Here is a 288,358-nt window from a genome sequence, read left to right as displayed (position 1 = left end):
CTGCTTTATGACAGGGCATCTGAAATTTTGGAATTGTGGCTAAAAACGAATGCTATCCTGTTAAAAATGGTAACCATTTGGCTTCATTAAGTGCATATTCCCCTGCATGCTTTTCTATATGTTGGAATTTGGTGATTTGCAGAGCCACACTTTGAAAATGCTTGCTCTTCATATTGCTAGATACTTAAAGATGCTAAAAGGCCAGCTGTCAAATATCTAATGTGTCACATATGTATGCATGTACTTACCTGTGCTTGTACTGGGCCATCAGTTTTTCAGTCTAAGTCACTACTGAAATTAATAGGGTTTTCCTCACAAATTGCTGACAGGAAACAGCACTGAGTAATTAAATTGCAAATAAAATAAGATGTTAAAAGCTGCAACTTGTCTGTGTCATTGATGGGTGCTTAGATCATACTGAAACAATTTTATAATCTGATGAGTTTACCATGGAAGATGTTTTTATAGCTTCCCATATCTTAAGCACTGAAAATAGACTGATCTGTTTCAAGCTGTGATGGAATGAAGATTTGCAGAGCTTGGACAGTCAAAAGGATGGCATTATAAGGTTGTCAGAGTAACAGGCCTTGGGAATCTGCACTGTTTACGTTTAAAGGGAGAAGTCAGCTGGAGGCAGACATCTGAGGCATGTTGGATTGATTTGCAGCTTAAAAGCAGATTGTGTTTGGGGAGAGAAGAATGGAACTCTGGCTCACATCTGTCTTTCAGATAATATAACAAAAAGACATTTTCTTGGAAAAATGGTATTAATGCAGCTCTGCTTCAGCAACAGCACTTTCAAACACCTAGTGAAACATAGACCCACCTTCGCAGCAGGTGATTAAGGGAGAAAGTTGGTGTCATGACTGACATCAAAGCAAACCAGTCTAATCCAGTTAAAAATTCAAAAATAAAAAAGAAGAGCTATTCAAGGTTTGAAGAAAGATACATCAAGCATATTTTATACACCACTTCCTATGGTATTTGAATACCACTTTTTGAAGTATAGAAGAGATTTGATCCTACATTTCTCACTCAGCAAGCTAACCTCATTGACTGGGGTTTTCTTCAATGCTCATGAGCCAAGTATAGAAGAAAAATTTGCGTATTGAACTTAAAAACCAACATTGTGGTGAATATAGGTTGGGATGAGAGAAAATAATCTCAGGTGCTGTAGAGCATTGCCAAGATCAAATGAAGGATTTATGAAATCTGTACATTAACTCTCTTGATTCACAACACAAACATGGCTGATTGATAGAAAAGTAAATGTCTCTGTCTTTCCATTCTGGAAAATAGAAGTTTTACAGTGTTAGGAAGCTTTTGATACTTCTAGTGCTTCTCAGAGTTATTCTTTGTAATTCAGTACTGCAATGGATTTCCTTGCCTGTTAGTTAAATAATACTGCTCCTTAGCCAATTTGTGGAGATCTGCAATTTCCTGTCTGCTCCTATTGTGCTAAATGGTACTTTGTCTCTTATTACTGTAGCATTTTCAATTCTCTATTGATGAATATGGTGCACTGTCATTTAAAGGAGAATATTTTCGCTGGAGTTGAAAAGGTTTTGTACAAGACACACAGTAATTTTCTCTTGAGGTGAATCGTCTTTCCCTCTGCCTTGTTCTACACTATTTCTTGGGGTCTTCCTTTTACAAAGAAAATTTTTAATATGAGCTTTTAAAGACACACAGGATGTGTCTCTATTACAGCTGAAACTGTTGATTAAATGGATAGCGATATCACAAACTTTTTTTAGTCAATTCCTCATAGCTACTTTAACCCTCAGTTTCACATAGTCTAAGTTACTTCTAGAAGCAACTTTTTAGTCTATAATATTAGGGTCTTCAGGCCTCTCCATTTTTAGTTTCTGTTTGAACAGAAGTATTTTCTGGAATCATCTGGGCATTTCTATGTAATTCTGTACTGGGGGATATAGACCATCCAACGTGCCTTTTGATTTGCCCTGCTCTCTTCCTATTTTTTTTTTTCAGCTTTTTTTGTCAAAGGGTGTTGGGAAAAGTTGTGTGACTTGTACAGCACATCTTCTACAGACTCTCTAACTATTAAACAGATAAATGCAACAGGCAGAGACATTTATGTTCAACGAGCAGAGACTAATACATTAGAGCAACGCATACATGCAATTTATACATTGCAAGCAAAACAAAAACAAACGGCGCTGCAGAAGGGAGGAACGGCACACAGTGCAAGCTCTCCTCTCACAGGAGAACACCCCATGCCTGCCCCTGCACCCCGAGTGTCCCTGCTATCCCTCACTGCAGCAGCTCCTCTGCTGGTGGCACATCCCACTCCCTTTCGGCCATGCACCCCTCTGACATAATGGGCGTTGGCAGATTATATATCATCTTTTCTAGCTCAGCTATAGCAGTCTAAATGTTGTGTCCAAACTAGTGTTTAGTGAGCTGACAGTTTCTTTTCTGGTACCCAGACTGTCAGAAAGCACTCTCCTTCCTACTCTTTCCTCTCAACATCTCATTATAAATTCAGCACTGGATGCAGAAGGAGAAAGTGCAGGTAAAAAACGCTTTTCCCTCATCAGCAATAACCAGAGTAAAATGCTTGTCTCTAGCTGTTGAAACATGTAAGTCTCTGAATGAACTTTTTTCAATAAACAGAAGTGGAAATATGGTTTTTAAAATGTCATGGAGAATTACTCTAGGCTGCAATTGTTAAATTTTTTCTTCCAGTTTGTTGATCAGCAAATTTTAAAAGGCTTGCATGAAGGTTCTGATACACATTCAAACATGTCATCTGAAGTTTCACAAAGTCATCGCTTTTAGCACCAGGAGATACCATGATTATGCTGATCTCCTGCTTAAGGTAAATCAGGAAGATGCATCCAGTAAATATAAATTCATGCTGAAACCCATCAGGTCTGTCTAGCTGACTTCTTCAATCTTTCTTATTACGTCAATGTTACTGTTCATGCTCAAGTAACAATTACAGCAGTGCGAGAATTTCTTCTCATATTTAAAATTCTCTTTATTTTTTTAAATCTCTACAATTTGTATGACATGGTAATACAATGTTTGGTTATACTCAGAATTGTATTTTTTTGTGCTACTTTTGCACCAGTAATTGTAGTAATAGTTGTTTGTCCCATCCAAAGGCTGTGGCACAGCTGAGGAACTGTAATGAGAGTTTAGAAACTGGACCCCTCAGTGATCAAATGTGGCTATAATACATAGTTCAACAAGGAAAAGGAGGACGTTTCTGCACCCACATTCACCAAAGAAGATGATGAGGAAAAAGGGTCTTTTTTCACTTGTAGCATTAAAATGTGATCAACGTTCTACACCAACATATAAAGAGCAACTTTCTTTATAACAACCATTATCAAAACCTTAATTTTCATTGAAGATAAGAACAGAAGAAGGGAGAAAACACTGATGAAGCATTTAAATACAGATTTCTCTCATTTTAATAGTTTTCACTTTTCCTTTCCATCTGAGCTATGTGAAATATTGTATGGGAGGATTTGCAAGGACATCACCAAGGTATTGCACTCCCTTGGTGTCATGGTTTGAACCCAGAGGGCAACTGAGCACCATGCAGCCATTCACTCACCCCTTCCCCCCCAGCACTGGGAAGGAGAAAATGAATCAAAAGGCCCAGGAATTGAGGTAAGGACAGGGAGGGGTTGCTCACCCATTAACAGTCACAGGCAAAAGACATGCTCGTTAGGGGAAGAAAAGAACATCACTTTAATTCAAACACTAAAAAACCCTCACTTAACAGACAGAATGGGACAGTGGGAAGTGTTACCATATCTTAAACGACTTTTCCCACCACTCCCTTCTTCCTGGGCTCAGTTTTGTTCCCGATATTTCTACCTCTTCCCCCAGTGACACAGGGGCAGGGGATGGGGGGTGCAGTCAGTCTGCTGCTTCTTCCTCCAAGGCAGGAGGGAAACACTCTTCTGCATTCTTTCCCCTGCTCCACATGGTGTCCCTCTCATGGGAGACAGTCCTCCACAAACTTTCTCTGTCATGAATCCTCCCCACAAGATGCATTCTTCTCGAGATGCCTCAGCATGGGTCACCTCCATGTGTTGCAGTCCTCCCAGCACCAAACTACAACAGTGGGTGCTTATTCTTCCCACAGAGTCCTAGGGGTCCTTCACAGGCTGCAGGCGAATCTCTGCTCCTCCAGTGACCTCCATGGGTGGCAGAGGGGTGGCCCTGCCGTCTCACCATGGGATACAGGAGGAGTTCCTGCTCTGAAGCACTTCCCCCCCTTCCCCCTCCTTCCTTCCACTGACCTTAGTGTTTGTATAGGTGTCCTTCTGGTAAGTCCCCAACCACTCTCAGGTTCCCTTTCTTAAATACGTTATCACACCATTGCTAATTGGCTCGGCTTTGGCCAGAGGTGGGTCTGACTTGGAGCTGGGGGAGATTTCAAGAAGCCTCTTACAGAGGCCACCACTGTAACCTCCTCCCCTGCTACCAAAAACCCTGCCACAGAAACCCAGCACACTTGCAAATTATTCTGAAACAGGAAAGCCTTTTAGCAGTGCTGTCATGTTCATGCTTAGTTTTCAGGTTGCCTTTCTGGCCACAGCATCACAACACTGAGCCAAACAACATTACTAAAAACCCTAGTATGAGAAGTGGAGTAGACATGGGGAGCAGTGGAAAGAAAGGTTGATGCCTCCAGTCTTCCCTTCTCCTATTTGGTGACCATCAGGTAAACAACATTCAAGCACAACAGTATGATCTGGTTAAAATTGTTTCAAATACAGTCTGGTGATATCAGCCACAAGATTTCTCCCATTTCTAGAATCTTTCAGATTTTGATTACTTTTCATAATCTTGAAGACATTTCAACATTGCTCTTGTAACATAGGTGGTCCACTCATTTGATTTTTCAGACTGGCTTACGTAGAACAGTTTCACAATCCCAAGTAGGCTTCTGCTGTCTCAGGCAACTTAGAATAAAAGTGCTAGTCTCTGAACCTCATTCAAACCATCAGATGCAGCTCAGCAACAACTCCCAAAGATAAATGTCAAGGTGGTGCTGTGAGCAAGCTGTGAACTTGATGAAGAGAAGACCCAGACAAAAGCCATTACAGCCACTGCTGCTTCCTATGTCCAGCAAATGCACCCAGGCAACTAGATCTGCAACTCTTCTTCTGTTGCCCTCCCTTCTTAACTAATCAAAGCCTTCCAGTGCAAGTTTTGTGGCACTATTTAGTATTTAGACTATCTGGGGATGGGTAGTGACTGAGCAAGCACTAAGATTTAAAGAGGGAGAAAACAGAATGTATAATACCAAAACCTTTCAAGAAGGTAATGAATTCATGAATACAGAATTGTGATAGTGATCAGTGATAGTAAAGAAGCATAAAAATGTCAGATAAAACAAAACTGACTTGAATGCCCCCATTCTCCAAACAAAACCATAATGATTCTCTTTGCTATTCCTTGGTTGGAAGAGCAGTTTGACCCATACCAAAAATCAAAATCATGCATGTTCTTATCCCTTTTTCTAGAGTGCCACACAGATTCAGCTGAAATAAAAGGGGGGAGTGTGAAAATGCCAGCTGAAAGGCTTTTCTGTTGAAGTTTATTGTGGCAATCTATAGGATTTACAGTTTGGATAATATACTGTAGTCCCAGAGGCACACTAGTTAAACCTAAACCAGCCAGATAATTAGTTGAACTTTGACAAATTTAACCTTGTGGTCATTTTCTTTCTTTTTTCCTCTTTTAAAATCTACATTTTATTAAAAACCTATAAACTCTTTTCTGCATTTTATAAAATACACTGAGAGTCCTATGTTAGTGCATTACACTCACTTTTTTTTTTTTTTTTTTCAAAATTAATGTTTTCTGTAAGTCTGCTATTTTTGTCTGTGAAACAGTGCTGAAGAAGTGGGAGGAAATTCAGTACTTCTTTGCTGACTGCTGTGAATCCCATGCAAACTGGGGCATATGTGTGTGCATGTGTATATTTGTGCTTGTGTGTGCCTACTTGTGTGTATGTACTAAACCTTCTTATCACAGGCTCTGACACCTTGAGCTTCCATCATCTGCATTCCAACTTCCAGGAGAGGCAAAATGGAAACCAAGAATGATTAGGGTTAGCGAGTGGCTGCGTGGTGTTTTTGGCTGCTGGCCACGACACTAGTTTATCTCTGGTTTCATGTTGACGTGATTTTAAAACTTATTTTGTTTAGCTGATGTGATTCTAAAATCTACTATGTACAGCAAACACCTGTAAAAGTACAATGTCTCTAGAATGCCACTTTTGGTTGAACAGCTTCTTAATGAGAAACTGAAAAAAAAAAAGCAGATTTTCTTTTAAGCTGTGTCACCAATGATAACAACCAGATCTCTCCTGCATCCCTAATTATTATTCTTTACCAATGTTCATCAGTATAATTGCATCAGCCTTCTCAGTTTATGTAAAAAGAACAAAGAAAAATAAGAAGGAATTTTTATTGTCACCTACATATCACAGACTTACCAAAGACTAGAATTTGCAGTAAGGGACTAAGACTATGCTTGTACATGATTGCTAGGATAAGTTGCCAGGATCTCTGCTTTTAAGGACAGGACGCTCATACACTTTTATCAGAGACTGGTAAAGCCCAGAGATAAGCAGGGACCTGGCTGTGCACCTCCGAGGTGCAGACAATATTGCTCTGCAGAGTTGTCTCTGCTGCTCCTTTTGTCATCCCAAAAGAACAGCAGGAAAAACTCCTTTTAGAGGAAGGATTTCAACCTTGTAGATTTCTCTAAATGCATAATTTCAAAACATTAGATCTATTTCAGAGAAGATTTCCTGTGGGATTACAAAGATGAAACAGACCTCCTGATTCATCGAGGCCTGTCCTCTGCTTTGTCTGCAGTCTCAAGCAATCACATCACACACTCTTTTAATAACTGTTTAAGTGCCATCTTAAAGCTAGATACACTTAGGTATTTTATGCATTAGGAGACTCTCCCAAAATGGTTCTTGGGCTAAAATCTCGTAATATCTTAGTCTAGCAAACTAAGTAAAAGCATTTGCAACTGGATATATGCTTTCACAACCCAATAGTCTGTAGACTTTATGGGTTCCCTGACCTAAAATCAGTCTTATTTCCACCTCAGACTGTGTCATTCCCATTCCCCTTATTCACCCAGCATTTGGCCTGGTGTCCCATTTTTCATATCAGTCCTTTCCCCTGTCCTGTAAGCTCTCGGTGTTCTTAAATATTCTTTTTTGAGATGGCTTAAAGATTTTCTGTAAATATTTCCTGGTTTTGATGTGACTGAAGATTCAGATAGGTCGTGGTTGAATCTTTGACTACAAACACTTGTTTTCAAACCCTTGAACACTTCAGGCTCTTTCACCAACTTTGGATTTACCACCACTGGCTTTGCTTCCATTCCACCCTCACGATTGCTTCCAGGATTTGTAAGGAAAAGTTAAGAGTGCTTACTCATCAGGGCACAAGGCTTGAAAGCAATAAGCATGAGGTGGAATAAAAATGTCTGAGATAAGTGCACAGAAACCTGTCAGCAACAAGAAAATTAGAGAGTGGACCAGAAGATTTGGCCAGATTTGATCTCTCTGCATCCTCATGACTCAGTTTTTATGCCGGGGAGGAGGTTTGTTCCAGAGAAGGAAATAAGGAAGGCTGGCAAGAGGTCACACAAGACTGCTCAGGACAGCACACAGTTGCTTACAAAAGCAGAAATTCTCTGCCTGAGGTGATGGCAGCTGGTGAGGAAGTAGCTGAAAAATGGTAAAACATGTAAATTCAAAATACATCAAATTGCAATCTAACACAACTTTTGAAATGCACATGCTGTCGGGCCCAGAGTGCCCGCACGGTCTGGCACAGCCTGCAGAGGTCCAGCACGTAGTCAGTTTTTCACCACCTCCTCTTGTAACCTCTTTCTTTCTGTTAACCACAACAGCACCTACTATGTTAAGCATAAACTTGGAGCTATGTGAGACAATTCTGTAACTAAAGAAATGATTGAAAACGGGGGTTTGCCTTCAAATAAACTGTGAAAAGACTGAGCTATATAGTATATGAAAGAATACTAGGGAGGCTTTGCCTTTTTGTGTACTTAATAGCATAGCAATCTGTGGGGGTCATGTTTTCTATCAGCTGAAGGAAATTCTATACATCTAATGCATACCACCTAGCTGAAGGTATATTTACAATAGATGATCCTTCACAAGGTGTATTCTTTAAATGTTCAATTATTTTGGGTGTTTATGGTAATTGTACATCTCAGGCTCAGTACCATGAGATTAAATACACTTTATTGAATGATTCAGTTTCTTAGACTGTATTGCTCTAATATTTAAACACAGGGAAATGAGTTGCTGATTACTTTTCATTCATTACTTTTGATTTCTTGGGTTTGTAGATTTAATCAGATCCCATTTATTTAAATGCTCAGAATTACCTTGTGATTTAAAACATGCAGCTGGTTATGCTGGTTAGTGTTTAATACAGTAAACAAATAACTTCTTTTTTATGTTATGGTTTTTATCATGGTTAATATAAATGACATAACTTTTCCTCAGTACTTTTCATTTTAAAGAACTGCAAAGCCTTATCACAAGTATAATAGCAACGTGGCTTTTCATATCTCTTTCATTTTACAATAGTAAAATAAGGTGAAATCTCCTGTCACCATTCCAAGTTATGACTTTTCCAGTATATGCATATGTGAACTACCTTGTACATAGAAAAATCTCCTTTATGCACTGTATGAGATCTGCTTAAATCTGTGGGGAAAAAAAATCTTTTAAGTTTGTCATACCAGTGAATGTTTTATTCTTCCAATATTCTTTTTCCTTCCTTTAACCACTGTAGGACTGGCACTGTAAGAAGAAAAAAAATGCCACCGGCATCATAGTATCTATATTATCTTAGTCCTAATGTCAGTTAAACTTTAGAAATCTTCAGTTAGGCTCCTGAATTCTTCTAAATGACTGTCTTGTTGAGGACTACTAATACAGATCCAAGTTTGAGGAATTCTTCCAGTATTTAGGTTTCTATTCAAATGCAGTTACAGTAGCTCAAATTGGGATAGACTGATTTTAAATTGTTATCACCTGTTTCACAAAATGAAGAAGAAGGTAGTAACTCTGTATGTGCCTTATTATGTTATGTTGTGTCTAAATTTTTTTGCAGCTGACCAGAGTAAAACCATCACTGACAGGTAAGTCAAATAGATGAGCAAAAAAGTCATCCTGCCCCCGTCACATAGCATCATATACACAGAAGGTTCTGTACTGAAGAGCACCGATCACTGAGGATTTGATCCAATTTCTGACTCAGAGGTTTTATATGAATAAAAATTATGTTCTTGTGTACTTGAGGATTCTGTACTCCACGGAAAACCCACAAGTCTTAATGCATCTGGCTGCAGGGAACTTAAGCTCATTCCCAGAGCATAGCCCAGGCAGCACTTTATTTTTCACAGCACCTTGTCTGTTGATCGTTCTCAATCTTTCCCCATGATGATGCTTCATTATCTTGAATGGGTACTTCAGGATGCTGTCAAGGAATAGGCACACCAACAGAGAGAAAGAGGAGGTTCAGTGATGAAAGTGTATCTTGAAACATGTTAATGGCAGAGAACAGAATTCCTCTCTGTGGGTGTTTGATCATATATGCATTCTCACTGTAAGTGCTTCCAAGTGGCGAAATCTCTTTTACCTTATCTGGAGGAAGACCTAGAAGTCTTCAAGCTAAGAGTCACCAGTACTGACACACTCTGATACCAAAACTGTCACTGAACACAGGCCATTCTGTTATAACACAGATCTCTGTGGCCACAGGAAAGGCCAGGTGTCTGCAGCTTGCTGTGACCACAAAAACCTCTGCTTGCTAATTAGCATGTAAGCATACATAAGTTTTCTTTGTGTTTTTAAGAGGAAGGATGATGAGTCAGTACTGGTGAGTCCCAGCCTCATGAGGACTCTGGGGGAAGACCCTAGTTTTAAGTCATTGGAAGTGGAACAAACCTGTAGCACCACCAGTTAGCCTGGGCTCTTATGGAGGGCCCACATTTTGTTCAGTGGCAGTATGGGTGGTATCTACAGGAACAGTAGGGAATCGTCTGCTTGCAGCCCATGGGAATGATCAGGCTCGCCTGCACTGAGTGGAACATCAATTTCATGAAATGATCGTGTTTGCAGTGTGCCTATACTACATATGTTGACAATTGATTACAAATGCCAGTCACTTCACAAAATGACTGGAATTACAGCATTAAACTATTTGACCGTTCCACGCTGTAATTACATGACACCAAAGCATTTTGAGCATTGCATGTAATGACTACCATGTTATTGCTGTAATTCTGTTCTGAAGCCTGGTGCCATGACATCATGCTGCATGAATCTCCTTCTAGGTGGACTCTTCTGCAGGAAACAGAGTCCTCATCAAGTGATCAGTGAGAAGTTCATCACAGGAATTTTTATCATGAGGCAAGCTAACTCCACCAATAAGCAGACTCTGTCTCAAAATACTTTCCAGAGGGAAACACTGTATTGTTCCACAACACACAGGTGAGCAGTAGAAGTGGCTGTTCAGATGGTGACCTCTGTCACCTCCAGGTCCCCCCAGGTGCTGGGATATGGCAGTGGGACTGAATCTAGCAAAACATAATCTGAGCCTAAAAGATTTTGCTGCCTGAGCATTGCCTAATCCATGTGAAACCTGGACCCTTGCAATGAGGGAACTTTCCAGTGGGGATACAAAGGACATACTTGTAGCACTGCTAGTACCTCTTAATTCAAAGGACTGGTTAATCCATGGAAAAGGCTATCCATGAGATGTGATAACTCAGACTCAGATTAGGTGCCTGTTTAGTGTTCATCTCACTGTGTACTTACTGCAGCCTATGGATATCAATGGCCAGGGAAACCAGGGAAGCTGTCCTCCACTTTACACTCATTTCTCCCTCTATCATCGGTTGTCTTTCAGAAGGCAATCCTGTCTCTGTGCCTGAAACTGCTCTGGATCACCATGCTTACACTAATATTACTGTTCTGGACAAGGTTACACCATTTCCTTTTGATGAATCTCTGAACAGATTCACCAGGAAGTTCCCCACCTACAATGACCTGAGAGGCCCATAGCTCTTCCCTGTAGGGATCCCAGCTGCCTGGCAAGACCCTCACAGCGAGCCCTCCTCCAGGAGTCATCCACCTTTTCCAACACACCACTGGGAAATATGAGGGAGACCACACAACCCAAATTTCTGATACAGAACATCGGGTAACGTACAATTAACATAGTGAACCTGGAAGAATGTGATCTTCTCCATTGCAATGGCTAACAGAGGCAGCAGAGACCTGTGCTGCATAGCAGGCATCGTCACAGACAGAAGTGAGCTTACCCTGCTAGGAGAAAATGTATCTCTCCAAGAATTGCACAGAGGATCATTCGACTTGTCTTGCCAATATCTTCTGATGATGAGACTATAGAGTGAAAGAAGCTTATGTCAATGCAAGATGATGTTCCCAGATATTCTGGCAGTAGAAGTTTTGAAAAATGTAGTTGGAACAGCCTGAGAAAATATGAAACAAACAGATGTGAATGTTTCAAAGCAAAACAGAAGTGGAAAAGTTGATACCTCAAACAGGAAAATAAACTTTATTCTATGAAGCAGCATTTATTTCTGTAGGTTTAGAAGTAAATATAAGACACCATGATTTTGTCCATAAATATAATAGAAAAGTAATTTTTACATAGCCTTTTGAACTAGAAATTGACAGGAAATAGATTTTTCAAAATAATGCCTAGTTGTTTTTTCGTACCCCTTTTGTAGAGTAACTGATATTTTCAATTTTTTTTTTTTTTTTGAATGACCAGTTGCTCAGTGTGACTGTAAAGCATAAACTCAGAAAGAAAAGCTGAGCACAGTTTGATTCAGAGTGCAAAGTAAATCCCAAAACTGAAGTTGCGGATTTATTACTAAGAATTTTTTGGAGAGCAGACAGAACCCTGTAAGCATGAAATCACTTTCTGTGTGCAGTCATAAATCTTGGAAGCACTATTTTTATCAGCAAGAAAAATAAGTGATGACTCATTTTGACTTTGTGCATTTGTACATCATCTTGTTTTCTTTGTTTTGGTTTTTTTTCCCTTCCCTACATAGATTTTCTTCAGAGGGTTAGAGCATCATCTCTACCTATTTTTATTCTCTGAATGCCACCAAAACATATGCAATGTTTAGAGGAAAAATGAAAGCTTTGTGCTTAGCGTAGACTAAGATGGGTCTGTTAGCTGGTCAGTTAGAGACAGGTATTGACAGGATTCCCAGTAAAAAGTAGAGGTGCAGGAACAGATGATCAGGTGGGGAAACTCTGGGGATTTAGCATAGGGATGCATAGCTTCACACAGGCTGTGTAGCCCCTGTCCCACATACACACCCCAGTGTGTTACAGGAAAGGCTGCTGAGGAAAAACGGTGATCAGGAGCAAGGTGTTACATCTGCTAGATTAATTCATCCTGCCTGAAGCTGAGCATCTAAAGGAGGCAGCCAGAAGAAGGACCAATGGGCCAGATGAAGAATTTTCTCAAGGGCTGGATTGAATCATAGACTGTGGGCTGAACGCTCCTCATCTTGGAGTGCTGGTTTGACTTCACCACAGGCCACTGAAGGTTGAGTCAGTTTCAGCTCATAGGAAAGAGGCCAAAAGGGGTATTTATGAAGTCAAAAGCAGTGGTTTTTGCATGAGTCACCTGCTGTATATTCACACTTGGTGGAGATGGCAAGGAGGAAGTGGTTTTAGGAGTGCTTCCTCACCAGTGCAGAGAGTGGCTTGAAGCCAAGCTGGACACATCCCCTGTGGTCTGTTTACATCTGTATTTTCAGTGACTTCGTTATACTTCCTCTGAAGTCATATGTGCCATGTCTGCCTAAATCTTTCTCTACAATTGTTTATCTCTCAACATATCTGTCTTTCAGGTGTTAATTTAATAGGAGACTAATCAATTAATACTTTTGATAAAGATCATACTTTTCAGTTGTTGATCAAGCCAAACACAAATCACATTTTATATTAAGGTGACAGATGAAGGAAGTAAGCAAGTCAGGGGTGGGCACTGCAGTGGGCAATTCTTGCCCTGTAGTTGTGTTTTCTTACTATCAACCTCACATTTTTCTAATTTCATACCCCAGGATCTTTGTTAATGTGCAGATCATGATATCATAGAATAATTCCAGTTGGAAGGCATCTCTGCAGGTACATCGTGTTGTATCCTCCTTGAGAAAAAAATATAGATTGACATTTTCAAATGTCATGAGAATAATTAGAGTGTTTGTCTTCCCTTCCTCTACACACAGGAAAAGGTTTCATCAGAACAAATTGTTTCTTAGCGATTGTACTTGGGGTCAATAAATCAGGTCATATGCTTACTGGGACCATCCCATTCATTCCTGGGACTGCTAGGCCAAATGTTAGTATCAGTTGCACCATATTTACTTAGCTGCATTTGGAATGAGAATCTTGCCTTTATACCATTTTGCTTTTTGAAAATTAGCTAAAAAAATTAGGTGGAATTATAATTGGTAGTGGTCTATACAGTACCACAAACTAGAAATAGCAGGTCTTTCTAAACTAGTTCTTTGCCCTCCTGCATACTGCTGTGAAATCTGCCACAGAAATAGTCTAAATACTTTGATTCACAGTATTTATACTTCAGAACTTGAAATACTGTTTTTAGTTCAAGGCTTCATCAAAGCCATGGCGTTCTTCTGAAGGTGTTGCCCTAAGAACTCTCTAACCCTCAAAACGCATGCACCATCAACAGTTTTAAAGGAGAGAGAAGGAGACTCATCTTCAAAGAGATGCCCCAGCAGCCACCTGGTTAGTGTGTTTGCCTGCTAATGTGTCGAGAGAAGATCCATGTGATGTCTACTGAAAGCTGAGGGTGTGCACGTGACCATGGGTTTGCAGAACACATGAACTGTCAATAGGCTCATGATACAGGGCACAGTTGTGCAGCCCACAAATGATGATGACAATGATGATGATGACATGTGCAAGTCACCAATGGTGCAATGGGCCCTGATACTTATCTTTCTCATAAGCAAGTGAGATGTGGGAAAGGCCCTATCTATTTGACTGCGAGCATCTTATTGGAGAAACCTCTGATTTTTCTAAAAAGCCTGTGGGAGAAAGTGGATGCAGTGTGACATTGGAAAATACAGTTTCAGCACAATACCCAACCTGCTCTGCATGCAACTATTGCTCAAATGAGAAAAAATGAGTGTCATGAGCCAGCTGGACACATCTTTTGCCCATCTGTTCTGTATTTATTTATTTTTTCAACATTTGATTTACTGTTTAATGTTTATGTTTCTCATATTTGGTACTCAGTGGAGAACTACAAAAAGACATCAACGCCTCCTTCCCTCCCAGCCACCCTGGAATTCCCACAGTCAAACATGGCTGCAAATCCAAGCACAAGCTTTGTCACCAAGCAGATTGGCATTTTATTTATGTGCTTATAACACTTTCAATAACTGTATATTTTCCAGCTATCTTCAGGCACTCATCACATCAGTAGTGTAATATTCTCCAGGATAAAATAATGTCTAATTTGACTTGGGAGTTTTCTCCTTTCCTTTCAAAGAATAAATCAATTTGTAAAGGATGAACAAATCATAATCCTAAATCTAGTAGAGGAGTAATCCTAAATCCTCAGACCCTTTCTTCACTTCCCACCTCCAAAAGACAAGAAACACAATGTGTTTATTCTTGGAAAATTTAACAGATATTCTTGGGGGAAGAACTGGAGGAAAATGAATCCTAATGCCGAATGTGTCTCATAGGATATGCCTTTCAGTTCCGATTAAGTCAGTCATCACATGTTTGGGAATTGTCAAGGCTGCTAACCTGCTTTGGAAAGCAATTTCACAGATACAGTCTCAATAAATTAGTTTAGCTTTGTTCTTACAAGACTGTTTCTTCATACTTGCTAATATTTGTATCGTAGCTCTGCTGCTGGAGGGACACAAGAAAAGAGAGCTGGGAGAAGAAAAGAGTTGCCAAGTGACCATAACCTTAATAAGCATTTAATGATACAAGAGATCCCCTAACAACCACCACTCCTGGCAGCACAGAGAGTTAGAGCCAGATCAGGTTGTTCTTGCTTGGAACAGCTAAATCCTAAGCACTCCCAAACATCTCAGACCTAGCAAGTCTAGGAAGCCTACATGCAGGAACAGCAGTTTTGAAGGAGCTGCAGACCACGATACATGGTTTGTGATCGGTTTTCACAGAATCACAGAATCGTCTAGGTTGGAAAAGACCTTGAAGATCATCCAGTCCAACCGTTAACCTAACACTGACAGTTCCCAACTACACCATATCCCTAAGCGCTATGTCAACCCGACTCTTAAACACCTCCAGGGATGGGGACTCCACCACCTCCCTGGGCAGCCCATTCCAATGCCTAACAACCCGTTCTGTAAAGAAATGCTTCCTAATATCTAGTCTAAATCTTCCCTGGCGCAACTAGAGGCCATTCCCTCTTGTCCTATTGCTTATTACTTAGTTAAAGAGACTCATCCCCAGCTCTCTGCAACCTCCTTTCAGGTAGCTGTAGAGGGCGATGAGGTCTCCCCTCAGCCTCCTCTTCTCCAGACTAAACAACCCCAGTTCCCTCAGCCGCTTCTTGTACAACATGTGCTCCAGACACTTCACCAGCTTCCTTGCCCTTCTCTGGACACGCTCGAGTAATTCAATGTCCTTTTTGCAGTGAGGGGCCCAAAACTGAACACAGTAATCAAGGTGCAGCCTCACCAGTGCCGAGTACAGGGATAAGATCACTTCCCTGTCCCTGCTGGCCATGCTATTTCTGATGCAAGTCAGGGATTTTTACTTATGAGATGTTTGCAATTTTACTGCAGCTCAGCAGGAAGCACTGTCACAAGCACTCTCTACCATTTTTGCTGGGTCAGGAATATGATCTGAAGTTACCAGTTTTACCATCTCTGCAGGGAAATTTGATTTTCCCTGGAAGGAATAACCACTTGAATTGTTATCCTGAACATCTAAGCTCGGCAATATCTGCCATTTTTTCATTAATCCATTTAACATGCCATTGTTTGGAAGATCACAGCTAGGCAGCTCTTACCTGTTGCCTGAATTTCTCACCTTGTATCCAATATATGGGTATGCAACTGCATACACACAAAACCCACTTTGGAAGCAACCCACTTTTTATCTGCAGTCCTACTGTCACGCTCATGATGCCAGTTCTGGATTTGCTATTTCACTTGGGTTTGCAAATACTTGTGTGGAACTGCAACAGTCAGCCAGACAGGACAAGAAAGGAGGATGGAGTTTGCACCAACCATGAGGACAGAGCAGGAGGTAGCCAGAACAGCAAGTGTTCCCACTATTGCCATATACTGTCTGAGTAGCATGCATTGATAACTTCCTCTCAGATATTTTGGTATTTTGTTATTTAAAACATTGTTAGCGAAAACATAGTATCCAGTTCATTTTACTATGATGATGGTGGACTACAGAACAATCCAGGTTTCCTGCTTTTGATATTGTACAAATCAAATTGTATTGTACTGCATTCCTGCTGTTTGCCTGATTGCCAAAATTTTGATTTATGATTATCTATCTTCAGTACCTGGGCTGTTGTACTTCTATAAGCAGTGGTCACAGTACAATGAATTTTGGATTGAGCACCTCTCACTTAAAATCACCTTTCTTTCCCTGTGTGTCCTAAAAGTTTGCATGGTGTCAATTTAATGTAGTCTGTTCTGTTTAGTCCAATTTTTTCGATTTCAGTGGGATAGATTTTTTTCAGAAAAAGAGGACACAGAGTGGAATTGTTTAGGAAAAATGTCAAGGTAGTATTTGTAGTAACAAATCCAGTGCTCCTGAGCTGCATGGGAGCAGCAGTATATTTACTGCCAGGAGAGCAAGCAGCCTGGAGAGCTCCAGCAGGACTGGGCTGCCCAAGTGGATATGCCAGAAGCAAGAGGCTGAAAATGTTCACATCACTGAAGTTAGCTGGTCAGGAGAAACAGCACTGAGACAATTCCTAACCAATTTTGCTGCAGGGCCTGACAATAAATAGATTAAGGCTGGAGGGGCTGCACAGAACAAAAATGGTTAAAGAGCATACATATAGTCCTGGAGATCTTGAGAACAATCTGAAAAGATTTAGGTATTTTGGGCATATGTTTAGGGCAGCATCAGACCTACTCTCACCTATGGCAGCTGCCTGGCAATTGCACACTGCAACATGCAGGAAATGTAAGGCTGGACTCAGTAGGGCCCTATTGTCTGCAAGCAGAGGTGCATTCCACCTGATGCAGCTTTTTGCCTCTTGGCTGATCTCTGTCACAAGCGGAGGGGATGATTTAAAGAAGTTCTAGTTTTTCTTCATCCAATTTCATGACACAGTGTCACAAGATATAGTCAAGGATCTGTTTGGCAAGAGAAAAATTATTTTTGAAGCAAACTTCTTAAGCTCTGTTACTGGTACTGTGCCAAGATTATCTTTATTTGTGTATGTGTAGGGCCCAAGAGTTAGTAGCTATGTTTAATCAGCAGAAAGCACTTCTGCAATTAACTTTATTTGGAACAGTATGTGGTTTTATAACATTGATTTTACACTTTATTGGATTGATTGTTATATTGCTGTAGAAGAACCACAGCATTTTATGTATGATTACTATTGTTAAAGACAAAGCAGAGTTAAAAGACTTACCACCTGCCATGGTTACTACAAGTAACTAAGAGAAACTAGAAATAGCTGCAAAAATGAAAATCATAGAATCATAGAATAGTTTGGGTTGGAAGGGACCTTTAAAGGTCATCTAGTCCCACCCTGCTGCAATGACCAGGGACATCTTCAGCTAGATCAGGTTGCTCAAAGCCCCATCCAACCTGACCTTGAATGTTTCCAGGGACGGGGCATCTACCACCTCTCTGGGCAACCTGTTCTAATGTTTTACCACCCTCACTGTAAAAAATGTCTTCCTTATATCTAGTCTGAATCTACCTTCTTTTAGTTTAAACCCCTTCCTCTATACCCACCCCAACTTTCCTCATGATCTTCATGACCCTTGTCATGAACCCAATCATAATTGATTGGATTTGATGCAAAGAGCTGGTGTTTTCTTGTCTCTGTATTAATATCCAGCACCAGTGCCATGGAATCAAAGACAAAAATCAAAACCCTGGAAAGAGCTGGCAAGAATAAAAAGTTCCTCCAAACAAAGCCTGTGTCTGCACTTCCCTCCCCAAATCTCCCTCACAGACCAACCCAGGCAAGGCAAATGCCAGCTGATGTGTAGTACTGGTGAATCAGCGTGGCTCACCATGAGCGCAGTGCGTGAGTCCCAACTAGGTTTAATGTACCTGATGATAGCTAAATATCCTGCACCCACTTCAGCCAACTCATGTGGGAGGTATGAATGTATGCACAGGGAGAAAAATGATCAGATATTATTCCGTACATTGTTCTTCGTATTGTTAAGGGGAAAAATGTTCTATTGTGTGTTTTGTTACAACGCATTCATTAAAGTACACAGATACACCCCTGGAAGAATGGAAATAGTGGTTAAAGAAGGTAAAATGACAGAACCACTGTAATAAAGAAATGCCTAATTTATTAATAGCTTTAAAAATATCCTAACCAAAGCTACTTATATGACCAGGTTTTGTTACCAATTTAGTAACTGCTGTCTTTCTCCTTCTGTTCCTAGGCTCTTTGTTTACTCATGTATAGGAGACTGCTTGGGATCTGATCCTTTTGGAAGCAGGGCCTGTGTCTAAATTCTGTGACTACACAAATAACTAAGAGTCAAGCAGTCTCTGTGGGCAAACGGCAGTGTAATAGGATGTGGGAGAAAATTGGGAGCTCGGAGACGCTGTTGTTGAAGGGAGCCAAGCCCCTGTCTTGTCCAGAGAGTGAGGATGCCACATCCCTGAGACAAGAATAGCAGGTTGTGTGGTGGCTGGGAACTCCAGGACTTATCTTATATGGCTCTTCTGCTTCCTTTTCTGTCTGCCAAGAGCGATTAGCCACACACATGCACAAACAAAACCAAGAATAGACATGCTTTTAAAAAGCTTGCACTTGAATTGCTGCTTAAAAAAGCATATTTATACAGCCAACAAAGCCAACAATATCTCCCAGCCAGTCAGTTACACTCATTATTTCTTGTAAAATACACTCTAAATACTCCACTACTCTCCCCAGTCAGCCCTCCCACACCACAGTGGAGGACTGCTGGTTGCAGCTTCCTGCCCTTGTACTCTGCTTTTGACTCTATTCAGGAAGTATTAGACATGCCATACTCCATCTTGTGACTTGACTGATGTCTCTACAGGAGCAATGGTATTTCTTTTTCATGCAACAAGAAGCAACGCTCAGTGATGGGGGAAAGGGAAAAGAAAGTTTCAGGTCCAATAGTGTCCCATGTAAATCCATTCGCACACCCAATGCAGCAGAGCTTGTTGTAGATGGATCCTGCAGAGTGTTTTGTGCAGAAGAGCATCCTTGTGGGGTCTACTGTGCTCCTGAAACATCTACTACACTTCGATGTTTAAAATCTTTTACTGGGAAGTAATCAAAAGGTAAAGAATTCATAGTTAGGAAAACACTGGACAATTTGCAGGATACAAGAAAGTCACAACAGGAATTGACGAAGGTTTGATTAGGCTCATTAGTCTATAGATGTTGAAACTCACTAATTAATACTGAGTGGTGTTATTGATTATTTAATTAGCAGTCTCCGATCCACTGCAGCTGCTGAATATTGTATTGCAGTTATTTCCAACAAGAGAACATTGCCTTTCTTTCTTATCTCTTAGAAACAAAGTTAAGAAAATAGTTTAGTGCAAGGTTCCAGAATAGCAATTCCAGGGAATCAAGTCTTTTAATTATGTAAAGCACCGCAGTGCAAACTTTCCCAATTGCCATGACAATGTGTCTAACACTGCCATGGAGAAGCACAGCACAAGGTGTTGAGGGGGTGTTTTGTACTCCTTGCTTATTAAACCTTGGTCTCTGCTCAAACTTTCGTAAGGGCTCCCAATCAGTGCCAACTGTGGTAATGGTTTTGACCATGTGGATGCTTTTCCTCTAGGAAATGGAGTGAGGTCCCACTAAAGCTCTGAAACAAGGATTCCTCAGTAGGAAAACAAATCAAAAAAGAATAGCATCTCTGAATGTGGTTTAAATTATATATTTGCATTGTATTAAAATCCTTCAGATATCAAGCTTATAAAAAATGCATTATGAGGAAAACAATGATAAATAATAATACCAAAATATATTCTGTTCTTTAAGATAACAGTAGCAATTACTTTTCAGAAAACAGAGGAGAGCAGTGATAGGGAGCAGTTAATATTAGTGACAGGCTGCAAATGTGCGATAATTTTACACAAAGCCACTACTATCACAAGGTATTACTTAAATTATTTGTCTATGTTCTAAAAATCATTTGGACCAACTATACCTGACTCTTAGTGCATATTAGTATCTGTTATTATTAAAATAAATCAATTCTCTAAAGATATTGTGGAAAGAACTTTTTGCATTTCAAAGAGGTTTTGAGCAGTATTGAGCATTTCTATAGAGACAGAATGACTTGAGGTCAATGTAATTTTGTCTCCATCAAAATTCATTATACATGTTGGGAAATGTAACAATGAGAGAGGACTGGAAATCTTCAGAGGATGTATAAAGGTTCATAAGCTTCTGGCTTGGCATCATTAGCAAATTCTTACCCATACAAACTGAATAGAAGGAAAACAGAGAAACAGAATGGAAGAAAACTCCTGCATACATGCATGCTAATCCACATGAGCATGCAGCCAACAGAAGTGGCAGCAGTGGAGACACAGCTCAGAGAAAGCCTGAATGGCCTGTAAGTAGTCCCAATGTGTGAGAGAGACCAGATCAGAGCTGATAGAAAGAGTTTACTGCTGCTACCGAATTTCAATGGCTTTGATGTTTCTCCCTTGAAGTTTCAGCCTTGTAAGCCTGGACTGGGAGATGGTATTCCTGGCAGAGGAAGAGGGCTTTTTTTTTTAATTAGGGCAAAATCATCAGTAGCATGTTATTAACCAACACCTGGTCAGAGATTCTGAGAAAGGCATCAGGGAGGCTCAACTATGCAAGTACAAATCTCTTAAGAGATCATTCTCAAAGCAAATTTATGCATTCCTGGATCTCCCTGGCCCTCTTAATCCAGAAGCCTCATAACAAAATCATTCTTGTAAAATACAAATTTAATCCTAGTAGGAAGTATCCTGATGAGTATGAGTAGTCATCACTTGGGATGTTTAAGCCAAAGGCAAAAGGCCTCTCTCTTTCCTACTTCAGCTTAATTCTTCAAAACAGGATGCCCTGTTTGTTGAACCAGTAGGAACATCAGTCTCCGCAGAAAGAGCTCTGTCAATGCACAGGGAAAAATGCTAGACTTTTTTTGTCCCTGTAACTTTTTGTAGCAGGAATTGCTCTGGAAACAGGATAGTTCAATGAAATTGTGTCTTCTCATGTTCACAGCACATATTCCCTCTGCATTTGAACTAAATTTGGCTCAGGTGATCATTCAAATTGTCTATGTAACTAATCAAAACAGTAACAGCTGAAAGGGAGAGATGAGCAGACATTTGTTCTGGAATAGCTGTACTGTGGAAGGATGATTCAAAGATCCCTGTAATAATTTTTTTTAAGTATTGAGGGATACCAGATATTTTCAGCTTTTTGAAACAATTCCATTCAGCTCCTTTCTGTTGGTTTAATGGTTTGTTTGATTTTTCCTTACAGGCTGTTCTGGAAAAAAAAAAAAAATATGATTGACTTTTCTTTAGAAAAATCTAAAATCTGTCAGAGAAAAAGAAAATTGACATTTCCACATATCCATTAGATGAACTGGTCAAGTAATTAGATTTATGCACTGTTAGCATAGAAATGGGAAGTTCTGTTTTCATTCATTGCATACAAACTTCTGATCTACTGGGATGGCCAGTTCTTAGCAGAGAATCAGCTTTACAGTTCAGTCTGGGCCTGAGTAAAACATAAATTTGGTCTTTTGGGCAGAGAAATATATGTTCAGTCCTTTTCATATATTGTGCCAACCTCTTTGGATCAAGCTACCAAGCAGACTTTAGTCATCTTATTTTTCTTCCGTGTACAGCCAGCACAGTAGGAAAGTTCTGTCACATGTTAGCACTCCTGGACTTCTGCTTACACTACATGTTCACGAGACATGTTCAAGCTATTACTCCTAACCAGGAAGAGATTTCTTCCCATCCCATCTCATCCCACAGTGACCCCATCTGGTTATTTATGCTCTTGTCCCCACTAGACTATTTCACTGATCTTCAGGCCTGAAGACCTCTGTCTTCAGATAAGCATGAGCAGCCAGAGCTGCTATTTGTCCTCTGCTGTGGATTTTGATGGAATGGAGTCAAGTTCAGGATGTTTGGAAAAAGCTGGGAACTTACATTTATGCTAAATTTAGGCCTAGTATCCCTCTACTAATTGATAGACAGAGAAGCTTTCTGAGGTGCTCTGAATTGCCCTTCTGTAGACTCTACTGTTTACTTAGTGTATCTGGGTTTGTTGGGAGTGAAACTGGGTTTCACATGTGACTGAACAAGTGTATGGGAGTGAAATTCATTGACATCTACTAGACACAAAGACAACATCTCTGGCTGGGCTGCAAAACATCAAAGGCTAGAAGAGTGTCCTGGGGAAGTAACTTTACACATTTACTCTATCTTTTGACTCTTTCTGAGCCATTTTCTCTTGGTTACTTCTATGAGTACTGTGCATTTACTTATAGCTACAGTGTGCATCAGACTGATCCCAGAGAAGCTGAAAATCTTCACCTGCCCCAGAAGATAAATGATACACTGCAGTTCAGCTCTCCCAACACACCAGATATTTTCACAATAATGTTAAACCTTGCCTATGGAACTTTTGAATATCTGATTCACAGATACCCCTCCCTCTCTAATCATTGAGCAGTCTGACCACCAAACTTATGGCAATGAATTCCACCAGCTGTCTAGATACTGATATACATCAGTGTTGTCAGTGTTAAAACTGAAGATACAGCTTTTTCTTCATCTCAGAAAGGCAGAAATGCAAAAAAGGGAGGTTGTAGGTACCTTGCCCAGTGAAGTCTTAAATAAGCAGCCTGCAAGAAAAGAGACTAGAGTTCTAAAAGTGAAAAGGATTAGTCCTCTGGAGCATGCAAGGACACATGACACGTTACTATATTTAGGACAAGGGATGTGCTAAGCATGTGTTTCAGATACTTAATGGACAGTAACAATCTATTTTAAGGAAAAATTTTGTAGTTATTTTCTACACTTAGAACCCAGTCAGAATGCACTGAAGATAAAGGAAAAATGTTCATGAACTTTAGAGGGCTTTGGATCAGGATCTTACAGAACAGCAAACATCAAAAAAAACAGGTCATGTTGTGTTTTAGCTGTGCCCAGTGCTGAGGACTGCTTCTTTTGTTAAGACATTTTTGGTATAATAAAGTCATAGAGAGCATCCTGGGAATTAATTTGCCCCTTTTCTAAAACCAGACAGTCTACTATATAATGTAAATGACACTTTCAGACTCTGTAATGGCTTTCATACTTGGTTATAAATCAGTCACTGCTGAGATGCCAGGAAGGTTATAAAGAACTCTGCAGCGTAGCAAAGCCTTGAGGTGTGTTGACATGTAGAGCAAACAAGAGCACAGTTGCAGTATTCCTCCCTGAATCAAAACAGTGTTTCATTTTAACATCTTGACCTACCTTAACTTCACCAAGAGAGGAGGAATGGGAAATGCATAATTAAAATCTGCCTTTACTATCACTGAAAATTGAGGGGAAAAGCCATTGAACACATCTCTTTGTATGCCATCTGTATTTTTGTCAAGATCCCTCATATCTGCAAAGCAACAGTGTTCAGAAAAGTCCCAAGGTAACATCTCAGAAGTATTTTACTTAAAGTTGCAATGGTTAATTGTGTTATAACATAAATCTGAAAAAAATTTTCCCACACCAAGCAACATTTCATGCCAGGTTTATGTAACCTTTATAGTATGTTCCCTTCACATACGGTTGTCTGTCTGGAGACTATCAGAGTAAGCTTTGTAGGGAATTCTGGTAACCATATTAAATCAAGGAAGGCGAAGGTATGTTTTGTTGTGATGAATCTCATTTCGCTGTTTTAGCCCAGCCATATGCTCAGTTCAAGGAAATATGGTACTCCTTCCTTGTAGTTGTACAAAGAGGAATTTTTAGGTTATTTAACTTTGAAGACTTTACAGACTAAATTCAAATATATTTTTTCTCCATTTTGACATAAATGCACACCCACATGTGAGAAAGTATATCCCACAGCAAGACACATTTATAGAAAAGCCAGCTATACATATTGTGCTGCATCAACACTGATATCAGTGGAAACAAAAAAAATCAGGTTCATGTCTGTGTTTTGCCTTTGTCCAATTATTGCCTGAGTTGGACAGAATGACAGTTTGTAGCACTTGCTAAAACCATACTTTGCCTGATGAGAAAGAGAATTGCCTTATGCAACAAGAATATGTTTCAAAAAAATCTTGACAGTATTATTTAGGAACAAAAAATATTTGTAAGCCTCTTTCATCCATCCTCACCCTGAAAACACAAACCAGTAGCTGCTTATAATAGTTCCTAAAATAGAAAATTAAATATTAACTCAGAATAAATTGGGCCTGAAATGAAACAGCTACACTTGCAGCAAGCAGCTTAGATCTCAGTCCTGCTCTATAAGGTTTCAGGTTTTGCTAGGCAACTGTACACGCACCTTTTAAATTTTAAAGGCATCGCAGCTATTGTCTGTGGGAGTAAAACATAAATGTTTCACATCACTTGGCTACCTGGGAGACGCTTTATGGTGAGAAATTAGCTATATATGTATGGTCAGTTTACAGTAGCGAGGGAAAATGTAGAGAGAATTAAGTTGGGCATTTTCAGCATATAAAAAACTTTGGACAAAACAAATTGGACAACCCAGTGTAAATTAAGAAAGACAGTTAATTTAGTATATGGCATAACATGGTCTGCAGCATTTCTAGCTCAGTGTTAATGAAACATTTCTGCTAGTTATGAAAAATAACGCTTTCTAATTACAATCAAAGTAAGTAAAATGTACACAAATCACTTTGCAGAAGCAAAATATCCCAGGTAAAAAACTAAATTGCTTCAAATAAGGGCCTGAAATTGGCTAAAGTTCCAGAAAAAATACTGCTAAAATCATACTGTGCTAATTAGTGCTGGGAAAATGTTTAAAGACAGACGCATAAATAAGGAAATGCTCTGTTTGTAGTCAAGCATTACAAAATCCACTTAGTATATGGCAATTGTGGTAGGGCATACTGGTGTCTAAGAAGACAGAAATGAAATCTGAAATTTGACATACAAACTAATTAGCCAACAAGGGAGTAATACATTTCAAAGTTTCATAGACTTCCATAATGAACTAAGGGCTTAGACAAACTTTGTTCTATTGTATGATCAATACAAGCACAAGCACTGTTTCAGAAATCACGGTAATGTTTAGTTACTTCGAATTCTATTGTCAAAATTTCAAAAGGAACTAATTCTGCACTAATGAGGAAGCAACCTGAAAGGTTTCTTGTTTGTAAATTAGGTTTAGTTTAATCTGGAAGAGTGCAAAGAAAGCAGCTACGACTATTGAGGATGTAGTGTAGTTAATGGTGGTTTAAGGATTTCAATAATAAAAACATCTGCTTACCTTCAGATCCAGGTTTTGGGAAACATTGCAGCAGCAATTTCCCACAACCATAAGACAAAATCTTAATGACAGAATCTGCCTCCTCAGCCCATGTTAAAAAGCACTAACACAAATCACTTACTTACTCTAAGTGCAGACTGTGCTCCTGCAGGGCTTAAGAGACCTCATGGAGGACTGAAGATGATCCCATTGTGTTATATGCTTTGCAAATGCATAAAAATTACCATCCTTGCACCATGACAACCACAACAACAGGCTTCAAGTATGGGAGAGTATACAAAACATATGAGAAAATATTATTTACCGCAGAAGATAGTGATTTCAGTAGACCAACAATTGAACCACTCTCAAGATTGGTTTGGAAGCATCATGGCAAAGGAGACCATAGGGAGAGTTTCTTGTGGATCTTTGCTTCTCAGGGAGAAGGATCAACCGTGACAATAACGTGGCAAGAGAACCTGGTCTTGCAGATCAGTTTAAACATGTAAGGTAAGGTGGCAATGTAGAGGTGTAGCCATCACAGTACTGAATGAGAACTGCAGTGTCCCACTCTGTTCAAGAAGATTTTTATAATCTTTACAGGAAGCAACTTCAGCAAGACACGGAAATCAAATGGAGAGTGTTGAGGACCAGGACAGCAGCGCATAGGACAGCCAAGGAACTGATACATGAATGGCAGAAGGGCAGAAAAAGCTGGAGGGGGAAGCAGACTCACTGGTCAGTTTTAGGTAGGTTTGACTCATCAGAAAAAGTGTCAAAAGAAATAACCACAAGTAGTAAAGGGGAGCTGAAAATGAATTGTGCCATGAAGAAGAGCCAAGCAAAGGAAAGCAGCCAAGAAATCTCCATCTCTGTGTATGTCAGAAAGTGAGAGAAGAGAGTTGTAGGAGGGGAAGTCAACGAGAGCTTTAGATGAGGGGAAGGACAAGTACTCTGTCAACTTTCTCTTTGAGGAAAGCTACAAGATCCCATGCAGCAAGAGAAGTGGAGACAGAAGAGGAGGATGTAAAAGAAGTGACACAAACATAGTAGGAAAGCAGCAGACTACTACTAAATAAAGATGCCTGGAACTGGGTCTGTCCCCAGCTACCCCCATCCTGCCCTGCTCCCTGGGTGGGAGTGGCCAGGCAGAGCATCATCAGCCAGGGACTAGCCCCCACTCCCTGCCCACTTGAACTGGTCACTAGACACCCTCATTTTTGCCAGTCTGGCCAGGGGTGAGAAGGACATAATGGCTTCCTCAATTTTGTTCTCCTTCAAACTTCTCTGGAGTTTAAACTCTCTCCAGTGACCAATGTAGTGACTCTGAGTCTCTCACCCTCTACCTTACATAGCAGGTTCACCCCAAGAACACTGATGTCAAACAACTCCACGATTTGGAGTTGGGTGTCTCAATTCCATCAGCTTCCAGCTTTAGTGGTCTCAAAATATGACCTTAAATGTCTTTAAATGACCTTAAAATAGAGCTGCTTAAGGCCCCACATATGCCCTGAAATGGTAGCCTAAATTAGTCCAAGTACATCAAATAATATCCCACTCGTTGGAGACACTATATCTTAGTCATCAGCTAAAAGTCTTATGCCACTAGTTATGAAAAATAGAGCTGATTGATCATTAGCAAATAATTTAAATTGAACTTCAAAGCTATATTTGGGCTTTAAAATGTGCCCTTGTATCAGAAATCAGGATCAGAGTATATGTTGAGTTAAAACAGCAGGAAAAGAGTAATAAAGTGTGTTCTGGAAGTAAGTTACATAGTTTGGAAGCAGAACAGACTAACCTATGAGGCAGTGTATTATCATATTACTCCCAGGATTGTTATCATAGGAAACAGCATATTTGTCATGGGATGTGCATTATTTGTCCAAGGAAAGTGTAAGACAAATTCCAGCACCCTTCCTTTAGGAAAAATGTAATGTCCTCCATTACTCCTTGAGTAATCACTCCTTAGTCAAAGCCCTGCAAATAAAGACAACAGTTACAATGGGGTGAGTTGAGATGAATTTACACTCTATCCATTGCAATTCTGATGTGGGACTGTATGGAGAATGCAAACCTGGATGAAGATGACCAACATGGTTTACACTATTGGTAATTCCTCAGGTAAAGCTATTTCAAGTAGCTTTTGTCCAGAAAATATTTTAAATACAAACCCAACCCTATTCTCACTAGATATTTTTCTTCAACAGTTCTTAAAAGATCCAATTCTTTCAGTTTCTAAGTGTCTTCGGTGAAGTACTGAGCACTGTCAGTTTTCACAGTCATCAATCATTTCTTCCAACACAGAAATTCAAGACACTTTCCTCTCTAAGGACCATTAAGGTCAATGAGGAGCAGGAGATGGGTGAAGAGAGAAACAGATGCATGTAGAACTGCCACTGCTGATCTGGGGAACCAGGTACAGGGAATAGGACTCTAACTACTAAAGCAGTCTTTGTTAAGAAACCTGCTGTAGTACTCCTTTCTTATACCATTAGTGTCACAATTTTGTGAAAATATACTGATTTCAGTTGACACTCCTAACCCTGTGACTGCTGTGTAAAAAATTTAACCACACTGTCTGTTAGAGTCTCCAAGGCTTCTACAGTCAGCTGAGGGCTTCAGTGCTTCCATTTGTGGTATATGAATAATGCATATGGCTTTAACATCTCAGAAATCTTATTAGCCCTCCTGTAATAGGGCTTCTTATTATCAGCACCAAAGTTTCCATGAGGTTTTATGTGTGATAAAAGTAACAATGAAGTGTGAAACATACCTCCCTGCTAAAATCAATAATCACTCAAATCTGTGCAAGTGAACTCTGTATATATAGAGGGGAAAGAATCTCCCTGCCAACTTAAGAGAATGCCTGTCTTAGAGAATGCCTGTCTTAACAGCTCTGTAATTGCAAAAAATGGCCATCATCCTTCATCTTCTCCCTTCTAAATGTGCTTTCACTTGTGTATTCATTTGTCAGTCCATATGATGATTATTGCACATCTAGTGCTGTGTATGCATTGCTGGTTTCAGCAGCAAAGCCAGAAGTTGGTTATCACTGTGTGTCTCCAGAAGAAGAAATGAGTGGTCAAAACCTGGCCTGAAACTAGACAGTATGCACATAGAAATGGATCACTAAGATACCCAGTGTATTTTTATTTACCGTCCTAGAATGGCTATCAAATGTGAGCAAATAGGGAAGCCAGAGAGAGGAGTACTGCTCTCTGCTTTCTGCTGTGGCACTGATTCACAGTGTAATCCCACCAAATATGCATGGTGCCATGTGCACCCATTTCTTCTGCAAAACAGGTCTTTAACCCCTCACACATATGCTTATTATTCTGTACCTGGGTAGGCATTATAGACATGATAACTTTTTTTACTGGACTGTGGTTTCATGAAAATTAGTTAAATTTACATTTTAAGTTCAGTGCTTGCAACCCATGAATAAAAGATACCCTTGGAAAATAAAATATTGTTTAAATTTCAGTCAGTAGAATCCACACATTTAGACATGCTCAACTAATTATCAGTGAATAAACAATCTTTGCTGTAGACAGTATCAGAACACAAAAGAATGGAAAAGACTGTGAGAAAAAAATTTTCATCAAGAAAAGAAAATATGAACAAATTCTGTCTGCATCTGAGTGATCAACTGATTGATAAAAGGTCATCCTGTAGAAACCATGCGTTGAGCACTGGCGTCTGCCTCAGTACAGCTTATCTTCATTAAAGTCAGTGAGGCTTCTCATGAGTGGACCACAGCATCTATTTAAACCCCTGTGAAAGCAGCTGGGGACTGCTCTTTGGAGCATTCAAAGCATCATCTGATGGTATTCTTGGAACAGATAAGATTCATTCAACCTTCAGTTGATAAATCATACTTATATGGAAAAAGTTTATCAGCCCTTAGGATACATTTTTGTACTGACATGTGGTTATATTTGTTTAAGCAGCTTTCCGTCTATGTTTCAAAATAATACACTGAATTCAGCAGATAGATTCCTGTTATATATTTGTCATTGACGTGAGTTCTAGGATGGCATTAGGAAACACAGAACATTGCACAAGGCCTTGATTCATTTTTAATATGCTATGTATCCATTTGTTATATAATTTGAATTACTATCAATATAGTATCAACCCATTACTCAGTAAGGAAGCTGTCAGGAAGTTATGAGCAGATTATTGGATTTTTCTATGGCATTTCCAATGTTTAGCATAATTATTCACAAAAATACTACAGAAGACAAGCAAATAGATTCATGTCAGTCAGGGCAGAGAGAAACTAGAGAAAACATTTATCTAGTAATACATTAAAGTACACATGTATTAACACAAGCCTTTGAAGAATTGACAACATATATACGCACTGACTTTCCAAAAATTGATTTCTGCGTGAGAACACTGGCAGAGGGTCATGATGGGAATTTTGTTGATACAAGGTTTGGAGAACTCCAGTTTTGATCTGGTTTAGTCTCTGTTGATTAAAGTATAAAGTTATTTGTGTTTCAACTCTTTGCATGCAAAGTATGACCAAAATTTTGCTATTTATCTCTTTGACAAAGTGTGTTATGTCACCATTAGACTCAGCCAAGTCAAAGTTTGCTGTCCAGGCAATATTGAGAGGAGCATAATTTGTAGCAAGCTTAGAAATGTTTATGCATGTGCTTTATTTTCTGCCAGTGGCCCCACTGAAGCCAATGAAGCTATTCTCAGCAAAGTAAAACACACTCAGAAATGTAAGTGGTAACAGGGATCCAGCCTGCAGTTAGATTCAGGCAAGAACTGAAGGGGGTTTGGAACAAGTTTACAACACAGATGTCAGAAGGTATCATGCTTTCTAGTCAGAAATAGGTTTGGAATTACATTTCTGACTTTCAGCTTAAAAAAGTATTTGCAACAACACTGAATACTGCCTTTGTGTTCTCAGTATCTCCTCAAGGAAAACATTTAGCAAGACTGTTATGAAGATAGATGACATGATTTTCAAAAACACAGAGGGGAAAGGGAAAGGACTGTTCTTTCCATCACACAAAAGGGAAGGAGAATTTCTAAAGGATTCTCTGTGCTGGAGGATGAAGATAGACTTCCCCTGATTTTGGGGGGAGGAAAAGATGCTTAGGCTTTCATAAAGCTAGGATATTTGTGACTTCTCCCAGTGGAAGCTGAAAGAAGAGTAGGCTCTTGTGTGGAATTTCTTGTCCTCTGACTCTATGCCTACAACAAACGACTGCAGTGCATGCATGCCTTGGTGTGGGATCCTATCCATTTATTACATAGCTAAGAAAATGTGAGGCACTTGAAGAATAAATTGCAAGCCATGCTTAGAGATCTTAAATTAGTAAAACCAAATTTAAATATATCTCAATAGATATGGAGCGCACAGCTGGCTCATCATGCTAGCTTGGATTGGAGCAACTCCACTGAAATAAATGAGGTAAGACCAGTGCATATAAGAAGGCAATCAGAAGTGATCTACCACCCCCTTCTCCCATGCCCAACTGCAAAATTTGATCAATGATTGTATTAGTGAAAAACATGGTTGTATTAGTGAAAAACATTTATGTAGAAGCAATCTGTTAAAATTCATAACATGTAGACATTCACCAAAATATTCAGCATAGATACTCTATTCTCTTGAAAAAAATCTGATCTTCACTCTTGCCATAAAACATTTTATTAGTTGAAAGTTTTGGTGGGAGCTGGGGTACCTGTGATAACAACTAAGTTTAAGAACTTAGAAGATTTTTAGTACAGGAAGAAGCCAGACTTACTCTCCTCCAGAGAACCCAGCATTTTGGATAGAATTAAATTTAAAAATTGATGGGCAGAAGAAAGATACAAATCAGAGACCTACAGCCTTTCCTAAGATAAGTGTTTACTTATTCATCAGTGAGCTTTCCAATTTAATGAATTATATCCTCCAGTTCATCTTGTTTGCATGGAACTACAGAAATATAGAGGTGGAAGGGATTTTCAGAGACAGTGGCATCTGTCTCCCTGCTCTGTAGTACAAACAGGTATACCAACATCCTTCATGACAAAAATTGAGCATCCTTTTCTTAAAATTGCCTTGAAAACCTTCAAGCAGTGTCCCTTGGATACAGAGGCAGGGAGGAAAGTGGGAGATTCATGAAAAGGTGTCAAGAAGACCACAAAGCAGTGAGCAGCAGCTCTTTTTCACCTGGAATTGAGAACAAGTTGTGACCACTGGCTGTGACCATTCATGGGAAGCACAGTGCTGATAACTAACATTAAGCACAGGCATGTAACAATTCTTCCTGGGGAGGAATGAATGTTTTCAATGCAAGTCGTCACATGGGAGCAAATGATGCAGAAGGAACTCACCCTTCCAAAAAGCTGGAGGAGTACTGGTTTTGGATATCTATTTTTCTATTTGAATTGCTAGTCATTCTTCTCCTCTTAATTGTAATACAAATCTTACTTTTTTCAGTTTAAACTATTGCTTTTTATTCCATCCATGCCTCCAGTCTTTCCTGATGAGCATTGTCTCTGCTGGGTTCATTTTAATTGGTCTTCATGTCTCTTGAATCATGGATATGCAGTATGGGCTTGCACCCATTTTTTCATATAGCTGTCTACTAGTTTCAGTGAGAATAAATTTTCTTGAATGGGTTGTATGAGCATGTAATGAAACAATTTCAATACATACATCTACTCCTTTTCTCCCACTCACAAAGCATATTATCTTGTCCTAGAAGGAGGTTACAGCAGTCTGCTGTGATTTGTTCTTGAAAAATCTTTTTTCCTCATTATCTGCTAATTCTCATCCATGTTTTGCTTATTTATTGCAGAATTTTCAAGAAATAGAAGTTTACTTGACCAGAGCCAAAACTCTGGCTCTCCTTTTTCCTCTTTTTTAAGAATTACTACATCTAGACTTTTTCATCCTTTCACAAGCTTGACCACCATCCACAGTTTTTCAGATCACCGCTCTCTGTCCTGAAATAGCCTTTCTCCATACTCAGGCTAGTGTAACTCATCTGAGAACTACTAAACAATTTGAAAATATCTTAAAGAAACTAACCCAAGCACCTTAAATTCTCATCCAAAATCCAGCCTGGTTTTTACTCTTTTTACTTTCATATTATTTATAGAAGTTGACTGTTTATGGTTAGTCTTTCAAAAAGCTAGTAACCACTTCAGACTTCTTTCCTTCATCCATTAATATCATTCATCCGTTGTTGAAGAGCTGGCAAGTATTTTGTCTTCCTCTTAAAACTTACCATACTTTAAATATTACGTATTTTTATCTTTTCTTAGACTTTCTTTTTGCATACCCTTTCATATCTTTCCATTTTCCTTTGTACACTACAACTATTTATCTTTTAAACGCATTTTTCAATTCTGATGCTGTTTCTGCTTTATCTACACTTTCACTTTTTTCCAGTGAAGCCATTGCAGAGTTATCAGTCTAGTTAGCTTAGTTGTCTAGTACCTTTCTGTTGCTCCTCTCATTGGGACAGTCAGCATTTCCAGTTCTGGTGTTACTACTTTCTGGAACAATTAGTTTTCCAGAACCTGGTCTATCCAGCAGCTTCACTCATAAAGAATAGAAGGTGGAAGTCATTATAGCTATTCTGATATTTTAACACTTCTGCATTCTTTTTTCACTTGACACATTTAAAACCACATCCAGAGGTGGAGGAAAACCAAGGCTATTTTACTTCTGATTCTGGATGGGGGAACGTTTTCTAATTGTACTTATGAACTGGGAGAAATACTTTCATTCTTTTCAATTTTCTAGAAACAGGTAATGATGGAAACATTTTCAACAATAAAAAAGAATAAAATACATTGTGAATATTTTCCTAAAACCACTGAAGCTATCTGCTTTGCTCAGCACTGAAAAAAAGTTTATAGTATCTCAAACTAAACTGACTACTGGAGTCAACAACAATGCTTTATGCAAATATGAGATAAGAACTCATTTTGGTAAACGTCATATCTTGTACAAGTCACTGTTAAATTTTAAACTTTTCATGTATCAGGAAAGTGCATGAAAAACGGATCATCAAGAATAAATTGAAGGAAAACTCGATTGTATGCTAGTTCAATTATAATAGTAGCAGTTCTTAGTACAGATCTACCACTTTCAGGCAATTTGTGTGTTTTAGAAAAACATGTTAATGTAAAAAATTTGATATTCACTTTTTATTCATGGAGAAACTGAGAAACTGAATGACACCACAAGTGTTAGAGTGGTGACTGAAGCACAAAGAGTGGTTCATTCACAGAATACCTAAATTCTTTGATGGTACTGCTAACAAGATCTAATTTTTTTTAAATTTTTGACAATTTTTTTTCACAGACTCTTGTGAAATTAACATTTTACTTTGGCTAAAACTGTAAAACCTTGGAATAGGATTCTGTTCATAAAGCTCCATTCTTGTAATGGATTGTAAAAATTCTCCTAGCACCAGCTGATGTACTCTGATTAAGTATGAAAACTGTTGGTGGTTTGTTTTGCTCAGGGTACCACAGATATGTGCAATATATGGTTTTACCAGGCTAAAAACAAACAAACAAACAAATATTTTTTTTAAAAAAAAGACATTTCTAAATATTCCAAAATAGTCTTCAGTATATCTATTTACGTTCCAGTATGGCATGCATGACTCTGGGATGTGTGCTATATGATTTTCTGCTTTCTCTTAAGAACAAAAAGCCCAAAATAAAAGAATATCCTTCTTGGACCACCATCAAGGGGTAGGAGGAAGAACTTGAGAAATATAGAGTTATTTTTCTTCAGAAATGCTCGGCTACATTACACCGGGTCATAATTAAACCAGCAGAGAGTGATATCTCTGAAACACCCGTTGTAAGTCAGACTGGTATTAATCATCTCCAAGGTGATCCCAGTTACTATGGGAACTATGATATTTGTTTGTGTTCTTAGCACTGGCTGGTCGCCCAAGTTTGGCAGCCTCCTTATAGTAATCCAGCAGATTAGAAATGTTAAGTCTCTGTCATGAATTTTTCATTATTGCTGTCAGTATGAATCTGTCCTTTACTGAAATAATTACTAATTAATAAATCCTACTCTGTGTTCAGATGGGAAAGGTTGTTTATGCTAAACCTGCCCTTTTGTAACCAAGCTGTTTAACGCTTTTGGATTTTGTCAAGCAAAGAAAGCATAATTTTTCGATTTGCTAAGCTGTTCTTTCAAAAATGTGTAAACTCCTCACCATTCCTTTTTTCCTGTGGCTTTTAGAAAGATGGATCATCCTGAGTGGAGGCTTGACTCAGACAGATCGTTCCCTCTTGTTTAATTAATTTCTGTTCTCCAGCTGCTCTAGAGAATTTCTCTGGTTAATGAAAGAGTGTCTGAAGGTACAAGTCAGCACTTGGACCAGCTCTAGCACCCTTGTCCCCTCCCAGAGCCAAGTGAGTCCTGGCTCTGCCTTCACTACCCACCTGGGGGAAGCACAGGCTGTCCTGCACCCCACACAGGTCCCCACAACCTTGGGTACCCCAGCAGGGGCAATCTCCAGCAGCACTCTGGGTGGTCCTGCTGACTCCAGGGGGGTTCACCATGCCTCAACCATGGAGAAAGTGCCTGAGATTTGTTAGATTCCATCAGACCTGATGCAGAACAGCAAAATACTTGAGCTGACTATCCCAGGACTGGGAGGGTAAGGGAGAAAGAGGGGAGAAACATCCTAAAATTCCCAGCAACCGCCAGAGTAATTTATCACCCTGGAAAGAGACTTGCAATTCTTGACTCTGTGCTAAAAAAGATATTGCACAAAAATCTGGATGAATTATTGAAAATGTAATTGGAAGAGGGGAAGAGAAAGCACACAGCTAGATAGAGAGCATTTCCTTTTCCTACTTCAGTGGATATTTTTCTTCTGTGTAGATGCTATGCTTTGCTTTCCTTTTTATTTTGACAGGAAGGAGCAGACAGCCCTTATAAAGTCAGTTCCATTTGATTCATGAAGAAAATCTGATCTCACTTCACTATGAAGCTATATAACCTCTCAAAGACACCTTTATTGCAATGGCAAAGTATGGAGATATCCCAGTACCTGGTGTTCGTATATTTCTTTTTTTCCTATAGCAACATGCTTATCCTGAAGATGTTGCAACCACCCTGCCCCTTCTCTTTTTTCTCTTTCTTTTTTTCCTTTAAAGGGCTTGTTTCAGCACCCATATCTAAACCAGCCTTCATTTGATCTGAGCCAACCAAGAACAGAAGTACAGGGGACTTACTATGAAGAATTTTTGGAAGGATGGGGCCTTACGGATGATACTGGAGAGTAGTTCAGACCTCTAACAGGATGGCAAAAGAAATAAGAGAACAACTTACAGGACCTGGGGAGGACAAGCTAGGAAGCAGAGTTTGGGCTGCTCTAGAGGAGAGCACTTCTAAGCAAAGTGGAAGTTTTCATCTGAACGCTGTTGCTGTTTTGGCCAAACAAGTTCATTGGCAGCATTAATTTGTGCTGAGGAACCTGCATCTCCATTTTAAACAGTACTGTCTTCCAAAATGTTATCTGAACACAAGATGTGAGAATGCTAAGGAAGAATCAGTGAAGTGTTTAGAGCCAACTGAAAGAAAATTTTGAAGTTTTAACATTTGAAAACCTGTACTAGCGGGTTATTTAACCTGAACAACCTGTATCACCTGAAAATACCCACCTACAGGAATCCCAGAAATACGGTGTTGGGAAGTGTGGATGATTTATATTATGCTAGAAACTCTTCAAAGTATGACTATTCCACTATACACTTTGAATACAACAATACAGAAATGTTATCATAACATAATTAAAATGGATATATTCAATAAGAAAGAAGACAAATAATTTCATTCAAAAATAAGACCCAAAAATGAATCTATAAAAATATTCTTGTGAAAACTTGAGAATACTTTTATCACTATTCTGTCAAAATAATGAAATAGAAATTGAAAAGGAGAATTTTCATCCAGAATAAACTTTTCAGGTTCTTAACAAAGGATAAATTTGTCAAAGCATCTGATATTGAAAATTTGGCACAAAAAGTCTCTCCATTCTGTCACACCTTTCTGAATATATTAATGCTAAAATATGTGAAATGACATTCAGTAAGAACCACTGCAAATGTTTACATCAACTTTGTAGCATCACATAAAAAACCATAATCATCTACAATTTCAGAGACACGAAGAAAATAACTAGAAAATTAATTGACAGAAATATTGACCACAGAAAATTTTACATTATTTGAAAAGCCAATAAATACTATCAGAGTTCTGAGAATATTGTTTCTTTGCATATCACAGATAACTGAAATAAATTGTCATCAAAACCATAGATCTATTACCAGGAGTAGATAATGTTATGGAGTTTCTAAGTCCATAATTTACACTTCTCTAATTATCTCTGCCACATATTATGGAGGTTGTTCTTTACTCCTATGAAATATTCATCAGGAAGATTATTTTATATTGCTAAACATTCACAATTGTAATCTTCCTTCTTTTCTTTTCCATTAAAATAGACTTTAAACAAAACAAGTTTGATTTAATTTGCCTTGTTCCTTGGAGAAGGAGATTTCCAAAGACAGAAACAAAGCAATAGCCACATAGGCAGGCACCTAATCTAAGGTTCCTGACCTAGTCCAATTGTTAATCTAATGTTCTGGCATGCTGCACTTCACTTTAGATATAATAAATTAGAACTTTTGACATTCTTGATCTGGAAAAGCAAGGCATCCTCATAGTCACAAATCATTGAACTTTGTGCTACCAACAGCTCAGTGCTTAATTGCATGTACCAAAGAAATGCCAAAGGTTTATATCAATGTATTCTCAACATCAGTACTTCAGCCCAGTTGTAGCTACTTTAAATTTAGATACAGTATGTGAGTCAGACATGTAGATATGATCAAACTAGAATTAATTAGGATCCTTAATCACACTGAGCATGCCATAAATCAAAGCAAAAAACAAACTTATTTTCAAGTTTCTCTGAGCGGGTGCCACACGGTACAAATTATGAATTTGGGTTATTCTCTGCTCAGCCTACCATATTTTATGCTTGTGTTCAGTAAAATACTCACAGAGATTCAAAACTCATTTAAGAGGATATCCTTCCTCATCAAAAATGAAAGAGCATATTACATGAATAATGATGAGACTGAAATTAGCTCTTGTTCCTTAGAGGAACACCAGCTCTGTCTAGTTTAGAGGTAGTTATGGAAGAAAGGCAGTCTTGGTGTCACAGCTGTTTCTTAAAATTCATGTTGTCCACAGGGTATGACCACCATCACTCATGCAAGGCATCCTCATGAGAAGCACCCTTTTCCTGGGATTTCTTCAGGGAAAGAAGCCGCTATGAAGGGGATGATAGCAAAGCTGCTTTCATAATGAATTTACTGCTTGTGAAATGTATCAGATGAAAGGGTCTTCAGAACTGTCTACCTGCATCATAGGTATTGCCAAACTTCCTTTCAGGGATCTGGCAGTGTGCCTTGATTCTCAGAAAAAGCATCTTTTAAGGTAACAGAGCAGTTCAGCCTCTGCATCCAGTCACACTTTCTTTCCTCTGCCATCTACAGAGGTAGTCAACTTGCCTTCCTGCAGCTCACGTAGGGGTCACCACAGCTTCTAGGAACATATCAATAGCAAAACAAGAATTGTGTGATGACTATGAAATTTAGTACAGACATTTGAAATCTGTTCTGGTGGCTAATGCAGTGATACCAGGCAAATATTTGTAAAAACTAGGTTTTGACTGTATAAATGCATACATGTTTGTGAGTTGCTGTTCTTCATAAATTCCAGTATCTCCACATACAGAAAAACTCTTGCGTATAAGATTATTCAGTTTTTGCTTTTCATTGCTCTTCTGTTTAAAAAGCTACTGTCACCTAGGCAGACAACTAAGGAAATACTATCAAATGTAGGGCTGCAGTTTCCAAAGGCATCTCAGCAGTTAACTTCGACTGACATGGGAATCTGCAAACTCTCTATTAAGAACGCCAGCTTGAATGAGCATTCAAATGTCTCAGCTACTGTATAACAACCAGCAAAGTAAAGGAAAATCAGGTTGCAAAAACCCTTTGGGGCTAAACACAAGCGTACAAACAGAATTTAATTGGGACTAGCCTGCTTTTAGATTAGTAGTGGCTAACCAGGTGAATATCTGCCTGCCATAAGTTTGAGTATTTCTCTATTTATTTTCCAAAACAATATTTTATAACAAAACCATATTTTATGAAACAGCTAATATACCTCATTGTAGGAAGAAGATTTTAAGGATAAAAGCTGAAAATTTGGGAGAAGAAAGTGGAATGTTATTTAAATCCTACATGAAGCCTGTAATAAGTGTTTGTATGAGTACAGGACTTTTCGTGGGAGGGGAAGGAAGAGTTATGCTTTAGCATAGTTGTTCATGACAGAAAATTAACATAAGGTTTGCTTTTCCTATTGTATTTTTATCACCCAAGAACTGAAAAGATAGATGGATATGTCATTTCAGCTCCATAAGTGGAACTGTGATGAAAAAACACCAAACGGAAAATTAACTCCACTATGAGCAATGATCCTAGAAATAAAAATAAAAACATTAAATGCTCTGCTTGTGCAGTAAGACAGCTCAGATATCAGTCTTTCATTCTGATTTCTTTCCTCTGCAGGAATGCATCATTCACTGTTCTCAGCAAAGACCAGCATTGCATTACAATGAATGTCAATTTGATGAAGCAGAAAAATTAAACTGAAAACGGCCTGGTGAATCCAACTGCCTGCTTCACCTGACGCAAGGTGCTCACCCTAGGATGCGCCTAACAGGGCCCCAGCTCTTCATGCAACCACCTCAACAGCAATGTCTGCACTCTCTGTGATGATACGAAGCTGCCGAAGATTGCAACCTGTAAAGTACTTCTACATGTTTTAACATCAGCATGTTCTAACATCAGCAAGTTTAAAGATTTGTTTGACCTTAGGCAAAACATGAGATTGTATCTATCTCCCTCATCCTTGCCTTTTGGAAGGAGAAGAGGGCTGGGCAAAATTTCTCATGGAAAGTCTTGTGCAAGTCTTCGCTTTCAGGACTAATTTGTAAAACAGCAGTATGCTGCTGTTTGAGGAAAGAACTCAGAGAACTGGTCAAATAAATTAAAATTATTACAGTTCATTCATTTCTGAATTTAGTATATTGGTTTAAGGCCAATATTTGCCTTATGTATATTGGCTTATAGCTTAAGGTTTTATCCTAATAATCAATCATATATGTCTAGATTAATTTTGTACATTTTTTCAGGAAAGGTGTAACCAGATGTAGCAATGGAAGAAGCCAAGTCACAGCTGAAGAAATCTGCTTCCACTGTCACTGTAGCAGTGTAGCAGTCTAAATCCTGATAAAAAATGCAGTGCTATGACCTATATACAGTATGTCACTGATGGATAAAGCTAATATGATATTACTGTTAGACAGACAGAATTCTTGCCCCAGTTAGACTATCACATATGCTCTGACTTCCAGTAAGTTTTAAATTCCTGCACTGCCTAGTTAGGGAGAATAATTCCCCAAGGTTCCCTTCCCTACTAGCAGAGAGAAATAGGCTCCTTCAGGAGGTTATTGGGGCTTTAGACATGCTCACCTACTGTACAGATTCTTTTTTTCATTTATTTATTAAAGGTAAAGAAGGCATTGAGGAACTTAACCTCACTTTCAAGTTTGTTTCAAGTATAACTGATACATGTGTATATGTTTACATGGAAGGGAAAGGAGAAGGTTTCAAAGTCCTTTGCATAACTAATAGGTTGCAATAGTTTTGTATGACACTGTACGTTAACTAACTTCTGTAGCTATCAGTAGCAGCTATGGATTCAAGAGGAAATGAGTGTTTGTCAAGAAAAGTAACCCTCAAAAAGTAACCCCTGTGGAACAATTGTGAAAAGATGGACAGAATTATTGGTCAGTTGGGACCCTAGTCTTGTTTTCATTATAATATAATTTATCCCCCTGTTTCAGCACTCTTATGACAGAGCTATGTACAGGGACATTAGAATAAATAAAAGACTGAATGCTACTAATAAGGGAATGTTGTCAGAGTGATAACAATGCAGTAATGGCACAGATCATCCAGAGAAATGAATAACATAATGGCTTGATTTTTCTTTTAATTGCTTTTCCTTTTACTGAAAGATTGAGGCTCTGCTTTCCATCCAAATCTTTTCACAAGTAATTAGTGGGTGCAAACTTCTGTCAGAAGTTAATATTTTTCCATAGTCCTCAAACCAAAGTAGGCAACAGAACATTAGGTCTGGCATTTCTAATTACAACTCTAATTATATAAAACCTTTTTGCCCAAAACAGCAAGAAACAGTTCCTACTGCTTAATGGCAGTAGCGCTCTCACCAATCAACATTCTGGTACAGTATTCATCTATGTAAAAGTCAATTGCTGCACACTACCCACTGCCAACTGTTACCCACATGTAGCTTGAGTGGCAAAATCCATCAAACAGTGTACGATCCTTCCAGCTTTCTTTAAAATTCTGCCTCAGCATGGTGCTATTCATTTTTTAATAAGTATGTTATCAACAGTAAACTAATATCAGAAGCAGTAGGGAATCTCTGCTGCAAGCCAGAGAGTTCCATTGTTCTTTATACTAGCACGTAGCCTCATAGAATCATTTAGGTGGTAAAAGACCCATAAGATCGAGTCCAACCATAAACCTAACACTGTCAAGTCCACCACTAAGCCATGCCCCTAAGCAGCACATCTACACATCTTTTAAATACCTCCAGGGATGGTGACTCACCACTTCCTTGGGCAGCCTGTTCTAATGTTTGACAACCCTTTTGGTGAAGAAATTTTTCCTAATATCCTATCCAAACCAACCCTGGCACAACTTGAGGCCATTTTCTCTTGTCCTGTCTCTTGTTACTTGGGAAAAAAGACTGACACGCACCTCGCTACAACCTCCTTTCAGGTAGTTGTAGAGAGCGATAAGGCCTCTTCTCAGCCTCCTTTTCTCCAGGCTAAACAACCCCAGTTCCCTCAGCCGCTCCTCATAAGACCTGTGCTCCAGACCCTTCACCAGCTTCATTGCCCTTTGGATGCTCTCCAGCACCTCAGTGTCTTCCTTGTAGTGAGGGGCCCAAAACTGAACACAGTAATCGAGGTGCGGCCTCACCAGTGCCCAGTACAGGAGGACGATCACTTCTCTGTCCCTGCTGGCCACGCTATTTCTGATACAAGCCAGGATTCTGTTGGCCTTATTGGTCACCTGAGCACACTGCTAGCTCATATTCAGCCAGCTGTCGACTAACACCACCAGGTCCTTTTCCACCTGGCAGCTTTCCAGCCACTCTTCCCCAAGCCTGTAGTGGGGTTGTTGTGACCCAAGTTCAGGACCTGGCACTTAGCCTTGTTGAATCTCATACAACTGACGTCAGCCCATCAATCCAGCCTGTCAAGATCCCTCTGTAAAGCCTTCCTACCCTCAAGCAGATCACCACTTCTGCCCAGCTTGGTGTCATCTGCAAACTTACTGAGAGTGCACTCAACTCCCTCATCCAGATCATTGATAAAGCTATTAAACAGAACTGGCTCCAGTACTGAGGCCTGGGGAACAGCACCAACGCAACTCTCTCAGTTCTATATCACTTTATTGCTATTTCGGCATCTTATAGCCTGAGCTATATAGTGCTACTCCCCAGTACAAAATCTTTCACCCAGAAGAAAGAAAGAGGAAGGGAATAAAGCTAAACAAATACCCAGAACACAAAGCTAGGCTGTCGTAAGAGGGAATAGCTTGCACTGTATGGGCAGGAGGGGGAACAGGGGAGGTGTCTCATGATGCACTTTTCTCCACATTGTATTTTGCCATCCCTAACTACCTGAAGTATGCAGCCCTACAGGACAGAAAGACATTGGCAAACAGCATCATAAATAGAGTTTCCTCCACTTTATCTTTAATCAGATGTAAAAGAATTTTGAGTTCATATAAGTAAAAGACAAAAAGAGAAGGCAAACTTTTCCCAGCAAAAAAACAGCTTTCTGCCTTTGGAAAATGCTAAACAGCTGGTCAGGAAAGAAACATATCTTCTCAGCACAACAGACTCTAGCAACTAGCACATGTGGGTGACAATTTTATGCTCTTAATGCACAGTCTTTGCATGTATGTGAACTGCATCAAGCTCATGCTACCTCTGATGTGAGCATAAAGACAGAAGACCATACTTTTGCCTAGGTGGTTGTACCAGCCTGTACTATTGGTCAGGTATAGACCAAACAAATTCTTGCACTGGAGCAGAAGTGTCACTAATACTGTCTTTACTATACACAGGCATCCCAGCTAAAGATTCAGAGGAAATCTTCCCACCTGCTCTTGCAGAGTTTATGCTCAAATTCTGGAGCAGTTTAAATAGCAAAATTTGACCAAGACGTAATTTTTTTAAGGTATTTAGGTGCCTGTCTCTCATTGCTGCCTTAAAAAAATCTACAGTGAACAATGTAAATTTGGCTTCACCCATATACAGGCAATTTTGCTTCCTGCACTTATATGACATCAGATCTGTGGGCACATTTCCAGTGGTATGTCTGTAATTTCCAGCTGTATTCCCAGAGGCTCAGTACTGTAGAAAGGCTTCTGATAAAAAATGCTGATAAAATGGAAAAGATTCCATTGCAGTTGTGCTGTAGCACTTCCACATCAAACATCCTTCCATGGGCTAAGAACAGATCTTCAGCCTCTGTTGGGAATAACAAAAGTATAGCCCCAAGTCTTTGTCTTACCAGCATAAATCTTTGTGTCTGAGCCACTAAAATTCTTCACAGAGGTTGCAGAAGTGGTACAAAATGTTCCTTTGTTTGAGAAAACACAGAGAAAGAGAAGAATAACACATTTTTTTCTTGTTGCTTGAGATTAGTGGTTAGGATGCTGCCCAGTCAATTAGGAAAATTGACAAATAGGGTCAGCAATTAGACAGCAGATCAGCAAGTACATCCAGCTAAGCTATAAGGTCACCGATGGAGAAGCACACTCAAACAGAAGAGCAGTGAGAGAAATCCTTCGAGAAAGGAACCCAGCAGCTCCATTCCCAGAAGACAGAAAGGCAATTCGCCACAGGAATGGCTGACCAATATGCTACCAGTAATATGCTAATTGTATCATTTCTTACCCAGATCTCAAATATGACCTTTTAAATAGACATCTGCCTTGACTGATAGGCTGAAGCTCGTTTCTTTCTTGAAGTTTTTAGGATCTCACCAGAATTCCTCACTTGCTTTAGTCATAAGAACAAGATGTCAAAGAGATGAACATGCTTAACAGAAAACAGCTGTCCCTTTTAGTTGGTTAAAGCATTCTTCCTCTTCACCTTTCATTCAATCTTTCATTCATTTAAAAAATAATAATTATGCTTTGCTCTTGTTCTTATGACTTTTGCTTCTCCAGCCTGCAGGGGAATCAGCCCCAGGCGGGTGACTTCTTTCAGGGAACACCACCTGGGGTGGGTTTGCCTTCGGGTCCTGTGAGAGCATGTGAACCCTGCAGGGCTCTGCCATGCAGGAAAGCAGCCCCCATTGTGTGCCTCGCTTTGGGATGTGTTTTCTGTTACAATCCCCAAATGATGACAGTAGACTCCTTCCGTAAACAGTGAATTCTTGCATTCTAGTTTTGCAGGGGAAATGAAAATACAAATTCACTTATCCTGTAAGTTGTGCTTCTTACGTAAGAACCATCCTTTCCAATGCTGGTTGCCCCAGGCGTCAGCACATACATAATCCTCTCTGCTCCAGGGTCTCTCAACTATTTTTACCATTTATGTGATGTCTCTGTGTGGTGTTGTTTTCCCCATCCACGGGGGGTTGAAGGCTCTGCTGCAGCCTGCAAGGCAGGATGGAACTCTGTGGGGGTAAGAATGTATATTTAGCCATCAAGCAGCAGTTGTTTAGGAGCCACTCTGTCTGTCAAGTGCAAAGGAGGGCCAGGTTTAAGGGCAGTGTAAACAGAAATGGCACTGAATGCATCTATTTAAGGGTGCTTACTCCACTCACAGCCACCAGCACCAGCTAAAGCAGACATTTGACTTGTGAGCTAGGAGAGAAGCAGAACAGAGCCCCTTGTTTCCTCAGGATGTGGCTTCTTTGCAGGCTGGTGTGCTTTTGTATATCAGGTGTTTGCATCAAGAATGCATTATGGCAGACTCCAAGGGTCACATGTCTGGTCTCAGGCTGAATTTACCCCACAAAACGTTATAAGCATATGAGTCCATATGTTGTCTGCAGGTTTGGCATATCAGGCACTGTAAAACCAAATACTGAGCCACCTTGTTTGAAAATCTGGTAAGCCAGGGGTCTGTAGATACTTAAATGTTTCTGCTGATCTTTAGAGGATTCATGCAGACAGACCTATACCTGGGAGGTGAATGCTCTTCCCTTTCCTAGCTCACAAGTTCAATGATCCCTTTTCACATTGCTTTGTTTCAAAAAAAGGTTCAATAAATAAGGGATCAAGAAGTCAAATAAAGAAAATGAGAAAACCTTACACATCTAGGAGAATCTCAGTTTTCACCTTCTTCTGTTCACCAGCTCTGTGTTTTGATCTGAATTAAATGGTTCTTAGCACAGGTCTCCTTTCCTGCCAAATCCTGTCATCAGTCACTTCAGAGTAAAGAACCAGATCATTCTGAAATCCAATCCTGAAATAAATATAGTGGTGTGAGAAACATCACTTTTTTTCCTATCTCTACACAAAAGTACAGAAACTACATTGTTAAATGAGATTTCTTTTCTGCTCTCTCTTCCATGTTCCTTTGTAAGGCCACAAAAGAAAAAAAAAAAAAAAGCAACAAGAACTGGGGAAAAAGGTATTATAGTAGGAATCTTTCCACATACACCTGCAGTTGTGTGGTTAGTTCAGGGGGTATAAACTCATCCACCCAGCTAGACATTATGAATCCCCCTTGTCAGCTCCATGTGCAGCCACAAGACAGATTCAGACTTGCTGCTGGGACACCTATAACTTTTTCAACATCAGATGAACATGTATGTTTTCTTTGGATGCACACAGCTCTACGAGGAGTTTCCCATTTCCACAAGGAACTAACCTCCCAATGCTGGGCTCTTGTAGCTAGGTCCAGTTGTCTCCAGGTCCAGGCCTGCAAAACTGGGCTAAGTCCAAAAAAATCAGGTGCTTCCCTTTAAAAGTTTTCAGATATTTTACAAATCACTTCTTAAATTTACAAATTTAAGCTTTTTCCATGATTTTCTGACTTCTGAGTATGCAGAATATGCTCAAGTCACGCTTCCAGGAGTTTTTTCAGGACAGAGGGTAAAGAATGGAGGGGTTGTCTAGGGTTTGTTTTCCCCTCCAGTGAGAACATACATTCCCACAAACAGCAAGAAAATTAGTCTCCAAATATTGCAAGATTTGCAATCAAGCCCTGACAATAGGCAATATGGTAAGACCAGTTACAGCAGACAGTTATTTGGCTCCTACTGCTTTCCAGGACTCTTTTCAGTGGCCATTGACCCCCCACTTCCCAAAATACGCAATTTCCAACTCTCTACTGGGTCACTGTCTTTGACAGAGCCCCTTTAGCTCTGTTCTGGGCCAGCTTGTACCGCTTCTGTGGAGAGTCACTCCCCTGACAGCTTTCTTGCTTACTCAGCAACCTGTCCAGTTTATTGTCACCAGACTCCTACCCAGTTCATAATCTAGGGCAGCCGAGACCTCAGGCACTTCTGCTATCTCTAGGCTTGAAATCATCTGCTGATACTGACTTTCTGCAATAATCCATTGTATCTTTCCTGCTTCCCTACGCTTACTGCCTGGGTGGGGGAACCACAGCTCTGCAGCTTGGGTTTAGGATGCAGAATTGAAACAACAGCACACAGAGCTTCAGACCTCTCAGGTTCAGAAAGCACTAGGCAAACTGAGTGGTGGGTGATTTCCTGTATGCAAGACTTTGAGGCAAATCAAACCCTGATTATTTGCAAAAATAGGCCTATTGGGCACTCTTTACTTAAAGCCCATTTCTTGGTGTCCAAAGCATAGATGCAGTTGCCATTGATGTGTGCCACTGAGCTTCTGGGGTACAAGGGCCAGGAGGAGGGCTATCTTACCTTCTTTTTTTTTCCTCAATTGCCTGTTTTCTCTCTTGTGGGATGCTACCTACCTTTAAGTGAAAAAAACTGGACACTTTCTCTGGTCGGTCGATCTGTTCATTTTTCCATTACTTCTGATCCTTTCTGGCAATTTTCCCTCCATTTTCCTTGGCACTCTCCCAACACAGCAAGCTTCTCACTCCTCGGCTGGCTGCCACAGCACTTCATGGCCAGCTCCATTTGTCACCTGCTATGGCATTTATAGAAAAACATGTATTGAACTAAGCAAATGTATTGACTCAAGTGAAGAAGAGGATGTGAGAGACCAGAGGAGTGAAGCTCCTGTGCCCCTTCAAAAAGGGAGAGAAAAACAAAAAAAATGCTAAGCATCCCTTTATTTAATAGCTTTGTATGGAACTAAAAATAGAAATTCATGTCCAATCTTTTCTCTTTCAAAATAAGTATTTTCACAGAAACTTCTACTTTTTGGTTACTCCATTTTGAGATTTTATTATTTATTTCTCTTAGTTTCACTCATTCAGTATTTTATTATTGTCTTAATTTCATCAAAGGAGTGAAGGAGAACAAACATATTGCATGCAGAGGAAGCAAGGATGATTCCACCAAATAGGAAACCCACTGCTGAAGGAACCAGCCTCCCTCTGTCTCCTGATGTTGGTATATTCAGAGCTGTGGTCACACTCCAAACAATCGGATAAATTTTCTCTTTGTTTCTGTTTGATCTTTGTTATATTCATAATCAAGGCTTGATGATGAAATTGAGGTCAGATTGGGGCCCCTGCCCTGCACTGCGAGGACTCTCCATGGAGGAGAGAAGGCTGTTCTGTGGCCACCTTCCTTGTGACTATTACTGAGTTTTGGGTTGGGTATTTCTTTCAGGAAATCAGTCAGTGCCAGGCAGGTATCTGCAAGGGATCTAAAGACTAAGCAAACCACTTTACATCCCACATGCAACATTTCAAGCAAGCAAAACAAGGAAAATTAACTGAAGGGATTTCCGTATTTTTAGTCTTAAATGTGAGCAATGCCCTGTTATGTTCATATAAGGTTTCTTTTTGTGGCTGCTTTAGAAATATTCCAAGTAACAACAGTTCTTTTTTTTATGAGTGTTCTGTGAACCCAACAGAAACTATTGGGTTTAACCTTCTAGAGGTGCTACGAAGCCACATTTCTTCCTTTGTTCATTCCTCTAAGAGCAAAATGGACTTATATTTGGGATTCTACAGGGCTCTCTACTCTAAAGAGATCTTTAACAGGGCTTAATGTGTTTTCTGGCATTCATTATCTTTGGTGGCACCTTTGAGTTAAGGAAATCTGTAGCCTGAGACTTGTGATCTCACTGCTGTAAGGTGCAGGCTATGAAGCAGAGATCCTGCAGCAGAGGTAGAATGACATATAAAAAAATTAACTTAGCCATTCTTGCAGTGGAAGGGCTGCAGGAAAGAAACAGTCTGCAGGGATATGAAAAAGACAGCAAATATTAGAAGTAGAATGGAAACTAGTATCTGCATAAAGTAATGCTGGGATGTAAAGTGCACTGTATAATAGGAAGCAATGTTGGTTAAGAACAACTAATCTTTTTCCACCTTTCTTTTGAGTCTGTACATGGGTGAAATGAGGACATTTTTAATGAGAGAATGTTTAATGAAGAAAACAGAGTGAAGTGGACGTACACTCTTCACTGCATGAAGGAGCACGTCAGGCATGATGCTCTGACTGAGTTTTATGCCATGACCCTGATTTTGCTGCCTTACCTAAGTACCCAGTAAATCCCTTCTCCCTGTGAGCAACTAAGGATGCTGCTGTTCCTACTGAAAACAGCCACAGTTTGAAAAGGATGGACAAAATCAGAAGAAAAAGTCAGTTCATTTAAGGCTAGAAATTGGAATGGCAAATGGCTGAAATAGGAAGGATTTAGACAGTCTGCTGGGCAAAATTATTTCCTCTCATTTTCTTATCTGTTAAAGCCAACATTCACTGTGACGGGAAACACGGAGTGGTGACAGGGCTAAGAGAAAAGGCAATAAAAGCCTCAATTCCTACCAAAAGAAAATTGAATTTTTGTTACTGTAACTAGTTAAATTTCTGCTATATCCAACCACGTACATGCTGTGGATGTTCATATACTTTTCAATATGTTATTTATGTTCCTTGGAGAAAGCAAATGTTGTTTTCCTTTAAGATAACATTAGAACAGTTATATATGTCCTTTGTCAGTATTACTTGTGTAGGAGAAAAAACAGATGGTTCCTTCATACTGAAAAAGGCAAGTACTACATTCTGAGCTTTAGGATGATGCCCACAGGCTTGAGTAACGAAATAATCCTGAAGGAAATTATTGTAAATTGAACTATGCTGATTCCAAGAGAGAGACAAGCTTAAGTGGAAACTTAATGATAATTTCAGGGTCTGGATCCTGTTAGTTCTGTTGTTGATTGCCTTTTCTAATACTGTTCAGCTTTTTCTGTGTTATTAGCTAGAAGTCCAGAAACTGACACTTTCACCAACTCTACTAGACACTAAACATAATTTTGAAATAGCTGAATCATTTGTAGTATCAGCTATTGGATTTGCAGGAGATATGACTGACAACATGAAGACCCATACCCAATAGTGATGCAAACCTTATTATCCAAAAAACTGACACTTTCACCTTGGCAAAGTTCCCAATGTACCTAATGTTCCTAAGATAATGAAATGTTATAACCCTTACAGTTTAGCAGCATATATGAAACAACTAAGGGGTTTTCAATCTGTTTTAGAATCTTTCACACTGACATTATCGTTAACTTTAGTTATTAAGTTTTTTCCTACTATTAGAGAGACATTAAAAAAAATAGACCACTTCAGTTGTCTTTACATTCTGGAGATACTTTCTTTAAAATAGAGCAGATGCCTATTGATGAACAAATATGAAGAAGCCCACACTTTTATGAAGAGATACTGTCATTCTAACTCTTCTGACCAGCTCCAAAAACCTAAAAAGAAATATATTTCAGACAGTTGTATACAGCAAAGAGTTGGGCAGGACACATTTCTTCAACACGTTCTATTCTACAAATAGAAAAAGGAGAAAAATCCTTATTTCATACTTGTCCATATAATGTATCCACTCTCTAAAGTGGCATGGATCTAATTCTGTCAGCTGGTGATACTTATGTCCTTCCACTATACCAAATCTATTCAGACTTCATTCAGGATTGTGGTTTTTGCCAAGAAGCAAGAGTCTTTCAAAACCATTTTCATTCAATTTCTACAGGTTCTGTGACAGACCTTCATCACAGAGAACCTGGTTTTGAAAGTTATTTAAATTTTATTCCTGTATGGTATCATTTGCTTCTACACACTTGAAAAAGACAAAAGACTACACTAGATTAAGGGGAGAAATGAGGAAATGCAATGAAAACATGACCATGTTTGTCCTCCATGTGTCTACAGTTTTAAATTGACTTATAAGTAACATTTTTATAGTAGCAGACACTGTTACTCATTCAGGAAGAAAGCCATCTATAGACAATAAAAACAAAGCACTTCACTAAACCAGGCCCTGGGCTGCTTAGGGCACTCAGGTAAACATTTTTGCAGGTTATAGCTGAGCTGATGCCTAGAAATGATCTGTCATCCTCATAGCACTCAACATGGATGATCTTAAGTAGCTGCAGAGAATCTATCAACTTCAGCAGATTGAATTTCCCCTTTCAAGAAAGCCAGTACCCTCTTCACACCTCACTGTGCTCAGGTTTTAAATAACACAAATCCTTTTGTCTCCCATTGCACATGTGTGTTTATGCTGAGTCTATATTTTATGAAATACAAAAGCTTTCCTTAGATAGATAACATGAAGAAATCTAAACTGAATGAAAGGTAGTTTTTCTTTTCTGTAGATACTAATTTGAAAGTTAAGGTTAGTTGGACTGTGGTCATGATCTGTGTATGTGTTTGCCTCAAGTACTCATGCATTGCTTATTGTGGCACCTGATATTATCAAAAGCAAAAGTGAATAATATCCTTGTAAATAAGGTTAGCTATAACTAATTAATTATTTGTTCAGTTCAGTGAAAAGCACAGTCTTTCTTTCCCCAAACCAAGTTTATAGCCATGATCCAGGCTAGCATATTGCATGTCATGGAGTTTTGCAAGCCACCTATCTGGCCTGTGTCAGGTGAAGCTGATACCTTACCTAATACTTTTCATCTCCAGATCACATTTGAAATTGATTTCTAAGGACTATGCTTGAGGCTTACATGGCTATTTCTTACATAAATTCTAATTTTTATGTTGCAAATCATTGTTCTATTACAATGCATTTAAATGTCTTTCAAGCTGCCAAAGCCTAAATATGCTGGCAAAGATTGGTATCAGCATATCTGAAAATACAGAGGTTCTTTACCATGATATGCATTCCTGATGTCAGGGAAGGGAACAAAAGAAACTAGAAAGCGTGTGTGAGTGCACAGAATTTACTCTTTATGTTAATAAGTATTAACTCTGTAAGGAGTCTCAGCCCCTGACCTTCTCAGAGACCTGCCTCAAAGAGACTGCAAATGTGTGTCGTAGAGTCGGTAGTCATTACTGGTTTCAGTTCCAGAACGCCAAAAGGAAAGAGTTATGATTTCTTCTCCCATGGTGAATTTGGAAAAATGTATCTTAATAATGCTTTATACCACTTATTAAGGAGGTCATTCCTTCTTAAGGTTTTTTGTTAATAGTGTGTGATAACAGCAGAAGTGTGTTTGTAATGGACTCTCCAAGTCTGCTACCAGCAACAGACCTCTTTCTGATTCAGTGCACTAACCTTATATTTTTTCTGGGGTTCTCCAACAATGATAAAATCAGAGATATCACCTTATTTTTTAAAAATCAAAGAATTTGATAATGTGCTAGCCTGAACCCTTCAAGACTCAATTTGATGATGTATTAGTCTGCACCTCCCAACTCTGACTTGCAATGCTAGCCTCCTTTTTACTGCTCATTAATCTCATTAATAATTCTCTCACTTTTCTAAGTCTTTGCGTTAATGATTTCTATTGCGCCTACTTCCACTGAGGCAGGAATGGATGAAGGCAGCCCAGCATTTTGGACAGGCATCTTCCTCTCCCCACCCATTTTGTACCATCCTGTTTATATCTGCTGAGCAACAAAAGCAGAATGCTTTGAAGCAGCATGCTCGAAGTAGATCAGCTTCCAGATCCAATAAAAAATGTGTGTATATACATATATAAAAATGTGTGTAAAATTCATATGCATGTATGATCTAGCACATGATTCAAATGAAACAATTTAATTTAAAAAATAAACTTTTCAATCTGTTCATAGAAGGCATAGAAGAGCTCAGGGGTCCATTTTTTTACCATCTGCCTTAGGTTTGGAAAGCCACTTATAACATTAACTAATTAAGATCTACAGATCTCAGAGGAGAAAGTAACTGACTATTATAAACACACAGTCATTAAGAAGCACCCATGCCTACCTTTAGCAAGAGAACAGAAGCTGAATAAATTACTTACCAATAATACATATCAAGTAAACTTTGTTCTCTTTTCAGGAAGGGATTTTGATTTCTGCAAGTGGTGTGCTCATTCACAGACAGTCACCAAGAAACTGGATGCTTGAAAGACGACGACAAGAATAAATACAGACAGACAATCATAGACAGGTATGCCACAGATTCACAGGGATTCATTACCAGAACGGATATTAGAAACCACAGATAGTCTGTTATGTTTCTCTAGAAACCATTAAACTATAGTGCCGTCCAAAATCACAATTCATCTGAGCCACTGTGGTATTATGAAGAGAGGGTGAGGTTCACAATCAGCTGACACCAACCTGCCGCCCTGGCAGTCTGGCTCTTCCTCTGTGCTTACAAAGGTAAATCTCAAAGCAGGCCGTCACTCTGATCCAGCTGGAGACTCAAAGCACACTGGCTCTCTGATCCAGTACCTGTTTGCTACTGCTGGTTGTTTGCTGCAACGAGTTGTTGCTGCTGTAGCTGGTTTTGCTGAGGGGATTTTTTCAGTTCCTGATCTGGCTGACCACAGCTGCTTAGGGAGTAAGATCATGGAGAAAAGGGTGGGAAGAAGGAAGGGAGTGGGAATCTGTCCCTTATGTTGGCAGACAAGATTTAGTCATCTTACACCAATTATGAGACCAGAGACTAAAGCACCCGCTGTAAAGGAGTGTAGGTACAACTCTAAACATCAGAGAGTTCTTAATGACGTCCAGAAATGCCTTAACCTGTCCTACCTGAAAAAGGAAAATGCAAAGTAAACTACAGCATTAAGGAAAGGCATGAAAACTTTGCAAAACTGCCAGTCTACATAACATATAAGAATAAAAACACTCATTCAAAAAGTCAATGGACAAGAAACAGGTGTATTCTCTTCCTTAGAAGAATGCCCAGGACTGTTTTCTGTGACAATCAGCAAGAGTCCTTCATTTCAGTATTAGCTATAGGGCCTACAGATTTAGAAAGTATAGTTTAATGAGAATCTAATGTCCATTTTATTAATTCCTAACCCCTCCTAATCTATTGTATTCTCCTGACTCCTCTACACAAGAATCAAAGGCTACTACCATTTAATTATGAGTCTAATCCTCTTCCTAGTCCCCATAAAGAGCTAAAGAAAACTTGTTTGCTGGAGATAATACAATATGGTCACATCGTATATCAGAGTGCTTTTCGTCTGTTAAAATGATAGTGAATTCTCTACAGGTGCAGGATGAGTTTAAATATATTATACTATAAATATATTTAATATATTATATATATAGTAAATATATTAAATGAACCCCCCAAAACCACTAAAAGTGACAGGTTCACTCCAGAATAAACCTATATACTAAGTGAATACTTTGCCTCATTTTTCAGCTAGGTTAACTATATTAGAAACAGGGGAAAAATAAGGTGACTAGTAGGAAAAAAAATCTGGAAATGGGAGATAGAAGTGTGAAAAATGGATGAATGAAAATGGAAGCTGTGTAAATCCTCATCTGTGAGAAAGCTAAATTCAAGCCCTGAATGCTCTCATGGTGTGGGGGCACATAATCTCTGTTACAGTAGCCTGAAAAAATTGGTACATAGCAAGGAATTTCAATAAATCTACTGAGTTGACAGAGAGAGGGAAGGCAATGTATATTAAAAGTAGTAATCTTTTAAACTATATTTATGAAATGGCAGAAAGAAGGAAAGGAGGATTTATCTGTCCACTTGCAAACCTGTCAGTAAGATCCTGGTAGTATGGAAGGCTTCAGAAAAAAAAAATTCAAAGCACTAACCAAGAATGAAAATGGGAAACAGGATAAGATGCTGAGTAGATGTGCCAAAGATAGATTATACCACACTAAACTGGTATCTCTTTTTGAAATAATTTTCTAGACAGACTATGCGGTAGATCTCATCTGCTCTGACTTCAGCAAAGCATTTCATACTGTAGCACATGTGAAATTATTAGCTAAACTAGAGAAGAGAATTAGGAGGAAAAATATGCTGAGTATTACCCATCAAATAAGGAGGTGACAAGTTGGGCGAGGAGGGGATGTATAAGGCTTCAGGGAGGTAATTAGTGGACTTTTTCAAGGATCTGACATGGAACTAATCTTACCAAACAGCATTTATTATCAGATTTAAGAAAACTTATTTGTGCTGATACAATTTTCAGAAGTCACTAAGGGTGTGGCTAAACAAGAAGTTTTTTCCAGGTTGGTAGTGTTCCTTTGAAACAAATCTCGAAGTTGGCCGCAAGTACCACAATTCACTTCATGTCAAAGAGCAATCTCATAGTACACACTGGACTCCTTTCAGAGGAAAAGAAATGGGGAGATGTCCTCCATATATGTGTATATACATAAAACACGTTCCAGTCCAACAGCCCAGGCAGAAGCTAGTCAAGCAAACCCTCTGAAATGCAACCAGTATGGACAATGGGTCCTTGGCACCAAGCACAAACCTACTGCTGTTGGGCTGCACTGACTGCCCATATAGCCTGAGTAGGTAAGTATTATCAATATGAAAGACATCAGAAGGAAAACTGAATTGTCTTAATGGGCTGGAGTGAAAGGGAATTTAATATTAAAAGTTAAAAAACATGTAATTAGAGGCCAAAACAAATACAGTTGCCTACAAAGTAGGAACCTATTCTGAGAACTTAAAGATCTAAGTGCTAAACCAGCTGTACACTGAATCACAGGATAACTCTGAGCAACTAGAGTGATGAATTTCTTTAAAAAGACGAAAAACAAACCCTCAGAAATATCAGTGTATTTACAACAGATATCTGGTTATTCCTGTCACATTTTTTCAGTAGGAGAGCAGTTGGTTGTTGCAATGAAATTAAAGTGCTGATAAGAAGTTCCAGCAGATAAGGGAAGTATATTTATTGGCAACTCATAATTAATCTGCAGTAGTTTCAAAAGCAATATTAGTAAATTGAAGAGCTTAGTGGGATTCAGAAATGGATTAGATGTTTCTGTGAATGCCATCATGAATAATTACACTATCTGGAATAAAAACACAACAATGGTTTTATGATTCTTCCTATGGACAATTCACAGTGATTGTAAATTACTCTTCTCTAAAACATTATCTACCTGAATTAGAACCAAGACAACAGATTAGACATACAGATTTTTGTGTAATACAGTGGGTTCTTATATTTCAATTTCAACAAACTATTCTAAAATAAAAGTATTGTAACTATCAGATTTCCATTCTTTACGAGACTCAGGATTGTAATTGTGCCAACTGTCACTCAGACAAGTAATACTATTAAAAACTGGGCTTTACTGAATGCGTAAAATACTCCAATGAGGTTAGTTTGAAATACCGAGTCCTAAAATACAAAACAACTCAACGTTGTCAAACATAGAGGACTGATGAAAGAGTTAATAAGTGTGACCTGAAAGTTAAACACATGATAGCTGTGATAACTGCAATTAATTGTTCCCAAGTTTAATTTGAAAAGGTTTAAACAAAGGGCATGAACTTGCCCTTGAGTAGTTAAATCATACTAATTGAAGCACTCCTACATTATAATAGACCATTTATTCCATTTGCATTCTCATATACACATGCACACAGTCTTGCTAAAAGATTTCTATTTGCTCATCATAAGGCTGTATTTGGTAGGAAAATTAACAAAAAAAAAGGTAGTGCTGGGAAGATGAAGGCAGAAGTTCCTGAAAAAGGGTCAGAAAAAGACTCATAGAAAAAAATAAATTAAGAGTGTAAGACTAAAGCAATCTGGGAACTCTACAAGCTGCCTGAAAAGCTTTTCAGAGAGAAAACTGCTGCTGTAGGTTAAAACTTTCTCCCAAATTTCACTTAGCAGAAACGAAAGGAGTATTAATGCTGCATTTTAAGGATAAGTAAAGTCAGCTCTAGATCTGAGAAAGGCACTCTGATACAGTTGCAAAAAAATTATTTAGCTGTCTAATATATGAGGTGGAACAGATGTAGATGCCTACCTCCAAAACTAGCAGTCTCAAAAATTCAGCTCAGTTATAACATTAAATTCCGCTTTCTTGCAAAATCAGAGTGGTGGTGCCAACTTGCCTTTCCATCCTTTACACACACAACCCATGATGGCAGAGCAGCCACCAGGACGGGTAACACCATGCCTTCCCACCCATCAAGCCCTGTGCAACCGGGCAGCTGGAGCATTTGCCAGTCCCCCCTGCTGAACTCTGTGTGCCTCTGCGTGGAAGGGTTATCTTCATTGGCTCACAGGGAGAGTAAACTGGGCTCCCCAGGGGAGCAGTTAAAATATCAGCCTGGCAAGAATCCAGTCCCTGTTTCAAGGATTTTATCCAGCGACATTTCATGTAAAATACTGAAGCAGTCCCGGAAGAGACGATGTAACCCAGCATTTCTGCTCTATCACTGAAGTGTCATGCTCTTTATTTCCTGATAAAACTGGCCCAATAAATGAGCAGAGTGAAACAGCATTGCCCAGGAGGGAGAGACAGACCTTAACATCAGCCTAATCCATAGGTAGTGATTAAGACGCTTACCTGAGAGGCAGAAAAGGTATTTTTTTAACAGTCTTAGGCAGAGGAAGGAGCAAACTCATTGCTTTCACAGTCTAAATTATTTCTTTTTGAAGTTATTACATATAAAGGATGCAGTATCATAACTTTTTCTCTTGCTAGATGTAAGGTTTACCTTCTTATTCCATGAAAAGGCTTGCGGTGTAGCTATACAATTATTTGATGACAAAACTGGTTTAAAACTTCCTGTCTTTGGCTTTTTTCACCTGCAGCTGTACCAGAGCAACTCACTGTGGGGCTGCACAGAGCATCAGTAACAGAAATTAATTTTTTTTAAAAAAAGTCTGCGAACTGGATTAGCAACAGATTGAATTATATTTATGCCCTAAAGATACAATTTAAGACATGCTCTTCTCTTCACCAATTCCTTACTTGCCAACTGTATATGGCTCCCATTTCGGACATTGTAAGGTTCCTAACTCTCCCCATGTATTGCAAAGGGTTCAGACATCTTTGCCCTACTGCAGTTTCTGACTTCCATAGATGAAGATGAGTGTTCAGGCCTTTTGAATGTCTACAAGTTTTCCTGACTTGCGCTTCAGTTGGAACTACCAACAGAACATGGAAGGATACAAGGTCCTACATTACCCTTAAAGGAGGGGATCCTTCCCCTCTACACGGCACTGGAGAGGCCACACCTGGAGTGCTGGGTCCAGCTCTGGGCTCCTCAGTACAAGAGAGACATGGACTTAACTGGAGCCAGTCCTGTGAAGGGCCACAAAGGTGATGAAGGGACTGGAGCATCTCTCTTATGAGGAAAGGCTGAGAGAGCTGGGACCAGCCAGTCTGGAGAAAAGAAGGCTCAGGTGGGATCTCATCAATGTGTAGAAATACCTAAAGGGGGGTGCAAAAAAAGAGCCAGGCTCTGAAAAGAGCCTTGTGCCCAGTGACAGGACAAGGGGCAATGGGGACAAACTGACACACAGGAGGGTCCCTCTGAACATCAGATAACACTCTTTTACTGTGACCAAGTACTGGCACAGGTTGTCCAGGGAGGTTGTGGGGTCTCCACCCTTGGGGTTATTCAGAAACCATCTGGACACAGTCCTGGTCAACTGCTCCAGGTGGCCCTGCTTGAGCAGGGGGATTGGACCAGACAACCTCCAGAGGTCCCTTTCAACCTCAACTGTCCTGTGATTACCTGAATGAAATATTCAATTTTTGGGTAATTTGGGAATATTTCTGTAGTTGGTCTGTCAACTACAGAGTTTCTTTGTATGGTGCTATTTTGATTTCTTGCTTTAAGTCAGTAGCTTTACCTTGGTCTCCCAAGTGGGCAAATTTTTCCGAAGTGAGTACATTTTTCAGTACCAGCTGTCTATGTTAAAATTAAAAGCTCATGTCCTGCTATACTCACAAAAGGACTACTATTGCCACATATGATAGCACCCCAAAAACCAGTCTTTTAATCTATGATTTAATGTCATTATTAAGGAAATAAAAGCTTACATCATCCATGTCTTTAATAGTGTTTTCCATTTTTATAACAATACTTACTGCCAAACTAAAAAGAACATGATGTTCTTTTATACAAGATTTCCTTATATTAAAACCACTTTGAATAGATTTCACATTACATGGAAAAAAAATATTCAGCCTTTACCTGTGTAGGGATGTAATTGAAATCAATTAGTCATAGCCAAATATCTAGTGACAAGCTAATATGCACAATGTTATATACAATGTTATTAATCCTAATTATAATTTGATATGGAAGATTTGAGATCATAGAGGAAAAATAGGTCTTACAATGGGTGTATGTAGATAGACATTTTACTTTATTTCAAAAAATAGCAAAGGTCTTAAGAACACAAACCAGAAAGTTATTAAAAGCTTCATAGCAAAATATTTAGCCAACTCTGTTACAATATATAGGCTTGAGGTTCTAACAGTTAACACTATGCCTCAATTCACCGAGCAAGTAATGCTCCTGATACATAAACATTGCGCAGTTGAAACACGGAGCTGAATATTAAAAAAAAAAAAAAAAAAGAGGGTATTTTTAACTTTGATCTTTCATAATCAAAGTAATTAAAGAAAAACAACATTTTAACAGGTTTGATTATTTTTGGGAAAAGTCATTAAAAATAATTCCTGAGTATTTAGGTTAAGTGAATATATCAAAAACGACCAATTAAGACTAACATCCTGTTAGGTGAGCCTTGCAGCTTGAAGTGACATTCTCTAGCATGGCTGTCATGGCAGGATCACGGCCTAAATACCTTAATGAAATACATGAAAACCTTCTGGTATACACATTCAAATCGTCATTTTCTTTAGCAATAGCCTACAACTGTCAACTGTGAAGCTTGCTTTGCTGAGGAAAACATTGTTTTAAATGTCACTTCCTTTTGCAAAATCTTGTAATGCAAATTGCCACAGCTAAGCCTCCAGTGAACCATCACACCACAATTATGTGAAATACATAAATCAAAATTTAGGCAAGGGGCTTTCATACTATGTTAGTACAAATATTGAATTTTATGCTTTGTATCAGTATTTTGAACAGAGATCTAGCTATTTAGCTTCTTGCTATTGTAGTGAGAGGCAATATATTAATTTTCCATTATTCTCTTCAGATGCATGTCACAATATCATCTTACTATACACCATGTTTCTAAAATCCTGTTGGCATTCATCATGTTCCTATGATTTTAATTGAATCTGTGTATTTTGATTTTAAAACTGCTGCCAATCAAAGCAGTTTAGAAAACTAATCCCAGAAGAATTTTCAGATTTCTTACTTTAGGTATGTCTTCCCAGAATTACAGGATTAAATTACAATGGATGTAGAAAGATTATTGTACAAAGCATAGTTAATAATTCACAACACTGGTATTCACCTTGACCAATTACAATGAATTCACAAAAATGTTTTTAATAGTACCCATTCTTTTCTATCCACCCACCCCAACATGTAAACAAGTTTCTCACAATGACAATGGCAAGACTGCAGTTACCAAGATGTACCATATGTGAAAGACAACACCTAGGATAAAGGCCTGGATTTGACAATTGCAGGATGTGCTCCTGCTCACTTCCCATTCTAGACTGCAAGCACCACTTTTAGACTCTTGCAGTCATTAAATAAACAGAACTTACAGGTAAATGGAGCTTTTTTTCTAATGCAGGCTTCTGGAGTCAGATTGATGAAAAGTAACATGCGTCTATAGAACAAAAGAAATAATGACTTGGGAAAAACTGGAATCAGTCATACCAAAACTCTCTGAGCAATGTATTGCAATGTATTGCAGCTGTATGTTACTAAGACAAAAAACTCTTGGCATTACAAAGATGAAGATCTCTGTTCACACAAGCCAATTTTAATGGGCTATTAAGCATTTGGTTAAAAACAGGCTTGTACTAGTCTCACTGAAAAGGAAACATTTGTCAAAATGTTTTTTTAAAAAATACTGTATGACATCTTCTAAATTGCAATTTAAATATTAAAATCTTGTTTCCGAAGTTCCTCGCTTCAGGTTGTTACTCAAAAACTCATCATGTTCAAAACTCAAATTATTATGAGATCTTGATATCATAAGAAGCTTTTCCTTATTAGTAAAGTCTTTCTTGACTGCTGCTTGTGGCACAAGTAACCTATCCATTGGGTCCTCTTTGTTTTCTAGTTTCATATATCCCTTACTGTTGCTCCGATCCAGTCTGGGCCAGCTGGGGTGTTTCCTTTGTTCAGCTTGGACAGTGAGTGTAGACGGACCCCTGTCCAAGTCCAGGGACTTCGAATGTGAAGACAGAACATGCAAGGATGTGTTGGACCCAAACTGCTTCCTGGCAGCGCCAGGGGATAAAAGCTTTCCCGTGCTTGGTCCAAGAGTCATAGAAGATTTGAACTGATCAGATGGAGTGTCCACAAATGAATTGTGTCGTGGCAGCATGGTAGCAGCCGGTCTGTAGGATTCATTGGTATCAGTTAATGGAATGGCCAGAGAATCCATCGACAGATTTCTAGACCGACTCCTAGTGATCTCTGAGTCCTCAGTTATGTTGTCTATACTGGGCTCATCAATAACACAGTTATTCAGTTTAATTACTGGCAGTGTGAAAGCACTAATGGAAGATGATACAATGGATTTTGTTTCACACTTTATAGAGCTAGTGTTTTTGTCATCTGAAGCCTTGCTGGAGTGAGGGTAAAGTCCGAAGACTGAACCAGATTGCTCAGTCAGCAGAGGTGGCAGGAGGCTACCAGTGGTCCTATCTTCATTTAGGATAATCTCATCTTCTTCAGCAGAACTATCCATTCTAAAATTACTCTTGAAGCCAGAGAAAGGCGCAACCGTGTTCGCAGCCAGCCGTGATGCACACGAGCTCCCGCTGTGCCTCAGCTCTCCTTCCCCCAACAAGCCAGTGAAGGCACCACTCAGCTGCTTTTGTTCCTTGATCCGCAGGGTGTGGATGTCTATTACAGTTGAGTATATGTCTCTCATGTGTATGATTTTTGTTTCCTTGTCACGGTTTTCATGCAGAATGGCATTTGCACAAATAAAAATGAAGATTCCAATGCCCATAGTAAAAGGGCCCAGCATTTTCATTTTATCCGAGTGCACATGCTGTTCAAAGAAACGAAATAAAATGCTTCCTTCGCTTCTCAGGACCTGGGTTTCATTTACAGGTAGATTATCTTCAGATCCTAAAAGCTGCTCCTTTTGGGGCCAGTATCCAAGGATGGCCATTGCAATTCCAAAGAATGCGATAAGCACTCCCAAAACAAGGAAGAATCCCGATGGAGAATAGAGACGGATTTTGCCCCTGACAATTACTACATCTGCCCTGGGACGGCGTCTAACTGGTTTCTTCTCCTCAGAAGCTGGTGCTGTGGCAAGATTTACATGTTGCTGAGATCTGGCAGAGTCTTGCCTTTTTAAGGCAGCCAGTCCTGTTATGACTCCTCCGGTTGCTATCATAGTTCTATATTGTGCCCTGGGGAAAAAAAAAAAAGAAAAAAAAGCAGACATATTGATCAAAAACTGTGTCTGCAAATATAAATAGCACTTTGTTAATCTGTAGATATTTCTTGATAATCAGAATATTCATTACTTTAAAAAAGCTACTGTATCTTAATCCAGTTATGACATAGTAGAAGTTTTCAGATTAACATGTCATCTTAAAAATTTCCAAAAGTCTTTTATCACTATAAATACAGAAAATAAATCTTCCATCAGTGATACAGACAGTAGCAGAAAGCCAGTGCTCGTAGTGGTGATATACCAGGATTAAAGATGCAAATATTCAGAAGTCTTAATAGATGATTTATCTCCAGACTGGTCTGCAGCAAAGTCAATAATGTATTATATTACCTTGTATGCATTTTAGATAATTTTAGCACTTTAGCTAGCAGTTCTTTTAAAACTTCTATGACACACAATGAGTATGAATACAGATCATTCTACATATCCCCTTTAAGAGATCTTTCCTTATAGATTTCAGTATATATTAATACGTATTTATTCTATCATTTAAAGAAGCTTTTATTAAGCCTATTCAGATCACCTGAGTCTCAAACACCAGAATCCTTTTTGCCTTTCCTATAAGGCTGATCCTCTTTTATGCATATCTAGATCTTTTTTCTCCCCTTCTTGGTTCCTCATGGACTACAAATCAAGTAGCTCAGTTTAGTTTACTAGGTAAGAAATCTTCATAAATTTCAAGTTCATCAATTCAAAGCTTCATCATTTTATGAGGAAATTTTTTCATTTTAGACCTACTTTCATACCTCATTGTCTATTACATGAGAAATATTAACCAGCATGGGTCTGAAAAGAGAAAGCCATGTTTGATGGGTTTTTATGAGTAAGAGTAACAAATGAAACAACACAGTTCAGAAAAATTGTATTTTATTTTACAAGGCATCTTATAATCAGACTCAAAAATAGTTTCTGAGCATAATTAATGAATATTAGAATGAATACTAGATAATATCATAGAGTAAAATTAAGATACTGGGTATGAAAAAATTATGTTCTCTTTGGTGGCCTTACTAGGCTTAGAGATAACAAAAGGTTGACAGTGTGTTGCAGAGGAAAAGGCTCCATGTCAGAGATGGGGATGGTTTAACAAGCAGACAATGTTAAAGTTGGACTGAATGAATAATGTGAGAGGCTGAAAAGCAGAGGCAAAGCAAACAGGTGACTACTTGCAATTTACAGGCAGTAATTTTCATCAGATCTCTTAAAATATTTACGTTATTTTAAAAAATAACACAGTGCACCCATGAAAAAAAAAAAGAGATTAGATCTATCATCGTATGAGAAACAAACAACAGACTCCGTATTTGGACACTATCATAGATTTCCAACACTGCAAGCGGGTGTCACATAAGCATATCTACAAACAGAAATCGGTCCAACCCACCAGTTATGAACTTGATTATGATTTTAATAGGGAATCTGAGATAGGCGGCCAAATAGAAGGAATAATCCAGAAAAAAAAAGTATCTAGTGTTTATTATCGTCTGTTCAGCAGCAATTCCGATGACAGACAGAAAGGGTCGCAACCTTAACTCTCTCCCTGCACCATCATTGTTAAAGGACAGAGCGCTTCCTCTCTCCCTGTGAGAAACCTTTTCCTTATGAAGGAAAGACCTGAAAAAAGGCCTAGGGATGCTAAGTAGACAGCATTTTCTGAATTTCTGAAAGAGAAATTCGTAGTACTATTTCAAAAAATCTCAGAAATTTCACTTGTAGTGTCAGGTTTCATGTTCCTAATCACTCTGGAAATTCTCACCCTTTAAAATTCACTTCCATTTTTATGCTATCATCTGACCAATTTCAATAGTTCAACGCCAATTAATTTCTTGAATGCTTCATGAAAAGCCATTTTTTAAAAATATAACAATTTAAAAATACCCCAAAGAACCTTATTTGACATTGATAGTCTTTAAAAAAATTAAAACAAAACTTTCTCATATGCCTATGTGTTTAAGGGTTACAGAAGATCGTTATTCTGTAAAACAATGTTTTGAATCTCTAAACAGAAATAAATAGGACTCATCCATTATAAAAGCTGTTGTATTTTGTCAAGACTCAATTAAATGTAATTAATTTTCTCCATGAAATAAATTAAGAGAATTATGACATATCTTCACTGAAATGAATAATAATTTAGCTATAATCTAGCTTGTTCTTTTCCAGATCCCAGACCTTTGAGGGGGACAAGGAGTTTCCATACTCATGTGCTATTTTACAGGCACACATCAACCCACTCTGTCATTCTCAGGGCTGCCAAGGAACTGCACAGGTATGGCAGGTTAGTGCTAAATCCACACTCTGCCTGTTGGCAGGACTTGTTATTTTGTGTACTGTACTGTGCTTATCACAGCTACCTGGAGTGCACCAAAGGGTGAATGGAATAAGCTCACATCTGCTTGCTAAATATTTTAAACATACCTCTAGCAAGAGCTCCTATCTAACTCTGAAAAGTCAAGCCAATAAATACATTCTTAAAAACTACATCTTGGGGTGTCTTTCTATAGAAGGTTCTCATCTGCAAATTTTGCAAAAACCACATCTCAATTTCATTATTAATTGGTCTCCAGTAACTTGAAGGACAGACAGAAATTGAGATCTCAAAGTGAAAGTGGGAGAGTGAGATCTCTCAAGCCACATGGCTGGCTTCCTCCCAGCATTTCAGGGGAACATGTTATTCCTCTGTTCACTTTACCTGTATCAGAACTTGGGTGCAGGAGAGAGAAAGTCTGGCTGCAACAAGATACAAACATATTTTATACATAGAAAGAGTCTCTTTTCTATTTCTTGAGTTCACATCAATATTGTTAGATCTTTCACAGGAAAAATCACAACCAGGTTTGTAAATAATAATTTGTAACAAGCCACAGTGTTGGTAAGGCTTATAAGCTACTTAATATTAACAGTTGAATTTTGATCTTTTCTACATCTAATGAAATCAATGGTATTAACAGACATATTGATATGAGATGATTTCACTTCATGCTGACAGCTTTTCAGAAACCAATTACAATAAAGTGCATATTAAGATGGAAACCTTTTTTTAGAAAATATTATATTTAGAATAAAGTGACATTGTAGATACATTTGATTTATTCTGCAAATCTGTTTAGTTTCACCACATGAGTGCCAGTGACAAATGCTGCTTCTCTTATTTAACTTAGTACAGTGATTACATTTAGTTTTACCCTGAAGTCTGAATTCAAACTTCTGAAAAAGCAAAGATTTAGAAGACTGACTCAGAGGTAAATAAAGATTACGCTAAGAGCTCAGACAGCACCTCATTGGTGGCACTGTGAATGACACAGGCTGGTTCTAAAACAAATCAAACAATGGTAAAACGGATGCGGAATACAGAACAAAAAGAAAGGGACAGGCCTGTTATTCATTTTATAAAACACTAGTGTCTTGCTGATACAAAAGCACAACAGCTGCCAAGCTCCTTTGGAAGAACAAATGTTGAGCGACTCTCTAACCTCTAGCTGCTTTGTTTGTTTCATCTTCTGTGAGAACATCAGGTCCAAAGGCCTGGACAGCTTAGGGTTTTAGTCTTGAAAGCAGCAGTGGCCCAGATTTACCTCTACATTTAGCTTCGTTTTGCATCGTGCTGCTATTAAAGAGTGGCCCTGATACCAGCCCTGTCAGCCACTCAAAGATCACCCAAGAAAAGCCTGTCTTGGTAGAGATCCTGTAAAGCAGCTCCTGCTCCCTCTCACTCTCCCTCTGCATTGTCCACACAGAGAATGACTCAGGCTCTTGACGATTCAGTTCTAACCTTTCAATGGCCATTAGCAAGATGTACTTCACCTTTCATCCAGACTGCAGGCTAAGCCCAGTCCTCTGCATCTGGCATGCTTTCTAGGAGATGTCCTAAAAATCCCAGCAGCAAATAGAATAACAGGTTGTTTACGCCCCTATGCTGGTTTTGGCTGGGGTAGGGTTAATTTTCTTTGTAGTAGCTAGTATGGGGCTACGTTTTGGATTTGTGCTGAAAACAGGGTTGATAACACAGAGATGCTTTCATGATTGCTGAGCAGTGCTTACACAGAGTCAAGGCCTTTTCTGCTCCTCACCCCACCCCACCAGCGAGGATGCTGGGGGTGCACAAGGATTTGGGAGGGGACACAGCTGGGACAGCTGACCCCAACTGACCAAAGGGATATTCCATACCATATGGTGTCAGGCTCAGGGAAGAAGAAGGAAGGGGGGGACATTTGGAGTGATGGCGTTTGTCTTCCCAAGTAACCGTTATGTGTGACAGAGCCTGGCTTTCCTGGGGATGGCTGAGCTCCTGCCTGCTGATGGGAAGTGCTGAATGAATTCCTTGTTTTGCTTTGCTTGCTGGCTTTTGCTTTACCTATTAAACTGTCTTTGTCTTGACCCATGGGTTTTCTCACTTATACTCTTCTGATTCTCTTCCCCGTCCCACCAGGGAGGAGTAAGTGAGTGGCTGTGTGGCGCAGAGTTGCTGGCTGGTGTTGAACCATGACAGCCCCTTAGCATGAAGAAAGGACAGACCCACCAGCAACTGCCACTGATAGATATCTCAGGTGACTGTAGCCTCAGTAGAGTCTGCATAGAGCCATGGGGCTGGGACAGAAAAAGGGAGTCAGAGGGAAAGACCTGGGTGACACCTGCAAAAGTATGGGTGGTAGGTAAGGAGGCACAAGAGTGGCTGCCGCCCATTTAAGAAGAGAATACTAGAGCCAGAAGAATAAATTCATGCAGGAAAGGTTTGCAGATGTGATGCAAAATGGGTAATGATAAAAGAAACATCAGTCTGGGATGCAGTGTGACATCTGCTTCTTCCTTACATTACACTGGCTACCCAAGCCAAGGCTGCCAGAGTGGCTGGAAGGGATTCTCCTTTATCACCTTTCTATATGGGCAAAGGTTGCTCAGATACTCAAGGAAAAGCTGTCATAAAAGAAACTTAAGCAAAAGGATAAAAGCAGCTTTCACAAAAGTTTGTTGTGAGTAACCACTAGACTTGCATTCACCAAGCAAAGAATGAAGTGTTTTTCCTAATCAAGTCAGGAGGTCAAACAAATCAACAAAGAAATGGTGGATTCACTCTGTGATACAAAGGTAAGGCATAGGTAAATTAGCACAGACAAACTGTAATTTAGCACAGGTGGACAAGGACCCTTCTCTTCTACCAGTACATCAGGCTATCACTGCTGATCAGACAGAAATATAGTGCATTTACGCTGCTAGCATTACCCATGTCTGACTTTGCCAGCCTAGAGAAAGGAAGGGAGGCAGGTGACCTGGGGACTCAAGAGTAGCTGCAGAGCACAGAGCAACTTGAACAGCCTGGACACCTCCACAGAGAGGTATGGCAGATAAGAGGAGTGACTCAGAGTCCTTTTGAAGCTAGGAACCATCTACACAACTAATACCCAGTTAGCCTTTGGAAGCTAAGCAAATGACAAAATGGGTGGGATAGGATTTGATGGGATTTGAGCCCAGTTGACTCACTGATTATCCCAGCTACAAGAGATGTGTCAACTGCAAGAGCCTATTACAGACGGCACACTCCTGTTTTAACAGCAGCTGAGGCAAGAGCTGCTATTTAGACAACGGCTCTAATGCTAGGCAGCCCAGGAAAATCTGGAACATGTGTGTGCAAGAGCACAGATTCAGTGTAAGGAATTGACTTCAGAGCATCTTCTAGTGGCTCCAACTAACTTCTGGTTCCACAAACTATAAACTACTTATTTCTTTCTTTTACCTATGAGGCCTCCATCTTAATACCCCTCTTTCCTCCCTAATGACTAGCATCACCTTAACTGTACTGCTGTCAACTAACTTTTTTTCAGAGATGGTCTAACTATTAAAAATCTAATTAATCTCAGCAAATGTTCTCAACTTTAAAGCTTGTTCTCAAGCTTTAAAGCTGGGGCTTCTATTTTAGGTACCTGAAAGCTTACCTATCTTTTTCAACTATTTTGGTACTACAAAAGCGATTACTTCTACCTACAACTTAAGTCTTTTGAATACATATGTAGTCATTTGAATTATACTGAGATCTTACGCTTAATTTTATATGTATTCTAGCAGCAAAGATAGGAAGCAAACTAAATACTAGAATTGTATTTCTTTAATATTGTTTTATTCCAGATATATTTCAGTGTCCCTTACCAGTTATAATCTTTGTTGTTTGCATAATTTTTTCTCATTTACTGTTTGAAAAATGACTGAAACTTAATTATGTGAAATGTACATGCTATTTCCCTGCAGTTTAATTTCATGTAAAACTTTCTGAAAAGTAGAGTTCTTGTGTTTCAGCAAAGAATTAAACATCACTGCAGCAAAAAGTAGTGTGTGACAGAAACTGATTTATATTTCCACAGCATTTCCTATCTTACTATTTCAGCTGATTAGGAAATTTATTTCCCATTAGTACTTGATTTACAATTTAAGTGACTAAATTTCAAATTTTAACAAAAGGAAAAATTTTGCCATCAAGGAAAGTTTCTTTTACCTTTGATAAACCTAGAGTCCTAGAAATGAAAGGGGTACGTGAGAGACTGTTTACTCATAAAATATTTATCATAATCAAGAATGCAAATGATAAAGTAATGAGAACTGATAACATAACTGAGTAAACAAATCAATATTAAGTTGTATTTAACACACCTATATTTTTCTCCTGATGTACAATATATACATATCAATGTTATCTATGTATAGAGGTTGTCAGCTGGTACAATCTGTTCTATTCCAAAGGTAGAAATATGCAACTTTTTAGGCCCAAAGAGATTAATCATTCTGGCAGAGATAATACAGTAATAGCCAAACAGAAGGTAGAATAGCCACAAGAAGCAGAAAAAATAATCTCAAATTACATTTTTATTTAGCAGTTTAACAAGCAGCCCCCTCTGTTTACCTAGCATGCCTATGGGACTACCTTATGATATACATCTCTATCCTCACACTCATTCCTCAAAAAATGACCTGATTGAACAGATTAAAAAAGAAAAGCAAGCAAGCAAAAGACATCTTCTATATTCATGATTATGGGGTATTTTAAGTCTACTTTAATTGACAATAGGTGAGAAGAAAGCATGTGAAATGTGGTTTTAAAAATCTTCATAACCTCAACTGGGATTTTAAAGTCATGCTAGCAAAAGCCAAGCATAGGAAATTGCATGCTTATTTAAAACATTAAAGCTTTGAAATTTCAGCTGAAACAAACCCTTTGGGTTCAAATTCCATTTAATTGTGCCTCTTTTAGACTGTAAAGGGATAAGCTTAGGGACTAATCACGTCCTTTTAACCTCCTGGTTGCCAGTCAGATTATGGAAGCAGGCCAAATCGTGCAAGCAGTTTCACAGCATAAAAAGGAAAAGGCAAGCTGCACATGGGTCAGGCAATGCAAAGGCATGAGGGTGTGCAAGTGGCAGCAGCAGGCAGAAGGTCCATTGCAGAGATTAAAAACTGAGGTTCCTTGGACATTGGTAGACCATGCAGCTGTATCAAATGGTCTGTATTTGCTTTACAATAGTACCATCTTAAATAGCAAAATCCTTGTACCCGTAAGTGGAAAAGAAAGGCTTGGTATTAAGGACATGTCAACATCTTTTGGGAAATTTGGAAGTCCAACAGTGATCCATTTATTTAAAAAATCTAATGGCGGTGGTTTTCAAATCTACACTGTGCTGGTCCAAGCAAGACCACAGGGGTCCAGCACTTACTTCTGCAGAATCTGTGAAAGAACTAAACATGGCACATCAGAACTTTCTTAAAAAAACTAAAATTTTTACTGCTTTAAGGAATCCAGGGGGTCCACAAATTGTGAAGGACAGAAATCTACTGATTTGGAGTGGATCTAAAGGATGGACTGAACACACATGGGGAACAAAAGAGAAACAGCTAATTGTTCTACTATAAAAAGTTGGATACTGAAACAAACTAAGAAGGGAAAATCAATTTTTAAAAAACAAATGCAGGCTTTAATGAGAGTTATGAGATCTCATTTTTATACTGTGTCACACTGGGGTACCTTTACATGGTATAAAGGAGCATAGCTCCCTTTTATCAAAGTGACTTTTATGCAACTTTCAGGTCTGGCAAGTAGTTGAAGGAGCCACACGGAATCCACATTGAATATATCAAATCTCCGTTTGGACTCACATTCATCCCATTTCATTAGCAAGCCTAGGCCATGGCATTCCCTGTCCTGACCTTTATGACTGTCCATTGCCTTGTGTTAAAGCAGGACTCTCACAGCTAGGAAAGTCCAAGTATGACTGTGAGTAACCCAACTTCCCAGTCTAGCCTTCCTCAAACTGTTAGACTAAGGGTCTGCATAGTGACTCAGCTGAAAGGCTATGAAATTACCCCAATTCACAAAAATTACAACAAAAAATCTTTAACCCTCTACTATTATTTGGAAAGGGGGGGGGGGGGGGGGGGGGCGGGGGGGAACACTCAAAAACCCCCACAACCCACTGAACTAGTTTTATATAATTATACTTCATTACTATTAAGTGAACGACTCAACAAGGAATAGAACTTAGTTACAAAGCTACAACTGATCAATACCCAAACTTTCACAGCTAATCAGTTTGTGTCCACAGTAATGCAAGTCTCTCCTTCCTTTAGAATGCACATCTAAGTGAGCTCAAAGAGTGCAATTTTGGTTTTCAAACTAAATTTTGGGACATACTGTCTAAGACAGCTGACTCAGCAGGTCAGAGCCCTGGTTCATATATACAGGGTGGATATAGGATCATATATATGATCATTGCATAATCCAAACTAAGTGGAAGCTCAGGAGGTCTCTAGTCCAACTTCCTGCTCACAGCAGGGCCAGCTGCATGGTCAGACCAGGTTGCCTAGGGTTGTGTCCAGCCTGGTCTGCAAACACCCCCAGGACAGAGCTGGCACAGCTTCCCTGGGCAGCCTGCGCCACTGCCCCACTGCCCCAGGGGGAGAAAGTTCCTCCCCATAGCCAGTCTGCACCTCTCTTGTTGCAGCCTGTGTCTGTTGCCTCATGTTCTAACACCATGTGGCACTGTAAATAGCCTGGCTGTCTTCTTGATCCCTCCCCATAGGTACTGGGGGCCTGTTGTCAGGTCCTCCCAGAGCCGTCTTCTCCAGGGCTGAACCAGCCCCACTTGCTTGTCTGTTCACAGGACAAGAGCTTCAGCCCCCAACCTCCCTGGGGGCCCCACGCTGAACTTGCTCCAGTCTGCGAATGCCTTTCTTCACATTTTACTAATGTGAAATTTCTTTTTGGAAAACATCTGGGGTTTTACTTGATTCTAAACTAACTTGAAACAATTAACCAATAACTATGGAATTTGAACTAAAAATTAAAAACTCAGAAATACTGATAAACATAATTGCAAGCTAAGTGAGGATGCCCGTTACCCAGGTTTGGGGAATGCCATGACTGCATTATTTAAATCACACCAAACAAAAATCCCTTTTGAATGCCTTCATCACTTACAGTATCTGCCATATACATTAATTATTTCAACTATTATGCCAAGGTCAAAAGTAAGGTGAACACCCAGCAGTACTGCACAAAGATGAATGCCTGAGCTGCTTATCCTCTTTACTATTATTTCTTCTTCAACCTGATCCTTTCAGTGGGTCATATATTGTAATTCTGTGCAAAATCAGCAACATTCAATATTGGCAGCATTACACAGAGCTCGTTAGCCACTCACAAAAGCACAGAGCACACATCAAAGAGAGAAAGAGGGAATCTGAGTTTCTATACTTTGCTTTCAAGACACTGCTCTACGACTTGGCCTAGATTTGGTCACAAGCTTTTGCCTGGCCCAGTTGCACACACTTTTAAATTTGTTCTGTCCTTAACTACATCTACAGGCATACTGCAGTAAATCATGTGTGAGTCTACAGAAGTTCATGGATTTTACCAATGTAAACCTCATGTAACATGAGGTTGGCACCAGGTCTCATATGTCTAGAACAGCTTCCCTGTCATCATACACTGAACCAAACATGTTCTCAGGCCACAAAGCACCTGTCTCATGCAGCGTAAACCCACCTGCCCCACCATCGTCACATGTTATGTCCCGAATTCCCAGCTGTCCTGCTCTCTGTGGCTGTACCAGTTTAGCTCAAGACCTAGATGACAGACACAAGCTCTCATGCACTGGATGTATTTGTTTGTGGAACACCTACTTCAATCTCTGTATTCACTGTATTAAATTATCAATAAATTGAGAGCTGTAACTTGTTTTCAGAAGTGTGCACCAATAACTTCTTTACTTATGTACAGAAATTTTCATCTCTTATGCACAGATATATCACGTCCTGTTCCAAAATATATTACAGAGCTACAACGGAAAGCAAGAAGGAGCTAAAAAAAGACTGTGGAAACAAACATGGGAAGAAGCTTTATAAGATTTGAAGAAAAGGTGTTTAAAAGGTGAATGACTAATAAAATTTTTTCATTTTCTTCCTAGAAGAAAAAATTAGAATATGCATACAGGAAAATAAAAGCTGGATATACTAGACTTTACTTTTGCTTTTATTTGCTTGCATTCTCCAGTTTGTCTGAGTTTTTCTACTAAAAAACAGCTAGGGTTTTTTTAGCCTAAATTGAGTAAGGTGATAACTGTCCTTTATGACTAAAGTGACAAAATCTGTTTCTAAGCTATTTTTGCACTTTAGTTTGCGTAAATCCATTTTCTAGTGAAAATCAGTACTACAAATGGAAGCAGATATTGGCTATTTAGCCAAATATTCATAATTACTTTAGACACATTTTTCCATTCACATTATTAGTGTTCATATTCAATAATTAGAAAAGATCCTGGGTTATCTATGTTTACAGGTGAAATAAGTAGACTATTTTAAATCTTTTATGCCATGCAATCAATCTGCTTTCACTATAAACAGAAAGTAAAGCTTTTTATTGAAAATAATCACTTTATGAGCACAATCTAATTTAAAATGTGTAAAAGAAGCATGTGGAGCTTTATGCATTTATTCTAGTTTGTGTTTTTTCCAGTTTTTATCTTTTAGACATTACAAAGAATAAAAAGGAGCTTCTTTTAGAAGTAAGAAAGTGAAAACTGTGAGATAATACTAAAGCCCAGCAACCCTAGAACTGAAATCCAAAATGCACAAAACTAATGGGAATTCTGAAGCAAGCTCACACAATACAGATCAGAGTATTGATCAGCTATCAACCACAAGTCATGAAACAAATTTTGTAAAGGTCTCTAGATGTTTTTTGCCTCAGCCTTCACTGGCAAGCGCTCCAGCCACAGCACCCAAGACGCAGAACACAAAGGCTGGGACTGGGAGAATGAAGAACCTCCCACTGTAGAAGAAGACCAGGTTTGAGACCATCTAAGGAACCTGAAGGTGCACAAGTCCATGGGACCTGATGAGATGCATTTGAGGGTCCTGAGGGAACTGGCAGATGAAGTGACTAAGCCACTATCCGTCATATTTGAGAAGTTGTGGCAGTCCAGTGAAGTTCCCGCTGACTAGAAAAGGGGAAACATAACCCCCATTTTTAAAAAGGAAGTAAAGAGGACCTGGGGGACAACAGGCCAGTCAGTCTCACCTCTGTACCTGGCAAGATAATGGAGTGAATCCTCCTGGAAACTATGCTAGGGGACATGGAAAATAAGGACGTGATTGGTGACAGCCAGCATGGCTTCACTAAGGGCAAATCGTGCCTGACAAATCTGGTGGCCTTCTACAATGGGGTTACAGCACTGGTGGATAAGGGAAGAGCAACTGACATCATCCACCTGGACTTGTGCAAAGCATCTGACACTGTCCCACATGACGTTCCTTGTCTCTAAATTGGAGAGACATGGATTTTACAGGTGGACCACTTGATGGATAAGGAATTGGCTGGGTGGTTGCACTCAAAGAGTTGTGGTCATCAGATCGATGTCCAAGTGGAGAGGAGTGATGAGTGGCATTCCTCAGGGTCAGTGTTGGGACTGGCGCTGTTTAACATCTTTGTCGGTGACATGGACAGTGGGACTCAGTGCACCCTCAGCAAGTTTGCCAACAACACCAAGCTGTGTGGTGCGATCGACACGCTGGAGGGAAGGGATGTCACCCAGAGGGACCTTGTCAGGCTTGACAGGCGAACCTCATGAAGTTCAACAAGGCCAAGTGCAAGGTCCTGCACATGGGTCAGGGCAATCCTGCACATGGGTCAGGGCAATTGGAAGGTGTCCCTGCCCATGGCAGGGGGGTTGGAACTAGATGATCTTTAAGGTTCCCTGCAACCCAAACCATTCTATGATTTTATGTTTCTAAAAGACTGAATGTATAAAAGCAGAGTAAAAGGTATGTTCTCTGTCATCTGCTGCAAAGGAAAGGCATGACAAAACACTCCAGGGCTCAGTGTGCCAGATAAATTCAGTTTCCTAATAAAAATCAAACATGAAACAAGATTGAAAATGTTAGGAAGTATCTTCATTTACAAGCACTAGGATTACTGGTTCTTCAGTTCCTATGTACAAAATTTTGAATAAAACAGTGGCAGGCACTTGGTACGGAGGTATATAAGCACAAACAATGCTGGAGTGCTTTGGCTACAGTTTACACTCACATCATCTAGCTTAGCTGGAAATCTGTTACTTGATTTAGTCAGAGGTGAAATCTCCAGCCTCGACACACACTTAATGTAGGCAGTGACCAGCTGTCATCAGACCAAATAAATGTCCTTATCTGCACTACATGCTCAGTTAATCATGTTAATTAGCAGGTTCTAACAACTGTAATTTCCCACTGTAGAGTCCAATGACTGTAAGATCAAACAATAACAGGAACAAAATGAAGTAGGTATGTCAAATAAGTCTTAAGTAATATACATTTTAGATATGAAATCAAAGCTATTTTCTCCACAACTAAGACGTCTGAGCAAAGCTTTCCCTCTGACCTAGAAAATACTTCTTGTTCTATAAAATGTACAAACTCAAAGGAGTAGGAGTTAGCATTCTGTTTACTGTCAGAAACCTAGGACCAATTTTTTAAAAAAGCCTCAAATAATGCAAGAGCCTAACTCTGAAAAGTACTTAGTTACATCTACACTGTGTAGTTGTACTTGAAAATCTCTGTTCATGACAGAGGCACAAAAAGATGTTAAGTGCCCAACTTAGCAGAACTTAAGAACCTAGGACCAAAAAGTAACTGTGAAAGCCACAAACTTAACCTTGCTACCTGTCCATTAACCCTAGCAGCATAGTTTTAAACTACTGGCCAAGACACTTGCCTGGAAAGTGGGGTGTCCTGGGTGCCAGGCCCCTCCACCAGCAGGAGACTTTTTTCCCTGTCATTAGAAAAGTCCATGCAAGGGGTCTTTGGAAGAACTAGAATTTGGGTTCTTCGAGTGCGCTAGCCACAAAGTGAGAGTATTTATATGGCCAACAAGAATAACTGCTTCAGCACAGCTGTGGCCCTATGCTATCGTTATGCTCATCTGGTCTGTCATTGCTTTCTGAAATCTTTGACAACTGTGATCTAAGGAACACTAAAAAAAAAAAATGGGTCAGCACTAGGATGTCTTTTACTGAAGACCTTTGCACAAGTTAACTTACCCTGCCAAGAAGAAAGACCAACCAGCTCCTCCTAAGGTCTCTGTTGCCGTAACCAGCAAGGTCACAGTATCTGAGCTGTCACATTTAAAGACAGTTCCATCATCTCTACACTAACTTCCAGTGATTCAGGGGCGCAGGTGGACTCTCGGGTAGTGACAATGTCATTATATTCATCCACAGGGGCAGAAAAATCAGTGTATGAGGTTTAGGTTATTCTATGTTGGCAAACCAATTAGGCCATAATTATATCATAGCTATTATTAGGACATTAATAATGGAATGAAAATATTCTTGGGTCTCAGAAATGACACAAAAAATAAGTAAACTGGTTAGTGTGATGCTATTCCCAATATGTCAACAATAGTTTCAAATGCTAGATACAAAAAAGTGACAGTGAAGCACTATTTCATAGAAAATGGAAAACATAGTTCAAAAATACTTTTGGTATCCCACATAGTCAAGCTTTTTTGCCCATTAATAGAGATGGATGTCACAGAAATAATTATTAAATTAACAGTAAAACTCAACCGTGTCTTCAACTTCAGACTAGAGTGATCTAGCCAGACATCCACATGGGGGCATCAGTAGAACCTGTAAGCATCCACACTGCTACTCAGCTTGTCGACTGGTAAATGCAAGTTACAGAGTACATATAAGAGCAGCAGTTTCAAAACACAAATTAGTATTTCACATGTATAAAACAATAGAAATGGCAATATGAAGGCCATTATGTAAATTATCCCTCACAAGCAATTTCTTCTGTACTTTTTAATCAACTTCATTATCACTTGCATTATAATAACCACTCTGTGCTTTAACACCCAAAACTAAGGATACTGCAAACAGGAAGAACCCATAGGCAGCTAAGTAACCTATGAGTAGTGAGATGCTAAGAGAAAGACATGTTGAAACAACTGTGGGTTACATTTATGGAATTGTATCTTAAACTTTGGTAGCAGAATTCACTTATACAGATACATGATTTGCTTAGTAAATCCCTTTTTCTTTTACCATGAACAATCTGTGAACACCATTGGGGGTTAAAACCAAACAATTCCTTGGCGGTACATAAATTAAGGACAGTTAAATAGAGCAGAACTGCTACCTCCTTGCTTCTACTTGCTTCCAGAATGCCCAAGTGTTGTTCATGCAGGGGACTTCACATCTACTACAAAACTTTATTTTGTAACCCTTAAAAGGTTGGCCTCCCTCACCTCAGACATCTACACTCCATCCTGTTGCTCTACATTTCAGATATACACTGCTTTTCCAGTGACCAAGGCCTCTGAAAGATAGCAGAGTTGCTGTTACTTCATTGTGCATCTATGAATCAGCACATACCTGTCCTGCTATTTTGCAGAAAACCAGCTCCATCCAGTTGTTCCAGTTAGACTGAGTCCCTAATAGACAGTCTGTGCAACAGTAGGCTGCCAGATCTGAGAAAAATGAGAATATTCCTAATACAAGAGGAATGATAAATGGCACTACTAGCTAAAGCGTGGTGCCCTAGTTAAAGACCTACTAACGGATGCACTGCAGATAGCATGCTAGCTTATCCAGTGTGTTGTGCAATTTCAATGCCCTCCATTCACAAAGTCTATACATCTGTGTTTTAACATACTTGAGCTACCCTGTGTAATTTAAAACATGATCTCAGCTGACCCATATGATCAGGACAGATGTTAACACTGACTGATACTAGGTAACATTTTAATTTTAGCTGAAGATGTCAACTTTTATTAGCATGTATTATAGGTTGCAGTTGATTCACAAACAACTTGCAGTTTGGTTTTTTTAGCTCCTTGAGTTCCTTACTTATATTGCTATTACCACATTATTTTATGCTATTAATATTTTACATACTTTTCTTTAGCCTGCATAAGTCACTGTTAGTTACAAAGATAAATATCAGTTTATTTTAATGAATATCCTCCCAACTTACACAAGGCCAGCATAATGTTCAGAATCAAGCACTTACAAGGCACGTTTAAACTAAAATGAATGCAAGACCAAAGTTATTCAAGGCACCTTGTTAAAAGCTTTTGGTTGACCTGTGATGCAAATATAGACAGCATAAACAACTAAGAGATTATATCAATAAGGAATTAAACGTCAAGAAGACAGAAAATACAGAGTCAAGTTTTTGCAGTTAGTGTAAAATTTACATTTATGTCTCATGACTTTAGGGTCTTCTCAGCTCGTCACAGAGCATTTGTAGGTATCAATCAGTCTGTTATGCCTAAACCTTTAGCCCAATTTCTGAACGCATTGCTGAGGAGAAAAGAAAGTAAAGGTCAGTAAAACTCAGCAGACTACCATGTACCAACAGATACAGTATAGGTTACTTTTTTTTTTTTTTTTAAGAAACTACTGCAAAATTACCAGCTCTGTGTAAGAAAAGCAGGATGAAGAAATGGTGAGAGGGAGATAAATAGAAAATGTACTTACAGGTTGAGCAGCAGGAAGCTGCCAGCAGTCCACCATAAAGTTTTCAGTTCAGAGTGTAAGGGAAAGAGTGAAATACAATGTCACCAATTAATTATTTTTTCAGTAGAACGCTAGCAATGTGTTACCAAATTACTTGAAATAAATTTATTTAGACAGCTAAAGCAACAAGCAAAAACAAAACGAAAATTATCCATGCATAATTGAAGGTATTCACTAAAATTCATAGAAAATACATAGAGTACTTTTTAGCAAATGTTTATTTATGATTCTTCTTTTCTCACAGTTGTGTTTAAAGGTCACTGTTCAATGCTTGTTCCTCCTGGTGGAAAGACAGCAGCAATGCCAATGTAAGTGTGGAGTACGAGGCAACGAGCATTAAAACACAACAGACGTTATGGCACAGTTGGGACTATCCAGATTAGTGCAGTTAACACCAACCAGAGCGTGTCTGAAGTGTAACCAGTCTCTGGTTTTGTGAGATACTGTGCTAACGGGTCAATTCTGAAGACGGGTACTAAGTTAGCTCTTTCACTTCCTTGTGGAAGCTTTGAGGGCTTTGATTCTGCAGAAAATGCACTTCCTAGAAAACCATGGGTAAAATAAATGGGTTGGACAGCTCCATCAGTATATACATCCATATGAGCTCAAGTTCATTATGGGACTAAAATGTGAATAAAGTAATTACTACTTGTTCAAGGCAATGGAAGTACTGCAGCAATGCCACAGTAAGCCAGATACATGAGAAAGTAAAAGGACAACTGTTATTTTTAGCAAAAATGTGCCCAAGAATTAGCAGAACAAATATTAGAAGGAAAAAGTTCTGTACAACATGAACTGAGCTTGACATTTGAAATAGTGGCTGACAGACCTGCAAACACTGAGGACCACCCAGAGTGAAAAAAGAGGCAGAGGAGCATGCAGAGAGATGAACCAGATCATGCAACTATGTGCAAACAGCCTGGAACATCAGAGATAGAATGTAATTTAACCAATGCAAATGCCAAAGAAATGAAGATAACAAATGAGAACACGCTAGGAGGCAAGGAAAAATCAAATCAACAAAGAGACCTACGCAAGCAATGAAAAAACATGACAGATGAGAAGTAAACCAAAAGGGAAGGTAAAAGAAGCATCTGATTATGAGAACTGTTTGATTTGTAGGAAATGTGTAGGGTCTGTGGGAGTTAACTAGTCAGATACACTTGCAGCTGCTGGCAGATTTGGAAGCTGATCACATCCTCCAGGTTCAGCTGGAGGATAAGATTTTACAGAACAAGAACCTCCTTTTCCTTTCACATCACACTTGTTTTTCCTCTATAGAAAGGATCAACCATCACCTGTCCAGAGTGGCTGAAATGACCACTTCACAGGTGCTTCATTTAGGTTTCTTTACTCTTCAGTTTCTTTATCCTAGAGCATTGCTAAAACACTAACAAGAAACAAGAAAATTTGCTACAGAAGTCATGGACTGCTCTATGCTCATTCAGTATAGCCAATGAACACAGCCACCACCGGACAGAGGATTACACAATACTCTGGGTGGTTCATAAGCACCTAAGCCTCAGACACTTATGCCAGCTGGCTCCCTTGGAAATATGCCTGCATTGCCCTGGCACACGCATGCGGCTTCTCACGCTGCCTTGACATCCCAGGGTGTGTTCTAAGTGAGGCACATCCCAACTGAGAGCGTTCCCAATTCCAGCCAACTCTGATGCTTCTGCTTTTCAAATAGCTGTGAATTTGAGAAAAGGTTTAACACAAGCCTTCTGCAATTCTTCACGGCTGAGTTGCTGAGTGGGTGAAAGAATGGGTCTGAATAGAGGGCACTTGCAACATCCCTGCTGTAGCCCTCGAAAGCTAAATTCAGAAGAGAAAGATCCAAAAATAAGATGCCTACTACATAATTAGAAATTTCTGTACTATCAGAAAATAGGATAGGTTATGCTGGTATTTTTGCTGTTGTTGTTCTTGTTGGCAAATCTCTATTTGTCGTAAGGTTTTATTCAGGATCTCTGAAGGACTTCTGGTGAGCTGCAGACTGCAACCATGAATATTGCCAGCATTTCAGACTGGCTGAAAGCTGTGTTTACATTTTTCACTTGGACAGTCCACCTCCATACAGTTCCAAGTCACATTTTACAAGCCACAGAGAGATGCTTGTATAGTAGACCTCTATTACATGCTTACTAATACCATGTGGCAGCCTTTCTGTGCCACTTATACAGAAGGAGCCTTCCATATACCTCGGAATAGTCAGTGACAATACTGAACCTGATGGTTTCCTAAGGGCTGTTACTACATGTCTTTGCCATAACAGAAGCACAACATTCAGCTCATCGCTGCCATGCATGCTGAAAGCAGGGACAAGGTATTAGGATCTTAGTGCTCGATATTTGTCTGCTTTATTTAAGCTGACTTAAATCTGCAAACAGAAACCCAGCTGTGCACTCTTCCTAACTTTGCAGTTCATAATCCATATGTAGATCCACAAGTCTAGACTGAAAACTCCACATCTGAGAAGCAAAAAAATGACCCATTTTACAGGAAGCTTGTGTGTGCACATTATATGGAGCCAGGGCAGAACTTCAGCGGATTGTGAAACAAGAAAAACCCAGATGAGTCAGCCTGCTTTGGGACCAGCGGGACAGATTCCTAAATAATCCCTAAATTAGCCTGGAAGGAATTATTGCTTCTCCAGCTCATAGGTCTTAACAAACAAGACTCCTTTGCCTGCAGTCTACATGCAGAACCTTTCTTGATAAAATATTCTCACACTAAAATCATTACAGAAATGTCTGTAAAGAGTGCTAGTGTTAATGGCATCATCATCCCCTGGTGCCATAAATATCATGCCATGTGATCTTGCTCACAGAGGATCAGCATATGTAATGAGATTGTAATTTTCTTTCCATCTGAGGCATGATATAGATCATGTAAGTCTTAAAGCAGGACCATGGTATCACCTAAACTGCTTTAAGAACTGCTGGGACATTCATGTCACTCCAAAAGCCTCCTGTGAGCTCAGAGGTGGCCAAAAGTTGAGGTACCAATGTGCCATCTTTTTCTAGCTTGGAAACTCGCAATCCATGCACGATGCAGCACCCTACTCCTCCCCTACTCTATTCTACTGTTGTTATACTCATGAATAAGCACAGTGACACCTGTCCTTGGTAGCTGTGACACAGTCCTAATTGCATTACACTACGATGTAGTACTTGTTCCAAAAAAGCATTGCTGAAGAAGCTTGATGAAGTGCAGTACAGCCAACAGAATATTTCTATGAAACCTTCAATTTCCCAGCACTTTCTGATTATCTTCTGATTTGAGCTGTGTGACCCAGATGAGCACTAACACTGATTTTTGAATTTAATTACAGACACTCTGGCTTGGAGAGCTGTGACATACTGAAATTCAATTGAACTGGGCTTGCCCTGGCCTCCTCCTAACAAACACTGTGCTGATTAATCCAATCCTCTTCTGAACTTCTGCAGTGCAGGCTACATTATCTGTTCCCATTCCTCCACAATGAATGCTATCCACCATTTGCATTCCTGATTCACCATAAGCCCCACATCAGCTTCTTTATACTTTGTTGAAACAGTTATCACAGAAACGTATTGCTTTAAAAAGAACAGGGGTGTTAAGAACAAGACAAAGTGCACATAGGACCTCAACATGGGTTTTGGGGAGAGACAGATTTAGATTTGTATAGCTGCAACAGGCATATATTCTTCAGAACATCTTTATTCATCTATGTCTTTATTCCTATCCTTTCCTCTTGACAGAACATGTGGTTGTATTAGAGGTCAGTTTTTAAGAACTTTTATTTCACCAATAATTTAAGTACATTACATCCACCCAGTGTCAACTCTTGAAGACTGATGTTAGCCATGGAATACTATCAAATACTTGTTTACACTACTGGCATATGGAAGGGGTAAGGAAGAGATGATGCTCCAAGACAAGCAGTCCTAAACCCACATTTCTTACCTATCAAATCATAACCAGACTCCAGCAGACCAGATCCTACTCTTAGTCAATATCACAATAAGGTCATGTTCCAGGATGTTCAAATATAGCTATAAAAATTATGTCATCAAGAGATTATCACCAGTAGAATTTAAAACACTTTAAAAATTTTAATATCCATTTCCTCTTCATGGAACAACTAAAGCATAAGAAAGCTTAGGGAAAAATTTTAAAGAGCGATTCAGAACCTCTTTCAGAAGTTACCTGGGAATCTTCATTCAGAATAGAAATTGAGTTTCCAAATTACTTAGAAGTTTTTGACACTTTTACCCTTAGGGTCTGAACCTGCAACTGAGCATTAGAACTTCCCAGTTTCCATCTGTTAACTGGGCCATGGCTCTTTTGCTCTCACCTTGGAACACCAAATTCCTATTTACTAATCACCAAGTAATTGTTATAACTGTTTCCCTAGACAGCTGTTCCTTCCTCATTTCTGCCTTATTCTCCACATACATTACCCTTATAAAGAACTGAGTTTTAAGACTTTCAGGCAAGGTTTCAACAGATGAATTCACATCTTGATGTCTGTAGATCTGTAGGGCTTTACTGTCTAGCGGTCTTTGTTAATGGGAAGAGGAGGAAAAGCAGTTCAAACAAGAATACACAGGCCATATTGTTCACTTCCCTAGTGTGTTTGTTTAATGGGTGATGTCTGTCATTATTTTGGGACAAAATATCTGTATTTTCCACTCTTTATTTCAGTAGTCCAGTCTGCTTGGGGTTTTGAGTTGTACACAAAAAGCAGATTTAAAATACATTAAATGATGCCCAAATTAAGTAATTCCTGCTTTAAATTACAGTAGGCTTTATACAGCAGGAAAATATAGGATGTGTGTTTGTGTGTATAAAAAAACCCCTGTTAATTCAGAAGGCATTAGCAAAGTTACTATGAAGGATTTACCAGTCTTTTGCCAAAAGGACCTTTCTAATTATGAAGTCTTTCAATTTTGCTTTTTTAATGTGTTTCCTTGTAGTTCACAGCCCACCTGTGAACTTCTGAAGAGTTCTCCTGTAGAAAATTACAGGGGAGGAGAAAAAAGAATAATATATCTTAAACGTACATAGAAAACATTATTTATGATAAAACATTACTATGACATATGGGCAACAGCAATAGTTTTTTCAAAAGCTCTCTGTCAGTTTAGTATTTAACCTGGGGACTTAGCATCAATATTATTAACATACTTAGTAACAAGAATGCTGAAATATACGTAAATTCAAAATCGTGCATCTTTCTATTGTTGCACTGTGAGAGACGACTTGTAAAAACAGGCCTGCGAGAAACACGGACTGAGAAAAACAGCCTAAGAAAGAGATAAAAGTTAGTATGGGGAGTGGAGGCCCTCTGAGCTAAGGAATGCCTCAAACACTCGCAAGATGGAACTATAGTCACGGGGTGGATGGTGGGGAGGTGGAAGCTGATAAGGCTGCCCAAATAACACAGGATGCAGCTGGAGGAGGGAGCCCTGTGGAGACAGTACACCTCTGCTCTGGTGCACCTGGTCAAATTTCAAGGGCCATCCATCTGGTGAATGAACTTTGCTTCATTATCCACGAAATGCATATTAAAGTTAACACCCCTCAATATGCTAACAAAGACTGACAAGATCATGCTAATTACACCATCCCATGAAACACCTTACCCCTCCCCATACATGGGATACGTAGGTATGTGGGTCAACCTAGTGGACGGACCCAAGGAAAGGGTGTATAAATTGAGGGGGAAGGGGATCTGGAGAGTGAAGTGAAACAAAGCAGACTGATGCCTCCTGGAACCCTCGCTGGTGGGACTGATGCAGAAACCCAGACCAGTGATCTCTATTCCCTCTATCTCCCTCCTTTCCTTTTTTCCATTTTTCTTCACTACCATTAAGAAATGCAAGGCATACTGTGTTGCTTGCCACAACTCATTATATACTTAGCCAATTATCGTGTGTCCAATTAGTACATTGTGGGAAGTTAATAAATGTTTGGACTTTGAGACTTGTCTTACCGTTGTCCGCTCTGTTGGGGATTTACAAATCTGAGTCACTTGTCTCCCTCATCTGAGTGGGACGTAACATGCACAAATGATTATACAAGGGCTACATTACTGAATATATCACACATTCAAAACTGATTGGTTTACACAAACAGAAAAGTAAACATATTAACAGAATAAACAAATTATATAAGGATTTATTTTTCCCTATACAGTCTGCCTTGCTGCAACATTAAAGCTGGCCCCTAGACACAGTCTTCTTCATAGGGATCTCTTCATATTTTACATTTAATATTCAACTGCTCAGTAAACATTAATTGTGTTCTTTCTCTACACAAAATTAAAAAGAAACTCATGCTTTGTACCATGTCAACTAGAGCACTTTAACATTCAGATTAACTTCTACAAATATAAACTCTTGCCAATTAGGTGAAAATGCTTCTTCTTCGAATGTTTTTTAAATACTCTCTCTTCAATGCTGCTCTTAAAGTCAAACTAAAATCTAGGGAGAAAACACATAGTTTTTACCAATGGCAAAGACAGCGCCAGATATTTTTTTTTAAATACGAGACTGGAAAAGATGTCTGGTTTGTTACTTTACAATCAAAACCCCTTTACCATCTCTTTCAATAAATCTATAGCCCCCAGTTTAAAAGTGAAGTATTTGTTCCACCCTCCCACTGGGATCGCTTTACCCCAATGTTCAGAAATATTCTTCTCACTTCCAGCTCCATTTTATTCTTGGGTTATGATCACGTTATGCTTACTTGCTTTTGTGCCACATATTCTGAGACAGTTGAAAACAACTATATTTTTCGAGTTAGCTGCACCTCTGCTGTTGAAACAACCCATTGCTATTTCTCTCTCTAATGAAATAATCTGTTACGGTACCTTCAGAATTCCCAGTAGTATTAAGCAGGACAGATTCATCACTTACATTCTCAGAGCACTTGTTTGATCCACCAATACGTTTAAATGTATGCTAAACTTTAAGAATATGAATACTGAAGCTGACCTTGACAGCATTACAAGCGTGCTTCACTTTTTTTAAGCTAAAATGCTCTGTGCATTAATGGCTTGAAGCAATATGCTCCACAAGTTGTGGACTAAGGCCAAGGGAGCAGGAGATCAGGATGTGAGGTAGCCAGTACAAAGAACAAGCACAAGAGCAGATGTAGTGCATCAAGAAAGGATAACTTAGGGTAAAACATTTTGCTGTTCATTTTTAACAGAGTAATACTTATTTCTTTAAGATCATACCTATTAACACTACTTTAACAATCTGTACCATATTCACAGATGATGCACATGATGAATTAGAAATCAGAAAAAAGTACTCTACCTGTATCAGTGATTGAGGGTTTCTTTTTGTAAAGTAGCTAAAATGTTTCAAACCAAGCTATTTTTAAGCTTAAATCTATTACAATAAATAAATGTAAAAATATTTGCGAAACATCATCACATATTACAGACTGAAAAATGCCCTACTCTACAGTGCAGACCTGAAGTATTATACTCTATGTGCTCACTCATGCAATAGAAAGCAAATATATTCAAGTATCATGCTATCTCTTCCTTCTCCTGCTTTCCTAGATTCTGAACCTAGGCTTTCCTCTTCCTAAAATAATCACAGTAATGGGATCAAGAGGTGGGCTGCAACCTTTGGTGCCATCAACCGCTGTGAGGAAACATGGAAACTGAACTGAAGTTCTAACAAACAAATGCAGGATCAAACACTCAGTGTTGCAAGGTGGTGGATGCTTCCCAGTTGCACAAACTGGGGTTAGGTCCTAACACCTTCCTGTTCCTGCAGTTCTTTCCTGAGCTGTAATCCTGCTGAAGTTTTTATGCAAAAGATTCACACAGAGATGCTGAAGAGCTCGTATAAGTAAGTGCTGTTGGATCAAGGTGGTACTTTCAAATGGACTGCAGGCTTTAAGACTTCTACAGGTTTGGCACTGTTACTGTCTTTCGACTTATTAGCTGTTTCAGAAGAATCTGCAGTTTACTTTTCTACTGATAAGTGACTTTAATCCATATAAAGGCATTTATGCAAATCCCTGTTATTGATCCTGCAACATACAGTTGAAGAAGGGCCACATTTCTCATAGTTTTTTTCCCTTTGCTTTCTTCTGGGTTGTTTGAGGTTTTGATTATTCATTTTTTTCCCATGCTGCTCCGTGTTTTCCTCATTGTCACCTCAACTGATTTTCTTTAACTCTTCAAAACTAACATGTTTGACAGCTGTGAAGAAAATAATAAAAAAATTTTAAAACCCCAAATAAACCCACCCAAACAGTATATATTCCTGTCTTCAGCAAATGCTAAAGGACTTGAAGTCTTTTTCTAATCATAAATGGCTGATTTAGTGACATATTCCTTAGAGAATATGCAACATTTTATATTCCAGACTATCAGTTATTAATAACATGATGAAAGCATATATATCCACTGTATAAAAAAACTTCTAAAATCTGGCTTCAAAACAATTATCCAGTTATAACAGTAGTAACTTCCCAACTTTACTGCGGAGAGAATCTTGACGATTTCCCTAAACTTTATTTGTAAAAACCATTCTGGTGAATTGTGGCAGTGGAGCACCTAACCTGGCAACTTCCCTCTGTCTAGTAACACATGCAAGAAGCCCTGTGTTGCCAGTTGCAAGGTGTACCAACCACAGAAAACAAATTTCTCCCTAATTACCTTTTATTATAACAAAAAGATACTTTGTTTTAATTTTCATTATTATTGCCAAAATACTGTCAGGAAATATTTAATCTTTTGAAGACTACAAAGATTTTGATTTCAAGTATGAAATGTGAAGTCTTGTTTCCTTTGATTAGTTTTTTCATTTGTCAAATGCAATCCAGTTCTCACATGGGTGAAAACACCCTCATTTATTTTACTCATTGATTTGTACACCTTCACCTTGTCTTCCATTATATGTCCCTTACCTGAGGTTGAACCCTTTCAATCTAGTTTAAAGAATTTTGTCTTTTATGAGAACGGTTCTTATAAAAATTCTCCCACTGCCACTCTACATTCCTGTCTGTCATGGTCTTCTATAGCCTTCTCATCATATTCCACTCCCAGCTGGCATCCATCAGTATGAATAGAGAGTAGCTGAAGATATACATGTCAAAGTGTAAACTCTATGGGGCAGACATGCTGAACATGATTCCTTGTTGTCTTCCAAGCTATGCAGGAGTTCACACCTATGCACAGGACATTGTGTACAGCACTACCACTTGAACGTGGAAGTGCATCCCTTCCCACTTGGCATACCCTCAAATAATTTAAATTTTGAATAATTTTTAATCAACAGGTGATTTTTAAGTATTTTCTGCTGCTAGAAAGATTCCAGAAATTAAAACAAATGCTCAGTATAAAGTTTGCTTTAACACTAATGAATGAAATCCTTTGACAATATATACAGCAAAACTTTTGTTTCAGTTCTAGTCATTGGACAAAAGTGGCCTCACTGGAACATCCTGATGGACACTCACAATATTATGAGATCAGATTTTGTACTATACTCCTCAGGGGAACATTATTGAAACAAACATAAACTTGCTGCCAGTGAGATTTAGATGGACTGTTTGTATTAAGCATAAACACAGATGTTTTCTTGAGTTACTGCCTGAACCCAGGCACCCCAGATTAACAGAAATTAAATTCTCCTATCATCATACACAAAATACAGATAAAGAACCTACTGTGTATTCCCATAAACCAAATATCATATACTTAAGAGAGTATCTGTTGCATAACAGTGAATTCAATTATTTTGTTTCAACAGTGAATTTAATTATTTTGTTTATCTGTGAACATTTATGCAAAGATATGTATCTCTGCATTTGCATCTTGACATGACTAATGAAAGTACAGTGTTTTGTCTGCAACTAATTCGTTTTCACTTAACAGGGCAATGACTGATTAATTTCATTTTCTGGTGTGGAGGACATCCTGTAACACAGTCAATGTTGCTTCAGAACCTTTGAACTTAATTATCTCCAAATAGAAGGCAGAGTAATAGACACGATTTTTCTCTCTTTTTCCTTATCTTTGAAATTACCTGCTGTGTATCAGAAGATTTTTCAAAGATTTATGGTTAAGCAAATGCTACTCTTATGGGTGCCCAATTCTCAGCAAGAACTTTGCATTAGTAAGGCAAGTAAAACTTGATCTGGAAATGTCTGTTAGGATTATGCTTAGTATAATTTATTTAAACCAAATTAGAAAAAAAATTCATCTACCATCATAGGCCTAGTCCTACTTTTCTAAGTGCATATGAAATTAAGATTGGCTTTTATGGAAGTTTTGAATGTGCAAGGAATACAAAATTATATTAAAGCGTATTAAGTTGCACCTCTAACACAAAATAGGATTATGAATACCAAATAACTACACTGTGGTCCCAAGACACTGGTGATGAGATCTCTTGAATTTTGAGAACACAAGTTTATAAACATGCCCTCTCAATGTAGAACAAAGTTAGGTATTTTAGTACAATTTCTAATAATTTCAAACAGCATTCAAAGACTTCTCACATTGTTGCCAAAGAGTTTATCCATTCCATGTTTACAGAATGGAATCTTGAATTCTGAGACACTATTGAAAAATTATAAATCAGGTATGATCGCTGAGTCACAGGAAACAAGATGGCTGTGACACTACTGGGTGAAATCCTAATTATTAACATCAGTTGCAAAATTTGCATGGACTTAAACAAGGATAGACCTTCACTTGTGAATTAGCTTATTTTGTGGATATTCTGAAGCATTTGTTTCACAGACATTATCATAATTTGGAAGCTACACAAATGTGGGCAACACCACACAGGAAATGAAAAGATGTAGCAAGCAAGAATTAAGTTTTTCCAATGGTGCTCGTTTTTCAAAAACAAAAGATAATTATTTCTATAGGGCAGTCAGTAACATATGCGTCAAATCAGCATTCTGGATTTTCAGTTGCCCGTATGCTGGGAAATCTTAGTACCGCTGCAGTGATCTTAAAAATTGAATGATATGGAAAATTGTTTGGACATGAACATAAATAGCTTCTAGCTTTCTTAGCAAAATTTTAACGAAGCAAAACTAGTTCTGGGTCAAACAACAGGGTTTTTCTGTGTGTCATTACCAGACTAAAAATAGTTATTTTGACTAAAAACATCCTTCTGAGAGGAAAAAAGATGTTTTATTTTCAAAACAAAAAATATTTTGGCTGCTTCGACTTTGGTTTTCAATTGTTATTATTTTAAGCCAAAACCACCTGCTGTGGTATGGATGTAGTATGCCCATACAGGGTTTGGTTTTTTTAATCTATACTGCATTTCTGGCAAACATTTAATTAGCAAAAATGCTGTTGTGATATACATGTAGTGTACACTCGATTTTATCTCCATCCTATTTCAAAGTTTTGACAATGATTAAATAAAAAAAGATGATGAAAAGAAACTTTATAGCAGCTCTTTTATATTATTGTCAACACTGAGTCGGAGTGAAATGTTTCGCACGTAAAAGTGATTTTTTTTTTAACCAAAATATTGCATGTACAGAATGAGTCATATTATAAATCACACAACTTCTGTCAAAAGAAAGAAACACTTCGCATAGAACTGACATTCATCTGGTTAAAAAAAATTATCTGTTTTTATGAAATCTGATTTTCATCTCCACAAATCATGATGTTCGTTAAGAAACTTTTATACAATACACACAATATTTTCAGATTCATACATTACTAGCTGTCACAGACTGCAGCCAGGCTTGCCCCTCGAGGTTTTCCAAATTCTTGTCTTTGCTATGGAACATCCTACAAGCTTGCCAACAGCTGAAAAGTTGCTGCCCAAATACAGTAGATTTATTAGAAGAGTTGAAGATGTTTATGGCAATGACCAGTTATCTTCCCTTAATGTATCCCATTGTTCTCTCACTGAAAGCTACTCTTGGTTGCCAAAAGTTTTACATATTCCTGCTTGCTGGGTTTTGTGAAAAATGGACTTTTAAACAGTAGCTGCAGAGCTACTTTAAATCAGGAAGCTCCACCAAACTGGTATTCTCTAAGGGTGATTGACCTTCTCAACTTCATTTTCAGTAGTTTTTCTGTCAGACAATGTAATACTTATTCTAGATAGAAGCTCAATCAGGAAAACTTTCTTGTAGGATATTAACCACATTTGTGGCAGCCCTGCTGCATCTTCCTCTCTGCCAGACAAAAGACTGCATGTATCCACAGAAGTTCCGATAGCTGCCTGGGGACTTCGGAGCAGCATTCATCGAACTTTCATTAAAGTGTCCCCTTTGTTCCCTTTTTTGGGCTCCCAGCCTGGTATCATACATGGGAAGATAAGCAGAGGAAGTAGAACAGATGGTCCAACAGATACCATCTCTCAACACAGGTGAAAGACCATGGTTAAATATGCAATGCCACAATTCCCATCTTTTCCTCAGCCCTCCCCACCTCACATATTGTCACAAATATCCTTTGGCACTGGCAGTAATCCTCTGTACCACCCCAGATGTAACTGCTAACTTCCATGGAGTCCTGTTTCCCAGGTTTGATACTGGTTACAATATTCAGCTTCATGATTAACTTTGACATTAAAATTACTTCTGTTCAATTTGCATAAAAATCATGTGTGTAACTGCATATAGTAGGCATTGGATAAACATTAACACATAAAATATTACTGAGAATTGAGGTATCATTCACTGATAAGACCCCTACACGACCTTCAATTGAATGCACTAGCAAAATTACTATAATCTTTAGTGCAGGATCAGCCTATAAGTTGCCAGGAATCAATACTGCAAGGGATTGAGCACTTTGGCTCTAAGTGCTCTGAAATAAATTTTTACCCTGAGACACATACATCATCAGGAGAGGAAGTTGGTTACACCACATCCTCAGACCCACACAGCAATCTTCCAACTCAGAGAAAGGTCTTGATGAGGCCTTGACTCCACACATAAACATAGCTAATTAAAATAAAACCAAAATTTAAATATTTTCTACTGCTTGTTTTACTTGCTGCAATAACAACTGAAAGTAACCAGAAAAAGGACACATTTTACCTTTTCTTACTTTTGTGTATTTGCCAGGCTTTTTTGTACAGTGAGTTTCTCTTTCTTATATTTAGACTGTTATTTGCAAGAGGTTTTTTTACATGGCAATATAGAAAACGAAGTGTTAACATTTTCAGGAGCACTCAGAAGTCTAGCATTTAAAACTGACATTAGGTACTGATTTCTAATGCATGTTGTCTCCTTTAACATTTTTAAATACATAATATATTTAAGCTAGAAACACTTTAGAATTATTTGCACAGGTCCTAACACCCAGCCATAAAACTGGCAACAGAAAATAAAATGCATGTCTTCAATGAGAAGATTTCAATGTAACTGCATGATGCTGCCAGCCAAAAGGCTAATACCAAATTCCAGGGCCACATGCCTAGGAAAGACTAAAAGCAAAGAAGAAAGCAAGCCTTAGCACCTGTAATTCAGCTAGCAAAATATTCATATTCTATATCAGTGATTTTCAAACCTCTGATTTTTGTAGACACCTAGAAAATTTCCAGTACAGCCTTCTGTAGAATATAGGTGAAATTTTTTCCTCAGTCTTCTTCCATGTCTTAGAAGTTGTTCACAGATCCACTCCCTTCCACCCTCCATAGTTCAAAGATCACAAGCTGAAATTCAATTACAATTACAATTTAACTAGAATTAGAATTACAATTAGAAATTCAGCAGCCAAATGAACCATCTTTAAAAAAAATAAAAATAATTACAGTTTTAGAAAAGAAGTTTGTGAGGAAAAATACAAAACAAAACACATACATAAAATTTCTTTACTGTATATCAGAAAGATTCCACAGAGGTGTCCAGCTATTGTAGCAAACATTTTAACTTTCTCATTTCTCAACGCCAAATCCTATTGTCCTCATCCCACAGTAAGTTCAGGTCTCCAAATCTCTTAGGGCCTTAATGGACTGCTACTGAAAGTGGCCAAGTCTCATGTCAACTGACTTTGAGATGGCAGAACTGGAGAGTGATCAAATGTCTCTCCATTCCTGTTATGTCTCCACCAAGTAACTCCTTAAATCTTCATGGCAAACTGTTATTTTAAGAGCCAGATGTCTTAAACAGGCACACTTGTGCTATGAAGCGGATATTCCACGTAGATGAGTCCAGGTCCTCCATGCTGACTCTGACTGACTCGTGCACTCCCTATACTCCCTGCTAGGAAACCAGCGGCAGTTTGAGATAGCTGATTTCCTTCTGCCAGGTGTTTCATACACATGTAAATGTGGGGAGTGCTATGACAAATTAAGTAAGATCTCTGCAATATAAGTATACCTGATCAGAAGAAATGAAAAGAATTAGAACAAATCAGAAGAAACAAAAAGCCTAGTATGCAGCTTTTATTCATAGGAAGAAATCACCCATACGTTAGCCTTGGATTAGCCCTAAAAACTAGAAAAAATGATATGTCTGTCTCTAAAAAGACTAGTTTTCCTGCTGTTCCTGGAATTTCTGAAATATATACGTATACAATTACTTCTGCACAAATGTTCACATTGGTCACTTATTATTCAATTAATCTGTGTTAGTGATTAAGCCATCATAACTGATTTATCATTTTCAACAGTCTCAGAATTCAACATTCCACTTTGCAAATGATGAACAGAAAAACACTTAGGCAACAAAGTAAAAAGTCCCTGAATGCTGTTTATCAAAATAGTAACATCTGAAGGTGAATTCAAATACATAACATCTGCTGCCCTGTTGTCATAAAAATCCACAGCTGCATTACAGGCCACATACATTCCATCAGGATATCTGCTGAGATGGGGGAAAAGAACCCTAACTCAACAAAGGAAGGGGGGGCTAAAAAACCTTCCCCTGTAATAAATATATTAATACAGACATGGCATCAACATAGAGCTGAAATTCAGCCATATTCTTGAACACAGGATAGAGATTTGCTGCCTATAGCTGCAGCCATTCTTGCCACAATCAGTACTTTGCTGGCTGGGACTAGATCCTGTTGCTGTGACTCATACAGGATATCACCACACCGCAGGAGAAATCCTGCTGTGATCAACAGTCTGTTCAATGTAGGAGTATTACAGTAGCTCACAGAAATTGTTCTGGGGCCATTACAGATGCCAAGTAGTACCTTCTATGACAAACAGTTCAAGTAGAACTGACTAGGGCTACTCATTTGAGTAAGATTTTACAGATTTTACATCTGGTACAGATGCAAGAGCTGGGCCTTTACATTTCTTAAGAAAAATGCATTTTCTAACAGATAGTAGAATGCAGATTATACCTGCAGATTATAAAATCGTTGGGGAGATTTAAGAACACATCATACAACTAGTACACTTCCAGTGTTTCCTTTGAATGCCTTTGGTGCTTCTGTAGAAGAAGGCATCTCCTTACTCCACTTCCAGTCCTAAACTTTCCTATGTGCCACCTCCTCCTAAGGACCTACCAACACCACCTTCCTTCATCAGGCAGGATCCGATTGTCTCTCACTTGGTCACTAAGGATCCCTCAAATCATATTACCAGGCTTCCTTGCTCTGCCCTTGCAGAAGAGCTGGGGCTCTAAACATCTCCCCTTTCCCTATAACTCTCTTTGTACTTGGGTCTGTGTACCTCTAGCTCTTCTCCATCCTATCTGCACTGCATGCTTTCCTCATTCACTTTATTCAACCTTCCTCTTTTCCTATTTAGGAGATAAACCATTCAGGATGTCAATTTTACTGGAAGGATTATAAGATCCGAGATAGAGATCTGTTATGCCAAAAATGCTAGGACCTGGCACCAACCAGCTCTCTGACCTACTGTAATGTTTCCCACACTCTGATCAGTGCACGATGGGCAAATGGAGATCCAGGAAATAGAACAAAAACATTAAGAAAAACCCCTAATTTAGCAAGATAAAACTCTAAGATTAAGAAACACATAGATAGGGTATATTCACAAGGCTACTAAAACAGTGACTGGAGCTCTTATCAATTAAGCTGGGCCAGCTTCAGCCCAGCAGGGTTGGCTGTTGCTACCAGGGGAAGTGCCCTGATGCACAATGTCCAGTGGATTAAGCGTTTCACCTTGCTGCATCCAACCCCAGAACTTCTCAGTTCAGTCTTGCAGTGCCCTTATGAAACAGCAGAATCAGATGTGCCAGGGCCAAAGTTACAGCAAGGTGCAATGGAATATGTGAACACTTTGTTAATCGCCATTAATGATTCATGCTAATATGCTAAATACGAACTGTAGCAACTGAGTTGTCATATGTTCACACCTGCTGCTCACCAATGGAGGAAGCCTTTGATAAGCACAGGGATGGACAGTTGCAAAGTAACATCTTAAACCACCACAGCTAAACCTGCTGCCATTGAACTGGGGTCAGAGACCAGAAGCATTGTCTAACTGGCCAGATGCCTGCAGTCTTTGGGTAGGTTGAGTACAGGTTACTAAGCTCAAATTGTCACTCCTACCAACACCAAAACCTGTTTGTGTAAAGGCATGTGGAAGTTGAGCACGTCTGCTTCAGTAACTATCCAATCAAGGACCTTTTTGATACAAAAGGGGATGATAAGCAAAGAGGGAAGGGATAAACAAAAGCACACAAATTGATAGACAAGAGATAAACAGAGACAATGCCAAAGACCTCCAGTTACTAACTGATGGGCCATTAAGAAACTAACAGCACATGCACAGGGTGCGCCTGTGTATTCACTCACAGTCCTCAAGCTGAACTAGCCAGTGAGTACAGGCTCCAGGACCTGGCACAGGTATCATGTGGGCAGAGAGTTCATGCTGGTATTTGGGGGGACCCACAAGTGTGGGGTGCCTGTGGGACAAGCACATGAGTCCGTGTGTCTGTTTGCAGAAAGCACTGAGCTAGACCAGCTGGCAAGTGGGGGACTCATGGGTGCATAAGGGGGTCTGGGATCTGGGCAGGGGTGCTGGGCAGACAGAGGCACCACACCAGTGCTTGGGGGATCCACAACTGTGCATGTGCTTTCCCTAGTGAAAGTCAATCCTTACCAGGCAAAGAGGAGGAAGGGGACATGGCTGTTACATCACTCCTGGAAGCATTATATGTGGGTGGTGTAGCCAGCCGTGCACACATCCTCTGCGTGTGCGTGTGTGTGTGTGTGCGTGTCGTTTAGCCTTGCTACTGGTTGAACCTGTAAATGGGAAAGCAGCAGCCATGTCCATCAGTCTGGATGGAGACATCTAAGTTTCAGGGCACCCTGGGCTGGGCTCCAGCAGCTGTGTAGGAGGAACTGTCAGGCTCTGGAGCTGCTGAAGGCACCAGCTGCTTGTAACATCCCTTAACTGCTTAAAACAACCTATAGACAGATGGCCTTCAATCCTACAGTCGTATCAACATTTCTTAGGTAACAGGAAGGTCTTCTTTACATGCCCCAAACTACAACCTCCCATTAAAAAAAAAAAAGTAATCCATGCTGACAGATCTTAGCTGGCTGCCCCTGGAAGGCTGCTGAAGATTGTGGAACAGAATACAAAAGCGATTCATCTTATCCATTCCAGCAGAAAGATAGCAGTAAGTAAAGGTATGCCATAAAGATGAAGATCAGCCCACACTTTGTTTAGCCATCTAATTATAGGACTGTTACATGCATTAATCTTTAGTTGAGAAAAAAAGTTTAGTAAGGAAGAGGTATGGAAGCCAGCAAATTCTAAGGTTAACTTTCTTCTCCAGGTTTTCTGTTTATCCTTCAACTATATTTCCCCATGTTCTGCATCATTTTCAAGTAATTTATCTTATCAATTAGATATCTGAATGCCCACATATGTGCTTTGAAAGCACATAACAAGACAAAAGGTTAAATCTTAAGTTCAAGCAACAGGAGGTTGACATCAGTTTAAATGGGATCAGAATATTGTATGTGATTCACAATTATTTTTTTTTCTTCTCGGTTATTCTTGATGTGCACCTTGCTGCCTCTTCAAAATAACTGCTGCTATAGTTTATTATTTATATGCTTAGTTGTCTTTGGAGGCTGTCCATCTCAAATCTTAAGAGATCTGATCTTGTTATTCATTCTTAAACATTAATGCTTCGGTATTAAATTGGCTTATTAAACAATATGATGATAATTACTGTGGAACTTAAAAACGCTGATCTTTTCGTAACCCTAAAAAGTAAAAGACTCATTTTAATGTACTCACAGGAATTATGGGAAAAATTATTATTTCTATGGTGACAAAATTATGCTTTATGTTTACAAATTTAGTATAAACTACAGAGAGCCTGACTTGTAAACATCTGCCTACCTGCCCTAACTTTCTTCAAGGTCACAAAACTTCTACAGTAAATTCTTCAAAGTTATTGTACCTTGGATGCAAAATAACATTATAATCTTACAAGTTGGATGAGGAATTTGTTCAGAACAAAAAAATGCCTTTAGTGCACCTAAATCCTGGAATTCCCTCCATTAAAAGTGTGATTTTTCATGTAACTAATGGCTGCTAAAACTGGCAAGAATTTGTAGAGCTGAGGCCAGAGTACTACAGCTTTTCATTTTGCTATTTGGCAGGTGGGGAAAAATTCTGTCATTCCATGGAAACTGGCAGATCTAATCATATGTGTAATTTCATATGGTTTTGCTTATCAACAAAACACATGAGCTGTATGATTTTTCTAAGCTTGTATTTTACTTTATTTGCAGGATTGACATTTTGACCAGTCAGAATGAATTAATGGGAGACACATGGACAAAAAATTGAAAAAAAAAAGTAGTCCTGTTGTGTAAAGTTTGTTCCCTTTTTAATTTATTAAAATAGTTCAGCTCTGAAGTTATTAGCAGCAGGTCATACACAATAACAAGAGCACCTACGAGCTCCTTCACTAACCAGGACCTTTCAGCAGTACATGCTATAAAAACAAAACACAGTAGTCCACATCTCAAAGAGAAATATTCATTTCTTACATCTTAAATGCACTAATTTTCCACAGCTCTATGCTTTATTTTCCTAATAAATTCAATTTTAAATTAAAAAAAGACTATGAACTCCCCATTGCCTTTACCTCACCTAACTCTGGTCACTGCAGAGAACAAGCCCCTTCTCTCCCAAAGGCACATCTGTGTATATGTTTCCACAAAATGCAGTATTACTGTAGCTCCTCTGAACTCCTCCTAGATTTTCACTTTCTATTACAGCACATCAACTATCCTGAGAAGTTCTTCCTCATATTAAAATTAATTGAAAGGTGCATTCAGCAGTATATTTTCATGCTCAGCAAGCTGACTGCAGTTAAGTATAGTATGACCACAGAGAAAAATATTTTCTCTCAGTATCTTTTTAATCTAGGCTTGTCATATGCTTCTGTACACTAAAAGCCTTATTTTGGCTTGCTCCCACCCTTCTCTTGAAACAAAGCCTGGTCTCTCTTTGGTAGATTACTTGTCAGTAAGTTAGCATACATGCTCAGATCCTGGAAATGGGGCTGGTTAATCCCTCGCTTCTATAGAGGAACCAGAAAAACTCATGTGCCAGTTTTTATCAAAGTCACTCTAAAATGCTGACTTTAGAGTGTTGTTCTGACTTTTCTAGTGAACACCTACCACTGCCTCATCTTCCTTCAGAAACACTTTCTGTTTCAGAGCGACAATAAAGGCCTCACCAAAGCAACCACTGAAGTTCACTACCTGCGTGCAGTATAAGGTAGACCACATAAAGAAAATATAACCGAGTAAAAGCAGATTACATTACAGGGAGAACAAGGACTTAATGAAAATACTAGCTCACTTTACATTCTCATTGTTCTCTTTCGCTCCCCCTCTTCTCTTCATCTTATATTTCATGACTCAGTTGTCTCAAGACCTTAAGAGTTTCACTCAGCAGCACTGAACATGTTTCTTGGTAAAGATAAATCATAATCATTAGCACTTTTAAATCATAAAGAAACTACACTGAATTGATGCATGCTATAAGCGTGCAGTGGTACAGCTTTTACAGAAGTGGAAATAAGTAAAATGTACTTTATGTTTAGTGTACATGTACTAGTGTACACTGTGTACATGTACATTAGTAGAAATGTACTAATAATATTCAGTGAACATGGAGATCTCAGCAAACAAAAAATAGTGACTCAATTACTACTTTCAGGTAAAACCAGAAGCTTTATAAAGCTAACATACATTACAAAATATTTGGTTTTACAACATAAATAGCATTTTTACAACAATCATCAGATACTCTTTGTTGTCTGGCCTTTGAATAGAGATGCAGGTTCTTTTGCACAGGCCATAAAGAGTCTTTTTCACTTCTGTTACGAGCCAGAATTGCAGCCACTGGGGATATTTACACCACGCAATGAAGTGCAGTAAACTGAATTCTGAGCTTCAACTAACAAAATCCAAAACAAAGCACTGTGCAACAGTGCTAGCTTGGGCCTTGAAAGCAGATCCTACTGCCTTGGATGCAACATCACTTTTTCTATTTCTTTCTGCAGAAGTGCTACTTTCTCCAGATGGCATGATGCTGGTTAAGCAGGTAACAAAATTTCTGACATGGCAATATGTACACACAACTCACTTTGTTCTCAACAACTAGCCATTAGCTGAAGGGCTCTCATGAAAAGTAATAGCCCTGCCCTTCATGCATTGGTATCAAGGTTTGCCATTTGTGTGAGGAAGCGCATCCTAAAAGAAGTGCAAGAGAAAAGTAGTCCTTATGCATGTCCTTGCATTTTGAGAGCCAGTGCTTCTCCTTCTCCACATTTGTCCAAAGGGAGTTATTTTTTAGCATGGCTCTGTGTGATTGACAGAGGCTAATTAAACAAATATAATCAAGTTGAACATGAAATGAACAGTTTTAGGGGAACCTCTTTATGCAAGGTTCCACTACAGGCCACTTACTACTTTGCAATGATTTGGCATTAACTTGGATTTTGGGAAAGTGTATTAAGTCAAAGTGTCTCTGCCTGCAAAGCCTTGTAATTCATTAACAGATAAATGAACGACTATACAATTATCAAAATATTTTAATTATGAGCATTAAACAAATTCTTAGATTTTCATGAAACCTACATAAAAGTAGGTATATTCTTACATTCAAGCGAGTGCAGAGGAGGGCAACGAAGCTGGTGAAGGGCCTGGAGAACAGATCCTGTGAGGAGCGATTAAAGGAGGTGGGACTGTTCAGTTTGAGGAAGAGAAGGCTGAGGGGAGACCTCACCACTCTCTACAACTACCTGAAAGGACACTGTGAGAGGTTGGTGCTGGTCTCTTCTCACAGGTGATTAGTGACAGAACAAGAGGGAACGGCTTCAAACTGCAACAGGAGAGGTTTAGACTGGACATTAGGAAAAAACTTTTCACAGAGTGGTCAGACAGTGGAATAGGCTGCCCAGGGAGGTGGTGGAGCCACCATCTCTGGATGTGTTTAAGGGTCATTTAGATGAGATGCTGGGGGATATGGTGTAGGGGAGAACTTTGTAGAGTAGGGCTGATGGTTGGACCCAATGATCCCAAGGGTCTTTTCCAACCTGAATGATTCTATGATTCTATTCTGTATATTCTTAAATTACAAAAAATTTTGAAGTCTCCACATCAAGACTGCTTGATGTCCTCTCTAAAAATCTCCTGCGTTCTCTGCTACAGCATCTCAATTTAAAATGCAACCATTGTTAATGGTCACTACAGTTAGATATACTCCAGATGAAGAGATTTTGTGGTTAAAGTCAAATCGAGCATAATGAAACCTCCCATAGTTCACTGAAGAAAATGCATACAGAGTATGACTCGCATCCCTTTCCCTGAGCATTATAATGAAGAAACAGTTATGAAAATCTGTCATTCTTTGGCAATTCTTGTCTTCTCTCTGATGATATTTTTCAAGATTATTCAAGAAAGATATTGTGCTTCCTCAGTAATTTTCCTGTACCTCACTCTGCACTGACACTTTTGGTTTGCAGGAAAGATGAAATTCAGAACTAACTAGGTAGCTGTAGATCTAAATACTTGAAAATATTTTTTCTTTAGAAGATAATCTGAGCCTGCAATTTAGAATGCTTAAAACTGCACTGGTCTTTTAACTATGTGCTGGGTATGAGAATGAAACATGATGGCTTGACAGTATCTAGCACAGCAGTTCCATCTGATTCTGCCATGGACCGCAAGAAACTATAAAATGACCACTCTCAATGGCCCTTCCTATCTGATTTTCTGTGATACATTATATTTTGTATCACTGGAAAGGATATGGTTTCCTTGACCAAAGTCCATTTAAAATGCTGCCAAGTTAACTAGTTGCCTGGTTTTCTCTGTAAATTCTTGTTTGCAATTTTGCCAGAATTTAATAGCATGGGGCTTTTATGGAACAGGGCAGTCCTGCATCTGATGTTTTCGTGAAAACTTCACCAAAAACTTCTAAATGAGATTGGGGGAAAATATATAAAAATGGTGATATTCATATTTTTAACTGGTTATTTGAAAATCTGCAACTCCTCACATAAATGTAAATTATATGCAGACTGTTGGTAATAATAACTGGGACATCAGTTCTGTGATGATAATTTTTGTTCAGACTCTGTAATAACATGAAAGAATGGGATACACACACACACACTATTTTTCTGTTCTGCCCAAAACTGTAAAATAGCATTTAAAGAAAAAAAGACCACAAAACCTTTCTCTTTCTACAATACAGATTTTGCAGACTAACACCTAAGTTCTTCATTATTAACCAACCCACCTAAATAAGAATGGGGATAATTTTGAATGTTTCACATAACATTCTGCCAACCTCCCTCATATAAAGATTTTTCTTCTAAAAAAAAGATATGTCAGAAAAAGAACTGTTCTATCATGTTGAGTTATGAATCTGAACAATAACAAAGTTTGCTCATGTTAAATTGTGAAAATCAGCCCAGCTCTAGACTGCAAATACAAAGGCTTTGGTGAAGTCCCTGATAGTTTTGAGCAGCAAGTGAGAATTTTAGAAGAAACAAATCATTTATGCTATTTAATTATGGACATGAAATTCTGGTCCCACTGAAATTAACAGGCAAACTCTCAATGATTCTTTGAGACCACAACATCATGTGTTGCTTTGTGACATGAATGAATATGAAGTGAGAGGTATTACCCACACTTTGATCTAACCTTGCAAACGTGCAAGCAACACAGTAATTCTCCCTCACAGTACTATCAGTGGGTACTAGCTGCAAACTTTTTCAACTGGTTAATTATCACACAAACATGCCAAACCTATTTCTTCACAAACACTGTGGCTTCTACTTACTACATTCTTTGTTAAAATAACCAAAACGTTATTTTGCTGGTGAAAGTATATATTTCTCCTTAATCCAAGCATTTATTTGAGATAGTATTTACATAAGATACTAGAGGGATTAAGTATGTTTAAAAATAATACTTCATTCATAGTTATCCAGACCACATTGTCATCTAATTTGTTTCTGTTCAGGAAAAAAATGGCATGTTTTAACCTTCCTTCTCTCAAGTCTACCAACAGGAACAGTCCAATACCTCACCAGAACAAAACACAAATGTCATAATCCCCTTCTTCCAAAAATATGATCCATCCTCATCAGTGCCTTTGACGGAATCTCCAAATCCCACATCTGAGGCTTACCAGGAGTCAAAGCTAACTGCAACTTCACGCAACAGAAGTTACCTGTAAGAAGCACAGGCAGGAGGAAAGGCAGTCTCTTCTGGTGAGATTTCTTCCTTTTGGGTGCCCTTCCAGGCACAGAGCTAATCGAGGGTGCTAGTCAACTCAGAGGGCAATTTCCTCAAGGAAGGAAAGAGCCTCCTCGCTGACTGACCTCCATGTGCCATCCTCCCCTGCGAGGCAAACTTCCCACCTAGAAGACAGGGTGTCTCCCTGCCTCTCCAGTCAGACATGTCCCCAAGATTTCATGAAAATACAGGACCTTATCATCCAAAATCTCTGACACTTGATACACAGATTTATTTCATTAAAAGTTAGCCTGGTAGTTACTCATGCAATGGTCCCAGCACTAGTAAACAACTGTTCTTCTGACCAATACTGTTTTCTAAACAAGACAAGCAGTTAGCTATTGCCTCTTACTGGCAGGTGTCTCCTGATACTCAAAAGTCCAGCCAGGATATGGAATTAATGCGAAGACCACACATGATGCTCCATCTGCCAAAAATCTATCGGAAAGGGAACCCTGATGGACTACTTACAATATTAGATAACACTGGGCATGAAAAAAATTATATTCCACTAACAAGAGGTTTTAAGACACAAAAGTAGTGCCCACCTTTGTGCTATTGTTCCCTCAGTTCCCAGGAGAAGCAAGGCTCAGGCTTCCCTGATGAACTGCTGAGCCAATGCACAACCAGGAATTCAGGCACGGAATTTCACAAGGCAAGAATCATAACCTTCACAGAAGCATGATACAGACAGTGGACCTCATCTGCACAGTCAGTAAAGGGTGTCTACAGACTCCCTCACATCCGGAATGGCCCCAACTATGTATACCTGTCCAACGATGTGGCCCTGAAGTGTGCAGACTCATTCTTACATGCATACAAAGGAAAACCACTTAAATCACACAACTATAGAATAATTTAGGCTGGAATAGACCTCTACCACTAACTCCAAGGTTAGATCAGGTATCCAATTCACATTTATTTTCCTACAAACTGCAAAGGAAGACAAAAGAAACACTTATTTCAACTTAGAAACAGTTCAGCAACTGCTGAAATCATGTGTGCCATATAAAACACACAATTCAAGTCTTTGTTCAACCCATCAAGAATATTACCAAATTGCTTGTATGCAGTATTGTACATTACACCTTGCTCCTTACAACTTGTAGCGTGACAACTGCTCCTGAACTTACAGGGTTTGTTTAAGTTATCCAGAACTACATGGAGACATCTGGACCAGCTCATCTGGAGCACACATGTAATAACCATCCCATGTCTGGTGCCCAATATTAGCTCAGGCATCACCACAAGGTACTGGATTTTGTTCGGTAGGCTTACCAACACCAACCCTACTTTTGCCACACATAGATAATGCATTAAAGGCATGGTGGGTCTGCAGAATTTTACTCCTAGACACATTTGTGCCATTCACTACACTGAGCATGCGCAATCTAAACTTTATCCAAGGAGCTGTGTGCTAGAGAACCACGTCCAATCTCTCCATCTATTTATCAATACAGCTGGAGAGAGTTGCCTAAAATAAGCATCTAGGCCATTATGTTTGTCTAAATAACGAGCTTACATTATACATTTCAAAGTAATAGCTTTGATGGAATTTAAATCCCTCTAGAGAAAAGCACTATTTAGCCACAAACATATGACTGTTTTACAAAAAAATATATATATATGCATGGATATTTTAGGCCAGAAAAGATTGTTGTCATCTGCATGCTGCACACATAACCAAGGAAATTCACCTCTGATTTCTGTATCAAGCCTATAACTCCTCCTCAAGTTAGATGTTTCAGAAAGATAGCCTTGATTTTAAGAGAAACAACTCAGCTGTTAGAAGATACTTTAATTCTTCTCACTGTTAGAAGTGTTTCAAATTTCAACTGTTATTTTCAGTTTCAGTATTTCAATTTCCAATATATTTTGGTGCATTAACATGCCTTCTACCATTAATGATTCTGCTCAGGCACCAACATTCACAGAGCTCTTTTCACTCAGGGTATATAATACTGATTTGATTTTGCATAGCACCTTTCATTCAAGTATCACAGAAAAGCCTCATGAGTATTTATGAGTGTTAAGCCCCCTATAGAAATATCCCCATTTTGCAGATAGGCAAACCAAAGGAAAAGACGCTAAAGATCATAATGTCCAAACGGATGGAAACAACATGGGAACAAGGTGCCTATGCATTTCTGGGAAGGCAGGGTCAGGCAAGCTCTCCAAAGACACAGACTACCCCTGGCCAAGCCAAAAACAAAACCCTCATTGTCAGATTCTTATGCCTGTGCTTCTATAGCAAAACCATTACAATTTTAATACATTATTTCTAGATACTGTTGTATAAAGTTTAGGGCACAACTCTGCATTTAAAACAGCTCAGAAATGTGCTACAATTTAATGTTTCAGTTGCATTAATGGTACAAACCGTCCAACACTAGGAATGCAAGAGGTTTTACACTGCTTAAGCAACTGGCTGTTCTTACCCCATTTCATACAATGAGACACTTTAAGCCTAATGAATCACAAACACCAATATTCACAGCAAGCCCAAATTCACCTTGGCAGCTGTGGAAACTCTGACCTATGGCAGAGACAATGAAGACCTCAGCCTGGCAGTTCAGTCCCCAGTGACTCCGTGTCAATGGAAGCATGCACACTCAGGCGCTTCTTTTCACATCAGTCTCTTCTTTTCACATCTGAACCTGGGAGGAAGGCATTTTTCTGGATCAATGAACACTACTGAGTAGATGAAAGAACTTAATAGGTTTTCTCCAAAATGCAGCTAATAGCTATCAGAGTGTCTGAGAGGAGCCTTATTAGGCACAGACCTCTTACTCTCACAGCCTTACGTCATACAAAGCAGCAGGTCAGATCATAGTAAGAGACAGAAAATTACAGTGTTTCCCATCCCAGCAGATGGGATTGCAGAACCAGAAGAAAGTAAATTCTCAGCACATTTATATAACCTTTCTTACACCTCCAATCTTATTGCTTAAGCACACTGGGATGTAAAGGTTACTGAGATTTTACTACTATTTTTGAAGCGAGGGATATGGGCTTTCATGAATGGCCAGCTTTTTGCAGAATGAACATCTGACCTCCTGAGATTTACTGGCCTCAGAAAATCTTTCGTATCTGTGTTAAAGCATTTCTAAAAGTTCTCTAAAAAGTGTTTCTCCTGGACTAGAAGAGACATCTTCCCATTACGTTTCCATTAAGAGTTTGAATACCACTAATAAGAAAACTGAACATCTACTCCGTATCTTGATTAACTTAATTAACCTACCATATGCTTTCATAATATTCTATTACAATCAAAGAAATTAGATGAAAAAAAAAATCTCCTACTTCCAAAGTTCATTCTACTCAGGCACATTAGATATATCATTTAGAAATTTAAGAGACAGACACTTTAAAATCCAGCCAATAAAAGCATATGTTTAAGAACATTGAAACAGCAACAAAAATACTACCTTAACATGGCTTAGATAAACTAGAAAGCCTTCTTTGGAGAAAGCATATTCTGGAAGGCTTTGGGGTTCATGGATGGCAGCTTATTAGCTGAAACCGATTGTCAGGGCTTTGAACTAAAACCCTTCTAGCTCCTGAGAGCTGTTTTGGCTTGCTTGTCTAATAAAGGCATGATTCACAGAAAACATCTTTGACATTTTTGGGCCATGTAAGACCAACCCTAGGACCATGACTAGCTAACATACTTGAATGAAACCCTAACCTTGTTGAAAGACATAGGAATTCTGCCTTTTATTTCACATGGTCAGGATCTGACCACACTACCAGAGCAACAGTAAGCAAACAAGAATAATTCAGTCTTTTTACAGTGTTCTTGAGATCACAGCAGGAAGACAATTTTTGACTTGTATCATCCAATTCTCAGTCTATAATATCTAACCCTCCACTACTTTTGTGATGTATATTAAAACTCCCACTAAAATCAAGGACTTATATTGATATAAAACGTGAGCAATGATAGCAGAGAATCCAAGTTTTTATGTCTTTGCTGACCTGTGTAGTTTATACAACTGTAAAAATTAACTTTGTGGGAGTCATTCAGTAGTCCAGTATGCAGTTCCTGGCTGTGTGCACCCTAGATATAAGCAAATCTAAATACCATTTGCTTCCAGAAGCATTTGCTGCTCTGATGTAGGAAAAAAGCAAAAAGGGAGAAGTGAAGAAGGAAAGGATGAATCTCCTACGATATAAATAGAAGGCAGCGTTGCAGGGACACAAAAAACCTAAAGGATTTAAAGGACTATCTCGGAGACGAATAGAGTAAGTCAGCTGTTATCAAACCTTTCACATAAAATCATGTCCACGAGGTTCTTACATGTTGTACTACAATCTGGTATCTTGTTTGTATCTATACAATACAGGGGTGGCTTTGGTTCACATCATAAAGTAGGGCTATAGCATTAAGGTGCTTCTACTGCTATTCATTGAAGCACATGACAAAACTAGGGCCTACAAGCCTCCATGAGGCAAATCCACTACTTGATAATTTTTTTTTTTTTTAACAAAAAGAGGGGAAATAGTTCCATTAACCCCCTACTCTCCTTCCAAGATTATATGTGTGTGTGTACATATACATATCTATATGGAAAAGACAGGTTTGCTTGAGAAAAACAGAAATTACTGTCAGATCAGCCAGAAGAGCCATAGGAGATTCAGATGAACGTTCAAATAATGCAATATTAGCTTGGCTACATAGCCATGCTTTTTTCATGCTCCCTCATCGTGAACTATCCAGACAGAGTGGAGAGAGTTGCTGCGCTATAAATACACAGAGTCTGTCTCAGTAAAAACAAACAAAACCCATACTGAGAACGAGCAATAAAAAAGTTTGACAATAAAGTATCCTGAAAACTAAAACACAAGCCAAATAGAAAATGATTAAGACAAGCCATTCGTCAGCTTCAGTTTTATCATTCTCCCAAAGCCATGACACAAAGTCGTATAATCTTTTAGTTTTTGATGAAATCCAGGATGGTTTCTCTGGCTGTTTTTCAGATCTCTGCTGTGGCTCATATTTTCTGTTTTTACAGTCTGATCATTATGACTGATAGTTCTTCTGAAAAATCTGTGTAAAGCAAGTTATATTCAGCAACAGTCATCCTCTAGCTTTTGCACACAATGAGCTTGTTTAATCACAGCCACATGGTTTTACACATGATGTATGTGAAAGTGATTTTAAGTGCTTTTTAAACCAGTTCTATTGTTTTGACCAAATCTCAAATTGTATTTTATTTTCAGAAAAACCTCCCTGCATCTAGAACAGTAAGAAATGTATAAAGTAGGATCTGTAGACACTTTCTGTGACATTCATCTCATTGATGTTTCTGTCTGAGAAGATCATTTCCTATCAATACGGGATTTTGGGCACAGGAACTGTAGAAACCTGCCCAACTTCAAGGTCCATGTGATTACATGTTCAAAATCTCAGCTTTTGAAAACAAACTGCCTCAAGATCTTGAAGAAAAAAAAAAATCTTGAAAACCTGAACTTAGTGCTCATCTCAACAACCTCTGTGAATACCCCTTCCTCCTCTGTCTACATTCCGTATTGTGAACCAGTATATGTGGGCTAGAGCTTGGCTGGAACATACCCCCAGGACACACTACCCACAGCACATTGAGAGCCTAAAAGGCAGAAGTACAGTCAAGAAACAGTACAGACATGAATATGACCATGCTAAGGGCAATCTTTCGGTGCAATGCAGTTGTTGCTAGAGAAGCTTTTAAGTTGTTTGCAGAGTTCAAAAGCCACAAGCTTCTGGAGAATAGTAGGCACAAAAGCAGATCAGACCCCTCTTCCAGGGCCCTTTTACTGCTGCATGTCAGCCTCTGCTGTCACTACTGAAGACCTGAGTGTTACTCCTACCACGTTTTTTCTCTTCTAAACTGCTAACCCTGGCAAATGCCAACACCCAGCCTCACCATTTCTTGTGGATTAACTGAAAGACAAGAAGGAAAACAGTGTTATGATATTAATGCCACACATACTTCTAGTTACACTACATGATAAGACCCACTTATACTTCCAGTTATTTGGATGAGAATCTCCCTACTACTTGTCCAAGGCATTATTTGCAAAAATACAGTCTTGCCTCTATAGAATAATCAATGTCTGTGGTTACTGCTATAGTACTGACCCATCTTCCTCTCTATCTACATTCTGCCTTCATAATACCATTATATTCACAGTCCTGCAGTTGTCAAGGAGTGAACTGTGTTTGCCTATTACACTTTTGTAAAAAATTGTAAACTGTGTCAGAGTTTCTGTGAGTTTTCTGTACAGCACAGAGCTACTGAATCAAATGCAGACAGTTAGGCACAACCCAAGATTATTAATATACAGCAATAGAAGAATCCACACAATAAATATTACCCAGACCTCCAAGCACCAAGTCCAACCTAAGAAGCCCCAAGCCCCTGAGTACTAGAAGAGTTTCAGCCACATGTTCTTGGGAATATGGGTATTCCCAGACATAGTCTCATTGTTGAAGGGCAACATCCTCAACTCATTCCAGAGCAAATGACGCAGAAAAACCTTCCAATCCAAATTTCTGTAACATCAGCACCCTCTCCAAGGGCCATCTATGATCCGGACTGGTTTAACCAGCCTCTCTCTCTTCCCCCATCTGAATTCATAGCTTGCTGCAGTGGAACCGTCCTTCTTTACTTTTTTCTTTTTCCTGCCCATTCTCCCCAGTAGATGCTTCTTCAACTGTAAAGTGAGAATAGCTAGATTAAGAAAGAAAGTTTGGAATGGAATTCTCAAATCCATCTCTTCAGCCACAAGGTTTAACAAAAGCATATTTAACCTGAGGATGATGCTGATACTGGCTTCTCAAGGAGTTTTAAGCAATGTGTTAAGCCTATTTCCAAAGCACTCAATATTCTGGGCTGAAAATAACCTCCTAAAATCAAACCTGAAAACCAAGGATGACAAGCCTTACTCAAAATGAAACTGTGTCTAGTAACAATTATAATATTCTGTAAAAATATAAAGAGTTTTCCCTGAGACTAGGTCTAAACTCTGGAAGGAAGGCCTGCAGAAACTAAGGATCACACAGACCATTTTCTGCTCCAGGTTCTCCCTTTGAACTTTGCCTTCCTTAACACAGGGTAAATACCTAGTAACATGTACACTGACAAACATGGTCATAAAAGAAGAGATTAAGTAGTCTCAAAATTCTTTGGAGAGAGTAAGAAAAACAATGAACTTCATGTGTCATGAAGTCATGTCACAAAGCACAAAAATGCATTTGTATGTTATGAAGGCAGCACAAGAATACATTGGTAAAACTATCTAGAAAACATTAACAGAAAGCTATACCACTCCATCTGGTCCCAGGCTCTCATAGTCTAATTCTGACTCTGTGATAATCTTACCTCTTTTACAGGAATTATATAATGTATACAATGCTACCTAGTCATAATCTCAAAATTCCCCTGGGGAAAAAAAAATCTGAATGAAAAAATTCACAACATTAAGAACTAAAATAAAAAAGAACCACAGTCTCAGCTATAACTTATTTTCCATTACTGTTTCAACTCTACAGTCAATAGAACAATGAAAAACTACAAACCGGAGTTCTGCAAAACACAACATTGCTTGTCCTTAACCAGTAAATGCTTCTGTGTGTAATTTCATTGGTATGCATATTGTTTGCAAGCTTGGATTGGAAAACAGTGACTTGTGTCTTTCTAATATAATATAGCCTATTGAACTACGTTCCAGCAACGTATGCAGGTCCTTGTAGATATTCCATGGGCATCAATTAATGAGGCCATGTCACAAGAGAATAAAATTGAATTAGAAAAAGAACAGCAATAAATTCAGAATAGGCGTCTGCAAAGTAATTTGAAAAGAAATTTCTTCCTGGCAAGGAGCAAAGCAAATACTTTGCAGGGGTCATAAGAAGGGTTTGGGGAAAGCACTTTGGCACTGAATTAATACAAAGTGATTCTACTGCTCTAAAGTCTATAAAATGTATTAACAGCCAAGCCATTACTTCCCAAGAAGAGTCTGTTAAGCCTCTGGATGTTTATTATTAATATTTGCTAGCCATTTTTGTACCAGGTTATTATTACCTGGCCAATAATTGTGACATCAAGGAACTGCCAGCTAGAGATTTATCTTATGTGCAAGTTTGTGCTTGTTTGGTAAATTTCTTGTAATCCATTTGGGAGTATGTGTCCCAGTATGTTCCACCAATTCCACATATTTTGTGTATCCAAAAACAATGTTCCAAATTCCAGTTTCCATAATACCAAAGTTACTAGTGTGATAGCAAACTAACATCAGATTTCTTTTAATGTTGTTAGAGCAGACAATGGCCTCCAAAGATAGCTTTTAATATCTTCTATTTCAAAGCCATGTATATTAGGATCATCGTAATAAGATTGTTTGGGCTGAGAAGGAAAAACATTTTAACAAGTCATGGATCTAGTGGCCAGTACCAGCTGCTGGTCCCAGGCACAGGCCCAGGCAGTGGGACTCCATGATGTCTCTTTCACGCTACCAGAAGGATGCCAGGGGTATTTGTAAGTGGCCAAGGTCAGCTAGCACCCTCTCAGGCATTTAGCTAGTTCAGTCCAGAAGCTCCTTCCAACCAGGCAGTTTGGATGCAACCATCTCAAAGACAGTTTAACACCTGCATATAGCCAGACTACTTTGGCTGGCCTCACCACCAGAGAACAGGTCTTTGCCTCGTTACCTTCCTAACACAGACATAGGAAAAACATACCAGAAAGAAAAATCTGTGCAAGTATGGTAGCTAAGCATTGATAAATACCACTTAATTATCCACCATTTTGAAGAAACATCCCATTGTGCTTATTGTGCTCACTAGTCTTCTGTGAGACAATGACAGATTACATAGATCTGCATGGTGGTAACTTTTGAGTTCAGAGTATTTGTCTGCAAATGGAAACAACAGTTCACCTAACCTGCAAGTACTTCAAAATGCAGTACTTCAATCTTTGTAAGCAAACTCTACTCCATAGCTACCTTTCCTTTCATATGTCTATTTGAACTGATTTGCTTACAGTATATCTTCTGTAAGAAGTGTTTAACACCATTTTTGCAGAGCATCATACTTTGATACACAACAAAGTCAAATCATTTAAAATGCATCTTAGAGAGGGAAGAATTAATCTCTTCATTTTCCAGAGTCAAAAGATGGGAATACTTCAAAGAAATATCACCATATCTTTTGGTCTTACTATTCTATACATTATTTGAGTTTATTTCCATTTACAACACTGAATGTAGCATCATTCATCTTTTAAAACGCAACTTACTATATCTCCTTTTTCTGCCTTCATTTTTTTCTTTTTTCAATATTTCTCTTTTGTCATATGCTCTTTTTTCCGCCTTCCCTTCTCTTCTACTTTCTTCCTTGTTCTTTTTTGTCCATTATCTGTGATTTAACTTCTCCTTCCTACAGAAATATAGTCATACCTCAGGTGAAACAAGCCAACTGTTAAATACACAGTAATTTATAGCAACAAGTACACACCTGCCAAGTCTCAGAAACAGTACCAGGTTTATTCAGTTGACCTCCAACAATCCTACTGTGATATCCATGTTTCCAGAACAGCATAGTTCCACGCTGCAGCACTTTTTCCTGAGTACAGCAGGCTGCCTCATACCTTAGATGCCAAGTCCATCTAGCACAAGATCATGCAAAAGAGAGAAGCTATAGCAGCTAAGTTACATACACTTGCGTGCTTCAAGGAACACTTCCTTCAGAAAGCTTGTTTACTGCAGAAAAACGCTGCCCCAAGACACGGTGCTACTCTCATCCCTCTTCATAAAGGAGTATGTTAGATGTACATCTCATTACAATGTCAAAACATGCCAAATTTCATATTTGAGCAAGAGAAATAGATAGCGTCTGCGCAGAGAGAGAAGAACATATCTAAAAATATAGGTAATGGGATCAAGTCTACTCCTAGGCTAGAATATGATTCCTTGACAATCCTGCCAACTTGTATGAAGAAGGGCAAGCAGTACAATACAACATCATTCTTGATTATGAGTTTCCAAGTACACAGGAAAATGGCTTAAATATCCTAACAACTCTGAGAGCTATTCATTTATCTGTAGCTTCTCACACACTGAATCCTAACAAATGGTAAGCAAAAGCTTTTCAGTAATGGCAAACAAAAATTGAGTAACTGGAACTTTTTTTAATTACAACATACCTTTCTGTTTATTTCCTCTGTATTTTACTATGTGATATTGCTTTGTTACTTTGAATTACACAAAGGAGAGAGAAAACTCTAGTGCTTTGCGCTGCAATTTTACACATGCAACTAGATGGATGGACAAGTAATGGCCCTTTTTTTTAATTTATACATAGCAAAATGTAAGTGATGAAATTAATTAGATACAAACTTGTTCTTCAACAATAGGCAACTGATTACAGATAAGCAGAGCCATTTATTCAGACACATTCAGATGGAGAATGTGGGGGGAAAAAAAAAAAAAAAAAAAACAAACTCTATTACTGCTACCACTATCACACCAAATTCCATATAAGTGAAGTTTTTTAACTGCCTCCTAATTAATCTGCTTTGATGGTGGTTTAAATTGACAAAAATTAAAATTACTTTTGGAATTCCTCCTTTATTGAAAGAAAGTAGTGTGACTATGATTGGAAAGCTCTAAAAAGCTTGTTTTGACTTCATATCCACTCTCTGAGCTGATGCTACAGATCCCAGCATAGGTCACAGGCATCCAAGCACAAACCTCTACTACTTTGAGTTAAAGAATTAAGTGCCACTAACCAATTGTCAGAACTCGTAGGCTATTAGCTCCCAACCATATCAATGCTTCGTTGAAAATGTCCTGCCTGTTTTACGGTCAGAGTGAATTACAGAAGTATACAATTTCAACAGGCTCAAATTTTAGCACTTTTTACTGACAGGTTTTAAAACCATAGCACTGGATGCTCAGCCCAACCGTCTTTGTGAAACAGCAAAGAAGAAAAATTCATACAAAAAGGGATTTTTCCTCTTCCTCTCTAATTGTCTTTAAACTAGCTTATATGAAAAGCAACCTACACTATATTTTACATCTCTTGTGATTTTAAAAATCTGTTTTGTTACTGTATGTATCTGAAGTGTATTTCATTGAAGTGACAAAATCCTAGTTCCACTGATTCAGTAAGAGTTTCATTATTTAGCTCAGTGGGGTAAAATTAAAAAACAATGTAGAAAAACATGTCCTTTGTTTCCACTCATTTTAATTGGAGGAAAATGGTCACACTTCCAACAAAAGGAACAATTGACTAAAATTCCAGTGGGGTATAAATAGTAACGAGATGTTGATATAAATGGACACGAGAGAGGAAAGTGACAACTGTCTTACAGTCCTCATGGGACTTTTTAGAGACTTTATACACAAAAAGGTAGCTCATTGCCTCATTTTCCACAAGTTTATTTTCCTGAAAAGCTCTGCTACATCATTACATTTCATTGACAATGTTCCTCAGACACCTAGTTTTGCTTAGGTGGCCCTGCACCTCCCTGTCATATTTTTTTTAGGTACTGAAACATGGAGAAAAAGAGAACAATAACCTTCCCCAACATGAAACACAAAACAACTGAGGAAATGACTGAGCATGGCTGATTCTTCTTTCTCAGGTCTTCTGGTCATTGAATTATTTTCAAAAAACACCAAGTGCTCTTTGTAATATTTCTGTCATCAAAGCACCAAAATAAGAAAACTGAGTGATACAAACATGTTCTGCTACTGCTGCAGATAAAAGGCTTCCAGTAGCTCTGCATTACAGGATATCCATCTCATTTGGCTTGCTGCGCAAAAGAGAAAAACTTGATTTTTAAGAAAAGGCACCCAGGCAAAATCATGAAGTTTAAAATCACTGATCCCGTAATAAAGTTCAGGAGGGAGAATGTAATTTCATTTATACTAAGAGACCACTCTAATCTGAAGATTTCAGCAGTAAGTTCAGTCATCGTGTACACTTGCGCTGCTCCTGGCAAGATTCACTTATATGAAAAGCAGTCACATATATACACCCAATACTGAACTGTGTTATGTGGAAATGGTTAATGGTGGAATAATGACTTCTTGCTATACAGTTAGACTGAAGTTCCAACATGGAAGTTTAGAACAGCATTTATTCTCACAAACTCCACAAAAGGTGGACACCCAAGAGCTAGTAAAACTAATGGGTAGGAAGACAGCTGTGTAAAACATCTGTTCAGTAGTTTAATTCACTGATGTTGTCAGCATTTCACCTTTCCGTACAATCAACAGTCCACTAAGAACCTAATTACCTAGAGATTGTGTGGATTATCTGTTACTCAGTAGAGAAACTTTTCCTTACAATGTTTTTATTTTAAAACTAAAGTACTAACTAAAACTAAAGCACCAACTCAAGCACTGTCTGCTATTTCCTTTTATTTCTAGTGGGCTTGGAGAGTGTACACAGCTCTGTGGTTTAAAATATCTACAAAACGTCTCTAAGAAGATTTCTAATTCTTGAACTATCTTTGAGTAACTCAAAGGCAGTTACTAGTTAACAGCACAGGAAGTAATACAAAGATTCTGATGGTAAACGGGCATCAAGGATGGACCTCCTCAAATCCTGATAGTAAGGTCGTATTTGGGACATCTTCCCACATCCATCACACTGCAGCATCAGAAATCTTAACAACAAGGTTTCGGAGAACAGATTCAAGTCCTTTTAAAGGCTTTTATGTAGAACTATAGTCCAAACATTATCTAACAGGATACTCTACTGTGTCTTCAGCTGCCTTTCTGTGTTTGTGTTCTCCATAGATGCTCTTCGCCAGGCTCACACAGAGGCCTGAAACACCTTAGGGTGTCTAAACAGGCACAAGATGCCTATGCTTTCAGATTAATCCTTTTAGTCTCTAACCTTGCATGCTAGAAAATGATTTACAATTTCCCCTTTGTTCCAATATCACGAGATCAAACATGTAGACTAAAAGTAATTGATCTGTCTATAAAGCATAATGGCACCAAATCAAATGGAGGCATCATCACTAACTAGGATATCAAGTTCCTCTTGTTTCTACTACATTCACTATCATAGACAAGACTGACAGCATGATGTAAAAAAAAAAAAGAAACTATTCACGAGAGCAACCTGTAGGTTTCATATTTTTTTACATCATGACTTTGTCTGGTTTCAGTAACTTTAGCGGGAGTTTTCACTGATGTCCAGCATTTCAGATTTTTAGCTCCTAAAATATACTGAACAAGGCATAAGAAGTAGCACTCTCCTCCTGCTGTTCCATACATGCACCTTACTTCTTAACCAATTTTCACTTTTCGTTTTACCGGTTTTGACCCCAGAGAGGTACGAGGCAATTGAGAATACACAACCCGTGAGATGTGGCTGAGGTGAGCATCCTGTGTATGGCACTGCTATTTTGTGTCATATGCCCAGCATTCAAGGAAATGGAAGCAGGACATGTTGAAAGAGGACTTGGTCCAGGAAAGGTCCAGCAATGCAGTTAAACCAGTAGTTTCACTGAAGTGACTAGGACCTATTGCCATGTGCAAGGAACTCACACCACAGGTGATCATTAGGGATGGAGGTCGGAAGCCCTTAACTGCTTGAGGGTCAGCATACACTTCAGTGCTTTGTCAGAGCAGGGCTTGCTGAGCCCATACTTCACAGGATTAAATTCAGATAGCCCACCTTTTATAATCTGATTACAGAGCTTCCATGAAAATGAAGCTCTGTTCCAATTCCAGTAAGTCTGCATTGGGCAAAACCATTTCTGTACATGGAATAAAATAATTCTAATATGTTGAACTCTTGCATCAGTACTCCTTTTCCAACTTTCATTTGGATTACTGTTGCAATCCAACAAAGGAGCAACAAATAAAATATGTTTCTATGCCAACAAAATATAAATTATCTATTATTTTATTTTCTGAATTACTATTTAAGTACCACAAATCTTTTTCCATGAGGGTGTTTTTCTGTGCTCAGGACAAAAATCTAATTGTAACTCATGTTTCAAATTACTAAAAATTGTCTTATAATTACCTTCTAACAAGTATTTTGCTAAAGTACATTTACTGGCAACACGAGAAGTACATTAAAATGTTCCAAACTTGAAAGACCCTTTGGCTTCATTATAAAGCAATTTAAGTTACATTCAATAGAAATAAAATTTTCTGTTTTAAAGGAGCTTTTTCCCCCACTTTCTACAAAGCAGCACAGAAACAACTGAAGTAAAAAATGCACTGTTTCTTTCTATCTGGACACTTACTTGGTTTCCATCACATGGATTGGAAGCACCATCTACTTACAGAAAAATAACAGAATAGTTGATAGTGTATTGATCTAGCAGCAGGGTAAGCCAGAAAAAAAGACAAAACCTTTGCTGACAGAATTTTATTGAACAATATAGTCCTCACGTCCTAAAAACATTATGAAGTGTAAGTCCACTACATCGTTACAGGTTATTTTGTAGCTCATATTACACAGAATGCTACACTGAAGGAATACTTTTGTCTGAATACTTTTGCCTTTAAACAGTAAAACCAGTTTTATTTTTCATAACCACCGCACAGAACAGATTAGCAGTGGTTAATGACAATTAGCCTTAAGTGTCAAGTAGACACAGCTATAGCAATTCCAGATCTGCAGAACAGCTGCACGCGTACTGAATTGAAGCACAAGCCCTAACAATGGTTATGTTAATAGGAGGGGTATCTACCATGCACCCAAGCTGTTGGCAGTACTTTTGTTTCGAAGTCTACCTCACCAGTGATCCTATGTCTACCCGATGGAGCGATTTATTCAGCAGCGAGTTCTGTTTGCACTCAAGGGAACAGGGCAACCCCCTCGTCGCCCCCATCTGCCTCTCATCGTTTCAGATAACCAGCACACCACCATTTTTGCCTCAAACAAAGGTTAAGGAAAACCCAACTTCTGTGAAAATGAATGCGAAGGGGAAACTTGCCGGGGCGGAAGAGGCGAGGGGGCCGAAGCCCGGGGGCAGCCGCCCGGCAGGGCAGGGCAGGGCTGGGCTCGGCTCCCGGCAGCGATGGCAGCACGTAAAGTCCTTCGGACCCGGGAGCAGACAAAAGAGGGTGTGTAGCAGCTGCACGGTGCGCGGCAGCCGCCGGCACGCCAGCCCCGCTCCGCCCGGGAGGCAGAAAGTCCATTTCTGGCCGGATAAAACCCACCTACCCGGTCCCGCTCCCACCCCGCTCGCCGCCGCCGAGGGCAAGGGCGCGTCTCCCCGTCCCCGTCCCCCGCCCCCCCCCGCCGGCAGGAACGGCCGGGGCCCGGCCCCTCCGCTGCCGGGAAGGGGTACCGGGCTGCGGGCAGGTTGAAGTTTGGGGGCGATGGGTAGACCCCCGCCACTCGGCCGCCCCCCTCCCCGCCCCGCCGCTTACCTGTGGGGAGGTGCGAGGTGTCCGCAGCCCTCACGGCGCGGCGAGCTGCGGGGCTGCGCGGCGCCCGGAGGACATGGGGCTTCTCCGGTGAGGCGGCGGCTGGTTCAGGGAGTGACAGGGCGGCGGCTCCCCTCGCCCTTCCCTGGCACCGTCCTCGGCGAGACGCGGGCGGGGGCAGGCATGGCGAGCAGGCAGGGAGCGGGGCCGGGGCGGTCACTGCCGGCCGGAGGAGGACGCCCGCCGACCGGGGGCTGCGCGCCCCCCCGCCGCCGCACGGCCAGCCGGAGGCGGCCTCCCCCTGTTCGCCCCGCGGCGACGGGCGGGTGCCATAGCAGCGGGTTCCGCGGGCCGCCGGGAGCTGCGGAGGGGGAACGGCCGTCAGGCGGCCGCCGAGGGGGGCGTGGGCGGGCGGCAGCTCCGCGCCGCAAAACTTTCCCGGCTCCTCAGTGAGGTGCCTGGGGCGGGACCCCCGCCCTCACGGCCGCCCCGCCCGCTCCCCTCAGCGCCGCCGCCCGCCCGCGGCAAAGTTTCACTCCGAAACCTCCCGGCTGCGGCCCCGTCTCCATGGAAACGACCCCCCCATTTCCCGCCGCTCCCCACGGGACGCGGCCGAGAGGAGGCGGAGGAGGGCGGCGGGTGGGAGCCGGGGCGGCCCCTCGCCCGCGGGGCAGCTGTAGGGGCGGCGGCCGGAGCCCTGAGGGCCGGCCGGGACGAGCCCAGCAGCGCGGTGGGCAGGTCTGACCGCAGGCGGCGGCCGGGACGGGGAGCCCCGCGGCGGGACGGGATGGCGGCCAGGGACGCGGTTCCTTCTCTACCTCCCGCCTGCCGGGGAAGTTTCCCCTCTCCCCAAGGAAGAGCGCGGCGATCCGCCGGCACCGGCCGGCCGGGAGAACCTCCCGGCGCCGCTCTGCCACCAGCCCCGCCGGAGCGGCGGATTTGTAGGGCGCCCGGTTCCGCCCCGGCGGGCTGAGGGGCCGCGGCCGCGAGGGAGGAGCCACCGGTGGGGGCGGCCGGGGGGGGAGTCGGCGAGGGAAGGGAGCGCGGCCGCGGCCGTGGTCGTGGCCGTGCCGGTGCGGTTGGCGCGGCGGGGGGACTGTCGGCCGGGGGGCGGCCTGTCCCCGCGGGGCAGGGGGCGGCAGGGCCCCGGGCTGCGGGGCCGGTGCTCGCTCTCCCTTCCCCCGCGTGAAAGCCGGACGGAAACCGTGGGAGCGCGGAGTGATTCATCGAAATGGGGGGGCGGGGGGGGTACCTCAGAGGCAATTACACTTTTATGATTCAGCTCTTTTTTTTCGCTTATTTTGGGGCTTTTTTTTTTTTCGTGGCCGCCCGCCCACCCCTCGTGTCCAGCCAGGGACGGCAGAGTTGAGCTACCCTGCTGCTCGCACCTTCCAGTCAGGTGAGGTAGTCCAGCAGCTGGGCTTGGGAGGCGGGGAGACTCCAGCCTGCATGGGAGCTCGAACATATCTGTTTGAGAGGAAAAAAAAATCTGCACTTGTTTTGAGTTGGTAGCTGGTTTTATTTCATTTTCAAAACCTGATTGTATTTCAGCGTTGCCATTGACTTTTATGTGATTTACCATAATTCTACCTAATGCATCTGCGAAAAAGAGAAGAATATTGAACTTTGCATAAGCATATCTAAATCAGTCTAAGGTAGTGCTCTCCTCCAGACAGGTAGTGACTTAGGAGCTTCCGTCTACCCTGCAGTAGGACTTCAGATCCTAAGTGCGTACAGTTTCTTTGCAGTTGTACAGTGTATTGTCAGTTCTCAGTGTACACTTTGTAACGACTGTACTTCTGCCTGATGGCTGCAGTGGCTTCCACATTAAATATATCCTCCGTTATCACCTTACTCTAGCAAGGAGACAACACATGCCAGCAACTCGGGACTAGCAAAGAGAAGAGTAACGTTCCTTAGAAGTTTGGAACATTGCATTTCCAGCTGTTCATGTTTTGATTCAAGGAGCGACAAATCACTTTGAAGTGTCAGATTTCTGTCCGTTCAGATGTTACTAGATCTGTAATTTGGTTTGTGCATGAGGTAACGTGTATTTGATGTCAGCTAGTGAGAGGACAGGTCTGCAGGCAGGTGCAGTCCCTCTTGAGAGGCCTCAAATTCTGTAAGACTCAGCTGTGCATCACAGAGGGAATGAATGGAAGGATTATATATGCCCACCAAATCCCTTTTAGATGCAATGTCTCTACAAGTGAAAATTAAGACATTTTCTTAGAATTTATGGAAAATATCACTGTGGAAGAGATGTAGAAACCTCACCCTCCTGTGCTGTCAGTAGAGGATGAAATGTGGACCAAGGGTGTGATACGAACCACCACTTGTTTCACCACTGCTCTTGTACTCTCTCTGGAAAGCCTGGGGCTGGTAAATCTACAAGGAAAAGTATCCGTTCAGTTCTTGCTAGTGATGTCTGTTTTCCCTCCAACACTGGAGCAGGTACAATATCGCCATATCTTTATTTCCATGCCATAAGATGCTTCTCAGATACCTTTTGTTGTTTTGGAAGTGCCTGTATTTAAATCCTCAGACGATTTATGTTCTCAAACGGCCCCCCCAAAAAAAGTTCCTACGCAGCTGACTGTAGGAGCCAGTGTGGTTTTGGGGAAAGAGTGAATAGGTTGGAGGACTAATTTCAGTAGTGCTACTAGGTGAGAAGCATCTCTGGGACAGACTTCCCTTTGCATTTGCTGTATGTGTAAAACCCACACTGCCACTGAACTGCAGGACTCCTGTTTTTACACATGGCCCATAAGTTATATGTAGGAAAATGTGACAATCAAATTATTGTGGGCAACACATTTTGTGGGAGATTGCTGTGGATTATTGTACAAGAGCTGGCCATCCTAGTGACAGACATTCGGGAGATGTGTCTGCAAGCAGATGACAATTGTCTTTGCTTCTTACCTGTGTTGCCAGGATTCTTCTAAAATTCTATCAGTGCGTTCTTAAAGAGGGGTAGTGCCTGCTCCTTTTACTACTTACAACAGTTTTATACTGATCTTAAGACCACTGATTTAAGGAATTTACTCCTGATCTGCTGTAGAAAAGAGAAGGCAACCCTGAGGCTCTTCAAATCTCAGTCATCTGCACATCTCTGGAGAGTCAGCCAATATTCCAGGCTTTAAAAGTCAACACTGATATTGCTAATGCCCAGTAAAACAAACATTTTAATGCATTAATTATGAAGGTGGTTGCTTCAGAGATTATAGCAAGAATCAGTAATTAGCCTCATGAGTGAGATCCTCCCTTTTAATTTATTTAAAGACATGGAATACTTTTATTTGAAAGTTGGGATGTTAGCAATATTATACTAGTTTCCCTTCCAACCTACACCTTTCAGTTCATAGTATGAAAAGTCATTCATTTTCTGTAATAAGCAGGGCAGTGGGTGGATTAAACTGTAAGCATATCTTCTCTAATGCAATTAAAAAGAAGGCTGGCATTTTTTTAGTTCTCACCTTTGGACAGGAACTTTTTCTAAGATCCAGACTCATTTCTACTTTGGCTTTGGCTAGAATTTGTGACACTTAACTATCCTGTGTGATAGAAAGATAAGGAAGTGTGAAATATCCTGAATTTGGCAGATGAATGAAATTGAAGGTTGAAAGGATCCCCACTAGAGGTGAAAGGCTGTGGTCCAGTCCGGACCATTACAGTGAGAATAAACCACACTATATGTTTTAACTTTTGCTAAGTCTTAATGTGAGTAGTACTGTGAATTAGTTATCTTACACAGCTTACTTTCCACATTATATTAAACTAAAAAATTGGCCTAAAGCTGTTATCCCTTTAATTCTGATTAAGACATAAAATAGATCTTCAACCCTTGACTTGTTCATACTCAATTTTTTTCAGTGTAATCAGTGAGAATTTGTTCTCCATAAGCAGTGAATAAGTGTATCAAGAGTTCCTTGGTGATAATAAATGATGTGTTAGTCCATAAATAATAAACATGTAACTGCAAAATATGTCTGGTTGTCTGGCTTAATGGCTGGTTTCTGCCCCTAAAAGTACAAAATCTAAGACTTTAATCTGTACATGAGAAAGTGCTTAAGCAATCAAAGACCTAAATAGTGTATAAATATTAAGTCACAAGCTTGTTACATGTAATCAGGATGTACAAGCTAGTAACCAAAATTCAGTCAGAAAAGATGTGAATCATCCCAATTTTTTCCAGCAGGAAATGGAGTTAACAGTGTAGATATTTCTGTAATATACTTCTAGAGCACAGAAAATGGCCTTGTATGCTTTACTGCATTTTCCCTTGAACTGAGACAGTGAAATTATTTTTAAAGAGGGATGATGCCACAAAGGCTGTTGTTTTAACTTGTGACTCTATCGCTGCCTCCCACTGCCTGTCTCTTCAAGCGAAAGCCACCTTTCCTCACCATTAGAGGTCTAGAAGAGCTGTCTTTACATCCTTTTCTTATCCCATCCTATACTGATAGGTCAGCTCCTTAGCCCCTTATGCCAACATCCATTACCCAACTGCCAAGATGTTTAACAAGCAATTCATTCTTTTTAATATGGTGCCGTGCACACTAGTCCTGACAGGAGCTCATCATAACTATCAGTAGAGCTACTTCACTGGTATCCTTATAACAACGGTGTGAAACTCCTTTCTATATTGCCTAGAAAAATCTTGAAAGCAGCTAGACTGCTGCCATGCCAAAACCACTAACTCAGGCTGACCAGTTCAGTTCCTGGTACTCGTCTGTTACACACCGTCTTTACTCAGCTGGAAGCTTTTCGTGGCAGATGATAGTGTCTTTTTGGTTTGCATCTGTATGCCACTGAGAGAAATCAGTGAGATCCTGTTCAGTAGAATTATGGTGTGAATATTTGGTAACAGCAATGTAAGCCAAGAAACAGGGCCAAGAAAATGTCAAATAAAAGGATCCTGGCATGTGTCACTATTTATCTTAACAATAGTTAAACAGCATGGAATACTACGTAATTTACCATTTATTGGCTTGAGCTTTACCTTGAACAGTTTCTGAAGCTAGTGAGAATACAGATAAAATGTCTGCTTCTGAATGATTTGTGAGCTGTCAACAATACTTAAAATGCTGATTTAACTTAATCCTTTCATACTTTCCTACAGTCTAACTTTTTAAAAAAGAATAGGCACTCAGCTCTCCAAGTATGATGAAAATGTATATATATTAAAAATAAACCTTTGAAAATCATGTGTTGATAGTTTCTGTAAATAGAAAGCCAACTTTTTCTCTCTGCTCAGCATTGAGAGTATATATGGCTTTTTGTATATAAAGAATTTGCTAGAATATCTATTCTCTTATTAACATCCAAAGTATGAAACAAGTGTTTAAGTTTAGTAGGTTTTAATCTGTCTTGAAGTGGTTTAAGAAATCAGGCTTTTTTAAATGTGTTCCACTGGCGTAATAAAATTTTATTATGCCTTTATTTGAAATATTTGACTGAAGAAAGTATTATTATATATTATGAATACCTGGATATGTTGGAATCTATAATGTTGGTACCTAATAAAAAACACAGAAATCCTCAACTAGAAATAGAACCATTATTTATTATGCACATGTAGGTGAAGAGACTGAACAATACACTGAATAAAGTAAAGGAGGTTAAATACATATCAACTAGAATTCTTGTTTAATGCATAGGATAGTGAAGAAAAATTTCTTCCAGAAAGGTGTGGGTTTTTCTTTTCAGTTTGTTATTTAAGTCAGTGCACTTTAAGAGCTTTGGCCTACGTCTGGGAGACTTTCTTGAGTTGGCATCTTTAAATAGCATCACCATCTTGAAAGGAAGATGGAGAATAATATGTAGCTTTTATGTCCATTATAGCAGAAGCCCTCAATAAATAAAGTACTAGGGGAATAAGTTTTTTAAATTAACATATATATAGAAAATGTAATCTTTTCTCAGATTACTGAATTGTTTCCAGCAGACACTTTCTCTTCTCTGCATGTAAAGTTTCCTGATACTCCGTCATGAATCAAAAACCACAGCTCTTGCTGTTTGGGCTGTTCCAAGACAGGTAGGGAGGATGCTGGGACCACAGGTAGCATATTCCCTTGTTTGCGTAATGACTTGCGTCTGCATTTGAAATGCCAGCAGTAGTACCAGCAAAAGAGGAGATGATTTACAGAACTGCTATCTTTTCATCATACATTTCCAGGAAGATAACAAAAAGCAACATACTGTGTGATTTAACATGCTAGTTTCGTAACAAGCTTCCCCTGCAAGTGCTGTCGTAAGCAGCAGTCATACTATCTCCATATAAGATTCCACGAACTTACAGGAAATTAGGAGCAAGTGAAGCAGAACTATCTTTGAGAAAGTATTGTTGCTCTTCTGAATGAAAATCTAAATAATGCAGAAAATATAATTTCTTCACTGTTTTGAATGGTGTCACTGAAGTATTTATATATCACGTTGTAATTATCTGTGATCATTTCAGTTGTGGTGATAGTTCAGACTTCATGCTATTTCATGCCATCTCAAATTCTTCTCACTATCATTGTGGGAAAAAAAACTATGAAGCACTAGGAAAAGTGAATAGATGACTCTCATTTGAATACATATATCCCTGTTGAAATGCATCATTAAGGGAAGTATCAATTATTCCTTCTGTTGCCTATTTACATAGAAAAAAAGTCATGTCTATGTAATAAATTCAATCTTGTTATGTAAAAGATGTAAGTAATTACCTACAAGTGCTACCAATGAGCTTCCTAAATATTACTGTTTCTAGACAAAAGAGACACTAGAACTGAAAAATAGCTTGCTTCATTAAGAAAGCATAAGGATGTTAAAAGCCTCCTGACCAGATACACATGTTTTGCTAAAGCATGAATTTTACAGTGTGGCACGTGCCTCAAAGGAAGTGCACCTCTCCTGTATCCATTAGCATTTTATTCACCATAGTCACATGCTGTTACTGCCTATCCTTGATTAAAGAGCTAGATCTTAATGCTTAAATTATAGAAAACACTTTAGAAAAATATTGATGTTCCAGGGAAAATATCTAAAACTCCTTCAGCATCGAAAACTGGCACAAGATCATCTTTCTAGATTGCTATTATGCTTGAAAATTGTCAGGAAGGGGTTTTAGGATGCCTCATAACAGTGAAACACTGGAACATATTCTAGAGGGAAAACATGCATTAGCATTAAGTCTAGTCTGATGTCGTGAGGGTCTTCCTGTGTGACGTGATTATCCAAGTCCCCTGAATAACTGAGTCCTGATGAGAGTCTAGACAGAAGTTGGCTTTTATTCAAATAGTTCAGAGAAGGTGCACAAAATCTTAAGCATCAGGTCTTCATGGAAATGTGCTGTAAAATGTCAGTCATCATTTCCGAGCTTTATGAAAAGTAGATTGTGATTTGTTGTTCTGTTACTTTTTATGCCTGTTTCTGAAAGGCAAATGCTGAATAATTCTGAAACAAAGACTACCAAATGCGGCAATTAAAGCAGACTAATTGATGACATCAGGAAATTAACATTTACTATGAGAATAATTATGAAAATGGTATTTATGCCTAATCCAACATTTTGGTTGCAACACAACACAAATCTATAGTCTATGTTACCTAGTATTTCAAGGACTTAACCCTCTATAAAAGATTAGTCCCTATAGATTTTGTCTCAGCAGCTCTCTTGTCGTCCACTTTTAGCCACTGCGCTCTCTCTACTTTTTAATTCCAGTGAAGATTTAAGAAGGGATTGACAGTTTAGTGTTTAAATCCTGAGGTAGATTTTTGGAGAAGAGGGACTGCTCTGGTTTTGTTTTTTACATTTCAGTGGTGTTAGAAGCTAGAGTATGGAGTCAGAGAGCAATGTTCTTTGATTAAAACTGAGGAAGTAAGGTAAAACTAAGAGTAAATATAGTAGAATTAAGGGAACGATCCCATTTCTGTTGCAAACAACAGCAATACTCCCTTTAAATTCAGTACCCCAAATATTTCTCTTACTGAAATACGGCTTGAGCCTCCTCAAGATGCAGAGCATTCTGCCACTGTAAAGTAAAACGTTTCAAGACATATTTAAACATGAATAATGAAACTGAAAAACCCATATATTGCTGTTGGACAGTGTTCTCAGTGTCCTGCTAAACTGTGATGATTATGGGGTCTTCATGCTATGAAAATAATAAGACTGGGGTCTTAATTCATCTTATGAGTTTTACTAAAATATGGGTGTTACATAAAAATTACTATTTTGTAATTTTCAGAGTTCAGTTTATCTCATCAGTAAGATCTCCAGATACTCTTCTTGTTCTCCTCAGGAGGTGCTCTGAAACAGTGGTGAAATTTTATCCAAGCACAAATACAGGCCGGGCAATGAGTGGATTGAGAGCAGCCCTGCGGGAAAGGACTTGGGAGTACTGGTAGATGAAAAACTGACTATGAGCCAGCAATGTGCGCTTGCAGCCCAGGAAGCCAACTGTATCCTGGGCTGCATCAAGGGAAACATGGCCAGCAGGTCAAGGGAGGTGATTCTGCCCCTCTACTCCGCTCTCATGAGACCCCACCCAGAAATATCCTAAGCCCTGATGGAAAGCAGACAGAGTGACTTCATGTCTTTTTCATTTGGATCTGCATGAGAGATATTTCTGTACTCGCATGTCCCATCAACACATGCATGGTAATATGTTGCAATACCTTACTTTTTTTTTTCCCCAGTTCCTTAGAAAATGTTTTGTTGTTTTTTCTGGTATGGAACTTGTACTTATAAATAGAGGGGGTTTAATACATACATGCATACATACATATTTATTTATAAATATTATAATTACTGCTTGAACAAAATGCATTACATTCAGGTTTCCCTCCTTCTGCAGAAATTTTGCAATGCTTGGGGATTTAATTCTCCCATGAGAATCAATTAAGACATACTGGGCAATACATTACTTTTAGAGGATTGTATACTAAAGCAAAGATATGTCCTAGCTAAAAAAATTAAATGGAAAGAAACCCTTGAAATTTTTAGCTCATTTTAAAAGTGCATTCTCCTGTCATTTTTGTAGTCTTGAGTGAGAAGCCCATAAACAGCACTTTCATTTCTGAACCAGTAATCCAGAACACAGCAGATTCTCAGCATAGGTCACATCAGGAAATTGTCTTAGAAGAGACTGTGGAGGTACCTACTATGCTAAAATGTAAAAGAAAAAAATTAGGGGACAGGGCAAACCTCTATACAAAAATACCATTGAATATTTCTTTTATGTTTTTAATGGTCTCTGTTCTGCTTAAAGAATTGTACATGCCTGTTACGGATGATTTAGATATGAACATGTAATCTGTTGCCTATTGCCAGCTTTGCTGGGTACAAAACTGGCTGGATGGCCGGGCCCAAAGAGTTGTGGTGAATGGAGTTAAATCCAGTTGGTGGCCGGTCACAAGTGGTGTCCCCCAGGGCTCGGTTTTGGGGCCACTCCTGTTTAACATCTTTATTGATGATCTAGATGAGGGGATCGAATGCACCCTCAGTAAGTTTGCAGATGACACCAAGTTGGGTGGGAGTGTTGATCTGCTCGAGGGTAGGGAGGCTCTGCAGAGAGATCTGGACAGGCTGGAGCAATGGGCTAAGGTCAACTGTAGGAGTTTCAATAAGGCCAAATGCCGGGTGCTGCACTTGGGCCACAACAACCCCCATCAGCGCTACAGGCTTGGGGAGGAGTGGCTGGAGAGCTGCCAGTCAGAGAGGGACCTGGGGGTGTTGATTGACAGCCGGCTGAACATGAGCCAGCAGTGTGCCCAGGTGGCCAAGAAGTCCAATGGTATCCTGGCTTGTATCAGCAATAGCGTGGCCAGCAGGGACAGGGAAGTGATCTTACCCCTGTACTCGGCACTGGTGAGGCCGCACCTCGATGACTGTGTTCAGTTTTGGGCCCCTCACTACAAAAAGGACATTGAATTACTCGAGCGTGTCCAGAGAAGGGCAACGAAGCTGGTGAAGGGTCTGGAGCACAGGTCTTATGAGGAGCGGCTGAGGGAACTGGGGTTGTTTAGTCTGGAGAAGAGGAGGCTGAGGGGAGACCTCATTGCCCTCTACAACTACCTGAAAGGAAGTTGCAGAGAACTGGGGATGAGCCCCTTTAACCAAGTAACAAGCAATAGGAGAAGAGGTAATGGCCTCAAGTTGTGCCAGGGAAAGTTTAGACTGGATATTGGGAAGTATTTCTTTACAGAACGGGTTGTTAGGCATTGGAGTGGGCTGCCCAGGGAGGCATCCCTGGAGGTGTTCAAGAGTTGGGTTGACATAGCGCTGAGGGATATGGTGTAGTTGAGAACTGTCAGTTTTAGTTTAATAGTTGGACGAGATGATCTTCAAGGTCTTTTCCAACCTAGCTGATTCTGTGATTCTGTAAATTATTTACATAAGATGCTTAAGAGAGCAAGAAAAATAACAGTGGAGCCATTCATTAATGTTTTAAACTTCCATTATTAATAATTATATAACAATCATATCAATCTACCATTCAGCATATTTTATCACAGTATTGTCTCAAATCTAATTTATGAATGCGTTATGACTGAATAGTTATTTATTAATATTAGATTTGCTTAAATGGTAATTAACATAGAAGCTTGATAAAGGGGAGCCTGTTATTCATTATCTCCATATGTCTCCCAGGATTTATTGTATCAAAACCCTAAGTACAGCAGAATTATTTTCAGAGAAGTATTGATACTTTCACTGAGGTGCTACAGACAGAAAGGGATCATGTCAAACATACTGACCTGACACTAGGAGAAAAATGCTTCAGAAGAACTTTCTTTTAAAGATATTTTAAAGCAATTTTCCAAACATATTTAAGTTAACGAAGATACTCTGGAACAAAATGCTCTGCAGAGTGAGCTTGACTACCTTAGCATATTGCTAATTGCTTCAGCACATCTGAAGATGAGCACACAGCAGGCTCGCTGGAGCCTCCGTTGATGAAGTTCGCCGAAATATCAATTAATTCTTTGTGTTGAAATGAAGCACAAGGAACTTTATCAATATCTCTTTGTTTATTTTACTGTATCTTCTGAAAATAGCTTCACAGCTTGACCAAAGCTGGATAACATCTTCCTCAGGAGAGCAGTTCTGTTACGGTTATTTATACATAACCAGACAGTTTGTTATGTGCCCATCTGCAATCAAATTTTCATTGACTTTAGTGTGAATTTACTGCACTGGGTGGCAGAGGGAGGTACTGGCTAGTACTTTCATTTTATCTGTCAATGAAAGCCATCATGTAAATGCACAGGGTAATAACATTTTCTTTCTGACATTTTTTCCATCCCAAGAAAACTACTGATGTTAACCTTGGTCTCCCAGTTACATTTCAGCATGAATATTTACCTTTTTTTTTTATTATTATTTAAATTCCCTCTGCAGTTTCCAATTGTCACAGCATTCCTTTTCTCACCAGAGCTGTTAAATAGCATGGCTGTACGCTGCTGACTGAAACTTGAGACCCTCCATTTTTCATTTAGTCACGAGCTGTGTTTCAGCTCTACAGTTTATTTACTGTGGGATCTGAAGCATCTTACTATTCCCGTAGAGTTTCTTCCATTGAGGGAAGCTTAAATCCATATCTTTAGGGGAAAAAAAAAATTCTGATTTGCAGTAAATTTTAAAATCTATTCTGTTACTGACTTTGCTGGTAACCAGCTTTATTCAACTAAAGTCCCCTTAGCTGTGATGTGGTGTCTTTAAAAGCACTTGACAGGGCTGAGATCAATGCCAGGCATGCTGACCAGGCACATTTCATACTGTTGCCTAATTCGGTGTCTTTCCCAGTAAGGTTAGACTCTGGAGTCAGGGGCTGTCATGGGTGGTAGAACACGGTGGAGTATGATTTCATGAATATACTTTCATGTTCATTACCAGGGCCGTTGTCTCCCTACCTTGCAGTCTCATGACAAAGGATTCAAGCATGCTGGCTCAGGACCATGTGAACTTTCATTATCAAAATGCTGGAGTTTGTTAGTCTAAGTTTAAATTCTTCACACACTATTAATTAGAGGGGTTTGGGTTGAAAATGAGAATTCTGGAATAAAAGGCAATGAAAAGGCAATGCTCAAAAATGCAGGTACTAAACATAAAAACTTTGCAATAACAATGGCATCAGGTGCAGCCAAATGATGCTTGCCCTCAGTTGTTCGGAGTAGCCATCTGTTACACAATAGAGAACAGCAAGGATTGTTAGAAGTTTGCTGGTGTTGGAAATAATCCCAATTTTATGAAGTGCTTTGAAAGTGCATCGGAGTAAAAATTACTATGTAAATATAAGAATTCACTTATTTAAGGGCATTGAGCCTCCCATGGCATATTTTAGATAAGAAATGGCTGTGCAGTGCAGAAAAGGGATTCACGGAAGGATAAGCTCCACAGAAGGGTAGCTCAGCAGTCTGTACAGCATAATGCCACAGACAACAGAAGTTTGATGTGCCACAACCCTCAGTGATACTGAGTCTCCAACAACTGTGCCATTCTGATTTGAACCAGCTCTTACAACCTATGTTTCTGATAACAATTTTAGAAAAAATAACAAAGATACTATTTACAGATGTCTTTTTCTGGCCCTTGATGTGTTGAATGGGGATGTTAGAAATACTGGCAAAGTACCTACCTTTAGTCCTGTAATGATGTATATGAACTCTACAGATCTGTAAATTCTGGAAATAGGAAAGCCTTTTGGGGAAAGACATTTCGGAATCCATTTAAAACACTGGACTCCTTTAAATAGCTCTGGTTTGTTGACCTGTGGAGAAATCTGAAGTCTTACCTCCATAACATGAAAATAACTCACCAAGAATCCAGACTCAGGGCACATATGCATGGAAACACTGTCGTGAAACAAGGTAGGGCATGAATTTAAACTTCATTTGCTGTTTTACAGACAGTCTCCACACAGATAAATTTATTTGTATTTAGGACGTCTATAGCATTCAGCTTAATCGTCTTCTAAACAAAGAATATTTTGACTTCACTGTAGTGTGTCAACATGGAGAGCTACTGCAAAACATAAATTAATTGCGGTGTCCCTTTTCAGTGGTGCCCAGTGACAGGACCAGAGGCAGTGGGCACAAACTGAAACACAGGAGGGTCCCTCTGAACATCAGGAAACTCTTTTTTACTGTGAGGGTCACAGAGCACTGGCACAGGTTGCCCAGGGAGCTTGTGGAATCTCCATCCTTGGAGATACTCAGAAGCCATTGTCTTGGGCAACTGGCTCTAGGTGGCCCTGTTTGAGCAGGGGGTTGGACCAGATGACCTCCAGAGGTCACTTCCAACATCAAACATTCTGTGATTCTATATCTATGACTTTTAGTAAATTTTGCTTTACACATTGCAGGAGGATTTATTAGATGGAGGGAGGGTAGAACTACATTTTGTCCACATTACAGAACAAGGCTGATGCTTTTCTTAACTTAGATTTTAGCTAATACTTTTAATCTCAAGTCAGCAAGCCAGAGTTTATCCTTTGCAAAAACTAGGGAAAAACACTGAAGGTAAATTGAACTTAATCTCGATCTGTTTTGCAACAGGCTGGCCTACACATGTCAATTGAAGTTAATTGCAAGTACTCCAAATGGATGCATCAAGTTCCCTAAGCGGACTTTATCAATATATAATGCATTTATAACAATGCAGCTGCAGCCACCTTACTGATACACCCATTTGCCTTTCCACTGGTTTCTAAACTTAAATATCATGTTCCTTTTATCATCTATTATTTCTGTCCTTATTGTTTTCTCAGGTTCCTTCAAAACCTGTACACCACTTTCCCTGTGTGGCAGCCAGGCTTATTGCAGGTGTGTGTACACAAGCACGGTTATGAAATACTGTCCAGCACTTTCCACACCACTCATGATTTTGCAGGAACTTCAACAGGAAAATTCTACATTCCATTAAATATACCTTGAAGTATATTTAATGGAATGTAGCTGTTTAAGTACAGTTTCCAATCCCAATGGCTTTGCATATAACAATGCAAGAACCTAACACATGATCAAGTACCTTCATTTATACAAACAACTCCCTTGACTTCAGAAATATTACTTGAATTAGAACATGTTGCCAGGATCACAAGCTTATGTTTGAAGTACATGTCAAATATTAACACGTGTTTATACTGTTAAATGCCTCATTGATTTCCTACCCTGTCCACTCTTTTCTAAAGAAACACCTGGTAGTTTCCTCATGTGAATGTTTGAATGAATTACTCTGGTTTTCCTAATCTTTGGGACTTCTAAATTACAGATTGACTCAAATCAAGCATGTAATACTTTCCCTATAACTGAGTAACTCATAAAATCAAATCTCCCTTCAAACGCTCTTGTCCAGTGGATTTTTTTCATTGTTCTCTAAATCATGTAAGTAATTTAAATGAAGATTTGTCTTTCACTCACTTTTTGAGTTTGACTGCTTTCTAATTAAACTGAAAGTCTCTTGTATTTAACATTAAAGCAGAATAATACATTTATGAGCTCTCAGTACTTAGTAGAAGAGTGTTGTTGGTTTTCAGTTTGTTTGTATTTCAAAGTTCAGCGATTGTACGTAGAGTTATTTGAAAAACCTTCAGCTTACAGGCCAAGGAGAGAAGGCAAAGAAGGGAATAACTTAATATTGTTATTTATGGCTATTGTGCAGTGGTAATCAGTGATGGATATTTCAACTAATAGAAAGATAAATGGGTAAAGGAGACAAGAAAGTTAATAGCAGAAAAATAAGTTTATCGTTTCCCAACATGTTTAAAGAAAAATATCTGCTTTTTTTCAAATAGATGACATTTTGCAGAGCTACAGATTCAGAGCTTGAAAGCAGGTGTGAATGTGTTTAATGTTTCTTAATCCAAATTGTTTATACAGTTTTAGAGCTGTACCTTTTGGCAAGTCCTCTGCAAGGTGGATGGCATGCAGTTATCCTGCTTTTGCAACAGCTGATAGAGGAATTATGTTTCCTTGCTTCTGCCTTCTTGATGGCAAAAGACCGCAGTACGGTTCCTGTCTAGTTTTCAGTGCACTCTTGGTTCTGCTGCCTTGAAGGTTTGATGCCTGGCATGATAGGGAGTGGGTTGAGCACACCCCCAACCCTGTCCTGATCCCTGTTACCCTTGCTGGAAAGGAAATATCAGTTTCATGGCTAAAATCCTGACATCTCAGAATATGAACTTGTGAGATGCAGAAAGCAAGGTGGTGTTTAAGTCCTGGTGACTGAGAGGAGACTCCGAGAAGCTAGAGCAACTTCATGCCAGTGCGGTAGCAGTAGCAAGACTTTCCATACACTTCAGTGTAGAGTATCATCAAGGTTTGAAATTTTGACAGCTGATACTCTAGTCCATGCTTAGGAAAAAAGGTTGAAGATAGTATCAATTTTCCCCAAGAAAACTGAATTGAACAGATGAATAGATGTTTATATATCATATACTAAGATGTACAGTTTATCAAAATAAATACACATATTTAGGTGTTTTATTTTACCTTTGCTCTACTGTACTTCAGAAATTATTATTCTAGTTACTAGGCTGTGTTATGCTTAATTTGAATTAAAGTTTACTAGAGTTTCTTTGAATGCCGTGTTTTCTGTTACTCCTATCCCCTGAAATATATGCAGGCACTATAAAAATACAAAATCTGTTCCATTTCATTATAAACAGCAACATTTACAACATACTACACATCATTCCTGAGCCATAGATCTGCTTGCCAAAAGTCTAAAAGCATGCATCAATCCTGATTGAACACAACTGTAATTTCATCAGGGGATGATGCGGAGATCCTAAACAGCAAGTGCACAGCTCAAGCAGTTTGTGAATGGTAGCCAATCCCTCTGATTAAATACCAGGACTGGAATTTAGCTCAGGACTGCATTGCTATCTGTCATCCACCACGCTTTTTCCTTTCCTAGGGGAAAAAAGTTGCCAAAGGCACAAGAAACAACCCTGAACTACACTGCAGTTACATCAGAGAAACTGGTAAGAAAAAATGCTTGACTTAGCAGGGCAGGGATTAGTCCTAAAGTTTAGTAACTGATCTCGTAGTCATTAATGAGGGGAAATTAGACAAAGAAAAGGTTGCCTGACTAAGTACTGCAGGGCTAGGATCCCCATGAGTTAGCAGCAGTGGCACTGCAAACATGCATTAAGCGTAACTGGCTGAGAGCAGCATTGCAGAACAGAGATTATTGGATAATTAGGTTGATTTGTACCAGGAAAGAGCTTGCTTGCAGAACATTTTAGTAAATCATCATTATCCATTCTGAATTTGATTGTTGATTGTAAGGTGTGTACAGGGGCAAGAAGGGCCAATCAGTTCATCTGAATCTTCGAAGCTGAGAAGACTGAATTATTTCAGTCCATTTATCCAAGTATTTTTATATCCATTTTCCCTGCTGAGAAGGTTTTGACCTAGTTTTTCCTCTAAAGAGAAGAAAAAAAAAGCTTTCATTTACAGTAAAACCATGAAATCAGAGAGGATCTTGCAACCAGATAAGATCCATTTTCAGTCTCATACCCAACCAGGCAACTTCAGGTAAAAGTTCACAGCAGCATCATAGCTTGGAAAATGGTCAGGCAGGAAGGTAAGCTTCCTTCTCTGCTCACTTTGTTCTTCCCTTTGGCACCATGCTGTTTGCCCTGTACTGCTTCTGGAGAGCACAGGCAGTGATTCTGTCTCCTGAGGTGCAATTTTGACTGAATTTCTCCCTTGGTTAGGGCCAATTCAGGTTACTTCTAATACCTTTTAACAGCTGAATATTACCTTTTTTCCTTTTTTTTTTTTTTTTTTTACCATTCTGAAGCTGCAATTCAGATTTCATCTGCTGTAGACTTGATTAAAAGCTATGGTTGCACCCTTCTTTAAGAATTTCATTTTTTCTGTTCTATTCTGGATCTTTACCACACCATAATATGTGTATGTCATTTATCTCAGATGCAGAGCGTAGCCTTAAATTAATACGTGTTCTGAAAGAATGATATATTACAATTATTTTATTTTATTTTATTAATATTAGCTTTCTAAGAGGCTATTTTTCTCTCTGTTTTCATATCCAGCTTGGGCAAATAGTACCTAAAATATACATAGAATATGAGATAGATTTTTCAGAAAATTACTAACTATGCTGCCACCTAGTGAATCTGTACTATCTCTGATAATACTTTTGTTTGTAAAGAGATTTAACTCCTTTTTTTTGAGAGCAGAAAAAGCCTTGTTTTAAGAACTGTTTCAGTAAAATAAGAGGCTAAAAATTACAAATGCATTAGAATTTTCTTTAAAATTTGGTTTAAAATAGCCAGCTACAGCTATTGTAAAATGCTAGTGCTTTGAGCTTGGGCTCTGTTGTTGATCATTAAATACCCTTTTCTTGTATGATCATCCTACAGAATTCCAAAAAAATCATAGTCCTAAAGTCTAAGGCCACTGTACATGTAAGCATGTGTTTTCAATCTTTGTGTTCTCTCTAATCGTTAAAACGTCATCATTTTACCAACCGTCCTGGGTTTGTTCCTACACAACTCAAATCAATGCGCTTGCCATTTACTTTAATTGAACTGAGTTCTTCCGTAGCTGCAAGACTTAATCCATATGTTTGCCAAACTGTTTTTAATATAAATCATCTGCCCAACAAGCATATCAGCCCCTGTTTGCAAACACTTTTTTAAGGAAGAAAGACTGCTTGGATTTCATCTAAGAAAATCACACATTCAGCGGCCTTGATTTTTTTTTTTTGTCTGCTGTGCATCCTAGTGCAGGAAAATGCTGAGTAAAATGATTATTACTGGGAAAAACCAACAGGTGATCCACACTGAAATCAACTCTTGCTAACAGTAATTAGCATTCCATAAGGAAATCCATGGCATAAGCCCTTATCATCTAACATTTAGAGTCTTTCCCAGATAAGTGAATAAATACATAGCACCTGTGCATTCTTAATGCCCTATTCAAATCCTAGAAATAAGTCCTCATCCTATACACTTATTCTTCCTATACCATATCAAAATAAGCCTAGAAAAATAAAGACAATTGGTAAATCATAAGACCATATAATATACATTTGTTTCAGGGTCAATTTTCTTGTTTCCAGCCTGGAGTTAAGGTTGCCTCTTGTTTGTTCTTTGTTTCCATAAAATTGTGTTCTGCTTTTGCAAAGCGGAGTCTACTCTGGCAGCTGAAGCTGGAGCTGACATCTCCTGGAAGAGTCCCACACCAGGCTGTTCTGCAGTCTGGTTGTCCCACCACCCTCAGACTGAAGATGGTCTAAATCCAGGTCATCTATTTCCTAGATGAGTCATTGCACAATGTCAGTCTGTGTTTTTCATAATAAAGGACAATCAGAATGAACAAGGAATAGGCTGAGCAGGTCTAAAGTGCTAGGAGGTTAATCCAGATTTGGATGTCAGCAACCTATCTCATAATCTAGTAGAGTTCGGGTGTGCAGCTCCCCAGACCAAGTTTCATCAAAGCATACATCAGCATAGGCACATCTGTGGCTCACAATAAAAGCATTTCATATTGGAGATACTTATATAATCTGTAAGTGTTGTAAGGCTGATTTTAGGCATGTTTACAGTAAATTAGCTCTCAGAAACAGGGGAGTGTAAGCCAGCCTGAGATTTAGCAGTCTAAAGCCTGCATAAGATTGGAGTTTATATGAAATTTAGATTGAGAGAAGCTGATCCAGTACTTTTAAAGCCCTGTGTTTTATTTCCTAAATAAATTATCACCATACTAATATAAGTGCTTCTATGTAACCAGAGATGTTTGTTTAGTCTTAGGGCTGTGTTCCACACTGGTAGACCTACTGGACCCAACTCTGAGCGCTTAAAACTTTCCATTAGAGCCAGATTTTTAGGGAAGCAGACTATTTCGGGTGCTGAAGTTTCTGGAATATTTGTCTGGCAGAAGTGATGGCAGGAGTTAGGCTAAATGGTCAGCCTCAGTTTGGGTTGATCATAGCAGTCATGCAGGTCAGTGGTAAATGCATCAGCTGCAAAAGCACATGTTCAGGTTTGCGAAATCCAGCACCTCAACAGCAACTTCATGCCCTCAGGGCTGACCAGTAGCATGTGTCCCCAGTAGGGACGGGCATACACGTGTCCCCAGTAGGTGCACACGCACTTGTACACAACACATATATATGTAAACACACTGACTGCCAGTCACACAGATCAACACAGAAACCACAGCAAACCACAGCACTTGCACAAACACCAACAACAGCCTCATCCTGTTCTCATCTCTGGCTGAACCAGGTGTTGGTCTGCTAGTGGGAAATACATATGTGTATGTGCGGTGGGGATCCCTCTGGTAGCTGGGCTTAGGTGCAATCCACCCAGTATCTGGCCTTGGATCCTCAGTCTCCCCAGCTGCTGACACCTGTGCATGGGACCCCCTTACACACAACAGCGTGCACACACACTCCAGCACACACATACGTTGTGGGTGCCTCCAATAACTGAACTGAGCTGGTGAGTCATGCCCCCAGTCATGCACCTAGATGGTTGCTCTCCCTGTTTGCCTCATGGATGCATACACGGACACCCACACCTCTGCTCAGGCTCCCAAGCCACTTGTCCTACTGGCAACCATACAGACAGCCCGTGGTCCCACTCCAGCAGCTGGCGTGTAGAACCGCGCGCGCACACACAGACACACACACAGACACTAATTAGAAATGGAGTTGAATGAGAAACCAGTTCAGGCTGCACTGATGAGGTGCAGGGCATGGTCAGACAATGTGCCCTTATCTCACTAAGCCTGAAGAGCATTTGATTTTCCAGATCAGATGTAAAATGGAGATCTTGAGCACTTGTAGTCTTTAAAGTACTTTGCAGTTCATTTTTTCTAAGAGTTGCTACTAATCATTATATGCTAGCAAAGGCATCAAATGGAGAGTTATTTTTCATTTTATCTTTGTTAAAAAATATCCAGGGTATTAACAAATATTGAAGAAAGGCTCTTGTGAACAAAGGCTGCTCTTTTCTATTCAAGGTTGCTAAAAACAGGAATAGGAGAATGGGAAACTCTTACGTAGTTTGTCAAACATTTGGGAACCTTCAGTACATAATGTAAGATCTTGTAGACCTGCCACTTTCCAACAGGCAATTATCTGCTTTTTTTTCTGGGAAATCAGTAGCAGAATGCAGGATGTAATCCTAAATGCAGGATTATATGACATCCTGTGAAGCAAGGACATAGTTTTCAATAATCTCATACATTCATTTTCCACTTTAGAGAGACTACTTTTGTACTTCAAAAAGCTATTAATTACCAACAATAGTCAAATAGAAAGCCTAAGCTACACCACAACTGACTATGAGTTACCTCAGAAAGCATTCATAGTAATGTTATTTTATTAACAGTAATGTTACCTCAGAAAGCATCCACAGTAATGTTATTTTATTAACAGTAATGTTACCTCAGAAAGCATCCACAGTAATGTTATTTTATTAACAGTAATGTCTTACACAGATATTTTCCCTGAGATGCAGTTCTTCAGGTGCATAACTCCTAAGGATAGTGCACACTTGGCCACATTACCACTGTTCCCTTGAAATATATATATAGTGATACATATAATGATCTTACTCTAACAGTATCAAGCCACATTGCTGCATAAAACTGGTGTCTTTTTTAATCTTCAAAAAATATGATCAAGAGCACCTCCAAAATCAACAACATTTGGGCAACACTTGCCAGGCCAACAGCTGGAGCAGGTGACTCCTGGGTGTGCTGCAAGTATAAAGTCCTGAAGGAAGATGAGTCTTGTCTGGGTGAGATGTTTCAATTGGAGGTGGTAAAGTTTCAGTGAGGACTGGATGGAGATTCTAGTACAGTGCAGCAACAGGCTTGTCACCCTGAAGGTGCTAGTCATATAATTACCTAATGTTGTAATTTAGGTGATATTTCTGCAGATTCCTCTAAAGGAATGAGAAGGGAGAATGGTCAATCATGAGAGATCACAGAATCAGTCAGACCTCACAGAGACCTTTCTACACTGAAAACACACAGAGGAGGCTGAAGGGCAGGTAAACAGAGGCAGAAAGAAGGCTACTCCTTCTCTGGTGAAAACATGTAATCTGAATCCAAGCTATATTACTATTTCTAAATAGTCCTGCCAGGGTCCCTAAAAGCAACTTTTGCCAGGGGTGCCTGGTAATGTAGGTCCAATGCTACTATTCTGAGGGAAAGATGAAGGTCTTTGGACCATAGAGCTTGGGAAGATATTATTGCAAATTTTCTCTTGATTATGCTCAAGAGATGGAAGGACATGGCAGAAATCGGCATTGGTATAGCAGCTCAGATGTGGCATTATCTAAGTGAAATTTCTGGGTAGGAGGATCTCTGGTTAGCAAAACCTAGACGAGTAAGAGGTGTTCAGTGCCACATCAGATGGAGCCACATAAGGCAGGGGAGCTGTTTCAGAGGAAAAAATGGGGGAGCATCACATGTTTTCCAGAAGGTTCTCAGACTATTTACACTTTCCACAAATCACATTTCTTCATTCCCTAACCATGGACCATTCTGTCCAGTCTCTTTGGACATTGCACACTGCCAGCAACATGGTCATGGTGCCTCTCTCCTCTTCTCCTCCTCAGCCTTAAGAATCCTCAGCCACTTCTGTGCTATCCAATCTTTTAGTAGTTCACCAAATATTCCTCTTTTTGCACTCTGCTCCTATCATTTGCCAGATGCTGGGTGCCTGGTAAGGGTCATGTTATCATCACAAAGGATGGGCAGTGAGGTGGGAGGGAGAAGCATTTAGCAGCTGCATTTTTATACCTCTGCAGGCAGTCCTTATGTCAGAAGAGACGTCACTGATGAAGAATCAGAACAAATGCCTATTTCAAAAGGCTTAAAGGGAGCACATCAAGGTACACACTGACATCATTCACCAGCATGGTCTCACCTGACATCTTCAGGTTTGAAAGGCCAGAGCTACCTATTCTGAAATGAAAAACATAACAACTCTCCTTCTGATGCTGGAGCTACCACACAGTACTTTTATGCACAAAAGTTGCATTTTATAGCACCTGCAGACATGCACAAAATTTGCAGTGACATGAATGGAGTTACAACTTTTGAGATTATTAGAGGGTGTGGTGACCTGAGCCTGTCACCTTACCAATGCCCTATTATTTGTGCACACTTAGGCATTCGGTAAGCAGAACACCAAAATTGCTGAGTTTTGTGAGATACCACCACCCCCCACATACAAAGCCATCCAGTTGTCCTGCTGAAACACTATGCTTTTGCGCTATGAAACCTGAAAGGCCTCTCACCATACTCTTTCACAGAGATTTACAATGTACTCTATAACTTTCTATGCAGTCTTAAAAGAGCATTGACCAAGTTTTGAGATAAAGACAATAATTATTATAATTCAAAATCTGCACTGTACATTGGCCAGGCAGGGAGAAGTCACTGGTGTGAGTACAGAACAACCGCACATCCAGCTCCCCATAAGCAAGAATAAGTGTAGAACAAGAAAGAAATGTTTTCTGTCTGGTGGTCTGGTTAGGTACAGAAAATCTTTACATGCACAGGCTAGAATGACCCTTCCCTGACACAAGCAATATTCTAGTTTTGAGTAAAAAAGACTCAGTGTCTATCATAGAAAGTTAAACAAAATATAACAAAAAAAAGAGCCTGATCACATTCCCATCCCAAAAAGAAGGAGTCCCATCCAGAAGTCTGGCAGACCAAGGAGTCTTGTCGGTAATCTTCTCAGAGAGCTTTGCATAACAAGGAGACTTTGGTTTTTAAGTGACTGTTATCAGAATCCATGCTGATCCTGGCATCACCTCCATACTGCAGCATCTCAGTACCCTTTCCCAAACCACAGGCAGGCAGAAGTCTCTGTCAAATAAAGCCTAGTCCAGCCCCACATAATAATAAAGAAAGAGCAACTAGTGCTGGAGGGCCAGTTTTTTTCTTTTTGTTCTTGGGAGACTGTGTTTGATTTTTTCCTGTGGTCCCACATTGCAGGACAGACACGACTTTGCTAAGCAAAGACTGTAGTGACAGCTTTGTAAAGACCATTGCTATGAAGTTTGTTCAAAAGAACAAATCATCACCTCTTCCCAAAAGACAAGGAGAGCAGTGGTGTATTGTTCTATATAACGTACATTTTGAGGATGATGTACCCTCAAATTTAGAGCGCTTTCAACTGCAGAGAAAGCTTTCCAGCAGGAGATGGTATCTAGTCAGCCCCAGGACAGTAGAGGCCACATGGATAAACTAACCAGCCAGCCCTGTGAGAATGCAAGGCTGCCAAAACAGCAGGCCCTGCAAATGAACATAAGTGCCTATGAATTTAATGTGCTGTGAAGTTTGTACTCCTTCAGACAAAGGTCACAAAGGTCTGTACTTCCTCACCAGATGCTCAGAAATGGATCATACAAGCAGTGAGCAGAACCAGCGCTCAGTGTAAGCAACGAGACTGTTCCACATCGGTTTAAACTGATCTAATCCCAAACTACCATGGTCCTCCCTTCCCTGCATCAGTGCTGCCAGCAGGTGCAACGGCACGAAACACATCCATGCAATGATTGCTTTAGGCTACTATAGATCCCATAGCTTAAACAATCTCATGTGAATGTGTCCTGCAAAAAAAGTTGTGGGGTTTATTTATTGGGGTTTTTTTTCTCCATAATGAATTAATTTGGCCAGTTTCATTTCATGCAGGTTGCTTGCAGCTATTGACCAGTAATGGTACAGTGTACTTAAGAGAGGATTATGATTGCTGCTGTTAGTCTTCATAAATCCATCAAATTCAAGTTGGAAAAGGTGTCTTTAAACATCATCACCACACTTTAGAAGCCATTTCAACTTAACAGTGCCACAGAATTAGAGGGTTCAAATTAGCAAGAAGATTTTTAAGGTCATACTGATCAGAAAGCTTAGAAACACTGGATCCAGTAGCTTGGGTTTTGTTTTTTAACAGAAAGATTTCTTCTTGGTATGTGTTATAATTTTCACTGCTCCTCCTGTCATATCCAATTGTAAGGTTGGTCATACTCTAGGAGATCAAAAGTCTACAACACTAACTTCTGCTCTGCCCAGAAGAATTTCACTTCATGGGTTAAAGCATATTTAAACCATGAAAACTGATTTAAAAACAAAACAAAACAAAACAAAACAAAACAAAGCCTTAGATTTTAATGATCTTTCCTCATCTATTTTGCTAAAAGAGATGTCATAGCTATGTTAAAAGCAGAAATTGCTTCCAAGATGTGAGACTAGAGGATATCTTTCACCAGCTCATATTTTGTAACTGTTTTTGAGAATTTGAACAAAGTTTGGTAATAGATGCAGACAGCAAAACCTGATAATACGGCTTAGAAGAAGATAAATTTTCTATGAAATCAAGTGGTAAATTTAGAAACCTCTTTGTAATAAAATGTCTGTAAAAGTGACATAGTTATGGTTGTCACCAGCAAAATAAAGTGTTTTACAAAGACAAAGAAAAGGTAGGTGGTTTTGGTTTAAGCACCTACCCTTCTAATATCTCCATACTGGCTGGGTTTGGCTTGAGTATGCTATATGCAAGCTGAAACATCAAGGCTTAGAACAACTTATCATCTGACTATTTTTGCTTTAAATTTAGTAATGAATTCCTTAATATGCCTGAGTTGAGAGGACTAACACCAGCATTAACTGCGTTACCAGCAGGGAAAAAAAAAAAAAAGAAAAAAAAAAAAAAAGAGCAGAGATTTGTATGCAATTTATAACTTTGCCAGTGCAGGCATTTTGTTATTGAGACAGAAAAGGCATATCGTAAATACCAAGATTACCATCCTGCCAAAGTTCAGATCATCTTCTTTTAATGTCTGCTTCTTTGCAAGCACTGAAACAACCCCCCTGGGGAAGCAGTCCTGGCCCCAAGCTTTCAGTGTCCAAGATTTGTTTGGTCAACATTGTCAGATATATGGTTTATCTTTTAGATTGCCCTTTGTGGAGTCAGGAGTTGGACTTGATGATCCTCATGGGTCCCTTCCAACTCAGAATATTCTATGATTCAAGTTTATTTTCTGAAGTAGTCATCAGCACTTTACATAGTTTTCCTTTTTTTTTTTTTTAACTTGAAATAAATTTAATCCCTCAGCTGATTCTAACATAAGGAATATTTGGAGGTAGACATTATATGTGTACAATTTTTTCCAGATACAGAAGTACTGGAAAAGATTTGTGAAATTTTAATTAAATATGCTATCCTTAGGCTGAAGATGAATCACAATTTCTGATAAACTAGTAACTCAAAGCAGTAAAAACCCAGGAGCATTAGGAAGTCTGAGCTAGTAACAAATTGTTTTGACTGCAGCTGATGTCTTAGTATGCATATAAATAAATAAGTGAATAATAGCAGCCCACTGAGATTATAGCAAAAAACAGTTAATGCATAATTTTGCATGGAATTAGGAAAATGTCAGTCATAAAAAGGATAACTGACAAGTGTCCTGCATCAAAGCTTTAGCAAGTTGGCAGATGGCTTAATTAACATTTTCTTTTACCAGTCTACTGGACCAGTGCCCATGACCTCCATGTACATTAAGAATAAGTATGACTAAAACTATTGCTTCACGTATAGCTTTAACTATAGCTACTGATACAGCTATTGAACTAATCTCCATTCTTTCAAGCAACATCTTATATTCCTTTTATTGGAGGAGCATAACTTAAAAGAAATATCTGCTCTGGGAATATTTAAAGCATCCATATTTTGAAAGTTAGATTTTCTCTCTCTACTTACCCAGTAGCATACTTATCAGGGCACCAGATACAGTTTATGCCACTGAAAGATTAGATTTGCTCTAGTGCAGGTTATTTTAGTGTGGGTTGAACTTTTCAAACAAAAGTAAGGGAGACAATCTGTCCCCACAGAAATGCTGTTATCAACTGCCATGATTTCACACTGAGGTGAACCAATTCACCGCCGCTTTAAGGTGTTACACACTTAACTCTTGACAAATCATTGAGACATAAAATCCCTAGTTCTGAGAACATCCAGGTTCCCTATACAGGGAATATACCATGTCGGGTATCAAATGAGGGGATCTGCATAGACTGCTGACAGCAGATTGAAACCAGCAGCTTCATGCTGCTTCTGGCCAAAGTGGACTAGCCCGACAAGAACATCCCTTCAAGCAGTTTACCTGTTCCTGGCTCTGGGAACTGCCCCAGTATGTCTTATAGCAGAGTCTTCCCTTCCCTTCCCAAGACAAGATGCCTTAACACCAAGGTTGCATGTATAGGCAAGACTGATGTCATTTTATTCCTCATCAACTACAATATGCAATCGCTACTCAGACCAAGCAGCAGAAACCAGCCTGGCCCTTTCTGAGCAGGCACTGGGCCTGCAATCAGGCTGCAGGATACTGCAGTCCAGGAACAGTGAGTAGCCAAACTGGAGCAATGGGAATACAGAACTGTTCCATGTGGAGCAGAAGGCATGCTCATAAGGACACTCCCAGGGACTTGCTTTACACAGCAGTGTAGACATAGTTTTACCTGTGCCATGGAGACTACATGGTTTCACTTCAGTGTTGCCACACTAGAGTCCAAAGTCTCAGCTGTAATCAAAATTAGCCCATGATACTAGTATTTTATGAAGTAAGAACTGTCGGCTACATGCAGTACAGGGGCTGGCACAACTCTTCCAGTCCTTTTCTCACTCCTCTAACCCAACTGTGTCTGAAACCAGCATAGTAGAGCATGGCTTCATCACTTGCTTCAACGAGATGAATGTGAAACATTTTTGCTAACTGACAGTGGCAGTAACATGGGAAATTTCACCAGAGCTATTACACATTGTATTTTAAATAATATTTATAAAATAAGGCCTGGTTTTCTGCCAGGAGAGGATCCAACAGGCAGGTACAAGAATATAGTTTATTTTTTCCCTTGGAAGTCTATGAAACCCAGCAGTTTTTTACTGCTGACACTTTCAAAAGACATAAGGGTGCCCTTCAACCATACAATATCAGAACTGGAGGAAAATAGCTAGCAAGAATTCACTGTCAATAAAAACTGCAATAAAACCCCTGTTTTGTTACCACCTGCTTATGTTAGGCTGTTAGCTCCAACAGTGTTCTATGATACTTTTTACTATGCTGAAATTCTATAAAATTTGATCACTTTTTGGTAAAAACCAACAGTACGTGTAAGACATGTTTGGTACAAAGGAACATGTTAACATTCTTGGCTATAAACTTTTAAAACCAGTTTTGTTCTGCATTGTTCTTGTAGTTTTTGAACATTTGGAGTTGTTCCTTTCATTCCTGTTGTCTCCAGCCACGAGCATTTCAGCTCATGTACTAGAGTCAAAATTCACACTCTCAGTCACCTAAAATTTCCTTTGACTTCAATTCTTTTACTTTATCCTCTCAGATAAGGAACAGTAGCCAGTAATTCCCAAAAACTCCTACTGTAAATAGAATTGTGTAACAATATTACATACACACACTCAAACACAGGCAGTTGGAGGGACTTTCAGGGGTCTCTCTTCTGACATTTGTTGTTTGTATAGCAAAGAATGTTGAGAAGGTTGTGAAATAGCTTTTAAACTAACCCAGTTTATAGCTTGGTATTTTAAAGTAATGCAGAATTAGCTGTGGCTTGCTTTCATAATTCACTACCCTATCAGGGATATGCATTATAGAAATACTGATGAAAAGCAGTTAGTCTCTTTGAAGGAGTTTGGTGTAATTCTTTAATGTCAAGAGATCCTAAGAGTCAAAACTGGGAATGTAGCTATTTATTTCCTCTCAGTAAAACTGGATTTGTGGCCACCTTTGCAAAACATAATTGATAATATACCTTGTATCTTTACAAGCATTTATAAAAATAATAGAATAAGTGTGATAGAAGTATTGCTGTATGATAGCATTTGAAATTTCATTTAGCAGTCACTGTGCAGTCACCCTTTGATTGCCATAATTGCATTTTTAATTACATAAGTAATAACAGTCAACATTGATTATTTTTAGCCCTTTAAGATATAGCTGAGTTTTAGCTAATTCATAAACATTAGGGTTGAATGTAAAGATACATTCAACCATCTAATCTTAACATCTATATATCACTGGACATTAAGAACATGGACAACCCTTAGTTGACATAGGACAAGGCAATGTGAAGGGCAAAGCGATCCTGAGGTTGTCAGATTTTTCAATTAAAAAAAAAAAAGAACACAAATAATTGTCAGGACCCGTTTTAAGGCTGCTTGTGCAGCTGTGCTTTCCCCATCAGCCCCCCGCTCTGTGCCAAACATCAGGACAAAAGCATTGCTGAGCTCTCCCCAGGTTTACCCAGGACCCCAGAACATGGGCTGGAGGACAAAGTATGGTGTCCATGGGTTGTACTGACTGAAGAGCAACCCACCTGCATATTCTGCAGAGATGCATACACCCTTTTTTACAGCCACATAGAACCTGTCCTGTGCTATGCTGTGCTCTAGACACAGCCTTGCATGGTGCTGGACTGGCATGAGCTATGACAGGACATCTGAGCTCCAGCACTACAGTACCCCAGACCTCATATTGTGGCAGGAGGAGAACTCAAGATTTTGAAGATGTTATTAAAGATACTAAACTCCCAACTATACTTAGGCAAGAAGATATGAAAAAAGAAACATCTGTCTGCACTTACAAGGAATACAAGATTTGCAAGTGTAATGTGAGAAATTCCAAATACCAGCAGTCTTAAATAATTCAAGTTGCTTAGTAATGCTGATTTCCCCCTTTGCCCCTCATCTATTGCTAAAGATTATTTCATCCACATCAAAATGGTAATGAAACCTGTCTGCCCACCAGAGTCCAACAAGTTAAGTTAAAATAACAAAGAGTATTTAAGCCCTGACTTTATATTAAAGTGGCCATGAATATGTTCTCTTCCATTGGCTGTTTGAGACTGAGGAGTAATGAGCAGCCAAGCAGCAGTATGATGCAGCCCAAGCACTGACTTCCTAAGTGACTGCCCCAGCCATTTCTGCTGCAAACATGTAAATGGAGCCCCATGGACTCACATCAAGCCTAACAACTGAATCTGTTCTGCACGGAATTTGGATCTGATGAACACTCAGTTTTCACAAGACTGATCCTGAGCAAACAATAGCAGCAATATCACCCTCAAAAAAATGGAGAAACCATGGTACCAGCCATTGCCCAGGACTTTGAGAGCAATAAGGCGTGAATGAGATGAAGTGTCTGAAGGAGCCGGGAGGCAAGCCAGCCCCTGACCTGTGGGAAGTCCCACTTTCCTTCATTCACCCCTTCCAGACATTCCTACCAATATGATTTGTAAGAACTTCTGCAAATGTGGAGATCAGTGTGACTAAAGACGATAAAGACTCACCCACTTGGCATTTGAAATTTCGGTCAGACTCATTGTGAAAAACAGCTGTAGTGATTTAAGGTATCATGCCTACTGTGCCAGTGATTGCCTATTGCATAGCTAAACTGGCATACAGGAGTACCCAAACAGCTTGGTTTCAACAGCTTTCCAGCCGAGAAACAATAAGCAGCTGGAGGTAGCACTTCACATCAGGACAGCTCTTTCCAAAATGACTGTTTGTCGACATCCTTATTTAAATCAGGCACTAGTTCAATAGATATTTTAATCCAACACTGTTAGGAAAATGAAGAATTCTTCCCCCATAAACCCCTGGTAGCTCACTGCCATCTTTGTGCCACCACCTCCCTTTCATCAACACAAGTATTCATACAACTGTATGATGAACCGGACAGGGGACAAGATGTGACAGAAAACTCACCATTTTCTCAATTTTCAGTGGTGTTGGCCCCCTGATCTGGCTCGTACGGCCACAGAGCATTTGTGCTGGCAGAAAAGATGGGAGCAGTGTGGGCAGGAAAATGATGAGACAGACGAGGGGACAGGGACAGCTTCTTTCAGTGGCAGTGGCTTGTTTCTCAACAGCACTCCCAGTACATCAGCTGAGCAACAGAGCAACCAGAAGGGAGTCGCCAGGCAAAGGTGCTGCATAGGGCTTTTTTGTTAACCAATGAGAAAAGGGAAGAAGAGAATTTTATTTTTTTTAATGATATGAATTAACATAAAGTTTTGGACCAAAAACATGTTCATCTGAATGTTTTTTGATTCTATACTAAGCATGGCTTCCACATCACAGTGTCTCTCATAAATGGCCAGTTTTAAGCATTCACCTAGGCTATATTTGACAGCTGCATTAGTAACATCTTACAATATAACCCTGAATAGTAATATACCTAGTAACAGATACAGTGAAACATAGGAGTAACAAATCCCAAGCAGTTTACTTACATAAAGTTAATATAGTATTTTTAATTAGATCATGGGTGTTTGGGGAAATTATTATTCTGCTCTTTCATTCAAAAAAGAAAACAAAGTAATTTTAACAAGTTTTCTTGCATTCTGATCACAAATGCTATGATTTCATGGTGTCCATAAGTAGTTATTTGAGTGTGCATGCCTATCTCTATAGTACTGCATCCATAAATTTTACTAATGTATCTGTGTGTGACTGTATATATATTTGCTGTGTTTGAGTAAGCTGTCTGTGCTCTCTTTGGTATGATCCCAAAGACAATGCAAATGAGAAAACGATTACTGGAAATATCAATACAACAATATTGTTATGTATTTATGGAAAGAAAAATTAGTTCAAAATATAATTTTTCTGGTATTTGTCAAAAAGATGAAATGCAGAATATGACAACATTGACTGTTTGTCACAGAAGCACCCCTGTGCCATTTGCTGGGTAGAAAAGTGCCACCATTCCTGGTTTTCTTAAAGCCAGACAATGTGACCCTGGTGGGTGGGGGGGGTGGGACGGGAAGGTCTTGGCATACTGCTTATCCTTGACTGCTGAACCATGCATACCAGAGTATGTTTCATTGTATTTGGCCAGTGTGTATAACTTGTAATGTGTACAGTTTGGCATATATGCATTTTCTTAAAATTATTAGCATTTTAACAGTGAAATGATGTTTTGACATTAGCACTCTACTTAAGACACATACAGAAGATTTTCACACCTCTTTTGGTGTTGTGTTGCTTCAGTCTGTCTGCAATGCAAACAAGACCTACAGTCAGAAAAGATTTATTTATAATATGCGTAGGTTTAGGAGCCACAGAATGAGTGAAACAAAGCTAAACCATCGAACCCTTAAATTTTCCCCCATACATTGTAACTGCCTGAGATTGAACCACATAGCTGAGTTCTTTTAGCTCTTTTGGAGAACAAGTTTAAATTAATTAATTCACCATACAAGCATAACACAAACATTATGAGGCTGTTTTGAATACACTATATCTACCTATCTTGAACCTGGAGCAAGGTTTTTACTTTCCCTTAAGATTCTCACCCCTGGCCCCTCTCCTGGACAAGGCATTAAAGCTGAGGTCAGGCCTTTTCTGACATACCCTCCCCTCCAAACAACTATTCCATCCTATTCTGTAATGGTTGCCAGCCTGAAGGTGTAAAGAATGTTCTCAAATCCCTGCTCAGCCTAATCTGAAGCAGGGATTTAAGAGCAGTTTTCATATATCCTATGTGTTAAGAGGCTCTGGGGCAACCCGCAGTGAATCTCTGAAACTGAGGGGTTCCTCTTTACATAAATAAATAAGAATTCCTGAAAAGCATGGATTACAGCAATCCACTGGAATGTGGCCTTGCTAGTTGATAGACTGTGTCAGGATACAATTTTGTAGATCCTTAGACTGGGAAACTTACACCCTTGTCACTACAACAAGTGGTTATATGTAAAAAGAGATCTTTGTGTGTTTGGGGTAGGGTTTTCTTCAAGGCATCGAAAATTAGCATAGCTGAAAAAGGGGTGAAAAGCAGGATGAAACAATCTCTGAAGTGGACTTGTGAATTATTTTATTTATGTCATGGTTACACTATTACAACAAAATAGGAGTTTACAGATGTTCAAACTTTCCAGTTCCCTATCTCCACTGTGCAGGTAGAGATTATTGATTGTCTTTCCATTGGTGGTTTTAACTAACATTCTTGTACCAGATGTGGAGTGTTTACATGACTTCTTCACCTGGATATGACGAGGAGACAGTAACACACAGGCAGTGGACAGTAATGACAAGTTTGATGTGGCAATATTGTAAGAAATGAGCTGTGTGTGCCCTAAACATTAATGAACTAAATAAATACAATCACTCTATGGAGACATTTATTTTGGATTAATACTGCATTACTTAGTTCATCCTTTAGAACACCTTGTACATAAAGATTTTGTGCCAATGGATGCAAATTAGTTAAACTTCTGCTTCTCGTATATAAAATAGGCCTATGAGACAGCCTGTTTTGTTTTTACCATCTAATTCAATCGTATCCACCTCACCTGGCTTCATATGCCAACACAATTCCTTAACACAAAAATTTATAACTGACTGGGTCTGTCATTATGAATTAATAGTACAAAACAAAAATGCATCGTGAAATGTGTTAAAACTTCATTACTCATCATCATGTCCGTATTTGTGTGATGGATAAACTGGAGGATGAGTGCTGTCAGTGGTTAGTAACCATATAATTCAGCATCCTCAATCATCATAAAATAGCAATCCAAAAGTGCTAGGCAGCAGCATGCACTGCTTAGCAGTGGTGCACTGCTCTTTGACTCAGTGATTCCTAAAAGAAATCGGTATCTCTTACCGAGGAGATGCATGACTCCTCCTGCCCAGGGGTGTCCTGCCCAGCTTGCTGGGGAAAGAAGGAAGGACTAGTGCAGGAGAGACTGGCCATGCCCACAGCCACGCCACGCCTGTCTGTCTTCAGCAGGAGCCAAACAAAACCCAGAGGTGTCTTAGCCTGAGCTAATCAGACCTGGTTCCCATGCTTCAAACACATCCATTTGCTTTACTCTGATTTCAAAGTGCTGATGAGCTGTGAGCATCCTATTAACTATTCATAAGGTGTAGCAAGCTCTAGTTTTCCCAGTTATGCAGTGACCACCTGAAAAGAGATCTCTGGATCGACAGTGCAAATACAGAGTTCTGAGGGACAAATCCTCCTACATAATTTTTGCGCTTTAAAGTGTATTCCAACTGTACTGGTGTGTTGCTTCACTGTTTAAACATGGCTAAAAAATCTTGTTTTGAGTGCAGGGTGTAACACAGAATAAGAACAATTAAAGCATGTGAACAAAATTAAAGTGATATATTTTATTACACCTCTTGTGTATCAAAGGTGTAAGTGCTGTGTAGATCACTTGCTGGGAAAATCATGTAAATGCCGTGTATCCATGTGGTTCCACATGGGAACCCATATTTCTGTCATAGTTCAGCTATGCACTTAAGGATAACAAGGATAACTAGGATAACTAACTTAAGGATATGCATCACTTTCTACATGTTAACCAGGCTAAAAAGGTTTCTGTATCCATCCCTTAGGAACAACAGAGAGCAGCTTTGTCAAACATTAGCACTTCTGAGGATCTGCCAACTGAACCACTTAAAAATTTCCACCAAGCCTTTTTCATCAGAATGACTTGGTAAGCTGTTATTTTCAGTTAACCTTAACCATTTTCTGTAAGGTCACTATGACTGACGGCTGGCTCAGCTCTCTGAACTGGTTTATCATTCTAAATCAAGAGTGGAACAAGCAAATAATAGAACCTTGCACCCATCCTCAAAATGTGGATTAGCCTCATTATTATGAGTATTCCACATTTTATTAGTCTTATTCACTTGGAAAGCTTGAATGGGCTTCGAATGGGAGCAAGAGTAACCTTGCAAGAAGCAGAGCTGGTATAATTCAAGCAAAATTATTTGAGGGAAAGGGCATGGATATATTTCCCAGGTTTTTTTGGAGGTGGAATAGTTGCTACTCACAGTTTGGGTTTCTGGCCTAACTTTACAAATCAATGCTCCATTAAGACAGAAATCTTCATTGTTATAATGCATTGTAACAATGAAAAATTTGTGCCTTGGTGAATCTAGGGGTATGATTCCACCATCTATTTCCACCCAATTGGCCAGGGAGTTGGTTAAAGGCACTGATCCATCCAAAATCCACCATACCAAAAAAAAAAAAAATGTTTTCAGCTTAGCCTGCACTGTTGATTGCATGATCACACAGATGGCTGCAAAGAAGAGGGCTGGATTATGGCTGCTGTGATTTAGGCTACTGTGGACTCACACTGCAGGGTTTAAGTGTCAGAGGTCTCTGCACTGCTCAGTGACAGGAGCTGGAGTCCTTTGCTGAGCCAGCAAACAGTGGCATGATCAACAGTACTTACAGATCTGGTGAGAAAATTGTACTTTTGGGAGGAAAGAAAAGTCATTGTGATATAATTTACAAGAAAAAATTACTTTTTTCTTTAGTTTTCTGAAGCAGCCCCTGTGTTGTACAGATGATCTTCAGTCTGATTGCTTTCTTTGTGGTATATGAGATTTCACTTTTGTGATTCATGAATTTTTAATCTTTACTTGATTTTTTTTCCTGTTCTCAATATGCAGTAACTTTCTATTTTTAATTTGACACAGTTTTCTTAAAGTTGAATATAAAAGGGCTTGATTTTACAGGGGCTCAATTTCCAGAAGTTGTGATCTTAAAAAAAAATAAAGGCTTTTTCTTCTACAGCTTAATGTATTATTTCATGGCTTGTGCACTGTTGCCAGTGGCAGCAACGACAGAGTCTCCTCTGCATGACTGTTAAATCACCTTAAAACACAGTTAAATTAACTTTCTTGTCTTCTTTTCAAATTACCAAATAACTTGTACAGCTGTAACAGAGAGGAGAACTTGGTACTTGGGTTGAATCTTGTTGAAGTGGGACAGCTCATTTTTCCAGCAGGACCGTAGATAGTACAGATGAAAATATTTTTAAAGTTCGTGTAGTAAAAACCTGGATACTAGAAATGGCATATTTAACCAGAAGCACATGTATTAAGGAAATAGTTGATTATTTGTAATATTCTTCAGATTTAATTCTTGCAGCAAACGAATTTGGTTGATAAGCTCAATAGATGGGCATGTTCAGAACACTTGATACTCCCCTTAACTCTGATCAAGGTTTAGAAGGGCTGTCTGGCTTGTTCCCCTTTATCTACAGCTGAGTAATGGTTGTGCATGTTTTCTTCCTAGATCGTCTTATATAGCCTTACTCTCACATGATACGGATTTTCTCATGTATCTGCTGTACATTTTGTATGTCTCCTGATCTTGCAGCTGCATGTGTCTTACTCTACAATAGCTTAGAAATGAGAACTGAAATGTGCACTTTAAGATTTGATCCTGCATTTGTATTCGAATTTTCTTTCCCTTCCCTCACATTCTTTCAGCCATCTCTGTAAGCATTCAGTATGCTTCATGCTAGCGTGTGCCTGATAAATGTCAGCAATATGTTGTTGGCATTTTCTTCAGGAGGTGGTGCTGTCTTGGAGTATTTCCCTATATGTTATTGAAAAGGTTTGTGGACAACTGATGTTCTTTTCATGATAACTCAGCACTACGTCCAAGATGACATATTCTGCCTTCTATAAAGTTGCCTGAATATATTTTCAGTTATTTTTAAAATGGGTTGGTAGAGAGTGAAAAGAAAATAATAATGTCTCTGTAATGTATACAAAGATAAAAACAAATTAGGAGAACACAAAAAAACCCTGCACATGGGATACTTTGCTTGGATCTTTTGTATGCACCAATTCCTACTCATCATGCTTGCAACTTTGAGATCTGGACCTGTACAAAATGCATCATATAGCTGTAATGTATAGATATGCACACATCACTTTTCTCACTCTTGTACTAAAATGTACTAAAATTAACCTTAATTCTGGCCTCAGTGACATGCACATCCACGTAGAGGCTTCTTAAAGGCCGTTGTGTTTATAGTCTGTGATGCCGTAGACACTCTCACAAGTCAACATGTAAAGTAGATATAACTCACTTTTCCTGCCTAAAATGTTTTGACATATAGGTTTGTTCATTTAAAAGTGTCGCTTCAAGTTGATGGTAGCTCATTATATCTTATCATAAAATAAACTGCAAGATAAATCAGTGCGCATGCAGTATGTGTCTGCCAGCACAGGCATGCTGGCCATGAACCTCATCTTTTGCTATTGTGTAACCAACTACATCAGCAGAAATCTGTACCATAGATAGGTTTTTGGCTTGATCTGATTAAAACCCAAGATTTTTATCCTTTGGTCCTGAAGGATTTTACAGTAAAAACAAGTATTGTCCTGGATCATCCTAGGGAAAATTAATGTTCATACATTTCATTACTTAATTTCATTAACCAGGGCTGGTTAATTCCTAATGATAGACATTCACCCTAGGAGTTTGAAGAAATGGATCCCAGTCACTGGCTGTATTTATTAACAGACAGGTATCACTCACACTTAGAACTGTTCTGAATTTGACTTGAAGTTATGCTGTAAATTGCTAAAATACTGTCTGTCTTTAAAATGTTGCCATTGTTACTTTTTGTTGTTGTTGTTGTTCTGACTTTTAAGAATTGATTGAAGAATATACATATTCATGTGTTTTACCACACTGAGCACAGGGAACCCTTCACTGGATAGTCTTTTGATGTTACTGTAATAAACAGAATCATTAACGAAGACAAATATCAGACATCTATGCTCAGTCTTTTTCATTGACTCCATAATACTGCTAGAAGATTAGTGTGCTCTTTTCCTAGCTCCTTTATCTATAGTATATGCAAGTAAGTGAAACCACTTTTGAGCATTTCAAAGTATTTGTGTGTAGTGACCCTTCATACAGATAATTTGATTTTTTTTAAAACAGTTTCTAAACTGTCATCACTTCCTTCCCCCCCTAAAGTGTACAGCCTGCATTTCCATGTGCAAATGGACATTTTGCTCTAGTTAGCCACGCAGGGCTACATGTGCATATTGTTGTGCACGGTTGTAATTCGTCCAACACTTTGAAACGTTGGTATTTGCCTGTCTGCTTTAGCAGGACTGTTCTAGGCTGCTAGTCTTTTTTACAGGGTGAAGCAGTGACCTTTCCACCATTTTAATGTATCTCTCTACTATTACACTGCTTGGTTGATAAGGCAAGTATCTTTCTGCTTTGCATTCGGTTCTAACTTTCCAGTTTTTGAAGCCTGTTTGGTTTGTTGGTTTGTGGGGTTTTTTTGTTTTTTTGTTTTTTTTTTTTTTTTTTTTTTTTTTTTCCCTACTCTTTGCAAGGAAGTAAGAAGTGTGACAGGAAGGTGTGATTTTTAATTTACACCAGAGTTCTCAACAAATAATGACTTTTCACACCCTGTTATTGCTGCTTAGCCTGGGGGAGGAGTTGTATGGCTACTGTTGTCATATCAAATTAAATCACCTCATGTAATTCAGAAAGACATTCCTCTTAAACTTAACCCCTTTAAGTTGGTGAAGTCTACTGGCACAAGAGCATAAGCTGAAGTGCATCTATTTGGGGGGTCTCTGCTGCTGAAGGATGAAAATGGAAATGTTTTTATTCAAGGATGGTGCGCACCTTTTTTGTAGTGCAGTGGACCAGCTCCTGATGAGGTTTGTGTGGGTGAATCCCCCTGTTAGCCTGGAGTTCACTGCAGGCTCGGGGTATGTGCGTGGATCTATTTTAAAAAGGGAAATGTTTGGCCAGCAATGCCAGACACTCGTGTGCTCGTCTGAAGAGCTTGCCTGAATAATTGCCTCTAACGTTGTTTGCTGTGGATTGCAAGCCCAGTCATGGAGCACTCGGTGCTCCTTTATGTAGTAAAGCTAAAACACATTGATAAGAAAATCACCCTCTGAGAGAGTTTCCTGTTGTCACGGAGTTGGCGGAGTAGGGCAAGCCTTGCCTTTATCCGTTCATCTTCTCTCGAGGAGGTTGCTGTCGGTTTGGGTAAGCCATGTACCCCCTGGCGATTCCCGCCAGGCTGGGGTGGGGGCTCACGCTGCCGGCTGGGTTCGCTCACCCGCGGGGGGGCTGTGTCCGCGCCCTGCCCCACCGGCCCCCGCACCCCTGCATCTCCCCAGGGAGGGCTGGAGTCTGAAGGATGGGACCAGCCCATAACAGCAGGAGTAGTCCTCTCCACTCCATTTTCCAGAAGCTTTATTGCCCCTAACTGTTGGTAACTGAGGGTTAAGTATTTGCTTGAGTACCTGCTTGGTGGTGCAGAGAGGGTTAAGGTGCTTGATTTATTGTAAACATACATGTGACAGACTCTTATCTGATAGTGGGTTTGTGGTTTTTTTTGTTTCTGTAAAATGTCAGCTATTTCCTGATGAGCGTGGTGGTGGTGGTGAATTTCACACCTTTTTTCTTCTCTGTGTGGAAACCTGGGTGTTAATGGTACTGGAGCAGGTCGTGTTTTATAAGGAATGAGGCTGTCTCTTAGAGCAGACGGAAAGCAGGAAAGGGAGAGGAGGTGAAGAATCCAAGGAAACTGCCACTTCCAACAGGCATTAGTTGGATTATTTTGCACTACTTTTATTCGGAACATGTAAATGTAACATTATTTGCTAAGTGCATTTTTTTTTTCCTATGAAATGTTGGAATTCGGTATGAAAATAATCCTCTTTTCGTTTCACAGCAAAATTTAGCATTGCAACACCTGAAGATGGAAAGTTGGTCCGTTGATCAAGTCTGCAACTGGTTGAGACAGAGAAATTTAGGAGAACTAGTTCCTAAGTTTCGTGGTAAGCATTTTTGTTGTTTGTGTGCGGTTTGTTCGGTATTTCTTTCTATGTCTTTAATTGGCACTGCCTACCTTGTTTTGGGGCACGTATATATATGCCAACTTCAGCCTTTTATAGAAATTTATTAGGGTGAGAACTGACATAGATCTGAGAAATCAAAATAAGTGCAGATTTATTATGAAGTCTGAGAAATGCTGGGGGATGAGATTAAGCTTGTATATAAATAGATGCACCTCAAATCAGAGCTGGCAGTTTAAAGGGCTTGACAGGGCCTATTTTGTATCGTATAAACCTTTTGAAATAATGTAACTGTAGCGTGTAAATGTTTTATGTCTGAGTATGTAAACACTACAGAGGAATGCATGAGAAACCGTTATGTGAACAGGCTATATGTTTCATGCTCTCTTAAAAAGCTTGCGTTCCTCATTAACAAAGTAACAGTCTGCTGTGGTCTAAGCAAGGCCTGATTTAAAGCATTAAAATAGTCAGCTCACTGATTCTGTATGTTTCAAACTTGGCTTTTTGTCAGAGGAAGTGACTAGGACTCCTGGCACTGCTTGGGAAAGGACAGTAGCTAAAACATCATCTTTCTGGCAGTTGAAGATGACTGTCAGTAGTAGAAAGCATACCTGCCTTTGACCTGTCCTCCATCACCAGGCAACGTTAGGCATATAGAATGTTACTGTAACTATGAAGTTACTTTATACTAATTCTTTAATCACCTTCAATCTGCAGAAGAAGAAGTAAGTGGAGCAGCTCTTCTGGCTCTTAATGATCGTATGGTGCAGCAGCTGGTGAAGAAGATAGGGCACCAGGCAGTGCTGATGGACCTGATTAATAAATATCAGCAACAAAAAAGTGGGCTAGAATCCCTTACATACTGTTGTGAAACAGCTTCTCCAAAATTTCCGGAATTAATCAGTGGGTGAGTTTGTACGTGGCACAGAAAATATCAGTCTGGGTATAGTGTTTTTTTTTTTTTTTTTTCATAGCATTTTAAAACTGGCATTTATTAGCTCTTCAGCTCTAAGTTGTAATTGTTTTTTATACCTTGAATATCACTAACAACATATGAAATGCAAAATGAGGTTATTACCTTGTGATTTTAAACAGGGCATCAATGTTCCTGAACACCACCATTAATTAATTTAAACTGCTCTTCATTTTCAGTTCTAGGACCTAGTTTTCATTTGGATGAAGCATCATCAAACTTTTATAGATAAAGTGTTCTGTATTTGCGATATTAAGCTTTTGAAGCACTTACTTTTAAACCTTTGTAAGTCTTGGAGTAAAATCATGATTTAACCAGAGATAGCGTTTGTGTCACAAGTGCATTTAAATTCAGGTTTTCAAAGCAAGCTCTGAATTTGATCTAGGTGTAAGCATTTAATAATCCCCCTATGTGGAACTAAATAGATTTTTAGAAAACAAATTCCACAGAGATTGTCTTCACTGAGCATGATCTGGCTCTTGCTTGAGTAGGGTTTCTTCTTTATGTTTTTATTTGTGGTTTCTTGGGGGAGGTAGAGGCTGTTTGGATGGGTTGGTGGGTTTTTTTGTTTGGGTGTTTTGGTGTGGGCTGTTTGGGGTTTTGTGGGTTTTGGGGTGTTTTTCTTCATTGGTTGGTTTGGTTTTCCTATCCTTCCCCTCCATTCTGATCTATTTTAAGTCTTGCAGGTTTATTTTTTCTGTATGTCTTGGCTGAGGAGAGGCATCCTGAGCTCTCACAGTGGTCTCTTCTAAGCCCAAGAATCCTGAAAGTAGAAAATGGCTTGCTGTGGATGCAAAAAGCCCTTTTTTGAAGGAAAGGACTCTAGCAGTAAGCCTGCATTGGTACACAGTAGTAGGCCAGTAGGAGTAGATCTGTAAGAGCATTCTCTGTAGCATTTTCCTTCATCCAAAAGGAGTCCAGGTTGTGTACTCTGAGATGACTCTACAGTGCAAACCAAAACATGGTAAATGGTGATGATTGGGGTGTTTCCGCACAAATTGCACTCATGAGCAGGACTAAACTGTTTGCATAGATACAGCCTCTTGTCCTGTAAAAGTATTTATGAAACCCCCTGGGTAAATGCTCCTGCACTGTTGGAGGGAAGGGGGTGTGCAGGAAGAGGACAATGACACTGCACGTATGATTTATCATAGACCTGAAGTATGCAATTACAGCCAGTCTCGGTTCTCTGCACCACGGTCCTGCCTCGCATGATTTATAGGAAGCTCTCTCTTTAGAGTTAGAGCAAGTGTCTGCTGGGAAGAAAATCACTGTATGTGGGCCTTGTACTTCATCCAATGTGCAGCAGATGTTATAGTGACTTCAGCAGGGGATTTCAGAAGAAGAAAACATGTTCTTAGGTTTAGGGCGGTTTGAATGCTGCTTTGGATATTTAGATTTCATTCTTGACTTTATCAGGGATGTTTGGCTAGACTTCATCTCAGGTGTGACTCTTCCCTGTGCACTTCTCAAGTCCTGCAAGTCAGGCCTTACTGTTTTACAAAGAGCCTGCTGTTGCAATAATGTGAAGGCACAGCTTTTCTGTGAAGTTCTGCAGATTCCAAAAAAAATCAAATGCTGGAAATCTCAAATATAAGTGAATGTAATTTACTTTAAAATCTTTTACTACCCAGTCTTCTTGCCTGGAAAATAAGATGCTGGTATTCCTCTATTTACAGGGAAGCTAAGTAAATAAGCTGCTGTTTCTGAAACATTTTGTGTGCAAGAGTTAAGGACCACAGAATAAAACTCAAGCATGTTTAAAAAATGCATTCAGTCATGTATTTTTAGAATGAGTAAAAAGATCAAGATATTCTGTGCAGTTTGGGGTATAGAATGATGAAAAGCTCCTGCAATAAAAATAGTATTTTATTATAAAGCTAAAAGCTGTATGCTTGTATGCAGCTAGTTGTAACTGTTACTTCTTAACTCTGGAGTGCTTGTCTTAGTGATGTAGTTTGAAATTATTTTGTCTGTCCTCTAACAAGTATTTCTTTTGACCTAATTTAGCAACTTATGACTAGAAAAAAGTGTATGAGACACTTTTTTGAAGTAATGTAATAATTATTTTCTTTGTAAGCTACTTTACACAGAGCAACAGAATATGTAACAAAACCAAAAATTCATAGATCCACAGTATATGCAAAGCGAATTCACATTTTCTCTGTTGCTTAGTGATGTTAGGCTGAACTGTAGTCTTGGTCACATGAGCAATGCCACCACACTAAGGTTCACTGTCAGCAGCAGTCATAGCTGAACGTGTGGTCCCACAGCTGCAGGACACAACTGTGAAAACTGAGTCTGCATGTTCCTAGCTCTTCTGCAGTGCTTGAGCCCAGGTGAAAACCAGCCACCTTTTCTGTTTTGCAGAATTATTTTTCAGTCAGGCCAGTTCCCAGAACTAGCTCACTTTGTGAGTGCCAGGGCCAGGGTGGAGAAGGCATTGCTCAGCCACAGGGCAGGGAAGAAAGCAGCACCATAGCCATCTCCTTCTGGGTCAGCTGAAACAGCTGTGAAGCTTCCAAGAGCTGTAAGCAGTATTTCCCTGTTGCATTTCTCACATGAATGCTAACCCCAGTGCTTGTTGGTGCACTCCCGGCTGGCCACCTCTTTATCCTGGTGTCCTTAGCACATCTTCTAACTGAGTGTGAATTGTGCTCTGCTCATGGCTCTGCTAGGTGAAAGAAAAGAAATCTGCAGAAATAAAGTTGCTGGTTGGACATGGAGTTTTGTCTATGGTAGTGAACACTTTCTGTGTGGAAGTAATAGACTTGTGAAAGAAATGTGACTTACATCACCAGCAGTTTGGATTAAGACATGGGAATAGCATCTTGTGCTGTTGCTGGTAGAGGTGGAAGCATTCTGGATCATGCAGTAGAAACCATGTTTACGTGCATATGAGGAGCTCACAGAGATATTACCAGGTAAATATAAAGATGCTTTCCAATTCCAAGATCGATTGTGTCTAGGAGCCACATATAAAACATACTGGACTTTTCTGGTTTTAGCTGGATAGCTGAAAAAGATGTATTGATTCATGAAAAGGGGAAACTCCCCATATAAACTTGGCAAATGTTAATGTCACTTCCAATAATAACCTTACATATGTGAGTGCAGCTGAGGTCAGAACAGTTTATAAAGCATCTTTGGAGTTCAGAGGTTCTGAAGAGATGAAGTACAGAAAGGAAAATAGTGTGTGTGTTGTTGTGTTGTCCTTGTCATGTCCCTGTCCCCCATCCCCCTGCCACCCCCTCCCCACCCCCCCAAAAAAAAGTAGTTGATGACTGCCATGAATTCTTGGCAGCATAACAGTAGCCCCTGTCTTAGCTCTGCCTTTCCCCCAGGGTGGCATAAAACTGACGATGTTGGCTTTTATCAACAAAAGAAGAAGAAATAACAGGAAAATTAGGAGGGATAGAGGTAAACACAAAGGTTAAACAGAAAACAGTGGTTTGGACTAGTACATAGATGACAAAATTGGTATGTGGAGTTTTCAGTGCTAGTGACAGGCTTGAGTGGAGCAAATAACCAGGAACAGCGGGATGTGAGACCAGGTTGCATTCGGGGATCATCTAGAGTGGCTGGAGTAACGCAAGACTGACTTGAAGGTTCAAGATGGATTTAACTTCCAGAAAAAAACAAGCGTCCAAGGTTCTAGTTCAATAGAAACTGCCTTACAATACTGTGTAAATCGCTCTTTCACCCCACTCCTCGCATATTGTAACATTAGTTATTCTCAGAGATTAGGAGATGCCAGGCTATGAAGATGGCAGTTATCCTGCAGCCCTGAGGTTTACTTTCTTGGGTTTTGTAACTCTGTAGTAATTAGAATATCACTAGGTAGTATTATTTACAGTTTTCCTTTTAACTTGTCAGAGTTTGGTAACTGAACTGAGAGATTGATTAAGAGACACAAACATCACATAATATCATGACTATTCAATATGATAATTTTTCTCCTTTTGCATTTGACACTGTTATTTTAGAACCCTGAAATACCTCTCCTCTATAAACTGCACAAAACCTGACAGTGAATTTTTTTTTTTTTTTCTTTTTTCAGGGCTACTGACAGACAAATGCTAAATGCTTCTGGTCCTGTGGAGCAGAAAAAATACCTGTGCTCAACTGAAAATGAAGGAGGACTAATTGATCACAGAATGCTAAAGCAAAAGTGAGTTTATAATGCACTTACTAAATTTTTCTTACCTTTTGAAAATGACAAAAACTCTTCTTTTTGTTTTGTTAAGACTAAACAGATACTTTATAAAAAGTGATCTTAATTATCGGAGGCCAGGTTCAGGTATATCCAGGTATATTTAGAAGCCAGCAGGAGCAGATATTTATTAGGATTTGCGTGAATGAAATAGTCTAATAGTGTTTTTTCTGCCCTTCATCCTCAGTCCTTGCTCATTATTTCATATGTTACCTCATGCAGAGGGCAAGATACAGGTTTGTCTTTATTTGTCTAGTTTTTAAGTATCCTTTTTTACAGATGTGCTTTTGGTAGCAATCTGGTAAATTAATCATTACAGGGTGGAATATGGCTGTCAAAAATCGTGTGCTTGAGGCACCTTGAACATAGCTGTTGGGAAGGTAGGCATGCTGATTCCATTTGCAAGCTCATTTTTCTTGGGTATCAAAATGAGTCTTCCTAAAAACTGGAGGCAAGATGGATGGGTTTTTTATTTGCTTTTGGGTTTTTTTTTCCTCCTACACATGCTTTTCTACTTTGAAATGGGCAGTTAATGCTGGAAGAGAGTCCTGTTCCTCTTCCAGGGTAATTGTTTTCTTGTTTCTGAAGCTTTGTCTGCTCATCATTCCCCTTTATTCCCACCTGTTAAATTCCCCCCCTCGCCCCTCTGTTACCATCCTTCCCCATAGATGTGACTCATGGCTTCACTATTCTGAGATAAGAGGAGGTCTTCCTGCAAAAATGTCTATTTTATCACTTTAAAAAAGTAACAAGGAGTTAGGAAAAAGGCTGTTTGGGAACAGAGGAGAGGGTTTAGTGAATCGCATAGTTAATGCTTTTAAAGTCCTTGTACGAGCTTCAAAAGAACAAAACAAAAAACCCAAACCCAAAGATAGTGTCAGCATTGTTACCAACAAAACAAAACCAAATCACTTAAACCCTCAGAATAAACCATTAAAATGATCTTGCAACAATGGTTTTTAGCCTGTACTTCTAAAGGATGCTTATTTTTAATTAATGATGAGTAATTTGCACTGTGCTGTATAAAGAGTTTTAAATGGGTTGTGTGAATCAGCACACCCCAGAATAGGCTGGCTTTAGGAAACGTTCTCAGCAAATATTGTCAGTAGTAGCTTTCAAAGGCCGGTAATGGCTTGTTAAGGGAAAGGGACTGCAAAAGAGCAGTGCCAATTCACCTTGGGGGCAAACGAGCAGAAGAGGAGAGAAGTCTGCTGTTGTAAATGGAAGTGGTCCTTCTCGCTGAAGCAGTAGATGCCCTAAAAGTCAATGGAGCTGTGATGATTTGTAGTCTTGGAGACCTGAGTAAATTTTATGAGGGCTTCTCTTTAAAGGTCAGATGAGAAGCTGGCAAATGTCTTTCTCGGAAACAGCTGTTTTAACTAAGACTGAGGATGCAACTGAACAGCCCGTGCATCCATTAGCCACTGCACTGGGTTCATCCCAAGCTAAATACTATTTTTGGACATGGATGCTGTTGATTAGATATATCTATGGCATGGCCCACAGCAATAAATGTGGTATTATAGGGGTTAAGTTTGAATATTCTTTTTCTCTTCTTCCTGCCTTCCTCTCCCTACAGTATTCACTTCATTTTCAACAACAATAGAAAATTTTAATGTTTTATATGCTTGAAGGGATTATGTCAGCTATAAGAAGATTGTGAAGAGCTGAATAAGGTGTTTGCTTCAGAAATTGATTATGGGAACAGAAAAAGGTTCTTTAACTATGATATAATGATAGATTCTTAGCCTAGAATATAAAAGTAACGCCCCTGTCCATTCTGCTAATATACTTACTTTGAAAGCTGGGTTGGTTGGTTCACTTAAGTTCCAGTCTATGGATCTATGTGCCATGATGAAAACTGTTTTTTCACATCAGATTAATCATGGCTATGTTTAGTGTTTTGGAATAATATTAATCGATATTTTTGTTAGATCAACTAGTGGGTTTTTTTCCATTGCTTGGGATTTGGAATGTTTAAAGTCTGAGTTTGTTTCTCTCCCCTAGCCTCTCATCTTAACTAATGGGGAAAGGAGAGCTGTAGTTAATACAGGGAGGTGGTTCTGCAAATAAAACACTCCGGACTGTCTTATCCTTAGTAAGAAGGAGGGTAGGTACCCATTTCTCATCGGTCAGGCCAGATTTGGAAGACAATGACGACTCTCACTCTTCCTTAGTGGGTGTTCCCACCTCACTCACTTGTGTGGTGGCAGAGCAGTTCATATAAGCACTTCTAGAGTCAATTCTGCCAGGGATTAGTTTAATTCAGTAGGGTTGTCTTAAATGTACAGTTGAAATGATCAGTATTTGCCCAGGGTTACACTTGTAGCCTCTATCTCTTCATTTATTTCATCCAATATGAAAAAGAACTTATAATTTTGTGAGTTGGGTTTCTCTTTTTTTTTTTTTTTTTTTTTTTTTTTCCCCCCAAAAGACCCATGCAACTACAACTGGCATGGTTTTGCTTGAAATGAATTCGCGGGTGCATTTAGGGATTATTAGCTCTGGTGAATTGGCTCAAAGTTTCTCTGTATGTTTCCTGTGTAGATAATACTAACAACTGTGTTAAATACATTCTTCTGTATTACTAAATATTACAAAAATATCAAAGGAGATTGTTTAAACACAAAAATAAAGAGTAAGTGGATGCAGCAATTGTATAATTTTATTTTTCTTGTATTGAAATTGTGCATGCATAGAACCAGAGGAGATTTGCAGATTACCTCAGTGGAATAATTTTTTGATAGCAACTACAGAAGTAAAAACAGCCAGTCTTTTTTTTAATGTCCCATGAAGATTAATCTTGAAGCAGTGCTTCTCAGTGAAGACAATAAGATAGCTACAGAAGATGATTCAGTAAATACATTTCCCCTATACCTGCTTTTCTGTATCAGAGTACCAGCAGTCTGATGGCTCCTGGCAGCCTGGTGTTTATCTTGTTGCTAAGACAGAGGCTGTCATTACTTGTAAATTCCTGATACTGCTGTGAAAAACCAGCCTTTTATTGGTTGGTTTATAAGTTCTGTCTGCCTTTCCTCAAGGTGTTTGTTTATCAAATGACATCCCTAATGTATCCCTTTTTCACTGTTTCCAATATGACAGTCCAGCTGTTTTCTTTCAAGAGTGATGTCCTGATACAGGTTTATTTGTACATTTATTCTTTCTATAAAAATGTGTTCTGTAGCTCTTGAGTGTTGTGTAACAGATTTACTGTCTGAACGCCTTGAAGTAATTTGCTCAGAGCAGGCTTACGTGCACAAGTAAGATAACAGACCTTCTGGCCAGCCTTGACAGCCTTGAACTTCTCAATTTGCTGTGAATTTGGAAGATGTGGTCAGCGCTCAACTAAACCTGGGCCTGCTAAGTATTTATATACCAGTATATTGGTGCTGGTGCCCACATAAATTTGGGCTTATAGAAAGGACAATGAATGAAGATTTATTTGAACACCAAAGGAAGATTTATTTGAAAATAAACTTGCGTCCTGTCTCCAAGATGGCCGTGCTGGACTGCATGGTTGCAAACAGGTGTTCATTCATTTCCTCAGTGGAGCCGACTTGCCTGCTGCAAGCCCTCTCGAGGTTGGGCACCTGCCAGCATGCACTAGTGCAACGTTTAAACTAGTAACACCCCGTTGATAGGGACTGGAGGTGAGCAGAGCACAGAGCCACATTAACGATGCTGTATAGCTCCTTAGCTAGGGCAGTCTCGCCACTAGTTCAGTTGGACTGCAGACAACTGTGCTGACTACTGGGTAGCTGCATCTGAAGTGTGTTTTAGTTTTGACATGTCATTCTGCTAATGATCTCTACAGAGTTTCTTCCTTTGCTTCCCCACTACCCATACATCAATATTGTTGGTCTGTGTTTAATATGTTTTATAAGAAACACACTTATGCTTGTGCTTTAAAAGGAAGAAAAGAAAGAAAAAAAGAGAGTACCTAGCCTGAAAAATTGTCATTTAGTCAATTATTTCAGATGATTTCACTCCTTCACACAAGAGAGCAGATATTACTTTTATATGTATACATATATACACATATGCAGCTATAGTCCTACAAAGAAAATCTCAGCTGGACTGTGCCTTTTCATATATAACAAGAGTTTCTTAGTTTCTATGTAGAACCTTATTGTTGATATCATCAGAATTATTTCTAGTAGATGTGATGATCTTTTTTCAGTTAGTTCATATGGACACGAAAAGCAGCCATAAAAAACCCTATGTTAAGTCTTTGGCAATGGTCAATAGTAGAAGAAAAGGAGTACTGTCTGTCTGTTCTGTTCAGAAGTACAGACATCTGATGATACTTCCTTTCATTAAACATTTTCAACAACTAATGTTTAGGGATTCCAAAACCATAACTTGCATCTAGCTCATTAATTTTAACAGTGATTGATTATTTCTTCTATAAATTTTTCTCAATACTTCTGAAGCTATTTATTGTTTCAATGGTGGATTCGCCTGTCGAATGATGTATCACAACAAAGAAAGAATTTCTTTTTTATTTTGATGATTCCTGATAATTTCACTTCAATTGTTATTCCATCTTCATAAAAACTGTTATATCTGTGGGTTTTGGTTTGGTTTGTGAAGGGTTAGGGGGAAGTTCTTTAAATTTAGGTTTTCAATTTATGTGATTGCAAGAATTTCTGCCACTTTTTTTTTAAGTCAGGATTTCATGTCCTTATCATTCCAGTGGGAAGCTTAAGAATGTAAACTTAAATTAAAACAGCCTAGAAGACTCGCAATAATATCTTTTCTGTGCTTGTTGCCTCAGTATTTTGGAAGTTAAGGCAACTAGACTCATGGTTTTGGAGCACTTGCAGTCAGCAGAGCTGAATTAACTGATATGGTGCTCTGAGTCTTCCACAAAATTTGCAGGAAAAAAATAATTGTTAAATCTCCTTTCTTCCACACCAGAAATAAGCCAAGACTTGCAAATGACTTGCAGGAGATACTAACTGCATTGCCTTGTTAAGGTCTAGTAAAGCCATAAAAACAACAACAAAAAAGCCAAATACATAAAATTCTTTGGATACAGTATAACACATCTGACATGGGTGAATGCAAACAAACCCTGTTTCTTTAAAATGGCCTGATTTAGCTGGCAGTTCTGTCAGTCACATTCCCCAAGGAGCACTTTCTCTCCCCCCTCTGTAACCTCCAGCTGCTGCCCTCGGATGAGATGGAAGTGCAGAGCTTTCGTTTACGTGATGCAGCTCCTCAGAACGGAAACTGTCAAAAAATTTTGATTCCTTCTAGAAGAAGGTTATATCTGCATGTCACAAACTTCTTTTAAAGCTGATTAATTTTGTCTGTAACTTTGTGCTTGTACTGAATGTGATGATTTCTATAGCAAGGGTACTGCAGGAAAAGCTGAAACGGGAGCTGCTCTGGGAAATGGGTAGCTACGGTGTTTGTCAGCTGCCATGTCCCAGCCTTGCTGAAGCTAACGCTGCTGCGGGAGACTTCTTGTTCAGTCTAAAGGATACCTGCCCCTATGTTTAGTGGGAACTGAAAAAGTAGAAGATGTCATCAAGCACTAGGTAGACTGCAAATCCCAGGCTCTAGGGAATAACTGGGAAACTGTGCATTTGTGCTGAAAAGTAGGAAAGGGCAGTGAAGCACATGAAGAGAAAGGCATGCGAATCTTTCAGGCACAGATCTAGGAACGGTGAATAGGAAAGAGAGCCCTATTTTATCCTACTATTGAGAGGGGGAAAAGAGTTTCTTTTGATGTTTAATCATCTGTCATCATTTCTTTTGATGCAAACAACCTTTACAACCTGAAATATCCTCATACAGATGAAAGCATATTATATGTGTGTTAGAGAAAAGGAACATTTTGTACAGTTGCAGGCGTTTCCTTCCTTCACATCTGCAAGTTCCAGGTTTTCTTTTCTCTTCTGTTTCTTCCTTGGCTTTGTAGATGTGGACTTTTTTCCAGCCTACAAATCTTCAGACAGGAGTCTCTTGCTGATATTTGGTGTAGACATGTGAAAGGCTAGACCTTCACCTGTGAAAAATGGGAATCTATTGAGGCTCCACCCATGTGCCAAGTGCTGAACATGGAAGCCCATTGACGTCAGCAAGGTTCTGCTCAGTGGTGATGACCTCTGAGTTACTGGGACCTGAGCTGATACAAGATGTAGCAATGGGTACCATAGGCTCGTGGACTTTAGTAAGGTAGACAATAAGAAAAACATGGCACACAGCCTGTTTATGTGTGATCGCTTGGCCTTTAAGTCACTTGTTTTCATAAATGAACTAAATAAGATGCAGGAAACTGATCCTTCTTACCAGTATGCTCAGAAGCTTAAAAAAATTACAAAATCATATGATCTAGTATTTGAACCTGTTTCTAGGTAGCTGTGCAAAGTGCAGTAGATATCTTGATTGAACTGTCTATGCTGATAACAAGATTATTTTTATTGACTTGTTACAGCTAATTCAGTCAGCTCTGTATCTCTGCATGAGGTTGCACAGGACACTGAGCTTGGGGACCATGATGCTGTGTTCACTCACCACTCTTCACACACCCCAGTGCAGTCTAAAACTTCATCAAATAATCTGGGTGATGCTGCAAGTGTGTAAAATCTTTGCCTTTTTGGCAGTAAACCAAGATATTCCCTGGGATTAGGGAGCCCAGGGGTTATACAATTCAAATAGGTGGCTTGTTGGGGGTTGGTTTTTCTGTTTTATATTGGGGTTTTTTTGGTTTTTTGCCAGCTGAAGGAGACAAACAGCTCCTCCCAAAATGATGTTATTTTATAGTTTCATGGCTCAGTAAACATGCTGTGTGTGAGCAGTGTAAGGCTGTAATGGAGTCAAATAAAGAAATAGCTGTGTGACACAGTGATGTGACTTAGTACAATAAGTAAAGCAGTCATCTACAAAAGCTAAGTGATCAAAAGCTCTGTGATTAGTTGTGTCCTTGCTGAAGATATGCTTCTTAGGATGCAGTCCTATATTGCAGCTAAACATAAAGAGTCTAGCTTGCTTCATCTGCACTGGTATTTGTTTCACATCATGGGGAGCCATTTTGGGGACCTGAACAATGAGAAAACTAAACCAAGAAGAAAAATGAAAAATTTCATCACTGTAGCTCCTTGAAGTAACTTGCTGCAGGGTGAGGCTTCCCAGTACCAGTAAGAAAGAGGTAGACGTGTGACAGCGGGAGGAGAGGGGGACTGACATTTGGCAGTAGCTAGCTATGGGATTGATTTAGTTGCAGCGTTTTAAGAACTGAGAGAAAAGACAATATGTAGGAATTTGTACTTTGGGATCTTGATCTTACCTCTGCGTCTCAGGTGAGCTAGAAGACCAGAGAGGGATGGTTAGAAACAGGCTATATTTGTTTGTACCTACATCTCTAACTGTAACGCTGTTCTCTACAATCAAGGAAGGTCTTGGCTATATGCATAAATCCCAGTGCACATACAGTTTAACTGAACTGTTCTTTTAGTTAAACGAGTTTGCATGTGAGCCTTTCTGGGGATAAAGTTTAGTGTGGTTAAAGTTTAGTGTCTCTCTTCAAACAAACCTGTATTTCACTGTAAAATATTCTGCACATATTTGACATGACTGCCTAACAGCAGTGATTTCAGCAAAAGCTAGTAAAATATTTAATCTATTGCACTGTGGAGACTCGAGGAATTTTTGTATCTTGTTTGGACAGCAAGGAGGTATTTGCTGTGTTGGGTAAGGCTGAAGAGAAATGGAATCTGGAGTATTTTTGTCGTACTGGCAAATGTGAAGGGACTGGTAGGGGGAAGAGTTACCCTGCCTCCATGGCTATTAGCCATGCCAACTCCAAGAAAATTTAATTTTCTTCAAGGAAATGAGTACACTTTAGTTTGCCTGAACTGAACCTGCTAAACTATTACACTTTCTGCAGTGGCAATTCAGTGTCACTGGTATTAGCAAGAATAGGAATGTCAGTGCTGGTCAGCTACAAATTACTGCATGTTTCAAACTTCTGTACATTTTTGAGATAGTTTAAATGATAATGTATTAAAAATAGTATTTAGTAACTTGCAGCCTGTCTGCTACATCACATTCATCAGCAAAGTTGGTGAAAGTACAGGATTCAAACTTATAGGTTCCTCATTGATGCTACGTCTATGCTTTATTTGCATAGGAGGGATTTCCAAGTGATTTCAGAATCTGGGTTGGGTCTTACTTTCCCATTTGTGTAATTTCTCACTGAAAAAGGACATGAATGTGTCTGTGTGGATACGTTTGTCACTTCTTGCACAGCCTTTCCTGCTTTTGAGACTGCGTTGTACTAATAGAAGTTCACTACAGTTTGCATGTACTGTTAACCATCTGTGTTCCATAAAATCTGATGAGCTTGGAGAGACAGCAGCCTTGGCCATTTTGTACCCATTTTGCATGGGAAAATGGCAGTGCTGTGAGTACTGCTACTACTGCTAGTATATCTATGAGGATTGGATGGCAGTAACCCCCCCTTTTTTTTTTTCTTTTTTTTTCAGCACTGTATTGCAATTTGCAGCAGTGCTGGGGTTGGTAGAGTTGTATCATGGCTGTAGAGCTTTTACTATCCTGCAAGCTACTGAACTACATTAAAAGATGTCAAGATGGTATAGCAGCATAACTAGGTCAACAAGATTGTCAGTTGTAAGTTAACCTACTCAAGAAGGTATTGAGGCTGTAACTCATGCTACAGGGGCCCAAAATAATCTGTGGTATAAACTAAGTTATTGCAAATACTCATCCATTGGTATTGCAGTTGATTTTGCCAGCCTAAAGATATTGGTTGCCACAGGGGTTTTTTTACGTTCTTATCTCAAAGAGGCTGTATAGCAAAACCTCTCAATGAAGACCTTGCTAAAACACAACTCTTACTTATATACCTAGCTCTTGTCTATAGGCTACCATAGAAACCTTTAGGAGTGAAAACTTGTGGGTTTTAACTGGACTGAAGTCTAGCAGTATTTCCGTCCATAACTTTCATAGACTTAAAAGCTAGTGCAACTTGGAAGGGACACCAGAGCATGCCTAGTCCAGCCACGTCTTTGTGTGGGAGCTTTCACTTACCAGGTGGGAGATTCCTAACTTGAGACATATACAGTATAGATTTCAACAACTGTGGTAACTATCTTAATTTCCTTCATAATTAGAGGAGAGAAATAGATGAGAGACAACATCTGGTCTGATTTAGACGTCTTCTGGTTTTTCTGTCATCCTTCAGTGGTGCTTATGTCTCCTCAGTGATGCTTATATCTCCTCAGTGAATATAAAGGGAGTGCAGGTAATTAATTCAGATATAGATATCTGTATATTTATACCATGTAAGCATCTACATTTGTTATTTATAATGATAGCATTTTATTTTAAAAATTCTTTTAAAAGTCTGGTAGTTGTTTTCAAATTGCAGAGAGCAATTTAAATTAAAGCAAACATAAATTGCAGTGGTACCACATACATAACGGGACTCTTGAGATGTCTTTGGCACCTCTCATTTGAAATTTCTTTATTAAGTCTTTACTACATGGTTGGGAAGCTGTTTAGGGCTGCCAGAACCACTCCATCTTTTAGGTGGCTCTTGATTGACTTTCAGCTCCATTTATCTCTACTTTTCCCCATGTTCCTTCCAAATTAGGGCTTGGCAGGCTCTCTGGAGGCAAGAAGCACTTGGGTAGCCAGTGGTGATATCCTGCCTCAGGCTCACCCTAGCTGGGGTGTAACATCTGTAAATAATGTTGATGGTCTTCTTGGGACAGGAGCTGTGGGTACTGATGGGCTGTGTCTGCTTTTTTCCAGCCATTGTGCTGCTGATAACTGCCTTCATCCCTTCACTTCTTTCCCCTTTGGGAGGACAGTCCTAGCTAATGTTGTGTATAGTATTTCATTCAATTAAGCTGTTCAGCTTACTTTCAGGAGTTATTCTGTAACAGTAGCAAGTCCCCAGAGACTTCCTCCACTCTGCCTTCTGCTTTTGGATAGTGACCACCTTCTAGCATCTGCTAATTAAAACATTTCACAATTGACATCTGTTTTTAACCCCACATGTTTTGATTGCAGCTTTTGTGGGTATTCTTTATGTAGAAACCAAGAGAGCAAGCCTCAAATTTCTATAGCAATAACTTTGTGTTGAATTTTTGCTTGTATTTTTCTTTCCTTCTTGTTTATGTTTTTACAGAAAAAATCAGAAATCATTTTTTGCAAGATACAAGACATTGCAGTGGACAAGTTCTTACGCATTGCCAGACTTTCCTTACGATGTCAAGTGCATATTGGCAGAAAAAAAATGCCCTGATCACAGTATGAGAATAAGGATTATTGAATTTTTACAAGCAGACATGACAAAATACCTAGGAGGATCACTGTGAGTAAACATTGTTTGTTAGATTTATTTGGGAGCATTACCAATTGGCTGCAGAAGTAAATCTTCAAATTAATGTAAAGCCACTCTCTTTAATATGCTTGCTTAAATAGAGGAGGCTAGGGGCTTGAAACCTGTTGAAGCCAGCAGGAAGACTTCATGCAAACCTTAAAGCTGTTGCCTTTGTTATTTGAAGGGGAATCGATAGTCTTGGAAATAGTCAGTTTGACATATATCAGTATAGACTCCAGACGGTGTCTAATACCGTCTAGAATACCAAGTATTTCTTTTACATCTCCATCTTGTTTGCACAGGTACCCGAACAGTCAGCAATATAACATTGTTGTCAATGCTCTGCTGCAGGCATATCCGTTCCTTGACGAAGATGGGAATGGTTTTGTAAGTATTGTAAAGAGTACTCTGTTTTAAACAATACAGGTTGTTCGTTTTTTTTCCCCCACCTAATCAATCACAAGAAAATAACCTAGTTCAGAGGAAATTGGTATAAATTTCTTATATACTGGCTCTATTCAGAGCTGTAAGCTTCACTTTGACATTTTTGGCAAATCACAGTTTTATTTCATTATATTAATTAAAGATTAATCCAGTTATAGCCATTCCTCAAAAGCACTGAGATCATGCAGACCTGTACATGAAATCCCTGGTTGCTTGTTGGGTACAGTTTCTTTCTGGATTGATTTCTCCCAAAGGGTAAATTTAAGTAAATGTGACTTATTGTTGTTTTTAAAAACAAAGAAGACAAGCCCTTAGAAAATTGTTTGTATGAAGACTAACATATGACTGATGCTCTTGCAATGCACTATGATCCCCTGTGTGTTAGATACCTAGCGACAGCATGTAGTAATACTACTGGTTTAAGAATGTTGGGAATCTAGGCTAAAAAAAATTAATTATTTAAAGACACTGGTTGGGATCTCAATGGGGACATAACAGAAAACAGTGGAAGGAGATGACTTAAATTTGAACTACATTTCTTCACTCTTGTGACCCAGAATACATATCTGTGGTCTCAGAGGACAGTGTTCACCTTTTGACTTCACATCATTGCTTTGCCATGTGCTGCTTTTATAGCATCTTGTAAAAGCTTGTGAGACTCAGTGGGGATTGTTAGCTTTAAACGTATATAAATATATATCTCGTATGTAGTTACTGAAGAAAGCAAAATAATTTTGAGAATAAAAAAAAAGTGAGGATTAAGGGGTGGCTATTCTAGTTCTCCTCTGAGCCCAGGCACTGAGGAGGGAAGGGACTAAAGAAAACAAACACATCTCAGAGAGGAGAGCAGGAACAGAAGGATCAGAGAGCAAAGGTCCACCCTTATTTTCAGTCAGGATGCCTCTCTGAATACCCCAGTGGGGGTCCCAGTCTGGAGTCCTAGGTAATGCTATGCCTTCATCTGGATCCCTTTGTGAAGGAGAGCTGGAATGACATTCCGGACAGTCTGAAGACCTTTTTACAGCCTTTAACTTTTAAAAACTGTTTTTAAACAGAGATTCTTAAGTTAGGTTTTCAAAGGGCTTTAACTGCAGCAGGACCATAGGCTGAGTGAAACTACTTACAACTCCATTCTTCCGGAATGGTTCATCGCTTTCCCCTACCTGATGGGGCAGTGACTTCAGGGTTGTTCTTTTATCTTTTGATACTTCTCTCATGCTTACTAGCAAGCATATCTGGAAGAAACCACCATAAGGAAGCAAGGCAGCTGGAATTAGCAGTTTGCAATATTGTTAGTCTAACGCTTCTGAGCCAGCCCCTCTCCATTGCTTGAGGCAGGAAAAAAATGTACTAAAGGTGTATGTCTGTATACTTAAGTTTGGAGGAGGGGGTGAGAATGAATTCCTATTTTTATTGGCCCTACTGTTAGACATTCTGTTCTTCCTTCATGATTATAAAGGCTATAAATACTTCTTTTTTCTTGATCTGAGATAGTTGTGTGTTACAACAGCAACGGCTTAAAACAAACCCTACAACATATGCACAGCTACTTAGCATGAGGCTTGCAGTAAAATTGAATTCATATACCTTTAAGAAACAAATGAACAACAACAAAAAATTGGCTAACTACCATTTTTTAATCTTTTCTCAGAAAAAGTGTCTTTAACAGCTCAAAAAGGTAAAGTTTTAATAGGCTTCTCTTTTAAAATTGCCTCAGGCTAGCATGGGGCTGTAAGAATTGCTGCTTGCTCTCTCTGATCCAGCCATGAGTGGTATCCCTCAGGGCTCAGTTTTGGGGCCACTCCTGTTTAACATCTTTATTGATGATCTAGACGAGGGGATCGAATGCACCCTCAGCAAGTTTGCAGATGACACCAAGTTGGGTGGGAGTGTTGATCTGCTCGAGGATAGGGAGGCTCTGCAGAGAGATCTGGACAGGCTGGGGCGATGGGCTAAGGCCAACTGTAGGAGTTTCAATAAGGCCAAATGCCGGGTGCTGCACTTGGGCCACAACAACCCCCAGCAGCGCTACAGGCTTGGGGAGGAGTGGCTGGAGAGCTGCCAGTCAGAGAGGGACCTGGGGGTGTTGATTGACAGCTGCCTGAACATGAGCCAGCAGTGTGCCCAGGTGGCCAAGAAGACCAATGGTATCCTGGCTTGTATCAGAAATAGCGTGGCCAGCAGGGACAGGGAAGTGATCTTATCCCTGTACTTGGCACTGGTGAGGCCGCACCTCGATGACTGTGTTCAGTTTTGGGCCCCTCACTACAAAAAGGACATTGAATTACTCGAGCGTGTCCAGAGAAGGGCAACGAAGCTGGTGAAGGGTCTGGAGCACAGGTCTTATGAGGAGCGGCTGAGGGAACTGGGGTTGTTTAGTCTGGAGAAGAGGAGGCTGAGGGGAGACCTCATCGCCCTCTACAACTCCCTGAAAGGAGGTTGCAGAGAGCTGGGGATGAGCCTCTTTGACCAAATAGTAAGCGACAGGACAAGAGGGAATGGCCTCAAGTTGCGCCAGGGAAGGTTTAGACTAGATATTAGGAAGTATTTCTTTACAGGACAGGTTGTTAGGTGTTGGAATGGGTTGCCCAGGGAGGTGGTGGTGTCCCCATCCCTGGAGGTGTTTAAGAGTCGGGTTGATGGGATATGGTGTAGTTGGGAACTGAGGGATATGGTTTAGTTGGGAACTGTCAGTGTTAGGTTAATAGTTGGACTGGATGATCTTCAAGGTCTTTTCCAACCTAGATGATTCTGTGATTCTGTGAGTTGTCTCTGGATTGCTGGAACTCACTTCTGCCATCAGTGTTTTCCTTTCTGCCACACAAAATTCTCTATCCCACTGTATTGCTAATGATATTAATTTATTCCTGTGCTATGTCTCAGTTCCTAGATTCAGTTCAACTCTAAATTCATGCTTAAAAGGAAAGCAATTGTTTACCCATTGGGGTGGAGGAGGAGCCACAGCAGCGTCTGCTGGGGTCTGCAGAAGCTGTAGTAGTTCTTAATGAGATGACCTGAGAAGGTCTGTCAGTGGTGTGATTTTATTTTTAACTCGTGAGTCTTATGGTTTGGAGCTCATCACCAGAAATAGATGTGTCTTGGCTGCTGGGAGGATGCAGTAGAAACTGTTCTGGGTTCCTCTGTGCCCAGTATGCACCCCTGTGTGTGGCGTGGGTGGGCAGGGGTGGCCCGTGGGGCATGCTGGCTGAGAAAAGGGAAAGCTCATCCCATGGGAGATCTTGACATTCAAGAATTAGCTTTTTCTTCTGACCAAGAACAGAAAATCAGAACATAAAGAACTTGGTGTAATGAAAAACTTGGAGAAGCTTTGAATCAGAAATGTCAACACTTTTGTTGCAACATTTTCATGAAAATGAAATGGCTTGGAAAATTGGAAAGGGAAAAGATCTGCTGGAAAACATAGAGGAACAACAACAAAAAAACAAACCAAAGAGTGCCTAATTTCACACCACTATTTTCATGACAGGAAAAAATTTACTTGCAAAACTTAGAATATTCTTTTTTTCTTCTTTCCCAAAATAATGTATTTATTCACAACTCCATACTATTTTAAACAAGTGGTGTGTGCATTATGTAGAAACTTACTCTAATAGTTTCAATCTCATACTGTTGCAATGAGAGGTCATTAAAGGTTTAGTGTTTTAAGATTTATTAGTAAATGATCCATAATTCTATTTTCTTGGTTAAAAGGTTTCTCATTTAATTTTGCAGTAGGGAAAAATATACTTCTGTGCCATCAGCCCTTTTACAAGAGATATCCAATGCAATATATTCAAGATGATAATAATGATCCTAAATGAATAAGTTTACAAATAAAATTACAAATAAGCTACTTATGTACTATGAATTTAAAAAGATGGTTAGTTACTAGGTCACTCTAGAAGAAGGAATTACGAAAAAATTCTCTGAAATTCTAAATCATAAAAAAAATCATTTTATACTAAAGGCAAAACTCATTTAAGAGGTCTATGGAGCACTTGGAATGAAATTAATTTCCCTACCCTGTTCCAAGATTAGCTTTTGGAAAAAAGTTCTTTAAAGTTATTATCTAAAGAATTTTTCCCATGATATTTCCTTCTACTTAAAGAACAATGTTATCCTAAACTAACAGATATAACATTAAAAAAAATTAATCTCCATTTAATAATTAAATAGATTATTAGACTCCTCAAGATATGTAAGTAGTTACACACAAATAGGTTACATAGAAAAAGCTAAGGTCATAGACAAAGCAGTCAAAAGAAAGTTGGCATGACACTCTTTCTGCTTGCAAGATATGATTCTTTTTGTATTTATTCCTTTTACAAGGGTTACAACCAACCATTTGGAAAGAGTCACTGCCCTTATTTTATTTCATTACAGCCAACATGCTGAAAATTGTAGGGTTTCAAGAAAACCTTACATGAGGAAGCAAAAGAAAGGGCTCTCTCATCCACACCGCCTGCCAGTGGGCTTTGCGTAAGAGGCTCCCCCGAGCTCAGGGCTGCTGAGCAGTGCTGTGATGCCGGTGCAGCCTGGGATCCCAGTGCTGACATGCCTGCTTTATGTAACTGCTGTGCACAAAATGATTATTTGCTAGTAAATTACTGCTTTTAATCTGCGTGTAATCCTTTCCCTCCTATGTCAGATAGACACAGACTAATCCTTCTGCTCCCTTACAAGCATTGTAAACCTTCCTGGGGTGGTTTGGGCTTTTTTGAGGGGAGGAATTAATAGTAAATAAAGTTATCAGCTCAAAAGTGGTAATGAAAGCATCCTTTTTAGAAGATGCATTACCCACTAGAGAAACCACATAAATGTATGTGCTTGCAGTCTCATTCATGAAATAGGTATGTGAGAAGGGACTTGGCTAAGCTCATGAGAATCCTATTACAGAAATAGATTTAGTTAAAACTCTTAATTTATCTGAGTGTCTTAATTTATCTGAGTTTTATCAAAACATTTAGCTGAATGTTTTGAACTTTGGGGGATATTTAAAGCTCTGTATAGGTGTCAGCACGTTCTTTCATGTAGAAGAATAAGCAAAAATGTCTTCTAGCCAGAGGTTTCAAAAGAAAGAAGCTGCACAAAACTCAAATAAGGGGATATTTAAATTGTTGACTGCTAATATATTCTGGGATGATCATGTTTTAAAATATTTTGACATCTGTTGAACACTTCAGAAAAGTATTAAGCTAAGGTTTTTGTTTTCTTAACAGCCTTAAAATAATAATGTTCCAAATAAATTTTGCTAGGCATATAACTTTGGGGTATTTGCATCAAAATGTAAATACATAGGGCCAGAATTGTAAATGTATTTAGGAACCTTACTGGTTCAGGCAGAGAGCAAATGGGATTTTCAAGGCATGAAGTCACTTTACTGCTTCTGAAAATGGTACTGGGGTGTAATACTCAAAGGAGGTTGTAAATGTCTTGTGAGAAGACTGGGTGAGCAGTTGCACTCTATTCCTAATCGTTACATTTAGGTTGGTGATGACATGACTCCTGTTGTGGCACAATCCTACGTCTGAAGTTTACATACTAGAAACTAGGATTTGCTTGCTTTCCAGTTCTCAGATGTTCAAGTGTGACTGGCATGAGAGACTGCTTCTGTAAGGATCCATAGGTGAGTGGGTGGCAGCAAGTGTCCCCCAAGGAAGGGCACATCTGTCCTGGTTGGCCCAGGTCTGCTCAGGAAGAACTGAGGTAGACACCACAGGGGTTGTATTCTCATAGCTCTTCCACTATCATTTTTTACCATTAATAGAGGTCTTACTTTTAGGACTCTGAAGGCCTGTAAGTCAGCTAGTACCCTAGGGAGGTGAGAGCAGGATGTTCAGCAGGAGAAAGGCAAGGTCACACTGCCTTCACCACTGTCTCTTGAGAGACTCTCCTATCTGTATCTCATGGGTAAGAAAGGCATGTCAGACTTGCTGCAAATAAAGATACTACTTAGTCTATTTTTACTGAATTCTGGTTTACACCAAAGTTAACCCTTAAAATCATATGACCTTGACTAATAAAGGACACCATTTTGGTAAGAAATTTGGGGTAATCATTCTTCTGTTTATATTGTGTTTTAGTATGTCAGTGAATACAGGCTTTAGTATTAAGTGAGTGTAGTACTGGAGACAATTTTAGAAAATGAAGTAACAGCTATTTGAATCTCTCTTGCCATGTTCTGTTATTTACAGTCACTTTTCTGCCTAATTTTTGTTCCCTCTGACCGTTGAAAATGCCTCAATAACTGGAATAAGCAGCTGCTTTTGACGATTTGACAAAATATTTTCCATATTCACAACTGCAGGTTTTGGCTGCAAATGTGTTTTAACAGCCCTAGTAATTGCTTCCCCGCGTGTCATAGTTAGCATGGCTGGGTCCTGCCACAGGACACCCAGCCAGGGACTTCAGGTAAACAGCTGTCTGTAAGGATGCATGAGGAAGCTGCTGTCCATCAATTTTCAGAAGTGACTTTTCGGTACTCAAGTAAAAAAAGACACAAATGTGATAGAAACAGTGGGACCACATAAACTCCATCTTTGGCTGCCAAGGAGTGATGAATGGCTCCATTAAACAGGGACTGCATCCTCTTGCAGTGCAGAACTGCCTTTAAGTTGTAATTTACATGGCTTGAGGAGTCTTACAAACACTAGGACTTACTTAAATGATCCTCTTAATTCAGCAATTTTGAGTTCAGTTTAATAATATACTTGATCCAGCATAATAACTGTAGTCTCCCTGAAAAAGGAAGCATCCCACTGTGTCTTTCCTGCTCCCTTGTGTTAGATATAATAACCATACAACTGCACAACCAGTCAGATGCTGTCAGAGGCAAGAGAAAAATAATGCACTCAAAAAAACCCTGTTAGTTTTCTGTGGCATCAGTGAGCTGATCTGATTCACTGTGTGGTTTAATGACCTGATGTCATGAATGGAGCATCCCAAAATAAGAGCTGAGAAAAGGAAAGAAAACTGTGGTTTCACTGACAGCCCTGGTTATATTGGATAAATTTAGCCCTTAGGTTTAATTACTGTCATCCTTAATGAACCATGATGGTGCTGGTAGCTCCATTGTTTAGTTGCCAGAGTCATATACCACAGGTGCTTGTGTTTCCTTCAGTCCTGAAGTCACTATTATGCTGATGCCACTCTGAGTCTTTTTTTCTGCTTAGTGGCAAGCAAGGCAAGTCTAAGTAGAGTTAGATAAAATAAAGTGACCTGCTTTAGGAATGGGGCAAATTCTTGAGAGATACTGGTAATGACAGATTCCCCCCCCCCCCCCCCCCCCCCGCAGTTGCTATGGAAACGGGCCCTTAAAGATCGTTTCAAATATGTGCGGAGACCCATTGAAGATGATGAGCAAGTCCTGAGGAACAAATGCAAGTTTGGCCACAGGCGAGGACAGACCCGGAAATCTTCTTTTGCTGAAGACAAACCTGAAGACATCCAGGTGCAGGTAGAGGTAAGATTTTTGGTGCTTAACTGAGTTCTGTTCCTTTCAGCTCCTCTGCTGATGGTAACACCACCAGCCAGTAAAGGGGAGAACAAAGTGATCTCATCCTATTTAAACTCATTTTGTATAGAGTTTGTCCTAAAGCCAGACCCTTGACTTTTTTTCCATGTCTGGAGAACTAAGTATCAACAGTGGAGCTAAACCCAATACTGGATGCCTTGCACGTTTGTTGTCATTTAGAGTTGTTGCCAACTGGACAGAAAATTTTGTCTTGTTTTTTTAAATGCAATGTTCCCTTTCTGCTTTAGCTTATGTACCTCCAGTTAGAGTGCAAAACAATAGAGGCTTATGTCTAAGAGCTGAAACCTCTGTACAAATAACAATGCAAAGTGATATTTGAGTTGGTAGCAAATGGCCATATCCTACTGTCACATTGCACTTTGTTATATAAAAGCTGTTTGTGTTGATGTGTGATATAGGGATGCTTATGAATGTATGTATGCAGTTGCTGTATTTCCCTTTAGTTGGAGAATTCAGAGAGCTATCACTGTCCAGTAGTGTTTGAAGCATACTAATTAATTTATACACTTTCATAAATACATTAAGGTTCCAGTTACGCTTTGCCAACACTCCTCATACTTCCTTCAGTACTGCAATTAAAATGTGGTAAAATTTAAACAGTTATAAGAATGTGATACAGAAGATGTGTAAGCAGATATTTGACTTTATCTTGCATATGTCCATCCTGCTGTTTACCAGACACATGACTTTAGGGGATCAAAAGCAGCTTACTGGATGCATTTCTTCAAAAATCACCCTTGTGTTTGAAAGTAGCTGTAGTTTTCTACCCATAAAGCAGATATAAGTTTTTGGTTTGGTTTTGGGTTGTGTTTTTTTGTTTGGGTTTTTGGGTTTTTTTTGAAGAAGAAGAAGCTTCAGTTCCCCTTTTGGTTAATATATGCAGGAATAAATGCTTTCCTCTTTTTTCCTCCTTTAGTTGAAAAGTTTGCAGAATGTGTGAAGTAGGAAACCTTTAATTTGGGTGCAAAACAGTAAACAGCCTTACATGCACTTAAGGAGAAATGACAGGCTCCTGGTTTTGTGCATGCATTAAGAGTTACCCATCCTTCATCCGGTAATGCTTGGAAAGGGGATATGTAGGGCTTTTTTCTCACATCAGCTAGTTGAGAAGGGCTTTGCAGTGATCCTGTTGGGAGTGCATGCTCGACTTCACTTTTCTTTAGAGAAGGTGTAACTGCACTGCACTGTGTGTCTGTAAATTAGGAATCACCACTCTTTTTAACTGCATTGCCCAAGGCCATCACTGGTCATTCCTTGTTTGCTTTAGAAATTAAAGAAGAAGGAAGCATGTTCTGTCTCTTCTAAAGTCCTAGGCATTTTCTGCTAGCCTTAATGTTGTAAGCAAATATGGGTTAAACTTGAAGGAGGTGAGAGGATGTGAGTGTCCCTAAACTTTTTCTTTCTTTCTCTCATTTTTCCTGTATCCTGAACATGTATATAAATAAAATATAAATATAAATGCAAGAATTAACACTTGTGGAGCCTATTAAGGCTTAAGAATGAGTCCCACAAAACTGAGGAAATCATAACTTTCTTAGTTTTAAATGTGCTTCTGCATTGAAAGCAGGTATGTCTGGCTCTGAGATCCTAAATTATGTCACTACAAATGTGCACAGCTGAATGAGATGTTTGTTTTAATATTCTTTTAAACAAATGCAGCATGGAGTTTTTCATTCTATGTATTTAGGAACATGCAAAAAGGCACCTTTCTGCCAATCCTTGGCACTAACTGCTTTCTGATAAATTTAAATGGCTAAACAAAGTCTTAGCCTTAAAAAATAAATATTTGGTCTAGAAGCCAATACCACAGGCAAAACTAAATGATATTCAAATTATTGTTAGCCAGATCCCCTTGCCTTCATCCCTTTTCCCAGTCTGGAAGAACAGATCAGCCAGTGCATCAAGATTATTTATGGTAAAAGGGTGGGAAATGAATTCCAGGTTAAGGATACTCTTGAAGAATAGTCAGTGAAGAATTCATAGCCCCTCTGTGTCACCACACGCTCCCTTAGATAGGCAGAGTAGGACATTTAGGGCATTATAAGTCAAAGACAACTGGCAAGCAGTGCGGATGAAAGAGCACATCTGTTCCCACCAGATGACCTACTTACCAGCCACACAGCTGACTTCTATATTGAGCTTTAGTTTCTGAACAGTTGTAAGATGGCAAATATGCTTTGTGTCAGTATAATCTTGGATTGTTAATGGAATGAAACTGATAAAAAAAGACTATTTACTAGTAGGAAATGCCTCACTGGTATACCTGGCATTTGTTTTTACATAAAAAGAGTAATAAAGCTATTAGTACTAATAAAATCCGTAACCACTTTTTCTATTTCATATGTGAAAAAACAGTTGCTTGCCAGGACAAGCTTCCTGTGATGTTTTGGGATGTGCTTAGAGCCACAGATGATGTCTGCCCCTTGGTCTGTCCAAGCCCCATTACCTGCCAGCAGACATTCCTCCTCCAAACACAGCGTGAGTGTTACTTGGCCTCTCATGCAGGGCATTGCTTCCAGATGCAACATCTGCTTTTCTTTTCCTGTTTCTTTAAAACATCTGCTAATGTGTTCCTCATTACAAAGCATTATATCCAAGCAAGACTGAAGAGTATACTCATTTTAGAGTAGCTAGCATCACAGGAAAGGTCTTGAGCAAGTGCAGTGTTCAGGGCTGTAAAATGACAGTAGTAAGTAAGCACATAAACCCCTGCTGGAGGTGTCTGTCACTGAAGGAGGTTTTGCTTAGAATGATGCTTCCTACAAACATTCATCGGGTTGAGCCACAATTGGAAAGAAACTTGGACTGCGCCTGACATAAATATTAATATGAGCCTCCATGTCTGAGGGATATTCAGAACTTGATCAGGAAAGCCTCCTTAATTAACAGATTTTCTGGCTATGGAGTGAGAATTCTTAGTCATTTTCCACAGTCAGGCAAATATCCTGGAGCTGCAGTAATTCAAGGGACAGTGCTTGGTAATGACACTAACCTTCATCTGCTGCAAATCGAAGGTACTTTTCATGAGAGGGGTGATCACACAGTGAAAATAAATAAGAAAGGCAAGCCAATCTCCCCTCTGCAGCCAGGGTGGGATTACTGCTAAGGCAGCCATAGAGTGACTTGTTCTGACTGATCTCCTCATTCTTTTTTTTAGCATCAAAATGGCACCATAAAACCCTTCCTCTCCCTAAGGAATTACTGGGTTTCAGGCTATGAGAGAAACCACCTCCTGCCAGTTGTAACAGGAGGGACCCTAGACTTGGGGGATCCATAAGGAATAGAAAGATAAGACACTCCTGATGTGCATCTTGGGCAGAGAATTATCAAAAGGCAAAGGGTAATGGAGAGGGAAGTGCAGTTAGAGCTGGTGATCGGCTTCTATATGATAAAAGCATGTGGTTCAAACACTAGCTTAGTCATCACAGGGGTGGTGACCAAAGAGCAAATGGTCCCTCTAAGAACTTCAAGTTTTGAAATCTTATCAGTCTTGAACAATGCTGTCCATGGAAAGGGTGACTTCACAACCAATTCTATTAGCTGAATATGGACATAAAAATGCCCACAGATATCCTTCATGGCTCCACCTGCCAATCCAGAAAGGCATGGGTCTCCCATAGGTCCTATGTCATATTTCACTACTTCCAGAGGTTTCTGGGATACCCTTATGACATCTCAAATGCCACTAAATAGCTTTATCTATGCAACTGAATCAAGCTCCTTCAATTCATCCCAGCCGTTGTACGAGAAAACCTGTCAGAAAAGGGACTATCCAAGGATATCTTAAGTTACCTGAATTTTAAGCGAATATAATAAGCTAGAAGACTGTTAGTGGTTCATGATCTTAAACAGAAGTGGAGAGAGAGTACAGTCCCTCTTTTAATGTCTCCAATTTCTTACATCCTATGACAGCCTGTTTTTGAGGTCATCAGGGCTTCTCTGAAGCTGTAACACAAGTAAATTTGGAGTTAGGTGTGAAAAGAAAAAAATAGATTCTGACAAGACGTCGGTTAAGATAGTAGTAGATGTTTGCAGATAACTGGGCATATTTGCCCCACCCAGCAGAGCTGGGAAAAACATAATGAAAACAACTTATAAAGGGGGCACCAACAGGCCATGTCCTTTCCATGTCTATGGGATAGAGATAAGAAATATTTTGGTGAGTACTTAGACTGGGAGAAGCAGAAGGATTCTGCAGAAGCTTAAACTCATGAAGTTGGACATCTGATGATAATATTCCTGTACAGGGAAGATAAGTAGGAATGTTGAAAGTGGTGAATGTGCAAATCCTCTGCCAAGAGGACCAGACAAAAATCAGAGAAGACCTCTGTGTAAAGAGGATCAGATGAACATCACAGAAGACCTCTGTGTCAAGAGGAGGCATCCAGGTAGAAGCTGGGCATCATATGTGCTTGCTTTGGTGGTATCATGAAGTATAAGAGCAGTGAAGCTGGTAAGAACATTCTTGTTGTGAGGCTGAGGCTTCCCCTTAACTCATGGGACTGAAGAGAGAGAGCTTGTCTTAGAGAGAATGGATGGGCCTCCTGGCTTTAAATGGGAGGAGGGTTGTTGAAAAGCTATGTGACGGACATCCCGAGTTTGGCCAAAATCCATATTAAGATCATCTTGGGTGCCCAGAGCCAGATTTAATGACAAAGTCTGGAGCACTTAACCTGCACAAAGTACCTGGTTCAGGGCAGATGTAGAAGACAGTCCCTGAACCAGCACAAGGGAGCTGATTGTTGAAGGAAGCCAGCTGTCTAATGGGCTGAAGCAGATGACCTATGCCTTTACCCTTCCTCAGCCTGTGCCACCTTTTGCCAGAGTCATACTGATACTGAAGCTGGGATTCTGCTTGAAGCTTCTTCCATGGGCTTAGGGCTAATTGTGAGGAGAAAAATGATGATGGAAAAGTTACTACTTTTGGGATACTTCACAGAAGTTTACCCTGTTGGCTTTATGCTTATCCTGATCAAGAAATTGTCTCTTCTGATGACAGAAGGAATCAGGATTGAGAGATGTCTACCCTGTGAGCTGGAGTTTCTCTTACCTTGAATTAGGTAAATTAAGCAAATTAGACATTTCCTGAGGATATGCTTTTCTTTGACGTGATAATTAACATCATGTTTGTCAATGACATTATGCCATTGCAGGAGTTAAAAACTTGAAACAAGTTTTCAAGGAGTGAGGAGAGAATAGGATTTATGAGGTGATAGTTGGAGAAAAAGGGAGCAATGAGGAGGAAAAAAAGGCACCAGCAAGGGAAAAAGGAAACCAAATGAATCAAATTTCTGTAAAACTCTCAAAGGATGAATAGCTTGTGCATCAGATGCAGAAACTCTTGGCTCAATCTCGTGGTTGAGGGGCACTGTTGGCAGGTACAGCATTAGGTAGCATCTATACTGTGAATGTTGTACACAGATGAAGCAGGGGTGATTGATAGCCCCCTTTCCTCTAAGATTAAGTGTCTCCAAATCAAGTGCTTGACTACCTGCACAGCCAGGACATGAGCATGCATATATGAAGGATCATTCAATGGCTGTACTGTTGTAATGTGATTTTTCCACTAAAACTTTGATGTGCATACAGTGTGTGGTGTTGCTTAGCTAATATTTTGAAATGTTTTCAAAGTCAAAGCAAAAGCTTGAAACACAAATTCCTGATGTACATCTTACACTTCACCTTCTTATTTATGTCATTCGGTATCTCCATAATGTGAGTTAACATAAAGTGTGAAATATGGATTGTCCCTTGGTAGAGGAAAACAGATTTCACCCATTTTACTTACGCTGTGTGTTTGGCAGCTAACAAATCAGAAAGCAGTTGTGGTCAGAAATAAACTGACTATGTATCTTTGAAAGTTTGCAGTTAGCATTGGCATGTAAGCCTAGCTCTGCAAGTGTCTGCCTGGCTCAAAAGGGTAATTTTGTGTAATTAAAGAAGAGCCTGCTTTAATTAAACATCTCATTTGAGTACATCAGTGTGGATCCTGCAGTAGGCTACATGCTCATTTTGCATGAAAACAGTCTGCCCACGCTGTTTCACCTGTCCTTTTGTTCAGTTTTTGGACATGAGAGGAGGCACAGTTGCAATGCTTTCTCAGTTCTCTCCCACCCTCTGGGGCAAGAAGATGGGCCCTGAGTGGTATACTGCCTGCCCTTCAGATTCACACTTGTTCCAGATCAGTCTGCAGTGTTCTGTGTTTTCTTTTAAGCAAATCTTCACTTTCTAATGGTCATAACCTGGTTTGAGCATTCTTCCTGATATTCTTCCCAGTGTTCAGCATACTAAATGTCATTATGATGAACCTGAAAGTCACCACAGAAAAAGGGCCATCCCTTACAATAGCGTTATTAAAAACTGTTCTGTACACTGTTTTTACGATGTCTTGTGTCTGTATGTATTCCACACAAAAGAGCAAGACTCACTTTTCAGTATCCAAAAATCAAGACACAAGATTCAGATTATACTCACTTAATTATATACCTGTGAAATCTGTTTCTCATCCTGAAGAAGTTAGAAAGCCCATTTAATGTAAAAGATTATCCCAAACAAGGGTCTCACCATACTCTCAGTGTGAATATGCAAGCATCATATTATTTGTTTAGGCACAGGGAAGACACTGAATCTGCTACTGTTAGGCTTTCTTGTCTAAGTACCTTGAGCATTGACGATAACTCAGATGCAGGTAGACTCAGCAATCAAGAAGTGTTAGCAGCATCAATGCTCTAAGCAATAACATAACCTGGAGTATGCAGTGGCATCTAGCAAGGAAAATTTGAAATGTTTTTCCAAAGGAAATATTATTAGCTACTGCTGGGAGCTGACAAGAGCTGCAATAACGAAAGGCAATGCAACAGGTGTACCAACACTTCTACTCACCAGCAATCCAGTCCCAGTCCCAAAGTATGGTGTAAAAGGAGCTCCCATTCAGTGCTGGCATCACTGGATCTGTCTATGTGGCACTGCTGTTCAGAGAGATGATTCTCATTACCATTGCATGGTTATACCCTTTCCAGCAAGTAGATTAGCCTCCATCCAAAGGAATTTCCTCAAAGGAATATTCCCAAAGCATCCAAGGTGAGGAACCTGAATCCATGGTTGGCAGTGAACAGACCAACAGTATGCAGTGCAGTGTCCTCATGTCCCTTTAACTCTCTACTGGTCCTATTCGAATTCACTCCCTCAAACTGAGGAGTCAATAGGTCCTGTTGGCATTCTTCAAAAACCAGATTTTGATCTTTGTTGTTAGCAACAGCTAGGCTACATTTACCATTCAGGAACTGGTGTAAACCCTTGTAAAGAGCAAGAGGTGCCTGCTGTCCTCACCAGAGGAGCTTTCATCACTCCGTGATTAGGCAGTCATGTTACTTTCGTGTTGACATTAATGACTTCTAGGATTTATGATGCTGGCTTTCAACAGTAACTGAAAGTTTAGACCTTGGAGATACAAATCATGCATAAAAATTGCTCCCTCCTCCCCACAGAGAGATGTAGCCGTCTTACTTCCTTGGCTGTGACACTGACTCATAAAAGTGCCCCGCTAACTGGGGCTTTTTACAAGAATATGGCGATATAATCTCGTATTTTGGGAAAAATCAAGATCCATCAAAAGGACATTAAGGAGTTGGGTCTCTATTTAAAAAACTGTCTCTGACCAATTGACTAACTATCCTCTAGCTTCAGGAGACAGGAGACATGAGGAATTTGGAGTCTGGTTGTTTTATCTATGTATGTTTTCTTGCTTTAATGTGAGCATCTGAACACAATCTACTTGTATATGGTTCCAAGTAGAACTGCGAATATTGGCTGCGGGTCACTGCCAAAAGGCATCTGGAGCGTGGGCAAAGAGCCCTACAACCTGTCTGACTCCTAGATCTAGTGGCTTTAGTCACAGATACCTGAGATACCAAGAAGTTAATGGTGGTTGTGGGCATGGGCACTCAGGGATGGGTTCCCTATTGCTGTCACCCTTTGCAAGTGAATCCAACAGAAGGGCCAAGAGCCTTGGCAGGACCATCGCTCACGCAAGGTCTAGGTTACACTGGCATACAAGTACTGGGTATCCTCTGCTTACCTCATTAACTTCCTTTCTGTGTCCTTTTGACCTTTTTCTCTATTCTGCTGTATTTCTTATGATCTTGTGACAGAAAGATTGTTTTTTAAAGGCATTGAGGTAAATTCTAGTTTGTTCCAGAAAGATTATTTTTTTAATAAATCAGACTTTTATTATTTAAAAAGGAAATTCTTTAGCAGTGTACTTAGTTTATAATGTAAATAAGACAAAATTCTATATACAAAAATAATTAAAGATCACCAATTAACATTCTTCTTATTACTGCAAGGGAAATGGATGTTACCGGTGACACCATTGAAAATCTGGTCAGAGGAGGTTGGGTGACCTCAAGAATGATGGATTCCTTACTTAATGAGGTTATTTTTTTAGTTCTGTCCTGCATACATGCTGAACTGTTAGCTTTGGCTTCTTCAGACATTGAGAAAGGAGATTCTGGCTTCAGTCTAGCTAGGATTGCTTTCCCGCAGTATTGAAATAACTGAGCTTTAACCTTATTGTCAAAATTTTACCGAATTATCGCTGTGCTGTAACTAGCTTTCTCGCTTTGTGGAGAAAGGGAGAGGATCTAGAGTCCTCCCTTAATTAGCATGTGATAGGCTTGATAGACCTGTTCAGTAACCAGCTTTCCAAATCCAGATTCTTCCTGTTCATACCAGCAATGTTAAAGTTAACTATAAAAGATTTTAAATCACACTTGGAATCATTCTCCAATAAAATTTAAAATACTTTGCAAAATATTGTCCCACTGAGATAACTTCTTTTCCGCAAAAGCAAGCCACCTCTCAGTTACCTTTCCACTTACCTTAAAAATCAACTTGGTTGCAAACTAAAAACTGAAAGGAAAAAATGAAAACATTTTAAGTGAAACCTGCATTTAGGTGTGACTTAATATTCATTCATTGCACTTTACTAGAAAAAAAGGCAAATTTGCAAAATAGGAAGAAGGGCTGAAGATAATGGAAAATGAATTATAGAGCAAGTTACACACCAAACACATTCTGCTGGAAGCATGGTATTTTGTAATTTTTTAATAAAAGTAAAACCTTTTTTGATGTTAGAATCCAATAAATCCTGAGGTCAGAAATAATTTGTGTAAAATGCAAGTGATGCCAAACTTTCCTGCTCCATCAAAAACCGTCAGATTTTATTTCAATGTAACTACACTTAGAAATAATGAACAACATAAATCAGAATGCTTTTGCCCTTTAGATTTTCAGGTAGATTGACCAAAACCAGCTACTCATCCACAAACATCTAAATTCACTGCTCTCTAATTTTACATTGGTTCTGCTAAAGACAGTCACTGGCATTTGACTTAATGTACAAGTGAGCTCCCATTGCTCTGTTCTGTTCTTGACCAATAGATGTGCAGCACTTGCATTAAATCAGTTGGAATTAGAAATATACAAAGATGCAGTAAATCTATCCTCCCGATTATCAGCTAATCTATATTTACATAGCACTATATACTATAGTATGTTGTTTGTATTCCCTAGTGGGAATGAAACTGTCCAGAGACAAAATGATTAGATATAAAAGACACAGACCTGCCACTGTATTAAAACCACTGTACATAGACAAGGAGGCCCCCAAATTATAGCAACTTTGGTCGCTACTTCCAACCCTAGAACTCAGTATTTGCTTGCTCTTGCATTGCAAGCAGCACATTTTTACAACAGCCCATGTGTTTTACATCATATTTACCATTGCCCATCCTCAAGATACTTTATTTTTTTAGGTTTCCACTGCACTTTAATAAATGAGAAGTAAACTCTGAAACAGCAGTGGCCTCTAAGGCCAGTAGAAAACTGCTGTTAATTGGTATCCAAACGGTGATACCACAGACTTGGTGCATTTCTGGAGCTCTCTTATTTGACTGAAATTAAGATGTGTTTTATGGCCAGGTATGTATATCCATTACATAGACTACTAGTTTAAACAAGCTATGTTAAAGGGCTTAAAGTTCAGAACTACTGATACCTTTCTTTAGCCTGGAAGTACAGCTTAAAAAGGCAAAAAACTCACAGATAGTGATTGCTCCAAGCAGGCTGAACACTGCAAGAAAACCAATTCTAACACTGACTTTTGCTTGTGTTACTTGTATGTAATGGATGATTTACACAATGAAGTGTAAATGCCTTCCATCACATTTTTTTTTCCTTATAGATGAGCATGACAGCAAGTCTTCCTTACACCGCTGCCATATTTCTATTGGTAACTTGCCATTGATGCTTACAAAAATGTCAAATGGTCTCATTTAGCTAATTAATAATGTCATTAGCTAAACTAGCTCTCAAAGACAGAGCTGAGTACATGGAAAGTCCATCAAATTGAGCGGTGTTTGCCTTGACATGGGGAATGGAGATAAGCTGGAGTAAAGGTCACAACTTGTTCTCCTCGGTGTTTGTTTCTAAGCAACCCAGTCAGTTTGCGGTTACAGCACACTAGGCTGAGTTTGTTTTACTTTCTCTGCAAGTAAGGCATTGAAGGTGATGGCCCCTCTGGAAATGAGCCGCTGTGCTCCCCATCAGGTGCCAGAAGAAACTCCCACTCTACAGGCAGGAGGCTTGGAAGAAGACCCACAGGAGACGCCAGTAGTAACAGAGCTTTTTGGAGTCAGAGACTTAAAACTAGATCTTTGTCAGAGTGAAAAACATAAATGTAATGAAAAAACCCCAAACAACAGTCCAAATTTGTGTGTGTGCATGAGCATCTTGAGGCTGGCAAGAATGGCCCAACAACTCCTTTTGTGCAGTGGTCGTGCTGAAGCAAGAGACAGTCTGTCCAACTTGGTGCAAGTTAGCAGGTTAAGTAACAGGCTAAACGGCTCACCTGGGGATGTGTGAATACTAGAATGGTATTCACAGTCAGTAACTAATATAAATTTGATACCAGAAAATACCAAACCCTGATGCAGGGAGCTTGCAGAGATGACGTGCTAGCAGCAAAACAGGACTGTGATGACTGTAAGCGATCCACTGGATATTTACACAGAATTGGTTTTGTGGTTTTCTGCCTTATAAAGGCTTTTTCAAACAGATAAGAAGCAGGAAGCCTGATGCTGCTAAGGGACAGGAGTGCTCGAGGTGCACTCTCCAGGTACAGGAATGTTTGCAGGATATAAAGGCATACCAGAAAAACCAGGCAGACTTTGCAAGGCTTCTCAGATGAGGAGTTCAGGCAATCAGGTTACTGGGACCATTCTTCAACAGGCAGTATCAGGGTGTCTGTCTCAGATTGCTGTGTCAGTAAAGAGGTTACAGTGTAATACACTAAAGTGAGCAGTAACACATTCCCAGGACCAGATGATATTTGTGCAAAATCTTCAGATGTGCCAAAGGATAAAATAGGTCATTTTCTAATTGTGATGTGCAATTTTTCTCATGAAACATGATACTAAAAAATTGGAGGTAGCTAATTTGAGGTCAGTTTGTAGAGTTTCAGGAGACAGCTAGGGAATATACTGACCAAGAAACCTCTTGTCTTTACTGGCCAAACTGGCAAGAACTGTGATGCAGACCCAAGAGACGAACACATTGGGAAGGAATCAATGATGTTTCTGTAAACAGAAATAATTCTTCATAAATTCATTACTTCTTTCAAGTATTCAACAAGCCTGAGGACAAGGGAATATATCCAGCTGATATAGTTTGCTTTAACTTCAGAAGAGACTTAAGCACACGCCTTTCAAAGGCTCTTAGAGGATATAATCTGAGGGGATAAGCAGGAAGGTCCTTGCATGGATAAACAGTTAAAAGATAGAACAAAGAAGGCTAGGCAGAAATAGTTGTTTTTACAGCAGAAAATATTACTAATGCTTAGTTTATGCAGTTCAGTATATTTCTAAATGATGGGGAAAAAGGAGAATAGTTGGTTGACCAGATTTGATGATGCTACTAAGGGTACTAAAGACAAATACTGATTGAAGAATTGCAGAAGGAGCCCATACTACTGAGTGACAGGGAAAAAAAACAGCAGATAAAATTCAATAGTGATAGACGAAAGTAAGGCACAAGGAGAAAACCCAGTCCTAACAACATTTACAGTGGTGGGCTCTGAGCTTATTAGTGCCATTTACAAATGATATTTTTATATTATGCTGAAGAAAATTTGGCACAATGCTAAGCAGCAATCCAAAATAGTATATTGAATGCTCAGAATTATTTAAGAAAGAAACAAAAGGGAGCATATTATTCCACTGCATGAACCTGTGGTGTCCCAGAATCTCAACTAGTATTTTAAGTTTTACTGTGCCCATTTCACAATGGCTGTAGTGAAATTAGAAAATATGCAAAGACAATAACAAGGGTAATTGAAAATATGGACCAGCTTTTATATGTGGAATGATTAAATAGCTTAGGACAGTCTTGGCTGGAAAAGACGTGACTGAGGACAGATTATGACATATCTATAAAACTACAGTGCCAAGAAGATGGTGAATAGGTTTTGAATCCAGTATGATAATTAGAAGGCAGAAGCAGCAGGAGAAAACAAATACAAGAATGTGTTTCTTCTGACACTGCATAGTTAAAGTGGTGAATTTAATGCAGGATGTTGTGGAAGGTATGATTTCATGAGAGTTGGAAAAGTGACTAGGAGAAATAATGGAAGGAAAAAATCTACTGAAGGCTATTAAATACAGATACATAAGCCTTGGGAGTCCATGAACTCCAGTTCAGTGGAGTCTTGACAGAACCGAGGGGAAGTACCACTGTACATGCATCCTTACTTTATACTTTTTCCCAGCACCCTTCTCAGCCAGGTAGAGGAGGATATGGGACTAAACCATCTGACCCACCACCTCTGCTCCTGCGCATTAAGGAAGAGGACAGCCATGCCTACTCAAGCTGGTCACAAACAAACATTACTGTTGTAATACAGTTAAGACTAAAATCCTCCGTTAGAAAGAGTGTAGACTGTGCAAATACAGCATCCTAGCAAGGTCCAGGGGAGTACCTGCAGGGGTCATTGTAGATATCTGTCCTGCATGGTGGGTTTATTTTCTTCTGTGATCCCAAAGGCTATTGAAATCCATGGATATAAACTAGGAGGGAGATGGTTTTTTAATTGTGTACCTTGTGCAACCATTCTTGGAATACCACGTGCACAATTTTAAAAAGGATTTTAATTAAACTGGAAAGTTTAATTGCACATACAGAGCACTGGGAAGCAATTTTTGATGTTGGATTGTTTCGCAGCTCTGTGTCTTAAATGTTCTGGGGAACAGGATGAAGTGTCTCAACTCCCTCTGGTGTTGACCCATAGGCCATCACTGACAGACAACAGCTGCATCAGTGACAATACACATGGGAAAAGCCTGTGTAAATGCAGCCTGGGAGAGGTAACTGTACCAACAGTGCATCTGTATGTCATCTCAGCTTGTTTCAATGAGAAAATTCACTGCATTCTCTGATAGAAACTAAACCGCCCCAGGCTACTGCCACTGATGTACTCCTTTGGATAGCCACTCCTCCTCGTAGTATTTGGGTTTGGAATTACAGCAGGGACAATAATAGTAATTTTGAGGAAGATTATTAACTATCTTCAAGTACAAAGTAACTTTTTGAAAACACTAACAGTCAAACTGTTCAAATAATGCTTTCCATTAAGAGTTTGAAGGAGACCCTTGGGGGTAAATACTTCAGTTGCATAATGTGAAAGTTAAGTTGTCCCGCTTTTAGGACCTGTATGAGTAAGAAGAAAATACTATTTCTCTTGGTAATACAGAGCTAATACTGCTAAGCACTGAGTCATCATTAGAACTGCCTACTAATTTCCAATAAACCACAGTTAGGCAAACTAGACACAGGCACAGAAATTTCATGAATATCCTCAAATATGTAATTTGAGCTTGGGAGACTTGGCTGATAGCTATAGTATTATATGAAAACAGATCTTAATATAACTATTAGAATATGAGGGTGAGTTCACAGAGCTGGTACTGAAACCACACTATGGGTACTTACTGCTGAGCTTGACTACACTTTGACTACACTCAAATCACACAAGCCACATCAGATAAAAAGGCTAGCCAATTTGTTACAATCCTGTGCTTCATTTTTTGATAGGAAGAACCTGTTCATCTTGAAGGCAGTGGAATGGATGTACATATTAAGTGGCTTAAGCAGGAATATATGAAAACTCAGAGGAACTGGAAAGAAGTGGATAACAGAATGAATGTGACAATAGAAATACGGAGAAAGATGATCAGTGATAAGGCACCTTTAAAAGACATTCTTAGACTGTTTCCTTTCTTAAGATGCCCTTATCAGGTAACAGAGCTATTTTTAATAATTACATTGAATTCTGTGTTACAGATGTCATGTATTTTACTGGATGTTTCCACTGAAGTATCCATCAACATTATTCTCTTTAATCTAACTCATATTTTTGCTGCTAATCCCACTTTGAAAGATTCACCAGTCCTGTGTTAAACATGCCATGCACAACACCAGTGGGTTATTTGAAGGATTTTGGTGTTACTTGATGTATTTCTTCCCTGCTTTGAAAAGAAATGAAACCACCCCCTCCAGTTTATAATCTTATTTTACTCAGCTAGTTTTATCCTGTCTTCAAAGTGTGCCCCTCATGTTGTTTTCAGTTTTGCTTTTGAGGATTGCAGTAATACCAAATACTTGTTTTTCTTTTAGCTTTTTAGGGAGTTCCAGCTTCTCACACAGATGGACATTTATAAGAAAACAGTTGAGATTTTGGAGATTTATTCAGAAAATATATTATCTTTGTATGTGGTGAGGAATAATCCAATTAACATTATGCTGCAAGAAAATCTGAAGCGGCACACAGAGGAAGACATTCTGAAATGTCAGTACAAATCTTCTATGCTCTGAATGTCAGAGTTTTGTTGTAGCTAATTGTTCTCTACTTATATAACTAAACTAGCTCCAATTTTACTGCAAAAACATTTAAAAAATGTCACGGTTGCTTGCAAAATATATAGTGATGGGGAACACTAAGAATAAAAGCTAATAAATTACTAGGAAAATTAAGTCAGTCAGGTATTGAAACTTTTTTCTCCTATTGAATAAAAGACTGCAGGTTTGATAAAGTTAGTAACTGCTTTAAAATAAGTATTGCTAGATGAGCAGAATTATGAGTTTCTAGAGATGTAAAAGAGTGCTTATTATTTTCTAAAAATACATGCAGGAAAGTAATTTTCAGGTTTAGAAATAGTCCCATAAAAAAGAGACAATTTCCTTTAGAAAGAGATGTACTGTTTCTATGGTTAAAGTCTTCATCCCAGTGAAACAGAAGAAGTAGTTAGCACTGTGTGTCAAGTCCCTTGTCTCTGCGGAGACACATTACAGGAGTAAGCTCACAAACTGGTACCTCTCACCAGCAGGTACCACAGCCATGCAAAGACGTTCACATACCTCAACATGTTCTGCTCGCTGGCTGTGAGGGAGCAAGCACCTGCTGCCACTCAACTTCTTTCAGTCTGAGAAGTCTGGGGAGTGCGGTTCTGCACGGACAAAACCTTTGAAGCAGTTAGAATCGTTATTCTTCCCAAACTGCAGCTGTCGATGCCTATGCCTGAGCTCAGCTCTGCAAGAAGTGCTCCTTAGACTGTCATTTTCTATCAAACAAGCATAATGCCAGGACGTCAAGTCAAAGGTGACACAGTATGAACACGTGTTTCCTATAGCAGTTTCACTCCTTTTATACCAGGCCATTTCTTAAGCAAGCAGAGTAGGCTAAAATACCAGGGCTTGCTTTCTTTAAACTTAAAAAGACAAGTTCTCAATAGCTTATGATTAAAAAGTGTCAGCGAGCTGCCAAATCCAGAAAGCCTTTATGGACTTTATGCTCGTACCTTTGGCCTTAGAAAGCTATGGATGTTGTTAGTAATTTCCCTTTTTCTTATACAAGTCCCAAGGCCTTTACTTTCCTGTTTTTCTCTCACAGACAACTTGACCTGGCACCTAGATAATAAATGCCTCACAAGATAGGTTCAGTGAAACACACGACACCAGAAGCCTGAGCTGTTTAAAAGATGTTAGAGTCAATAACAGCTAAACTAGAGGTAGCAGATACCATGTCCCAGGAGATCCTGCAGCACCAGCTTGTACTGCAGCCTTCAGAGTGGAGTCCTCTGGCAACAGAACTCCCCAGAGACATCTGATTTACTAGGGAAAGAGGAGTTCGGGGATGGGTGGTGGGGGCAGGACTACTCAGCTCGCAAACTCTACTAGAAGCAACCCAAAGGCTTGCTTACTTATCGTGAGAGAAATTTAATCATAATATTGAGTAGCTGAGTGTCATGAATGATTTGAATATTAATACCCATTGCCAGCTGAGGCACCTTGAACCTTCAAACTCTTCAAAATGGACTGCACAACAGTTCCACTGCTGAGCTCTTAACTATTATATAGGGTGCAATCTGCTTTTCCAGGATGATACTGCAGCACCAGAATGTTTTAATTTGTGATTTAGTAGAAATCCTTGCCTTTGACAGATATGAAAATGACTGCTGCATGTTTACTTCTGCCAGATGTCTTCGGAGATGATTCCAGTCTGTTTGTGGCAGTGAATGAGGAGGTAGGAGACAGAGCACCAGCAGTCTTGGTCTCTCTTCCCTGTATCAGCTATCTGGGCACATGACCTGGCCTTTTTTTGGTGGCTCAGCTTAGTTCCTGGAAAGGACTACATTAGCATTCCTTTTGGGTAGAAGGCATATTCACAGAGATACTAGCTAAATTCAAAGTAGTGTTATTAGGCTTACTTAATTCTCTGACCTGTTCACCAAAGTGACGCTGTGTGTGGCATCATTTGAAATATCCTTTTTTTTAATTTAGGTAAAGGCAGTGACACCAGTGTTGGAAGTAAAAAATCCCTTCAATGTGAATTCATGCGAGTTTGCGCTGTATGTGGGAAGAGAAGAGCTAGCCCAGCTCGATGACTGCACCATGGCCCTGGCCGCGCTGGTGGCTGCATTTCATGTGTTTGATATCCCGTGCCCAGAGAGAATCCACAGGACGCTGAACTTCCTGGAGTCCCTGGTCTTTGAGGTGAGGAGCCCAGCATCCCTGCTCACCCAGGTAAAGAGAGGGCTGGAGGCACCCAAGTATTCCAGTATCTGACGGTGTGTAAACAGCACTCCTCTCGGGAACATTTGACATTTTCAAAATAAATCCCTTTGTTGTGAAGATACATCAGTGCCATTCTTTCTGGTGAAAGTGTATGTATAACAGTTATGTTTAGTAATACCCCCTTTTTTTTATTGTACTGGCTACTTTTTTACAGATTTAAACCCTAAGCATTTTCATTATTTTCAATGGAAAACCTAGAGCAGTCTAGAGGCATTAGAGATAATAAAATTTTCTAGATTATTGCGTGTGTCGTGTATTATTTTTCCGTATGGAGCATTTGACAAATTCGGATATTTTGATTGTCAGAATTTTAAAAACACATTGTGAGCTAATGTAAGCACTTCACTCCTTCAGATGCTAATACAGTCAGTGTTTTGAAGTGACACAAATTAAAGATCTCTTGTTATTATCATTTCATTACATTATGATCACTGAAAGCCCACTATAATAATTTTTGTGTTTTAAAATGGTGGGCCTGATTTTTCAGTTGCAGGATTGTAAGTCTTCACTATTATCTCCATGCATGAACCATTCTTTTATTTTTTTTTTTTTTTAACATTAATTCTGAATTTGCTAAATAGAGATTCTGAGATGAGCTCTCAAAGTAGCAAGAATGACTTATCTGGGATGCTGCCATGTGCGTTTGTAACCACAGCTTTGGCGCCAGAGAAAGAACGCCTCATTTTCTTCCTGAATTTGTTCCCCAGAAGAAATCGGCCTTTTCCACATGGTGACTCTCCTGTCTGCCCACACAGAGCGGAGGCCCTCTCCTCTGTTCTTCCACAGCCTCCTCTTCTCCCTAACACGCTCCTCTTAACTCCTGCATGTCTGGAAATCCCAGTGGTTACTGCCTGACAGGACACGGCTTTGGACAAGCGCCTAGTGATGGACAGTAGCAGCAGCCAGCAAACATGAGCCACTGCACTAATTAGAAATTAAAATGGCTTTTTATTAAAACACTGCATTCTACTAAAGAGATCAATCTCTCACCAGTTCTCAAAATGGCTGTGTAGGCCAGGAGGCATTTGTGGTCACCACAATTCTTCAAACACTCAAGACACACAGCTTGGAAGACCACAGGACTTTTGTCAAAGCCTGGCTGTGCAGGGGTGACACCAATGTAGAGATCACAGTGGTAGATCCTGCAGTATGAGGGGAGATTGCTCCATTTAATGGCTAGACTCTCTTGATGAGGTCTTAGCATTTTTCACATGGCTCCCATGGAAATCAGGGGACAACCTTTACCTGTGTGATGGCTGGGCTACATCTAACACAACATAGAAAACATTATCAACTGTCATTTTAAAGATTCAGTACATCCTCAGTGTTTATAAATTCTGAGTGAATTTGTTGGGTGTAGTTTTTGAAACAGAGGTGGCTACACCCTGCTACCTCATCACACAGGATACAAAAGTAAGGGTTATGTATGTCCTCACTGTTGTGATAGCTATATGAATAAAAAGTTGGGCTCTGTATCATGTAAGTGAGATTTATTCTACATCTTATAAACAGTATTAATTCAAACCCATTCCTTAAACCACAGTACTTTGCAAGTAAGTATATAAAAATTCAGGGAGCTGCTAACATCCCCAAGTAATCTCTGTCAGCCAGCAAATCTTTTCATTGGTTCTCACTGCAGGGTAGAGAGCTGGCACGAGAGAGACTCAGAGGGTGAGGGAAAGTAAATTATGTGGAAGGGCAAAAGGAAAGAAAATGGAAGAATCTGGCATTTTACTGATCTGCATGGGCAACTTGAACTGCTGCCAGTGGCAAAATGCAGGTCCATAAATGGGATTCTGATTGTGACAGCAGGTGGCCTGTGATCCTTAGGAGTGTTTAGGGAGAGGGCAGACAGCAGCAGCCAAGTTGCTGTTTTAAACTCATGGCCACACTGAGCTATGGTGAGGAATGACTCCACACCACCCTTGGGAACAGGCAGGTTCATCTAAAAATCCTGGGCACACACAAATGTAACAGACAGCTCCAGTTCAGGTTTTATTTGTATTGTAGTACAATAAGAGTGCAATTTGAATGTACAAATATTGAACAAAATGTAAAAATATTATTTATGCAATGCTATGGAAGGAAATTAACAGACCAATGCAACTTACTTCATACTGACCCTGTTTCACCTCATATTATGGCAGGTACCAGTCACCTACATGATCTGGAAGGGGCACAGAGAGTTCTTGAAATCTTAAGGAACTCCAGCCAAAGAACAGCCTAGCAAAATCTGTGGGAAGATGTAAAATTCTCTCAGCTCTGCGCAACGGAAATGCTCTGCTTGTTCTCAGCTCTAAAGGCTGAGCAACTGCCCACCGGCAGCGCTAAGAGGGCTGCCAAAAATCTTGATCCAACTCTTCACTCTCTTGCAAAAGTAACATTCTGGAACAGTCCTCAGTATACAGGTGGCTAGGCTTTCTCCCATTTAAAGTGCATCTGGTTTACATCTTATGTATATATACCAAGTGCAATGACTTTCCCTGACAAATCGTTATAATCCTCCAAGAAAGAAGGTTGCCTCACCTAAGTACCTGCTGGTGGCATCTACAGCCTGCTAATGACCCAGTGAAACGCATGCTCACCCACGGTATGCGTTAAGTATCCTTTTCCTCCGTGCTTTGTCTTTCCCCCTATGCCTTATTTCATTTATAACTCAGACTTTCCAACTACCAAGTGGTGGGTGAAACAATTCTCCCACCATTGGGAAAACAAACCTATGTTGAATATGAAGCCAGAGTAGCAGTCCTAGCTTTAGCACAGTTTTTCTCCACTGTTGTGGTAACTATACTGGAGACTGGCATGTGCAGACTTGAATGAATATGTTTTCTTTTTTGCTAGTATCCTTACCTCAAAATACCGGTATTTTCCTTCATCTGCTGAAGGACTGTAGCAGGGTCCCATGTAAAAGGCTGGGACTCTGTTGTGCAGCATAAACAAAAAGTCTTCTATGAAGTCAAACTTTATTTTTCAGTTGCAGCCTTCTCTGTACTGATCTTTTGGTAAAATACATTAAAGATGCTGGTGGAAAAACTCACATAACATTTTGTAATCGTGCAAAAGTAAAAACATTCAGTTATCAAAAAAGCATTATAATTTCAACCCCAACAAGGTTTGTTTTGTTGTGTTACAAGCAAACAGACAGTTTTATAATCTGTAAAGTTATCTGCTGTAGCATAAAGTGTCACATATGTAACATTAAGTGTTTCATTTTTAAACTATGGCACAAATATGTATTAGCCATAACAGTCTCATCTGGCTACCTGTAGCCTAATTTTTGGCTAATCAGTTTTTATTTTGATAGTATGAAGTAAAAGTTTCTGAAAAGCAAAATGGGTACATGAAGTAGAATTCAAGAATTCTTAGAAAATATTAATGTTCCTTTATATAATACAGCATAAATAATTCGTGAAGGTTTCTTGATGTCCAGAGAAAGTTAGGGATCCTAACCATCCATGGAGAACTAGCCCCATTAGTTTGGTAAATAAGACTAGCTGACTCGGTTGTTACACAGTACCTTCTCAAAAGCTTGAACACTTCCCAGAAGGATTCAGATATGTACTGGCTCTAGGAGAATATAAATAGTCCACCAGCGCTGAACGTACGTTTCTTCCTTTCTGAGAGTCCTTACTCAACAGTTCTAGCGAGTCTTTGTGCTTTGAATAAAACATGAGCTCCAGTGGAGAAAGCTGGCTCGTATACATTTTCATTATCTTCAGAGTTCATTGTGTGAGTTTTTCTCTGCAGCTTTGAACATCAGAATGGAATTAAAGATTTTTAGCGCTGGGCCCAGTTTAATGCTCATTATTTTGACTATGTCTGATTGGGTCATTAGCAGAAATGCTTCTCCATCAATTTGCTTTAAAAGAAAAAACACACAAAGCTATTAATAGGTCTGACAGTGCAGCAGGATAGATGTTTCAGAAAACATGAAAAGAAAATTCCTAGCAATTTCAGACAATGTAAAGGAATGGCTGAATACAAGCACTTTCAAATGCTTTCAGGATAGCTTTGATTTCAACGTTTTAGACAGATCAGCTAGTCCAAAAGAACAGGATGATGATCATCATTCTGCTTGAAAACAACTGTCTGGCTAATTTTTAGCTAACCAGTTCTTCTTTTCATATTGATAGTACAAAGTAAAAGCTACTGAAAAGTAAAATACATAAATTAAGTAGAATTCAACGGTACTGCAGCACAGTAATGCTTTTTAACATCTTAGCTACTCCTTTAAGCCTCCATAAGAAAGTTTCTGGATTTCACTACCTACTATGGAACTGGAACTCACTTCAGGCCACCCCTTTCTGTTCATTAAACAGCAAATTAAAACTAATTTGGTCCCTGATGTAACAGGGGCCAGGCTACATAAAACTGCCTCTTTGACACAAACAGAATTTTTCAAAACACTGAGTATTTTTCTGCCAGGCTTGTAGTGTTGCTATTTTAATAAACGTTACAAGTGAATATGCTCCTGTAAGCAAATAGTTGTCAGCCAGGAGTGCTAAATTTGAACATGAGGAGCCACAAGGCCCTCATATCCAAGGGCTTCACTGGGGCCAACACTTCTTGTGTAAACTTCAGGTCACTTAGGTATCTATAGTAAGTTTTCAGTGTAACATAAGCAGGATAGCTAGGCCTAAAAGCCAACTGAGTTAAATAAGGAGCACTGCTTAGGCTTAAAGATACTAATTTGAGATAAAACCAGTGTAATTACATTTCTGTAGGACTAGAAGACAAGCTTTCTGAATCTGACAGGCTGCAAAGAAAGCCTGCAAGGTACACCTCAGCACTGTAAGTTGAGGAACACTGCAGTGAGAACAGCATCATACAGTTACCACAATCACTTTCTAACTCATTTTGTGCACAAAGCCAGACTGGGTGGGCTCAGCACCAGAAGCCTGTGAACGTGGGGGTGCCCAGCTTTTTGCAGCATCTTAACATAAGCAAGATGAGGGTTCATTTCCACAGCAGAAGTTTGAACCAGCACCTTCTACCTACTGAAAGACCTACTGATGCCAGCCAGTCCATGCCAGTTGGCCTCCTGGGAGAGGTTTAATTTACTAGTTACAGACAAAGCCTGAAAGGCTGAATCCTAAAGAGGGGAAGCATTCTCTTACACCTCTGAGAATGAAAGTGTTTAGGATTTATCCATCTCTGTGGCACTTCCCACCTGCTGACTTGATTAGCAATACGCCAGCTTTTATCGATCTTAAATTCATCGGTGAGACACCCTAAGTGACACAGTGGATGATCTAGGCCGGCATATCTGCTGCAACTGTAAAATGTCTAACATCTAAGCAAGTGCAAAATGCCCTGAGATGCAGCCTTTCAGTCCTTTGATATGCAACTGTAATAGTATTACAATCTACAGCACAGCCTGAAAACTTTTGTCACCAGACATTAGCAGGGCCATCGGTATGCATTTTCCTCAGGAGGTGCCTTCTCAAGTCTAAGTACCACAATTATTCTTCACTGGAAAGGCTGTCTGACTTTGGATATTACAGTATCACTCTGCCCATTCAGGTGTTCTGACTGGGACAAGCACCTGAACTATTCACTCTGGCAATCTGTGATCAAACAGCCTTCCTGAAACTAAGCACTAACAGAAGTAACAAACCTCTGAGTGGAAAAGAAAAAGCCAACCTACCTTATATAGGCCTACTGTACCTAAAAGCCCTATCACTTCCTAACGACAGCTTTGGCACAACAATCTTCTGATATCAGAAATATATGCCTGGCGTGCTCACAAAATGAGTACACACTCCACTGAACTTCAGCAGAAGCCTTCAGATCTACTCCCTGCAAACTAACTGTATCGGGAGGAAGAGCATCAAGAGCTAAGTGTGCTCAGACAAGATGCAAAGAGTTTTAAGAGATGCTTATCGTGAACCATTGCTCTGCTTTATTTTACTTATTAACATCCTGCAGAAATAAAATAGCATACTTACAAATTTCCTCAAACCAGATTAAGAGAGAATAGTAGTACATCATGAAGTTCCTCCTCTTCTATCATTAGTGCTAAGTAATTTCAGTTGCAGTAACAAAGCTAGAGGAGCACCAGAGACCTGGCTGTTAGCTAGTTTTATCTTCTTCCTCCCCACTCCATGACCTGCAAACCAACCTAATCTTCCATATATTTGTGTCTGACTTTAAACATATGCTTTATCCTACTACTTTATATGTATCTTTAAGATGGCATAAAATTATCTTTCCACCAAGCTTTGAAACAAACTTCACCCACCTCGTCTTTAAACACCTTGCCATGTTCTTCACATCCTGGTAAACTCCGTATAAATTCAGAGACCTGCCACCAAAGTATATAACAAAAGACTTAGTAAGACCAGTGTCTTCCCAAAGTATTTTTTAGCTATTGTTTTTACAGCCTTATATTAGGTGTTCCACCTTCTTCTGTAAGTGTGTGGAATCATGCAACTGGGTGTTTAAGGACAGGATTCACAAATCTGCAGACTAAAAGAGCACATGCCACTCTCGTCCACAGGACATCTGAAAGTGGGGTATGTCTACTCCCTCAGAATTACTCAGGTTATTCTATCCATGCAGATCCAGAACCATGCACCTTCTCTTGGTGAATCAATTCTCACAAACCAAAATGGTTGCTGCCTTCCTCTTCTTTATTCTTTACAGCACAGAGATTAGCAAATCCTTTTTCAAAGTTCCCATTTATTTCTTCTCTGATTAGAGAAGATCTGATTGTTCCAGCTGCAGAAAACTGCCTTAGTCATAGGTACTTTTGAAAGTAAAGCGGGGACTAGACCCTGTCTGTCCAAGCATCATTACATACTTGAACAGTGACAGGGCTCTAATCTTGCAATCACGTGTCACGGACTGACTGTATCCATACCGTTCCTCTCTGCACTATATTCTCACTCTCCAAAACAGTATGCGACATCCAAACCATGCACTAGGAATAGTTCCTTGGTCCATGCTGACCCCCAACCCATTCCTCCAGCACGTTTGTGTAGGTGCTAGATGTTATTAGCGTTGGCCTTGAACACCTGATCTGCTGGGCCATGCATTTAGCACTTTGCTTTCCCTTTTTAACCCCAGTGAATATATATACACACATATATATTTATCTGTATCTATACACATATGAATTAATACTTACTGCTTCTAGGGCTGGATGGCAGCTGAACAGACATTTTGGGGATCTGTTACATTACGTCTGGTTGACTCTAATCCTGTGAGTACTAATGCATTATTGTTAATCTATGGGGCTAATCTAAAGCTCTGAATCAACCAAAACTTCAAGGGCAGCAGCAGTGAGATATAAGATACAGGGGAAACCTACCTCATCTGTACTCCACTTAGAAACTTTACTGGCTGGGATCCCAGCTACACTTGGAAGGAGCTTGCTCTGCTGTTCCCAGCGCAAGGGTAGGCCAGGGATTTGCAACTTGGAAGACACAATAACTGGTTGAGAAAGAAGCCTCTGCGTGCTGGGTTCTTCAACATCTTCAACAACAGGAAGCAAGAAACAAGCATTAAATCTCTCAGTCAGTGATGAGATCAGTCACAGTAAATGCACATGCATTTCTATTGATATATATGGGCCTCCCTACACAAGCTGTACAGTTTTGCTTACACCATAATTAGAGGAGCACCATGACTGCTCTTTCGCTAGTATGACTGTGATTATATTGGCTCTATATAAATGTGACTACTCTTACATGGGAAAAGTCTCTTCCAACACAACACGCTTCTGTGCAGACACAACTGTTGGCATACCACACCACAGGTCAAGTAATTTTAAATATTTTGATACAATAAATCACACCCACATTTCATAGTTGTACAGTAGTAAAAGAATTAACTTAATTCCAGGTTTGAGCTGTTCTAACTTCGTCAAAAGCAGCACTGCACTGCTACAAAATTCCAAGTGAATCAGTTGTACAGTTCCAGCCCACACAACATTTATGCTTCATCCACCACAAAATGTTTTTCAGTTCTTCTGAGGAAAAACCACAAATGTCTGCAAATTCCCTGCTCCCACTTTAACTGAACATTTTATTTGGAAAATAACATTAAGCTCCTCCGTGCTGCTATGGGCTTTTTTACAAGGTCATTTCCCTTTTTATCTCACTTATCCATAATGGAAGGAATGAGCTCCCATCCCACTGGCCTCAAAGGTAATGTACCAGTGGGAGGGTGGCTTCAGCCGCATCCTGCTGTTGCTGCTGCTGTCTGGAGAGCAACAGCAGTTGCAGATGTGTGTAGGAGGAAAGAGTGAAGAGGCATGCCTCAAATGATGTCAAACTGCGTAAGACATCTCCACTCATTTAGATCCACTGCAAATGCAAAAGCAACACGCCTGCTATGAACTCAGGCCTGAATGCTTCCCAATTGTCAAGTAAAATTGTGGAAAATCTCTGGAATTCATTTCTGAAACAGCCAACAAGGAACCTATGCCTAGTACTCCTTACTGCCATGGCTTCATGCAATCACTCACAAATCCCTGTGCTATTTTTGTTTGGATCGCTCACTTTATTACAGCTCCATTCTATCACCATTTTTGGGAAGTTGCTATTATTTACAGTTCTTCCTATCCTCACTGTTCTAGTTTTCATACATTTGTGCCCAACAACTAAGGCACAAATTCCTATTATAGATTTTTGCCAGCGCAGTGGGACTGTTCTAGAATATATAATGTGGCCAATATAGGATATGATTGTGTTGTTCTGCTCCTCTAGCTTAGATTTTTGTTACTTTCAAGACTAATCCTCATTTTATATCAATGTTGATTATTCAGAAGTTGACTCTTAAGCAATTTAGTCAGTATTGTCACTTCACTGATGAAATTTTTAAATAGACTCCTTAATTTTTTCCTAGCATCATACACGTGCTCTTGGAAGTGAGTTCCCTAAATGTCTGTTTACACTTCACTGTTGTTCTTCAAATGTACCTTAGAGCTTCTACTACTACTAAAAACGTCAGTCAGAAAGAGTCTTGTAAGGCAGCAAGCATGCTGAATGTAAAGCCTATTTTACCAAATAATATCTTTCTCATTGTTCCCTTGAATCCCCTCCCCATCCTTATCCCCTAATTTTTTCTTTCTAAAAAAGGTCTCTTAAGAGTTGAAAATATAAATATTTTGCTATTTTTTTGTTGTCCATTCACAAAACATGTAATGCACTGATACTGCAACATAAAGAGCAGATGATAATACTGTGTGAAGAAAATTGCAAGCAAATTGCACTCCATGTTCACACATGTTTAAACATATGTACACATAAGCATAAGAGCATATAGGTACATGCATAGTGAATAGCAGCAATGACATCTAAGGATGTCTCTATTTTCAATAGTTTACGGGTGTGTCAAATCCTAACAGTTCCAGATGAAAAATCTATGCTGAAAAACATCTGTCCATGTTGTGTTTTTCTGGAAAACTTCAAGCAAACACAGGTCAGATGGTTATGAATGAGGTTAGCAGAAGTTAAGTTCACTAACGTGACACTGCATGATGCTAAACCTTGTACTCCATCTGTTCACATTTAAGAGCTCTATTTACTGACATGGAAAGGAGTGCAGTGCCTAATGTCTTTGAGGATGTGGGCAAAAATGCCTCTGCTTCTCAGCCTGTGCCACATCTGCCTCACAGGTAAGATGAACAGCACAAAAGAAGCATGTGAAGTGTCAATTCACCCAACTAGATGGAGGAAAAGAAAAAAAAATTTCCCAACCCTGCAGCATGTATAACCACATCCTGATAAAAGGAAGTTTAGTTTTAGTGTAACCTCTTACAAAAGACAACGCAAAGCACAAATTCTGGCTACAATCTATGTCTGTAATACCAGATATGTAGAAGTTCTCCCTACCCTCATGCTTTGGTATTCCTTGCTCTGCAAGCCCTGCTTCCCATAGAGAGGCAATCTGTGTTTGTGGGCCAGAGAAAATTTGTGATGTACTCCAATTTATGTCTCAATTTAGACATTTAGGAGAACAGTAACTTGAGGTGCACCGTGGCTTAGCCAGTTTCATGACAGAGCCACAAATTGCTCCTTGAACCACGTAAATGAAGAAGCAAAATCTGTTTGCCAGCTCCACGAGATAGCAGAGCCAGATGCCGTAAATTCACACTTTTAACCCTGATCACTGTTCTTTGCTGACATTTTGCTTCAACATCAGCCCACGTGCCTCTACATTCTTCTTCATATTTAATGCCATCACGTTATCCTTCTCCCTGAACTATATCTTCCTTAATTCATCTCTATCTTCTCAGTGAGTTACCTCCCAACAAAATATAACCTAATGTTTCAAAGAAGCTAAATGGCAAACACTTTCTGGCATTAATGAGAGACCATTACCACTGGTCGTTCCCTCCTGTGTGTTCTAGCTCCCAGCATGTAGAAGGTTTTAAAGCACAGGATTTGTGTCCATAAAACAGCTAGTATGAAGGGGCCATGATTTCAGTGGAGTTCTTTAGCTCCAAATAATCTTTCTTCAAAAAAGGGAAGATAGCAGTACACGTTTTATAAAGTATCAGTAGAAAACTAGTCAAGTGAGCATGGCAAAAGAAGGTTGAACAATAATAATGTAAGTGACATGCAGAAAAAATAGGACAACAAGCACAGGTACCAGCAGTCACAGCTCACAAAAGTCTGCACAATTGCAATTATTTTAGCTTGAGCTTTCCACGACTATGATAGCAAGAACTCAGTGATCCATTTTCATCCTAAAGATTAAGTAGTATGGCATATTTAAACAGATAAGGGCACAAAATTATGTGTATAAAAAGGAAGTGAAAATGAGAATTTTTGTTAAACAATGTAAGTGTTCTAGTTTTATAAATCTAATTATGCAAGATCCTACACAGAAATGTATCCTAGTAAGCAGAACTTGTTGGTGAAACTTTATCCATACAGTGAATTCTGCCAAACTCAAAATGCTTCACAAAATCAGGCCAGTTTTCTTAGAATAAAAAAAGAATTGCAGACAATTTAAAATGCTCTGAACAATTTGATTTTATATTTTGTGTATTGTGTTATATAATGCAAAGTCAACATCAAAAAGGTATGTTTCCATTCTGCTGAAACAAAATACTTCAAATGACCAAAACCTATTTTTTTTCATCTGCTTTAGAGATTATTTGTTTAATGTTTCATTTTCCCAGAAGTCTGAACTACGTCATGTTTCAAAATACCATAACAACTTGGAATTTTTTATACCTTTTACACAGCTCTTGTAATAGATGAAATCTTTCATATTTCACACACTCTTTGGAGGGCCTCTTAGATCCCTCTGAAAAGTGCTGGCAGACAAATGATATTTTAAGATAAAAGAAATGTATTAGAGGTTAATAATTAAAAATAAACCACTACCTTTATTTTATCTTTATGCAGTGCTCTACTAGTCTCATTTCCTGGGTTTTACAAGGATGAGCTCACTTAAAAGGTAAGAAATGCAGCCCTTAAAGAACCACAGTTACTTGAGTCTCAAGATTTTTGACGAAAGCCTTACATATTTTGTGTTGCACAGCAAATTGCTGAAAAAACATCTAACAATTTAAGGAATTAAATTATGACATTAAGACATTTAGCTTCTCATTGAACTTGAATGAGTTAATAAAATTATTGCAGCAAATGCTGCACTGAAACAATGCACTGACTCAGTCCAATAACTAGCCTGACATACTAAGTTTCACACACGCAAAATAATTATGAAATGTAAGACTGTGACGTTCTGAATTTGTGCTGTATTCTTTCTAAACAATGAGGATAAAAATGAATAATGAACAGCTACCTCGATCTATCCAACTGGATAAATGAGCAGCCAACGGTTTTGACACAGTACACACAACCACACAGAATCACTGAACCAAAGAAAAGTCCATGTTGGAAGGGACTTTTGGAGACTGTACAATGCAACCTTCAGTTAAGAGCAGGGCATCAGCTTAAGTTATACAGGGCCCTGTCAAGATCAGTCCTAAGTATTACCAGCAAGAGAGATTCCACCTCTTTTCTGGGCAGCCTATTCCAATTGTTCTCATGTTAAGAAGTTTCTTCCTTATTATTCAGACAGAATTTCCCCTGAAGCAACTTGTGTTCATTCCCTTTTTTTCCCACCACAGCCACTGTGCATCCTGCAGGACAAGGTAACTCTGTAATGACCTTCTAGTTACTGGAGACCGTGATGAGATTCCTCCAAGCCTTCCCTTCCCAAATTCCTTCAACCTTTCTACATATGTCAAGTCCTTCAACCACCTAATCATCTTGGTGGCCCTCCACAGGACTGTCTCCAGTTTTTCAGTGAAGTAAAAATTGTAGCCATCCCTCTGTAACACTCATGAAAAAGAAAGGGCCTGTTCTGCATATGGGTTGCTGGAAAGTATCAGACTGCACAACAGACTGAGGCTGGGTTGAATAAGTCACCTAACTTTATATTATGCCTGTAATGTGTAAATGCTTTAACTTTCTTCCAATACACTTTTGAAGCAACAAGTGAATGCTATACCTTTACAACTCAGTCTGGTTTAATTGCCTATTTTTAAAAGTCAGTGGAAAAATATTCTTGAAATGAAACTTTTTATACCAGTATTCATTTTGCACTCATCTTTACAACTGCGATAAAGTTCCTGGCAAAGCCTTTGATGATTACAGGATAAAGAAACATTGTGTTAAAAGTGTTGCTGTGAAGAAATTTTTGGACACAAATAGTGAATGTCAAAAATAAGTAGCAATGCAGTTTCATGAAGAATTTCAAGGAATATCACTTGGTTAGTTCTGCAGATTTTAATATAAAACAAATTAAGTACTGCCAATTTACCTTTAATTTCATTTGAAATGAGCAGCTTATTTTCTGTCTCCTCTTCTTCACACTCTTTGTTCTTTATGGAGTCCTTTGTTTGTAATATTACACTGAGGAAAATAAGATGTTCATTTTTTATTAATACATCATAAAAATCACTAAGCATGATGACATCTCTTGCTAACAATGCTGTTAACACACCAGGATTCCCACACAAAGGATGTAGTATCATAAAATAAAAAAAAAGAGAGGATCTAATTTCTGACTTACACAGATGGCATGACTACTGACATGAATTCTGCAATGAAGGCTCAAGAGTAGTGTAAACTAAGATTACATAAATCCTATCAACACACTTGACTTCATAACTGAAACTGGAAAATATACAAATGAAGGCAGAAGATGGGAAGAGTGAAGAACACATACATAGCTGCATCTCCTACTGGTTACCCAGGCCATTTTCAGGAGCTGTCTGAAACAACATCTACTCCTTTCTCTCTGCCCAACCTTCATCTCCACCCCACCCCAACTACTGTATTATATTGACACACTGTTGTGCAGCTATGATCCCACTGAAAATATCTGTATTCTTTCGTTCCTGTTTTTGCATTACTTCTTATCCAGCTAAAAGAGCCACTCTTTGTCTGCTGCTGTGGCTTCTCCTTCAGCTTTACCAGCCCAATCATCTGCAAAGAGGGAATGCTTTCCCCCTACTGAGCAAAATGGGTCAAGAGAGGTGAAAATAAGAGAACTTCTCAAAGGAGGGTGGGCTGTATTTGCATCTTACAGTCAGCTCCTGGGAAGTTCCTTTTCAAACTCTGCCTTCAGAAGGTATTTCCAGTCTGGTTTCTTACAGAAACGAAGCTTATATCAACTTGCTGACATTATGTGTGTATTTATTTCCTTTTGCTTTTTAAGAACTTGAGAACACTTCGGCCAATTCTTACTAAACCATTACAGATGCAGAGCTCTCAGAGATACTAAGTACATAATAAACATTTTCTAAAAATAGGCACCAGACAGAATGACCTTAAAGTCAAGACTACAAGAAAGCCCACTACATGAACCCATGCTTTACTATCTACCAGAGAAGCAGTCAACAAGAACCCCTTTACACATGTCCCAAACACTGATAAAAAGCCAAACTAGAGCTAACACCTTGTTAGACACCAAGATTAGCTAACCACAAAACACAAATCCACAGAAGAAACAGACCTGTTTAATTCCATTGTTTATGCTTATACTATTAAATACAATTTATATATTAAATACTGTTTATACTATTAAATACAAGCAAGCATTTGGGAATCAAACAGCTAGGAACTGCAAGTTCATTGATAGCAACAGAAATATATTTAACACACTATTAATGGTGCAAAATGAACGTAATAAATTGAAAAATCCAGCCTTTGTAGTATGGTAGGACACAAATAATAATGGTATGGCAAGCAATGCCAGTGAAATGTATGCAGCAGGCACGCCTTCTTGTGCCACAAAGGAGTTCTCCACAGTATCTTCCTCAGAAATATCACCTGCATTTATTTACTTAAAAATTATTTTCCTAACCTCCACAAACACAAAAAACTTCTAAAGTAAGATACTATGAAGTAGTGCAATTAATTCCAAAGCCAAAGCAAATGATTACAGTAATTCAACGCAAGGAAAAGAGACCACCAAAACCTGTGAGGAAACATGTATCTTCCTATTTTCTTGAGGACAATTTTCATAGCCATACACCCAGAAATTTTATCTCACTAGTTAAATACAAGATAGTATCACGAATTGAAGGTTTTAAGGAAGGGGTTGGAAGACAAATTGAATTTTAAGAGGTAGTACCATTTGACTCTCAAGCCTGAGTACACCTTCCTTCACTGTAGATATCTCCAGAGTGGAATTCCTATTACAGTGAAATTCTTTTGCTACTCTGAAGATAGTATAAAGATACTTTCAAACTAAAATTGAATATGCTGTAGGCATGTAATTTTTATTTTGAATTTTAATCTCGGGAACATTCCAGAGGGACAGACTGCAGTTTTTACACACATATTTTTGCAAACCAAAATTTTCTAGTATAATTGTTTGCATGCACAGATACCTCTTTACTAGTTTTAAAAGAAAGAAAAAAAAGAAAGAAAAGGAGTAAGTGGAACTGGACGTTAGCTGAGTACCACTTAGATTTAGCACAACAAAATAAATCTCATGGCTGGCTTCATATGTGGTTGGTTCTTCAATTAAGGACTTCTATGAAACAAGAGATTACCTGGAATATGAAGGTATACACAGCTGTACTGAAGTCAAAAGTAATTAAATCCACACTATGAGCTCAGCAGCTAAAGAGCACACAAGTATATATATCTATGTCTTCAATTATGCATGTGTACTTTAAACACACATCTAAAAAGATCCATTGGGCATTGCAATAACCAGATGCTCAATATTTTATAACTTCAGCAGTTCACATATACTTAATGTTGTGAATACTGTTTTTCATGCCTTTTTCAAAGGAAATTTATTCAACTAAAAGACTTCTCTGACTATGCTGGATACATAAAGAATGTGGGAAGCTAGATGATAAAATGCAGATAGTCATCAGTGTATTCAAACAATTCAAATACAAACTGCAAAGCCTCTGGGTAGTTCAAAGCTGGCACAAGGCTGTTAATTCTCTTAACGAAAATGACTCAATACACTGAACAGATATCACACCTATTGGTTAATTTAAGTCTTCATAAAGATAACACCCTCTTAAAAAATGAAAGACCAAAAAAAATTGTTCTTCAATTAACACAAAGTTTATTTCTAAAAAAAGATGATTTTACTACAAATATGGTTAGAGTGGATAGACAACTATTAATTAGCACAGGTTATTTCAAAACTACACATGGAACTTTTCTGTCTTTTTTTGCTGTTTAAATTCACTTGTGTATGACTAGTGAATGCTGTTTATTTATGGTATGGAACTGATACCAACACTGCTTGATGCTCCTACTACATCTTTTTCAATATAACTTGAACAATACCACCTGATTGAAATAATGTGAAAGAATGTTCTAAAGAAAGCTGACCAATTTTAAAAAATGCAAAAAGCCACACATTAAATGTTATTTTTTATTTAGCATAGGTTTTTGGAATAAAAGAAACAATAATAGTTCAGAAAAGAAAAAAAAAATCTAGTGGAAAAAGGAAGGGAAATTGTAAAACACTGCCAAAACTGGTTAATCAAATTTGGAAAAAAAAAAAAAAAAAAGTTTTAAAAAAATCTTAGAGAGGAGTTTCAGAGGATTTATTGATTCTTAAGAAAACAGCTAAGTTTCAATCATCAGCTTTACTGTGAGGTATTTACCATATAATACTAACTCTCCAAAGTCTCTCAAGACACTATTATTGCTAACAATCATACAGTTCATATATTATGCACACATGATAACGTAGCTAACATATAACAAATGACACTTCTTGTTTCAGGGTGTCTTCTATTTCTGTATGAAAATAGTCAATACAATAATGCACTGATAGTGTAACTAGTTAAAAATGTGGGGAACTCTACTGCCTCACATATCCCTATGAAAACACTGTATCTTTTTAGTTTCAAAGACAGCCTTTTTATACCATACTTCCAGTGCAAGCTTGGAAACTCTCTCATGTTATTTTTTGTCAAAAAGATACTTTAAATCCTGAGAGTTAAGGAATTACTTTTAATTTTTAAATGCACGTACATATTTGTACATGTACAATAACATATTTGTACACAGAGGTAAGGGAAGAAGGATCTCAGTTTCCAGTAGTTTTGTAGTATTTTTCCTCTCCTCTCTGATATGCATTTCTTATTTCTTGAATACATTGTGACACTCCCTTTCCCCCCTATTTCTAATACAAAGACAGCTGAAGAACTTCCATCTCCTTCCCCACTGCTGTTCCAAGAGTTCCACAGACAAATCACTGCACTGCATTACCTGGTAAGCTGCATTTTAAACTGATCAACTTCAAACAACCCATACTTTGAAAAGAAGTCATAGTTACCCAGGTGCCTTCTTTTCTTTCACATCACATAACAGAGGCTTCTTGCAAGGAGATTTACTTTCTGCATCTTCCTGCTTAGTTGTTTCTAGCACAGTTTTCCCAGATGATCGATTGTGAGCTGAAGATTTCGTACTTATGTGACCAGGGCTGGGGCATTTTCTATCACTGTTTAAAACAAATTAACAAAATGTTTAAAATGAAATGCAGCTGAGTTGATGTTCAACTTGTTTTCTCTATGGGTAAAGAGTCATTAGTGTAATAGGAGATATACAAGGTTTTTATTTGTTTCTGAAATACACAGCAGTTTTTTACTTGCCACCAATAAAACTGTATACCTGGGATTTCAGAAATCACAATACAGAACTCTCTTCCCCATGAAATCAAAGGTTGAATGTTTAGGCAATTCAACAGTAACATAATTTGTCTAATGTTATTTTTCATAATAAGCTATCCACTTCAAATATTTGTAACACAATAAAACTTTGAAGTACCATTTCTCTGCTATCTCTTCTCTCCCTTATATGATATATCATTGTGCAGCCAGGACCCTTTAAAAATGTTATGCAGTCTCTTAACTGAGACAATGAAAAAAGCAACACCTGACACAGTTCCTGCCACAGTGAATGCTGCTCAAACTGTTACTGGCTTCACTGGGACAGTACCCGGGCTAACTGTCAGAGGGTAATTAAGTCACTTCAGATTTCAACAACCCTATATTTATAGGAACAACTGAACCAGGAAGCATTCTCTGACAGCTGAATATTTTGGTTTTTAAAGCATGAAGCTCAAACTGTCTCTGAGAATGTAATTTAAAATACTGTCTATTGAAAATACATGGTCATTACAGTGGGAACTGGAAGTCTTCACTACGAACATTCACATTTTTACATTTACATTAATGTAGCCCTTGAAAGTAATGGAAAGCCTCTCTTCTTTTCCTTTCCTTCTTAAGCTCTCTGTGTATCGCCACAGCCCAAAATAAGCAGTTGGTATCTACAATTTCTGATAGAAAACCATCCTCTGAAAATCCTCATCTTGGTATCACATCCCTCTATTCTTTCCCAGTGCTCCTGCTAGAAGCTTCAGCTACAGACTTTTGCATTGTTCTTGCAAAACTCACTCCCAGTAATTTGATTCCCCACTCCCACAATAACGACAGAATTTATAGTGGCTGTTCTTCAAAGAGCAACATTAATTTACAGTCACGTCAATAAGGCCACCCCAGCAAACAGAAGAAACACAAATAAATCATTTTCTTAAGTGAAATCAACTGACAAATGATCCATTTTAAATTCCAATTAACGGCTTAGTAGTCTATAGAGAGTTGTGCTGAAGATGAAACCAAACTCTTGTTAAATCATACATAGTAAAATCAGTATCAGTCTTTGACAGCTCAGTGACCTTTTCAATAAGCACTGATGAAACCATTTCTTTCCTGTAAATGAAAATGTAGATAAATAGGCAGGCCTTTCTGAAACCATTCAGCCATTACACAACTACAAATTACGTTGCAGAACACTGAAATAAAGTACTGCTGTTAGGCACGGACATCACTTTGATCGTAATTACTTGATTACAGGAGAGGTGGATCTTTCACTTGCTTCCACTTTTCTGTTTCTGGGGACAGGACTGGCTGCAGGCATCTCCCCGCTCAACCGGTCAGGTAAGAGGCTTTCTTTGTTCAAGTTCATCTCTGAATACGGGCAGCTGACTGCACTAGAAGTTGAAGAAGAGAAATGCCTCCTTATTCTCAGAGACTTTACTGACTTCACTCAGTTCAAATGAAATGACATCAGAGATCAGTTTTCTAGAAGTAGATGTAATCAATTAATATAAAGATTAGAAAAAAAGTAATAGTAGTCATACTTTAAAATGTTAATAAATCCACTGATTAAAAACCTCAACCTAAATGTTTCTCAATTTCCTTTTGACAGCAACTTACATACAAAATTGTATTAATTTATATTACAGCATACATTCTTGAAAATTGCTTGATGAATGTTTAGCCTCCTCTCTCATACCTTTAATGGCATTTTATACAAAATACACAGGGTGCCTTTGACTATACCCAACTCTCTCCAAATAAAATCATACTCCCATGGTTATTTTTCCCACAAAGGAGGGTATTTCTATCATGTAATGTCCATACAGAAGCTGCATTGCAAGGGCACAGTATGAGGAATGCCGCACATTCTCTTATGGCCATGAACGCCCCATCTTTGCAAATGCCATTTTGTAATATTCCGTTAAAAGACTGTGATATTTTCACAGTCTTTCCTGTCATTCAACAATCCCTATGTTGCTACACTCCAACTAGATAAAGAGAGAATTTGGCACTATACTTTGACAATGACTTGCAAACGTTACTCTAACAAATGCGAAAGTCGTATCTCCCACAAGGGGTAGGAAGGGGAAGAACAGCAACACAAATCACACTGGGCTGAACTAGGATTTTGTCTTTAGAAGAATGCAACGCAATGCTCAATTGATTAGTCAGACTACATACTCACCCTTCAAAGATAATATCCCAAATTCTGTAAGGCATATATATGCCACAACAATGAATAACAGCATGCTCAGTTTTCAAATCTCTAAGATATAGGAGAGGCTGTACTAAACATAATGCTCTATTTGTGGTTCATGAGCCATGACACTAACTATAATCTAAAATTATGCTTTTCTACTCACCTGTATTATTACAAGGACCTCTACAATGATAAAATGTAAAAATCCCATGTCCTGGGATTTTGTTTATTTTCTTTTCAAGAATATAACTATCTCGCTTTCCATAAACTATTGCACAGTTGTATTTTTTCACTGATTGTTACACGCATGACTTCCAAATAGAACTGTCTAATATAAAAAAGTCAACCTTGCCAGCCATATGCCCTACCACCTCCAAATTACAAACACTAAATACAAAACCAACACATTTCATTATCATGCTTGTTTTACCAAGCACAGAATAAAAAAAGGCCTTTTATTCACAATACGCCATACAGTCGCCTTTTCTTTTACCAATGAAGTTTTGGATTCATGGTGTGTATGATCAACTCCTATCATGAGATTGGACCAATATTAGTTATGTAATTTTGGTCTTACCAACATAAACAAAAAGTTCGTGGAAATTTACATTTCTGTCAGCATTAGCATAAAAGGAGAAAGTTCCGTAAGGTTACACAGGCCAGGTCAGTCAGGGGTTATTGACTCAGGAGTCCAACAGCATGTCTGATTTTGTCAACTGGTTCATTTGAAAACAAGACTATCAAGTTTGTGTTTTTTTTTTTTTTTTAAATCCTTGTATAGCTGTGTTGAACTGGAATTATGGAGGAAAAGCATGCCAGCAGAATATGATTTCTGCTTTTCTCATCAAGATGAGATCCCCATTTAAGGCCATTCCAAGCAGATGGTGTTCCACAACAGCCTGTACAGTGTTTCCAAGGGACATACAGCCATCCGTCCCCAGAGGATCTATACAGGTCAGTTATCTTTGCTGCCTTCTCAGGAACTAGGTGGTAGTCCCAGTGCCTCCTCTGAGATACACGCACTGAAGTTTTTTGCCATGAGTACCTTCATACCAGAAGTCTACACAGCAGAGTAAGATATAGCCAAATGGATAGCTGGACTCTAAAGCACTACACTTGAAATAGGGTAGGTTTTTTGTTAATGAAAATATTTTAAAGATGTCGAATAGAATATACAAAGAAAAATTTAACTTGGAGCATTTAATTTTTATTTCTAATTTCTCTTAAGCAGAATTTGGCATTTTACTTTGGATTTATTTATATACCTCTACTTACATTTATTTTTCAACCTACTGGTTTTGTCTGTCTTAGGAATAGCCTCTGTCAGACATCTTCAAAGAACAAAAAACATGAACTGAAAGATGGGGAAGAAAAGAGGAACACTAGGAAAGAGGGGAACTTTTTTTATATTCTTTACATTGCGGCATCTATCACAACGATTTTTTTTTTCCCTTTCAAATGATCTACAAGATAAAAGATACAGGCTTCTATTCAGAAAAAGGTTCTAAGGAGCCAGTGCTAGTGCGATTTAAGTTCTTGCTCTGACAAACTCATACCACTGTGATGAATGAAATACAATTATCAGAAACTCAGGAATATATTGGTTAATCTCAGTTCTGTCACTGCTATAAGGCAAAGCACGTAATCTTCTTTTGGTTTCCTATGCTCATAGGGGTGTTTTGAGGCTTAGTGTTTTTAAGCAGTCAGAGGGTTGTCTCAAGGAAACACTGAACACTACCAAGGTGGTATCTAACTTCAGTTAAACAAGCCTTACACCACAATGAAATCTGACAATACAATTTCATCTCCAGCAGGTCTTCTGCTTACCAACACCATTAAGATGTTTTAAATTAAAAAACAAGAAAAAGCCCTATGCCTGTTTACATACTGCCTGTTTACATACTGCCTTTTCCTTTAGCATTTTCTGGAAAAACAGAAGTTGAATGACAATTTCAGTCAATGATAGCTATAATATTAACGATGCTTTAGAACACTAGATTCAGATGAATTTTCCTTTGTAATTAATTTGAGTTGCTGTATTATTTTTTAAAAACTCTTTGATAGTCCTTTGATGTTACTATTACTCGGGGCAACAAAAAGAACCCTAAAGGTTTCCACTGGTAGCTTTGTTTCACCAAAACACGGCATGAATGAACCTGTGTATCAGTTACATGGCTTCAGATCAATCTGTAAATCCTCCTGAATCTCAATGCCTCCAGCCTTCAGTTCAGTCTAACTTGTCTACTACAAAGAATAAAAAATTAATCTTGTTATTCCTACATAATAGAAGTAATTGATTTATACAGGACTGTAAGTTTTAGAGATAACTCATCTCAAAGGCTCAGAAGTCTTGGTGTTTAGGCTATTTAATAGTAAATTAGGATTTTTTAACTCTTCTGTCAACTTAAATCTGGATTTTTGCTCCAGCTTGCAGTTTGTCTTAACACACTATTTTGAAAACAGCAGAAGTTCAGAAGCCAGTTTCCAAAATGATCGGATGTCCTTGACTTGGGGGTACCAAGGTCTGCCAGAGGCACAGGGAGCATAGCAAGAAGTGGAAGCAGCAGCAGGTACCCAATTTGAAACCTCTACTACACATCTGACAGAGCTGTACACCCTCCAGCACTGCTTCACAGCTTTGAAACCAGTCCAACATGAAGATACTCAATTATCATCTGAGCTGCTTCAGTAGGCTCAACCCATATTTCAGTAAACAAATATTCACATTAACACACCCGACCTCCCCACACAGGAGAGTTAATCAGCCATCTCTAAATGTTGAAAGATCAACATAGAACAGCAATTAGCTAGCTGCTGTACACTTTGCATTCTACTGAAATGGCAGCAGAGTGGCTGGCAATACACGTGTCCATAATACAGTTTTCTGAGGAAATGGAGCCACTGTTTACAGAGTCCTGCACAGGTTGAGTAAAAACTGAGCATGAAAAGAAGCTTCTGTTTTTATGGAATTGGGAAAGATCAACAAAGGAAAAACCCAATGCACTGATTACTACTTCTTGTATACCATTCTGAAGAATTCCCAGGATCACAGGCCTGGGATTTTCAAGTCAGCAGAGGTTTTACATTATCAGCTCTTTCCAGAACTGTCTGATGGAACAAAAGTATCAAGGTAGCATATTCCATTTGTGGTTATTTTGCAGCTGCTCTTCTATCTCTCTCATGATGTATCTCTAGGTAGGGTTACACACATATCTTTTTTCTCTAAAGTTCAAGGGTAGTAGGATAAACTGGGCTACTGTTGTGTGGGCATGGACCTTAGTCTTCTCCAGGCATCCGGAGATGCTCCTATCTTCTAGTAGTATGCAAAATTTCTGAAGCACAGAGTCCAGCTGGATTACTCAGCCTCAGCTACACCTAATATCAGAAGGGAACATAGCCAGGATACTCTCTTAACCTGAAGAAGACTAAGGTGGTACTGTTTGGTAAAAGGAAGTTAATACTAAAGTACTTTAAAATACAGATTATTAGTCTTTATGACTGCTTGGAATACTTCACAAATGTGTATGAAGCCACAGACAAGTCTCCTGTTTTAGCTGGAGAAATGTTACCAGCCCCAGTTACTCATTGCCTTTCAGGTGCAAGTTACTGCCAAGCACTGCCAGCAGATGAGGTTGTATGGCAGCTCCAGGAAAATTCACCTGGATTTGCTCAGAATGTCTTCCTTGACAGGTTAAACAAATAGATTGGACTACCTCATGGATTAGACTTTATCTAGAGCAGCCTACGTCCAGATAACCGCATCTGCTAGTACTGATAAGTGATTGGTAAGAAACCTCCAGCAAAAAGGTCCTGACAACATCTGGAGGATGTATTGTTTTTTTCTGCTGGATTTTTGTTAAGTGATGGCTTTACTTCAGTTGACTTCATTAAAACATTTTTAACTAGTCTGGAAAGAAGTGATAAAAATGTTCTCTTTCACAATTTACAATGCACATTTATCATCAAAGCATTCTTTTTTAGGAGAAAGCTGCTTCAACAGTCTAAACCTGACTCAAGAGTAGCTTCTAACAGATTTTGCTGGGGCCAATGACCTTACATAAAAGATAAAATGAAACTTGAGACCAGCATCAAAATCAGATGAGAAACACTTCAGCAGACACTGAACAAATAGATGCGACATCCTGCTGAGCTGAGGTTTCCTGCCTTTCGGTGCTGTAGTTCTCTTACAACACAGCCTCCACCATGGCACATTCAGTTCACTTCAACTTACACATAATGCATGTAAAGTTTCTGGTAAATATCTTTATTCATGGAGAGTTGACACAAAACACTAACGACCTGTTTACAACTGACCGCTTTGCATTACTGCTTGAACTTGAAAATGATTGCATGCATTAAACTTCAGAGAGCATACCATTCACAATCATAAATATGCAGGTGATCTGCATAATGCTACCAACCTGCACATCAGTCTCAGTTTCAACTGTGCAGCAGAAAACCCTAGATCAACTGGTGATAGTTACCCAGTCCTTATTAACATCAACTTTTCCAAAAAGTAAATGCTTTAACCTCACTACATAATTAATCACCAAGGCTTTCATCTAGTTCCTAAGGAACAAGCTCTCAAAATTATTTCAGAACTACTTAGCATTTTAAATTATCATCTTTTCTGCACACAGGCATTTATGCTGTAGATAGACATTGTACCTCATCATGAAAAAAAAGATAAGCATGGTTAAATACATTTCAAGGTTGCCAAGATAAAAGAGCCAAGGGACTGCTTTTTGACGTGGATAATTATACCAATTTCAAAATGTCTATGTTAATTCAGGAAAACAGTGATGGTACAATGTTAGAATTTTTGGGGTGACCTGGACCCTCAAGCCTGTAGCTGCAGATAAATAACAAATCTCATTATTTTCCTCAGAAATGCTCAAGAAAAAACCAACAATATCAGCACAGAGGGCAAACCAATATAGTTAGTGAGTAAGATACTTAACAGCATTAATTTACTTGCTATGAAACAGCAAATACCTGTCTTATGATCAACAAAATCTCTTTTGTTATATGTTTATCCCCTAGAACTATCAGTTAATGAGCTAAGATCATAGTAAAAATAAACACAATAGATGCCATGAGTTTATTTCTTTTTTTAATATTTGGGATGAGTAAGTATAACAACTTTAAATACCATGGAAAATCTAGTTATAAAAGCAAAGGCCACATGAACTAACAGACATACAGCTTTACTCATCCCTTCCCCGTGAAACATTAAAAGTTTAGTGCCAACGCTTATTTAGAGAGATCATAAATTAAAAACTTTTCTGTCACATTCACTTACGGTGGGGTTTTTTTGGGTATTGTTTTTGTGGGCTTTTTAAAGTTTCAGCCTTGAGCTAAGAATGGGTATATTAATCTGATTCTAAGTAACTGAGACAGCACATGGTAAGGAAGATAATACTCTGAATTGGAAGTTATTGCCTTACCGATCAGGTGCATTAATAAATCATACAAGACTCAGTCTACTGGAATATGAAATAAAATGGGTTTCAGCTAAGCAGCCAGGGAGTTTTTTAGGCAAGTCTAGTTTCACATTTGTAGTGGACTGAGAACATGAATGCAGTAGGTTATCATATGATAAGGATGATAACTTCTTAAGTACTAACGCAACTGTTTAAGGAGGTATCCTGCTGACTGAGTGCAACAAAGCTTCTCAAAAGGAAAGGTAGAAAAAAAGGGTGAGAATAATCTGAAAGACAGCAGCGCAGCACACTGTGTCATGACACCACCACCACAGTTTCTACTGGAACAGGTTTTGTCACTGGAGCTAACCTAGCTCTAACTCTAGCTCCAGTCCCTTCCTGGAGATAAAGGTTGTGCTAGCATCAGGAGTTCTTCTGCCTCCTAATAACACAAATGCAATGCCTGTGTGGTAGATAGGAAAGAACTTCTTGCAGCAAAAGATGCCTTTTGCACACTAAACATGTAACAACACAGTGAGTTTTGCTGGCAGGTATCTTTGTTAGGGGTGAGTCAGGACTTCAACCAGTGCTGATACACCATCAAAACCTTGTAGCATTATTCTAGCTAACAGGACATAATTATCCTACCAAAAACATGAAAGACTGCAGAGCTAACTCTTGGATCACAGTAGTTTAATAATATACTTGAAAAACATGAATAGACAAATAATCAAAGAACAATCCAAACCAAAGAACAATGAGAGCAGAAAGCACAAAGTGATATGACATTCAAGGATCATACGTCTGTGTAATGGAAAAATTCCAAGAAAACTTCTGGAAGCTCTGATTTGAAAAAAAAAGTAATAGGATATTTATGATACTTAATTTTCAACTTAACATGTTACATTAACTGTATATCCCTTACTGAAATAGTCAGGATTCACCTCATACTGTAAATATTTTAAAGATAATAAAATTTTGACTTAGTAAATATTTTCCATTTACTGTCATTGTCTCTCCGTCCTCCATTCCATTCTTCCATGCTACTGCTCTCACTATGTCAACTGTCCTCTAAGACAGCTTGGGACATCCACATTTCTGTATTATATTTCAGAAGCTGTTCAACACAAGAATCTTTAGAAACACTAGGTACAAACAGCAAATTGTTCAGGCTGTCATTCAGGAATACATCAATTGGAATTTCTTTTTTCACATTTGTCCTAGCCAACAAGCAAATCCTCACCCCCACCAACCAAGCAGGACAAAAACATTCAAGCCATAATAAAATTAGTGGCCTCATATTTCAAAAGGTTCACAAGTTATTGCCTTATACGTATCTGTCTGTAACATTCTGCAATCCAATCAGCAAGCTGAGGAATCCTCATAGGAATAAAATAGAGTAGCTGAATCTATCAGTTGTGACAAAAAATTATGTTCAACAAATCTTATCGCAGCACACCCTAGTGAAATGAACTTACAGACTGCTAATGTTTATTTCAGCATGCTCACCATGGCAACTGAAATCATTGCATATTTAGGTTTACAAGATTTCATATTTTTTTCCAGCTTGGATCTGTTTTCTTGTGAACAACAATTAAAAAAAACCGTGCACATATCACTCAATCAAAAGAATAAAATTACAGTTCCATAGCACATACCTATGATGGCCGATATGTCTTGCTCTTTTAATGTGCCCAACTCCTTTACATCCTGCTGTGGGACAGCCTCCATGCTCTAAAGCTTCCACCAATTCTAAGGGACCTGCATGTCAGGGGAAATTACATATGAGATTAAAAAAAAGTATCTAATTTTTAAAAGTTATATAAATATGCAGGAATACCAGAATATCATAGTAAACATAAAGAAGAAATAAGTAAACAAAACCTAATTTTAAAGTACTTTAAAAATGCAATCTGTAAAAGCATGATGGAGATTCAAACAACCTAATCCTCTGGAGAAATAATTTTATTCTGTGTGAGTAAATCTCTACAGGAGAGCTACACCTATATAAAGAATGCAAATCTTGAAGGAATTGTATGACTTAAAATTTCTCTATTAACTACCCGTAGTTCCAACCTGGTTGTTTTGCAAGAACACAGACAAAGTAAATTACCCTGCTGTTCCTGAAGATCTGTTCATAATGGGTACTGACCTCCATTTTTAGCTCAAGTTTTCCAATGAACAAGCCATGAAAACAAAGGCTGAAAATGCTACTAAAAAGAACAAGCCATGAGAAGATTTTGACATTTTTACTTATCTGAATTTATGTTTCTGTCTGATTTTCATCAACCTGTGAGAATGATGCTGCAGAGACATTAAAGCATGTAGCTGTCAAAACTAGCTTTGACACTCAAATAAACATAGTATATAACCCTTAGTTTCATAGCAAGTGAGAGACAGACCTACTCCAGTATATGAAACTGAGAACACCTCCTGCACATCTGCAGTATGTACTGTCTACTACTGGTTTTACTTGAAAAGTACATGAACTTGTATCTCCCCCTACAGATAACAACAGTGACATAAAAAGGTCTACTTAAATTTTCCTATTTTCCAAATTCTTGCTCACAGACGGATAATGAAAGATGGAGAATGATTATGTGTCATTAGGACAGCCCAAAAGCATTTTTTAACAAATGTTCTACCTATGCTAATGTTACAACATAATGACTACACTGAAGTCCAAAGACTTCTATAAGGCTTTAAAATGGCGTAATGGATAGAGAACAGAGAATTTTATCTTTCCTACCTTTACGCAAAATTGATGCCTGTAACATAACAAATTACTGGACTCAGAGGAAGAGTTAACTTAATAGGGACGCTTTTGTAAAGGGAAGTCCTGCCTCACTGATGCTCTAGTTTTGCAAAAAGTAGCTCCCTGCAAATGTTCTCTCTTCACTTAAATTCAAACTCCCTAAAAATGTAATTTAAAAGAGCTGCAACTGGCTGTCCATATTTATGCAAGAAGCTGCTGCTTGCATCACTGTGAAACAATTTTAAAATCAACACTAACACATGGCTCTTAATTCCCGAACTGCTATCAAAAAGGTCATAAGCCATCATGATGACTTCGCTACATCTTAAGAGAAAACACTATGAATACATAAATACTGGGAGCATAAGACCATTATGATGACTGCTCTAGACTAGTATTGCTAACATCATGCAGCATTCACACAAAGATTGTAGTGTTTAAGACAGGGATCTGGACTGCATCATTAAAAGGACTATCTTACTGACTGAGGAAAAAATATTGTGTCTTGTAAAATATTTTCTTCCTTCCTGAAACCCTTTCACAAAACTTGAAATGCACTTTAACGTACTTGGAAACCATATTAATATTTTTATAATATTCTATATTCTATACAATATTCTACAGTAATAATACAAAATCATATTGTTGGAAGAATATATTATTCAGTTATCATCCTATTTTAATAGTATTTGTGCAGTTAATTAATGGATGGTCATTTTCCCTCCTGTCACATCATCTATCTTCGTTTCTGTAGGTTAACTAGTATCAAAAAGTCACTTCCATCAGTCATATCCTAAAAGACATGAACAGTGTCTCCTGTGCCACCACCTAGAGGACATGATGTGTTGCATGTGATGGGCATCTATTTTGTTTCTTTTAATGTCTCCAACAAAATTTACATATTTTAAACTCCCACCTAGGCTAAGATATTTTTTTTTTTGCAATCTTGGGTAATAGAAATGCTGCAACATTATTCAGCTCTTTTGCCATATCATACAATTTTTATTTATGTGGCCACAGACTACTTTTTCCCACTGGACTGTTCCTTCATTCAGTACACAGGATGCACATCTCAGATTAAGAAGCAGATATGCGGTATCCTATCTTCTCCTCATTATTCATTTTCTGCTTTGGCACTTACGGCACTCTATTCAGACTCTGCTTTGAAGGCAGAATGATTAACTTCCTAACAGGCAGTCATCACTGCACCACTGGAGTGCTCAGAGAACTAATGAATATACTCTGATCACACTCTTGATAGGAAACGTTTCTTCTTGACATTTTAGAGACGCTGAGTTGAGGTACTGAGATTTTCAGGTAACACATTCACACAATCTGTGTGTGCCTTATCCCAGTTATTTTACATTTAATTTTTTCAGAGTACTTGGCATTGCTCAGCATTTCTTATTTTCCAAGCACAGCTCTTTCTGATCTTGGTTACAGCTGTGAATACTCAGCACTTGTGCAAACCATACCTCAGAGCCACAATATAAAACAATCCCAGAGAAGAGTACTCACTTAAAAACTGGTTCAAAGTTTGGCTAAAGTGATTCCACTACAATTATCCAGAAAAACAATGGCATAGGCAGGGATATCTTTACCACAGAAGTCTCTTCTCCCTGCAACCCTCAGTCTCACTTATGACAGAACTCCCACTTCTTCAACAACTAAAACGAAACCCCCAGAGAGGACAAGCCAGTAAATACAGTATTATTATTGGTATCATACTTCTGTTAGATTTATCTTCAATGTGGGCACCATTAACCCCTCTCTGCTCAGCTGAAGAAGAAAACGAAGTTAGCTGGTTTTGAGGATTTGCCACAGCATTTGAAAGCTGTGTCTTCTCAGTGCAGTCTGGAGTGCTTTGAGCTAAAAAGCATACTAACCTTCAACAGAATGTGGACAGAAGATTTTAAGAGTGATACCCTACCCCTACTGAGGACCACAGCAGTTTGACCACTGGCTTCAAGAGGGCCAGGATTTTACACAACAGATCTTTACCATTACTTCAGTTTTTGACAGTGGTTCTTATCCAGACAGAGAAACATTGTATTTCCATTACAGTAAAGGTCAATAAAACTATCTGCTAAAAATGATTAATTACTGACTGTTGATTTTGCACTAAATGTCACATTTACATTATTCTGCATATCTTAGTTGCTACTCTTCCTTGGATGGCACTGGCAGGGAAAAAGACAGCACAGTACACGTGCCTTTTAACATCATTACAGTACAATGTGATTTCTCTTACTAAGTGGGGGCTGAAGAGGGTGTCCGGTTTTTGTACACCAGCCTGCAGGATGGATATCAGGGCTATCTACATCAGTCCAATAATCATAAATACTATCCCAGCCATCAAAATGGACCTAAAATCAAAAAGGAAAACAATACATTTTAGATCAGAAAAATTCTTTATAAAATCAGTTTCCTTAAGTAATCTCTAGAAATGACATGTCCATTAGAGAAGTCACTTTAAGAGAACTATCATGGTATACAGAAAATACATGTACATTAGTTTCTGGACCCAGTCATACTCTCACTAAAGTAAAGAGAGAGGTGTCATTTGGTTGTTTACTATGTCCTGCATCAACAGGTTCAGATCCCAGGAATAAAGCAAGCAAGTTTAGTTCTCACATTAATACTTAAATTAAGCATGAATTTCAGCCTTTTTTCTCTCTCAAAAAAGTCAAAAATCCAAACATTTTTTAATCTCCTGTTTGAACAGGATTTAATAATAGCAGAGCAATAAGCAAAGTGCTAAAGAAATGGCATTTATCCATAAAAAACAAACAAAAACTCCCAATATACAAGGAACCATTTTACTAAAATCAGACTATACAGGATAAGGAGTTGAAACTGAAGAGAAAATGAAGTTTGTGACTTCCCAGAAAACCACCGGTATGGGCTATACATGTATTTTTTTCAGGCTAAGTATCTTCAAATCTTACTTGACCTCTGTACTAGTAAATAGGTCAGATCTCTCATGCGCGCATGTGGATGCACATACACAGATACATAGAGAGCTCTTTCAACATATGCTACAAATTAGCACCCCAGAAGCTACAAATCCTGTCATTTGAATAAATTAGACTGGAGAAGGGATTTTTTGTTTGTTTTGGTTTTGGTTTTTGCATGACCAACTTAAAAGTTTAGATAGAAAATGTGTAGGTCTGAAGATGCTAGTTCTGATGACTCCCTACCACCAGTTAATTCAGATTTGAACTGAAATGTCAGATGCACTTCTGCTTGAAATACCATGTATGCCTAATAAATCTGTACTAACTGTAAACACAAATATCCTTCACATCCATCTAACGGGGTATCTGGAATATGCCTGCCCTTCTAATGGTTAGGGGCTTCAGAGAGTAAGCTGGTTGTGTACAATAAAACAAAAATAATTCAAGCATACAACTTCTGGAAAACTGCAGTTTCTTAAAATACATTATCTGAAATTAATCCAGTCTAAAGTCCATAATTAATATAAATTTCAGAATTGCAGAAGTCACTGACAAGGCACAAGAAATCATGTTTCTTTTTTCATCTCTCTCCTCTCCCTGGAAGTTTATAGAGACAGATTCAATTAACTAGGCCAAATATTTTATGGATCCTAATACAAATATCACAGCAGCCCTTTGACACTTGATATTAAATCATCAAATTTCTTGATAGAATAGACAACTGTTTTATATCAAATATTCCCAAAGCAGTTTTCGAACATATTCAACTCTTCTCTCTAATTACCTACGTCAGCAAATGTAACTAAGAGGATAATATAACAACCCCTTCCACAGGAATTATATGCATATTAATCAGTGAAAAGCTTAGCAGGACACAGCAATGTGACTCATTTCTTCCTGTGCTTACTTTTACAACTATAGGATTTTGTTTTTACAAACTACTCATCAGTTACTCAAGTACAGTAAGACAGAGAAACTTACTTTTATTCTATAGTCATCAGTATCTACAATAGTTGCTACTCTGATAAATACTGGATTTCTCTTGTCAACCACTTCAAGTTTCATGTTTTTCTGAAAGCCATGAGAAGGTTTCTAGAAAAGCAGAACAATATTATGTGAAACAGAAGAAAACCTCAAAAATCTCACACAATTGTATATAAAATCCCTAGCAAACTGTCTGCCTTCATCACCTCAAAGCTGCCCTCCCCCTCCAACAAATCCAAACATAAAAAAAATCTTTCAAACCAGTGTTTATTAAACTAGAGAAATAAAGTAACTACTCTGGGATTCCAGGTTCTCCATTCAAGCCTTCCAAGCAAGTAAGTAGGGATCTTTATTTTAAATCAGTTGGTTTTTTAACTAAATTCTCTAGAAAAGTTTTCCCAGAGACTGTGGCCAACAGTTTCAATGCAGTACTGAAGTATTACATACCAGCAGCCTGAAGTGTCTATGAAATCGTCTACATATTTGTGTTTTTTAGTATGCGTTTTTACTTTGTGGATCAAGCATTCTTTTTCAGTCTCCTACTGAAAACATAACTAAGCCACTATATAACAGTAAATAATCAGAACAAACATGACCAAATACCTGTTTTGTAACACTATTCTGGCAAAATAGGTGTCTTTGTTAGGAGTATCAGATTTTATCTTTGCCATCTACTGCTATAAAATCTAAAGAAAAATTGTTTCTATTTTAAAGGAACATATGCACAAGACACATTATGTTTTTTATTTTAAAATTCTAGGAAAACAACGTATCTGTCCTTCTAATACTTTCCAGAACATCGGTGCTTCTTCCTCAGCTGCAGCTTAAGAACTCTATTTTCTCCCATAATACAATATAGAATACTGTGACTGTCTCAGGAAGACTTCACTCAAGCTCCAACACAATCAGCATTTCATTCCCATGAAATCTATTTTCTTGTTTATCACAATTAGCATTAATATGGTTACCATTATATTAGTACAGGAAGCAGGAATCTCTGGCTGTGAAACCAAAAGGCAGAGCACAGCTGACCCCCATGCAGTCAAGCTCTCCTTCCCCTCCACCCCCAAAGCCCAATGGCGTTCTCTATGCTACCTTTTGGGACCTACACCATCCCCAGCCACTCTCATAGTATGGTTTCTGGAATAGTGTTGAGCCACGCCAGCTAGTGCTCTCCCAGTTTAATGCTATCAATGCCTGCATGCATGTGGCATGTCCTTTTCCATTTCCTGGTACAGACACGGTCAGCCGGACCCTGCAGCCCACTGCTGAGCCCTGCCATGTGGCTGTTTCCTGAACCCCAGGAGGAGAAATTAAAACATGAATGCTCTGAGAGAAAAAGAAAACATTTGCTTTTAGCTTGATGTAGTCAAGGTCACAGCCCTCTGCTCTTTTACCAAGGGCTATACCTCTCAGATATAACCAAATACCTTCTTAATCCTTGCACAATGTATATTCCTGCCAAGAACGCAAGATTGAGACATATTATTAAGCCAGATGCATTCTGGGGTGATAAACTGCAGGTCAGTAATAAAGTCCTGTGATCTACTGATCCCAGGAACTGCTTGCTATAAGCACCACACTTCTGCTCTTGTTAATCCAGCTCTTAGCAAAGTGTTACTCAGAATTAGTGACCCTAATCTGAAAAGCCAAGGCAAGCCAGCTTCAGTGCACTGTGAGACAAGGGGCTGGGAGCTACCAGTCATCTGACGCTGGCTCCTAACAGCAATCCTTTCTGCATTACTGACCAGTCCACTTTACTTACTGAAATCCTAAGAGCTCAAGAAAGACGGGTGTCACTGAAAGAAACTAGCAAGTACAAAGCTAAACGAAAAGGACGTTCACAAACACCATAGTTAAGATGGGGAGCTGCCTGTGGATGCTGCCCATGTGCCCTAGTCACAATCTCACAGAACGATATCACTGAAGGATATTAAATACAAACTCTCTCTTGCCTACTGCTAGAGACAATGGACTAGATGGAAAACCAGCCTGACCTCCTACAATCATTTTTTCATTCTCACTGTATTTATCGCACCATTTAAAATGTACAGAGAAATACATATGTTCAAAATATGTATGATGACTCAGTAGCTATCTCATTATTTCTAATAACTAGGCAGTAATTTCCCATAGCAAATTACATTCATTAGTAGTATTTTGTAGCATTTAATCCCATTTATAATGATTAAAATAATAAAGTAATAGTGATTTATAGTAATAATTATCTGATTTCTAACAGTGAACTGCAAGCTTGTATAAAAATAAACCACCTATTATGCAACTAATTAACTGATCACATTTGGAAACACAGGAACACCATATATGTATTGTTTTCTTTAATTAATTATATGCACTTAAAAGCATGAAAAAATATAAGCATTTTCTCACCACTTTAAAAGCCCTTGCAGGTGCAGGTAATGAACTGGTTTCTTCCAAATACTTCTCCCAAGAAAAATGCTTAGCATGTGGATAATCTAGCACAGAAGAAATACAAGCAAAATTAAACGTTGCAGCACAAAAAATAAACCTGATACCTGATTTACAGAATGCCTAACATTTTTATAATACTGTTCTGATTTATGCTTCAGATTTGTAAAATAATTACAAGAAAGCTATTCTAAATTGTATCTGACACATTCACCATGTAGGTTAAAAAGCCCAACAATCTCATACGCAATACTGCAGAAAAAATCACAACTGCTTTGGGTATGAGAATATAAATAACGTGGACTGGAAAAATATGTCCACTTAATTAAGAAATTCATTCAAGTATTATAAAACTAATCCTGTATTTTATAAACAGTACTTTACTGTCTAACACAATCTAATCAGTGATAGCTTTGAACCACAGTGTAGAGGACACCTGACTTGCTATTCTTTTAGCAAGTGAATTTGTTTTCACTACATTTCTAAAAAAATAGCCTGGACATTTACTATAATAATAATTATAGACATCATCAAAGAAGATGTTGCCTTTCTCAGAAAATATGTTTACAAACACTTTATGCAAGAAACACAAAGACAGCTTTGCTCTTAAAGAAAAGGCAGTGCCTGTAATCTGCACCAGAAGTTTGACTTGAAATTTAAACATTACGATTCATAATCTAGAATTGAATGAAACAAATTCTGATTTGTTTTAAAAGAGATTTCACCTAACAATAGGCTGTAATTAACCTCCCGACAGACAGATTGCTTATGACCTTTTAAGATTGGTGGCTATTAGAATTTCTGTCAAAGTTGGTTTTAACCAATTAAAATTTTCCATGTTCTCAGACCATGGATGGCAGTTTCTGCAACAGGGCATTTAGATCACGCAGCTGTACTCAACAGTCTTGAAAAACTGGTAGTCTTATATTTCGTACTAATGAACACACCTTCATTCTTCTGTATCGTCTCTCACTGTGTTTTCCTCCCTTCTAAAGAGCCCTTACAAATTTGATTCCTTAATAAACGTAAGGCAATCTTCTCATCAACCCATTATCTTGCATATTTAGCTCACATTAAGATGTTTTTCTTATGCAATAATCTTACACACCTGGAATTTGTTTTATTAGCGTTTTCACAATGTGAGTCTTCTAAGTGAATACATCAATCAAAAAATACAAACTTGTTCAGATTCCAAGGGATGGCTAGATGGATATCATGGACAGATGCCTCTTTACTAAAGCAGCATACATGTGCATACTTAACACCTCATGTCTACTGTACTCCTACTTTCTACTATGTCCTGCAAAAAAAATTAACTCCCCAAATACCAATTCTTAACTACAGAAATAAAAATTCAGGAGAGGTAACAATAAGCTTATTGTAAGTTTTAATGTTGCTAGCTGACTACAACCTCCTTAAATCTTTCAGATATGTAATAAGATACAAACCTGGAGGGGTGATGAGAGTCCTTTTATGTTCTTTACACCATCCAACTGGATGAATATGTGGGCTAGCTGCCTCACACCTGGAGAAGGAGAAGAAAGAAGGGCATTGATAATGCAGTTCTTCAGACATCCTATTATGCTTAGAAAACAAGACATACAAGAAAGATTTAACAAATTCCAAAATAATCTATGACACCTTCAACTTACACTTAAACCGCAAACATAACCTGAAGATACAAATGCATTTAACAAGAGACTTGTTACCACCTAAAGAAGCATAATGCTTTATTTACAATTTCCCTGGAAGACCAAAAATCAAAGTCAGTGGTAGATCTTCACTGAGAAGCTATAATGCTGGACCTGAAAAACTCACATGTAGAGACTTGGTAGAACACAGTACTTGCAAGAACACAGTAACCCCATCAAAGACAGATGAGGTTTTGCAATGCCGAGACTGAAACTTTAAACGAAAAGCTTAAAAACCTTGATTAATGATCCAAGATGCACCTGGAGGCAGATTAGAAAATTATACGTAACTGCAATGCACTGTTAATAACAAGTAAAAATTCAAAACCAGATTCTGAGTGGTTTGAATGGAGCTATAAACACGTTATTAAAACCCAGCAGCACATAAGCAAAGTACATCTGAGAAAAACTGTCAGCAAAAATGAATAAAACAGCATTTTAGGCCCCAAACTGCCTGAAAGAATCCAGAATTAATCAGTGATCCAAGACCGCAAACTGCTCTAAAAAAGCTGATCAAACTCTCTTACTCAAGGGACTAACAACTTCCCATATTTTCTGTCAAGTGGATCAAATTTTGCGCTAGTGCTGTTGCCTGTGGCATGCCACAAGAACCACAGAAGACTAACAGAGGCAGGGTGAGCTACACTTGACATGTGCTGGCATCTGTCTGAAGGAAGGAGAGATTGCCCTCACTGTGCTCACTGGTTCACTTACATCGTGCTTAGAAGAGAGCAGCAGTGGCTACTGGCTATCAAGTTCTGTTAGCAATACACACTGCAAAAACATAACTGATATAAAAGCAGATGAGAGAAAAACTTTTTAAACATTCAGTATTATTCAATTATATATAGAACTATATAACTTTATTACATATTGTATTATTATTTCATAATAGATTATGTACAATATAACATATAGTGTATATAATATATAATGTATATACTATAATTATTATATTATTGCTCAATATTATTAGAAAAGGCAACAAGTAAGATTGATCTACAGGAAAAGTAAAAAGCCATCAGACTCTGCTGTGAAACACACACCATCCCTATGTCTGCATCAATACTTAATGGTTGGTTTTGAGTTGGCTGAACTTTTTAAGCACATAAGTACTATCTGCTTTTTAAAGAAGTAGCACTTATGTAGCAGCAAGGGTGACTAAGGAACATCATGCTGACACAAAAAGCTAGCATTACTCTGCGTGGCACTGCACTACACCATGCGAACATACTGTTAGCCTCTGTTTAGCTGGAAACTCATATATAACCATCTAATTCTCATGTAGATCTGTCCTTATGGACCCTGCTTCTCTTTGGAGCCTGTCTCACCTAATTTCTTCTTTAGTTAGATAAATTCAATACTACAGTGCACTATCTCTCTCTTCCACTATTTCCTAACCCTAAAGGTGCTTCAGTAGCTGACATTAAATATTCCCAGCTATGTGGCCTCTCTCTTCTGGGAATCCCATCAGCATTTCCAACTCTCCAGTGGCCACGAGCTCAGTGCCTCACTCACTCCAAGGACCCATCAAGGCCAACAAACTGCAGACTGAGTAAGTTGAAGCAGCTAAGGCCTTCACTCCCCGTTCCCCATGGAGGGATCAAAAAACCAAGCTTAAGTAGCCAAGTGGTAGTCTAGATAGAAACACTCCTCAAATATTTAATGAGAAAAGCAGACAAGCAGAGAGCATCCATGCATGAAGACATGTAGTTCATATACAATAATCATTTCATAAAATACTGAAACACTCATTCTGATCCAGTTTCTATTTGTTCCCTCTCTGAAGTCAATGTCTCAACTATTAGGCTGGAGAAAAACATGTATCCTCTCCCCTTCCCCTCAGACCAAAGTTACTAATGCAAAATACCTGAACAATGAGTCTGCTCTCCCTGACTGTTATAAAACAATCATTATGTGTATCTATCCAGAAAGTATTAGCATGTTGGGAGTTCGTATTAATTAAGTTCCCTTAATTAGCAGTACTAATTTATATTTTTTAAAAAATATCACATGTTGATAATCTGTAGTACCTAAGAGTGTGCAATGAACTGTGCATGACAGAAAAATAAGTTGAAGGTAAATTAACAGGCACTGTAATGTCTTAAGGCTCAGATCAAAATGCTAGGTCTGCAGATCTTGAACACAAACATGTTTTAAGGACAGCAAAAAGAAACACAGCATAGAAAAGACTGTAGACTGAACCAGAAAAGACTATAGACTGAACCCCTACTACCACATTGAAGTTTTGAACCTGTACTGCATAAAAGAAAAACGAAGGAGCACATTGCATTTGGAATACACAGAATAACACTATTTTTTTTTAAAAGAATCTGAAAAGTAATTTTACATTATGTCTAAAATTCAGTATGGCTGTACTTCAACAACAGAAATGCAGGTTGGGTGTCTTAGAAGCATTGTCTCACAACAAGCATTCCTCTAGCCTTCTACCTAAAAAGAGTCAAGCACTAATGATGAAAAATATTGGTCAGCTTACTACAATTATCTTGTGGCTTTATGTATGAAACAGCTCTGACAATATTTCTTTGTAATGACGCCAAACAGATCAATTTCTAGCAGATAAAACCTACCTTTGATAGACTCTGTAATGACTCTGACAATAGCCAAGGATTCAACTCACTTCAAGAATACCAACCTTTTGTCCTACTACAATATATAAAGCTATACTGTATGTATTTAGTATTTATAGTATCACACCAGGTACTCTCTGAATCACTGAAGCTGCCATTAATAAAAGGAAACAAAAGGACTTTTGTGATAATTTTGCACTGTTAAAACTCAGCATCTGACTCCTAGAAACACTTTGCCCAAAACAAATCAGAGAAAAGGTGAATGCTTCATGCTCCCTCTGTTCTCTTCCTTTCTCTTTACAGTAACTGTGAAGAGAAGCTATGAGCAAGGGAGGCAGCACTTCTATCCCTTTCAAATTGGAGTTTTACATGGAAGAATTTTACATGGATGAGGTATCCTTCTGCACTGGAAGGACATATTCTCTTACTTCCTGAAATGCTTTGGAGTAAAGTCCACACATTATTTTCAAAAGTCTCCTGAGTTAAATTTGGGAACAAGACCCAGGCTCATGAGTCACTGGGGTATTATCAGTATTATACTTAAAATAATGAGGTAGATGTGTAAAAACACTTATCAGGACAAACCTTCTTAATGCATTTGTTCTGTTTTGCTTTTTCAAGCATAGTCTGAACATAGATTTTTATAAAATTCTGAAAAGTAAATGCCACTGCACACACTTCTTGGCTTGAAGATTCAAGAAGAAGCAAGTGACCAAGGTATGTCGCAATGAAAGATGTACTCCTGGAAGATGCTTTGACATTACAGCAGTGGTAGCCAAAATGGAACATGTGGCAATGCGTGCTACACATCACAGCATTGCAAAATAGCTAGAAAACATCCACATTTTGATTTGCTTTAACAGAAAAACCCAGTCACTACAGATGAGCCTATAAGAAACTTCTGGAACCATGGCGGCCTCAGGAAAAAAAAATCCCTGTTCCAGCAAAACCAGGTCATACAGTCCATCTTCACCTACAGATTTCACACAGCCTTTTAGCTTCTAACAGTTCATTTAACAATAAAGAGTAGAGATGAGTAAAAGTCACACACAATTTAAAGTAAAACTATTATGCTTTAATGTGTGTTATTTCATGGACATATTATCTAGTTTGGAAGAACAACAATAGTCTATCAGGCTAAGCCTAAGACTTGTCAGCTGGAATGCTAAAGGTTACTCTGACTTTTCACAATCAATTTGCTGCGTCCCACAGCTTTTTATCTCCTTTGTTCCAAAACAGAAGGCAGATCACCCGGCTCATGCGCTTCATAGAACACGATGCATGAATTGTGAAGATGCTTGCTAGGCCAAAAAAGTTTACCACCACTAGCGGGAGCTTAAGAATTTTGCACCTCCAAACCTTCCTACTCCTGGACTGCAGCAGAGAGCACCACCACCTTCCACCAAGCAGTGGAGTGGTGACACACGCCCGCTCAACTAATAGAGCAAGACTGTAAAGTCCACACAATTCATGCCACTTGACATCTATTCTTTCTGTCGTGTGAGAACATGCAGACAGAAAAGACATACTGGAAACTGAAGCGAATCCAGGAAGCTGAGGCGGAGCCAAAAGCAGCAGAGCACATCACCTGAACCCATAGGAGAGCCACACACAGGGACGGAACAAGCGGCAGCTCTCCTGAGTTATGGACAGCTTATCTACATCTTAGAAAAGACATCAAAGCAGGGAAGAGCTACATGATGTAAAAGGTCAGGAAGAAGTTCTGCGATAAAGAAAGCCAAGGGCAGCTGACAATGTGAGCCCCTGGTGCGTGCACCGCTCTGTGTGAAAGGAACACGTGTGCAGTTCAACAATCCTCAACTCATGCACGTCCTCATGGGAGACTCAGATATGGAAGAAGACTTATTATTTTTCTACCAGTCACTTTCAGCTGTCCTGTTAATTTTTCAAAAAAAATCCAGATGAAGAGAGATGGATGATAATGCTCACTGTTAAAAAAATGAATATTCAATTCTTTTAGAAAAATATTTTCCAAAATGTGTCTCCACCCAAAGATCTGGACAGAGTTTTTATTTAGGAATCAGCATTTTCTTTAAAATAAGATGTATGTGTTATTTTGTTTTGAAATAATTTCTGATTTTTCCTTGTGGGGAAACAAACCTTTTGGTATTTTGATTTTCACTTTATTAAATGTAGACACAACCTGTATTGAAAATGCAATCTATCAAAAACCACTCATGCACACATGCATTATACCCATAAATAATATGCCCTCAAGAATGCTACTTATACAACTTCTTGATTCTAAGATGTCAGTCATCTAAGCATGCATAAAAAAAGAAGGAAAAAAAAGAAAGAAAAACACAGAAACCATCCTGCAGCCCCATCTAGTGCATAAGTGAGAATACTTCATCACTGACAAGTGTAAAGCTGGTAATATTTTAGGTCAGGACTTTCCAAAACATGGCCCATGAGGTTATGATATGCATCCAGAGGTTGTATAGCAAGTCACTTTACTGTATTTTCTATTTAAAGTCTGATAAGACAGCTGCCTGGTGATTTGCGTGAAATTTTAGAGCTTTAGGGTCAGGTAATGGTCCATTATCCATTTAAATAGTTAAAAGCATGCACTGTAACTCATGGTTCTTTAAGATTGTTTTAACTTCTTTCTGACATAATGTAACCCCTTCAAAAAGACTGTTCCTTTCAAAGAGAGAGTGGAGTAAAGTTAATTATCTCAAAAATTAAAGAAGTAGAGCACCACTTTTAAGGACTTGGCTATTAGCAAAGTAGCAGATGCTGGTGGAGAGCCTCTTACTTGGTTTCACACCAAAATTCAGTCTGTTTCAAAACTCATACAGATCAGAAAATGGTCCAGAAAATCAAAAGCTGCCTTTTCTTCACAAGGCACTTTAGAAATAATTTTTTCAGTGCAAGACGGACAGGAACAGAGCAGTGAGTGAAGCATGGGACATCATATTTTCTCACACCAGTAAGCTGATCCCAGAAGCTGACTGTAGCACCTTTTCTTCAGGCGGAGTTCAGATCAAGCCAAGGATGAGGGCAGCCAGAGCCCTCTGACCCAGTGTGTTTGGGCTGCAGCATGTCCAGCACGGCCATCGCTCCATCCCTCCTGTGGGCAAACAGCAACGAGCTAGCACAGCTTCACCTCCTGCACAAGCTCTGGCTGTGTTTGGGTTTTGTCACAAAAAAATTAGGAAGCTGAGGCAACATAAATCTGTGTATAAGCAGAAGAGATGCAAGAGAATGGAGAATTGAAAGTCACTGTGGACCTGTAGTTATTTCATAGTTCAGACATATGCAAAGATTCCCAAATGCTATTTCCAGATTCAGACAACCATAAGAAAATTTGGAAATTCCACTCGGAGTATCTCTGGCTCTCAGTGAAGCATTATTTGTTTCATCAAAAAAGATGGGACAGATGGAAAGGACCTGATGGCTTGTGTCATATAGGTCAAAATCCTCCTTCCTGAAGGAAAGTCTTCAATTTGTCAATTTTGTTCACTTTTCTTCCCTCTAAAAGCCACTGCCAAAGGACAATTTAATGGGATTTATGATGCACTGAAAGTATGACCACCATGCATTAAAGAGCTGTAGCAATGCAGCCAGGTGTCCTGGGAGAACCAGGGTCATCATGAGAACAGGAGGAAGAGGCAGAAACAGAGATATTCACCCGATGCCTACCCCTGAGTGAGCTGTGAGATATGCAAAAGGATTTCAGTCGCCACAGTGAGCATCTCGTTACCTGGCTGCTCCGATGCTGGGATAACAGAGTCAGTAGCTTGGAATTAGAGGGTAGGGAAGCCAAGCAGCTGGGATCCCTGTCTAGGGAAGGGGGCATTGACAAGACAATTGGAAGAAAGAGACAAGCCCTCAGCCTCTGGAGGCGACTTCAGTCAGGACCCCTTCAAGGAATATGTTACATGTCACCCAGGTAAGTGGACCACCATGGAGAGAGGTATCTAGTACCCGAGGGAATTAGCCGTGCTGGAGGTGATTTATAATGATCCAAACACCGAGCAGTTCCCCACAGATCCAGATGAAGTCCAATGCACACAGCCCATGTGGTGGAAGTTTCTATGAAGTGCACCACTGTCGTATGCCAACTCATTGACAGTAGTGTCCTGGAAAGAAGGTGAGGGACAAATGGCGGATGAAGTGCCTGGCCAACTCCAGCAATATGAAGGAAGTCTCTCTTCTTCCCTATGGGCCTGCGTCTCGGCTCTGGATAAACTGCCAGACATGCTAGCTGAGAAACTGTCCCAAGAGTTCCAGCAACTCAAGGGTAAGTTCTGACACCAACCTGTACAAGCCTGTATCTCAGCTATTAGGAGTAAGCGTTCCTCTGCTCAAGAGAAGATATAGAAGGTACACACACCACGGGGTACCCTGTGGTTTTCCCTGTGTGACCACAGAGAGGACATGAGGGAGTGGGATGGAAAACCCACCTTGACCCTAGAGGCACAGGTACATGAGCTGCAAGTAGAAACAATCAGAAAAGGGGATTCTTCCTTGAGAAATACCACTCCAGTTTCCATCAGGTAGTTCCCCAGACAGAGTAGAAGGGCTGATCTCACTTTTGATCCTCTTGAAGGGACTTCTGATTCATGTTCACAAAAAGTGAGTAACAAATTGAAGTGCTAAGGCTTGGACAATAGGCCCAAGCCAGATGAACAGGATTAGAGAGGCCCTGCCTCCAGCCAGGTGGAGGAAAGGGACACCTGGGTTTATCGGACTGTGTGGATTCAAAGGCCTGGCACGTCAGGAGTATAAGGCTCTAGTGGACAGAGGTGCACAATGTGCCCTGGTCCCATCAAGCTATAAAAGGGGCAGAACCTATTGGTGTTTCTGGAGTATTTCTGGACAGGGGGATCCCAACAGCTAACTGTATTGAAAGCTGAAGTGAGTCTATCTGGGAAGGAGTGACACCCCATTGTGACTGGCCCAGAGGCTCCATGCATCCTTGGCACAGACTACCTCAGGAGAGGGTATTTCAAGGACCCAAAAGGGTAACAGCGGGCCTTGGAGATGGAGGAAACTGAACAGTTGTCTAACTTGCTTGGTCTCTTGGAGGACCCTTCTGTTGTGGTGTTGCTGAGGGTTGAAGAACAACAGGTGCCAATTGCTCCCACAACAGTAGCAAGGGAGAAGGTTAATCGAGCCAGCTTGTGGACTGAAAGCCACCCAGTTAGACATTGTTGATCAAGGAAAATGGCCAGTGCTCTATCTTTCTATTGACTCATGGGTGGTGGCAAATGCCCTGTGGGGGTGGTTGCAGCAATGGAAGCAGAGCAACTGGCAGCACAGAGGCAAACCCATCTGGGCTGCCCCATTGTGGCAAGATACTGCTGCCCGGACAGAGGAGCTGGTTGCAAAAGTATGCCACACAGATGTCCACATACCTAAGAGTAGGGCCACTGCAGAACATCGAAACAACCACCAGGTGGATCAGGCTGCTAAGACTGAAGTGGCTTAGGTGGATTTGGACTGGCAGTGTGAGGGTAAATTATTTATAGCTCTGTGGGCCCATGACACCTCAGGCCATCAAGGAAGAGATGCAACATATAGGTGGGCTCACGACCGACGGGTGGACTTGACCATGGACACTATCGCACAGGTTATCCATGAATGTGAAATACATGCTGCCATCAAGCAAGCCAGGTGGTTAAAGCCTCTGTGGTATGGAGGACGATGGCTGAAATATAAATACGCTGAGCCCTGGACAGATTGACTATATCACACTCCCACAAACCCGTCAAGACAAGCACCGTGTGCTTACAATGATGGAAACAACCACCGAATGGCTGGAGACATATCCCGTGCCCCATGCCACCACCCAGAACACTATTCTGGGCCTTGAAAAGCAAGTCTTATGGCAACATGGCTCCCCAGAAAGAACTGAGTCAGACAACAGGACTCATTGCCAAAACAGCCTCATAGACACCTGTACCAAAGAGCATGGCATTGAGTGGGTGTATCACATGTCCTATCACACACCAGCCTCCAGGAAAATTGAATGTTACTATGGACTCCTAAAAACTACACTCAGAGCAATTGGGGGGGTGGGACCTTCAAACATCGGGATACACACTTAGCAAAAGCCACCCGGTTAGTTAACACTAGAGGATCTACCAGTCGAGCTGGCCTTGCCCAGTCAAAACTTCCACGTACTGTAGAAGGGGATAAAGTCTCTGTAGTGCACATGAAGAATATGTTAGGGAAGACAGTCTGGGTTAGTCCTGCCTTGGGGAAAGGCAAACCCATCTGCAGGATTGCTTTTGCTCAAGGACCTGGGTGCACTTGGTGGGTGATCTGGAAGGATGAGCAAGTTCAACGTGTACCTCAAGGGGATTTGATTTAGGGAGAGAGTAGCCACTGAATTAAACTGTATTATGTTAATTGCTAAATAACCCTGCCACTGTATGTCATCACTGCTACAGTCGCTATATGCCATATCAATGATATTACAGTAACAATCACCCAAATCTATGAAAGATGGACTTTGATGAAACCAAGCAAAGTGCAGCAGTGATGGAACTTGAACTGGCTTCAGCAACGGGCACCCAGCAAATTCCTCGAGATCGACATCTTCAATCCACAGACTGTGGGCATGGGCTGTGCCAAATACACGAACTCCGGATGCAGCATGCAACAATCCAGCACTACATACCAGCTCTCCTGCCCTGAAAGACTGTTACGACAGATGGAGCCCCAAGGTCATGGATTAAATGAACTCAATAGACACGTTAGAGGGATGGCCCATAGACTTAAGGGAATGATATCTGTGCGTGCATATACATATATATATGTGTGTGTATATATATATTTGGAAGACTGGAAAAATGGTGGTGATTAACTGGAAAGTGTAGGATCTGAGCATGACATAGATGGTATAGAATAACGGGTGGATAATGTCCTAGGTTCGGCTGGGCTAGAATTAATTTTCACAAGAAGATGGGAGGGGACACAGCTACGATAACTGACTCAAACTAGCCAAGGGGATATTCTATACCATATGACATCATGCTCAGTATATAAACTGGGGGAGTTGGCCAGGGTGGGCAGGAATCACAGCTCGGGAACAGGCTCGGCATTAGGTTTTGGGTGGTGAGCAACTGCAACTTCTGCATCACTCATTTTGTACATTCTTTCATTAGTATTACTGTTATTATTATTTCTTCTGTCCTTGTGTTGTCCTATTAAACTGTCCTTACCTCAACCCACGAGTTTTTACCTTTGTTTTCTGATTCTCCTATCCATCCCACTGGGGGGAGGAGTGGCCGTGTGGTGCTAAGCTGCCAGCTGGGCCTAAACCATGACACCAGGGTACTTATTTTCAACCATTAATGTATCTTCTAATGCTCAGGAAAAAGTCAGGAAGAGTATCTTCAGGCTGAAAGCCTGAAGCCTAAAAAGGCTTAGATGATGGTAACAAATTTCTGTTGCCTGAAGTCCAGTAAAATCAGTCAACTGTCTTTTAGTTATCCAAGAAGAGGAAAGAATTTTTAACCTCAATGAAAAAGTTCAATCTACTCAAATTAACTAAATCACAAAAGGTATACAGAAAAAAAAAAAAAAGTACTTGTTTGAAAATAATCAACTGCATACACTAAATACATCACTTCTCCTTCATTATAGTCCTGAGATTGAAACTTAACTGCAGGCACAGAGGAACTGTGAGGCTCCGCTCTGGGCAATCCCAACAGCACTCTTCATTTTTAGTTACAAACACTGGTTGGTAGATGTGAAACTTATGCACCTAACATATTTTAAGGCCCCTACAAACCTGGTATCTAAAATTAAAAACGTAAGTGGGATGCATTCAGGATGCATTTTCAGGCTCTCTTTTGGTCCAACATTCCGCTGCTATTTTCATTTGCTGTTCTTTTCTCCCATTTTCTTTCCTTCCTCCTCTATTCACTCTTGTTCTCAATGACAGCAATGTAGAGAGGTAGATCACGCCACTCAGAATTTAATTTCCATGCACAGTATTTCTGGAAACATCTTCTTGCTCCTTCCAGAAAGGTATTTTATGATCTTACCAAAAGAACAAATCTTCAGCTTGGCTTTGGTATAAATACAGCTCCAGCGATTTCTCAAACACCTATACATTTTCCACTTCAATTTTCCCTCATCCTTTAAGAAGGTATTATTTCATGTTCTACATATGAAATTCAGAAAACCCACTTCAGAATACTACGACTTCAAAAATATAAAGCCTGGTTATGTACTTAAAAACTGCTTTTCCCTCTTCTGAGAAGACTGGGGGACAAAACTCGTGCTGACATGGGAATATTAGCAAGCCTGAAATTCTGTGCACATCTGCTATACACAGTGCAATGTTTTAAGAGAGATACCTATGCTACCTCTGAACAAACTACAGGTTATACTGCATTGTGTTTGCCCTAAAAGCCTTGCTTAACTGCTGTTTTCATTATTAATGGCATAACTATTACTAGTGAGCATTCAAATATCAGGAAATTCAGAATACCTTTTCCCAGTCCCCGGTTTCCTGTTGCTTTGTAGAGGAAATATATGTTCTGTATTTCTTCTTCATGGAAATAATCACTGATCTTTCCGGTCTTTTGACTCATATGGCCTGTTATCTTGATATTCAGTTCTTGACTTCATTGAAATGCTGCTTCAACAATTTAGTTCTCCTACAGTTTATTCGTCATGTAACCCATACAATACATATTATTTCAAGAGATGGACTCCCAAAGTTTTGAAGTTACATAATAGTTTCACATTGTTCTCATTGATGTAGTGCTTAACCAGTCATCAAATACAGATGGAAGAAAATTTTCATTTATTTTTACAGGCTCAGCTGTACAAATAAGTTGCCACTGCTGAACCCAAGGTGTAGGTTTACAATGCTCTAATTGTTCTGCAGTAACTTGCTCTTCAAAGAGTGTAAGGTATATTACTTTGCTCTAGATGATCTGCCAAAAGAAGATGCAAGTGCAAATACAAACTCGCACTGTGACAGCCAAAGCCTGAATTTCCTTCAGGATCTTTATGTTCACAGTATGTAATTCTCCATCCACTGACTTTTCTATATAGCTACACAAAGCCCCTCAACCATACAAAATGCAGAAAGGTCATCTCTAACACAGGTCAGGATAGCAGGATCCAAATTTTCAGAGGAATGTAGAACACAAAAGACTAAAACCAGGTTTTGCTACTATCCTGATGCCTTTACAGAAGATGGCTAAGGTTCAGTCTGGACAACATAAGTGGATCAAGAACCTTATGAGAAAAAGCAGCCTTTCTTTCAATTTACAACTATATGCAAACCTAATTCCAAGTACAATTAGTCACATTATCATGATGCATATTCTTCAATAAAGATATCAACTTCAGAGATATTGTGGATTAATTTCTCATTTCAATTACACAACTTCAGATGCAGCAGCACACGTGAACACTCATTTAGCACAATCTCAAAATTTTTTATGTGCAATCTGACATGGGAAATTTGGTTCCTCCTGTCTGCCACTGAGACATGCTTTGGTGGCCACAATTACAAATCTAGCAAAAGTTGGTATGGTAACTGTATCAACAGTCTGGAAAGTATCACAGAAAACAGTGCTTAAAGCTAACACATTTCTGATATGTCTCACTAGGATACAAACATACCAGTAGTCGTAACTCTCATCCCAGTTGTCAAAATGAACCAGAAAACGATTGTCCACCATGTCTGTTACCGTAGCAACACAAATGAAAGTTGGGTTCTTCTTGTCTACGGCTTCCAGCTTCATCCCCACTCGAAATCCCGACGGAATGACTGTCTACATAGAGAAACACATTTAATTGAAGATAAAGACTATAAATCCAGAAATCTCCCCAGTGTTCACAATCAGTATATTCATGCCATTTCTAAGTTTCGCAATTAGCTGCCCCAGCAGAGTGGCAGCAGCCTAATTAGTTGACATGAGTGATGCTCAAACACAGAGACTTGTGTTTTTTGAAACAAAAAAAGCCCTAAACATGCTGCTGAAATTAAATGTGTTGGTTTTAACTCTGTCTTAGATAGTCTCTCTGAAAGACTGTGCTTGTTCCACAACATTACAGTGTGAGATACAGTACTAATAACAAGGCTTAACTTTCATTTAATATACCATTTCTGAATGTACCAGATCAGACGTTTAAACAGATTAGTAAAAAATTAATGGATCAGAATTGAAGAGGTGAACTGGAGACTGTTACTGAATTTGTTGTAAACATTTTTATCTTAAATTTCAGGTCTCAAGTCTGCCATCACTGAAATGTGCTGTCTCTCCCACACACATAAGCACATTAGCAACTTTCCATACCATTAGTAACAAGTGAGTACTTACTGCGTTCTGGTTTTCAAACAGTGATTTAGGAGCAGCTTGAGTCTTGCATGCCTTTAGGTACGAGGGCCAGCTGAATTCTTCTTCCTTATATCCTAAATGAGGGTCATAAAAGAAGGGCAAGAAATGATAGGCATGAGACACAAGGTGCATGCAGGTGATTGGATCATAATTGATGAAATTATTTTTTCCATTCCATTCTGAACTGTTTCTTACAACTTCAAAACTGAAAAGATGATGCACTGTTAACTATTTATTCTAATTTTATATCAACTACACTAGCAAAATTTACTTTAAAACTACTTATTAATTCTATCCCAATATGAACTCAACGAGTCTCTCAGGGAGCACTGGTTTGGATTATTAGAAATTTTAGAAGGACACACTTTAGAGGAGTTTCCAGAGTTCAAAAGAAGTTTATGAAGCTTTTCTGTTTTTATTTGAGCATCTGGTATTACAAAGAGGAATCATGTTCTTTTTTTAGGGCTGTCTGAGCTTCCTTACCAAAATGTCAAACTTTCTTAACACTAACTGAGCAAAATACTCTGCTCATTATTAGTTTCTTATAGTTGGCTAGGACTGACATTTGAACTGCTCCTAATCTTCACCTGGGAGGAAGAATAGTCATAAATAAAGCACTAGGCAAGAACTCAGGAGATTTCAGCTCAGTTTCAATTTTACCTTCAAAACAACCTGGGGAGTATTTGTTAGAAAATCACTGCTCTATCCCTGAACACCAACCTCGCAGTCCTGGCCATCAAGGGAACTGAAGGTCCTCAAGTGGCAGAACGTATGGGGAGCCTAGAAACTAAAATCTTAGTTCTACCAGGTACCAAAAATCAGTCTCAGTAAGATACCAGTTTTATACTATAATCTCCCTCCCTTCAAACAAATCTCTCCAAGTAGCACAGGCCACAAGTCACCCCAAGAAAAACACACCTTACCACCTCCCTACCTTGCAGGTACCAACCAACTTCCCCTTTGGTAGACTGATTGACACACACACAACCAACAAGCTCGGGGCAAGTGCTCTCCAGCTGCTTTTCCGCCTGTTGCTTCTAGTTCAGAAACAGCAAAGGGCCTACAGGTCCCAAACCTCTTCCCACTATGCCAGTCAGTCTAATAAAAAAAATTCCCTCCTCCTCCAGACTTTACTACGTCCTCAGGCTATCACTAATACAGCATGACCACTACTAGCTTTAAAACAAACTCCCTATGTTATATCAAAACAGTTGCTTACATCATCAATGACCCAGGATCCCTTATGTATTTACATATAAACTGTCCCCTGCATAGATGTCCCACATTTTTTATTCTATGCATACAGCACTTGGAAAGAAATCTGTATTTCTGTTGATAAGTTTGCCTCTTCTAGTTTCTTAAAGAAAAAATAAAATAATTCTTAGTATATTGAACTGCATAAAATAATTAGTAAGAAACCGTTTGTACTTTTAGCCTATAAAACAATGCTAAAAGTTGTAAACAAAGTCTTTTTCCTTTATTTGCCTGTTAAATAAGTTATAGGAACATCTATTTTAGTTCCTACGTTACAATGCAGTAAAACATGACCAAAACCACCACCAATTTCAGTGAATGACTGCCTTAACTACTGAAATGTGTCACTTCTTGACTATTTGAAGTGTTACTGAAGTACGCCACAGAAAACAGCTCTGTTTAACTTTCTGAGAATTTCATATTTCCCAAGGAACCACAAGTAAATAATCCTTTAAATTCACCTTTTCCACATCTGCCTTTCTCAGTTTTCATTTTAAATATCAGCTAACATAAATTAACCTCCCAGTCCAAACAATGATACTTTTCTTTATACTCCAATTGCCTCTTGTCTTGATACACTAGAGCTGTAGAACAGTTGAAATAACTTTTAAAGGAATGTGGTATTGAGGGTTTAATTTTCCCTTTGTAATTCTAGAGGATATTCAAACGTACCTCAAGGCTCACAGTCAACAACACAAAACTCCCACCTACTGCATGTATGATGGGATCAGGTACTGGTACTGGGACAAAGTCCGTGGAATAAAAATTGGTTTCAGTAGATTGGGAAACAGTTTCTGGACAGTGTGGGTCTTCCAGTCATCAAGTGAGAAAGGAAGATCTCTAGCTCTTACCTCATCTCTCAAAAAAGGACCAAAGGTGAATTTGGTTTACTCACTGTAGATATAGAACAGTATTCACTAACTAAAACTATGGGCTTTATTAATTTCCAGTCAATTTACAAACACATAATGTGAAGGCTAACAGGAATTATAGAACTCATTAAGTAGAATAGACTAGACTACTGTTGGGAGGGACCTACAACCATCACCTAGTCCAACTGCCTGACCAATTCAGGGCTGACCAAATTAAACCATGTTGTTAAGGTCATTGTCCAAATGCCTCTTAAAAACTGACAGGCTCAGGGCATCGACCACCTCTCTAGGAAGCCTGTTCCAGTGTTTGACCACCCTCTTGGTAAAGAAATGCTTCCCAATGTCCACTCTAAACCTCCCCATGCACAGTTTTGAACCATTCCCACACGTTCTATCACTGGATCCCAGGGAGAAGAGATCAGCATCTCCCTCTCCACGTCCCCTCCTCAGGAAGCTGTAGTGAGCAATGAGGTCACTCCTCAGCCTCCTTCTCTCCAAACTAGACAAGCCCAGAGTCCTCAGCCTCTCCTCCCAGGACATTCCTTCCACCCCTTTCACCAGCTTTGTTGCTCTCCTCTGGATGTATTCAAGGACCTCCACATCCTTCTTAAATTGTGAGGCCCAGAACTGCACACAGTACTCAAGGTGAGGCCGCACCAACACTGAATACAGTGGCATAATCACCTCTGTTGACCAGCTGGTTATGCTGTGTTGGATGCACCCCAGGATGCAGAGGTTTGCCCTCTTGGCTGCCAGGGCTCACTGCTGACTTCTACTGAGCCTACAGGTTTCACCTCCACGAGACAAAAAAGTGACCTTCTCTACCCACAGAATGAACAGCATCCTGAAACACCATCTTTTTTCTTCTAGTGAAGCCCAGTCTGGTTTTGCAGTTGTGCTCCCCTTTATCAGCTGGATGCCCAGTGGCAGCTGCCTGTTGCTTCTGCCGTCATGGGGATGGGGGACCCTCTGCCGTGAGGCCTGCCCTGCCCGGTGGCACCAAACCTTCTGTTTTAATAAACAAGGATACAAATATCTATCAGAAAACATCTATAACAATATTCTTTCTTTCTCGTGTCCCCCACAGTCCCCCTCCCCAGTCCTCTCCCATCACAATAAATAGCCTCCCATCCTTCACAAGGAAAGACTGACTTAGGCCTGTTTGGAAAGATACCCACTTTCAATCCTCTCAGAAAACAAGCAGTCAGTTACCAGGCTCCAAAATCTCCCAGGAGCATATGCTCCTTACAACCCCCTCCTGTGAAGCAGGTCAATTCTGCCCAAGCCTGCAGGAATGATTAACCAGGGCTGAACTACACAGAAAGATGTCAGGAGTGTCTGCTCCCTTCTCAGGCCACCAGGTTCCAAGTAGTTTACAGTTTGTACCATAAAGGTCATAAGTTTGCATTGTATCTGGAAAATGAATGGCTACTAATGCAAACCTTTGAGTTCTTCTGTGAGGTGGTATTCTATATAACATACCGTGCCCTATGTCATTAGTGGCATCACCTTTAGTGTATGATTTGAAATGGGCACTATTACTAAAATGTCATACCACAGTAACACAAGCAATCTGTCCAACCCAGTAAAAACACACAAAAAGCCCTCACAACTTAAGACTGGCATCTTCTCCCTCCCCTTGGAATAACAGAACTCCATAAATTTCAGTAAAACATAAGTAGTGAATGCCCTCCTGCTGAAAAACTAGAAAAAATATATTTAACTCATGAACAGCTGTTTGCCCTCAGCCTCCTTCCAACCCATGACTACCATGTTGCTTGTTCCTTCCCATTCCCCTTCCATCCCACATGCAAGCTAGGCTTGCACTGGGACAATGGAAGAAGTCCCACAAGGACTAGAGCAGGTTTCAGCAATCACACCATACCTCATCAATGATGAAATGGTTTACTGCAGAGGTGAAGTGACAGAGCCCAGCCATGGAAAGGGCAGAGCACTTTGCAGGTCTTGGATAAAAATACCAGAGAACAGTGTTGATATCCAAAACCAAGAATACGTCTTGGGGATGGTAGGATTACATAGCTGTACAGGATGACAATCACAACCCTGAGAATTACCATCATATATTCTCCTAATGTGTCTCCCTCAACACCTCTGATAGGCTCCATGACTTTCCTAAGTAAAAGACAATACTTTAGTATGGTGGGAAAAAAAAAATAAACACAGAAGAACAATCTTCCTGCCAACTTCAAACTAGAAGAGAAACTGAAGAAACTTTTCATGAAAGTTACTCAGAGACAGACAGTAGCTTTCCCCCAGCAGCGGTAATTTATTGTTAACAAAAGTTTAAGTTTTCAAAACCAGGCATTTAAGATGGAAAAGATGACAAACCTTAATCACAGTTATCAAACTTACTAAGCATGCTGTAACAACATCAGTAACTCTGTAACTGGGGACTACTCATTAGTTAGAGGTAACATTACTTCAGTGGAGGGCAACTTTCTGAGAAATTCTGATTTATGTTCAAGAAATTGCTGTTTCCACAGAGCCAGCTATACAGGGCTGTGCCCAATGAAAACTCCTGTGCTGGAGCGGCAGCACAGAGCACTCCTGCCCGTAGTCAGAGTGAGGCGCTCAGAAGAGCAGCACAAACTCCTCCAAGGCTCAGCTGCAGAAATGCCACCCTCTCCCACACTGACAAGCCCTCTGCCTGTAGCCTTACTCTCACCTTCCCCACCCTTGCAGTTACATCCACAGTTTTGTAATTTTCCATAATACATCCTCTTGACTTTGCACACTCACCATTTTGCAGTCTTTTGAAACCACATTATCTACCCTCACTCTGTATGTCCACCACATTCATTTATTGCTCACACGCCTGTCTTCAGGACTTGCTCTCTTCATCCCCACATATTCCCTTCCTACCCCAAAAGGGAGCCCATTTATTCCTTTTTTATGGTAGAGTTCAGTGCAGATGTACTCCATCTGCCAAAACGAAGGAGTTACATAATTTGAAATAGAATAATGAAGCAAGCAAATTACACATATTTCAACACATGTATACAATTTACATAAAGTATGTACAAATTATGCTTTCAGGCATAATTCTCCCTCCTTATCTGTTCTCTTTTGTCTCTATTTCAAGCTTACTCTTTGGGGCAAGAAGACAATCTTTATTAGTCTGTGCCAACACACGTACAATAATGATAATCAATATCTAGTAATGAAAATATCCTAAGACTTTCCACTAAAGGATTCTCAGCTGCCTGTGAAACCTCAGTTTAAGCATGCGTGTCACTAGTATGCTGTCATTTTGCTTGCAATAAGCATTCATCTGGGGTCTAGGTTTGTTGTTTAACTTTCTTTCCTAATGCCTTATGAACTGTGGTTCATTTTGTTTTCCTGTTTTCTTTGAATTTCCACTGAATAAAAAAAGTAGAATTTCAATCTCAAGATTTTAGCAAGACTTCAAGTAGAGTTTTGCCACGTTCAAAACACACACATTTCATACTAAACGATACCTTTAGGTGGATGAAGCTTGTGACCTGTTTTCTCACACCATCCAACAGGATGAATGTCTGAAGAATCAGCATTCACCCAGAAATCGTAACAATCTGGATATCCATCAAAATGGAGTCGTATTCTGTAACCACAAACCTAAAAGCAAGAATGTACAACATACAACACTATGTTTTAAGATGTTTGCCCTACACATAACAGCTTCCATTCAGTATTATGTATAACAGTGTGTTTTCAGTCAGCCTTTTACTTCTGCTCAAGCCAACACGATGAATAAATTCATTTGATAAAAAGGAAAGAATAAAAAAGCAAAGCTATTCTCTGAGTACCTTCTCTTCTGGTGAAAAGAATTAACTAAAAGCTGGATATTGCCATTAGGGTTCAAAAACTAGAAAACTGTACAACCCAACATCAGAATAAAACAGAAACCCTACAGAAGAGTACGAATACATCTGATACAATCATGGAAAAAGCACAGATAATGATGCTCTCAAGCTATCCTGATTAATCAATATGCAAGAGAACACTCAACAGTAACTATGTTCAACAGGCTCTCCAGAGAAATACTGAGAACTGCTATTGAAGATGAGAAGTCAGTGGAGGTATCCCCCAGAATGTCATTATTCCATGAAGTAATAAGTTAACCACCAAGAGAAAGAGAAGAACAGGACATAATCCGTCTCTCTGTACAAAAGTTCTCTGCATCTTCCTGAATGCCAAGAGTAGAGTTAACACAGCGCTGAGGGATATGGTGTAGCTGGGAACTGTCAATGTTAGGTTAATGGTTGGACTGGATGATCTTCAAGGTCTTTTCCAACCTAGATGATTCTGTGATTCTGTGAAATGCCGTAATTTTCCTGCAGTCATCAATGCCAATCTCTTGACATCAAGGTCACCCATATTTAATTTATACTCTGACATAAGTCAGATTCTGTGGAATTCAGGTCATCCTGCAGTAAAACATGACCCATCACCTAGTGCCAAGCACAAGGTACACAGGAAATACTCAACCACTGACACACCATCCACAAGAAAATGGAAGAGATACCCACAGAAATGGGAAATGACTATGGACCATGAAGAGATCCAGAAATGGGAACACAAAAGCCTATGCTATTAACATATAAACTGCAAAATTACAGCTGCCTAGAATACCAGTGATACACAGCAGAGTACCTACCTACTCCTGTTTCCCCATTTTAATTCACAAAACCAAACGAAAAAAGGATCCTTGGTAAAACTGTGTAAAAACTAATGTTTGAAACTAATGTTTCAAACTATGTTTGAAAGACAAAAAACGTAACTGAGAAACAGGTTCTCATTTATGCTATTAAAAGCAAAGAAGCTACTCATCAGAAAAGCTATTTCATAAACTGCAGCAAAAAGACAAACTGAGTTTATATTGTATACTAACTTGTAGAAGTTGCCAATACAGGCAATTTCTGAGGCCAACAGCCTGAAAAAACTGTAGCACGACTGCAACGCAAAAAAGTGTTAGGTAATTGTGTCAGTGAATGGAGCAACTGTAAATACCATCAAACTTCTATAAAACTGCTATATATCAGTTGTCATGTTTTCTCTATTTTCTCTTTTAAATATAGATTTAAACCACAGGATTACAGAAAAAACACACATCACCCAACTAGTGCAATACTGTTTTCTCTAGCTGCTATATTAAATATATGTAAATAGCCACTGCTGCATGGCACTGGATATAGTCTTTACATGTCTGTCAGTGTTATTAATTTTAAAGCCATCTTCCTACATATAGTGTCTGTCTGCTTGTCAGGGAAGAGTGAGCACTTCCGGTTGCTGCTGTTTCAGCTCAGTCTCTCCTGTAATCCCACGCCATGGCTGCTCACAGCCTCTACTTACCTCAGCCACCGTGAGAACACAGTATATTGACTGGTGCTCGGGATCCACACCCTCCAGTTTCATCCCTACTTTGAATCCGTTTTTGTTGTATGGGAAAGATTGATACTGCAACGGAAAAGAACAGTTTCAGTACTTCTGAAAGTATACCAGAGAAAGACAGAATATCTTTATAAGGAAAAGAACAATGATAATTTATTATTCATGTTTCTGAAATAATTAATAAATCACTTTAAAAGAAGTTTCACATTTTTAAAAACACACAGTGGAAAAGATAAATTGATGATTGTTCGAAAAAAACGTTGATACTAGAATGACTTAAAACTTGGAGAGTACATAAGAAAATTATAAAGAATTAGCAAAAAAGGTAATCAAGGAAAAAAAGATGACATGATTTGACCTCAACTTTTTCACTAATTGTCAACAAAACATTTTAACAATGTAATTATATTTCAGCCTGTACACTGACTCTTTGACACCCTCCTGGCGGTCATCATTCCTATAATAACCACAACAATTATGCTCTATTTTGCCTTTTCACTTCTACATCTCAGGCCATCAAAGATGAACTGTAAGGCAGAAATCTGAAACAACTGTATACAGGATAGCCTCTTTGATGTAATTTTCTCGTTTATATGTTGAGTCCAGATTAGCTGTTTTTCCAGGAATATTTTTACATCACAGGAACATGACTACCCTTATATCACATTACAACGAACCCAGAACATCTTACAAAAAACAGAAAGTGAAAACAAGGCTAAGCAGAACACATGTTTTCAATCAGAAGGCATCAGCGTCCCCTGTATCATGCCCTCTGTTAAAGGAGGAATCCTCCTGAAGGATTTTCTACAGGTTAACAAATTCACAGCCAGACAGTTTTTGTGTCTCAAATGGTTACAGACAAAACGCAGGAGAAGCATCTTATGTGCTCCCCCTTCCTTCCGTTCCTGTCTAAAAGTCACACGTGCTCCCAAGCCAACTGCAGGACCTCTGCAACCAATGGAAAGAGAAGGGTACCAAGGTAGGTACTCAGAGAGGTCTCACCTACTCCGAAGGAAGCGAATCCTCTCTTCGGTGGTTTTGGCTGCAACTGATATAACTGTATATTAAACCCAGGATTAAAAAATGCAGTGCATGGCACAAGAGCAGGAATATACAGTCAAGGGGAAGGGAAATGGAGAACCAGACCAGTTTAAAGCAGCCTAAAGTGGCCAGCTAATAGATGTCTAACCACAGCTGTAAGTCCCTATCCAAAACTAGCTTACATCATTTTGCAGATCTCAGTTAAGGGATCAGAGTATCTGACTGCAGTACCTGCATTTGAAAAGTTATCATCCTAACATCACCACACTTAGCATATTTATTATCAAAGAAAGTTTAATAAAGTTACACTATGCATAATTCTAGATACTTCCTCAAGAGGAATGTAAAAGCAAAGTATTTTTTTTTAATCAATAAACTGAAATTTTTAAAGTTCATCTTGGTGCACAGACTTGCAGTTAATGCCATCTATTTCATAAATAACTCACAGATAAAAAACCTCAGTGGAAAACTGAAATGCTAGAAATACTGACACACTGAGAAACAGCGGCCAAAAATGTAACTGAGATTTTGCAAAAGCAAGCACAAATAAAATTACAAAGAAAGGAAACTATTAAAATGTCACAGATCTGTTTATTCTTTATTATAATAACCATTTCTGTACAAACACTACAAAATTCTACAAACAATACACTAAAAATTAAGCAATTATCACACAGGTATATCCTGAAATTTAAGACATGAATTATTGACTATTCTTCCCATTGTTAAATCTAAAACTTCTGAGGCAACACAATCTTTAGTTTGGTTTCTGTTACAGCAAAATAACTGGCAACTTTTAGAAGACCGATAACTTTAATAATATCTAACAGATTTCAATTTTGTGCATTATTCTCAATATATCACCCAGGGTAAAACTATGACAAACTTAGTACTCACATATTATCTTTCCAACAAACATTTAAAGACACTTTGTTAAGGAGAGGTACAAGAACGAAGTAAGAGTAAAGGTAAAAGGAGTCAGCAAATGAGCAGATGGCAGTCTGAGGATTAAAAATGTTTATGTATAGTCCAAGAACGTAGACAAAACCCAAAAGATTACCTCAGGGGACTTGTGAGATTGAAAAAAAACAAAATTCAAGGGCCAATATTGCCCTTACTGGAGCAATAACAGCTTGTCAGTCACAGCCTAGAAATGGCTCTAAGATTTAAGTACCAGGAAGTGGCAAGGACTCTCCGTTATCCTGACCATTCCTAACTAAGGGTACGAAAAGCCTTCATGAAAAGCACTCCTTATGAACTGGAAAAATAAGAGAAAAAAACCAGTAATTCTCACAATCCAAACAGAAATCAAGGATTCAAAATCAGTAGGGATGTTTGGGTTTTGGTTTTTAACCTTACTGTTCCCATGGCCTGCTTGTCCACCTGTAAAATGGAGAAATATTACCTGGCCACTTCTGAGTGTTATTTAGAAATCTCTCTCCACTACAAGCTTTAAATACTGCACACTAAATAAAATCCTAGAGTTACCAGAGGGTTAAAGACTTCAAAAGAAAATATTAAGTAAGACGCACTGCATGAGAAAAGTACACTGCATACAAAAATAAAGGAAACAGTACGTCTTCATGTAACTCCAGATTTTACCACCATGTGCAGTGCCCAGAAAGGCTGGTATATACCTGTGTGCCTCAAGAGCATTTCATGGAACTTCAGACAGGCAGAGCAACACGTTGTAAATCTACCTTCCAAACAGAGACACTACTTATCCAGATTTTTTTCTTGTTAATTTTTCAACCAGTATATAGCATAGGGGGATATAAATAAGGATGATTGGGTAACTGTTGTTCTCGCACCTACAAATCTATGGATTCTGTTCATCACAATCCTAGTTCATTACTTTGTACCTCAGTAATGTCTAAAAGCACCAATTAAACGTCAGCATCACATGCACATGTAAGCTGAAAAGATAATCCCTGCACAAAAGATTTAATAGTTGGAAGTATAAAGCAAACAGTAAGAAATGAATGCAAGAAACAGACTACAAGTAAGAACAGAATTATCAAAAAATAATACTGGATATACATAGCAGAAGTACAGCAGCTGAGACATGTTCACATGTTTTGCCAGGTTTTCAAGAGAAGAGAACAGCATGGAAGCTTTGTGGATTTGCATACAGCACTCTCTTCCAAGCAAGAGAGACAGAACTAGAGAAAGCACTGAAATGACAAATGACAAAGACTACCACAGCAGGCAAAGGACAAGCAAGAGATGATGATGTGACATCCAATCAGATGGCAGGCAAAACGGGAACAAGCCAAACTAGTATCTGATGTAGTAACAAAATATCTTGTCAGCAGGAACTGCAAAAAGACAGGCAATATAATCAAAGCAACAAGCCAAAAGATGACCTTTGTACCACCTTTCTAAACATGTTTGAAGAGAATGATATGGCATGAAAAAATGAGGGTATGTATCAGATTCAGAGAGCAGAAAGAAAGGCTAGAACTTGCAGATTTTGGAAAAGTATCTGCTTTCTGTAGTCTCAGTTGACAGCATTCATCTACAACTACAGAATTCTCTGAAAAAGCAGAGAAAGATAGCTAATTTCACATGTTCTGACTATCTTGACAATTGCTGATGGATAGCATTATTTTACTCATGTAGGTTTTCCCCCAGAGAAGTGTAAAATCTTCAATTATTTTTTTAAATTGATTTCCTGGAGATTTCATGATCTTAGGTGGTTGACTGATTTAACTACAGAAGGCCATACCTCTTTAAAAAGCTTGGTAGGTACTGCAATGGCCTTTTCTTCCTCCAGATAGGATGCCCAACACCATGCTTGCCTTCCTTTAGAGGGTACAGCTGTAGAGAATCACACAATAGCAAAAGAATTCTGTAACTGTTAACTTCTCAAGAAAAAAAACAAAACAACACTTTGAAGTTTATAATATACCTATCTCAAATCTACATTTATTATTTATTTCTCAGGACTAATGTCAGGAAAAGAAGTAGCTCTATAGCTTTAATGGCACCAGGAACATGAAGGTTCCTGGTTTGTATGGAAAGGTTTCCAGCAGTTCAGATCTTGATTAGTAACAAGAAAAAGCTCTTTCACGTAACAAGAACAACTTAAATATCTTGCCTCCTCTCCCTTTTCCCTTATTGCTCATAAGAAGCATTATGACATACAATTTTCAAATGTATAAAAAGATCAGTTCAAATCACAAAGTAGCTCAATATTTAAAAGTCTTTTTTCCGATAATTTCTTTTCCTGGAAAGCATTTTCAACTGGATAGCACTTGTGACATGTTTTTTTTAATCACGGTTGAAATACTTTATTCTTTAACAGTATACAGAATGTTTCTAACCTACTCCATCACTTTGTAGTTTGATGTTTTTGGTTGGAGAGGCAGTGATTTAACAGTAATTTCTCCAAGCCAGCAAAACTGTCACCAGTGATTTTTTTCCCCCATCATGTCATTAGCATATGACAGAAACCTCCAGCTTCAGGTTTTTTCATATAGTATGAACCCTCACATACACTTGCATAGTAATTGTAATACTGGCTACTGTCCATCCTAGTATTGGCTACAGTCACATCAGTGAGTAACAGTTTTTAGGCCTTGAAAATAAGGCACTAACTGCACTAGCAAAAGCCAGGAACTACAAAAACAGATGGCTTGTGAGGCTGGCCATGTATCTTATCTACTTTCATACACCTCCACTCTGCTCTACTGATCTTCACCTAAAATGCCTCCTCTGCACATGCAGCTTAGCATTTCAGACCATAAGCTCATGCTGCCAGGAGGATTCCTCACAGTCTATGGTATAATTCTGGCGCGATTCTCCTGACTGTAGGCTACTCACAAGAGAAATTAGTCCTTTAAGTAACAGTCTGGCTAAGCATATTTATGATTAAAATACGAACGATAACAACAGCAATGTCAAACTTGCCCGAAGAAAGCTGATAATGTAACCAAAAGATAACAAATTTCAGAATGAGAAATTGCTCAACGCTACTAAAGCACATTCATTTTATTTGTGATTTACCCAGTTTTTATGTATTCCATTTAAGAGATGTGTTGCTCAGCACAACAATGCAGAGTTATGTGCTTGGTTCTGAATATAAATTGGTCTTTTATACCAAGTCTCTTGTGCTGAACTGACGTTTTTCCAAATGAAAAAAACAAAAAAACAAAAAAAAACAGAAGAAATCTGTACAGCTCATTCTGTCAGTGGACAGCAGTGATTTTCATAGAGCACTGGCTTTGTGTCTGTATTTCACACACTTCTTATCACCTCTGCTTTGAAAACAATTGTAGAAATGATATTACTGTAGAAATGATATTTAAATTTCAGGAGTAATTCTATCTCAGGAGGGGGATCTTCCATAACTTTTATGTGTTGCATCTTCAATCAGTATTTCATCTGCCTAGTGTGCAGCAGAGTTACTTGGAGCTCTGTGCTGATTAGGGGCCCAGCAACTTCTGGTAATGGCTCCCAGTCTACCACAAGAAATGCTTTGGAGGGCAAGATGTAGGTTTGTGCTTGGTGTACCACTGAGTTGTAATAGCTGTTGATTCTCTGATTCTTTCTGAAAGTATCTATCATACAAATAGCTTGAAAAAACAACACTCATTTAAAATATGTTTTATTATGCCGCTTGATGCAGCGTATGTCCCTTTGGACTGATTACAGCAATTATTCATAAACAGTTCCATAAATGTGTCTATTTCCAGCACACACTGTAGATACAAAATTGATCCCCAAGGAAACAAAAGTAAACCTTCACTTCTGTTTCATACATGTCTTTCAACATCTGGGAACTCAACAGGCCTGATTCCCTCTTAATACCAGCACTCTTTAGAGGGATGAAAAAAAGCCCTAAAATGTGCATCAATTACCTTTACACTCGCTATACCCTCTTCTATGCTGCCTGACATATATAAACTGGCTCTTTGTAAAAGGTAATCAATCTCCAAGTGATGGATTTTTTCCCAGTTTTCACTTGGTTCTCTCAGTTCTTCAATCCTTAAAACTTAATTGCTATGAATAACACTGACACCCTCTTTGTACACAATTGAAAAAAAATGTATTCGATAGGGAATACAAATTCAGTGAAAAAATGCTGACAATTCACAATAAGACATGGATATTACCTAAATAATTGATATTTGAGATTTTTGTTTCATAATCTAACTTACTTTGTTTCAAAACTGTTATTTCCCCTTTTCTTTTTCTCCTGGCTCTCTGTGAGACTCTCAAGATCCTTCCTTCAGGTTTGTCCTCCTAAATTAAAAAAAAGAGTACAGTAACCTCATTAGTTCAGAAGTCTAGTACAGTAAAAATGGAGACATTCAAGGTTTAACGGTGACTTCACTGGAATGGGTACTGACATAGCTCTCTGCTATCTCAAACAAACCTGCAGATGTCTAATAAAAACAAAGCAAGCCATCAGTGACAAATCACAGCAAACACAGTAAAAATGACAGACAGAAGGACTCTCAACACCCAGCACTCAGCCAGCCAGTCTTGTCTAAGCCAGGGACAGATCATGAAGCCTTCAGCAGGCCTGGCTGAGCCAGAGATAAATAGCACTATCTTTGATATGTTCATGCTTCCAAAATAATTTAAAGGAAAACCTCTCACAGCTTTAGTCTACTTTTTTCAAATGTGCGATTGCTTTACTATATATAAAATGGCACTGATCCTTTTTATTTATTTCATTGTTTGCATATTAACAGTTTTGTTAACACCTGAATAGCTGAAGAGTAAGTACTCATTTGGGAGAGCAGATGCATGAGGGCAAAGAAGGTGTCCCCTGAGTTTTACTAAGATACGGCTATACAGAGAGCTACAAATTCCCTTCTGACAACTCTAGTGTCTTCAGCCTTTTGACAATTCAGCAGTTACAGATTACTCTCCTTCTCCCTCAAAACTACGCTCCTCTCAGGAGTGTCACAGTTATTGGGAAGAAAACAAATATTATAGAAAAACAAACATTATGGGAAGGCACTGAAAAAAACAAAAGGTGCTCCAAAGCACATTACACTGCCTCACAAAACAAAACCAAATCTTTACCTATGATTTCCTAAAGGCAAATTACACTAAGAAAATCAAAAGTATTCTCTTCTTATCTGTAATGTAGCTTTCTTTGTAAATAAATTATTCGTCTATAGTCATTTATTCATGTGCAGAATAACAAAGTAACAGGTGTTGGGAAATACGTACTCCTATTTTTCTATGCTGAAGACATAGCAAGTCTAGGTTAGTATCATTTTTCCTTAAAATTCTTTTTGTTCTGTTCTTAAAAAAGGAGGGAAAAGAGATAAAAAACCAGCTCTTATGAGTTCATTGTCATAATTACAATTTACTGATGAGGCATAATTAAATTGGTAAGTGAACCCACTACTTATTATGGCTCTAAGAGTGATGCTGTCACTTCTTTTTGTAGACTGATGGAGTTACTGACATAGCAATATAAGGCAAAACTCCCATGAAATACTTGCAGGAATGGGTTTATGATGCATACTAACAGTTTCATCGGGATTCTCTTTCTTCTCCCCATTATCCCTGGATTCTTCTTTGAGAGGTAACTTTGCTTTTCTTTTACGAATGCCTTTGGAATCATCTTCCCCATTGCATTCCACACTGGGCTTTTCCTCCTTTGGTTCTCTAGTACAAGAGTAACACAATGACACAAAGCCAATATTATTTCACTTCTCATGTTCATAAAACAAGTAAAAAATGAATAAATCTGAAGGTCAAGTGTTTGTAGGTCCCAGGGTATTATACCAAATGCATACTTAGAAATACTGCTGAAAATTACATCTGTCAAAAGAATCAATCTGAAAGACACACAATAGCAACCGCAAAAGGAAAGCTGTCAGCTTTTGCTGAACAAGTTCTGCATGTTTTAAACAGTGTGTCTTTTCCCATGTACCATCAAGTCTCACAAAGAAGCAAACTGTGAAATGTTTAGGACTCCTTTACAGAAAGGAAAGAAGAGGTAATTGTTATTTAATCCAATTGGAGAAAGCTGGTATGTGACTGTACAAATTGCTATCAAGCAATCAGAACAGAAAATTCTAAAGCAATTAGCTAAAAATGAAGAAAAATGCACAAAATCATAGATGTTAAAAACTGCCATAATGCAGTAATATGCAATACAGAATGGACATACTAACACAAACCTTCTTTTATGATGAGATGAACAGCACTAGCTGAAAGAAAAGGAACTGATAGACTCCAGCATGCTCGTGTTTTCACTCGCTGCCATCTATAACACAGCTCTTGCACTTAATTATAATTAACTTACCACACCAACCATCTCACTACTGATTATCTTAATTTCAGTGATTATGAAACAGGGTGGGAGTCTGACACTGATTCATCCATCCCATAGACTGTTTTATCACTTGCATCTGACAGCAGAACACAGCACACTGAACAAAAAAGACTGCCTTCAACATCAGTGTTAGACAAAACCAAACATTGTTAATGCATTTACATGAAAACAGTAAAAGAACATCATAAACCAATGGAGAGCTACCAAGACATGGCTGCTTAGTATCTCCCTTTGGCCCACCATTAATGTTTTATCCCACCACTTTTATCTCAAGCTGCATTTACGCCAAATTCTTTGTTTCTATGCTTTATAGAAGCACCTACTTGTTTTTTACTTGCTGGGCACATTTCTGGCTGCAAAATTTCCCTTCAGGAACAAATTCTTCTACGGTACCATAGCGGTAACAGTTTTCACAGAAAACAAGTCCATCCATTTTTGCAGTTTCCTTCAACCTTGTGGGTATCCCTGTCTTTTCTGAAAAGGCTGCACAATGAAAAAAGTAACTTCACTTAGAGGTGATACATTTCCAACCATCCTCAGCAGGCTTTGCCAAGCAAACAGAAAAACAGAAATCACATCACTCTTGTTAGAATGAAGAACTGGGAGTTAGTGCCTCTATGGGGTCCATATTCCTGACAAACAAGTTGGGTTTTCATATTGCAACACGAGAGAGGAATACACCTAATTCATGCTCCTGTCATCAGTGGCACATCGACACTGCTTTATGTGGCTACTTGTGGAAGGAGTGAATTTTGTGACAGGCACCACACCGACTGCCCAGAGTCATGACTGCATGGAGTCCATCACCTCATCTCCTGCTGACATGCCTCATTTTTGACCTATATATAGGGTCATTTGGGAAAAAGGTTGGGGGGGCGTTATCTTTCAACAGGTGAATGTATTTCTGGAAGTAAATCACTGACTACATTCTACAGTCTCTCACAGCAGCAGCTATTGCTCAACCTGAGGTCTACCAGAAGTAAAAAAATCACTACTTAGTAACAAAGAAATTTTCAAATACTAAGTTACCCACTCATCCTAAGCTACAATTTCCTCACAAGAGGCGTGTAGCCTAGGAGAGGATGCCCTTTCTTTCACTCACAGGCAAGTATGAAGCACTGTCAAGTTCTCCAGCTTCTAGAGCAGGTCACTGACTTTGCACCCCTCTAAAAGGCAAATTTCAAGTCACAAACTATTTCTTTTGCTTGAGCACTGTACTGTCTTTGAAAGTGGAATCAAATGAACTCTTGTGTGCAGACTATCTCCACTAGAATATTTAATTTATGTGCTATATATACACTTCAGCATCATTAGTGGTTCAAAACAACTGTTTCCTCTCACAATAGAGAATTTTAGCAGTATTTTTATTTTTTGGGACCAATAAATTACTGAAGAACAGCGTAAGGTAGTAGTAGCATGCTTACTTGGTATGTTTATGTGTCCATAAACACACTTTAACTCAGTAGCAACATTTTAGAGTTTTTTTAGGTTTACCAGACTGTAGGGGATGAAGTTGTATACTTTACTGTAGATAGCTGTGATCTCTCAGTCTAAGGAGAGTCTAAGTACCTGTTGTGCTACTATGCCATCACACTGTTGTCACTCTCATCACAGATTTGAATCTTGAATAACTACCACTGCCTTGGAGACAGACATACAGAACAGAGTAGCTGTGGTCTGAAGCTTCAGACCTCACAGCTGAGGCTCAAACTACACTCTCACTGGTGTGAAAGTTTCACCTATTCATAAAAGTCACATGACAATTAAGACTTAACGGTGGGGGACTAGCAAAGGAAAACTTTCACTGACTTTGCTTATCCTGCTTATACTGATGATTATTACACCAAAATTTTGAAGTCTGCTTTTCAAAGGACTTACAGAATGCATAGTTTAAAAGAAAATTGATAAAATATCAACAAGGAAAAAGAACTAGGTACTTGTAAGCAATCACAAAACCAGTTGCGATATTCTCTTTCGCACTACTCCATCATTGCTGGAGTCAGTGTATCAAGATTTCGATCAAGTGTACGAAGATTGAGAAGTCGTGGCAGACTGGTGAAGTTCCTGCTGACTAGAAAAGGGGAAACATAAACCTCATTTTTAAAAAAGGATATAAAAAAGAATCAGGGAACTATAGGACCGTCAGTCTCACCTCTGTACCTGGCAAGATCATGGAGCGGATCCTCCTGGAAACTATGCTAGGGCACATGGAAAATAAGGAGGTGATTGGTGACAGCCAGCATGGCTTCACTAAGGGCAAATCATGTCTGACAAATTTGGTGGCCTTCTACAGTGGGGTTACAGCACTGGCGGATAAGGGAAAAGCAACTGACATCATCTACCTGGACTTGTGCAAAGCATTTCACGCTGTCCCGCATGACATCCTTGTCTCTAAATTGGAGTGACACGGATTTTACAGATGGACCACTTGGTGGATAAGGAATTGGCTGGGTGGTTGCACTCAAAGAGTTGCGGTCAACAGCTCGATGTCCAAGTGGAGAGCAATGATGAGTGGCATTCCTCAGGGTCAGTGTTGGGACTGGCGCTGTTTAACATCTTTGTTGGTGACATGGACAGTGGGATTCAGTGCACCCTCAGCAAGTTTGCTGATGACACCAATCTGTGTGGTCCGGTCAACACGCTGGAGGGAAGGGAGATGCCATCCAGAGGACCTGGACAGGCTGGAGAGATGGGCCTGTGCGAACCTCATGAAGTTCAACAAGGCCAAGTGCAAGGTCCTGCATATGGGTCAGGGCAATGCCAAGCACAAATATAGGCTGGGCAATGACTGGATTGAGAGCAGCCCTGTGGAGAAGGACTTGGGGGTATTAGTGGATGGAAAACTGACTATGAGCCAGCAACGTGTGCTCATCGCCCAGAAAGCCAACTGTATCCTGGGCTGCATCAAGAGAACTGTGGCCAGCAGGTTGAGAGAGGGGATTATTCCCCTCTACTCCACCCTTGTGAGACCCCACCTGGAGTACTATGCTCAACTCTGGGGCCCCAAAAATAGGAAGAAAATGGACCTGCTCGAGCGGGTCCAGAGGAGGGCCACGAGGATAATCAGGGGGCTGGAGCACCTCCCTTACGAGGACACGCTGAGAGAGTTGGGGTTATTCAGCCTGGAGAAGAGAAGGCTCCAGGAAGACCTTATAGCAGCCTTCCAGTACTTAAAGGGGGTCTACAGGAAAGGTGGGGAGGGACTTTTTATCAGGGAGTGTAGTGATAGGATGAGAGGTAACAGTTTTAAACTGAAAGAGGGTAGATTTAGATTAGATATAAGGAAGAAATTATTTCCTGTGAGGGTGGTGAGGCACTGAAACAGGTTGCCCAGAGAAGTTGTGGCTGCCCCCTCCCTGGAAGTGTTCAAGGCCAGGTTGGATGGGGCTTTGAGCAACCTGGTCTAGTGGAAGGTGTCTCTGCCCGTGGCAGGGGGGTTGGAACTGGATGATCCTTAAGGTCCCTTCCAACCCAAACCATTCTATGATTCTATGATTCTCTGACTCTATGATTTTCAGAATTTATGACCATGTAAACAAACTTTCCTTGAACTAAAAAGGTGCTTCTTTACATCAGTATTTTAAATCCAGGAAAGACCTTATTTGGTAGCCAGATACTACAACTATTAGAATTTTATAATTCAAGATAAATTTAAATGGTTACTACATACTAATTTTACTACCATAAGAAAACACAGTCAGCAGGAGCAAGGCAACAGTGCAGACATACATTGACATTGGTGGTAACAGCTGATCAACAGCCAGTATCATGTGAAGGCAGTTTACAGTGCGCGGTACTTCAGTCACAAATGAACTGTGGGCGGTTAGTAAAGTCTGTGGGCAGTCTGGAGAACCAGCTCAACAAAAATAACATCTAAAAAATTCTCAATAATTTCAAGTAAAAAATGGACTATTTTTCAAATTAAATAGAGGCAAAATACTGATTCTAAACTTAGAAAAAATTACTGTTAGAAAAAATTATGACTGCAATTGAACTTCAGATGTTTAACAGTGGAATTATTTCCTTTTAACTTAAAATGCTTTTATTTTCATACTTATTCATGCCCCAAGAAACAAGTAACATCATCAAAGATACTCTGTGCATTAAGGCAAGTAAAGTTTTTTTTTATTTTGGGGGGCAATCTTTAAGAAAAATTGATATTAAACAAAATACAGTCTACCACAGAAAATGTTTACCACCTGTTAACTGACCTTCTTGAGCAGTTGGAACCATCCAGGTTGTGGTAGCAGTTGCCTTTTTAACACTTTCCATCTCAGTTTCATCTGTAATCACTTCCAGGGCCCCAAATTCATTCACTCTAAACTGTTAAGACAAAACAAATGGCATACAGTAAAAATTTACTAATACTCTCTTATGGAGTCTTCTTGTATTCACCAAGATAGTTTTTACTCGGTGTCCTCACCATATTATCTAATTTCTACGTATTTCTGCTTATCCCCAAGAAAATGGAGACAAGCCTTTCTTGTTTCTATCAAGCAAAATGAAAACTCATTTTGTTATCTAAAAATACAGATTTGCAATACATATTGATACAGATGCATCCACATGCAGACCGATATCTAACTTACAGACAAGAATCAAAAGATTGTAACAGAAATTCATGGGAAAATCTCCAAACTGTATGCTTTTCATTGCCAGCAAGAGGAAAAGGGAACGTCAAATACAAATGCTTCACAGAGTACAAAAATTTCAGCATCCTCCAAAAACACAGTACCTCTCCATGTAGAGTGCACATAAACAAACATCTCAAGGCAGTTTATGAGCTGTTTAATTACATGCTGAACGTGATATTACTATCAGCCAGAAGCACGGCTCAACAATACCCCACATGCTGTGCTTACACAGGAGCATCGCAAGTTATATCCATCCTGCTGCCAGCAGAAAAGCGTCTTCCAAATGCTGTAATGATTACAGCACTACCAGATGAAAATAAACTTCAGCTTCCCAGTCACTATTTGGTTTGCAGGTCCAGCTGGTTACACGGGTTGAACTCAAGGCAGCATTTTGTCCATGACAGTCTGCTCTGAAGGGGTGTAACTCTCTGAGCTTTGTCACAGAGGACAGGTCTCTAACTGTGAGGTGCTCTCACCAACAGACATCAACAGGAAAAATTATACCTGAGAGTCTTTCAAAGCTCCCCAGCACCCACCTGAGAGAATATTCCTTCAGGGCAGTAGCATGAAGCCTATTTCTGTTTCTCTGGTTGGGCAACTTTGCCTTGGGAAAATGAGAAGGGGACCCATTGCCTGGCACTACACTGATCTCTGTGCCTCCAGAGGCTGCAGGATGAATCACTCCCACTCATTTTGGAATCAGCTATGGTATAGTACCAAAACCGAGCCATTCTAACTGAAAGCAAAGGTGAGCCCCATGACATACATACCACAACAGTGTGCTTTCACTAATACAGTCCATCCAGTCTCAGCATTTGCAAAGAGCCACCAGATCCTAAGGAATGCGAGCAGCTCAGAAGTAATAAGCTGAGGGGAGGGAGAGGAAGAAGAGGAGAACCTCACACAGTTGTATGACTTCTGGAGCCAAGATTTTTACTTGCGATTAGCCATGCTCACAGCAGATACGCAGAGTGGACAAACTGCTGATAAATCCATCTTGGACTGAAGGACCAGGAGTTCAGCTTCGAAAGGCAACCAAATGCAGTAACACCACATGCTCATACTCCAGTTTGGGGACAGACATTCATGCTGTTCCACCCAAAGAAAAGCAGTGGAGTTACCATTCAGAAGAGGATCCTTGCATCTTATGCACCCAGCCTGGTTCCTATTTTGGTTAAGCTCATTTTTGCTATTTGTGCTTTGCTGCCTCTGCCTTCTTTGCTTCCAAGAGCTCTAACTCTGCGACAGCTGGCTCAGCAAGCAGGTCATGAGCACAGACTAAAACACAGTGCTGCAGCCCACCAACCGACAGACAGGTCACAGAGAGGTTACTACCAACTTCTGGAAACACTCTCCTGCACCTTCATACAGTATCAGTTGGAACCTCCATACACCAATGGAATTTCTGAACAGTTCAATTAATACCTGGGATATTTCTGCACGATGCAACCGATGTTCAGCCCTGACACTATACATATGTTCCTCCTTCACCAGGGCTTCCTGTGGTATGCAAGGATGTCACCCTACCTAGTACAGCAGGCCGCCAGTTCTTCTGGCTGACTGACAGGTATCAAACAATGAAAGACAGATGACTGCAGCAAAAGCTGCTCCCAGCTACCCTTTCACTGAAGGCTGTTCATGGCAGTGAGAGCCAAACCATTAAGGAAGCAGCTCTTCAGCAGCTGGGCCACCACACTAAGATGGGCTTAGTGTTGGAGAGTAACCACTTGCTACTTGCCTTAGCAGGCAGGAGGGTGCAACAACGCTACTAGGCCGCTGCCTCGTCTGACCTCTGTATCTCCTGGTTTTGGCAGCAGCCTCCCCTTTGTCAGTGTCAGAGGCCTCCAACTCCTGTTCAGACCAAACTTGAAGCAGATATGTCTGTTTCTGCTCACTGCTTCCCCAGCTATAGCTTCAGTGTTACTGTGCATGCTGAGCTCTCCATAGCTAACTGGAAAAATGCCTCAGACCTGGGGAGTTGTACTCTGGTTTTAGTTGGGGAGGAAAAGCAACAAAAAACTTGTGACAGAGGTTAACTGCTTAAAGATGGGATAAATAGATGTACAGAGCAGCATGCTACACAAAGCCATCACAGGATAAGAACTGCCAGAGCAATGTGCCAACTAGTGTCTACTATTGGAAGCATGACAAAAAAGGATCTAGATTAATGGTGGTTTATGTGTCTATGAAAAAATTCAACACTTTTGTAAGCCTCTTCTACTTAGAAAGTAGGTGACAAAAAAACCTAAAGGTAAAGGTTCTGTCATAATATTCCCTCTAGTTTTGGTGATCCAAGCTAAAATATAGTAAGAGCAGTCTTCCCATATACTTCCCTAGGTGTCTTGACAGTCTGGAAGTTCGCAGCAGGTGATACAGAGGGAAGGAAACAGTGCCATTGAGATAACTTCTGAGGATGGATCCACAGCTTTCTGAGAAGTAAAAATTTAAGTCACAAAACTCTTTCAGTAATATATAAATTTGCATTGGATGAAGGGATTTTCCATAAACCTGTCTTCATTAAAGCAAACAGTAAAATTCCCATTAATGGAAACAAAGTCACGCCATTATCAAATACTTTTAAAATAATCTCACAAAGAAGCCTGATTTTTGTCACTTCAATGTTTAAAAGAGAATAAATTATAAAGCTTGCTGGGTATGAATTTAATCCACTTGACTTTTGTCAAATGTCTATTTGCAAATTTTAAGTAATCTCTTAGAAGATAATTGTCTATCCCACCCAGTGGAGCCAATCATCTTAAAAGAGCAGAAGGCAAAGAAGAAGAGAAAGAAACCTCAACAGCTTTCATGAGCAAATCCCCTGTAAGATAAACATGAATAAATATAGCATTTGGGTAGAAAATTTAACTTTCAAAGTTTCATGTACAGGTGAGCAATAAGAGCAAAAATACACATTTTCAAGTTACTGCAGTCCTTTTAACACAAATACATCATAAACTGAGCTGGTAGGATGAGTTCAACTGTTAGTGGGTAAGTATATAACGCAGAACTTACTTAGCTGCCTTTTTTAGCAGTTTCCACAAGAATCAATAGGGAATTAAATAGCAGCTTCCATCTAAACATCATTAGAGATTCCTTCCACTCAGAGCTGAGATACATTTTCACACTCCCAGGAAACGATGCCCTGATATACCAGGACTTCTTTTTATATGACTGTTAATTTAATCCCCAGGAATATTTTAATATTCATTCAACAAATAAAGAACACATTGAGGGAAATGAAGACTTAAATAAATAATAATCAAACATTATAAATACTTTCTGAACCATTTCTGTCTGTCTACATGCTAAGTTCTTCTACAGGGATCAAAATTACTATCAATAAACATTTTTTTAAAAATTAAAATTGCATTAAAATTTACACAGGACTGGAACAAGTATTGTAAGTCACTGACACGAAGCCTTTGTTTACTGCAGGCAATAGTGTCATACAAAGTATTTCATAAATGTTTGAGCTGCAATGGAGAAACGGATAGATTTTCTGTTACCAGTGCATCTACTGAAAGTCCATTCCTGAATGTCTTTCTTGAAAAACCTTCTTCTAACTTTTCATTTACATCTATTCATAGTCAGTTTATACCCATCTGTTCTCAACCCAACATTACCCTACAAATTACACAGCTCTAGTACGCTAGCACATGCTCTCTGGGTATACATCTGAAACAAGGAATTATGTAGCCCCAAACTTGATTTTATTAGGTGAAGCACAAGTTCCTTCTGTTCTTACGAAAATGGTACTCCAACTTCTTGATCAGCCCATCATTCTTTGCTCACCATGTGTTGGGCTCAACCATGGAAATTCACTTTTTCTCAGTGAACGTGACTAATCATAACACTGCAGGTGGACTTCTGTTGTCCCTCCTCCAGTGGCTTTAGGACCTTTCCATTTCTAATGGAAGTTCTTTGCCTTATCGTGCAGGCTGGAAGGCACTCTAGTTTTATGTAGGTGGAATTATATGTTAAAAGGGCTTTCAGTTCTATTTCTCCACATTTCACAAAAATACTATGTCTATTTGTCACTGTGGGATAAAAATAAATTTGCAAACAATACAAAATGTCTACCGTGTTGCAGATTAATTCTTAGAAACTCAAACTTGTTGGGAAGAAATATATACAACTAGTTTCAAATTAAGTTCCCGCTGTAACCTGTGTTTAATTGAGAGCAATAAAGATCAGACTATCTCCATTTGCTGTTACTTGTGCCTTTTAAGTGTACATGATCTCATCAGTACCCACAGAGATCAAACCAGAACAAAAGCTGCTATTGTTTCATACAAGGTAAAAATATTGTCTGGGAGAACAGGCAGGAAAAAAAAATTAAGAATAACTGAACTGTAAAGGACAAAAAAGAAGAAGAAAACCCACACATCTTAACGCATAGCTTTAAAATAAATTAGAAAAAACAGACAACACTACCATCTACTGGGCAAGATAAGGACAAAGAGTTCATTGCAATAAAGACAATTGTTGCTGCATTCTGACAGTAACTTCAGGAACAAAGCTTATCTTGACCCCACAACAGTGTGATTGTGGACTAGCTCAGAAGAAACCTGCAAAATTTATGTTATTCAAAACAAAAGGAAATTGAGTAAACAGCTCTTTATGCCTATGAAGTAACTAAACTTAAAGTAGCAGAGTTATACAACAGTCTATCAAGAGGACAGACACCTGGGACTCCAGCGATACAAGCCAAAGAACTACACTCAGTTCTCTTGTTAGCACACAGTTATCACAATTCTTGATTTTAATCACTGTTTAATCAGTGATTTCAGTGGGACTGCTCAAATATATCAGAGCCTTTCTGGCATCTTATAGCTTCTCGTCTCTTTAAAGCAAAGGAATCGCTTATAGACATTGGATTGTCCAACCACATCCTGCTATGCGCCAAACTTATTTTTTACATATTATTTAAGTTGAATAAGTTAGTAAATGCCAGAACTTGTCCATTCAACCATTCTCCTCTTCTGTGTGTGTGTGATACAGTCTCTACATGCACAATCACATACTACTTTTTCCACAGAACCCCTGCCCCAGGCAGGGGCTGGATAGCATTCAGAAAATGAGGCAGCTGTTGGGTATTTTTATACTCTTTCTTCAAGCAGTAAAGCCAGTCTTATTTACTCTACATGGTTTGAAAGTAGAATTACTGTTTATTTTCTTTAAAAAATCCCGCTAAAATAACAAAGAGCATGTATCTAAAAAAGCTTTAGGCACTCTAGCAATTACTGTTACAATGCAGTGCAAAGTAATTCCTGAAACAAAACCTCTGTTCTCAGTCACTTACAAAAGAAAATAAAAATATCTCTTTCTAGCTCTTCATTCTTCTGAGTACTCTGCTCCCAGTTTATTTCAAAGTACTCAGTAAGCATGTGACCCCTGACCCCTGCCTGGTCACAAAATTTTGACTCTTTCAGGGATGCAGAAGGTTAGGGGAACACGTCCCTGCACCTGACTAATCCCTTTCTTTAATGATGAGAAGTGATCCTGCCATGCTCTCCAAGTACGGCAAAGACAAACAACTTAAGTAGGATCCCAGGCTATTTAGGGCTCCCTAAATCATAATCAGCAGAGATTAAATTCCACCCACAACCAAGGGGCAGGGCCAAACCCCCCCTCACTGGAATGATGCTGTCAGCAAGAAAGTCAAGCACTTCAAACAACTTCAATTGATTTTAAGATGCTTCAGTAACACTGCAATAGGCTAATCCTGAAGTAACGAAGAAGAGAGGATGATTTGCATCCAAAAGGAAAGGTTTTTCCTATCTGGGCAGGCACAAGCAGGAAAGGATTACTATCAAATTACAACCTTCAAAAAAAAAAAAAAAAAAAAAGGAACATTCTTTCATCACTTCTAAACTGAAAGCTTAGGTACCATCAGAAAACATATACCTTTAGCAAGAGAGACTGATATTTCCCCAGCAAACTGCTGATACCTCAGTCTTGTCTGCAGTAATGTTTTTCTACTTTATTCTTAGGCACTCCTCAGGCTCTTTCAATCCCCTCCCTCTGCCCTGAGTGCTCAAGAATGATCTTAGTACCACAGGGCTTCTCAATTATTTCTCTCCACTGCAAACTCAGTCTGCCTTATTATCTCCACTTGAGTAGGAAATTGCAGCTAAATAGACTTTCTTAAAGTGACACATAAATCAGCGACAGAGCCAGAAGTCAAGGCCTGCCAAGATGACGCTTATTGATCCAGAAGTTGACCTACAAAGCAACCCTGGCTTCGAATTATTTCAGCCAGAATACTTCTAAATACCAAACACTAATATCTCATGGGGAACCCAAGCAAGTGACAAATAAAAAATGAATGGCTACCTGCCAAAGTTTTGGTTCCAGTGAGTTGTTCAGAACCGCGCAGGAAGGCTGTGGTAGAAGCAAGTGCAGCACTAAGCTTTCCTGTGCGGGATTTACCTGCATTAATCATGAAACTATTCCTTTTCCTTCCTGAAATCCTCTGTCCAATTACTTACAAGTCTAACAGCATCTACAGCAAACAACGCAGTAGATTTTGTGGTAAAATAGCATGGGATCACTTAAGCGAAGACGCTACCATGACTACACATGAGGAAGCCCAATTAAAGATCCAAAGACAAACCTAATTCCAGCATTTCTTGGCTTTGGAGTTTTAGCAATTTCAATAGTGAAATTTCCTTTTTGGTCTTTCTTTTTTAAAATAAGGTAAAATCATTTTATGACAATGCAAAGTTTTAATCAGAAATCTATGGTGATGAAGCACAGCATGAGCTAGTTAATTACATGAGATTGCAACAGAAGAAAGTTACTTTCACATGGAAAAGACCAGGCCACTCTGCTGTGGCTCACATGTGGTCAGAGAAAGTCTATTTTGCCTTGCTTTCTCATCTCTGCACTACCCTGTACCAACTTCCCCGAAACGAACCTATCTTCTCTCTGGAATAACGCCTTCCTGCTGGAGGCAGTGATTTAACCAGTTCCCGGTAGTCAATGACTCCCATGGACACTCTCAGGGACTCTCCCCAGAGGGACAAATGCCTCCCCAGATTCGAAGCGCAGCACATGCCACTGTGTGAGGACAGAAATAGCTTCACACTAAAAAAGCACTGTACTTAGTTATCCCGTGAGACAATACCAGTATTTCTGACATATAATCATGTGAGAAAAAAACTAAGTTGTTTTCAAATGTTAATTATCTCAAGTAAGCTTGAACGCAATTTCAGAACAAGCAGGTGGAAGAATGCACTCTACTGCCTTGAGTTGCTGCACCTATGCATCTAGAAACACAGCATGATGAAGCACTGTTACCTTCTTTACAGCATGGCTGGAAATACCAAGCACCACTGACCATTATTCCACCATTCATGTTCCACTACTGTAGTTGGTTTCCTACAATATTAGCCGCCCAACTTTATTTATAGGTTAATTTCTTCATCATCAAATTTATTGATATTTTCTTTTCCGTTCAAGCACAATATGCAAGCTGAAAATAATGACCAAAATTCTGTCCATGTAGTATATAACAGCTCACTTTCCCAACACAAGCACTAGAAAACTCATTACGAAGTACTTCATAAACTTCTGTCACTGCAGTAGGAAGTGACTGTAAATTATTACAGCTTTTCCAATTTAATGAGTACATTTAAATCTTGAAGTGATGGTGTTACTGTCTGCACTCAGCACAGAGATTTAAAAAAAAAGAAAAAAAAAAAGAAGAGTATTTCACATTTACATTCATAACATGCAGAGTAACTGGTAAGCACTGATGTTTTTCAGATGAGCATACATTACTTAGCCTGCCACATGAAGGCATTCTGTAATTTGTAAACTATTTTAAACTCTACTGGAATTCAGTTTTCTGTTTTATTTAAACATCTTGAAAGAACTAATAAACAATGCTGAAATTTTTGTTCTCAGTCTTCAGTGCATCATACTGAACAATTTTTAATTCTCCCTATCGCCTGTATAATTTGAAATTCTAGTGTTTTCCACAACCACTCACTATTTATCTGTCACACAGTACGCTCAAGGCAGCGTTCAAGAAGTATTAATTATTTTATGACTATTTTTGCTAGAGAGTTTTAACAAAATCTGTACAAGAGTGTATTTCCACCACCTTCTCCAACTATGGGTGACAAAAATCTAACAATTAACACTGCCCAAATTCATAGTGAAAGAACATTTTCAGCATTTTACCAGTGGGAAAACAGATGTAGACATTAGAGACCATGGCATGGCTGCGAACAGAGGCTTGGTATCTGACTGGCCTTCCTTGTTTTTATCAGACTGGGAAGTGGCTGCCCCTGCATGCAGCCTATCTCAGTAAAGTCTGGTAGGCATGAAACTGCCCACAGGACTTCGTAGCAAAGAGAAATATAATTTCCCGTTTCTGATTTAGTTGTTCTTCTATATCATAAGGAAAGGTAAATTTAAGCAATGATAAGAAAATATTGATAAAAGTTATTTGTAAATGTTTCAAGCATTTTACACTACGTACAATAGTTTTTTACCAGCTTTTATTCATAGAGGAACTTATATTCACAAAAATGAAGTGGTTCTTAAAAAGAATGGCTGCTCAGATATACTTGCCTGATAATCTGAGGAGGCTGGATATTAATATAGCACACAAGAAAAGAGATTTCTTAAAAAGTGCATACATAAAAATAAGCATGAAACTTCATCATGCAAGCAGTAAAGACAAGCAAATGCCATATGAGTTACATGACTGAAAATAAGGACTTCAAGTGGCAACTCCACAAAACTTCTCTATTAAAAAGCAGCATTTCAACATTTTGGTGTATGTTTAACTTAAAGCTTGCTCATACAATACAGTTTACCAAATCTGAGTGTTCAAAGACAATTTTCCCCAATGTTTCATGAAGAGAAAAGACTAAATGTGAGAATGTAAGCAATACATTGTCTGCAATGAATAGTTCAGCTATTGCTCATTATTTATTATAAAAACCCCAGGCACTCTATTACCAAGCTATAAAAATAAAATATTTGGATTTGTGCTTCTTACTACTATAGTGTTTTCACTGGATTTTTCAATTGTATTTCAACGTAAATACATGGCAATGGTTTGATATCTTTAGTGGAACAAGTCTATTATCATTTTTGAAAGACACATGCAAGCTTATAAGAAGTAACTGCTGTGTAAGGCCATTTTCTTTAGATTCAGGACACAGTATTAAAATACTCTGTTATCAGGACAGTTCAGGTAAACCATCTACATTAATACTATTCTGAGAATTCCACAAAGAGCATAACATATCTTCCACAATCACATTTACAGTTTCAAGGGATTAGTCACCCTTTTAACCATCAGTATGTAGAAGCAGCCTTGAAAACGTAGTTGTTACAGTTATCTCATGAGCTTAAAAATCCTTACTATTCTAACAGCTCAAACTGTTTTGGTACCTAGATAAATGCCTAGTCTTTCACATAGTCTTGATGTTCCCTGGTCCAGTGATCTCCTCAGACTAATTCTGCACTGTTATAAAATATTCTTCTTTCAGTCAGGCTTTTGTATTTAAAAAAAAAGCAACAAAAAAGACCAGAATAAGCTGCCTGACCAATTCTCTCTGTATCTTTCATCATTCTGGGTGTATTACCACTGCACCTCTGTCTGTGTCTTTCCTAATGCATGGGCCAAAGAAATAATCTCTGCCAAAAAAATCAAATACTTATTTGTTTCCAAATTAAAAAAAAAAAAACAAACACAAAACTAAAAAAACCCAGAAGAGACACCTTAAGATGAAGCTCATGCTTTCTTGAACAGGACATAGTTAAGAATCTTCTTACATGATTTTTTGAAGTTACCCTCAGCTACACTTCCCAGTCCCTTCCCTCTCTTTGTATGGAAGCTTTTCTATTCCTCTACTAACTAATGACCCAATCTTTGCTTTGGTTTTGTTTCTGTTGTCATAGGGTAACCAGAACTGAACAAAGTACCAGTGATTTATGTGAGATTATTATATTTTCCTGCATTGCTCCCTTCTGTATTCCTTAAACATTTCAATATCATGTTTTCCTTTCACACAATGTTGCTTATTAAAATAGAAAGGAATTTTAAAAGCCTGGACTTTTAAAAAAAAATACAGAACTGGTCAGGGATGTAGAGGCTGATGATAGCTTTGGCAGGAGCGACCATGAGATGGTGAAGTCTGAAATCCTGCAAGAAGCAAGCAAAACAAATACTGAAACAGCAGCACTGGACTTCAGGAGAGGCAGATTTTGGCTTGTTCAGAGATCTGCGTGGCAGGATCATACAAGAGAGTCCTTTAAAGGGTGAATAGGCCCAGGAAACCTGAGTATCTCTCCAGGGACTTCACACCAGGAGAATGATGCATGCCAATGCGCAAGAAGTTAAGCAAATGTGGATGAAGGCCAATATGAACGAACTAGGGACTCCTGACTTAGTTCAAATGGAAAAGGAAGTAAGCAGAAGGTGAATCAGGGGAAATGTTACATTGAGAAGGTATATGGTGATGTTGCTGTAGTGTACAGTGATGGAATGAGCAAACCCAAAGCTCAGCTGGAAAAGAAACTAGTAAAGGCAACAAGAAAGGCTTCTATATGTGTACAGGCAGCAAAAGCGAACTACCAAATTGGAGGGAGTGGCTGATAATGAAGGGCGGGGTTGCTATTCAGAAAGACCTCGACATGCTGAAGAAATGGGCTAACAAGATCTCATGAAGGTCTACAAAATCATACGCAAGGCCCTGCACCTGGGACAGAACAGCTGTGTGCATGAGTACAGCCCTGGGGCTGACTATTGGAAAACAGATTTTCAAAAGAAGACCTAGAAGAAGAGTTGAACATGAGTCAGCAATGTGCCCTGGCAGCAAATGCAGCCACGAGCATCCAGAGCTGCTTTAGCAAGAGGGGAGCCAGCAGGTCGAGGGAACTGATTATTCCTCTCTATTTAATGCTGATGAGACCATATGCGGACTACTGTGTCCAGTACAAGAAAGACACTGACATACTGGAGCAAGTCCAGCAGATGTCCACCAAAACAAGTAGGGGCTGTAGCATATGGATGACATGCAAGGAGAAGCTGAGCAAACTTGTTTGCTTAGTCTTAAGAACAGAAGGACAGATTTTACTGCTGTCTTCCAGTAGTTGATGGGAGGACATAGAGGGGATGGAGCCAGGTTCTCAGATGTGCACAGTAGAAGGACAAGATGCAACAGGCACCAGCTGCAAAAGGGGAAATTCCAATGAAGTATCCATAAAAGGAAAAAATCACTATGAGGGTGGACAAATGCTTAGCAGGTTGCCAACAGAGACTGTGGTAGCTCCAACCCTGGAGATAACCAAACCCATACTGGACAAGGCCCTGAGCAACCTGATCTAAGTTGGCCTGAGGTCTGGGGTGCTCAGAGGTGGTGTCCTGAGGTCCTTTCCAAAGAAAATTATTCTGTGAGTCTATTCTACAATTCTGTAATTTAAAACAAAAAACAAAAAAACCCCACAAAATAAACCACAAAACACTCACAAAAATGTATGCCCTGAATTTCAAACATTATTTGGCTCTCTACTTCAACAACAGACACTGTATCAGGCATCAAGGGATATAAAGTTCTTTCAAAATACACACATTTTCTTCTGAGATTCCTTTTTAAAAAATAAACTATGAGAAAACCTCATCAATGTTATTCTAAGTGGAATGATATGAAAATATGGATTATAATCAACAGGAAATAGGTGCAAGAAAATCTCTAATATTGAAACTGTATTTTTAGCTAACGCAGCAGAGGACATCTAATGACACAGTAAAAAGTATCAGATAAATAAAAAAATACATAAAATACTCTGAAAACAAAATAAAATTGTTATGATTTACTTCAGTAAATACAACCAGTGTGAAAAATGTAATTAAAAGTACTATTCCAATATCATTCAAATTTCTAAACTATACCAAGCGCAGAAGCACTCACTTTATTAATTTTTCTAGGCACCCACATGACAAAAGGATAGCAAAAATAAACCATTTTTAGAAATAAAAAAGAACTAAGAATATGAGACTGTGAGCGCCAATGACAGTGTAAAGACTCTTAGTGATACGGTAATATAATGCTCTAAATGGACTGAATTTTCACACTTAACTTTTGAGATTTCTTTTGGATTTTGTGCACTTGATTGCTTCTGTCTATATAGTGAGGCAGTGCTAATTTATGCCTTCCTACGGGGATGACGGCTGTCTGTGCCAGCACCAGAAACTGAATCAAGAAACTCCAGAGCTTAAAGTTAACAGGCTACAGTCTCTTAACTCAGAGTTGCAGATTCATGTTTTATTCATAAAAGCAGATACCTACACACCAGCTTGTGAAATGCATTCTTTCAGCATTTAACATTTTTATTTCACTTATTAAAAAAATTACGTATCTTACCTTTAGGTCACTTCCTGGCAAAGTACCTATGCCATCCTTCCAGTCCATAGCACTAAATACATCAAACTCTTGACCATTTCCACTAGAAGCAGATTCATTCATGATGCATGTACTAAAAAAAAAAAAAAAGGATTTTATCTGAAAATGCTAGAAGTGGTTTAATGCTTGTATCGCCAGACATTTCTTCAAATGCACTTCACAGACTAGTATCAAATGCTTCCCTCGGCACACTGGCAATGTGGATAGCTGATGACAATGCTGATAATATACACTAATATACACTACTAAAAGCAAGGGGAAATCTTTTGAAAAACCTTAAAAAATAATACCTGTTTTATACACTAGGAGGCTAGTAATGAGGCTGTATTGGAGAGAAATTAAAAACTTCAAACTGCAAATAAATTGACATGGGGAAAACATACCTCAAGTTCACCTAGGAAAAACGTTTGTTCTGGGGAAGGCAGAACATGAGTGCATGCCTATAATAAATACATTTAAGTACTGTTTTTCCTTAATATTGGATAACATGCTGATGTTAATTTGAAACTGTCTTTCATTTGCGTGGTCTGACCAGGATACCCAAATATTCGTTGTCTGTTTCCACTCAGTTTCACTAAATTTTGATTTGCATTTGTAAAATTTATTTACATGTAGAGCAGCACATACGCACCAGAGAAAACTACTGCTTTGCAAGACTGTATTTTACTGGATCCTTCTGTTTCAGAACAGTGAAAGGAGAGGAGAGAATATTTATCTTCAGAAATCGTGGTTTCAGACATCGTCCTCTGCAGTAAGAGTTTATCACAAAGAATTTGCACAAGCAACAGAAGTATATAACAGTTGCCACTGACCCCTGGCTTTGGCCCACCACTTGTCACTGCAACAAAGACAGCATCAGTTGCACTGAACTGCAAATGTTTCTAGCAGCCAGCTGGGACTACTACCAACTTCTTCCTTTCCACTTCTTACAAACCCAGCAATCTTTAAATCTGGGGCCTGGCACCTAATTTACTATTTGTTCAATGTGAAATCTGACTCATTAATTTTCTTTCTGAAGAACTACTATGCTATGCCTAGCAGCTGAAATAATTTGTGGCAAATTAGCTCTGTCTTTGGTTTGTGAACTATTAGCATAATGCTCACCCCTTTTCAAATTTACACTTTCTGAACTTTTTAACAAACACCTTCTAAGCCTCATACTCCATCTGCAGACTTCAAACTTCTGCTGCAAATATCAGTATATTTGAAATTCAAACAGGTAGTGGGAGAGCTTCCTCAGTGCTCGACCTTGTTTTCTAAAATCTAATTTCTTACTTAGGTCCCACTGCCAAAATCTGCAAATATCTACTAATACTCTCTGGAAATATGGAATTTCCACAAAAAACCCTGAGTAGGATTTGTTCACTCACAGAAAAAGATGCAAAACGAGCAGAAAAACTCAGGTTGTCTAGAAGCATTTTACTGAAAGTTTGAGGAGAAAAATGCTTAGCTAGTTAACTCTGTTGCGTGAAAAATAATCGAATTTACATTTGTTTCATCAGAAAAATTGTATCCATCACTGTAACAGCACCACTATAGACAAATACTACTCTTGTTTTGGGTCCGCTATGTGAACTCCCTTGTATTTCTCCTTGGCTTCCTTCTCACTGCTAGCAGAATTCTTTAAACCCCTGAGCAATATCTTACTCCACGAGTACTTTCATTACACTACAGCCACCACACAATATCAACAGGATAACAGGAGCTGGACCTCAGTCAGTAACCACTCCTTAGGATGAAAGGTTCTGCATTCCCCTTCATTTTATATGATGGGTAGGGTTCACAGAAGGCTCTTTGAGAAAAATTCACATACTTCACATGACAAGGTTAAAGCAGGAAGAACCACATGATTCAATGTGTCTTCTCCACCCCTAATTTCAGTAATCCTCTATGAGAAAGTATTGAAAACCGTACCATCAATGCCAAAAATTCATTTTAAAATATGTCAATAAATCTAAACAAATTCAGTGCAAACTGAGAATTCTTCAAGGCCACAGACTTTATCTTTTAAAGTAGCTCCCAGGCAAAATCCACCACCCCATCTCAGGGCAGCTCCTGCAACACAGCTTGGACCATCTCTGATCTGCAAGCATGGTACATCGCAGAGTCCAAGCCCATGAACCATCCAGCCTTCCACACCGCAGCAGATCAACTCCAGCAGGCTTCCACCAAACTGAACTGCAGCACACTGGCAGAGGCACGGGCCTTCTCTCAAGAACACAAGACCCAAACTGCTAAGGAGTAGATGAAAAATCAGATCTATCCAGAAACCCGTGAAATTTTAAGGACATGAAACATGCTGGCTTAAGCACATTGGTGTAACGAGCTCCCTGCGATTAGCCTGGCTAAGCAAACACAAAGCTGTGTTCTGTATTAAGTGAAGTTTCTAAGTAATCTTAAATTACCACCCTATTTAGAGGACACTTCACTCAACCCTCCTGTGGTTTATTTATTACAGAAATGATGCTCCAATGGTTTCTGCAGAAGGCATGACAGAAGATGGGACGAGACTTGGGAGGCTGCAGGGAAACACTTCCTCGCAGCGGCCGCTGTCCCACGAAGCAAGAAGCAGTGGGCATCCACTCCAACAGATGCTGGCATCTCCAATACTGCCACTCTCCTTACAGATAAGCTTTGTAACAGAAACAGTTGGAAAAAAATGACAAGGGGGAAAAAATCTTAGAGCCTAACCCACTTAGGCAGGATGTAAACTGTGAAAGTAAAAAAAAAAAAAAAGTAAAAATTGGTAACAGAAATGTTCAGGGTGTATTTCTCTCATGAAAAGATACAGACTTTAACTTAATTACACCTAACAAAGTTTCCTCAGGTAACAATCAGCAATAATGATACATTCTATTGTTTGATAAGGTATTCATTATTGTTTTCCTTTTAAAATTAACTCAACATCAAAGGCACAACCTGTACTTTCACATTCTGCAGCCTTCAGAATGGTTCTTAGTGGGGATGAAAAGGTCACAGGGCAATGCAGATAGAAATGTATTTACCAAAAGGAATAACATTTAACAAAATATCTGTTATAATAATAATAATAACAAAATTTCCAGTTTTGCTGAGTTCGAACAGATGAAAGATAGGGCTATATCCCTCTACTAATGATAATAAGGAGGGCGATAGAGACCAATTGTTACAGCAATGAGATCCTAAAAAAGGATGAAATCATTGCAATATATACATCTAAATCACAGAACAAAGAAAACTACAGAATGTCTTATCTACTTATTTTCATTTTCGTTTTTAAAGCTCTGATGTAATTCTTTGAACTAGTATAACTCCTTCCATAATGATTTCATTTGCTTTCATGACTGTTGCTACACTTCCAGAAAAGTAGTAAAAATACTAGATGAATAAGGGGCAAAGTAATTACAGTACTGTCCCTATGCCTGTCACTGAATGCCATCTGATGTGAAGGACATAATAGTAAGAACTTGAAACAGTCATCTTCCAAAAGCATCTCCAAAATCCACTATTAGGGATATAGCTGTAGCTTAGTCTTCACAGCCATAAACTGTAACATTTATAGAGGAGTGTGCTGCATGCTAATATTTCAACATTAACTTTGTTTTAGGCCTATGTAATAAATTCATTAAAATAAGCAAGCATATAAAATAAGATTACACACATCCTTTAGAAAAACCTTCATTTTCACCAACTGGCTCAACAATAAATGAGTACCTCACAGAGGAGATACTTAATGAGAATAACAGCACTAAAAATGAGATATTTTCATCTGGTGAAAGACTCTCTAAAGATGTAAAGCAAAGAAACAGGAGAGAATATGCCAATTAAACTTACAAGCAGTTTTTGAAATAATTACAGGGTTATGTACCGAATACATCAAAACATAGTAATAGGATTCTTTCAGTCAGTGCTTCAAAAAAATATCTGATACCTACCCAAATTTTGAAAATCTAAGATACCACCTGTGAAATGTCCATATTGATTTCTAATCAGCAGGGCCAACTTAATACCAGGTCACTAGGCAGAAGAGAGAGGAGGTATGCCAGACTGGCATAACTCGTCTGCGACAGTGTGTCTTTTCTTTTTATGCATCCCTGTGTATTTTTATTTTTACTTTTGAGGATTTCTGCAGCTACCCTGACAGGATAGCCTAGCAGATTTGCCCCATGCTGGTCCCCTCCCCAGCTGACAGCTCCTGTGAGGAGAGGCAAAATGGGCATTGTGGAGCTGGAGAAGGTCTCAGCAAGTGGCACCATGGGTGAGGTCCAAGGGAAAAACAGAGGTCCCAAGGGAAGTGATGTCCTTAAGGAGCCAAGCCATGGTCCCTCTTCCCAACAGGGTTGGGTGACACCAGCGCTGACAGATATTCAGAAATAAAGGCAACAGGTGAGTTCTTTTGTCCTAATATTGTAGATGGCTATTTTGGGCATCTCCAAGGAGAAGGCTGCTTGGCGCAGCACCCATGGGGTAAAGGGACACATTTTCCCTACACAATAAATCAGGAAAATGAAGTGGAACAGAAGGGGACAACTCAGTGTACCAGAGCTGCAAATACACTAACTTTTAGACACCAGGGGACAAGTGGATACTCGGCTTGAGCTTTATTTAACATGTAAGAACACAAATACTACCAGGACTGACTTGTTACACTGCCGAAGCCACACGAAGCAGAATTGCTCCTTGCAACATAAGCTCTCTCTATTTCAGACAGACTTTGTATTAAGCTAGCTTCATAATGACAGCAAAAGCAAAGTCAACTGACTGAACTTTCCCTGCTTTTCACCTCGCAATCCTCTCTTTGAGCTGGGTGCACCCCCCACTTGTCTCTTTCTCGCCCTTCATCTTTTTGCACCTGATTCTTCGCTTAAAGAAAAACAACCACAACAGGAACAGTGCAGGAAATGGTAAAACGCTTTGAGGCTATCCACCACATTTTAAGATGTGCTTTGTTTTGTCCCTGTTTAATAGTTCAATCATTTTAATGTTTCCTTAAAAGAAGTATCTGCAAATTACACATTTCCTTCAAAATCTCATTTTTTTGTTGTTTAGGAACTACTTTACTAGTTCTGTCACCTTTCTGTTCTGTATGCTGAAGAGCTGTTTGAGTAAATTTCACTATTTCCCTGTTTATTACAAGTAAGTTATTTTAAAGATGAAGACATATAGTTTATGTATGCATTCACAAAGGGATCACAGCTTAAAATTCTTTGCCATTCTTAACACTTGTAACAGAAAATAGACCAGATTTCCTATCGATGATGTCCCTCTGGCATTATTTCCTCTTGGTTCATCAGTTGCTACTCTTCTGCCTCCTAGGTTCTCCAGGGGGACTGTGTATGTTTGTTCCTGCTTCCCAATACTTCAGCTTAAAACCTTTTTCCTCACAGAAATAATCTGGCCACAGATGCATTACAGAATGCTGTGAAGCCTGAGTCTCCACCAGTGCTAAAGGAGGTTCATGATATCCTCACCATGCTATCAGCTCACCTCTGCCAGCGAGCTAACACGGGTTTTGCCATACCATTGCTAGAAATGGGGTAACACGCAGCCTTCATCTACTACCTCAAACATCCACAGAACACTGTAATAACAGTTACCCAATACTAAAGCTATCCCATCATCTAATGAAACTTACCACTAACAACTTTTATCTTGTTTATAAAGATCCTGTACCTCACACTGAAAAAGCATTTCCTCTGCAACGCTTTCATGACTCCTTTATTTCTGTTATTGTCTGTGCACTCCTGAGTAGAGGTTTAATAAGACTTGAGTAAAACAACTCTGAAATCCTATGTCTTAATTTCTCTTAATTCCTTGAAACAGGCACAGAAAGTTACAGAAAACTTCTGCCTTTATTTGCACCTCCTTCCCTCCCCTGTGCAGACACCTCCTTGAGAAGAACTGTGATGCACCAAATCTTCATACGATCACCTGACCTATTTCAAATTGTTATTGCTTACCCCAAGTTAATTCAATATACATACGAACGCTCCTGACTCGTGCCCTCTTCCTCTTCTGCTGGTTCTTTGCAGCTTCCATGAGCTCTGATGTCTTTGAACAATTAATTCACCTTTTTCTAGCTCCTGAATACACTCAGCAGGTTACTGCATTTATAGACTTTCCCTTCTCTCCAATACATAAAGTGCTCATATCTCCCCATTGTGATGAGCTACTCCTGGAGCACTAATAATCTACGACTACACACTTGCTATCACTTTCTTCAGTAAGTCCCATACCAGGTAATCACTGCTTCCTCACGCCCATCACTCACAATCCATCATCCTACTTACTAGCAGCATTAAAAAACCCAAAGAGTAAATGGAATAGCCCACAAAAAGTCAACCGTCTCTCTTCAGAGAATAGGTGATGTCCAATAAAACCGAACAAGTCAGAGGAAAAGGACTCATCATGTAATAATTTTCTTAAGTTATTAGAACTTTTAAAAGCAAGACTCTAGAAAAACTCATTAAACTGAAGGTGAAACACACACCACAACAACAAACAAAACTATAGTTCACTGCAATTGCCCAACTGACAACAAAAGCCATCCGAGAAGATGATTGCTTCAGCCACCTTCATTAGGGCACCGGTTCATGAGAAGACCAACTGGACCACAGTCAAAGCCGCCGAAGTCACACCAGGAAAAAAACGAGTATCCGGCACCACCCGGATTGAAGTGTAGTGCTTTACTGCCTTCGGCCGCTAGTTTCAGGGAGCTCTTCTCTTAATGATGTTCATCATATAAACTTCTGGGAATATGAAAACTTCTTTGGTAAAAAGCACCGGTTTCCTGAATAGCTTTTAAATTTGCATTAAGAAAACCGTGTTACGACCCTGAATGCGGACTATTTCCTAAAACGGCACACGCTCAAGTTTTTGTATCATGAGGTTTATTTAGGCTCACCACCTGATTTTTAGCACCCACGACTGAGCATCCATTCATGAGTGGAAACAAACAGCAAAAATGGTCCGTCAACACCACTCAACTACACGAGGGACAGTCAAAATAAAACAGAACAAAACTGAAAACATAACTCACTGTAGTTTTCACTGTAAAGCCTGCACACACCACTCTATTAAGCACAGGTAACTGGAAGAAATGGAAGAGGCTGACCCTCACCACCCGGGCAGCTGCTGCATCCCCGGGGCCTCCCTGCCTCCCTCCCAGGCGTCACTCACTGGGGCTCAAACCGCGCTCTCGAGTGGCACAAGTGACACGGCCACGGGGCGCGCCCCCCCCGCAGGCCGTGAGCCGGGCCCACCCGCGGGGCGGCGCGGCTGGAGCCGGCGGGCCCCGACAGCGGCCGCCCCGGAGCCGCCTCTTCCCCCCGCCCTTGGCCCGGCCCGGCCCGGCCCGGCGCGGCGGCCGGAACGCGGCGGCGAGGCCCGGCGGGCGCGGCCGCCGCTCCCCGGCGCCGTCAGCCGGCGGCCTACCACCAGAGGTCCCTCCTTGGCCAGTTTTGCGGCGTGTTTTTGCTGCACTTGAAACTTTCTGGAGAAAACCCGGGCTCAGGTCCGCGTCTTCCCCAGGCTCGGGCAGAACCACCGAGACAAAAGCGCCCGCCCGCCCGCCCGTCCCGGCTGGCTCCTCGGGGGGAGCGCTCGGGAAAAGCGGTTCTCAAGCTGCTCCGTTTCTCTCCTGCATTTGCCTTTTTTTTTTTTTTTCCCCCTCTCCTCCCCCCCCCCTCCCCGGGCAATTAAATCGAGCGGGGGCAGAGCACCCCCCTGCCCCGGCGTGGGGGCGGCGGCGGGGGCGAGCGCGGTGCGGGCGGGGATGGGAGAGGAACTGGGTGTTAAGTGTTCCTGAGGAAGTTGCACAACGAGAGAGGGACTCTGCTTGTTTACCGGGTCCTTCGCTTTTTTTTTTCCTCCCACCCTCCCTCCACCCCCCCGAGACAAGGATCCGGGAAAAGGAGGCTGTCTCGGAGTGGAAAGGGAAAAAAAAAATTTAAAAATGTTACCTTCTCCTCCCTCCTCCCCTCCCCCAGCGCGGAGGAGGAGGAGGAAGAGGAGGGGGGGCGAGCTCTCTTTTTCCCTAGGGGACTGCGGGGGTTTGCTCCCCGGCCGCTCGCAGCCGACCTCCGGGCATCCCTCGGCGGAGAAGTCACCCCTTCCCGCGGGGGGGGGGGGTGGCGGCACACGCCGCCTCCCCGGAGGGCTCGCCCCCGCCCGGCCCCGCCACCGTCAGCGCCCGGCCCCGCGCTCCAACTTTTTCTCTCACGCTCTCGTGTGCGCCCGCTCCGACGGCGAAGGAGGGGGGGGTAGAGGGGGGGAAACATGGGGGTGGGGAGCGGCCGCCGCTGCCGCCCCGACGCGGCGCCCCCCGCCTCGGGCGCTGCCGCCCCGCCGGCCTCTTCCCCAACCCCGGCCGGGGGCGGGCGGCCGCTCCGCGGGAGCGCCTTCCCGTCGTCCGCCGCTTCTCCACCACCCCCCCCTCCCAAAAAAAAAAATAAAAAAAAAAAAAAAAAAAAATCGCTTTCCCCCCTCCCCCCGCCGAAAAAACACCGCCTCACACACGTTAGCGAGAACAAGTGTGCCTATATCCTGTTGTTATATGCACCGGCTGCGGAGACGGGGAGGGAGAGACGGGCGTGTGCGCGGGGGCCGCTCCCCCACCCCGGCCGCACTTCAGCCGAGAGCGCGCAACTTCACAGAAAAGCCGCGTCCTATTCCCTGCTTCCCCCCCCCCGCCCGCCCCATCCTCGGCAAAATACGCACTCACGTGGATGTGCAGTCCCGCACCCCGCCGGCAGCCCCGGGCCAGCCCCCGGGAGCCCCCCGAGGGCAGCCCGCCGAGCCGGCGGCGGTGACAGGCGCCGGCCCCCGCCGCCGCCCGCAGCCCGGAGCGGGCAGGGGCCGTTCCCCGCCGCCTCACATGTCTGCCGCAGCGAGCGCGGCGCACGCACCGCACAGAGGCAGGAACTGAGCACTCGAGCAAAAGACTTTTTTTTTTCGCCTCTTTAAAAAAAAAGAAAAATTTTGCTAGGAGCTTGCTTTTTTTTTTTTTTTTTTTGGGTACGTGTATGTGCAAACTTTCCCCAAAATGGCGGAAATTGGGAGATGATTATATTTTAAATATCTCTCGCACACAATCACACAAAGTGCAGGAGCGACGGAAAATACAAACTCTCTCCGCTGCGCGCCGGAGAGGCCTTCGCACACGGGGACCCACGGCACATTCAACCGGTATATCCCGGCAGCCGCCACCTCTCGCCGCTTCCGACCAAAAAACCCGGGGCTTTTTCACACCCCTCCCCGCCGCGCATTGCCCCCTCGCAGCCCGCACTTCTCCCCGTCCTTCAGCCTGTGTGAACAAAGAGCCGGGGCTGGGGAGGGGGGGCTCGGGTGGCAGCGAGCCCCCTCCCTCCGCTCCGCTCCGCTCCCTCCCCGCCCGGCGCTCACACGCACACGCACACCCGTGCACACCCCACATTTCCCCCCCCCCCCCCCCCCCGCCCCCCGCCACCCCGCCGCTGCACCCGCATCACATTGTTCCCAACGGCGCGGCGGTGCCCCGTAAGTGTCATTAAATGGAGCCAACTGACAAGCTCATTGGTGGGGCAAGTCTGCAAAATGTCTCTCCCCTGCCCTTCCCCCTCCCTTCGGAACCCCCTCCCCCCCCCAAAAAAAGGCCCCCCCAAACACATTTCCACAGCTCCCTCCCCCGTGTATATATATATGTACATACACATACGTGCGTGCGTGCCCGTGTATGTATATAAATATATAGCGCATATATATACACATGTAGTCCCTTCATGTGTTTGGGAAGAGAAAAAGAAATACCAGGCACCTCTCTCTTTCTTTTGTTCCTCTTTCACACTCGTACACTTATGATTTAGTGAGCTCCCCGGTGCCCCAGCCGCTCCCCAGCCACTTGCGAGTCACTTGCCCACTTTCCCCGGCATTAACTTCCATCCCTTCTGCTCGAGGTGGTGGGGGAGAAGCCCCCCTCCCCTTCCCCAGATACGTTTCGTAAGGGAGGGAGAGGAGGTGCGTCTCTCCCTTTATCTCTCGCGCTCTCTCTAACTTTCATCCTCACCTAGGGGGGAAAATTAAAACCCATCACCAGCCTTCGCCTCTGCAGCTCCCTAAACGGCTTGCGGATTAGATCGGAACCCGCCGCTCCTTACCCCCCCAAATTCTCTCTTTTTCTCCGTCTCTCGAGGAGTCCTGACAAATATGGTCCAGGGCTGCGGGCACCAGTGAGCATGCGCCCGCCGAGCCAGGGCTGGGGAAAGGGGAAACTGCCGCCGCCGCCGCCGCCGTCGCCGCCGCCGCTGCTGCCGCCGCTCTTCCTCCCTCACCCGCGCTGCCGCTGCGCCCCGGCCGCCGCCGCCCGCCGACCGACGGCGGCAGTCGTCGCCGCCGCCGCCCGTGCCAAAAATACAGCCGCCGACAACGGCTCCGACCGAGGTGCATCATCTCCCCTGATTTACTGCCGACGCTGGAGGAATAATAAGGAGACTTGTGCGACAGCCGCGCGCTATTTTGGGCACTTTCGAAAATAATGCCTTGCACTTTTCGGGGGGTGGGGGGTGTGTGTGG

The 288,358-nt window shown here is 39.5% G+C and overlaps 3 protein-coding genes across 10 annotated transcripts; 1 reads left to right on the top strand and 2 right to left on the bottom strand.

Moving 5' to 3' along the window:
- Positions 1–58,308: 58,308 nt before the first annotated feature.
- On the bottom strand, positions 58,309–117,883 carry TMEM200A (transmembrane protein 200A). Of its 2 annotated transcripts, XM_074864770.1 has the most exons (3): positions 117,052–117,883; positions 77,895–77,912; positions 58,309–61,846 (listed from the first exon to the last, which is right to left on the bottom strand). In XM_074864770.1, exon 3 carries the CDS (start codon positions 61,828–61,830, stop codon positions 60,355–60,357), a length of 1,476 nt encoding a protein of 491 aa, XP_074720871.1. In that variant the 5' UTR covers positions 61,831–61,846; positions 77,895–77,912; positions 117,052–117,883; the 3' UTR covers positions 58,309–60,354. The 2 variants fall into 2 exon arrangements, with proteins under 2 accessions (XP_074720871.1, XP_074720870.1); XM_074864769.1 differs by lacking the exon at positions 77,895–77,912.
- A 37,560-nt stretch (positions 117,884–155,443) lies between these two features.
- On the top strand, positions 155,444–196,412 carry SAMD3 (sterile alpha motif domain containing 3). The gene is made up of 10 exons (XM_074864768.1): positions 155,444–155,499; positions 155,590–155,695; positions 156,431–156,620; positions 171,065–171,250; positions 171,562–171,646; positions 178,998–179,165; positions 193,383–193,586; positions 193,965–194,136; positions 195,788–195,870; positions 196,128–196,412. Exons 2-10 carry the CDS (start codon positions 155,617–155,619, stop codon positions 196,410–196,412), a joined length of 1,452 nt encoding a protein of 483 aa, XP_074720869.1. The 5' UTR covers positions 155,444–155,499; positions 155,590–155,616.
- Positions 196,413–198,392: 1,980 nt separating this feature from the next.
- On the bottom strand, positions 198,393–287,979 carry L3MBTL3 (L3MBTL histone methyl-lysine binding protein 3). Of its 7 annotated transcripts, XM_074862489.1 has the most exons (23): positions 277,793–277,904; positions 267,649–267,832; positions 266,174–266,270; positions 264,981–265,092; positions 261,093–261,252; positions 259,958–260,096; positions 258,626–258,710; positions 256,192–256,283; positions 252,384–252,488; positions 250,511–250,646; positions 244,888–244,979; positions 244,187–244,338; positions 231,732–231,808; positions 230,245–230,330; positions 227,851–227,961; positions 226,164–226,278; positions 222,816–222,918; positions 214,779–214,925; positions 213,210–213,374; positions 209,208–209,299; positions 203,734–203,897; positions 202,663–202,725; positions 198,393–200,280 (listed from the first exon to the last, which is right to left on the bottom strand). In XM_074862489.1, exons 4-23 carry the CDS (start codon positions 265,039–265,041, stop codon positions 200,137–200,139), a joined length of 2,289 nt encoding a protein of 762 aa, XP_074718590.1. In that variant the 5' UTR covers positions 265,042–265,092; positions 266,174–266,270; positions 267,649–267,832; positions 277,793–277,904; the 3' UTR covers positions 198,393–200,136. The 7 variants fall into 7 exon arrangements, with proteins under 7 accessions (XP_074718590.1, XP_074718588.1, XP_074718591.1 ...); XM_074862487.1 differs by lacking the exons at positions 266,174–266,270; positions 267,649–267,832 and adding an exon at positions 287,944–287,979; XM_074862490.1 differs by lacking the exons at positions 266,174–266,270; positions 267,649–267,832 and adding an exon at positions 286,533–286,673.
- Positions 287,980–288,358: the final 379 nt, after the last annotated feature.

Source organism: Strix uralensis, chromosome 3 (genome assembly GCF_047716275.1).
Source record: "Strix uralensis isolate ZFMK-TIS-50842 chromosome 3, bStrUra1, whole genome shotgun sequence".
Taxonomy (NCBI): domain Eukaryota; kingdom Metazoa; phylum Chordata; class Aves; order Strigiformes; family Strigidae; genus Strix; species Strix uralensis.
Note: the sequence above shows the minus strand (reverse complement) of the source record. Positions and strands in the feature narration are given on the sequence as shown.

Bases quoted from the DNA above. Each gene is read 5' to 3' on its own strand.
- TMEM200A (XM_074864770.1), bottom strand. From the start codon at position 61,830: ATGATAGCAACCGGAGGAGTCATAACAGGACTGGCTGCCTTAAAAAGG.
- SAMD3 (XM_074864768.1), top strand. From the start codon at position 155,617: ATGGAAAGTTGGTCCGTTGATCAAGTCTGCAACTGGTTGAGACAGAGA. The intron at 179,166-193,382 runs GTAAGATTTTTG...ATTTTTTGATAG, and splicing joins ACATCCAGGTGCAGGTAGAG to GAAGAACCTGTTCATCTTGA. The intron at 193,587-193,964 runs GTAACAGAGCTA...TTTTTCTTTTAG, and splicing joins TCTTAAGATGCCCTTATCAG to CTTTTTAGGGAGTTCCAGCT.
- L3MBTL3 (XM_074862487.1), bottom strand. From the start codon at position 277,894: ATGAATGAATCTGCTTCTAGTGGAAATGGTCAAGAGTTTGATGTATTT. The intron at 222,919-226,163 runs GTAAGAGAAATC...CCTGACATGCAG, and splicing joins CCCTCTTCAGCCCCCACTTA to GTCCCTTAGAATTGGTGGAA. The intron at 214,926-222,815 runs GTATGTGCTATG...TTCAACTTCTAG, and splicing joins AGACATATCGGCCATCATAG to TGCAGTCAGCTGCCCGTATT.